This window comes from Balaenoptera musculus, chromosome 2, assembly GCF_009873245.2.
Source record: "Balaenoptera musculus isolate JJ_BM4_2016_0621 chromosome 2, mBalMus1.pri.v3, whole genome shotgun sequence".
Classification (NCBI taxonomy): Eukaryota; Metazoa; Chordata; class Mammalia; order Artiodactyla; family Balaenopteridae; genus Balaenoptera; species Balaenoptera musculus.
The window spans coordinates 37,761,906-37,980,957 of NC_045786.1; the positions used below are offsets into that span (position 1 = coordinate 37,761,906).

The 219,052-nt window shown below is 46.5% G+C and overlaps 3 protein-coding genes, 1 long non-coding RNA gene, 1 other non-coding gene and 2 pseudogenes across 14 annotated transcripts; 3 read left to right on the forward strand and 4 right to left on the reverse strand.

Annotated features, from left to right (window-relative positions):
- Window positions 1–8,175: 8,175 nt before the first annotated feature.
- TRNAV-UAC lies at window positions 8,176–8,249 on the reverse strand. The gene has a single exon. It is a non-coding gene; the product is annotated as a tRNA-Val (tRNA).
- An 8,744-nt stretch (window positions 8,250–16,993) lies between these two features.
- Window positions 16,994–47,072, reverse strand: LOC118891347 (annotated as a pseudogene).
- Window positions 33,787–34,897, reverse strand: LOC118891346 (molybdopterin synthase catalytic subunit-like). Its single transcript, XM_036845232.1, has 2 exons — window positions 34,619–34,897; window positions 33,787–34,398 (listed from the first exon to the last, which is right to left on the reverse strand). Exons 1-2 carry the CDS (start codon window positions 34,634–34,636, stop codon window positions 33,877–33,879), a joined length of 540 nt encoding a protein of 179 aa, XP_036701127.1. The 5' UTR covers window positions 34,637–34,897; the 3' UTR covers window positions 33,787–33,876.
- Window positions 47,073–53,711: 6,639 nt separating the features above from the next.
- IDH2 (isocitrate dehydrogenase (NADP(+)) 2) lies at window positions 53,712–72,110 on the forward strand. 4 transcript variants are annotated; one of them, XM_036845061.1, is made up of 11 exons: window positions 53,712–53,797; window positions 64,472–64,563; window positions 65,562–65,727; window positions 67,320–67,480; window positions 67,565–67,708; window positions 68,679–68,815; window positions 69,003–69,154; window positions 70,662–70,774; window positions 70,948–71,045; window positions 71,139–71,231; window positions 71,711–72,110. In XM_036845061.1, the coding sequence occupies exons 2-11, from the start codon at window positions 64,513–64,515 to the stop codon at window positions 71,796–71,798; spliced, it is 1,203 nt and encodes a 400-aa protein (XP_036700956.1). In that variant the 5' UTR covers window positions 53,712–53,797; window positions 64,472–64,512; the 3' UTR covers window positions 71,799–72,110. The 4 variants fall into 4 exon arrangements, with proteins under 4 accessions (XP_036700956.1, XP_036700955.1, XP_036700954.1 ...); XM_036845060.1 differs by having other exon boundaries at window positions 53,739–53,831; XM_036845059.1 differs by lacking the exon at window positions 53,712–53,797 and adding an exon at window positions 54,332–54,568.
- Window positions 72,111–72,381: 271 nt separating this feature from the next.
- ZNF710 (zinc finger protein 710) lies at window positions 72,382–140,950 on the reverse strand. Of its 6 annotated transcripts, XM_036845053.1 has the most exons (8): window positions 140,276–140,950; window positions 138,789–138,869; window positions 138,205–138,296; window positions 83,393–84,881; window positions 80,642–80,833; window positions 79,980–80,154; window positions 76,039–76,131; window positions 72,382–74,741 (listed from the first exon to the last, which is right to left on the reverse strand). In XM_036845053.1, exons 3-8 carry the CDS (start codon window positions 138,276–138,278, stop codon window positions 74,524–74,526), a joined length of 2,241 nt encoding a protein of 746 aa, XP_036700948.1. In that variant the 5' UTR covers window positions 138,279–138,296; window positions 138,789–138,869; window positions 140,276–140,950; the 3' UTR covers window positions 72,382–74,523. The 6 variants fall into 6 exon arrangements, with proteins under 6 accessions (XP_036700948.1, XP_036700950.1, XP_036700949.1 ...); XM_036845055.1 differs by lacking the exon at window positions 138,789–138,869; XM_036845054.1 differs by lacking the exon at window positions 140,276–140,950 and having other exon boundaries at window positions 138,789–139,267.
- On the forward strand, window positions 139,460–144,008 carry LOC118891275. 2 transcript variants are annotated; one of them, XR_005018925.1, is made up of 3 exons: window positions 139,460–139,717; window positions 140,948–141,618; window positions 143,435–144,008. It is a non-coding gene; the product is annotated as an uncharacterized LOC118891275 (long non-coding RNA). The 2 variants fall into 2 exon arrangements; XR_005018926.1 differs by having other exon boundaries at window positions 139,460–139,582.
- Window positions 144,009–197,567: 53,559 nt separating this feature from the next.
- LOC118889643 lies at window positions 197,568–198,374 on the forward strand (annotated as a pseudogene).
- Window positions 198,375–219,052: the final 20,678 nt, after the last annotated feature.

Consider the following 219,052-nt stretch of genomic DNA (forward strand, 5'->3'; position numbering starts at 1 on the left):
CAACAGGGTCACCTCTGCGCGGCGGCGCAGCCCTTCTCAGAGTGTCCCCAGACTCCTCCCTGCTTCCAGGCCGGCCCGACTCCCTGGGGATCCGGGATGTCCCCGCGAATACCCTCGATCCGGCGCTGCGTCCCCGGAAATGCAGGGCTGCCGCCAAGCCCCGCCCCGCCTGTGTTGATGGAATTGTCCAGAGGCGCCCTCCGGGGCTCGCCCGCTGTCCAGCAGTCCCCCGCCTCTGCCCCCGGGCGTTGATGGCGACACTAGGCTCGCTACTAGTCCTAGTCGGGACTTGTCCTCGCGACGGCTCGGCGGCTCCCTTAGGCCGTGGGGCCTATGGGGCCGCCCCCTCCCTGACCTTGGGAGCCTCTGCCTGGCCTGACTTAGGCCCTGCAGGGGGCAATCTCGCTAGCTGGAATCCGGAGGGCCGGGTTGTTACCCTAGATCTGTTGCTGAACCAAACTTGGTTCCCCTTACCTGCGCATGCATAGTAAAGCCAATTTACTGACACCGATCTATTACCACCCACCTGGCTGTGTTACCTAGGGCGAGTTTCTTAACCTCTCTGAGCCTCGAGTTCTTCATCTGGAAAGTAGGCCTCAGAACAGTAGGGACCTCACAGGGTTGTGAGAAATTGCAATTATGTAGGCACACACCTGGCACATGGTCAGCTCTCAATAATGGTAGCATTGTTTGCAGTAAGAGGCAAGGGAGAGCCGAGCCGCAGAGCCACCCGCCACGAAACCACCCACGTCTCCGCCGGGGGGAAATGCTGCTCACCGCATCCCTTAACCTGCCCTGGGCCGCGCTGTGGGAGTGAAATGAGACGAGGAGATGTGCAGGAGGGGTGAGAGATATGGTTGTAAACAGTGTCTAGCGTTTATCAAGTGACCTTGGCTCGTCCCTCTCCAGCCCTTGCCTCCTGGCTCTCCTATCTTCCAGGAAAGCAACAGCAGCTCTCAGGGCAGTTCCTGAAACAACTAGTTCTGGGCGTGTAAGTGGCTGAGCTGGCCAGAGCTGGCTGGTCAACGGGCTGGTGAAAACAGAGGCCAAGTGCCAGGCTCTTCCCAGGCCAGGCTAGGCTTAAGTGCCCGCCATTTCTCTGCTGCCTCTCCTCTAGACAGAGTGGGGGTAAGGGACTGCCAGACTCCCCACAGAATGCTCTCCCACACATAGAAAGAAGTGGTTATTCTGTTGTCTGTCTACAAAAGTGACCACATATTTACTACCATAAAGTTTTTTCATAAACACAATGAAAAATATCACCCTACCCAGAGACCACTAGTGTTGATATTTTCTAAAACTTTTTTTTGAGATACAATTTACATGCTGTAAAGTGCACGGATCTTAAGTCTACTGCTGTTAATATTTTGGTGAAGATACTCCCGTCTCTTTTCTATGCAGTTATACATTTACATTTTTTGGAAAAAAAGATTATTCAGTGCATACTCTTTGTGACTTTTCCCTAGGACAGCAATATATCACAGACATTTTTCTGTAACATCAAAAATTCTCTCATACCTTCATTTTTACTGTATTCTATTGTATGAATGTGGCATACATTTTTAACCAAGTCTCTACTATTGGACATTTAACTTATTTTACTAATTTTTCATTATCATAAGTAATGTCCAGACGAGCATCCTTATCAATAAGGCTTTACATACTTCTTCATTACCTTTTGTTCTTTGTATTCTTCCTTCCTACTCACAATCTCCAATTGGTGGTCGCTGTGCTTACAGCTAAGGTGGTGCACTTTATTTGTGCAAATGGCTTTAAAAATAGTCCAATCACTTTATTAACTCTGCCTTCCACACACTACTGGATTGGTGGGGGGGACAGGAAGATATGCAAAAATCAGCACTGCTGAGTTTCCTGCACACGGAGCACATCGTGTCCTGCTGAGCCCGGGTTGTTCAGAGGAGCTTCTGAAATATAGGCCTCCCCCGTGGGGCCTCAGAGCTCCATAGGGCTTTAGGCAACCCTGACCCTTTCCGTCTCCAGTCCAGCCCAGAGCCCCCAGGAAAGAATGCCGTCCACGTCCATGACCCGCCCCCCCTTCTTTCTCTCCATCTTTTCTTTCTTCTCCCTCCTCTTTTTTCTGCCCTTTCTGCCCACCTCCTTTTCCTGCCTGTCCTCCTCCTCCAACCTTCTTCCAGCCTTTTATTGAAAAAAAGAGAAACATCTTTAATGTACTGAAAAAAGGCCTTATCTTTAACGTTATTGATCCCCCTCCACCCACCCCCTTTCCTGGCTGTGGGACCTCAGGTGCAGAGAGGCTTGAGTTAATCACCTTCTCAGTTCACAGCATGTTATCACCATGGTCTGCACAGGGTCCCTGATTAATGTGGCTGTTCATTTCCTTTTATCTTTCCACTTCCTTCCACCCCTCCCCCCACAGGCTACCATTTTAAGGTGTTTAATTTATGCTTTTGTTCATATGCCTTCTTGCAAGATGTATTGTAGGGCTTCCCTGGTGGCGCAGTGGTTAAGAATCCGCCTGCCAATGCAGGGGACACAGGTTCGAGCCCTGGTCCGGGAAGATCCCACATGCCGCGGAGCAACTAAGCCCGTGCGCCACAACTACTGAGCCTGCACTCTAGAGCTTGTGAGCCACAACTACTGAGCCCGTGTGCCACAACTACTGAAGCCCGCATGCCTAGAGCTCGTGCTCTGCAAGAGAAGCCACTGCAATGAGAAGCCCGCACACCACAACCAAGAGTAGCCCCCGCTCACCGCAACTAGAGAAAGCCCGCAAGCAGCAACAAAGACCCAACACAGCCAAAAATAAATAAATAAATTTATATATATAAAAAAAAAAGTTAATTCCTGCCCCAAGGCCACAAAGATATTCTTTAACATCTTTAACATTTTACATTTTTTTTTTTTAATTTTAAAAAGATTTTTAAAAATTTATTAATTTTGGCTGCATTGGGTATTCGTTGCTGCAGGCGGGCTTTCTCTAGTTGCAGTGCGCGGGGGCTACTCTTCATTTCGGTTCGCGGGCTTCTTGCAGTGGCTTCTCTTGTTGCAGAGCAGAGGCTCTAGGCATGTGGGCTCAGTAGTTGTGGCTTGAAGGCTCTAGAGCGCAGGCTCAGTAGTTGTGCTGCATGGGCTTAGTTCCTCCGCGGCACGTGGGATCCTCCCGGACCAGGGATGGAACCTAAGTCCCCTGCATTGGCAGGCAGATTCTTATCCACTGCGCCACCAGGGAAGCCCTACATTATTAACTTCATAGTTTTCTGGACACATTTAGGTCTTTAATCCATATGGAGTCCACTTTTTCATGTGATGTTAGATTTCATGAGATTCAGTTCTTTTTTTTTCCATAAAGTGAATCACTTTTCCCAATACCATATTCCTGTGGGTCTCAAACTTGAACATGTATAAAAATCACCAAAAAGCTTGTTAAAAGCACAGATTGCTTCCCACTCCTGGGCATATACTCAGACAAAGCTATAATTTGAAGAGACACATGCACCCTTATGTTCATAGCAGCACTATTTACAAGAGTCAAGACATGGAAATAACCTAAATGTCCATTGACGGATGGATAAAAAAGATGTGGAGATATATATATTATATATATATATATATATATTTTATATATATATATATATATATATATGAATATTACTCAGCCATAAAAAAGAATGAAATAATGCAATTTGAAGCAACATGGATGGACCTAGAGATTATCATACTAAGTGAAGTAAGTCAGAAAGAGAAAGACAAATACCATATGATGTCACTTATATATGGAATCTAAAATACGACACAAATGAACATATCTATGAAACAGAAGCAGACTCACAGACATAGAGAACAGACTTGTGGTTGCTAAGGGGGAAGGGGGGTGGGGGAGGGAAGGATTGGGAGTTTGGGATTAGCAGATGCAAACTATTATATATATGATGGATAAACAACAAGGTCCTACTGTACAGCACAGGGAACTATATTCAGTATCCTATGATAAACCATAATGGAAAAGAATATGAAAAAAGAATGTATATATGTGTATAACCGAGTCACTTTGCTGTACAGAAGAAATTAACACAACATTGTAAATCAACTATACTTCAATAAATTTTTTTTTTTTAAAGCACAGATTTCTGGGCCCCACCCAGCTGATTCAGGTGGGACCCCAAAATTTACATATCTAATAAGTTCCCAAGTGATGAGATGATGCCACTGCTGCAGGTGGAGAAAGCAAACTTTGAGAACAACTGCCATATTCTTAAAACCTTTACCTCACTGAGTTTTTTCTCTACCTCACTGGCATCTCCCATAATACCCTGCACTTCTTGGCTGTCCTCCATCCTGCACCCCTCCCCTACCTCTCCCAGGTCTCCTGGGACGTGAGGCTCCATCCACACATTTCATGATCATATCCCCATGCCTCTCCTGAACCACACTCTTCCATCCTCTGGTAAATGCCCTGAGGTTGCCCACCCACCTCCTGGCCACTCCCCTGTAGTCACTGGAGACTTTGGCACGTGGCTCCCCATCCTTCTCTTCACCTAAAGTCCTGTCATTGTCCTTAATGACTTCAGCATCCATGTGGAAGACATGTCCTAAATCTGGTTTCTCAGATCTCCAGTGCCCTCCCCCACTCACCTCAGCCACCACTCCCATTTACTGCCAGTAATTGGCTCCATTACCAAGGTCCTCAGTTCAGGCATCCCTCTCTCTGGCACAGTCTCTTTTCCTTCCAGCTTTCTAGTTTAACAGACTCCCTCTGACCCTTCTTGGACCTCACCAGCATCTCTACCTTCTCCTGATCCATCCCATTTCTCTTTCCCCTTTCTTCATTCCCTCCTTACCCAACTTAGAGTCCACGATTCACCATTGCAACAGCGTTATTGTCTCAATTCCCTAAACTCTATTGCTGCTATATTTTCACTGTCTGGCAAAAGCCATGGATGAGCTCTGTGATCCACCTTCTCAGTGCTTCTTCCTGAGCAGTGACTGGGGAGTGTTACTCAGGGCAGAAGGTTCCACTGCAAAGTCCAGGTCATCAGATGGACCCTCACCACCACCTGGCTGTCTTACTCATTTCTGTGGTCACCTCTCTGTACCATTCTCTGTAACAACTCTCTTCAACCTTCTCCCCAAGCTTCCAACACCCTCCCTTTACTTCACATACAGAATAGAAGTCATCGGATGGGGTCTCCCTTATCTTTTTCCTAATTGCATTGAGAGAGACCCAGGCTACTTTCAGGAAAAGGGTGGTAGTCTTGTGCTAGGTAGAGAGCATGCCAAAACCAGGTTACAACCAATGCAGTTATTTTAAATGTTTCAACACAACAAATTAGTGCTTTTTAACATACCCACACAAATACAATGGCTATAGGTACAAATACATTTGGTAATAACATCATACGTCTAAATCTGAGGACCTTCCATCATCGCCCTCCACCTCCTAGACTTCTTTCCAGCACAGTAGTGGTGTCACCCCCCCTCCCCGTGGTTGCACATTGGAGTCACTTGGGGAAGCTGGCTGCACCTGCGGATCATTTGAATCAGAGCCTCTATGGGAGGGCCCAGACGTCAGCATTTTCTAAGCTCCCCAGGTGATGCCAGCTTGCATTCGAAGCTGAGAAACCTACACTGTAGGAACTGCTCCTCCTCCGTCTATCCCCTCACTGTACTTCCTCTCCACTCCCTCCCTCTCCACTGGTTTACTCCTAAAATCTTTTAAAGGTGCCCAAGTCTCTCCCACTTAAAAAAAATATTACCCTTGAACAACATGGGGGTTGGGGGTGCCCACCCGAGCCGTCCAAAACCCTCCTTTACAGTTGGCCCTCCGTATCCATGGTTCTGCATCCGCAGATTCAACCAATGCAGACCGTGTAGTACATATGTATTGAAAAATATCTGCATAGAAGCGGAACCGCGCATTTCAAACCCTTGTTATTGTTCAAGGATCCACTGTACATACGCACACAAATAGCCTTTGACTCCCATCCTGCTGTCTGCTCCCTCCCACCCCAGGGCTCTTACCTGGAAGGTTCTCCTCCAGTTTTAAGCTGTACAGAGACTGGTGACTCCTAGTTCAACCCTTAGCACCACTTCTCAGACTTTCACATGCACTTCTGAGTGCTGCATGCAGATATTGTGCTCAATCTTCAAGCAGGAAAGCTTTATTTTATTTTTTACTTATTTTTTTAGTGGGAATTTATTTATTTATTTATTTTGTTGCTGTACCGCGTGGCATGTGGGATCTTAGTTCCCCGACCAGGGATCAAACCCAGGTCCCCTGCACTGCAAGTGTGGAGTCTTAACCACTGGACAGCCAGGGAAGTCCCAAGCAGAGAAGCTTTAGACCCCTGCTCAAGGTCTCCTTGGGAAAGCCTCCTCTGACCTTCCTAAACTCTATCCCCACCATCAGACACTCTCAGCTCGGCTTGTCTCCTTCCCAGCACTTAACCCTATTGCTATTTGACATTGTGCTTATGATTATTTTATCACAGCCTACTCCCCCAGAAAATAAGCCTTCCACGAAGGCATGGGACATTTCTGTCTGGGTTTGCTTGCCCTTGTGCTGCCATTGTGTTGCCTCACACAGTGCCTGGTACACAGCAGGTGCCCTATTTGTAAACAAATGTAAACCTTTGTAAGAAGTATGAAGGAATACATTGCTCAGTCAGTCAAGGAGCAGTTCCTGCTTCTGCCCTGAAGTCCCAGGCCCTCTTTGTTCTCCTTTTAGCCCCTCACCTCCCTCTAGGCTCTGGCCCCCAAGACCAGGAGCTGAGAAAGCGATGCAGGAGATGTCTGGGTTAAAAGTCTCTTCTCTGCCCCCAGGCATGACTTAACCCCCCCAGACAACCCAAAGGAAACAGGCCCAACAAATCTTTCTAGTTCCTCGCCGGCAACTGATCTTTTTTGTTGTTATTATTGTTAAGTGTTGTGTGGAAAGGGTTAAAGCATTTACAGAAAGCGAAGGACCTCTCTCCAGCCCTCCATGACGACTCTTGAGATGCTCTGCAAAAGGTCAGATGTTTCCAGAATCTCAACAGACAGCCTGTGTCTGTTTAAAGGGAAAGACAACAAGTTCTCGGCCCCCAGCCAGCCCTCATGGGCAATTCTCGCCTGGCTCTGTAGGCAGCCAGCCAGATGCCTGGCCAAAGAGTACATCCACCCCCGCCCCCCTCTAGATGGCCCTGGGCAGGCCAGAACTCTCCAACCCCCAGCCTGGAGTCCCTTCCCCTGGGGAAGGCTGGCATCTGACAAATAGGGAACGCATACCAACTGCTTGGGCCCGTGATGCACGAGGAATGGGGGGGAGGGGCAACTTCGTGTGGACATTAAATCTTTTCAGCTGGAAGGGACTGTATTCTGACCCTGTCATCTTAGAGATGAGGCTCAGAGAGGGGTGGCTGTAAGGTAGTGTAAGAATATCCTAACCCAGTATCGGGAAACCTCGGTTCAGAATCCAGTTCAGGTGCCCTGAGCTGTGGGATCTCGGGCACAATGTGGGTCCTTTCTATGTGTCTGTATCTATTTGTAAAAAGTTTGTACAAATACCTCCCACCCCAGGTAGCTTGCCCAAGGTCACACACAGCACAAACCAAGGTTTTCCGACTCCCAGCCAAGGGCCCAGTCCCCTCCAGAGGTGAGCAGAGTACCTTAAGCACTGATTGATAATGAAAAGTTGCTGAAGACACAGTTAAATAGGGACTTCCCTGGTGGCGCAGTGGTTAAGAATCCCCCTGCCAATGCAGGGGACACGGGCTTGAGCCCTGGTCCGGGAAGATCCCACATGTCATGGAGCAACTAAGCCCGTGCGCCACAACTACTGAGCCTGCGCGCTACAGCCCGTGCTCCGCAACAAGAGAAGCCACCGCAATGAGAAGCCCACGCAACGCAACAAAGAGTACCACCACACCCCACTCGCCACAACTAGCAAAAGCCCTCGCGCAGCAGCGAAGACCCAATGAAGCCCAAGATAAATTAATTAATTAATTTAAAAAAAAGAGACACAGTTAAATAACTTTGTCTTTTATTACTTAATCATGTTCTTTGCACAAACAAACAAAAATTCATATTCCCACCCCCTGGAGGAAATAACTGCTAATATTCTGGCATTTATCCTTTTGCAATGTCAAAGCATATATAAGGTATATATTTGTATACGTTTTTTTTTTTTTTTAGCCATGCAGTGCGGCCTGTGGGATCTTCCCCAACCAGGGATTGAACCTGGGCCCTTGGCAGTGTAAGTGCAGAGTCCCTAACCACTGGACCACCAGGGAATTCACTATATACTTTTTCAACAATGAGATCAGAGGAGATCTATCTATCTATCTACCTATCTATCTATCATCTATCTATCTACACTTTTATATACATATTGCTCTTTTCCATATAACTTTTCAGTGGACAATAGACATCCTTTCATGTCTAGATATAGCTGGATAAATGAAGCATTCTATAGTTTGTTTAATCCCCTATGTCTAGACATTTAGGTTTTCAATTTTTCATTATGAGCAATAAAAATCCATCTTTATTCACTTGTTCTGTTATTTTCTTAGGATAAATTCCTCACTGTGGACTGTTGGATTAAAGTGTCTGTGTATTTTTAAGGCTTCTGATACATGCTGCCAGATTATCCTCTAGAAAAGCTGTGATGATTGTTATTTCTTCAAACAACATATTTATATATGAAGGCTGGTCCTTCTTTAACTAGAAAGCTATTCTCTTCAACAGCACACTCAGCTTTGGGAAGACAAGGGTGGGAAGAAGCAGAGCCCAGATCGACTGAACAGGGCTGGTTGATGCAGGGCAGCTGTTTTGCACCTGATCCACTGCTGCATCTCACCAGGCAGCTACTGCTGGGGCCAATAAGATGCTCCTCTCTCCCAGCCCACAGCACAGCTGGGGCCATGGGATACACGAAAAACTGGTCCAGATATTGCCCTAGAAAACTCTGATAGGGACTTCCCTGGTGATCCAGTGGTTAAGACTCCTGTGCTCCCAGTGCAGGGGGCATGGATTTGATCCCTGGTCGGGGAACAAAGATTCTGCATGCCGCAGGACGTGGCCCCCCCAAAAAAACTCTGATAGATGGAAATGGGCTTTCTTTTCCCATATTTCTTTGTACACCCCACCTCCAGCCCTCTAAACAACCACCCTCAAGTACTCTTTATTTCCTAGTTAGACATCACTATTTTTGTAAGCTACTGTTTATTAAAGGTTTCATTTATACTACTACATTTCATGCCTGCATTGGCCCAGGAAGCAGGTACAGGTGAGAAAACTGAGTCTTCGGCAGATCAAGCATCTTGTCTAAGGGAACCCAGCAGGTGAATAACCTACTTGGGATTCAAAGCTAGGTCTGTATGACTAACAAACCTGTGTTTTATTTTTAAATTACTGTAGAACTACTATGTATATCAATGTAAACACGAAGGCTTGGAAGGATGCAGCTGGTTTGGGGTGGGTGGTAGACATTACCAGGGCTCACCAATATTTCCAGCTCCTTTCTTTTTCTGGATACATAGGAGGACTATACTTCCATACTGTCTGGAAGTTAGGTGTAGCCACGTGACTTGCTCTGGCCAATGAAATGTGAGGAAAAGTGACACGTGTCCCTTCTGGGGGAGGCATTCAAGAACCAGTGTGCAGTTCTCATGCATTCTTCCCTTGCAGTGGTGAGCCCTGAAGCCTCACGTTGGGATGGTGGCATCATAAGAGTTTAATGATGACTAAGGTGCTGACTACAAAGTGCTGAGCCTATGCAAGCCACGTTGGGAATTTAAGCATGGGCAAGAAAGAAATCTTGGTTGTTTTAAGCCAGAGATGTTTGTTACCACATCATAACCTAGCCTATCCTGACTGCTGCAAGTGGCAATGGGGAGTTTCATGTCTTAGTCTAAATTTTTCTGTAGTTTTTATCCTTTGAGAAGATATCCGTTTATAATTTTAAAAATAAGAGTCGTGGGACTTCCCTGGTGGTCCAGTGGCTAAGATTCCATGCTCCCAATGCAGGGGGCCCGGGTTCCATCCCTGGTCAGGGAACTAGATCCCACATGCCACAACTAAGAGTTTGCATGCCGCAACTAAAAGATCCTACATGCCACAACTAAAGATCTCGCATGAGCACTATTTACAATAGCCAGGTCATGGAAGCAACCTAAGTGTCCATCGACAGATGAATGGATAAAGAAGATGTGGCACATATATACAATGGAATATTACTCAGCCATAAAAAGAAACGAAACTGAGTTATTTGTAGTGAGGTGGATGGACCTAGAGTCTGTCACACAGAGTGAAGTAAGTCAGAAAGAGAAAAACAAATACCGTATGCTAACACATATATATGGAATCTAAAAAAAAAAAAGGTTCTGAAGAACTTAGGGCTAGGACAGGAATAAAGATGCAGATGTAGAGAATGGACTTGAGGACACGGGGAGGGGGAAGGGTAAGCTGTGACAAAGTGAGAGAGTGGCATGGACATATATGCACTACCAAATGTAAAATAGATAGCTAGTGGGAAGCAGCCACATAGCACAGGGAGATCAGCTCCATGCTTTGTGACCACCTAGAGGGGTGGGATAGGGAGGGTGGGAGGGAGACGCAAGAGGGAGGGGATATGCGGATATATGTATGCGTATAGCAGATTCATTTTGTTATACAACAGAAACTAGCACAACATTGTAAAGCAATACTCCAATAAAGATGTTAAAAAAAAAAAGATCTCGCACGCCGCAATTAAGACCAGCGCAGCCAAATAAATAAATATTAAAAAAAAAAAAAGTCATAATACACATTCACACAATTGGGAACATAATACACCCTGCTATGAAACTTCCCTCTTATTCTTAAAACTAACCATTTCCTACATCACTTTACCTAAGTCTACTTCATTCCTTTTTTTTTTTTTTGGCCGCACAGCGACACGCAGGATCTTAGTTCCCCAACCAGGGATCGAACCGGGGCCCCTTGCAGTGGAAGCACACAGTCTTAACCACTGGACCACCAGGGAAGTCCCTACTTCATTCTTTTTAACAGCTGCATAGTATTCTATTCTCTGAATATACCATAATGTTTTACAACTGACCACTATTGACAGACATATAGGTTGTTTTTGGTTATTCACAAAATACATGCTCTAAGCTACGGCTAGGCTGTTAAAACATTTCTGGGAAAGGAAGGACTACTATTTACTTTCCCTTTTTGGTTCATATCTTGTCGTTAGTTTACAGCCTGAGCTCAGCACTCAAGAGGGCTGTGGGCACCTCCTAGAGAGAGATGAATAAGCCAAGGGTGCCTGCACCCTTCTCAGGATGTACGGATGCAGAGTCTGGTGAGAGCCTGTGCGTGTGCATGTGTGAAGGCTGGGAGCTGGCCTGGGAGAGCAGGGAAGGGAAGCACGTACACATGCAACTTGGGCTGGACTGATCCTGACTCATAGGTTCAAGCAGATAAGTTAACGGCCTGGAAACTCCAGAGCTCTCTGACTGAGTTCTGACTCACTCAGACAATTATCCATAAACAAGTCCTCTCACTTCTCAGTTTTCTTCCGAGTACCACTACACAATCTTTGGGAAGGGCTGTGACATTAATCGTTTGGAGTCTGAGAAAGATGAGAGCTGTTCAAAGAGAGTGCCAAGAAGATTATAAGTGCTGGCCTCATTCATAGGAAGATGTCTAATTACTCCTTATTACATTCGTATTTTGAATGGCCCCCAAGTAGAGGGTCCGATAGTGGCTGACACAGGTTTTCCTGCATTCCATTCCCAGAGTGATTTGACCGAAAACATTGGTCACGTGCCTATCAAGAGCTCTTCCCATTCCTTTCTCTTCAATGGCTTTTCTCAATTCCTTTTTAAGATGAAAACAGCTTTATTATTATTATTTCTGATTATAAAGGAAACGCTTCCTCAGACAATACCAAAAAGCATAAAAAGAGTGTGGAAATCACCCAGCAGGCCATCCCCAGAGAGTCCACTATTGACATTTTGGTTTCTCTTCTTTTCTTTTTTTAATGTTTATTTATTTTTATTTATTTTTGACTGCATTGGGTGTTAGTTGCGGCACTCGGGATCTTTCATTGCGACGCACGGGCTTCTCTCTATTTGTGGCGCGCGGGCTTAGTTGTCCCATGGAATGTGGGATCTTAGTTCCCCGATCAGGGATTGAACCCGCGTCCCTTGCATTGGAAGGCAGATTCTTAACCACTGGACCACGAGGGAAGTCGCACTATTGACATTTTGAAGTACATCTTTCCAAACTGACTCTATGTACGCCTGCAAGGCCACATAGGCACATACAAATCAAGTTACCAATCAGTATAGCCCTCCTTTGGAGGAGCTGCCGTGTATTCCATCGTAAGGATGCAGCTGGAAGCCTCTCATCTCCTCCCTCTCTTGCTGCAAGATCTAGCAGAAGGCCATGGCAGGACTTTAATAAACTCTTAATGAGCTTAATAAAGGCATCTAAAGATGGCCTTAGGATTTGAACCATTTATGCCTTGAAGAACTCCATCTTCCGTGCAGCTGGAAGTGAATTCACATGCAGATGAGCACGGTGGGCAGGACACCCTGCTGGGAGTCAGGCCAGCTGGTTCTACAGCTGAGTTCTAGACCTGCCTTTGCCACTTTCCTGGTGGGCAAGTCCCTTTGTCTCTCTGAGCCTCATCTGCAGTTGAATATATGTGAAACTGGGTGTAACATACGACTATGCAGAGTACGAAGTACTATGTACTTACACACTAAGCACTAGGTACTAGGTACTATTTAGAGGCACTACTAAAGAGCAGGGAAGAAACTGGGGTTTCTCAGCCAAGAAAAAGGGCAAATTTTAGAGTTTCCCTGAATATGACTTAAGGGTAACACATATATCATAGAGTTCTAGAAAAACTTAGAATCAACTATACTTCAATAAAAAAATTTTTTTTAATAAAATAAAATGAGAAAAAAAAAGAAAAACCAAGCAGAAAAGAACCTCGGAGATCAGAGTACTACCCCCTCACGCAATAATTCTGAATATCTGCGCATCTGTAACATGACCTAATGGAAAAATGGGTTTGGAATGTGGGTTTTTCTCTTTTAAGGCATTCTCATGTCTGGCTTGGAGTCCTGGAAAGAGCTTCCTAAGTGTCTAGTCCTGGTTCAGCACCTATGATGCATATGACTTTAGGCAAGTTCCTTAAGCCTCTGGGAGCCTCGATTTTCTCATCTATAAAACGGGGCTTCTGATCTTGCCCTACCTGTCTTACAGGTAGGTGTGACATGAAGTTTAAATAAGGCACCGCGTGTGAAAGTGTTTTGGAAACCTAAAGTGACTTCACACCTGCAAAGCTGCCTCACTGTAGCTCCGGTCCACTGCCCAGAGCGGAGAGACGTGAAGGGAATGGCCACCAAGACCCTCGTTCAAAAGTGGGTCTTACAGGAACCTTCCTGGCGGTCTAGTGGTTAAGACTCTGTGCTTCCACTGCAGGGGGTTAGGGTTCGATCCCTGGTTGGGGAACTAAGATCCCGTATGCCGCGCAGCGTGGCCAAAAATTAAAAAAAAAAAAATTTTAAAAGTGGGTCTTACAGAAGGGGCCATCTTGAGAGAGCCCCTGAGATCCAGGGATTGCACTGGAGCTGCGGAGGCAGCAGAAGGAAAGGCAGGCAAGGCCCTTTCCTCATGGAGCTTAGATTCCCGCAGAGAGACAGACAATAGGAAGGGAGACAAATAAAAACAAGGTAGCTTCAGAGAGAGGTGAGTGCTCTGAGTGAAATGAAACAGGATGAGGCTGTTAAGGAGGGATGGGGCTAGATGAGGGGGTGACCAAAGAAGGCTTCCCGGAGGAGGTGGCACCTGAGAACTAGGACGTGAGTGACAAGGACAGCCACGAGAAGACCTGGAGCGCGAAGTGTTCCAGTGCAAAAGGACAGCTAGTGCAAGAGCCCCGAGGCAGGAATAAATTCCTGTTCAAGGAACTTCGAGAAGCTGGTGGTTTGGAGCTGTAGGGGGAGAGGGCAGGCAGGGCAGCGGGCCAGGGCTTGCAGTGGGTTTTCAGGAGAGGCTAGTGAGACATGATCTAGTTTGTGTTGAACTAAGATCAGCCTGCATAGGGTTGGAAGTTCCATCTCTTACATGCCATGTTGGGGGCCCCAAGAAATTTTTAGGGCTTTCAAGGGCTTTATCCAGGAACCAGCCAACCTCCTAAACCTACATACTAGGAAAACTGAGAGGCAGAGAGAAAGGCCACTTGCCTAGGGGGCCCCACTGCTCCCTTCCTGGGGCTGGCATTCAAGCCCAGGTCTCTGATCCTGGTCCCTGAGGCCCAGCCTCTCCCCCCAGGGCCACCCCACCAATGGAGGATGGGAGGGGGTTCACTGAGGCCGCAGAGCTGGAAGATGGGCCCAGTGCCCCAAGGCTTCCAGCTTCAGCCAGTGAGATCCCAGGGCTGGGCTCCAGAAAGGAAGGGCATAGCCCAGCTGGGCCTCGTCCTGCATCACTAGGCCCAGTGCTCAGCCCTCAGCTGGCAGTGGAGGGGGGCGGTGGTCAACTCCAGGAGCTCAGCCAGCCAAGAGCAACCTGATTGAGCAGGAAATGGGCCTGCAGCCAGACAAAGCATCAACCAGCACCTGGAGGCTTTGTTCCCTTTATTCCCGTTGCAGACTTTCTCAGGCACCTGCAGCTGGGCCTCAGGAGCACCAGGGCCAGGAAGGGGCTCCCGTGGGATCTGGTTCTTCTGCAACAGGGAGTGGCCTGACTTGTGACCGGGAGGGAGGTCTCATGATATAATAACAACAACAATAGGTCCACTTACTATGTGCAAGAGACATTTCATTTAACCCTCACAACAAACCCACGAGGCATGTACTATTATCATCTACATACTACAGATTATGAAATGGAGGCACATGGAGATAAAGTGACCTGTGCAAGGTCACACAGTATAAGGAAGTGAAAACAGTATGGGCTTTGGAATCAATGAATCCCAGCCCTATTTGCCTCTATGACCTTCGGCAAGGTATTTAAAAATTTCCAAGCTTGTCATCTTATTCTGATCTCAGAGGACTGCAGTGCCGATTAAATGATTTGAGATATGCAAAGCCTCTGGCGCATGGCTCTCCATCCAGACAAGTCTTTCTGTCCTCCTCCCCACTTCCCATAACTCTGTGACCTTGGCATGTTACCACCACTGAGCCTCAGTTTCCTCATCAAAGAAATAGGTACAATGACATTACGCAATAGGGCTGTTGAAATCCTGATGCTCTCCTGAGAGGCATGCCTCATCTTTTGAAAAGGCCCCATTCCTGAGACCTTTCAAGGAAGGTGCCATTTTACAAAATTGCCGTCTTTGCTTTCTATCAAAATAAACAAAGAAACACAAATAGAAAAACCAGTCTTAGAGCCATTCCCCATTTGAGACAAAAAGCCAGTATTACGCACACTGCTGGGCTTAGAAGGTTTTCTCAGAAGGAAAAACAGAAGTGACAGCTCAAGTCATAACATGGCTACCAGGATTCTCTCTAGTTCCACACCCTGGGACAGACGACACCACCCACAGCAGTGGCAACAAGACGGACAGTTGTAGGCTCATGCAAAGTACCAGGGAAGATCCACCAGGGATTTCAGCCAAACACAAGACAAAACACTAAACTCCTTTTCCTATAAATCAGCCAATATTTTTCAAGTTCTTGTTATGAGTAAATGCTTCTTACCCCCAATAACAGGGAATATACATGAAAACACAGGCAACACCACTGTTGTAGATACACATCAAGGTGGTGGTCCCAGCTCTTCCCAAGGACCATGCCTGTTTCTCTCAATCATCTTTTGGGGGATAAACTGCTCTTTCTCTGGTCCAACTCAGCCATTCATGTAAGGGCTGCCAATCAGTCTAGACCAGGCTGCCCCTGGTCACAGTGACTGGTCCAGGAGAAGGGTGTGATCCAGAAAAACAAGGCTATCAGAGCTTTTACCAGGATTTCAAAATTGGAGCTGGAGAGGAAAATCCTGTTCCTCTTGGATTGGTGAACTCGAAGGATATAAATCCGGACCAATGACAGCGATTTTCTGGATGCAGAAAGCCTGTTTGCAAAAAACAGGGGATGAAGACCTCAAAGAGAGAAGCCATGATGAGTAGCAGGGTGTCCTGACATGATAATCTCAGATTCCTGTCATCCCTAAGGCAGGCTCAACCCTTCCTGCCCATCTGCTGGTGGTGTGTTTCAATGAGCCAATACGTTCCTTCCCATACCTTGTGAGTTAAGAGCCCTGCCTAACTCAGCCACCAAGCATTGTGTGGTAATAAACACAGCAGTTCAGTAGGAGAGATATCACAGGCAGGACTTGATGACTTGCCAAGTGAAAGTTTTAGGCAATCTGGGCTGTGAAGGCAGAGACAAACAAGATTACCTGATTCATTCAAATCAACAAACATTTACTGAGCCCTTACTTATGCCAGGGACAGTATTAGGCATTCAGGATATAACAGTGAATGGACAGACTAAGTACTTTTCCTCACTTTGGAGTAATCAGAAAGGACTTCCTGGAGCTGGGGAGGTTGGAGGAAGTCACTGAGGGATGGTAAAATCTGGCCAGGCAGAGAGTGAGGGGGAGAAAAGCATGAATAAAGATATGGAGGCATAAGACTCTTGTCCGTGAAGGCACATTGTCTTGTATCTCCATGGTGCCTGGCTACAGCGGGCACTCAGTACGTTTTGTTTTTTGTTTTTGTTTTTTTGTTTGTTTTAATAAATTTATTTATTTTTGGCTGCGTTGGGTCTTTGTTGCTGCGCGTGGGGTTTCTCTAGGTGCGAACGGGGGCTACTCTTCATTGCAGTGCACGGGCTTCTCAATGCGGTAGCTTCTCTTGTTGTGGAGCACGGGCTCTAGGCGTGCAGGCTTCAGTAGTTGTGGCACGCGGGCTCAGTAGTTGTGGCTCACGGGCTATACAGCACAGGCTCAGTAGCTGTGGCACACGGGCTTAGTTGCTCAGCGGCACGTGGGATCTTCCCAGACCAGGGCTCGAATCCACGTCCCCTGCGTTGGCAGGCAGATTCTTAACCACTGAGCCACCAGGGAAGTCCTGTTTTTTTTTAAAAAATAGGAATAAATGAGGTAATACATGTAAAGATCCTACCTTTTTTAAAAAAAATTATTTTATTTATTTTCTTTATGTTCTTTATGTTTTTGGCTGTGTCAGATCTTAGTTGTGGCACACAGGGTCTTCATTGAGGCATGCAGGATCTTTTCGGGCTTCTCTCTAGTTGTGGCGTGTGGGCTTTCTCTCTCTAGTTGTGGCGCATGGGCTCCAGAGCGCGTGGGCTCTGTAGTTGTGTCGTGCAGGCTTAGTTGCCCCATGGCATGTGGGCTCTTAGTTCCCTGACCAGGGATTGAACCCGCGTCCCCTGCATTGGAAGGCAGATTTTTTTACCACTGGACCACGAGGGAAGTCCCTGTTTTTGTTTCTAATATTTATTTATTTATTTGGCTGCGCCAGGTCTTAGCTGCAGCACGTGGGATCTTTTTTTTTTTTTTGAGTTGCGGCATGCGGGATCTAGCTCCCTGACCAGGGATGGAACCCGGGTCCCCTGCACTGGGAGCACGGAGTCTTAACTGCTGGACCACCAGGGAAGTTCCTCAATACATGTTTATTGCATGGTATGCATAAGTGAATGAATACGTGAGTGAAGTAAAGTGCAAGTCATTTGGGGGAAGAGCAGGTCATTCAGCTCGGCAGGAGAAGAGCTACTTTTAGAGAAGGCAATGTTGAGGAAGGCAGATTGAAGCCAGACCACAGAGGACCTTGCTGAAAAGTGTGGACTTGGCCTGGGCCACACCACACAGTCCCAATTCTGGCAGGGCTCGGAGGAGCTGGCCGGGCAGGACAGTGGATCTCACAGGCCCCGTGTGGCCCCCACCTCTGTTGTGGTTGCCACACCCATGCTCTCTCAGACTCGCCAGCCAGGCTCTGCCCAACACCCTAACCAGCACCCCAGCTACCCAAGGTCATGCCCCAGACACCACCGCCCTTCTGGCTCCTGGGTGAAGCTGCCAGCACATCACTCCTGCCCAGTCTGTAATTTAAACATGACCTCCTCCCAGCCTGACTGCTCGTCGCCTTCTGCACCCCAGACGTACCCGTTGCAGGAGCTGCCCAAAGAGGAGAAAAGGTCTGGTGTCCATTGAGCCCCTGACCTGGGCTACAGGGAGGGGCTTGAAGTCCCAGCTAGGCTGAGCCTGGGCACAGCTGGGGTCACCAGAGTCGGCTCCTGAGCTCAGAACTAGGGACACCATGCCCCCTCGTGGCCAGGAGACAGCCAGCACCTTGGTCTTCCCGGACTACGACATATTTACACCTTTACTTTACTTTAGGGAAGTTTTAAAAAAGGAAATACATTTCTGAAAAGCTGAGAACACAAATCACATAAGTTAGGTTGATATCTCAAGGAAACTCATAGTAAGACTTCTAGAAAAAGCTATTTCAGATTTTCCAACGCCAAAGCAAATTTTTCTGACTCTAATTTCTTTTATGTTTATCTGCTAAAGCAGGAGGATGGGATGTCTGAAAATTGTTGTTTTCGGTATTTTCCAGTTCTATGAAGAGTCTTCCCAGGTTAATATGTTCCGTGAGGTTATGGAACATGCCTTCCACTTCTTTTGTGATTCTCACAGCCCTGTCAGGGCAAGTGGATACCTCGTCCATAAAATAAACTGTGAGAGTAAAGAGCTCCTCTCTACACATTTCTCAGCTTTGAAAACTCAGCTTTTCACCTGCATAGTGTTTGTCTGCAATGGGGGCACACCTCTGAGCACTGGTGATATTAACTTATTTACAAGCATTTTTGTCTACAATACGTAATGCCCTGTATTAGGTGCTCATTGTTATTGCTGGTGGTAGTGTTTGTGGAGGAGGACGATGGAGATTGAGAAAAAAAACTACAAGACAGATCCTGATCTCAGGGGCTGTGTCCACCTTAGACAGGATATACACACATGACACAACTTGCAAACAATCACAAATTAACAGCAGGGTATAAACTAAACATACATGTGCTGAGAGCAGTAATCAGAGTGGGTGGAAGGCTGATGGCAGGACACTTGCTGGAAATATGGTCTGAGAGGAGTCTTGAAGAATGCCAGGCCCGAAGACTGAGGCCTTCTGGGGCTGGATAGTTGTCAAGAAGGAGGCCAGCATCTACACAACTTTGGAGATACAACCATTATGCCTCCAAGGCATGGTGGCCTACCTGGCACCTCCTCTCACTGTTCCACCCTTGCCAAAGACCCCACACTCCTTCCCACCCTCCTGCTCCTATCATTGGGTTGCCACATGGTCAAACATGAACCACTACCAGGGATACCTGGCCCACATGTACACCTCTTACTGCCTCTAGCCGACCCAAGGCTATACCTGGGGGCATCAGAGTACCCCTTGCCAGTACAACCTCGGTGAGGTTCTACTGATTATGCCTTTGTCCTGCCTCTGTCTTAGAAGAGAGCCAACCAAGTTTTTTGGATCCCCAGAGTCATGAAGTCTCCCAATCCCAGAAGCCAGGTATTCTCACTCTCATGGCAGCGAACACTTGGGCAGGACTGATGCAGGCCTATACATGGATGGGGCTGTAGTACACTACAGGTGGTAGCCATGCACTCTGACTGTGAATAGCCTGGAAGTTTGCTCCAGTCATTGGGTTCAGTATAGAGGTCAGGGGTTATGAAATGCAATACATGAAGTGGTGTAGCTTGAGGGCAGAAGTCAACTGTTTTAACCACATCTCAGACCAGGAAGGTCATTAGTGAGGAATGTTGGGTGCGAGGATTGAGAGATTCCACTGGGTCTGTCCATTCTTCACTAGTAATTTTTCAAAAGACAAAGAGAATGCTAATTGATTCATTTTAGTAGGGTATAGAATTGCCACACAGTTTGGAAATCTTCAGGAACTAGAAAGTTGCTCAGTGAATAAGAAATTCAAATAAAGACAATCAGATGAACCAAATAGCTGAAGACATCAGGTCAAGAAAGCCCAAGGCAGTCATCTTATCACCCCAAGTTCCAACTTTTTAGGATCACCTCTACATTGGATTCCACCAGGCCTTTTAACCACTCAGGATGCAGCCCCTTCTCATGACTATAAGGATTGTATATTACCCTAGGCAGTTGCTCACCCACTGCTTTTGGAACAGCTTGTGGCCCTTTCTCTGGGAGGGATTTTGCTGTCATTGATGACCTCAGCATTTGGACCTGTACCTGTTTGGATTTGGCTAGTCCCTGAATGACCCAATTAGACTCTGTGATCTGGCTTCTGGACAGAATAACTTTGCTCCTGGGCTCAGGGTGGGGGGCAGGGCATCATTTGGGGTATTTTTGGCTATAGGTAACAGAAACCCTACTCAAGCTGGTTTAATCAGTGAGGACATTTATTGTGTCATTTAATAGGAAGTCCCACGAGAGGGTGGTTTCCAGGTAAGCTGATACAGCATCTCAGTGAGGACATAAAGACCTCAGTTCACGTGTTCCTTTGTTCACTCCTTCCCTGACATAGGAGACTGTGCCATTTTGCCCTTCATGCATGAGAGTCCCTGCTTCCTCACAGCCCTACCAACAGAATGTATTGTCAAACATTTGGATTTTTGCCAATCTGATAGGTGAAAAGTGGTGTAACAGTGTTATTTCAATTTTAATCGCTCTTACTATGAGTGAAATTGAGCATTTTTTCCTATGCTTAAGGGCTACTTACTTGTTTTTCCTTTTCTGTGAACTTTGTCTTCACCTACTTTGCTCACTTTCCATTTGGGTTGTTGACCTTGGACGCAGAGGTTTTTCCATCTCTCCGCTCTGGCCTTTTTAGTGCTTGCTTCCTGCTCAGGCTGGAACCAAGATGGCAGCAGCAGTTCTAGACATTGAGATGTTCAGAAATTAGGTTTGTCACTTTCTTTTTTTTTTTTTTTAGCTACTTTATTTATTTATTTAATTATTTTTGGCTGTGTTGGGTCTTCGGTTCGTGCGAGGGCTTTCTCTAGTTAACGGCAAGTGGGGGCCACTCTTCATCGCGGTGCGGGGACCGCTCTTCATCGCGGTGCGCGGGCCTTTCACTATCGCGGCCCCTCCCGTTGCGGGGCACAGGCTCCAGACGCGCAGGCTCAGTAGTTGTGGCTCACGGGCCCAGCTGCTCCGTGGCATGTGGGATCTTCCCAGACCAGGGCTCGAACCCGTGTCCCCTGCATTAGCAGGCAGATTCTCAACCACTGCGCCACCAGGGAAGCCCAGGTTTGTCACTTTCTGTTTGTGGCTAACCCAGTTCCATTTCCCAACCCCCTTCTCCCTTTCCTGTTTCTTCTTTGTTTTTGTTTGTTTTTTTGGCCTCGCCTCGCAGCTTGCGGGATCTTAGTTCCCTGACCAGGGACCGAACCCGGGCCCCCTGCAGTGGAAGCACCGAGTCCTAACCACTGCACCGCCAGGGAATTCCCATCCTGTTTCTTCTTTGGACAAGAAGAGCTAAAAACTGACTTTCCCAGTTCGCTTTGCAGCGAGGAGCAGCCATGGGACACAGTCCTGCCCAATGAGACGGAAGTGGGAGAGTACGAGGGAATTTCTGGCACAGGTGTCACTGGATAGCCCCTTTCTTCCTGCCTTAACATGGACAGAATGGCTGGAGTGGCAGCCTTCTTGATACCATAAATGAAAGACAAAGACAGTCACAGAGATGTTGATCCTAATATTATTGGAGCCACCAAACCGACACCAGGAACCACCTACCTCCTGACTTTGTACACAGCTCATTAAATATCTTCACTCTTAAACTATTATTTGTCAGGGTGTGGGCGGAGGGGGGGTGTGTTCTCTTACTCGCTGATGAACACATTCCTAACCGGTACACTGTGGCTTTGTCCTAGGAGGGAGAAAACTTCCCAGAAGTCACCCTTCCCCTTTCCCTGGACTTCCCCTCAGGACATTGGTCAGATTGGGTCACATGTCCTTTCCTGAACCAATCACCTCAAGGGGCATAGGATTCCCCTTAGGCCAATGGGGTCACTCCTGGGGTGGGGGCAACGTTCGCTGAGGCATATGGATACAGGAAAGAGAGGTGGAAACCAGAGGCAGGAGGATGGTGGCATTTTTAGAAAGGAAGGGGTGAGAAATGGCCGCTGGGTGGACAGGCAGTGGCGTCTCCTGAAGTGAGTGAAAGAGTGGCCTCAGCTCGGGGCTGTGCCCCGGGGGAGTGACTTGTGTCTCACCTGCATGGACCTGCTGCCCAGTCACACTGCTCTAGGGCATTGCCAGGCTCTACCTGGGTGCAGAGGTTTGCGACCTGTCTCACCTGTTGGGCAGCAAAGTCCTGTAAACCACGAATGCACAGTTACATGAGCTACATATACCTCTCTCAATGAGGTCAAAGAAGTGGTTGTATTTCCTTAAAACAAAAACAAATTTTCCTTAATAAACGAATAGATTATACCAGTTTATAAACTCCATGAGGGCAGGGGTGTATATTTCTTGGTTTTCTGCTGTACCCCAGTCCCTAGCAATTGATTAAAAATGTTGAACAGGACAGAGGCTTTTTTTTTGGCTGCACCTCGCAGCATGCACCCCCTGCAGTGGAAGCTCGGAGTCTTAACTCAATGTTTGAAGTCTCCACTTTCTTTCCTTTTAAAATCGGGAATGGCCTTTTGACCCTCTCCAACCTTCCAGCTCATTTTCTGTTGTAATATCTCAAAAACCACAGGCAGTGACTCAGAGTCCCATTTCCCAGTGGCGGGGATATAATTACTCCAGGCCAAAGAACATTATTTCGAGGAGCCAGGAGCTCATTTACAAACTCTCTAACCCACCTTGGGCTAGCTAAGAGCTAGTTCCTCCCCGACGGTACTTACTCACACACACACTTCTCCTCCAGGTCTGAAAGGCAAAGGCCCCATCGCCTGATGGGTTCCCACCTTCCAGCATTCCGCCCCCAGCATCTAGCAGCAGGCCTGCTCTTTCTTTCATCTCCTCGCTCTGAAGAGAACTAAAAGCTCCTTTTCATTGTTCTCCCTGGCAGTATTCTATTACATTTCCTCCATTATAAAAAGTAATATAAACTCATTTAAGAAAATGTAGAAAATCCAGCTAAGTAGGAAGGAGTAAGGAAAAATAACGTACTGCTCCCTTTACCTAAGGTCAAGCACAGTCAACATTTCAGTGCCAGAAACTAACACAACATTGTAAATCAACTATACTCCAATAAAAATTTGAAAAAAATCCCAGTCACACCCTTAAAAACAAAACATTTCAGTGCCTTACGGAAGCTATTCCGACAGGTCTCCCTTATCCTTATATGCCTTCTTTTTACAATTTCCTTTTAAATCTAAGCTCTAATGATGAAGTTTGTATACCCTCCTACAGTACAATTCTAGAATCATTGTGAATGTGCACAAAGATTTAATCCACAGCATCCCCCAGCACAAGGGATGTTTTCTCCAGAAACAGCTGACCATGTAGAACATGGCATGACCAGGTAGGGATGCTCGGATAAGGCCATTCCTGGCAGCAGCTTGTACAAGCCCAGAAAAGGTGTGAGATGTGCCCCTCATTATTACAGTCATGCTCTTTGGGGAGGAGGGGGTAGAAGTGGAGACAAAGGGGTAGGCTTTCACTTTCACTTTATATACTTCACAAAAAACTACGAAAAAGAATGATTTTTGCAGAGATTATTACCTTAGTGTCTTCATCTCTGGAAATGTTCTATGGTGAACATATGTTGCTTTGGTAATCACAGAAATATAACACATGAGTTATGGGCTGAATCGTGTCCCTCAAATCTGTATGTTGAAGTCCTAACCCCCTGTACCTCAGAATGTGTCTGTATTTGGAGACAGGGCTTTTAAAGAGGTAATTAAGTGAAAATGAGGTAATTAGGGTGAGCCCTAATCCAATATGACTGGTGTCCTTACAAGAAGAGGAGATTAGGACACAGATGCTCATAGAGGGAAGCCCAGGGAGGAAACGGCCATCTGCAAACCTAGAAGCCTCAGGAGGAGCCAACCCTGCCAACACCTTGATCTTGGACTTCCAGCCTCCAGAACCGTAAGAAAATAAATTTCTGTTGTTTAAGCCACCCAATCTTTGGTACTTTGTTATGGCAACACTAGCAAACGAATATACTGTGTAATTATAAAGAGAGAGAAGGCAATAAAACAAGCTCTTGGCTTTTCAGATTTTCACACTGAAGGTTATCGCTGGTCATGAGAAACGCACAGCTTCAGGAATTACTTTTTTTTTTTTGGCTGTGCTGCACAGCATGTGGGATCGTATTTCCTCGACTAAGGATCAAACCCGTGCCCCCTGCAGTAGAAGCGCAGTCTTAACCACTGGACTTCCAGGAAAGTCCCTCCTTTGAACTTTTCAAAGCGGATTTAACCTTCAGTGTGGGACGCAGGTAGCCACACCCTTTCCTTCCCTGGAATGCACTGCAGTGTGAGATGATGTCTCCCAAGTTTTCGCTCCACGTAGGTTCAGATCCCACTGGGACCACCTACAGGGCAAGACCATTTAGGCTCTCTTATCCTCAGTTCCCACTCTGTAAAGCAGAGAGAATAAGAGCAGGCAGCCTTTTTCTTTAAGTCCTAAGGGAGATGAGACACGTAATGGTGACAGCACAGCACAGCGGTTAGGAGACCAGATCCCTAGCCCACACTTGCTGAACTTGGTGGTTCAGGTCCTGGCTCAGCCACCTTCCTCCTGGGTGGCCTTGGGCAAAGTGCTTCTGCCCTCTGTAAAGTGAGGATTACAAAAGCATGATGATGGGGACTAAGTGCATTAATGTATCTAAAGTACATATATTGAGAATTAATATATCTAAACTACTCTGTCTAGTAGAGTAGCCATCAGCCACCTGCACCCGTTGAGCACTTGAAATGTGGCTCCTTCAAACTGCGATGTGCTGTAAGTGTAAATTCACGTCGGATTTTGAAGACTTAATAAGAAAAGAGATTGTGAAACATCTCACTGATAATATTTTGCATCTTTTAGATTAAATAGAATATATTTTACAGTTAATTTCACTTTAAAAAAAACTTTTTAAAATACAGAGCAGTTACTAATTTTCCCCCTGGGTATCGCCCATGTGTACATTAGGTATATATATTACTAACTTCTGTTTATATTTCTTATTTATTTATTTATTTATTTATTTATTTTTGGTTGCATCAGGTCTTAGTTGCAGCAGGCAGGCTCCTTAGTTGCGGCTCGCTGGCTCCTTAGTTGCGGCATGTGAACTCTTAGTTGCAGCGTGCATGTGGGATCTAGTTCCCTGACCAGGGATCGAACCCGGGCCCCCCTGCATTGGGAGCGTGGAGTCTTATCCAGCGCCACCAGGGAAGTCCCCTGTTTGTACTTCTTAAACAGTAAGTAAAATAAAATGCAGCTACTAGAATATTTTAAATTATATATGTGGCTGGCACTGTATGTTTATTAGACAGCTGGCTTAGAACAGGGCCTGCCTGGCATGTAGCAGGAGTAACTGAAGCTACTATCAGTGTTTAGCGCCTGGCACTTGGTAAGCACTTATCAAGTGGTGGTTTTTGTTCTGAAGACTTCTCAGGGGCCCTCTCCTGCCTCTGCTTTGGAGATCTATGCCTGGAAATGCATTGTCTGTTTCCCTGCAGGATTTTGTCATATTCACCCATTGGGAGAGCTCCCGGTCTTTCCTTTAATCTTCACCACCCCCATGACCTCTCCAGGGATGTCTACACACATGGGCGCACACACACACACACACGCAGGTGTAGACTTTCTCAATGTCCAGTCCTCCATCACCTCCTGTCACCCCTGCAACTGTGGTCCCCAAGCACCTCTGCATACTGCACTGAGTTCACCTGGCCTGGGTTTGGGGATCCCTCTTTGCCATCATCGTTCTCTGCTTTCTCCTCAGGCCCTGCACTTCTGAGGCTTGATCTGTGATGCTCAGACAGATGGAAAGTTGCCAGCAGGGGCTGTTAGCATGCTGCCAAGAGGCTGCCCAGAGCAGCTTTTACTCTGACAAATTCACTCCTGGGGCCCCCAGGTCTACCCACGTCCTGGCAGCTGGTGGAGAGAAGATGGAGTCTCAGCTGTGGACTTGGACGACTCAGTTTCTCAGGAGGCCACTGTATACACCAGATGCCACGTTTTCAATGCATTTAGCAGGGTGAGAACAGTTTTTGTTTTGGAAAGTATATGGATCAGCCACTTTGGTTGAGGAAAGGGAGGTACCAGGGCATGGTTAAACACATGAGGAACTAAACAGCTTTACAGGGGTCGTTAACAAGAACTTGGAGAAAGAGACCCCCAAAAGAGAGGAGAAGACGGGGAGAAGGTCAGAAAAGTGAAAAGGGGCCAGAACAAAATAGCAGGAGCCTCAACCTGGCAGGTATGTGTCTAGTGAGAAATTCCCAGTGGCAGGGACAGAGTGGCAGTGGGAAGGGACTTTTTTAAAAAATTGTGGTAAAATACACATAACATAAAATTTACCATCTTAACCATTTCTAGGTGTACATCCTCCTTGTTTTGTAACCATCACCACCATCCATCTCCAGAATTCTTTTCATTCGAAAACTCTTTTCAACCGAAACTCTGTACCCATTAAACAATAACTTTCCATTTCCCCAGCCCCCCGCAACTACCATTCTATTTCCTGTCTATGAATTTGACTACTCTAGGTACTCCATATAAGTGGAAACATACTGTATTATGTTTGGCTTATTTCACTTAGCATAATGTCCTCAAGGTTAATCCATGTTGTAGCATGTGTCAGAATTTTCTTTCTTTTTAAGGCTGAATAACATTCCATTGTATGTATAACCACATTTTGTTTATCCACTCACCCATTAGTAGACACCTGGGTTGCTTCCATCTTTTGGCTGTTGTGATTAATGCTGCCATGAACATGGGTATATAAATATCTCTTTCAAACCCTGCTTTCAATTCTTTTAGGTATCCATCTAGAAGCAGAATTGCTGGGTCATATGGTAATTCTATTTTTAATTTTTGAGGAACTGCCATGCTATTTTCTACAGTGCCTGTACCATTTTACATTCTCACCAACAGGGCATAAAAGTTCCAATTTCTGAAAAGACAACCTATAGAATGGGAGAAAATATTTGCAAATGATATGACTGATAAGGGTTAATATCAAAAATATATAAACAGCTCATACAACTCAACATAAAAAGAAAAAACAACCCGATTGAAAAATGGGTGGAAGATCTGAATAGACATTTTTCCAAAGAAGACATACAGATGGCCAACAGGCACATGAAAAGATGTTCAGCATCGTTACTCATCAGAGAAATGCAAATTAAAACCACAATGAGATATCAGCTCACACCTGTTAGAATGGCTATCTCCATATCAGTATGTGGAGAAAAGAGAATCCTCATATGCTGTTGGTGGGAATGTAAATTGGTATAGTCACTGTGGAAAACAGTATGAAGGTTTCTCGAAAAACTAAAAACAGAACTACCGTATGACCCAGCAATTCCATTCCTAAGTATATATTCTGAAAAATGAAAACCCTAATTTGAAAAAGTACATGCACCCCAATGTTCATGGCAGCACTATTTACAATTGCCAAGATATGGAAGCAACCCAGGTGTCCATCAACAGGTGAATGGATAAAGAAGATGTGGTATATATATACGATGGAATATTACTCAGCCATAAAGAAGAATGAGAATTTGCCATTTGCAACAACATGGGTGGACCTATAGGGTATTACGCTAAGTGAAATAAGTCAGACAGAGAAAGACAAATACTATATGATATCATTTATATGTGTAATCTAAAAAATAAAACTAGTGAATATAACAAAAAGAAACAGACTCACAGATATAGAGAATAATCTAGTGCTTACCAATGGGAAGTGGGGGGCAAGATATTTTTTTTTGGCTGCGTTGGGTCTCTGTTGCTGCGTGCGGGCTTTCTCTAATGACGGCGAGCGGGGGCTACTCTTCGTTGAGGTGCGTGGGCTTCTCATTGTGGTGGCTTCTCTTGTTGCGGAGCACGGGCTCTAGGCGCGTGGGCTTCAGTAGTTGTGACTCACGGGCTCTAGAGCGCAGGCTCAGTAGCTGTGGTGCACGGGCTTAGTTGCTCCGTGGCATGTAGGATCTTCCCGGACCAGGGCTCAAACCCGTGTCCCCTGCATTGGCCGGCGGGTTCTTAACCACTGTGCCACCAGGGAAGTCCCAAAGATAGCTTTTTCTGCCTTAATTTTCTGTTGATTGGGGGCAGGGTCTCACTGTGGACTGCCACCATCACTGGCGTAAAGGATCCAGGCCACAACCACTGTTTCCAGTCTCTCTCCATCGTTTCTTTTTTTTTTTTTTTTTTAACATCTTTATTGGAGTATAATTGCTTTACAATGGTGTGTTAGTTTCTGCTTTACAACAAAGTGAATCAGCTATACATATACATATATCCCCATATCCCCTCCCTCTTGCGTCTCCCTCCCACCCTCCCCTCCCTATCCCACCCCTCTAGGTGGTCACAAAGCACCGAGCTGATCTCCCTGTGCTATGCGGCTGCTTCCCACTAGCTATCTATTTTACATTTGGTAGTGTATATAAGTCCATGCCACTCTCTCACTTCGTCCCAGCTTACCTACCCTTCCCCCTCCCCATGTCCTCAAGTCCATTCTCTACGTCTGCGTCTTTATTTCCATTGTTTCTTTGTTTGATGGTTGGTTGGTTGGTTTTTTCTGGGAACCCCCAGCAACACTCCAACTATTGTTCCCTTTTAGAGAGGCCCGCTGGGATCCCATAACCAATTAACCATTTTCTCAAGTTTTATCAAGCTGTTTTTCTACCTCCTCTTTTATAGTTTAACTCCCTCTCTCCCTCTCTCTGTCTCTGTATCTCCTCTCATTACTTGAACTGTGGGCAAACACTTTCCTCTTGGCCCCCTAAGAATCACTCTGACCTGGCCCCAAGCCCTTTGTTTGGATATCTCAAACTAGGTGCCCAAACCCAAATCCACTCCAGCAGCAGACTCCACCGGGAGACCAGCTCTTCACCTCCTGGGTCTTCCCATTCCCAAGTCCCAAACAGTTGGGCTACCATATTGATTGTTTTCTTGACTTTTTTTTTTTTTTTAAGATAATATTTTTAAAAAATATTTTATTTATTTATTTTTGGCTGTGCCGCTGGGCATCTGTGATCCTAGTTCCCTGATCAGGGATTGAACCCGTGCCCCCCTGCAGTGGAAGTGCGGAGTCTTAACCACTGGACCGCCAGGGAAGTCCCCGGTTTCTTGTCTTAGATTCCAGGGCATGCAAAGATGTTGTCCTGGCCTTGTCCAGGGAGGCCCTTAGTCCCTGCAGATTCAGTGGGGGAGGAGAGGAACCTGCGAGAGGCCAGGGCTTCCCAGGCACACGCCATATTCACTGATGCTCAGCTCCACAGGCCCCCACCGCCCCCCTCCTTCCCTGGCTTGGAGATTCTCTTCCCACTTCACATTTCCTTCCCTCCTGGCCCCAGGGCAGACCTATTCATTAGCCACCTGCAGCGATACAATTCCTTCTTCCTCTTCCCCTGTGTGGCATGTTTCTACGGTTGGAGCACCTCAGAGGTTCCCACGGAGATCAGCCTTCTGGAGGCGGAGGAGAGGGCATATGGCCACCGCAGTCCCAGCCAGACCGCAGCGGGGTGCTCAGAGGGCGTCCTTCCCTTCCACCCCAGACGTGGCTGTCAGATGTTCTGGAAACAAGGGTGCTCACTCCTGAGGTCCCTGGAGGTTGCTAAGGGTACCTTGAGGTTGTCTCTATCCCATGGGTTCGACCCAGGGCTTCAGAAGCTGTTCAGACCATGAAGTCCAGCAGTGCAGATACAGGGCAGCCCTTTTGTTCTCAAACTGCTCTGTGGGGTGAATGTGAGGACAGTAATTGGGAGAGGCTCATCAGAGGGAGCCTCAGAGGAAACGGGAGGAGCCACCCCTCTGTCCCAGTGGCTGTCCCCCTGTCAGACCTGGAAGGACCAGGTCCTGCTGACACACCTCCACCTTCCACTGGCTACCCTCTTTTAGGATTTTCTGCAAGCCATTATCCACACACCACCATAATGCTCTTTTTATATTTAGCCTCACTTAAAAGCTTTCAATAGGGACTTCCCCGGTGGTCCAGTGGTTAAGACTCCGAGCTCCCAATGCAGAGGGCCTGGGTTCGATCCCTGGTCAGGGAACTAGATTCCGCATGCTGTGACGAAGATCCTGCATGCCACAACTAAGACCTGGCACAGCCAAATAGATAAATATTGAAGAAAAAAAAGAAGCTTTCAATGGCCTCCCACCAATCCTGGAATAATAGTGTCCTTACCAGGCCTTCAAGGCCCAATGTGAAGCAGTCCCTGCCTGTTCCTCTGAACTCACCACCCATCCCTCTCCCCTAGCTCACCATATGCCAGGCACACTGATCTTCTCCTGGTCCCAGCATTCCAAGACCGTTTCAGCCTCAGGGCCTTTGCACTTGCTGTTCCTTCTGCTCGGAATGCTCTTCGCACAGATCCTTGTCATCTGGTTTGTGGCTCAGAAGTCAACCTCTCCTGACTACTCCAGTCCAGAGTAGCCTCCCCTTCCTTACGCTTTATCTCCTCATACTATTTTATTTTCTTCTCCACACATATCCCTTTCTGAAGCTTAAGCTTCAGGATCCCTCACTCACATAGGTCCCTTCCAAGGGTCTACCTAATTTTGTATTATTTTCTTAAAAAGAATCCCCTGCCCAGCCAACCCAACTGTGTAAGCTTCAGGCCCCCAAAAATCTAGATTCATTTGTATCTAGAGCAAAGGACCAGGCTGCATTTGGTACATCTTGTGCCTGCCGCTGGCAGGAAGACAAACTCAGCATTCGTCCTGCCAGGCTATTTCAACACACCCTTGGCCTCCCTGATCTCTTCAGGTCTGGGTGCCAAGAGGAAATTTTGCCCAGGAATCTTGGTTACTGCCCTGCTCATTGTACCCTGAGTTCAAGGTTGGGGTGGGGGGCGGAGTGGGAGTGGTATGGGGGAGGGGATGGGGGTGTCCAAACTCCAAGAGCTGCTGTTTGTGCTTCTCCCTTCTGGACACCCCTGCCTTGACTCCCCCAAATAGACATAAACTTTCTCAATCGGCAAGCATACCACCCTCAACTATTCACCCAGGAGACAGAAAAACCTAGACTTCCGTAAAATCTTTTATCTCTTTCCTTTCTGAGCTTTTTTGCAAAGCTAATCCTAATGTCTATCACTCATTCCACTTCTTACCAGCTTGGGCATATATTTAGTGCACAGGTCTTAACTCTCCCGCTGCCTTGCCCCTGGCAGACCTGGCTAATTGATCACAGAATTTTCCGGGTGGGCCTTCTGTGTAACCACCACCAACTGATCAGAGAGGAAACCTAATTACCTCCTAATGAAACTCAGGTTTAAATGACTGAAGAGGTAAATCTGGTTCAAAGGAAAAGGGCTAATGCTTCTGATGAATTCCTATATCTATGCTGAGTCCAGGGAGGCCAGTTCCAAGGACATATTTTCTGTTTAATTAAGTGAGGGGAGACTTTGGGAGAACACGGCACCTTGCAGTACCTCCCGTGACACAGTGGAAAATTCACTGATCTGGAGCTGGAAGTCCTGCTCTGTTCTGGGCAAAACGACTCACTTCTTCATTCTGCGCATGGGGTTACTATGCATGTTGTCCCAGTCAGCTCAGACTGCTGTAACAAATTACCCCAGACTGGCGGCTGAAACAGATAACGTTTACTTCTTACAATTCTGGAGGCTGGGAGTCCAAGAACAAGGCACTGGCTGATTCCATGTCTGGTGAGAGCCCTTTTCCAGGTTACAGACAACTGGCTTCTCCTTGTAAACTTACGTGGTGGAAAGAAATCCAGAAACACCCTCATGCAGTTCTTACTGGGAGTCACAGTGAGCTGTCCTTAGTATCGGGAGAGACTGTCCCCTCCTGGTGGCAAAAGCAGTAAGAAAGTTGATGGTGAATGAACTTAATGAGCTTAAGGGCTACAGACACACCAGCATTCACAAAGAAGCCTGTCTGTGGTGCTGGGCAAGGACTCCTGTGGGGACTGTCCCTCTGCACATGTTACTTCCTACTTCAGCTCATCTCTTGCCAACCTCCTTCTACAATTCTCCCAAACTGGCTGTCATAAACTCCACCACCCTCCTTAGTGCTCCCGACTATTCATCCCCCTCACTCTCTGCCTCCCACTCGTCAGAGGAAAAAGAGGCCACCAGGCAGCAACCATCACGGCTCCCTCCTCCCCAGGAAAGAAGATGGAGGTTCTCCTGTCTGCCGTCTGGGGCTTGGACCCCTCAGGGTCTGTGGTCTCAGCCACCTCTCGCCTTTACCCTCCTCTCTCACTAGCATATTCAGCCTCACCTCAGCACTGAAATTTGCCAAAGGGACTTCCCTGGTGGTCCAGTGGTTAAGACTCCACGCTTCCAACGCAGGGACCGCAGGTTTGATCCCTGGTTGGGGAACTAAGATCCCGCATGCTGCGTGGCCAAAAAAAAAATTTTTTTTTTTTTGTCAAAGATTGGGAATTCCCTAGCGGTCCAGTGGTTAGGACTCCTCACTCTCACTGCTGAGGGGCTTGGTTTCAATCTCTGGTCAGGGAACTAAAATCTCGCAAGCCTCGCAGCGCAGCCAAATAAATAAATAAATAAATTTGCCAAAGGTAGTCCCAGCTTACCAACCGACCAAACAACCAATCTAAAACCCAAATTCTCAAAGGCCTCCTTCCACCTTGGCTCTCCCTTCTGCTTCCTTCTTCTTTTCTTTTCTTCTTTTTTAAATCTTTTTTAAAATTTTTAAATTTTTTCCTTTTTTTTTGTATTTTTTATTCTTTTTTTTTGCTTCCTTCTTTTTTTTGGGCAGAAAACATAACTTTATTAATGATAATGTTGCTTAAGCTAAAAAGAAAACTATCTGAAAATATTTTACCAAATAATCATATAATTTTCCTTTTTAGTTGGTTGTGGGTAAAATTTTATAACTAACATTATAACACAAAGCACCCTTGTTGCTAGTTTGCCTTGTTTTACAACAATTTTATGCTAATTTATATATTGATACAATACTAATAACTAATAAAATATAATAAGTATTATGGCGAGATTATTGATTCTGAAATACTAGAAAGCTTCATATGATGAAATATCTTAGGTATTATCACTGAATTTTTAAAAACAGGAAAATATTGCTTTTAAACTTTTAAAATCATGTTTATTTAGCTTATTTTAAAAATATATACATTCTAAAAATATATCATACCAAGAGTATCCGATAAGGACTTTTTTTACCTTCCAGTTCTGCCTACATTCCCAAAACGCATCCCTGACAACAATGATATCACTGGGCATAGGGGTAGGGGGTTGGGGGCAGCCTCTGAGACAGTCACTGAGGAGGGGCCACACCTCAGTGCGAGTCAAGTTACGGTTAGAACTTAGTCATAGAATAATATGTCTACCAACCACAGGCATCTTTCCTTACATTTAAATTATTCTTCCATTTTTTCCCTAAAGCCTTTCTTTCCTCTATCTCTAGTTCCCATATAAGCCCTCATCCTAAACACTCGTTTATTTTGCTTTTTTTTCTCTCTTTTGTTCCACTGGTGTAACATAAGAGATTATGTTCCATAAACTATCTTCTGGAGAAGAAAAATCAAAACATGATCAAAGATAAGAATTTACCAAGTTTAAATTTTAGGACTCTAAAAACCTAAGTGGTTTAATCATCGGTTGCCCAAAAGCATTCTTTGTTTCTTTTCCAAGATGATGATGATTCTTCATACATTTCCTTTTTCCATATGGGCACCTTGGCTTTTAAAGTTATCACAGCTTCGAGGGATGCAGCCCTATGGGCTGAGGACACAGCAATGATAATGCTTGCTTCTGACGCTGGAACTAAGCCAAGTCGATGGAACACTGCTATGTGTTTGGCCAGTTCTGCCTAATGACACTACAAATTTTTCTGACTTCATTTTCTGCCATTGGTAGATATGCTTCATACTCTAAGCTAATGACTTTCTTCCCTTCGAAGTTATTCCTTGTAGTTCCTACAAATAGGGATATTGCACCACAGAGTGGAGAAATCACCAGCTGTGAGACTTCATCTACTGAAAGTTTCTCAGATGTGAATTTTATTATATCTTTAGATTTCTCTTCAACTTCATCTGTACTTTTCCCAGGTGGCTCAAAAGCACTATCCTCCACTAATGGGGGGATAATGACAATTTCATCTCCTGATTGAAGCAGGAGGAGCTGATCTCCAAACTTGACATATTCTTGACGAACAGCAAATATCACCTGATTTCTGACGTCAGCCAGTCCAGGATGGCGCGTTTCTATCTCATTCCACAGCTGCAATGCTTTTATTTCTTGTGGCACAGAAATTGTCTCTGAGCGAATTCCTGTTATTTCAGCACTTTTTGCAAAATACAACACTTCCACCTGTGACTCAGAGCAAATCATTCTCTACGAAATAATCAGAGGTCTGCAAATAATCAAGGGTTCGCAAAAGCACAGACGGAGCACATTTCATCAAAGAATTCTTAGTTAAGTGCATTTCTTTTTAAATTGAAAACTTGTCTTCTTAGAAACGAACAATCTGAGAAGCAAGGGCAAAGATCGCGGGTGCCTTTAGAAACCAGCTCGTCTTCCAGGCCGTCACCTGGCACCGTGGCACCATCCCGCCAGGGAACCCCAGCCCGGTATCCCAGCGCGGAAGCCTAGGCGCCAGGTCAACGCAGCGTGCAGGCTGCTTCCTTCATCTTGAAAGAGAGGTCTACACTGGCTGACCCATTTTACTAGCTCCCAGCCTTTCCTCAACTCATCTGCTGAGTTCCTGCTTTCCCTGCTGCAGCCTCCTCACCATCCAGCAGAGCAATGGAGGAACGGCCCCTGCCAAGGTCATGGATGTCTCTGGACGGATAAATCCAGGGGACACGTCTCGGTGCTCCTTTCCTCATCCACTCTGTAACTGCCCCACTGCGGTCCATCCCCTGGCTATCTCACATTTTCTGTGACAGCCCTTCTGCGTCTCCTCTTACTCAGGGGCCCTCAGGTGTAGGTGCCCGTCAGGGTCTCATCTCCGCTCCCTCCTCTTCTCCATCCTCACAGCACACTCTCTCCTTGAGCAATCTTTTCAGACCCATGGCTTCCACCACCATCTCTAGGCTGAGAACATTTAGGAGGAAGCAACATGTTGAAGAATGCAAAATAAGCATGTATGAACTGAGGCTACCACGTGAAGGAAGATAGTTGAGGGAGAAAGGAAAAACACCAGGTCCTTCCCCTATGACTGTGGGCAAATGAGCACACCACCCCAAGTCTTGGATTTCTCATTCACAGAACTGGGATAAGAATAGCACCTACTTCATAGGGTTGTTATGAGGCTTAAGTGGGATAATTCTAGAACAAGCACCCAGTGCCCGTACTTGTCAACATTATGACTCTGTTATTTGCAGGGGTAGAGAAGCAATGGAGAGAAGTGAGGTTAAACTGAGAAATGGTAGTTTGGATCCAGGTTTTGAAACATAGGAGGGCAGTGGACCGATGGGGTATATTTGCCAAGGGCATTCCTAGCCCAACAACGCAGATGCCATAGGGCTGAGAGCCCAGGAGCCGGCAGCTCCTTCTCAGGCCTTCTGCTCTCCTTCTGGCCATCTGGCTGACCTTGTAAGCACCTGACGTGGGTTCAGCAGGTGGCCGGCCACGATGCCCTACGTGCATGTCCCAGGCATTCCTGAGACAGTCTGCCCTGAAGTTGGGGGAGGTGCTGGTGGGTCAGAATGATAAACAGTTTAGAGCCAGGGAAGTAAAAGGTCACCTTTTGGGCTGTGTCCTGGGGGAAAGGACACTGTTACCAGGGGAATGAGTACTGGTCCTTAAGAAGTACGTTGAACCTGCCCTTAGCACTTGTCCAGTTGCCAGGTCCTGAACTTAAACACGAATGCTATTTGTCCAAGATACAGGATCCAAATGAGGACCCGTGGGCTAATTCAGCGGTGGCTGCAGCCAGCTTATACAGGCTCATGAGAACCAATCGTTAAACTTTCAGGAATTTTGTCAGCCAGTTATTAAACATAGCCACTATTAAAAATTAAGTTATGTAAACTTACAATTAAATAAAACATATTAAAAGACTCAAAACTCATCACTTCCTTTTTACTGTAGTATTTCTTCTCTTGAGGATATTTACAGTTATTGTATCTACCTGGTAAAAATACTATAAAATGGAAATACTATGCAACTGTGTTCAGTGATATTATGTTGGTAGTTAGACATTGGCCATGGTGGAAGTATCTACACCACAGAAATGCTACAAATCAACACACACACACACACACACACACATACACACACACACACACACACACCCTGGTTGTTAAAAACATTTACCAGCACCTCCCTGCATAAACTGATGTCTGAATTTTTTTTAATTTTTTGGCCACGTGGCTTGTGGGATCCCAGTTCCCAGACCAGGGATTGAAGCCGGGCCACGGCAGTGAAAGCTCGGAATCCTAACCACTAGGCCACCCGGGAACTCCCACTGAAATTTTGTCTTCAGCCACTTCTTTTTTTTTTGGCTGCATTTGGTCTTCTCTCTAGTTGAGGAGAGTGGGTGCTACTCTCCGTTGCAGTGCACGTGCTTCTCACTGCAGTGGCTTCTCTTGTTGCGGAGCACGGGCTCTAGGCACGCGGGCTCAGTAGTCCTGGCACGCGGGCCCTAGAGTGCGTGGGCTTCAGTAGTTGCAGCGCGTGGGCTTCAGTAGTTGCAGCACGTGGGCTTCAGTAGTTGTGGCACGTGGGCTCAGTAGTTGTGGTGCACGGGCTCAGCTGCTCCGCGGCATGTGGGATCCTCGGGAACCAGGGATCGAACTCGTGTCCCCTGCATTGGCAGGCGGATTCTCAACCACTTCGCCACCAGGGAAGTCCCTAGCCACTTCTTATGAGTTTCGGCAGTCTCCATCTGCTCCACATAAACAGGGCCCGAGTCCCACTCTAGCCTTTTGAGTTTTCCCACTCTAGTTTTGGACAGAGCTCCCAAATCTCACTGGTCTATACCCCACCAAGGGTGTGAATAACGGTGGTCATTACTGATCACTTAAAACTTGTCTCATCCTCCCTCAGCTCACCCTCACAACATCACCATGAGGTTGGTATTAAACTTTTACTCTACTAATTACAGATGATAAAGTGAGCCACAGAGAAAGTAAGCAACTCTCTCCCACGGCAACCAGGAAAAACAAGGCGGAATCCTCTCATAACCACTACAAATAAAGAATAATCTGATAATCTGATAAAGAAATGTGATTAAGTGGTTAAATTGCCACTTCTTCATGGCACCAACCCTGACTTTAGTTTTCAACTACCAAAGGGCATCCATTTTGATGTCATTTTATTTTTCTTAGTCACATCCAATAAAACTGTGGACTCACAGGATGTGGCCTATCCCAGGTCTTTAGGAGACTTTAATGAATAAATAAGACTGTTCTAGAGTTAATTGATCCACTGTTTCAGTTGATATAGTGCTTCTAAATCAATTATTAATTAGGAATTGAGTTTCAACTATGAAACCAACTCAGTTCAAAACCTGGGCACCTCCCATGAAAGCTAAAGCTCAGAGTCTTTAAATAACTTGTAGTTACACAGCTTGTAAGAGATGAAGACAAGATATTAACCAGGCCTGTCTGATTCCAGAGCCCCTGCTCCAGGGAGAGGCATATGATGAGTATGTTAAAAACAAAATTCAACTGAGTAAATTTGAAGATTTGTCTTTATTCAACGATTCATGACTTGGGCAGCCTCCCATCTGGCCAACAAAGGAGCTAGCTCCGAGGAGCTGTACAAAGGGAAGACTTTTACAGGCAGAAGGAGGCGGGGCAAGGAAGTTATTCTAGCTAACAGTGGATTGTTTCAGGCAAGGTCACCTTCCTTTCGGGGAAGACTGGGGCTGAAACCATGCACCTCAGGCTGGGACTTGAACCCGGCCAAAACCCTGATTGAAACTTGAACCCAAACGGCTGGGACTCAAACGCAGCCAAAACCCACAGTCTTCCAACTGAGATCACACACCTGGTTTCAGGACTTAATGAAGCTCAGTTTCTTGATGTCTTATCACAGAAAGAATTCAGTGAGAGACAAAGTGATCAGTAAGGAGTGGATTTATTTAGAGAGAAACACACTTCACAGACAGAGTGTGGGCCATCTCAGAAGGTGAGAAAGGCACCAGGGTATGGGGGTTGTCAGTTTTTATTGGAGTGGGTAATTTCATAAGCTAATGAGTGGGAGGAGTATTCCAGCTATTTTAGGAAAGGGCCAGGATTTCCAGGAATTGGGCCACTGCCCACTTTTTGATCCTTATAGTCGGTCTTGGAACTGTCATGGCACCTGTGGGTGTGTCATTTAGCTTGCTGATGGGAGCTTGCTGATACAGAGGCTCAAGTTCTAGTGGAGGGACTTGCCTGGTGGTACAGTGGTTAAGAATCCACCTGCCAAAGCAGGGGACATGGGTTTGAGCCCTGGTAAGGGAAGATCCCACATGTCGCAGAGCAACTAAGCCTGCGCGCCACAGCTACTGAGGCTGCGCTCTAGAGCCCGTGAGCCACAACTACTGAGCCCATGTGCCACAACTATTGAAGCCCGCATGCCAAGAGCCTGTGTTCCTCAATAAGAGAAGCCACCACAGTGAGAAGACTGCGCACCACAACGAAGGGTAGCCCCTGCCCACCCCAACTAGAGAAAGCCCTCATGCATCAACAAAGACCCAACACAGCCAAAAATTAATTAATTAATAAATTAAAAAAAAAAGGTCTAGTGGAAAAAGTCAACTTATCCGCCATCTTGGATCCATTTGGTTCTAATCAGTTTATGTCATGTCCTCAGCCTGTGTCATTCTTTCAAACCTTGTGCCCTGCCTCCTTCCCTCCTGTTTCAGGTCCTTCAGGCAGATTACCTCACTAGTGCTGACCAGGTAGCTCCACATTGACTGACTAAAGATCACATTCCTGGGAGAGGCTGAAACTGCCAATATTTATTTATTTATTTAAAGTACAGTTGATTTACAATGTTGTGTTATAGGTTAGGTATTAAGTCTTGATTTGCTGATGTGGGGTTTAGCACAAGTGAATCTAAAACAGAAGAGAAGGGGACAGGGCACAACCTTTAAAAGAATGACATAGCCAAAGACATGATGAAAACTGGTTAGAACTAACTAGATCCAAGACAGCAGAAGATCTGACTTCCAGTAGACCTTGAGCCTCATTATATGCTCACTGTAATACATTAGCTAAATAACACACCCATCACCACCATGACAGGTCAGAGCTAACCATAAAAGGCCAAAAAGTGGGCGGTGGCCCAATTCCTGGAAATCCCCACCCTTTCCCCCAGCCCCCCGAAATAGTTGGAATAATCCTCCCACTCATTAGCCTATGAAATTACCCACGCCATATTTTGGGGCCTCTCACCTTCTGAGATGGCCCACACTCTGTCTGTGGAGTGTGTTTCTCCCTAAATAAATCCACTTCTTATGTATCACTTTGTCTCTCACTGAATTCTTTCTGCCATAAGACATCAAGAAACTGAGCTTCATTAAGTCCTGAGACCAGGTGTGTGATCTCAATTAAAAGACGGTGGGTTTAAGTCCCCGTCTGAGCTGCACGGTTTCAAATCCATTTGGGGCCTGTTGTCTCCTTTTTCTTTTTTTCTTCATTTATTTTGGCTGCGCTGGGTCTTAGTTGAGGCACGCGTGCTTCTTAGTTGCAGCATGGGAACTCTTAGTTGCAGCATGCATGCGGGATCTAGTTCCCCGACCAGGGATCGAATCCCGGCCCCCTGCACTGGGAGCTCGGAGTCTTACCCACTGGACCACCAGGGAAGTTCCTGCTGTCTCTTTTTAGACAACTATTAGGCAGCTATTTAAAAAAGTCTTGTAGAAGAACATTTAATGGTAGAGAAAAATGCCTGTTACGTATTAAATTAAAAATGGAGGTTAAAAAATAACTGAATTTTATCAATTCTTGGATACATACTATTTCACATTTTAACATATCTGAAATAGGGTGCATCAAAAATCAATTTCAGGACTTCCCTGGTGGTGCAGTGGTTGGGAATCCACCTGCCAATGCAGGGGACACGGGTTTGATCCCTGGTCTGGGAAGATCCACATGCCATGGAGCAACTAAGCCTGTGTGCCACAACTACTGAGCCCGCACGCCACAACTACTGAAGCCATGTGCCCTAGAGCCTGTGCTCTGCAACAAGAGAAGCCACTGCAATGAGAAGCCTGCACACCGCAACAAAGAGTAGCCCCCACTCACCACAACTAGAGAAAGCCCGCACGCAGCAACAAAGACCCAACACAGCCAAAAGTAAAAAAAAAAAAAAAAAAATTTAAATCAATTTCAGGAGAATTATAGATATCAAAGTGAAAGGTAGGGGGCTCCCAATGCAGGGGGCCCGGGTTCACTCCCTGGTCAGGGAACTAGATCCCACATGCATGCCACAATTATGAGTTCAAATGCCACAACTAAGGAGCCCATCTGCCGCAACTAAGACCCAGTGCAACCAAATAAATAAATAAATCTTCTTAAAAAAGTGAAAGATAAAACAATAAAACTTCCAGAAGATACTGTAGGGTTAAGAAAAGATTTATCAAACAGGAAATAAGACATAAACATAAAAGGTCAATAAGTTGGACTACATTAAAATTAAGAATTTCTGTGCATCAAAATACATTTTAAATGAATGAGAAGGCAAGCCACTGAGTGGGAAAAAAAAAAAAACTTTTGAGATACATATATCCAAAAAGGGGACTCATATCCAAATGTATATTGAACTCCTACAAATCACAAACTGGCAGACAATCCAATGGAAAAAATAAGCAAAAAACTTGAAGCAGGAACTTCAGAAAAGAGAATATTAAAATGGGCAATAAGTATACGAAAAGGAGCTCAATTTCTTTAGTCTCCAGGGAAATGCTATTTATCAGTTTAATGCACTGACCAATTGCGCCCCAGAGACCACGGGAAAGGCAATTTAAAACCACCATGAGAACCACTATACACCCACAAGAATGACTAAAACTGAAAAGAATGACAATGCCAACTGTTAGCAAAGATGTAGAGAAACTGAAGCTCTCATACATTGCTGGAAGAATATAGACACTCAGAAAATTGTTTGCCAGTGTCTGTTAAAGCCGAATGCTTAAGTATGTAGCCTATGACCCAGTAATTCACTCCTAAGTATCATCCAACAGAATTTCATACATATGTGCAGCAAAAGACAAGTGTCAGAACCTTCATAGAAGCATCGTTAATAATAACCCCAAACTGGAAACAACCCAAATGTCCATCAATAGTAGAATGAATACATAAATTGTGGCATATTCATAACAGTTTTATATTGCAGAAGAATTAATAAATTACAGCTACATGCAAAAACATAGATTTTTTTTATTAAAAAAATATGTATGTTTATTTTTAGTTAACTAATTTATTTATTTGGCTGCATCGGGTCTTAGTTGCAGCACGCAGGATCTTTTTTGCAGCGCACGGGCTTCTCTCTAGTTGTGGTGCATGGGCTCCAGAGTGCGTGGGCTCAGTAGTTGCGGCACTCGGGCTCTCTAGTTGTGGTGCGCAGGCTCTAGAGTGCGCGGGCTTAGTTGCCCCGCAGCATGTGGGATCTTAGTTCCCTGATCAGTGATTGAACCCACGTCCCCTGCATTGGAAGGAGGATTCTTAACCACTGGACCACCAGGGAAGTCCCTGGATTAATTTTATTTTTATTTTTATTTTTGCAAATTTTATTTTTAAAAAAATATATTTATTTTATTTATTTATTTTTGGCTGCATTGGGTCTTCGTTGCTGCACATGGCCTTTCTCTAGCTGTAGTGAGCGGGGGCTACTCTCCGTTGTGGTGCACGGGCTTCTCATTGAGGTGGCTTCTCTTTGCTGGGAAGCACAGGCTCTAGGCGTGCAGGCTTCAGTAATTGTGGCACACAGGCTCAGTAGTTGTGGCTCTCAGGCTCTAGAGCGTAGGCTCAGTATTGGTGGCACATGGGCTTAGCTGCTCCGCAGCATGTGGGATCTTCCTGGACCAGGGCTCGAACCCATGTCCCCTGCATTGGCAGGCGGATTCTTAGCCACCGCACCACCAGGGAAGTCCCTGGATGAATTTTAGAAATGCAATGTTGAGAAGAAGTAAGACACGACAGAGTACATACTATATGATTCCATTTACAGGAAAACAAAAATAGGCAAATCAGTCTATTTTAGTAGAAGTTAAGATAGCAAAGGGAAGTTGGGAAACATAGTGCCTAGGAGGTGGTTTAAGGAGGGTTTTGGGGGTCCTGGTGATGTTACATTTCCTGATCTGGGTAGTGATATGGTCAACATTCATAAGTTGTACACTAGGGGCTAGAGCCCGCGAGCCACAACTACTGAAGCCCGCCTGCCTAGAGCCCGTGCTCCGCAACAAGAGAAGCCACCGCAGTGAGAAGCCCGCGCACCGCAATGAAGAGCAGCCCCCGCTCGCCACAGTTAAGAGGAAGCCCGCGCGCAGCAATGAAGACCCAACACAGCCAAAAATAAATAAATAATAAATAAATTTATATGAAAATAAGTTGTACACTAATAATTTATGTACTTTCTGTATATGCGTATGTATATATTATACTTCAGTAAAAAGCTTACAAAATGAGGACAAAATTGAACAATTTGAGACAGGGAAAGTTAATTACTCACAGATCTTTGTTGAAAGACCTATTCAATGATGCCCTTCAGTTATCAGGAAATTGAATTCAGCACATAGGAGTGGAAAGTAAGACACGTTGCTCAGCTAGGAAACAGGAAAACATGTTGATAAATCTATTTGAAAAAAAATGAGGGGGCTCAGAAGACCCAGTAGAACTAAAGTATGATGGAATAATAACATGGAAGATAGGAGAGGAGAAATTGGACAGAAGTCATCTAAGTTTCTCATATTTCTAAGAAAGATAAAGACAATGATGAATTTTAAACTCTGTATAGTCAAGTTAAGAATTTAATTTCTAAACGAGCAGAAATAGAATGTATAATTTCTAAACCAGTGAAGGGGGTAAGGGAGAGTAAAGAAGTCTGCACTGATCCAGTAGAAAACTAACAAAGGGGGGACTTCCCTGGTGGTCCAGTGGTTAAGAATCTGCCTTCCAATGCAGGGAACGCAGGTTCGATCCCTGGTCGGGGAACTAAGATCCTATATGGTGCGGGGCAACTAAGCCCGTGTGGCAACTATTGAGCCCGTGCGCCACAATGAAGATTCCACATTCCTGCAAAACTAAGATCCTGTCACGCTGCAACAAAGACCTGAATGCAGCCAAATAAAAATAAATAAATAAATATTGAAAAAAAAAAAAAAAGAAAGCTAATGAGACATGACAACCAAATGCTATGCCTGAACCTTGATTCTAGATCCCGGACCCCCTTCCCCTAATTTTTTTTTTTTTTTTTTTTTTTTTTTTTTTTAATTTTATTTATTTTTGGCTGCATTGGGTCTTCGTTGCTGTGCGCGGGCTTCCTCTAGTTGCAGCGAGCCTCCCACAACTAGAGAAAGCCCGGGCTTCTTATTGCAGTGGCTTCTTGTTGTGAAGCATGGGCTCTAGGGCACACGGGCTTCAGTAGTTGTGGCACGTGGGCTCAGTAGTTGTGGCTCGCGGGCTCTAGCGCGCAGGCTCAGTAGTTATGCCGCACGGGCTTAGTTGCCCCACAGCATGTGAGATCTTCCCGGACCAGGGCTCGAACCCATGTCCCCTGCATTAGCAGGCGGATTCTTAACCACTGTGCCACCAGGGAAATCCTCCCTACCCAAATTTAAAGGAATTATTGGGACATATTGGGACAATTTAATACAGACTATACATTATATAGCATTATTATATAAATGTTAGATTTCTTGTGTGGGATAATGTGGCCCCCTTTTTGTTGAGCTCCAGTGCTTTTCCTCTAGGATAATTCTCCAACTTTTTGGCTTTAGGACCTCTTTACACTCTGAGAAGTTGCTGAGGACTCCAAAGAGCTCTTGTTTATATAGGTTATACAAAACCCTATTCACCGAATTAAAAGTTAAGACAGAAAATTTGAAACATGTTTATATATTAATTTAAAAATAACTACATTTTCCAAAATAAAAGAGTTAATGAGAAGAGTTGCTTTGTTTACATTTTGCAACTCTCTTCATATCTGACTTACCAGAAGTAGCTGGATTCTCACATCCACTTCAGCATTTAGTCTGCTGCTCTATATTGTTTTGGTTGAGGTATATGAAGAAAATCCAGCCTCACACTGATGTGTAGTTGGAAAAAGAAAAATGAGGAATATTTTAATAGCTTTTTCAGATGTTAGGACTATTCTCTTTTTCCCCCCCATTATCAAAGACCATTTAATTTTTAAAGATCAACAATACCAAAAGCATAAAGTAGAGCAGAAGAAAATAGTTTTTTATAAGTACAATTTAATTAAAGCTGTTTACAGCTATTCTCTCCCACAGGAGTTAAGCATGAATTTTAAAAGAATAAGAGATGAGGACTTCCCTGGTGGCGCAATGGTTGAGAATCCGCCTGCCAACGCAGGGGACACGGGTTCAAGCTCGGGTCTGCGAAGATCTCACATGTCGCAGAGCAACTAAGCCCATGCACCACAACTGTTGAGCCTGCGCTCTAGAGCCCGCGAGCCACAACTACTGAAGCCCACGTGCCTAGAGCCTGCATGTCTCAACAAGAGAAGCCACTGCAATAAGCCCTCGCACCGCAAAGATGAGTAGCCCCCTCTCGCCACAACTAGAGAAAGTCCGCATGCAGCAACGAAGACCCAACGCAGCCAAAAAATAAATAAATAAATAAGTACATCATTTCATTAAAAAAAAAAAAAAAGAATAAGAAATGAGAAAACAAGTAACAGGGTTAGACGAGCAGCAGGAGTCTGTGGAACCTGAGATTTCACCGTAACAGGAAGGGGACCAGATACGAGTGGCGTTTTTTTTTTAAATTAAGGTGTTTATTATTATTATTATATTATTTGGCTGCGCCGCAGCATGTGGGATCTTAGTTCCCTGACCAGGGATCAACTCATGGCCCCTCGGCAGTAAGAGCATGGAGTCCTAACCACTGGACTGCCAGGGAATTCCCAAGGCATTTACTTTAGCTTGAACGGAAAGTGCAAGTGGCATAAGCAACTGAGAATGTGCCCCTAATAGAGAGCTCTCCCTCCCTGCCATCCCTTAGTCCAAGGTACAATTTTGGGAGAAAAAAGCGTCCTGTATCTAGTTAGTTATGTTATCTACTATTACACCTCTAGTCTGTTTTCCTACACCAACCAATTCAGCAGGACTGAATGTCCTACAGTTTAACTCAATTCTGACACTATCTACTTGGAGATAGCGTTAGATCCCACAGATTAAGGGCTTAGTCCTACAACACTGATGCCTATCACAAATCTGGGACAATTGTACTTCTGACTCAGCGGCTAAAAATTGGGGATTTACATGACCCCTTCCTCGGGTCCCATAATTTGCTAGAACGGCTCACAAAACTCAGGAAATGTTGGTTTACATTTACCAATTTATTATAAAGGATACATAAAGACCACAGATAAACAGCCAGACAAGGAGGTACACAGAGTGAGGTCCAGAAGGGTCCTGAGCACAGGCGCTTCTGTCCCAGTGGAACTGAGATGCTCACAAAGGATTACCTATGAATAGAAGGACACTCCTATCGCTCAGGAAATTCCAAGGGTTTTAGGAGCTCTGTGCCAGAAAATGGGGACAAAGACCAAAATATACTTCTCTGCCACAACTTTCTTCTAAGAAGGCAGCATGGCATTGACTGATACCTGGTTTAAAGTCTAAAAATCGTGTCCAGATAAAGCACACAGCAGATAAGACTCTCATTCCGGTTAAAATTGAACACGTGTCTGAACCACTGATCTTGATTGAGTTAGAGCAAATGACTATGATTTGTCCACATTTCCACAGTTGTTTCCATGTAAAAATCAGTTTTATAGTGCCTTTTATTAAAAAATATTCTTTTTTTAAAATAGCTATGACTTATTTTATCATAAGGCTTTTCTTTTTTAAAAATTTTATTTATTTTTATTTTTGGCTGCATTGGGTCTTCATTGCTGCGTGCGGGCTTTCTCTAATGGCGAGCGGGGGCTACTCTTCATTGCGGTGCGAGGGCTTCTCCTTGCGGTGGCTTCTCTTGCTGCAGAGCACGGACTCTAGGTGCGTGGGCTTCAGTAGTTGTGGCACGTGGGCTCAGTAGTTGTGGTTCACGGGCTCTAGAGCGCAGGCTCAGTAGTTGTGGTGCAGGGGCTTCGTTGCTCCACAGCATGTGGGATCTTCCAGGAGCAGGGCTCGAACCCGTATCCCCTGCATTGGCAGGCGGATTCTTAACCACTGCGCCACCAGGGAAGTCCGCCATTAAAGAATATTCTGATCAAATAATCTTGCAAAGGAGATAACCTAACTTTAAGCCTATAATATAAAAGCAAAGAGTAAATGATTTTCTGCTCAGTTATCATGTTTAGGATCTTTACAAGGAGTGTGCTAGGCCTCAGGGAGTACCTCTTGCTGTTCATGCCCAAAATTTCACGTCCTGTCCTTGAGAGTGGAAATGGTCAGCCGACTGGTTGTATGCAGTCCACACTGTTTCTCCCACAAACATCCACACAGCTGTCACATAGTTCTTTTCATCCAGTGTGAAGCAGTGATAAACTCCTGCAGGATGAGTTATCATGTTTCCTTTCTCCATGAAAATCTGAAGTCCTCTTTATCTCTTTCATCAAAGTATCCACTGCCATCCAAGATGTAGCAAATTTTACATCCGAGTACAAATGCTCCCAACAAAACATCTTAACCTTTTCTTCATAATTTGGAAATTTATCTTTGCATATGTTTACTATGTCCACCAAGAGTAGTCTAATTCTGGATCATTCTCATACTTGTCAGCTTCCAGTAAAGGACTCCAAGCTGGTGCAGCTGCTCCAGGAGGACTGGGCAGCTGGGCTCCAGGCCAGGGGGCCACCTCAGGTCATCTTGGGACTCCTCCATGTACCAGACCTGCACCATGGTCTGGGCCTGGGAGGGGGGGCGGTGCGGTGCATCACCAGGGGCTCCCTGACCTGCATGGGCTGAGCTGGGTTGAGGCCCCAGTGGCCTTTTTTTAGGGGGGGCATCCCAGCTTGGGCCACTGCCCAACCCCTGTTTCCCGGTCACTGAGACTGGGCAAGGCCTGACCCATGGTATTCACTTACAATAACAAAATGTACAAGTGATACTTTCTCAAAGGTTAATTGCAATGTGGAATCTGAAACAACACCAATATGCCTTTCCTACTCTGTTACATTCAAATGCCTCACATTCAAATCCATTCTGGAATAGGTCTCTTACCCATGCATAACTTTTTACCATCATTCATTGGTCATTTAGAAAATACTGGCTGAGTTATGCAGATCTTTCAAAAGTTGACACATTTCATTACACAATATGAAAAAAAATCACATTTGGTATAGACCATATAATCTCATTAGAAACATCATGAAGAATTGGGAAGCTGGGACTTCCCTGGTGGTCCAGTGGTTAAGACTCCGTGCTCCCAATGCAGGGGGCCGGGGTTTGATCCCAGGTCAGAGAACTAGATCCCACATGCATGCCGCAACTAAGAGTCTGCATGCCTCAACTAAAGATGCCGCATACGCCAATGAAAATCCCGTGGTGCCACAACCCAGCGCAGCCAAATAAATACATAAATAAATATTAAAAAAAAAAAAAAGAATTGAGAAGTTCTCAAACTGAGGGTATATACAAGGTTTCCAAAATTTTAGTTTTCCCTTGAAAGCTCCAATATAAAAAATCATTGGTAACAGATACTATAAGCTACTTCCTTGAAGTGACTGGCTCATTTCATGCATTTTTGAGAAAATATCTGCCAAATATTTGAGTCCGAATGGCTTCTATATCGGTTGTTCTTTTCAGTTGAAATGTTCTGTGAAGAAAGCAGCTGCTTCAACTCACAGCTCAAATAAAGCACTCCCGTTCTTTCTCAGTGCTTTTCCAGGAGACAACCATCTTACCAGGGTCTGCAGCACAAGTGCTTTGTATGTACTTCCATTTTTATTATATAGGATATTAGAAAGATGTATACCCAAGAGTTATGATTTAATCAAATTATTAATTTTTACTGCTTTATTTATATATAATATTTATATCGTATTAATAGACTTAAAAAAAAAAAAAGAGTGCATGATGGTGAGCAATAAAATCACTACTAGTATAGTTTGGTGCCTCTGCCATGATTCAGGGTAAGGTATAAGCGGTTTTCCCCACCGTTGCTTTTGCACCATTTGGGCAAATGTTAACACAGTGAGAAAGGCAAGTGACTTCTTAGTATTACGAAAATTATTTAGATCTCGTGGTGCCCCTCCTCCCCCAGGGTCCGCGGACCACACTCTGAGAACCGTCGGTTGCTCTAGGTCGCAGCATCTTGTCCTAACCTCCACCTAACTTTACATTCATTAAGTTCTGATCTTTCGTCCTCCCGAGTCCGCAGAAACAGCCCAGCGGCCTCCTCTCGAGCACCTGGGGCGGCTGCTTCCAGCCGGAGCCAGAGCTGCGGGGGCGTGGCCAGCGCAGCACCGCAGCTGGTACCCAAGGGGCCCTCACCCCTCTTTCCCTTACCTCACTTCCTCTTCCCCTCCCCCAGCCCCTTTAACCCTTCGTTTTCCCCAAGGACGGAAAGAACGCGAGAGGAAAAGCCTCAATTTAAAAGAAGCCACCAGAGTGAATGGTGCTGGGACAGGGGACACTCTGCACAGCACATGAACGACTGTGACAGTTTGTTTAAAAAAAAAAAAACTATCTATCTACCTATCTGTATCTATATATATCTTGATTGTTCTTTATCTGGTTACAAAAGTAATAGATGCTTGTTATATAATGTTCAACCCCACAGAATTGCATAAAGTAGAAATTGAGAGTCTCCCACTATACCCCACTCCCATACCCTCTTAGGTTTCTGTGCCTTTAATTTTTCATATATATGTATGTATGTATGCTAAGATATTTCTCTGCAACTTTCTATTTTCACTTAATATATCACAATGCATTTTTCTTTTTCTTTTTTATTTGAGTCTTAACCACGCAGAGTCTTAACCACTGGACCGCCAGGGAAGTCCCCCAATGCATTTTTCTGTATCAGCAAATATTTACCTCATTCTTAATGACAATGGACATTTAGGTCATTCCCAATTTTTCCCTATTACAAACAGTGCTGCAGTGAACACCTTGCACTTACGTGTCTGTACAATTTGGTAAGTATTTCTATGCTGTCAGTCTCTCAGAGTGGAATTTCCGGATGAAGAATTATGTGCACTTTATAATAGGATGGATGCTACTAAATTGCCCTCCAAAGAGACTGTACTACCAACACTCCATCCAGCCACAGCAACGATATTTTGAAATGATCTGTTCATATCTCCATCTTCCGGATACCCTCACTGGGCTCTGGTCCTCTCAGGAATAGAATGTGCCCTCTTGTCCATCCCTGGGTCACACCTGTCATGTCATAGGAGCTCAGTAAACTGGTGTGGAGTGGATGTGAATGAACAGATAATATTAACACTATGGCCAGGCTTCTCCTATGTGTGCCAGGCACCATTCAAAGCATTTTATCTGCATGAATTTATTTAATCCTAATAACTGCTAGGAGTAGGGATTTTTATTATCTCCATTTGCAGTTGAAGAAACTGAGGCTCAGAGAAGTTAAGTGACTTGCCCAGGCATGAGACAATCACGACAAAAGACTTCCACAGGACTTTCCTGGCGGTCCAGAGGTCAAGACTCTGCCCTTCCACTGTAGGGGGTGCGGGTTCCATCCCTGGTCTGGGAACTAAGATCCCTCATGCCATGCGGCCAAAAAACTTAAGACTTCCACAAACAGGGAGAAAGCTTTATACTCTGGGAATCTGTTACCAAGATGGTAATGTTGCCTCTAGTTCTTTTTAATCCCTTTCAATCATTTCCCCTTCTTCCAACTTTGGATCTCTAGTTTTATTAGGAATCTTGAGGATTAATTAACTTAAGCAACCTAAGAGAAAATTTCACAAAATTTAATAAAGTTTTATTTATTTATTTGGCCATGCATGTAGGATCTTTGTTCCCTGACCAGGGATCGAACCCGTGCCCCCTGCAGTGGAAGTGAGGAGTCCTAACCATTGGACCACCAGGGAATTCCCTAAATAGTGTTTTAAAATCTTCCAAATTTGTTTCTGGACCCCGCCTGTTACTGTCCATAGATTTATTTTACAAAGTTAAAATCAGAGTAGTAGGGCTTCCCTGGTGGCGCAGTGGTTAAGAATCTGCCTGCCAATGCAGGAGACGCGGATTCGAGCTCTGGTCTGGGAAGAACCCACATGCCGCAGAGCAACTAAATCCATGCACCACAACTACTGAGGCTGTGCTCTAGAGCCTGCGAGCCACAACTACTGAGCCCACGTGCCACAACTACTGAAGCCCGCGCACCTAGAGCCCGTGCTCCGCAACAAGAGAAGCCTCCGCAATGAGAAGCCCGCGCACCGCAACGAAGAGTAGTCGCCGCTCGCCACAACTAGAGAAAGCCTGCGCACAGCAACAAAGACCCAACGCCGCCAAAAGTAAATAAATAAAATAAATAAATTTATTAAAAAAAAAATCATAGTAGTAGTTTGTGTTCTTTTATTGGGGGGGGTCTGTTTACCTTTCGTGATGATTCAAGTGTAAATGAATGCTATACCCCCCCCTTTATCCCCACCCCCAGTGCAGGCTTGAGAAGGTGAACTTGTACTTGGCCTTCAAGGATGAGTTGGGTCTGGCAATGGGGAGTGGAAAGAACCCACTTGATGGAAGGAAGGGACAGTGCAACTGCTCAGAGTCAAGGACTACTCAGGGGAATGGCTAAATTTAGGGTTCTTGTGGAGAGGGAATAGTAACTGGGCGGGGGGGGGGGTAGGTGAAGGCCATGAAATGTTATAAGCTATTCAGATTTTATTGTATCAGGCAGTGGAGAGCTACTTTACTATCTGAGCTGTGGAGTGACTGCTCAGGGCTGTGCTTCAGGGCGACAGCTCTGGAAGCATCGGGGAGGGCTGATGGGAGGGGGAGGGAGCACAGACTGACTACTGGCAGGGAAATCAGTTTAGAGATGACCATAAATAGCTCTATCAACACCTCCCCCTCAACCGTCCTCCCTCCCATCTTTTGATTTCTAATAATGGCATCACCATTCTCCCAGCCCCAGGGATGGAAGTCTGAGTCACTGTGACTCCTCCCCCGTCCAGCTAGCTGCAGTTCCTGCAGATGCCATCTCTACACCGCCTCTGCACTCTTGCACCTTCTTGAGGGTCCTGCCAGGACCCCGTGTCAAGTCTCTCTGGTTCAAGAACCCTGGCCTCCCTTCCCCAGGCCTGATTCTCCACTGTCTGACATCCCCTCACTGCTGTGCCAGATGTTACCAGATGTTACTCCCTGCCTACAAACATAGCACGAAACTAATGTCCTGGTGTGTCCACCTGGGTGAAGTGCAAGGCCCTCACTCTACTCGTGTCTGCATGGTCAGCCTCCTTCCACATCTTAAAGATCCGTGAGAACACACTTGATGGATGTTCCTGCCCTGAGCTCATCGGGGTCTCCCCCATCAGAGGTGATTTTCTCTTTGCCAGATGCCTAATGTGTCATCTAAACTCCTCCTGGGACACTTTCCCCTTGTGCCTGGTTTGTGGTGATTTGTGGCTCCCAGACGGTAGAGACTGAGTGATATGCATTTCTGTGCCTCCACGGGGAACTTGCACATGACGTAGACTCAGTAACTAATTGAGGTTTGATTTAAAATATGTAAGGGGACTTCCCTGGCAGGCCAGTGGTTAAGACTCCATGCTTCCAATGCAGGGGGCATGGGTTCGATCCCTGGTCAGGGAACTAAGATCCCACATTCTGTGCGTGGCCACAAATTATAAATAAATAAATAAATAAAATCTGTGAGGGTGAGAGTTTCCAAATCTGCTGACCCCAAAGGAGGATACAGGCACCTTTCCTTTAAATATCACCTTTCTCTCAGGTGGCTTTCAGGGCCAGCAGTTATCACCACAAAAAATTCCAAAGAAGTACAATAAATAGGGGCTCTGGTTCCTATTCTTCCTCCTTAAAAGAATGATGGACTATTAGCCAGGTATATGAGTATGAACTAGAGTTCTGCTACTTCCTAGCTGTGTGACTTTGAGCAAGTGTCCTAACCCCTCTGAGCCAATGGAGCTGACACCAGCTGCCTCACCAAATAGATACTGCATGAGGAAGGCTGGCATGGAGCTGGAGCCCTGGGAGGTGGGCAGTGAGAGCAGTTTAATGGGAAGATTTTGCCTTGACTGTCCTGGGCTGCTGCTGTGCTTGCAAAGGACCCATGTGCTGCCACCCTGATCCCTCTGCAGGTGAAGGCCAGACTCTGGAACACACTGAGGCTCTAGTATTGCCTCTTGCCAGGCCTCTGACACCTTGGTCCACCATACAGAGAAACAAATGAGCCCCTGGGGGTGGAGAGCAATTTCTTTATGACCATTTCAGAAGTGGCAGTATAGGTAGTTGTCATACATAACAGAATCTGATTGTTTGGGCCAAAAGGAGCCTGGGGGAGCAGTCATCCTCCCAGTTTATAGGTATAGACACCGAGGCCCTGGTACCTGATAACACTAGGATGGCATGAAAGCCAAATACCAGAGGTTTCCATGGTCTCTGCTTGTGTTTTGTTTTTTTTTAATGTTTTGTTTTGTTTTTTGGCTGTGTTGGGTCTTCGTTGCTGCGTGCAGGCTTTCTCTAGTTGCAGCAAGTGGGGACTACTCTTCGTTGTGGTGCGTGGGCTTCTCATTGTGGTGGCTTCTCTTGTTGTGGAGCATGGGCTCTAGGCGCACGAGCTTCAGTAGTTGTGGCGTGTGGGCTCAGTAGTTGTGGCTTGCAGGCTCTAGAGCACAGGCTTAGTAGTTGTGACACATGGGCTTAGTTGCTCCGCAGCATGTGGGATCTTCCCAGACCAGGGATCGAACATGTGTCCCCTGCATTGGCAGGCGGATTCTTAACCACTGTGCCACCAGGGAAGTCCTTCTGCTTGTGTTTTGAGCAAGAGAATTGGAACAGAATGAAAGGGATAATGGGTCATTCTAGGACATGCTGGCTCAAGGTTAGGCCTTTGAATGAGGCCTCAGACTTTGGGGGTGGCCTCAGAACAGCCTCCCCTTGGGCCCAGTCTACTAGATCTCTGGGCCAAAGTAGTAGCTTTGCCTGGCTGAGACAGGGAGAAGGAAGCTTTGAAGTCAGTAATCCAAGGTCACTTTCCTGGCCCAGCTCCACCTGGCAACGTTGACTCTGAGGCAATGAAGGGGAGAGCTGGGAACACAAGGCAGAAAGAGGTGGCTAGCATTCGAGTGAGTCAGTGTAGCTGGGAAAGTGGGGGGCTGGGGTCAGATTTTTCTAAATAAAACCCAGCCCCAACTGGTGTCTCATTTCAAGAAGATGAGTGAAGAGAGAGAGAGAGAGACTGGTTGTTTATGGAAGAACCAATCAGTATTGTCTTTTGTATGAAAGCAGGCAAAAAATGGAACCGTTTGCCTGAATACTGTCTGACAAGCATCGTTGGTTGTCGTTGAGCACAGGGTGTGTCCCAAGTCTTTAACACACGTTATTTCACCCAAGTCTCCTGGCAGCCCTGTTGCTGTTATAGTTCCCATCTCGGAAAGGAGGAAACAGACTCTGGCTACGCTGAATGACTTCGAGGACTAGCTGCTTGACATTCTGGTGAGAAGCAGAGGGATTTCAACTCTTGACTCGGGTCAGTCTACCTAACGCGTGGAGGGGATAGGAGGATCTGAGAGCGAATTTGAGGAGACCCGAGGTGACCACGGTCTTAGTTCAAAAACGCGGAACGCGCACTGGTTAATGCGCCTTGGAGTTTCAGCCCAGCCAACGCGAAGGACGCAGGAGTTTGTTCAGATTTGCCTTTGGGGGCTTAAGCTGATGTGTCAGCAATTGACACTCTGGTTTAAATAGGGCATCCTGGAGAGAGGGTTTTTCCTCGCTAACGGCTCCCCTAATCCTCCAGTTCCCACCCCCGGCTCCCGGGTCCCGGTGGGTCTCACTCCTCTCTCGCTTCAGTAGAGCTGAGCTTTCCGCGGTGCCCTGGGAAGCGCGCGCCGGGCGCGGGGGCGGGGTCAGGGCTGGTGCAGGGCCCAAGGAGGAGTCCGGCCCCTCCCGGCCCCGCCTCCTCCCGGAGAGGCCCAATAGGGTGGCGGGCCCCGGCAGTCCCGCCCCGGCCCTGCCCGCTCAGCCCGCGCTTGGCAGGCCTCGGTAGCCCGCCGCCAGGCAGCGGGGAGCAGTGGCCGGCGCTCGGATCTCGCCTACCCCGGTTCGTTCGCTCGCTCGCCGGCCAGTCCGACACCCCCCACCCGCTCGGGATGGCTGGTTACCTGCGGGTTGTACGCTTGCTCTGTAGAGCCTCCGGTTCCGGGCCGGCCTGGGCGCCGGCAGCCTTGACAGCCCCCAACTTGCAAGAGCAGCCGCGGCGCCACTGTGAGTGCCACGAGGAGGGTCCGGGCGGGGTGCGCGCCTGGCACCGCGACGTGGCGTCCTTCCGGGCGGGGACCAGCGAGTGCGACCCGGGACGCTCGCGAGCCGGGGACGGCGGGGTAGGGCACACAAAGAGCCGGTGGACGGGGACGTGCTCCCCTGCCCCACCTTCCAGGCCGTGCCGGTCGCGGGGGGAGGGGGGAGGACTTGAAGGAAGGTGGCAACTGGTGGCCCGGGCGATGCCGGCCCTGCTGCCCCGCGCCCTCAGATTTTCCTGCAGTGGGTGCGGGGGGTATGCCGGGCTCGGAGGGTATTCTGCCCGCCCTGCGACCCTGGAGGGAGACAAAGCAACCGAGTGGGTGCTGGAGCGCCTGGCCCGCTCCACGCGAGAGAGGGAGGGTCCCGGCGCGGTCCCTGCTCAGACAAAGGAGGGGAAGGAGGAGGTATCCACTTCCCCTGCCTTCTCACCCGGCCGCGCAGTGATCCCTCCTCGCTGTCAGGCCCTCGTCAGCTATTTTTGGAGCCTTTTACGCGACAGTTGGAGGAGCCTCCTTTTTATTTTCGCTTTGGACGCCCCCATTTTCTTTGTCGACGCACTTGAAGCTCCATCCTGGGGCTTCTCCTTGGTTTGACCTGCCTCTTCTCGCCAGCCCGCTCCTGAGCTGCTCCTTGGCCCTGCCCCGCTCACCCGACTGGGAAGACCTGGCAGCCCCGCCAAAATGTCACTTTCCCAAATCGTTCGTCACAGCTTCTGTGATACCCTTAGTTTCCTGCTTAGGAGAGAAGACAATAGTCTTAATAAGCAGGGCATAATAAGCAAGACTTAGCCTGAACTTCCATTACCAAGGCAGGCTGCCGGGTCTGGCATTGGTCGGCCCCCTGACTCTCCATCGCCAGCTACGAGAGACAGGGAACAATGTAGGTCCCTTGGCTCTGTCGAATGCCTGTTGCCACGGAAACCCCTATCCTGACCTGGCCAGCAGCTCTTTCGAGTGAGGAGGAGGGGGTGGGGCCCAGGCAAGCTGGTCTTACTGCTAGAGTAGGTAATCTTTAACCTAGTGTGGGAGCAGCTGACCAGAGCTGAGAAGAGCCCCAGCACCCCACCTCCCCTTTCAAGGAGAAAGGGGCATTTCTGTTTTTCTACTCATGGGATTTATCTCTAAGGAGTCGGCCCTGCAACTCGAGGTTCTAAGTGTCCCTAGTCCCCAAAAAAGTTTCCCATATGGCACCACCTTCAGCAAAATATGGTGGAAGTTAGATACATTCTCCAATTCTCCCTTTTTTTTTTTCTGCACTGATGGTAAAAAAAGAAACCAAAAAACCCCACACAAACAGGAAAAGCCCCTTTTAAGGACTGAATTTTGATAACACATGAAAAGAGCAGTCAGTTGCAGGTCCTTCCAGAAGCCCCCAAGTGGGGTTGGTAATTAATGAGGAGAACGCCTGGTGTTTGAGTTGGACATGAGACTGTACAATTGTGACCTCTGCTAGCTTGTTACTTGGCAACACTGCTGGAGACAGAATACTTGGCATTCCCCTTGATGACAAGGAAAGAATATGCTTTGGCTAAAATACTCTTGTGTTTTTGCTGCCAGGTAATTCCCACATGTGTCTCCTTCTAGTTTTGCAATTTATAGGCCTCCAGCGACTGCTGGTGGTGGTTCTGATAAGTTAGTTTGGGGAAGTGAGGGAGACTGCTCAGTGGGAGAATTATCTATCCTTCCTTGGCTCAACTCCTAGTCTGGGAACTTCTTCATTTCCTCACCCTGTCCCTTAACTTTTCAGATCTTGGTGATTTGCCTGCACTCTTAGATTCCAGAGGAAATTATTTAGTGATTGTTCAGTTTTGCAGACCTACCAGTAGAGTTGTGTGTTCTCCACTGAGACTTGTTTCATCCACATCATATAAGACCACAGCTATCCCATCAGAGCTATTTTTGGGTGGTCGTGTTTAGGCCCAGTAGGTTTTGAGGAAAAGCCTCTAGAAAGGCTTGGGGCCTGCCTCCAGATCCTTTATGTGAGGCTGAGGCCTCTTTCACTGATTCCAGGATGGGGTGCTGGACACTGCTGTCTGATTACTGGAAGCCAGCCTCTGTGGCCTGCCCTGGAGTTTACACTTCTGTAAACCATGTTTAAAATGCCAGCAGATTGCAAATATTAACACATGATAAACTGTGAGCTACTCCAGGACAGGAAACCCATTGACTGGCAGAGATGCCACCCATGTACATTTGTGATGGTCTGGTGCAGTTTTGTGGTGAGGACTCACTGGCCTCTGTGTGGTAATGCATCCCAGGATGGGGGAGGGGAGGGAGTACTTTTCATCCAAAGAGGAGGTTATGGCAGAGCAGTCCTTACCACAGATTGAATTGACCATAACTTGACATTCATTCATGGATTCAACAAATATTGTGCTTCTACTATGTGCCAGGCACTGTGCCAGGGACACTCTGGGGACAGAGCTGGGAATAAGAGACAAAGGTTTCTGCCCTTATGGAACTTAAATTCTAATGTGGGGACAGACAGTAGACAAGAGCTAAGGAGAACAAATAAGCAAGGAAGGTGTGGGTGAAAGTTTGGGTAGGGCTGCCAGAAAAGACCCCACTGAATGAAGTACTGAGGGAGTGAAGGAAGCAGGCCATTTACTGTTCAGGGGAAGAGAGGGCTGCAGGTGCCAAGGTCACGATGCAGGAGGGCACCTTTGCTTGTTGGAGAAGCAGAAAGTAAGGCTGGCTCAGAGTGCACGAAGGCGATTGATGGGACATGAGGTCAGGCAGTGGAGGTCATGGGGGGCTTGTAGGCCATTTTTGAGGATTTTGGCCTTCTCTGAGTGAAAGAGGCGGCTTTGCAGGGTTTTGAGAGGAGTGTTGTGGCCTGATTTACATTTTAACAGGAGCATTCTGGCTTCAGGGACCTGGTAGGAGGCCCTAGTCAGAATCTGGCAAGAGAGCATGGTGGCTTTTTTTTTTTTTATTTTTATAAAGTGTATGTCTGGGCTTCCCTGGTGGCGCAGTGGTTGAGAATCTGCCTGCCGATGCAGGGGACACGGGTTCAAGCCCTGGTCTGGGAAGATCCCACATGCCGCGGAGCAACTAGGCCCGTGAGCCACAACTACTGAGCCTGCGCGTCTGGAGCCTGTGCTCCGCAACAAGAGAGGCCGCGATAGTGAGAGGCCCGCGCACCGCGATGAAGAGTGGCCCCCGCTTGCCGCAACTAGAGAAAGCCCTCGCACAGAAACGAAGACCCAACACAGCCATAAATAAAAATAAAATAAATAAATAAATAAATAATTAAAAAAAAAAACACCTCACGTTATAAAGTGTATGTATTATTTTACATTTTTATTTATTTATTTATTTCTGGCTGTGTTGGGTCTTCGTTTCTGTGCGAGGGCTTTCTCTAGTTGTGGCAAGCGGGGGCCACTCTTCATCGCAGTGCACGGGCCTCTCACTATCGCGGCCTCTCTTGTTGCGGAGCACAGGCTCCAGTCGCGCAGGCTCAGTAGTTGTGGCTCACGGGCCTAGTTGCTCCGCAGCATGTGGGATCCCCCCAGACCAGGGCTCGAACCTGTGTCCCCTGCACCGGCAGGCAGATTCTCAACCACTGCGCCACCAGGGAAGCCCAGCATGGTGGCTTTGACCTTGGTGGCGGTACTGGGGTGGGTGGATTCTGGATGAATTTTGACGGAAGAGCCAGTAGAGTTTTTTTTGATGGTTTTGATGTGGGTGTGAGAGAAAGGGAGGAGTGAAGGATGACACCAAAGAAAATACTAGAGCCTCTTCCAGAACTGCTGCCCTGCCTTCTTGAGCCCTCTGGAATTGGGGGCTTCCCCCCACATTCTTCTGGGCCATGCTGGCTGAGCAGCCTCTCTTCTGCTGGCAGCAGCATGGGTAGGAATGTGATGAAAGCAGTTCAGTTAAGTAGACAGGAGGGTGGAGGGGTGGCTGTCTTGGGAGGGACCTCTGGCCTGGAGGCTAGGTCTACTTACTTGAGCAGCAAGTAGATACTGAAACCGGGATGGGTTTTTTTTTTGTTTTTATTTTTTAATATTTACATATTTGGTGGTGCCGGGTCTTAGTTGCGGCAGGTGGGCTCCTTAGTTGCGGTTCCAGGGCTCCTTAGTTGCGGCATGCAGGCTCCTTAGTTGTGGCATGCAAACTCTTAGCCACAGCATGCATGTGGGATCTAGTTCCCTGACCAAGGATCAAACCTGGGCCCCCTGCATTGGGAGCGTGGAGTCTTATCCACTGCATCACCAGGGAAGTCCCTGGGGATGGGTTTTGAAATCCTTACTTGGTGTTCGGTGCTAGGAGTTGGCCTAATGGGCCTCTTGTGACTGATGTAATTCCATCCCACACCCTGGCCAAGAGGACAGTGTTTGTGCAGCCTGTCATCTGAAGATTTCATGGTGGCTGTCCCTAGGAGGCCTTCAGGGAGGCCCAGCCACTGTTCTTTGGATTTCAGGTCACCTGTCACCTCTTGTCTCCCAGAGAGGGGCAGACGGTGTGGGTGTCTCCACCATAGTGGCTAAACAACAGACAAGGTCTCAAACTCCGATGCCTTGGGGCACTCTGGAGGGCACGTGGCAGGCCTGGAATGGAGCAAGAGGCTGTCCTCATACCAGCCCATCCTTCATCCTTGCCAGGAGTGAGCGCGGACTCAGTGGGACGAAGCGACTCATTCTTCAAGAGGGACTGGATTTTTATGTAAAATCTTCTCAGTTTTTTTTTTTTTTTTTTTTTTTTTGTGGGGGAACTGGTTTAAATTAAACATTAAATATTTTTTAAATTTCTTTTTTTTTTTTTTTTTTTTTTTTTTTTTTTTTTTTTTTATAGCTACTTTTATTTTTATTTATTTATTTATTTTTGGCTGTGCTGGGTCTTCGGTTCGTGCGAGGGCTTTCTCTAGTTGCGGCAAGTGGGGGCCACTCTTCGTCGCGGTGCGGGGACCGCTCTTCATCGCGGTGCGCGGGCCTTTCGCTATCGCGGCCCCTCCCGTTGCGGGGCACAGGCTCCAGACGCGCAGGCTCAGTAGTTGTGGCTCACGGGCCCAGCCGCTCCGCGGCATGTGGGATCCTCCCAGACCAGGGCTCGAACCCGCGTCCCCCGCATTAGCAGGCAGATTCCCAACCACTGCGCCACCAGGGAAGCCCCAATTTCTTATTTTTTATTGTGGTAAAAAATGCATAACAAAAATTTCCATCTTAATCATTTTTATGTGTGCAGTTCAGCAGTGTAAAATACATTCACATTGTTGTTCAGCGATCTCCGCAGCTTTTTCATCTTGCAGAACTGAAACTCTGTACCCATTAAACAACTCCCCTTCCTCTCCTCCCCTGCAGCCCTTGGAAACCACCATTCTTCTTTCTGCTTCTATAATTTTGACCACTCTAGGTACCTCATATAAGTGGAATCAGACAGTATTTGTTTTTTTGTGACTGGCTTGTTTCACTTAGCAGAATGCCCTCACGGTTCTTCCATGTTGTATAGTGTGTCAGCATTCCTTCCTTTTTAAGGCTGAATAAGATCCCATTGTCTGTATATAGCACATTAAAAAAAATATTCAAGTTAAAATATATTGACCTTCTGAGTAAGGTATAGGAATTGTGAAAAGCTTAGGTGATACAGTTATTAAATCCTTACATATTTAATACTGTTTCTAATTTATCATGAGTTATTTCCCAAAAATGTTAATCACAGCTGGATTGAAAAAGTATTTGGGTAATACATAAAGTGTCCGCAGGAGCAAGCACCCTAAGGTTTTATCATATGCTGATAGAGAATTGTTTTAGGTGTTACAGCTTATGAGGTCCACAGTTTGACTGAATGGGTTAAATAAGTCTCTGTTGCTGTTTAACTGCATTGTAATTACCGAAAGTAATAATGCATGTAATTAAAAATAACAGAGAAGCTTTTTTAATTAAAAGATCTTCTTCAAAAAACAAACAAACAAACGACGTATTTGGGAAGGGTGGTGATGTTGTTTATATAAGTATACTGCATTATAAGTCTACTGGTGATCCAAAGGGAATTTGTCTTTGTGGAGTTTGAAACAAAAGAACAAGCGGCAAAAGCTATTGAGGTAGGTCCAGATCCATCACTAAAACATGGAAGCACTTCCTTTTTTAGTTTCAAAGCAAGTATATCCATGTTGAAGTGGTGGGGAGCCCAGTTTTGGAAAAAAAACTTGGAATCATGAACATAGTTTAACTTTTTGGAGGAAAGTTTTTCTTAAATTTCCTGGGTTAGTTCCCAGAGTCCTATTCTCCTCTTGAAGGTTCATATCACATTTTGTTTATCCATTCATCTGTTGGTGGACACTTGGGTTGCTTCCACCTCTTGGCTATTGTGAATAATTGTTATGAACATGGGTGTATACAAATATCTTTTTGAGACCCTGCTTTTAATTATTTTTTAATTTTTTTGAGGAACCATCATACTGTTTTCCATAGTGACTGCACCATTTTACATTCTCACGAGCAACGCACAAGGGTTCCAGTTTCTTTACATCCTCGCCACCATTTGTTACTTTATGTGTTTTTGTCTTTTGTTTTTTGGGTTTTTTTGATAGTAGCTATCCTAATGGGTGTGAAGTGGTATCTCATTGCGGTTTTGATTTGCATTTCCCTAATGATCAGTGACGTTGAACATCTTTTTATGAGCGTATTGACCATTTTTGGAGAAATATCTATTCAAGTCCTTTGCCCATTTATTAATCAGGTTATTTGTTTTTTTGTTGTTGTTGAAATTGCCTGATTTTTAAGCCTTGGTCACCAATCAACACTAAAAAAAACCTACGACCTGGTCCAAACAAAATGAGCCTCTGCTGCTATCACCACCCCCAGTCCCCAGCTCCTCTGGGAAGTTGCTTTGAGGGAGGCTGCACACCTGACTTTGATAACAGCGCTGCTTGCTCTCTCCATTACTGATAGGTTTTCCCTTCCATACTCACTCTTTGAGGACAGGCATTGTTGTGTTTAGGTGTTTCAGGAAGGGGTGCTTACCCTTAGCACCTGGTTGTAAGTAAGTGGGCTCTGTGGTCTCTGAGGGTTTGACACCTGCATGCACAGCTGGGAAGGCTGCCTGCTGTGATCTTGATATTGAGCTCCCCCATCGAGGAGTGTGGTGTCCAAAGACACCAGCTGCTGGGCCTGAAGCCCAAAGCTTGAGCAGAGCCCAGGCTGAGGCTGAACCCTTTAGGACTGGCCCCAAATGGATCTGTACTTAGGGAACTTAATTACTGTAGGTCTGGTACATTAAAAAAAAAAAATTGATTGGCTGTCATCACACTAACTCATAGAAGATGCTCCTAAAAACTAAGCTAGCTCGCAACAGCCCAACAGACTTTCTGCAGGTCCTAAAGCTCTTTCCACTCAAGCTTTAGACCAGAAATGCTGAAGGAATTCAGTAGCTTGGGTCCGAAGTCCCCACTGCATCTTGGGAAGAGCTGAAGCAGTGTCAGCCGTGTCCACCATGTTTTCTGGGGAATGAAATATTTTGAGTCTGTGTTTGCTTTCTGCTTCTCTACTTATGGCCCACAGGGGCGTCCAGAGGCTGCACTTGAGCCAGGGCCCTGGGACACAGGTGAGGCCTATCCTGACCCTGACACAAGCCATGCTTCCTGGGTCTCATTTTTCTTCCTTTTTAGATTAAAAAAAAAAAAAAAATCTGTTTGCACATCTTTGGAAAGTGAGTCATTCTGCTGCACATAATTCACCTTTTTCTTAGTGGGTCGGGATGTCATCATGAGTCATGGCAGTGATGTGTTTCGTAGGACAGTGATGTGTTTGGGGTCTTTTGGGCTTTGGTCACTTTTGTTTTCATGAGCCTAGGTAGCCATGCTTCTTCATTTTTCTAGGCCTGCTTTTCACAGGCTTCTGTCCCTTGCTGTCAGCCTAGCAGATGTCACTTGGGGTTTTCATCCTGTCCCCTCTTCTGATTTGCTGTGTCTAATCTTCGGTGAGGTGAAAGACCCATAGCTACATCTGTAAGGACTGTGTGTAACATAAGACTAAATGGGCCCTAAGTAAGGGCTGAGGAGGGCCCCTTTGGGGACAGGGCCCTGCTTTCATCTGGGGTTCAGCAGAAGGTGACACTTCCTGGGGTGACTGAGGCGGGGTTGTAGGTTTCACATAGATCTTGTTGCCGTGCTCTGCAGCTGCTGTTTCTTCCAAGGCTGTGGCCAGAGGCACATGCTGGTGCTTGGGTGCCCCTGCTGCAGGTTAAGGGTCAATAAGCCTCACCCACGGCAGCCTGCACTGATAAATTGGACGGGCCATTTTCTTTCTTTTTTTTTGATCCGTGCCCCACGGCATATGGGATCTCAGTTCCCCGACCGGGGATTGAACACGCGCCCCCTGCATTGGAAGCACGGAGTCATAACCACTGGACCTCCAGGGAAGTCCCATGGACGATTTTCTTGAGTTTTGTTTGGAATTCACTTCCCAGACTGTTGGTTTTTCTCATGAGTCAGACTTTCCTTCAGGAGCCTCCACCAGCTCCTGTTTCCTCCTCCACCATCTCCCTGGGCCTGGATCAGTCACTCGTCCAGTCCTTTGATGCATCTCTGGCAGAACTGGCGAACCTGAGCCTGCGTGGATCAGGGCTTCTGCATTCCATTCCCAGGTGCCCATCAAGGAAGGTGTGGATCTTCCTGGATCTGCTGTTTTCAAGCTGTGTGAGCTTTGGCAGTGAGCTGACAACCTCTCTGAGCCTTAATTTCCTCACATTTAAAGTGGAGATAATGATACAGTAAGTCCCTTACATATGAATGAGTTCTGTTCAGAGAGCGTGTTCCTAAGTCCGATTTTTCATAAGTCCAAGAAAGTTAGCCTAGGTACCCAACTAACAAAATCGGCTATATAGTACTGTAATGTAATAGGTTTATAATACTTTTCACACAAATAATACATAAAAAACAAACAAACACAAAAAATAAAACATTTTTAATTTTGCAGTACAGTACCTTGAAAAGTACGGTAGTACAGTACAACAGCTGGCATCCAGGGGCTGGCATGGAGTGAACAGGCAAGAAGTTACTGACTGGAGGAGGGAGAGGAGGTGGGAGATGGTAGAGCTGAAGGACCGTCAGCAATAGGAGACGGAGGGCAAGCTGCAGTTTCACTCATTCACATCCTGGGCTTGAAATAAAGATCCTGTACTACTGCACTCTATATAGTACTGTACAGTAAAGTACACAAAAGCACACCCACTTGTAGAGGATGCGAGCATGTGACAATGTACACCAGACACATGAGCTAACTTACGTGACTGGACGTGCGAATACACGTTCGCATCTTTGAAAGTTCACAACTTGAGGGTTCGTATGTAGGGGACTTACTGTACTCCCCTTGGGAGTGGTTCAGAGGATTAAATGTGAAGGGTGTGGTACACCCTCAGGCCCATGGGAGGGGATCTATACAGTTTCCCTCCTCACTTCATGTTAGTCGGGCTCTCAGGTTGCAAGCAACAGTTAGAGGAAGTTTTTGGAAGGACACGGGGTAGCTCATAGAATTGCAGGGATTGGACAAGAGGGGATTCTGGGCTGCCCTGGGGAACTGGGTGGCAGCAGCCGAAGGCAACCTCTGCCCGGCTTGCTGCTTGACAAGGTGACCCCAGCTGGCTCTCATTCTCTGTGTTGGTCTCCTCTGCTGTCAGGCTCCAGGGGAAAGGATCTGACTGGCCAGGCTGGCATCTGGCTAGTCCCAGCTGGCCAGACTCAATGGGGGATCCAGCTCCCCCGGGTGGTCCCGGAGCTGCTCCTGCAGGAGGGGGAGTGAATGCTGGGCAGCTGGGCCCTGGCTGACACTCCTTCCTCCATGGTGAAGGGTGGGTCAGGCCGGAGAGGAGAGGGGCTCCCCCACCAGCCTCCCCAGGGCTGTGATGTGCTATGTGTGTCTGGTCCTAGATGCCAACAAGAGGATCAAGGTGGCGAAGCCAGTGGTGGAGATGGACGGCGATGAGATGACCCATATTATCTGGCAGTTCATCAAGGAGAAGGTAGTTCCCTCCCGAAGTGGGCGGCCTTCCACATGGCCGGCCGGGCTCAGTGTTCAGTCCCCACTTTGGGTCCCCAGGGTTCACCCGTCACCCTGGTGGGCAGGAGCAGTCCTGTTTTTCCCCTTCCGTACACCCTTCTGTCATGTCCAGACCACTCATGGCTCTTATGACGTCAGGCAGGGGACTGTCCTCAGCCATCTGTGTCACATGCTGGTGCCAAAGCCAGCATGTTTTTAAAAATGTGTGCACATTCAAGCCTGACCCTGTATCATGTCGTTTTTTTGTTTTTTTTCGTTTGTTTTGTTTTTTCAGACAAACTCGTGTTTCAGCATGAGTGACTATCCTTTGGGAGTTTCTTCTTTCTTTTTTTAATTTATTTTTTATGGAGTATAGTTGAATATATCATCTTGATCTCTTGCCTTCATATGTGCTTCCTTGAGGGAGTGATGAAAGAGGAACAGGGCCGGCGTGCGGGGGGGGGACCACATCATTAACCTTTCCTTAGCGGTTCAAGGATGTCATCGCGAGTCGTGGCGTGGGGTCTGTTGGAGGACAGTGATATGTTGAGCCACCATGGCAGACGGTTCCCAGGGTGGCTGCTTGGCTTCTCCGAAATCGCTGTGGGCTGGGTCTGCCTGGGAGAGCACATTGTCCATGTGCCTGTCCCCAAGAAGAAGGTTGAGAATCACCACTTCTGAGTGGGGAAGAAGAGGGAACCCGCTTTATAGAGAACCCTAGATGCACTTGGAGTTGGGGTTTGGCTGAACTGATGGGCCACCGCAGGGGGGCTGTGGTTCATGCTAGGGGATGAGCCCTCCGAGGGGCTGCAGCCTGGTCTGCCGGCCTCTCTCCAGAGCCCCGGCCTCTTGCCAGCTTTGGCCAGCCCTCCGCTGGCCTTTCCTCTTCCCCGCCCTGACGGGGTGTCCCCTGCCACCATCCCCACACGCCCCTGAGTCAGTCATCTGGGCTGATGCCAGGCCCCGGCTGTCTGTCTCTAGCTCATCCTGCCCCATGTGGACGTCCAGCTCAAGTATTTTGACCTGGGGCTTCCAAACCGTGACCAGACCAGCGATCAGGTCACCATCGACTCCGCGCTGGCCACCCAGAAGTACAGCGTGGCTGTCAAGTGTGCCACCATCACCCCTGACGAGGCCCGTGTGGAAGGTGCGAGGGGCGCGGGGGCGGGCGGCTGGGACAGTGGGGGCTGGGACGTGACCCTGGTCTCCCTGCGAATGCCCAGCACACAGCGGAGCCTCCAAGGTTCCTGTGGAGGAGGCTGGGGAGGGGAGGTTGAGGGCTGGCCTAAGTTCCACAGTTGGGGGTGGCAAAGCTGGGGCCAGGGTCTGTGTCCCCTGCTCCCAGGCTGGTGGTGTTTCTGCTGTGCTGTGTGGCTCTGGCCAGTGTGGGTGTCACCGGTCACAGAGAGGAGAAGGAGGAAGCTGATGCTGACACTGTCACAGTGAGGACAGCCTCTTTGGGCAGCCTGCCCCCCTGGCCTCCTGGACTGCTTTGCAGGCAGGTTTACAGAGAGACTCTGGGGCCCCCTCTGTCCAGGGTAGTGCTGGGTGTCAGGCCTGTGTCCTTCAGAGCCTCGGAACGTCCCTTGTGTCCCGCCACTGTCTTGGCACTGCAGGTCTGCCCTCTGCCTCTGTGGCCGTGGAGCGGTCTCAGAGAGGTGCCCCCCCAGGCTTGGACTGGCTGCTGGTCCTCAGTTCTGGGGGCTGCTCTCGAGGGTTCCATGAAATGGCACCAGTGTGTGGGTAAAGGATCCGGGTTTGGGAAATTCAAGAAAGGGTGGTTTCAGAACTTGCAGAGTTCTGTCTCCCCACTTCCTGCAGTATGAGGGGCCTGAAGGAAACCTTCAAGACACATCTCCAAACTCTGCAGGCCTCCTCCTGTCATGCAGGTTGTTCCCAACCTTAGGGTATGGAATCACTTTAGTGCTAAGCTCTTTCAGCTGGTTTTCTTTTATTTCTCCTGAACCCTGAGATTTATACATCCCCGCTTTATGGACAAGGAAGTAGAGGGTCACAGTCAGTAATTTAGGCTGAACCCGGCAGTGAGTGGCAGTGCTGGGGCCAGAACCAGAGCGTCTGGAGTGAGGCCGTACACTGCCAGCTTCATCAGACAGTTAAGTCCAGGTGTGATGTGGGAATAATAATAACTGACAGAGGGGACTTCCCTGGTGGTCCAGTAGCTAAGACTCCATGCTCCCAATGCAGGGGGCCCAGGTTCAATCCCTGGTCAGGGAACTAGATCCCACATGCATGCCGCAACTAAAGATCCTGCATGCTGCAACTGAAGATCCTGCATGTGGCAACGAAGATCCTGCGTGCCGCAACTAAGACCCGGTGCAGCCAAAAAAAAAAAAAAGTATATATATATATATATATATATATATATATATATATAATAACTGACAGAGCCCTTACCATGTGCCAGCCACTGTTCTAGGTACTTTACACATGCATGCATTTAATCCTCACAACAACCCAAAAGGCCAGGTGTTTTATCAACAATTTCATTTTATGGCTTAAGTTCAGCCACTTGCCTAAGGCTGACAGTCAGAGGTGGTGCCACAGCTGGACCTTGAAGCCAGGAAATCTGATTGGGGAGCCCACGTGCACACTCTAGACTCTGCTGCTTCCCCCCAAATGATTTTTAGGACCCCCATCTGGCTATGTTCTTGCTTGGGGTTCAAATTCTGGTTGGAAGGTGGGGGCCGCAGTGGGGCCACTTCATCTTTGTCCTCATAGAGTTCAAGCTGAAGAAGATGTGGAAGAGTCCCAATGGAACCATCCGGAACATCCTCGGGGGGACTGTCTTCCGGGAGCCCATCATCTGCAAAAACATCCCACGCCTCGTCCCTGGCTGGACCAAGCCCATCACCATTGGCAGGCACGCCCACGGCGACCAGGTCGGCCACGGTGGGAGTGGGGCTCCAAGGGCGTGGGTCCCGCATCTGGAGCACTTGGCCTGAGCCATCCTCTCACCTCTGCAGTACAAGGCCACAGACTTTGTGGCTGACCGGGCCGGCACATTCAAGATCGTCTTCACCCCAAAGGACGGCAGCGGCGCTAAGGAGTGGGAGGTGTACAACTTCCCCGCCGGTGGCGTGGGCATGGGCATGTACAACACGGATGAGGTGAGCAGCGGCTCCCCGGCTCCCTCCCCCACACCTGTCTCTGTCTCCGGCCACATCGGGTTGGTGGTTCTGACTATTCCTGCATCGGTGGCCTGAAGGTCTGAGGCCTGAGAGCAGATGCATCTTAGGCGTGTTCAGAGGGCCCCGCAGTGGGCCCGGTGTGGAGGGCTGTCCCACTCCTGCCCAGCCAGATGCTCCTGCTTCCCCCCATTCCTGCACTCACTCTCGGGTGCGTCTTTGGGGGCATATTGGTTGTCAGCTCTTGGCTTACAGCAAACTGGGTAAGCACTTCTTCCCCTCCCTACCCCCATCTCTTGGCTTTCCTTTCCTCTGTGGTTGGGCTCATTCTCAGGCTGTGAAGAAATGGCCACCAGTAGCTCCAGGCTTATCGCTGCCAGCCTGGCTACCCTATCTATCAGAAAAGAGCCCCCCCCTTTTTTTCTTGGCTGCGCTGTGGCATTCAGGATCTCAGTTCCCGGACCAGGGATGGAACCCGTGCCCCCCTGCAGTGGAAGTGCGGAGTCTTAACCACTGGACCACCAGGGAAGTCCTAGAAAAGAGCCTTTTTGCTCATGATTCTAGCAAAAGTACAGGCCTGGGTCACATGGCCATCTCTGAGCCAATCATGGAGGCCCAGGGGAGGAAGGGCTCTGATTGGATAAGCCCAGGACACACTATCAAGTCTAGAGATGGGCGGGTGGGCTGAGGGCATTAGCCCCACCCCAGCCATATGGTCTAAGAAGTGGGGAGGGTGGTAGCTTTCCAAAGCAGTTGGTGGGGCTACTTCCTCCCAGAAATTGGGAGGGGGATGCTGGGCCAGTAGAAACAACAGATGCTCACTCCAGGGAGGCTGGGTTAACCCCGGCTGCCTGCGAGGGTCCTGTGGAGGGAAGGGATGCCGTTCCCAGGGCCTGCGCCCGCCCTGGGGGACTACACCAGGGACCTCTCTCTGACCTCTCTCTCCCTGCAGTCCATCTCGGGTTTTGCGCACAGCTGCTTCCAGTATGCCATCCAGAAGAAGTGGCCACTCTACATGAGCACCAAGAACACCATTCTGAAAGCCTATGACGGGCGCTTCAAGGACATCTTCCAGGAGATCTTTGAGAAGTAATGGCCTCTCCCTTTAATACTTCTCAGGGACGCCATGGCCCTTCTTCCCTGTCCCCTCAGCCGCCCTTACCCACCCAGGGAGATGGCTGTCCCAGTGCATCTGTCTCAGCTCTGAGGCTCAGGGAGGGATCCCCAACCTGTCAGCCTCCCGCCCTCTCCCCACAACAGGCCCTTTTGCTCCCAGGCACTACAGGACCGAGTTCGACAAGAATAAGATCTGGTACGAGCACCGCCTCATTGACGACATGGTGGCTCAGGTCCTCAAGTCTTCGGGCGGCTTTGTGTGGGCCTGCAAGAACTACGACGGAGATGTGCAGTCAGACATCCTGGCCCAGGGTACGCTGGCAGCACCTGCTCCCTGCGGGGATGGACTGTTGTTTTTCCCTAGCTGGGGGGATTTTCTCCTTTGGGGAGAACATTTCTCTAGTGGATCAGCAGGGCTGGGGCTTGCCTGCTCATTCCGGGGTCTCCTGTGGACAGCAGGGGCCAGGGGCTCCCTGGTGTCTGAGTGAGGAAGGATCCTAAGTTAGCTTTGGACTGGGGTATTACTAAGGCTGCCATTCCAGAGGAAGGAGGACATAGGAATTCAGGTCCTAAAGGGCTAGATGTGTTAGCCCTGAGGTTGTTCCTGTCCATGAAAGGGCCAAGTGACTCTGCTTGGCTCCAGGTTTGGACTAGGTTTGGCTCTAGTAGAAAAAGGGGAGTAAGCACAACCGGATGCTTTTTAAATTACAGAGAATTTGTTTTGCACAGTAAACCTTTTGGATGTAGGAGAATATTGGAGATGATGGCAAACCCCCAGGCCCCAGAGCATCCTGAAACACAAGTTGGGTTGCAGCAGAAAGCCTGCGTGAAGCCGTTAGGGAAGAACAGAAGGAAATAGCCCAATTGTATTGGGAATGAGAGCAGGAAAGATAGTGGGAGGAGGCAACATGTATCCATAGCGAGTGGAAGAGAAACCAGGCTCTGTGAGAGGGGGCGAGGTCTAGCTCCTGATAAGGAGAAAAGTGAAGCCCACGCCAGGTTGTGCTGAAAAGGCAGAGGGTCTCAGTGCTTTATAAAAACCTTTGACTTTATTTTGAAAAGTTTGGTGTGATCCTCTCACTAGAACAGTTCCCATCTAGGATGGGAGCATGAAAAGCCCTAGCAGACAAGAGAAAGGCATGAAAGGTACCCTTAAGTGTATGGAGATTGGTGAGTGTGAAGGTCCCAGGTGCAAATGGAGAAGGGATTCCCCCTTTCTCTGCCCCAACAGCAAAAATTCTTACACAAATAATTTTCCTCTAGAAGTTGCCCACTTTTTCTTTCTTGGGCATTCAGAATTCTTATTTTGGTGCTGTGGGGTGCTTTTGAAAACTAGGAGACCTTGGCCACAGAAAAGGTTGACATCTGGATTTGGGAAAACTTGGAAATAAATCACAAAGCTTTAAAGTGGCCTGAAAGAGCAGATAAAGTGATCACTGTGAAATAGCTGGCTGCAGGCTTTATTCTTTCTGCTTGAATGAGCCTCCTGGTCACCAGCCAGGGTGGGTGGGCAGAATTTGGGGGGATCTTATGCCCTGGGGGCCCATAGACTCAGGGGCACCTGGAGGTAGGGGATGTAGAATTATGCTAACAGGCTGATGACAGCCACCTCTGAGTGCCCCTCTGCCCTGTACTGGGCCCTGGAGACCCAGGACAAGGGTAGACAAGCCTGAAAGAGTCTCTGTTCTCCCAGTTATAGGTGGGGGTGGGTGGAGACATAAGCAAGGAAGCAGCTACAACAGCAGGAGGGCAGGTGGGCTCAACCCCAGTGGCCTGAGGAAAGGTGCCGGCACTGAGAGGAGGTCTTCCTACTCTCCAGGCTTTGGCTCCCTTGGCCTGATGACGTCTGTGCTGGTCTGCCCGGATGGGAAGACCATTGAGGCTGAGGCTGCTCATGGGACGGTCACCCGCCACTATCGGGAGCACCAGAAGGTGAGTGCGAGGACCGTGGCCGCATGTCCATCTGCCCCCGGGGCCCGAGCCCACTGGCCCTGAGGGCTGGGAGCACGGGCCCAGTCCTGTCAGTCTAAAGGTGGGCAGCTGTGTCCAGGTGGCCCTCTTGTTGGCTGGTTGGCTCTTCATCCCCCTGCGACCCCTTCCCCCAGGGCCGGCCTACCAGCACCAACCCTATCGCCAGCATCTTTGCCTGGACGCGTGGCCTGGAGCACCGGGGGAAGTTGGATGGAAACCAGGACCTGATCAGGTGAGTGCACAGGGAGGGCCTGAGCTGGTTCTGGGCAGGTTCTGGGCCCTGGCTCTGCACAGCCGGGGTCTCACTCTGCCTTGTCCCCTGCAGGTTTGCCCAGACCCTGGAGAAGGTGTGCGTCGAGACAGTGGAGAGTGGAGCCATGACCAAGGACCTGGCGGGCTGCATCCATGGCCTCAGCAAGTGGGTGGCCTGGGGTAGAGGGCAGGGCTGGCCTTCTGGGACCTCGGGGTCAGGTGGAAAGAAGCTCAGGGTCCTTCTTAGAGGCCTCCTCCTGAGTTGGCTTAGCTGCCAGGGGCAGGACAGGTCCATGGCCCTGGGGGATGGCTCGGGCCAGCCTCCTCACACCAGGCCCAGCGAGTGGGTCCCCATCCCTGAGGCTAGCTGCTCAGAATGTTTCCATCCCCTGCTGCACCCATCTCCCAGCTTCTCCCCAGAGAGCTTGTACCTAGTTGCCCATTCACCTGGAAAAGCAAAGACAGGCCTTACGGGGTTCCTGCTGAGTTTGCTGTGGCCTCTTGACAGTTGGCTCTAGGTAGCCTCTGGCCTATAGACCTCCCCATGACCGCACGAGGGGGCTGCCGTCCGGATGCCTGAGCTCAGGCTCTGCCCTGGGAGGGCCCGGCCGGAGCGGCCCTCACGTGCAGGTGCTCTCTTGACAGTGTGAAGCTGAACGAGCACTTCCTGAACACCTCGGACTTCCTGGACACCATCAAGAGCAACCTGGACAAAGCTCTGGGCCAGCAGTAGCGGGGTGGGAGCGCTGCTGGCTGCCGTGGCGGCTGGGCTGGAGCCGAGCGGGTGGCCACAGGTCCCCTCCAACCCCGACACGCCCCGCCGCGGAGGGTGAGCCTCACAACCCCTCTTTGGAGGCCTTTCTAGGGGACACTTTTTTTAATAAGTGAGATGTTTTTAAAAGTATCTGTGTTTCCCCTCATGGTGACGTGAGGCAGGAACAGTGTGTTTTACCTCAGCCAGTGGTATGTTTTGCATACTGTAATTTATATTGCCCTCGGAACACATGGTGCCATATTTAGCTACTAAAAAGCTCTTCACAAAACAGTCTGCTGTGTTTGTCCCTGAGGGGAAGGAGGCAGCTGGGGCCTAGAGGCAGAAGCCCTCAAAGGGCTGGCGGATTCCCCCAGGGGCTGACCGGGGTGCCTCGGGCCACAGCAGGCCTCTGTCCAGTCAGGGGGCCACGGGGGGGAGGGGACCAGGCAGAAGGCCTGTGGGTTCCCTGGAATTTCCTAGCACGATCTGGCTTCTGTATCCTCTTTTTCATTTTGAGATTGTCACTTCCGATAGAGTACAGTTATATTTTTATTTATTTTTATCTTTGATAGTTTTAACTTTCTAAACGTGCCCAGACCTCTTTATTTGCCTGTTTCTCAGTCCTCAAAACAGGTCCCACACAGTAGCCGCCTCAGCTCTCTTCCCCACGGCTGCCTGGGACTTGGGCCTGGGCCTGTGAGTGGGGCCCTCATGTGGTCCAGGCTAGTGAGTCCCAACTTGGGTTCTTCTTCACCATTCTGTGGAAAAACTTGGAAAAGTAAGTTTATAAAGTTGCTATAAAGCTGAACAGATCCAATTTAAAGGGCTATCCTTTATTCAGGGATTATGTTCTAGTTTTGGTGTTAAAAATGTCCTGGGGAAGAGTTGTGTCTTTTTTTTGGCCGCATGGCTTGCCGGGTCTTAGTTCCCTGACCAGGATCTGCAGTGAAAGCGCGGAGTCCTAACCACTGGACCGCCAGGGAATTCCCGAGTTGTGTCATCTTGACTTGAGAAAATAAAAACTTGGCAACCCAAAGTCCATTTCCCAAATTTGGGTGGGCTCTCATGTATTCTGAAACCCGATAGCTGGGAGCCTTGGTAGCTTTGAGATGGGCTCTAGCTGCCCACCTCCACTGACAGCCGCCGTCTGTGCTAAGACCACTCTTCCTCAGTAATCACTGGACTCCCGGCGCTCTAGGAGGAAAAGCTGGCGTGCTGGCTCTGGCTGGCCCAACTCCTGGGAGGCAGCTCAAGGTTTCCGGCCCCTTCTTCCCCATCAGTAACGAAGGACTGGCAGCTCCCCAGAAGGCACAGGCTCTGAAGCCCAGTCTGGCATCGGGAGCTGGTTTCTGTCCTGGTGGCCTGTTGGTGGGGAAGCGGCTTTTTCTCTTTGAGTGGTGGGAATTCTGGGGCCTTGACCTGTGCCCCTTTCTCACGGGCTTGGAGCTCTGCAGGTGGCCATTCTAGTGCAAAGGATGGGCTGGGGGTCCTCTGGGCCCCCAGAGATGGAAGCCTTGTAGGGAGCTCCTTCTGAGGGAGGGGTGAGGACCAGGTCCCCAAGAAGCACTCGCAGTCACCTCACTAAAGAATATTCATTTATTTATAATTATTGCTAAGTAAACTTCTCTTTTAAACAGGAACATAAAAACACAGTAGGGCTTTGCACAAGTGGAATTTCTAAACAGTTGGTTTGTATACACGTCAAAATAAGTTAGAATGGAATTTGTCCAGGAGTTTCCAAGTCACCCGAGAGGCTGCACGCCTCTTTTGAAAAGGTTGGGGTGGGGTGGGGGGTGAGGACCGGAGCCTTGCCAAGACCACCACCCACCCAGCTCCAATTGTGAGTTGTGCTGCTACCTTCTCTCAGCCTTGCCCAGGTCCAAGGCACAGGGCAGGGGGGGCGTTCAAGTATCGAACCTCGCAGAGGGCTGGTGCTGATGGCGGGGCTGGGGGCAGAGAGGAGAGCCCCACCCTGGGGGCCAGCCCTTCTCTCATGGGTTTCCAAGACCAAGGCCACTGCACTGGCAGGAAAGAGGAGGAGGAGGAGGTACAGGGTTCTTTTTGGTACCAGGGGAGAAAGACGTTGTGGGAAGAGGTAGTTTGCGGGGGATGATGCTTCTGCTCAGCAGGAGAAAATGTCTTCTACAGTGACGGGGTCACTGCCACCTGAGGGTCATCATGGCGGGCACCTGGGAGGCTGGGGGGCCTCGGGGTCTGGAGAGCCACAGTTGGGGCGAGGCTCCCGTGAGCCCCAGCCCTCTTATTTGCTGCTTAGCATGAACTCTAGCAGAGAAGGAAGGGGCACCTGGCTGCCTGATCCCGAGGCTACCTTGTCCTCCCCTCCGTCCTGATCTGAGCCACCCTGAGGCCTGGCTTGGTCCTTCACTAAGGATACAGCCTTGGGGGCGCCTCCCTCCCCAGCCGCTCCCCGCTTCCTGGTTTCTGGGCTGAAGCTGGTGGCTTCACCTCCTGTGCCTTTGGGAATGGCCTTGCCTGCTCCCCTCCACGGAGGCCGCAGGGGGCGAGTGGGTGGGAGTATGGGTGCCCTAGCGTTCCTGAATGGGCTCTTTCACCGCCCTGGGCCTGCAGTCTTCAGTTCCGGGGCAGGAGCTGGCGCAGGGACCGAAGAGATGAGAGCGGGCTGGCGAGCGAGCGAACCATGGGCTGAGCAGGGGCGGCAGCCCGGGCCGCTGCTCTGGGTGGTTCAGAGCAAGTCACTAGCTGGAGGGGCCGGGAGAGGGTGGACGGCCTGCCGGGCTCTGCCTCCTCCTGCCTCTCGCCTTGGCCTCCGGAGGCTCCCTGCCAGCAGCTGAAGCCCCAGGGCCAGACCGACAGTCCCCTCCGAGCCCGAGTCCCGCCAGGGCAGGCCAAGCTGCTCTTGGTTGGGGAGGCACAAAGCACGCACAGCACACAAGAAAGCTTCTGCTGGCAAAAAGAAAATGATCTCCATCAGAAAAGATAATAGGTGACACAGAGTTGGAAAGGAGAAAAATAAATTACCTTCAAAATACCCCCCTTTGCTCAAAAAAACATTTTTTTCCCTCTATGGTCTTCATTTTTCCTTTCTAAATATGTTGCTCTTCCTGGGACCCTGCTGACTCTTGGCTGTCCCCATCCTCAAAATGGATACTTATTAGACCTTAAATAAGAGGAAAACTCCAGGTCCCCACCCCTACATAGGCCGCCCTTGGCCTCCTTGAGGACAGCCCCTCTTGGTCCCCAACGACCCCGTCACCAGTCCCCTCGCTCAAGGGGCCTCCATCTGTCTTTGTTAGTGTGTGTCTGACGCAAGGCATGTCCTGGCTTTGTCGGGGGACCCTGGTGTGGTGCCCCACTTCGAGACAGAACTGGATAAGTTTGCTGAAATCCACTTTAGGGACGCCCACTTCCAAACAGGGCTGTAAGATGGGAGCCTTCTGAGGGTCGGCTGGAGAGGACAGTAGCTGGGGGTTGGGCTACACCCCGCTTTCCTAAGGCCAGGACCAGGCCGCATGCACGCCTGGCTGGAGGAGAGAGCGGGAGGCACCAGGAGGTAGAAGGCAGAGGGCCCTGTCTGGCTGTCCATGGACAGGGTGGGGGAAGGGGCTCTGGGCCTGGGCTTTTCGCAGCCCAGGGGCCTGTGGGCAGTAAGGGTGGGGGGCAAGGCTGACCAGCACAGGAGCTCAAACATCCCTAGAGGCAGAGAGGGTCCAGAGGAGAAACAAGACATGGCTCAAGAGATCTCCCTCCAGCGACAGGACCCCCGAGGAGCCATCAGGATGGCCCTGCCCACACGGGCCGCCCCAGCTCTGCTGGGCCTGGAGAGACTTGAGAACCTATGCCCTTGTGACCTGTCCCCAGACGGCCCCCATCTGCATTTCTCCCACAGCAGCAGGCCAAGGAGACCCGGACCTGGGCCTCCCGTGTTACCCTTCCTTCCCTAGGATGCCTGGGGCCTGTGCCTGGTTCACAGCTGAGGCCAGTAGTACAGTCTCCATTTGGTCTACAAGTCCCTAGTGGTGCAAACGACTGAGTGGGAGGGAGGGCTCAGGACGGTGGGGCAGTAGCTTGTTTTTCAGCTGCAGGAGGTGCAGCCTGCAGCACATGGGTCTCTCCCCACGCCCCACGCCCTCCTTGCCCCGTCCTGGGTGGCCCGGCCTGTGCTATAGCACGTTGTAGTAGGCCATCTCTTTCATGGCCTGTTCGGTGAGGACGCTGGCCTCGGCGCTGCTGTCCACACCGGTGTAGGCGTAGGCGTTCTCCTCGAAGTCCTCGATCTCCTGCTGGCTGTCAAGCTCGGAGGGGTCAGTGCCCGTCAGCTCCATCATGGGGTCTGCAAGAGAGGGCACAGTTAGGCCTGGATGCTGCCTGTGGGAAGAGCCAGTCACTCCCACACGGGAAGCAGAACTAAAGAAGTCATTGCCAGTCATTGCTTCCAAAAGACTCTCAGCTGCCTCCTCTGCCCTCCTGCTCTGGGAGGCCCCCGACTCCCGTGGCTTCTCAAATGTGTGCCGAGTGGGTACAGGCCTGGACTTGAACTCTTGGGGTCATGCCTCTCTTGCACCTCCTAAGTCACTAAGCCTTTATTTATTCTTTGCAACATTACTCATTAGTCCCCTTTGCCATATGAAAGCCTCCTGTACTATATCATGTGTGCAGCACCACTCGTTTGGCACCTACTGTATGCCAGGCACTTCACATATATCATCTCATGAATGCTCACAGCAACCCCATTTAGGAGATCAAAAGGAAGTTCAGAGAGGTTAATCAGCTTGCCAAAGGGCACCCAGCAAGTGCTGTTGTTTTGATCCACTGTGCAACTCCACCTCACTTGGCTGGAGGGAGCTGTTTCTCCTCTGACCTGGTGCCAGTTCTACCCAGTGGTATCCTCAGGCCTAGCTCTCCAAGGCCAAGCACTCATGGTAGGTTAACAAAGACGATGAGATAAAAACTCTAAGAGGCCTCTTGTAATTTTATCAAATTGAAATCTTTTATAAAGCTCTTACTGTTGGAACAAAAGCCAGATAGAAAACTCCACAAAGGAGCCTGGGTGGGGCTGCCTTCCAATGAATTATGGAGGGAGGGAGGCCCAGGGTGTGACCTGGGGACCTGGGAGTCTTGCTGGCAGGGACTGTGGCTGAGCCCCAGTGTGCATTCTGCCCCTGTCCACCTGGGAGATGCGATGTGTTAGAGGAGAAATGGACCCCAGCCCAGGGGTAGCCCTGATGAGTCTAAGGCAGGGTTTTCCAACCTTGGCATTATTAACATCTTGGGCCATAATTCTTTGTTGTGGGGGACTGTCCTGTGCATTGTAGGATGCTTTCCAGCATCCCTGGCCTCTACCAGCGAGATGCCAGTAGCATTGCCCCCGCTGTGACAACCAAATGTCTCTAGACATGGCCAAATGTCCCCTGGGGGGCAAACTCACCCCCAGTTGAGAACCACTGGTTGAAGGGTAATCCCACTCATTGCCAATGAGTGGCTCAGGATTAGGGATGGGACCCAATTCTGGCCAGTGAATCATGAGGAAAGGCCTGCTAGTGAGTTCTTAGAATGTTCTTATTAGTTTCACAGAGCAAAGGAGAGCAGGCTCTTACTCTTCCAATGGAGGTGAACAAGGAAGCATATTGCCCTAAAGGCCACTGGCAGCTATTCTGCGACCATGAGGAGAAGCACAGCTAATAATGTGGACAGACAGAGGGAGCCTCACCCTGTCATTGTTGAGGGGCTGAATCAGCCAACTTTGAAGATAGCCTGGACTGCAAGTCATTTCTTAATTTATTTCCTTATTGTTTAAACCAGTCTGAATGGGGTGTCTCTTACTTGTGCCCATAGCATCTGACTTTATAAAATGAGGCCAGCTGTACCAAATCTCTCTTTTTTTTTTTTTTTTTGTGGCCACACCACACGGCTTGGGGATCTTAGTCCCCACCAGGGATCAAACACCGGCCCTGGGCAGTGAGAGCATGGAGTCCTAACCACTTGACCTCCAGGGAGTTCCGCAGCTGTACCAAATCTTATAGCCCTAGGCACTTTCTTCCTCAATCCTAGTGCCCAACCTTCATACCATATAGTTGATTAAAACACAAGCTAAATAAAGACCCTGGGAAAATTCTACCTCTGGGTCTCTTATCCTCCCAACCTCCCTTTATTAACTCTATTGGCCTGTCCAGCTGGCCCCAGGGAATTACTCTGTACCATTTTTTACAAAGGACGTTGATCTACCTCCTGAATTACAGTCCTATAGTTTATGGGTGGTTCCATCTAGACTGTATGCTGCCTTCCTCCTGCACAAGTGTCAAGCCTGAGCTTCTCAGACCAAGGTCATACGTGAGTGGGGGTGACTTGGGCCCCAGCCATTCCCGTGCCCAATCCCTGCTTTACTTCTGTCATCTGGTACAATCAGGAACAAAGCAACCCTAGGCATCCCTGGTCACTGACCTCAGGTGGAAAAAGCTTAGGCCTTAACCAACCCCTGGGAGCGAGGGTGTGCAGGGACAGCTACTTCCAAAAGACCAGTCCTGCTCTGGTCCCTCCTGGTGGGTTAGCTACCTGGCAGGTCCACTAGAGTATTGGCTCTCAAACTCTACTGCGCATAGAATGAACTAGGGTGCTTAAAAAAAAAGGCCGGATCCTGGGCCACACGCCAGATCAGTTACATTCGAATCGCTGTGGTTGAGACTCTGGCATCAGCATTTAAAAAATTCTCAAAGTGATTCCAATGTGCAGCCAAGTTTGAGAACAGTTCTCTAGAGTCTAGGTCAGAAGTTCTCAAAGTGAGGTTCCTGACCAACAGCTTCGGTTTGACCTAGGGAACTTGTTGGAAATGCAAATGATCCGACCCTACCCCAGACCTACAGAATCAGAAGCTCTGAAGGTGGGACCCAGCAATTTGTTTTAACAAGACTGGAGTGATTCTCATGCTCCCTTGCTCAGGTTTGAAAACCATCACTTTATTCAATGCTTCTCAAACTTTCCGGTGCAAACAAATCACCAGGGGATCTTTTGGAAATGCAGATCCTGATTCAGCAGGTCTGCGGTAGGGTGGAGCCCGCAGTTCTAGCAAGATCCCAGGTGATGCCAACACTGCTGGTCCTAGAACCACATTTTGGGTAAGAAGGGGCTACAGAGCATCTATATGCAGCCAACAGCGTTTCACCCTCACCCAGAGTACTGATTGACACCTGTTTCTGCCAGAACACCTCCGGCCATTCACCGCTCCAAAACTAAATCAGGGTTATTGCAGCATTCCCCAGCATCTGATTGACTCCTAGTAAGTAATCTCACATGGCAAGTCAACTCACCCGGTGATTGTTGGGGCACATTCCCAGCTAATTTGTCTCAGAAGGAGCACCAGAAAGTCAAATAGCTCCAGACTATACAAGGAACCTTCTTGAAGTGTGGTTGGCTTCTCCTTCCTATAGGATCTCTAAAGTGCCTCCTCCCCATGAGAGGCCAGAGCGACTACAGTTCTTCCACTACTGACCAGTGTTGAGGGGAGAGGCTATCACTAACATGTAGGGATGTTATAACCAACAGCCAATGAAACCTCCACCAACTGCAGAGGTAAGGACACTTCTCCTGAGTATGTGGGCTACATTCTTTTTGGCAGGCACTATGAAGAATGTGACTGATTGTATATCCCTTTTTGCCTTGGTAACTAGGAAGCTCAGGGCTCCCCTCTGCATGCCCATAGGACCTCCCATGGTGTACTTGGGGTTGTGACCTCACTTGGCTCTCCCTTATCTTTACAGTTGCCATTTTTCCTTTTGTTACTTTCTTTCCCATCCATTTTTTAAAAATGTCATCTCTCAGTAATGATCTTGCATGAGTTACCTAACTTCTCTGTCCTTCAGTGTCTGCGTCTGTAAAATGGCGATAATAACAGAGCCAACCTCACTGTGAGGGTTACATGAGTTAATAAAGGCCTGGCACACAGCACTCAACAAATTATTTTTATTATTGTTTATGTAAGCCCTTGTAAGTCCTCTGAAGAATACACAAATATCCCATCATTATCACCATGGTGGCCCTCCAGGGTGCCCCCTCTCCAGACCTGAGCCCACCCCAATGAGGTCTCAGGCCTGGCCAGCCTCCCCACTCCCCTCATTGGACAGGAGGCTCCTGCGTGTGCCATGACAGTACCGCTCCTGCTCTGTCCACTGCGTGTGGCCCACCCACCTTGGCTGTCCAGGCCGATGTCCATGACGCCGTGCTTGACCTTCATGTGCCGGCTCAGGTTGCCCTTGAGGTTAAACTTGCTGGAGCAGTAGGGGCACTTGAAGGGCTTGCTGCCCGCGTGCAGGTGCATGTGGCCCAGCAGGTTGTACATGCGGTTGAAGGACTTCCCGCACACCTGAAACACACCCCACCCGGCCTCATCAGCCCGGGAACCCGCGCTCTCCGGACCCCCAGCCACTCCTACCTCCATGGCTGGGCCGGAATCCCATCGGCTGTGGACAGCACTCGCTTCATCCTTTCCTATGTGACCCCAGAGGCCGAGGACTGAGCCACTCCCTGCTGGTCACCGTTCCTGTGCGTCTGCCCCACAGTCCCTGAGCTGAAGCTGTCAGAAACCCAGGGCTCGGATCTCCGGATGCACTGAGTCTCGGGCCGGGGCTCTTTCCCTGCGGCTGCACCGTGACCTTCACCCCCTCCTCCAATTCTCAAAAAACAACCTCAGTAGCTTGTAGGACCTGAACCCTCACCGCCCACCCCAACCCCCAGAGTCCAGGCAGTTTCACCCAACCAGGGCTCCCTTGCCCACACCGGGTCCCGGCTGCTGCCGTCATGCTGAGGCCACTCATGGGGAAGTCCCACCTCGGGGCCCGAAGGCCCGGTACCTTGCATTTGAATGGCTTCACGGGCGAGTGTACAATCATGTGGGTCTTGAGGGTCTGCTTCTGCACGAAGGTCTTGAAGCAGATGTGGCACTGGTAGGGCCGAACGCTGGTATGGATCAGCATGTGCCGCTTCATGTTTGCCTGCAGGGTGAACTCCCGGCCACACACCTCGCACTTGAACTCCTTCACACCCTGTGGGGGGTGGGAGCGATGGTCAGGGCCACACAATGGACACAGGCTCTGGAAGTGCGTGTGTGTGTGTGTGTGTGTGTGTGTGTACCACAGGGTCAGAGCTTCTGGGAAATGACTTCCTGGGGACGTTCCAAACAGGGGCCACTTGTTTGAAATGCCCGGGAGGATGCTGGGGAAGAACCATTTACTCTGGAAAGCATTCCAGTGATAGGGAGAGTGATTGGCTGGGTCTTATTGTTCTGACCCATACACCTGCTGTCTCCTGCCCAACAGGGCAGGTGGATTTGTAGGTCTGTACCAGGGCACCGAGGCAAGCGTCTTCGTTTGCACGTTAATTAATTCATTCATTCATCAACCATTTACCAGGCACCTGCTATAAGCCAGCATCACATCAGGCACCAGGGGCCTGTGGCCAAGAAGACACATCCATAGCCTGGGGGCCTGGATGGCTTCCTGAGATCAAGATGCATGTATATATTTTTCACCTCAGTGCTGTCTCTCAGTGGTCTGTTCGGTTCACAGACCCCTTTGAGAGTATGATTAAAGGTATGAGCACCCCAGGAAAAATGACAAAACACTTAGGTCTGTGTAGGATTTAAAGAGTTCTCAAACCTTGGAGCCCATCCACGACCCCTGAGCGTGTATTCTAAGCTTCTCTTGTGATAAGAACAACCTGTAGCTCTTGTTGAACATAAAGCCTCTCAGGCCCCGCCTTGGAGATTCAAATTCCCATGAATTTTTAATCCCAACGGGTTCCGCAGGTGATTCTTATCACTGATGGACTTTGGGACACAGCCCCAGGAGACAAAGATTCCAAGGGAAAACCCTCTGGTTTGGATGGTCAACATGCTTTTCCATGGTCTGGAGGTGACCCCCAGAGCAGGACAGGGTGCTGTGTGCACAGGAAGCACAATGTATTGTCTGGGGAGGAAAGTGAGGACAAAAGTTCCTAGAACCCCAGTAATTTAGTAGAACTCCAGTGGCACAGACACATTTCTGTGGTCACAGCTGCTGTCCCAACTGCTTGTTTGGTACAAAGTTTCATGTTATAATTTAATGGTTCCGTGTCTATTTCTCTCAGCAGACAGGCTGTGTCTCCTGTCTTGTATGCTTGTTTGACAGAGCGAAGATGATGTGTATGACCACGAGGGGGCCCTGCCCTTTGGGAGTATAAGGGCATGGTGTGCGCATGTGTAAACTGAGGCTGATAATGGGAATGTTTTCAATTTTATCAGCCTTTGATTTTTGCTTTCGCCTTTTCTTCACAGTATTATTTCTCTTTTAACACTTTGTGGACTTGTGGGGATTTTTAAGTCTCCTAGTAGAGGAGAAAGATGGCAAATATATAGCACGTGTACTTATCACTTTGCACTCTCCCCACCCTCAACCCCCTGCAACCCCCAACTCCCCGCAGGCATAAAGAATCAATCATCTGGTTTTACAGCTGAGCCCAGATTCAGCTTCAGAATCCTTCTTAACATTACACTCTCGGTAGCTACACCAATTGAATGAGGAGCACCTGCAATGAAACCTAAGAATCATCTCTGCTCCAGCAGAAAGAGTTCCCAGGGCTGGGAAAGGCTGGATTCTCGGCCTGGCAGGCTGTTTCTTCCCTACTCACTGTAGTGTCCACTGTGAGAGATAAGGACATGAGTTTGACCTGGAGTGGCTCTAAGGCCGCAATTATGGAGAGTGGCAGCTCTAGGCTGCTTCAAAGAGCTCAGCTTCAAAGAGTGAAGTTGGTTGGATTTGGGGTGGAAACCATGGGGCAGGACAAGTGCCAGAGTGGGACTGTGGGACCTGAGAGGCCTCATTCCCCGTCTGGACGTAAGAGCCTCCCAAAGGAGGTGACGTTGGCTGAAAGGCAGGGTGGCCAGTGGCCTGAAGGAAGAGGAAGGTCGGGGAGAACTGGTCAAGTTTATGTCTAGGGACACAGTGGAAAAGGACAGCGTTGCTCCACCTTCTGTCCCCACAAGCCACTTTGCTTCGTTTTGTCATATTCTAGAACCAATTGTACTTTTCCATAGCAAATATTTTTCCTTACATCTATTCCCTTTTAAAATGAAATATATTTAGCATTTTCCTAAAGGGAAGGCACACAGCTTTTGATAGACTCGTGTAATTACAAGGAGCAAAGGAAGCCCTCTGAGCTTCTGACCATCTATCTCGTCCACCTCCCTGTGGCATCCTGGCCTCTCTCCGGCCTCCGTCCTTCCAGCCACAAGATAGAGAATCAGCGATTCTCCAACTGTGCTCCTTGGGTCCTGCAGGGATTCCTCAAACATTTCAGTTAAAAAGTTTTAAAATGAGTCAAGTTTTACTATTTAAAAAACTAATTTCAATTACATTTTTTTCTAACACTCATCAAAAAAATATAACTATATAAATGAGAGATGTTCACCACCTAAATGATCTCAGGCAGCGCTTTGGGAAGCCCTGGATGAAAGCATGGCAGGAGGAGAGGGCAGAGCCTCAGGCCTGGGGCCAAGCCCCCAGGGGGAGGCGGTGGGAGACCCCAGGGGCCGGGGCTTTGTTGGGGGAGGCGTGTGGCGTCCTTACCTTGTGGGTGAGCGAGTGTTGCTTGAGGTGGTGGATCTGGCTGAACTCCATGCCGCACTCGGTGCACACGAAGGGCCGCACGTTCTGGTGCTTGAGCATGTGGTTCTGCAGCTGGCTGCGGTAGTGGAAGGACTTGTCACACTCGAGGCACTGGTAGAGGGTGGGGCCCTGATGGGAGGCCAGGTGGCGCTTGAGCTGGGTCAGGGTGGAGAAGTCCAGGCCGCACTCGACGCAGACGTGGCAGCGGCCGCTCTCGTGCTTCACCTCGTGGGCCTTGAGCTCGCTGGGGTAGGCGAAGCCGCGGCCGCAGAAGTGGCAGCTATAGGGCTTGACCTCCGAGTGCAGCAGCATGTGGCGCTTGAGGTGGCTGGTCTGCGTGAAGGCCTTCTGGCACACCTGGCACTTGTGTGGCCGGGTGCCCTGGTGCGTCAGCAGGTGTGTCTGCAAGTGGCTGGGCTGCTTGAAGAGCTTGCTGCAGTGCGGGCACGAGTGCGGCTTGATGCCGTTGTGGCCCAGGATGTGCGTCACCAGGTTGTACTTGGATGTGTAGGACTTCTCGCACATGCGGCACTGCCAGCGCTTCTGACGGTCGCCTGCCTCCACCAGGTACGAGTCGTCGATCTGCACGTTGATGTCCAGCCGGTCCAGCTGGGCCTTCTTGTGGCGTTCCACCGTCGAGCCGGCTGCGTCGGCCTCAAACTCGCCTGCCTCCTGCCACACGAAGCCCTGTTCTGGCTTCACGGGCTCCGGGGACTCCATGGTGGGGGCCTCAGGGTCGCTCAGGGGGGCCAGGTGCGGCGGCTCGAAGCCACACTCCGTGGGCAGGGCCTCCGGCCCGGGCAGCGCCATGCTGGGCTCGGGGAAGCCGTCCCGGGCCGGGTCGGGGAAGTGGGGGTCGAAGGGGGCTACGTCCAGCTCTGGCCGCGGGGTTCGGGGCAGGTGCCGCAGTGTCCGGGGCTTGCGGCTGAAGACGCTGAGGTCGATCATCTTGACGGCGCTGCTCTGCACCAGGGCCTCGCAGCCACCACTGGCCACCTCGGTGGGGGCCTCCGCTGGGCCCGCATCCTTGTCGTCGCCAGGCACGGACACCTCGTAGACCTCCTGCTCCTCCTCCTCCTCCACCTTCTCAAACTTGACCTTGGGCACCAGCCGCACGGGCGGCCGCGTCTTCCGCCGGGTGTGCTTCTCGAAGGCTGCCTCCACCTCCAGCACCTCCTCCTCTGCCGGCTCCTCCAGGGCCTGCCCGTTGCAGGCCAGCTGGTAGACATCGGAGCCCGGGGCCCGGGGCTCCCCCATGGCCGCCCCGGACAGCTCCGGCCCCAGGTCCGGGTAGAAGGCTTCGGCGCTTATGGTGGCTCCAAAGAGCTCATTTTCTGAGACCAGGCCCAGCACGGCGGCCTGAGCCAAGGACAGCACCACCACGGCATCCGTCTGTGTCCCTGAGTCCATGAAGCCCTCCATCCCGTGGCGGCTGGCTAGGAGGGCATCGCTGCAGGAGGAGAAGGGAACATTAGCACTGCCGCTCAATGTTGCGCAGACAGACAGCAGACAGACACACTCAGCAAGGGCTCAGCCAGTTTTGGGTGTGTCTGTCCCTGACGCCTTTCTATTCCTGCCTTGGGAACAGGGCACCGTAATTACGGGGAGCAATGATAACCCTCTGTGTATCTGATCATCTCCATGTCCTCCATCTTCCGGTGGGATCCTGGGTAAGCCCTGCCCTCTTGCTGACCTCAGTCTTCCCATCTGTGAAACAGGGTGGTTGGATTTCCTCAGTGGTTCTCAAACTATGTTCTGCATGTCCTTCAGGAGTTCAAAAAAAAAAAAAAAAATCGGATCCAAAATTGCAAAAAATAAAGATTCTGCTATTTTAAAAACCCATCTACTTAAATGTAATATATACCTCATTCCTTCACATTCAGTAGGCCCACTGGCTTTGTTGCCAAGGTATAATTAATTTTGCACAGACCTTGAGACTGTACAGTGAGGTGTTAAACAACTGTCACCATTTGTAACGGCTTGGCCATGTGAATGTGGTCTTTTGGTTTTTTAAAAAATATATTGGGCAAAAACAAGGCAACACACAAAAATAAATTAGGTGTCGAGGCCGATCTCAGACAGCAGCTACCTCCTGTCAGCCCTGATGCTGAATGACTGTGCCCATCACAACAGGTCACTGTTCTTGATTAGCTAAATGTTAGACATTTAAATACCTAAATTTATACCGAGTAAAATATAGCTTGTGGGGACTTCCCTGGTGGCGCAGTGGTTAAGAATCCACCTGCCAATGCAGGGAACACGGGTTCGAGCCCTGGTCCGGGAAGATCCCACATGCCGTGGAGCAACTAAGCCTGTGCGCCACAACTACTGAGCCTGCGCTCTAGAGCCCGCGAGCCACAACTACTGAAGCCCGTGCACCTGGAGCCCGTGCTCCGCAACAAGAAAAGCCACCACAATGAGAAGCCCGCGCACCGCAACAAAGAGTAGCCCCCGCTCGCCGCAACTAGAGAAAGCCTGCGCACAGCAACGAAGACCCAACGCAGCCAAAAAAAAAAAAAGAGATTAGTGGGTTTAAAAAAAATATATAGCTTGTGTCTGATTTGTACACTGGAATTCCATGTGAGATCTGATTTGAAAGAAGGGCTCCATGATGGCTACCAAGTTTGAGAAAACTGGCTGAAATGAATGCTAAAACTGGCTCCCAGGTTCACAGCTATGCTCTCTGATCCAACAGGTGTTTCTAAAAAAGCCGATGAGTCCACCTATCAGGGTCCAACCCCCAGTGCATCAGCTTCCTGCCTTCCTAGAGGCTCCAGGTGCACCAGTGCCCTCCATGTAGCCCGGCCTTGGCACAGGGATTCTCCCACCCGGGTGCCCTTTCCCCAACCCCGGTGAGCTGCCGGCTCCTCCCACCAGCGCCCCAGGCTTCCCTCAAATTCCCCCTGTTCCCGGGGCTTCCCAGCCCTCCCCGCCAGCCCGGATGTGGAAGGGCCTCCTCCCTGGCCTGGGATACTCATCAGATTGTACCCCGCCTCCGGCTCAGTGCCCGGCACAGCACATCAGAGGCACCCCATAAGGAAGGGGAAAGAAAGACAGGACTGGGGTGGCTCCTGCCTGCCTCGCCGGCTCTTCTCCCAGGGCCAGGGTCAGGTGCATGGCCGGCGGCAGCCCTTCCTCAGGAAACCGGCTCCCGGCCTGGTGTCTCCCTCCCCCCACAGGCCAGAGGAGCTTCCCCTTCCTGAAGCCGGCTAAAAATAAAATACCCCAGGGAGGAATTTAGCCTCCTTGAAACAGACACTAAAGATTAAACTATTAAGCTTAAACCAGGGCTCTCATGGAAGGGGTCAGATGGAAGGAAACCTCTGGGTCCACCTGGAACAGGCTGGGGGGCTAGCCCTGATTCAGAGCCCACCTCCCACCCCCTGCTGGAAAGAGCACCCAACTTGAGCTTGGCCTCAAGTCCCAGCTCTGTCACGTACAAGTGACTAAGCAAAGTCACTTCAAAGTCACTTCTGCGTCTCAGTTTCCCCATCCAAAAATGGGGATGGAAACACCTACCCATGGGAGGGTAGTGAGAGCCCAGAGGTCAGAACGTAGATGAAGGAGGTTAGTTAATTATAAAGCCCTCACCAAATGTAAAGAGTCACTATTATTTATCTGCCCAGATCTCTGCAAGCAGCCTTTTCTGATGAAAACCACAGAGCTAAGAGTCTTCTCCATTCTGGGGCCCAAAATTCGAGCAAAGGTTTGGGTGATTCTGCGACAGCCTCTAGAGACTAAGAACTCATTCATTGATTAGTGCAGCAAATATTTGCTAAATCCCTGCTATGGGTCAGGCCCTGTGCTTGGAGGTGAAAGGGAAATGAGGACACCCCTGGGGTGTCCAGAGATGACCGCTGTGCCCACCGCAGCCCCTGTGGGGGAGCATCTCTGCCTTGGATGGCAGTGGCCCATCTGTCACAGCGCCCAGCAGCACCCAGCAGCAGCCCTCGTGTCTGCTGTGGGTTTGAGAAAACAAGCAGCTCAGCACTTTGTCTAGACTTCCTCAAAGGCAGGGCCAGCAGAGGGGAGGGACTGACCCTCAACAGCGGAGCCTGTGCTAGGACTTGGCCCTGGATTCTAAGTTCAAATCTGGACTATATCCTTTTCTAGCTCAGGTATATCCTGTCACATCCTGAGCCTCAGTTTCCTCATCTCTGCGGAGGGGGATATGGTGCCTGAGTCCTGGGGTGCTGAGGAGATGAGATGAGGGATGCCAGTGGAAATGTTAGTTCCCTCACCTGTGCTTTTCTTCTGGCCCCAGTCCCTGGCACCACCCCTCTTCTGGCAGCTGAAGGGGACGGGAGCAAAGAAACCCATAACATCACTCTACTGGCAGATGAGTCGGCGAAAAAGTCAGCCAGTGTCTGCCTGTGGGAGCTGGAGCTGTGGTCTGCTGTGGTCCCCTACACAGAGGGTGATCATGTAACATTCCATCCCTGTTAGGAGGGACCTTCTAAGAGCGAAAGGGCCACTCCTAAGGCTCACACCAGGATGCCAGGGGCAAGCCGAACCTGCCCTTGGCCACCACGCGTCCCCCTCCTGCAGGGACAGGTGGGAGGTTTTACTTTGGGGCTGAGGACTGGAGCCTGTGCCCGGGTGTAAACGGGGACCTGCCCACAGTCCTTGCTCTCAAGGGGTTCGAGCCCACGTGCGGGGACGCAGAGGTGCCAACAACTAACCACAAAGGTGGTGACTGAGAGCTCACCAGGTCCCAGGAAAGCCATTTAATCCTAAGAACAACCCCATGGGGGCGGCGTGGGGGTGGAGGTAGTGAGCGCCACACTCCACAGCCCAGGAATCTGGGGCATAAGTATCAACAGCAAGCTCAAGAGAGCCCTGGCAGTGAGGGCAGAGCTGGGTCAGCACCTGGGCCCCGCCGCCCATCCCCATCCAGGCTCCGCTGCATCGTCTGTGCAACCTGGGAGGTCACGTCATGGCTCTGAGCCCAGCCTCCTCAGCTCCCACGTGCTGCCCTGCCCCCCTCAGGCTCCCAGGAGCCAGCAGCACAGCACGGGCAAGCCCTGGGCGCACCGCAACGTGAAGCCTCAGACCTGTCCCTGTCTGGCTGGTCCAAGGCTCCGGCCGGACTGGGGAACCGGGGTCCCCCTCGAGAGCAGCCACAGCCCTTCCTTGGGTCTCCACTCAGAAAGCACTTTTTCCTGGGAGCCTCCATCAACCCATCTGCCCATCTGGCGTGTCAGGCCCCTGCTTTCTTTTACTGGATGGATACTTGCCTGACCAGACACATATCACCCTGTAAATACATGTTTAAGGGGCTTATGGGGCTCAGTGTTCACTGGGGCAGCCAGGCAGGCTGTGTGTGTGTGTGTGCTCATGTGTGTAGGAGGGGCTCTGTTTGTTGCGACAGATGAAAGAGGACAGAAGGAAGAACGAAGACAGAGGGAATCTAATTCACCTGCGTTTCACATACGTGTCAGCCCGCCTATCACACACAGGGCCGGGGAGTGGGAAACTGGTGGCTCTGTAGCCCTGGTGCCATTATTCCCCCTTCTCCTGGGCCATCTTTTTGGTCCCCCCCTTCTCAGAGGCCACAACCCTCCCGTTTTATGTCCTGGCACAGGCTGCCCAGGGCAGGACGAGAGCCCGCCAGGTGCGCCCCACCTGTGTGCCAGGGCGGGCCCCACACCTCAAGGCCCCTTTTGTCATCTGCCTGGGCCCCCCGTGGCACCTCCTTTCTCAGGGCAAGGCCTCTCTCTCACCTCTTGTGCCGCGGGTTCAGAACAAAAGCTCTCTACAGTGTCCAAGAGAAAGGGGAGCTCAGACCGCCCAGGGCTCTGCATAGCCTGGAGTATGAGATGAGGGGCCATCAGAGCTGACGCAGCTCGGCCTCCTACCAGGACACCCTCAGTCCCCAGGGTGGAGAGAAAGGAAATGGCAAAGGCAAGGAAATAGAGGAAATGGAATCACTGCCTGATTGTAGCATAAAGACTTGCACTGGGAGTAGGGGGAAGGGAGGCCATAGCAGAAAGAGAGAGAGAGAGAGAGAGAGAGAGAGGGAGAGAGGGAGAGAGGGAGAGAGAAGGGCTGTGGAGGCCAAGAAACAAAAGCAGGGGAGGGGGAGGGGAAGGAGTAGAGTGGAGAGAGGGGAGGGGACTGTGTCGGTGACACCAGAAGCCCAGGGCTGCCCTGTTTCCCAGGGCTTAGCATCACCCCCTCCCAGGCCTGAGCGCCAGGCCAGCCCTGGGGAGTGACCCAAGTCTCATCCCCTGAGGCCCAGCAGGAGGTCTCCCCAACCCAGGCAGGGACTCAGGTCCTCCAGACCTCTCACTGTTGCTTCATCTATTGCTGTACTATGGTTCCTGTAAACAGTGACACAAGCTTGTCAAATGAATTAATGAGTGACTTGCTGTGTGACCCTGGACAAGTCACCTGACCCTTCAGGGTCTTGGTTTCTTCATCTGTAAGATGGGCACAAGAGGCTTCTTGGAACCTTGAGGGCAGGTTAATCCATTGGCTTACCTGCCTGTCTTCCAGGGTCCCCTCCCCAAGACGAGACCTTTTCTCATCCACACTGCTTTAAAAGATCCTTTCCTCTCACTGAGACCCCCTTCAAGCACCAGGGGAGGGTCAGGGAGCTCAGAGTGGCTCTGGAACACAGAGAGTGGGGCAGAGCACTTGAGGCCTGGTCTGGCCTGGGGCTGGCGGGACAGGAGCCACTTGGAAGGAAGAACCAATAGGACCTGGTGACCACCTGGCTATTCTTTGCCTCATGCTCACCACCAGGACATCTCAAACTTAAGACACAGGAATGCTCTGGGGCTTCTGTGAGCCCAGACTTGGGATGTCACCAAGCACCCTGATGACTATTTTTGAGGGCCTAGCAAGTGCCAGGGCCTGCTCCCTGACACAGGCCCCACAGTGCCCTGGGCTTCTGCTGGGGGGGAAAGGTTCGCTTCTTGGCTTTGAATCACCAGGCGACTCTGAGGCTGTGGTCTCCAGTCCTGCCACTGAATCACTGACTCAACACACCTGCCAGGTGCTGGGTGCCATTCTTGGTCGTGGGGATACAGTAGGCAGCACGATAAGCTCCCATCCTCAGGGAGCTGCTCTGAGCGAGCTCAGTCTAAAACCTGAAGCGCCAGGATCTTTGGGAGGTAGGAGGTGCAGCGGTGGGGTCGGGTGGGGACAGGGCCCAGCAGAGCAGCCCCTGGGTCCTGAAAAGCTGAACCCGGAGTGGGACGGAACAGGTAGCTGTGCCCGGGGAGGGGAAAAGGAAGTCCAGGTATGCACACAGCCGTAAAAAAAAAACACAAAACGAAACAAAACAAAAAACCCCCAAAAAACAAACAAAAAAACCACTCACGGGACTTCAACTTATAGCAAAACCACCCTCTTTGTTTCCTCTCATGTCCCCCTGATGGTAGACTTAAGGGTAAACTCTGCTCACATCCCATGAAAGGAAGAGGAAGCGAAAGCAAAAGCTGGAGGTTTGTGCAAACCTCAGAGCTCCTTGCACAGTCTCACTTCTGTCCAGCCCACAAGGCCTCACTCAACTCAGCAGCTCCCAGCAGCTCCGGGCCCAGTGCTGACGAGGCAGCTGGGCTGGGGGTGGGGTGGCCAAGGGGGAAGTGTATGAGTCTCCTCCTTATAGGGACCTCTCTCTGCCTCAGCTTCCCCTTTTCTCTGTGGACAGATTTGCTAAGCCCTGCCTCCAGAGGCCAGAGTGGCTGGGCCACCAACCCACAAACCACAGGAGGACCTGACGTTCGCCATGTATGGCTACTTCCTTTTCCAGATAAGGAAACTGAGGCTCAAGGAGGGGAAGGGACTGGTCCAAGGTCGCACAGTGAAATGCTGGTGAAGCAGGTCTCTGGCCTGGAAGCCCACCCTCAGCCACATGGCCTATAGGATGAAGTTCCCATGCCTTAGCTGACGGCCCAAGGCTGTCCCCAGCCAAGCTCTACCCTCCTTTAACCCTTCCTGTCCCTCTGCATCACACACACACACACAAACACAGACATACATGGAGCTGTTTCCTACCTCGGGGCCTTTGCACAGCCTGACTCCCCTGCCAGGACTTGCCCTTCCCTTGCACTGGGTGAATATCCCTTCATCTTTTCGGAGGCAGTGCCTGCACTGACCGGGAGATATTCCTTAGCCAGGGGCAGGGCGAGGGCCTCTTCCACAGCCTGAGAACACCAGGTTAATTTTACATGTGGCTAGGCTGGGTGCCCAGTTGTTTGGCCAAACACTAATCTCTTGATAGATGTTGCTGTGAGCCACAGAGCAACACATCTACAGTCTGTTGACTTTAGCAGATTACCCTCCTTAATGTGGGCAGGTCTTATCTAATCAGTCGAAGTTTTCAGAGAAAAACGGAAGTTTCCCAGAGAAGAAGGAATTCTGCTTCGAGACTGTTATCACAGAAATCCTGCCTGGGTCTCCAGCCTGCCAGCCTGCCCTGCAGATTTTGGACTTGCCAGCCTCCACAATCGTGTGAGCCAATTCCTTAAAATAAATCTCTCTCTATGTGTATATATCCTGCTGGTTCTGTTTCTCTAGAGAACGCTGATAAAATCATGTTGATTCATAGTTGTATCTGTTTATGGGCCATCTCCCCCACCAGACATCCACCCTAGAGGATGGTGACTGCAGGGGGGGCAGAGAGGGCCCAGCAGGGGAGTGTCCGGAGAGAAAGATGCCAGGGCAGAGAAAGGGGAAGGGAGGAAGCCTAGTCGTCGAGGACCCGGAATGAGTGAATGAATGAATGAATGAGACTGAGGGGAAATCCCTGCCTCCTTGCTGAAGAGTTCTACAAATGCTGGGCTCTTCCCCACCCCCTGACCCATCTCACCTCCAGGACAGTCCCGCCTCCTCCCTGGGGTGGCCTCCAGGCTGCACAGAGAAGGCCCAGGAGCCCTGAGCTCCCTCCAGCCCTATGACAGCGAGGACTGTTCTGAGAGCGCTTCCCCTCCTGGTCTCCCAGGCCTGGGGCACCGAGACCCATCCTGGGAGCCACAGCTCTGCCTCTACAAGCTGAGATGAGTTGGGCTGAGGCGGTCCTGGCTTCCACAGAGCAGCCACTGTGTGAGGGCCCCTCCTCCAGGGAGGTCACAGGGACCCCTAAACCCTAGGAAAGGAGGGATGGAGTCCCCATGGCGAGAGGCACAATCTTGGGCCCACTGTATTCATGAGACCTCTCAATTCAAACTCTTCCAAGGGCAGAGACACTGGCTCCACAGGGTCCGACTGGCATTGTTTGATGAGAGCACCAGTGCCCGGGCCTCACCCCAGGCCAGTTAAACCAGAATCTCTGGGTCTGAAGCCTGGACATCGTATTTCCCGCAAACTCCCCAATTTATTCTAATTCTCGAAATTAACTGGTAAGAGCTGACAAGCACTCTCACGTGACCTGGCCTTGAAGGAGAATGAAGAGTGCCCTCCCCCTGAAGTTGTGACACCTACACCCGATGGGCCCTCTCCTCCCTCTCCCCGTAGGGGTCCCAGGCCCAGCCCAGGGCCCCCATGCAGCAGACCCGCTCCCACCCCCTACACGCCCCCCCGGACCACAGGTGGTTCATACAGGAGTTGAGACCAACAGCCAGGCCGCTGGCCTGCTCCTCCTCACGCCCCAGAGGGATGTGGGCCAAGCAGGTTCCTCTCTTGGAAACGCGGCTGCGCACCAAGCCTTACACTCTCCACCAAAGACCACGTGAAGGCATGCCGTGAGGTGGAGTCGGGACCAGGGGGCAGAGACCCTAAGCAAGCCGGGCCGAGGAGGAGGGAGCAAGTGCGTCCAGAGAAGCAAGCCTGTGGGCTCCTGGGGAGCCCTGGTCCCTGGACGGGGCCAGCCCCTGCTGCTGGCCTGGGGAACCCTCGCTGACCCCTGTGTCCTGAGGAAAACTGGGTGGGTCCCTGATCTGTGTAGAAATGAGCCCAAACTAGCAGGGCATCTGCCACACTGACTGCTGGGGGCAAACGCTGAGCTGCCCGCAGAGCCGCACACGGAGCACATGTCCGCTTCCTGTGGATGCGGGTAAAGGAGTGATGTGATGCCTCTGATTTGAAGTCACCAGGTACCCAGAAGCCGTGGGCCCTGGGTCCTCCTGCCTGACCCCTCACTTTCCACAAAGGAGGAAAGCTGGGCTCTCCCACAGCAGGACAGTGGCCTCACTGAAGGCCCTTTGCCCAGGCCACTTTGGCTGTGTACCCTCGAGGCTAGTCTTAGAATTTTCATCAGCAGGGTTGGAAGGAACTTTAGGGACCCTCCTGTCCAATGCTGTCATTTTACAGATGTGGAAACTGAGGCCCCAAGGCTCCCACCCCACAATGGGGACCAAACTGAGAACTCTTGATTCCCGGTGCATTTCCATCCATCCATCCACATCAAACATGGCAGCCACCCCACACACTTGGGCTCCCCTACCAGGCTGTTGGCCTACATCAAGTCCAGACACATTACCAAAGACCTGTAAGAACTTGCTTGATTGGCCCTTGCTTATGTGGCAACTTCACAGCACTTTGCTTGTCCCCTTACTCATCACCCTCCAGCCACATGGGCTTTCCTCATTTTCTATAACAGACTTTCCTGCATGAGGCCTTTTCACATGCTGTTCCCTGTGCCTAGAATGCTCTTCCTTGTCCCTCATCCTTCAGCTTTCAATCAGGCATCACTTGCTCAGGAACCTTCCCTGACGCCCCTCTCCCCAACCAGGTCTGGTCCCCCAAGTTCTAAGCAATTATAAGGTTAATACTTTTCCTTCCTGGGCTTTATCACAATTTTTAACGACAGATTTAATTGTGTAAGTACTCGCTCAATGTCTGGTGTCCCCATTAGATCACAGACTCTACAAGAGGGCAGAGAACTCGGCCGTGGGCTCACAGTGCATTCCTAGCAGAGTGCACGTACAGAATGAATTGTTGCCCTTTTGAGAACATCCATATTCAAGTGCAAAGAAAAAAGAGGCCCCTTGCTGAGCCCCAGGTGGAAACCCCCAAGTCTGTACTTCCTTTCCCTGAACTTCAGGACTAGTCCCTGTTCCCAGGGGAAGGGACAGCAGGTCTCATGTTTCTGGAAGGCTCTGTGTCTTTCCTCCAATTCCAGAAGCAAAAAGCACATCTATCCTCCAAACAAGTACACTCTGCTGGACCCAAAGATCACCAGCTTAATGTAACAGGGAAAAACAAATAAAACTTGGCCTCACAAGTTCACGGACAAAGATAAGAACCACAAATGAAGGAACAACGGGAGCATTTATTGGGCTTGAACTTTGTCAGGCCCACGTGCAATTTCTAGGCTTCTAGGCAGCCCTCTGGGGTTGGGAGTACCATTTCCGTTTTACGGTTGTGGAAACTGAGGCTTAAAGAGTGGTAGTCCCTGACAGGTAGGGTAGAGAAGACCCCAGCTGGGTCAGCCCCTGGGGGCCCAGGCCCAGCTCTCTCCACCCTACCACCTTTGGGCGAGGATGAGTTTTCTGGGTCGGGTCTTATTCCCTTGCCAACCTCAGTTTCTCCACACCGGGGCCTGATTCAGACCTGGGAGCCCCTCATGTCTTCCCTTCCTCCATCCCGAGCCTTGTCTCAGGCCCCGCCCGCACTGAGCTCTCAGCCCTCTCCATCCTGCCTTCCTCTCCCTCCTTCCGTTTCCGTGGCAACCCCATCCTCCGCTCTGCCACTCGGTCCTGCATTCCCATCTCTTTCTTTCCTCTTTCATCTCTCCCCTCATCGCAGTGTATAGTCCAAATCCCTCCCTGTCCTTTGCTTCTGGTCTCTAGTCCCTTTTACTCGCCTTTTATCTCTTTCAATGTTCTCTTGTCATCTCAGGGCGACATTTATTTATCTCTTTGCTTAAAAAAAAAAAAAAAGAAAGAAAGAAAGGAGAAAAAAAGAAACCCCATTTCATCAGCCCCAGCCTTCTTTCTCTTGGGTTCTCTCCAAGGGCTAGACTCAGACAGATCCCAGAATGGATCCCCTGCCTTGCCACCATGTAGGCCCTCTACTGACCTCACGTACCGCAGGGAGGAAGGAAACACACAGGTGGGAGGTGTCCAGGGGGCGAGGGCTCACTGGGGGAAGGCACCCTAAGGGGCTTGGCCCTGCTTCTCTGAGGCCAGGTTAGGGGAGGTGCCAGAGGCCCCCTCAGGAGAGAACAAGGCCGGACCTAGACTCAGGGCTGAGTGGGGGCCCAGCATCCCTCTGCAGGAATTCACTGCAGTTCAGGGAAAGTCCACGCATACACTGCCCCATGCCCCATACCTCCGCCAGGCTCCACCCTGCCTTGTGTGAATGCATGAATGGGACACAGGCCCTGGCCCAAGGCTGGGGCACATAGCAATGCTCAAGGTACCCAGCTCCCCTCACTCCAAACAGGATAGTGAGATTCACACCCATTCTTCAAAATTCACTCTTTCGCTGTGATCCTAAACAGCCTCTGAGAAAAGGAAGCACCCACTTGTGGGCTCTCCTACCCATGTCTCTGTCTCCACTGTTTAAGGCAGGAGGAAGGGTTGTCAGTTTTTTCTAACTTCTTTTTAGCCATCGTTAACCGAGCTTATACTACCGAACAGGCACACGATCCAGGCCATCCCAGGGAGATGAGCATTTTAATTTTCATTTTACAGATGAGCAAACTGGGGCTTGGGAAAGCTGTTACTTGTCCAAGTCACAGAGCCAATAGGAGGTAAAGGTGGGATCTGAGCAGGTTAAAATCATGCTCTTCCCCTTTTTCTTTCCTTCGTCCTGTGTTCCCCGGACGGGAGGGTCACTCCAATCCCGAGCCCAGCCTCCCCAGCCCCTGCCTTCTACATTTCTGTGTTTAATCTGGAGTGATCAGAAGTGACAAGAGAAACAGATTTACCACAGAAAACAAAGCAAGCCGATTGTGGCTGGGGCCCCAGTGTCTCAAAGTGACAGAGAGAACACAGGGGCTGGTGGAAAATGGTATCAAGTCCCCTGGGAAACCAAAACCACATGGAGAAGAAAGGGGTCCTGGACCTTCGGGAGCCCCACAGGCAGTGTGAGCGCCTGCTGGAGCTGTTATGTGTTGTGGACCAGGGGGGAAGTATCAGTGGCCGCTAAGTCCTGGGACCCAAAGGCCCCCCTGGAGTAGCCCCGGCCAGCCCTGTCAGGGGCGGCTGGCAAGGCCCGGCCCCAGGACGCAGCAAAGCCCAGGAACCCAGGCCTGCCGAGCCCAGGGAGGTGTCAATGACACGACAGCTCTGCTTCTCCCCTGAAAGGCTGGCTTAGCACCTCAGCAACTCTGGGAGCAGGGTCTGAGGAGGAAGAGGTGGGAAGCAACAGAGGGGGAGGGGGAACGGGGAAGGACAGCCCCTCACTCCACAAACGAACAGAGTGGAAAGGAACCCAGCTCTCGGTCTGGCAGGCCTGGCCGGCCTCCCCATCTCCGCCACATGTGAGCTGGGAGGCCTTGGGCAAGTTCCTCAAGCTCCCTGGGACTTGGTTTCCTTGCTGTTAAGATGGGGACAGTGATATGAAAAGGATCCATCACACACTGAGCCCTTCCTTCTGGACAGGCTTGTGCCTGATGAAATCACGTACAGGAAGCATGACATCTTGATAACAAACCCACTTTACAGAGGAGGAAACCAAGGCATAGAGGAGTTGAGTGACTCATCCAAGGTCACCAGATACACGAGAGGAGTAAGTGGAGTTTGGGTTTCATTCTTGGGTCAACTTAAGTGCTCTTTAAGGTAAAGGAAATAAGGGAAATACAGGTATCCATGGGGAATAGGTTCCAGGACCCCGGTGGATACCAAAATCTGCAAATGTTTAAGTCCCGTATATAAACTGGTGTAGTACAGTCAGCCCGACTGCGACGAGTTTGATAACAAGGCTGGTGCATAGTAAGGACTCAATTGCTGGGAGCTGTCGCTATTGTTATCATTCTGTTCATCATCCACTCCCCGGGCCAGGCTGGTGCTGGCTGCTGGAGGGACACAAAGATCCCTGCTCTCAGGGACCTCACATTTTGGTTAGAGAGACAAGACTAAGAGCCACGAAACAGGACAGCAAGGTATCAGAGAAGAAATAAGCACAAAATGCATGGGGTACCACAAAAGGACAGAGTAACCGCTTTTTTTTTTTTTAATTTAAGGGGTCAGGGACATTCTTGCATGTCAACCAGCACTTTGGGAGTCAACAGAGACTCAGAGCATGGGCTGCGGGGGTCCAGCCCCACCCCCTTACACACTGGTTTGGGTGAGCCTCGGTCCCCTCATCTGTAACACCGAATGATGGTCCCACTTCCCAGAGCTGAGCCCGTTAGCCCAATGAGCACGATCTGTGGTACGCAGTACACAAAGGTTGTGCGGAGGGGATGGGGAAGCCTAGAGACGGGAGAACCTGGCTGGGAAGCCCCCTCCCCCATCTGACGCAGCCAGAGATGAAGGGAAGGTAAAAATGCAGAAGAGCAGTGGGCCGAGAACAGCCGAGGAGTGTGGCCTGGCCTCTCCTCTCTCACAGCAGCCAGCGTGATTCATCCCCGGCCTCCATCCCAGCAGCGTCCCTGGCAGCGTCTGCCTCCTGAAGCTGATGCTGTAATCAACATTTATTTTGCAGTCACCCACACACCCAAGTCGAGTACGGATTTATGCCAGGAGAGGAGTAAAGAATGCCTCTCTCATTCACGTAATGCCTCCATGTATCTCCTGAGGGGAGGGACAGCTGGGGAAACATTTAGGCTGAGTGTACACACGCAGACCTCAGACGCATACAGCTGTCCATGCAAGCTATCATCAGCGGCAAGCAGGAACACCGTGCAGCCCATTCTTTCCTTAGTCACCTAACGAACCACACTTTCACACGGTGAGATGTGGGTCAGGACCCACATGATGGGTGGATGCCCGTGGTCTTGAGTACTTTGCAGTCCAGCCGGGAGGATGCATGTGGGGGCATGGGGCAGCCCATGATGCAGACATGAGATAAGAGGTTCAGGGGAGACTGCGGAGAGAAGGCAGGGGGAAGAGGACGGGGGCACTGCAGACAGGCCCTGCTGGGGTCTGTACACTACCAGGAGCTAACAGGGAGGGGGAATCTCATCCGCAGGCTGGACGAGAGGTGGGAGGAGAACCGGAGGGCAGTGGGGCTCGGGAGGGCCTTGAGGGCAGGTCCCTGGAGGAGGGTGGGTCCACAGACATCAGAGGAGAAGGTGGTCAGGGTGGCCACCTCAGCCCAGAGTGGGAACTGGTTTCCTCTTTGATCTGGATCATAAAGGATGACACTGAAGCCCATTAGAAGACCTCACCTTGGGACTTCCCTGGTAGTCCAGCAGTTAAGACTCCACGCTCCCAATGCAGGGGGCCGGGGTTTGATCCCTGGTCAGGGATCCATGCCGCAACTAAGAGCCTGCACGCTGCAGCTAAGACCCGGCACACTGAAGCCAAATATATATATATATAAAGAAGAACTCACCTGCAGAAGGCTGAGCTCTGGGCCATGTGTCCCCAGCCGCTAAAATTCAAATGCATGTGGTGTGTGACCCAAAGGCCAAAATGATTTAAATGGAGGTGACCATTATAAAATAAGCAAATTGTCTGGCCATCGCTAGAGATGTCTGCGGTGGACTTGGAAGGTTTCCTCACCACTCTCCCTGTGGTGGGGACAGCCTGTGGGGTTGAGGGTCCTCAGGGCAGGCCGTGGAATGCAGGGTGGGGCCCCTTGGCTGAGGGCAGCAGGAAGGTCTGGAGTGAGCTAGGCCACTTCCTGGCTGTAAGTCCTTGAGCAAGTTGCTTCATCTCTCAGAGCCTCAGATCCCTCAACTGTAAAATGGGAATGACAGCTGCCTTTCCCACAGGATGGCCAAGATGATGTGAGTGAAAGTACCTGGCACAGGTGCTGCCATTTGATAAATTGTAATTTTTCGCTTTTACCGTTGCAACGTATGTAAACACACGATGTGAATCACCTACGGCCCCGAAATATTTGATATATTCTTACTGTCACTAAAAATATCTGTCATAAATCCCACAAAGGAGTGATAAGTGCATGAACATTTGGAAAAAGCAGCTATTTTGAGGGAGAAAAAGTAACCAAATCAGGTGTAAGGGGAGAGATGCTGGAATTGAACCCAGTCTCGAAGGAAGGTTCTAGCTCAAGTTTTTGGCCCACACAAGAACCCCTGGGTTGCCTGGGGGGGCCATGAAGGTCCCTTGGGCCCCAGGACCCAGAGTGGAGCTGTGGAGAGGTGGGAAGACCTTTCCTGGGACACGTGGAGAAGCCTTCGTCACAGATGCCAGATGTTTTCTCTTTCGTAAAATTTTGCAACTCAACGGGGTAGCTCAAAAGACCAAATTTCTAAGAGAATTACAAAACCCAACTCTCCTCACCAGAATGTAATCTCTTTCTGGGATCACTGGGCACCTTCTCAGTCTCACCACTAATAGCTGGGATGACCCACCCTTAGCAAACAGAGCCCCGATGGGTCACAGGGTGAAGGGGCGATTCCGAGAATAAGACCCCTGTGCTGGCCTCAATTCCTTGAAACTAAAACGCCCAGGAAGCTTCTTGTGTGAAGACCGTGCACACTTACATGTGCGCCAGCCAGGAGGCAAGGGTCAGGAACACTCAGGACTTCCTCCGAGAGGCTCAGTGGATTCCCTCCTCCGAACACCCCCAGATCTGAGTGTCAAAGTGCACAATGAAGCAAGTTCTTCTGGGACCCAGAAACACAGGCTGCGCAGGGGAACGAGTACACCCACTTCCACGGGCAGAGCCGTCGACGGTTTACAAAGTCCTTTCCAGGCACGATGCCACTGGGTCCTCCCCACCCGGTCTGAGCAGCCAGCCGTATGGGCAGCACCTGTGTGGGCAGTGCTCTTAGTCCCATTCGACAGGTGGCAAAATCCTGATGTTAGTGGACTCGCTGACGGTCCTGAGAGCACAGGGCCAGCCTGTGCCAACTCTTAGCGCATTATCTAATAGCGACCATAGTCTGTGTGGTTGATACTGGTACCACCCCCCTCATTCTACGTATAAGGAAACTGAGGCACGGAAAGGTTAAGAACGCCTTTAGAGCAGTGCGTTCCTTGTGACTGCTTCCACAGAGATAAGCGGCAGCGTTTAGAAACTTTTACAGCAATTTGACGTTGCTATGACATCTAGGCAAGGTTGATAAGTTATCAGTCTGCAAGGATTAGAAATAATAATAATAGTTTAAAAACAGGTTGAGAAGTACTGGTTTAGTGTCCAGAGTCTGGAATCTGAAGGCCTGAGTTTGAATCCCACCTCTGCTACCTCCCATCATTGTGACTATTTCTCCTGACTAAGGGGGGAGTGCTGCTGACAGCACCTGCCTCACGAATGAAAATATTCAAAGCGCTTATAGCAGAACCTGGCAGCCTGTTTGCTACTATTATTAGCATTCGGTAACTTGCCTGGGGCCACAAGGCGACTTACTAGAGGAGCCAGCTCCTTGCGGCCAGGTCTTAAAGGGGGGATTGACCATCAGGCCCTCTGCCACCCTGGAATCGGGGGACCCAGGAAACATGTCTGTCTCCGAAGCCTGTTCACAAATACAGACCCTCTTGCCCCTGCCAGGCGCGAGCTGCCTTCACAGGCTCTCCTTTCATCTCTAGGCCAGGGTGCTGTGGTTGCCTTAATGGAGTGTAAGGAGATGTTCTTGCCCAAACTGGAAAAACCTGATGAGTAGCCAGGCCCGCCCTGGCAGGCTTGGGTTTGGCAGCAAGGTGTCTTAAGAGGCTGGCAGGGCCAGGGGGGCAGTGGTAGCCCCCAGGGAGACGCTGCAAGGGATGGTGTCTGCTCGCTGGGTATCTCCATCCCTTCTCTGGAGTACAAATCCCTACCATCCGTGGAGGCAGGATTTGTTACCTCCACTCACAGCTCACCTGTCTCAGTCACCCAGACTCAGAGGGAGGACACAGCCTCTTCCCAGCCCTTTGGAGCCCCAGGCTGTCCTCCTCCGAAGGGTATGTCATCCACTGAACTTGCACACAGTAGGTGCTCCACCCGTGTCTCCTGAATACACCGTCCTTCAGGGGGGTTCAGATCCACCTCCCTGACCTTCTTCCTGTCCTGCTGTCCCCACCTGTGCTGCTGTCCCTCCCTGCTCATGCCACCCTCTGTGCCTTGTGCTGACTTGTCCTTCTACCTTCCTCCATGGATGTGGTTGGGACTCTGCCCCAATTTTGCTTGGGGAGGGTCCTGTGCCCTGAGGGGGTAGGGGATGGGGCCCTCCTTTGTTTGGGGCTCTCCAATTACACAGCACTTGGCTGTGTGCTGTGCTGTATCCATTTCACAACTGCTGAGGACAAATTCAATTGACACTTCAACAAACATTTATGAGGGACTTCCCTGGCAGTCCAGTGGTTAAGACTCTGCACTTCCAATGCAGGGGGCACGAGTTTGATCCCTGGTCGGGGAACTAAGATCCCACATGCCGCAGGGTGCGGCCAAAAAAAAAAAGAAAATATAAAACAAACATTTATGAAGCGCCTACTACGGGCCAGCTGTGCTGGGTGGGTGGGATGGAGATACAGGGCTTACCCTTGGGAGGTTCCCTTCAACCCAGACCTCAAGGCCTGGCAGATTGTGCCAGGACACTTGGGCCTGGAGCCCAAGCTCCACCTCACCCAGGCCACACACCCCAGGGCTCCTTCCCAGAGATCTCTGTGTCTCTCCAGGTGCCCGGGCCCTGTCCTGGGGTCCCTGGGCAATTTTGAGCTAGACTGAGGCCCCTATGTCCCGGGGACCCAGAGCTGCAGACTTGGCCCTTTGTCTTGTGTTCTGAAAGGGTGCAAAGGGACTTCCAGACCTGCAGGCTGAGGTCCTCCCTCCACAGGGAAGAAATAGGCCCCCAGACCTCGCCCCTCTCTCCTCCAGGCCTGCCCCTGCCTCTCAGGCAGCCCTGCTCCTCTCCCATGGCTTTCACCATGTCTAGGTGCAGCCCCTGACAGTCCCCAATTTCTTGCCTTCTCTCCACCTCCTGAACGGGGGTCAGGTCCCCGTCCTCCATCGCCTCCTCCACCCCTGCTCCTCTACTCTGTCTCCTCTACTGAAGCTAAACTGTCCTCTACTGAAGCTAAACTGTCCTCTGGAAGGTGACAGGTGAGCCCTGCAAACAGAGGCTCTGATTTGGGTCTTCTCCCTGACCAGGCAACAGCTGCCGCCCCACCTCGACTCCAGCCGGTCACGCTGCCCTCTATCTCTGCCTCTCCTTTGCCTCCTTCATCCCAGTGGTGCCAGGCTCAGGCCGTGGTCTCTGCTTTCTCGTCCTACAGGGGTTCCCTCGGAGAAAGCCTCTCCCCTGTGTTTCAACTCTCACCGCCGTGCTGATGCCACCAGGCCCACGCCTCTACCCGGGCCCTGCAATGTTCCCTAGACGTCGGACCTTCAATCAGCACCTGTCTAAACCCCAAGGATCATTTGGCTCCTTGGAGCCAGCCACTGCTGCCAGCTCCCTCCTTTCTGCTGTTCCAGTTTTCCAGCCTCCTCTCCAGGACGCCAGGGCCAGCCAAGGCAGGCCCGCTGTCTCCACGGCCGGGGCCACGCCAGACAACCATGATGCCGTGTGTGAACCTGGCCTTCCTCCCCATGCTCAGCCCTGTCCCAGGTTCCCACGGTCTCCCTGAGCCCTTCCCCGGCCAGAAGGCCAGGCTCCTACAGAGGAGGGAGGTCTGGGGGCTCCTCCTCATCCACCTCTGGTCCTCACCATCACATCACGGCCCACCCTGGGGCCAGGCAGAAAGGGAGCCCGTCCCCAGGGCTGTGTCTGCACCCTGCAGGCGGTGCCACCAGGTCTGTAGCCAACTGTCCTGGTGACCGATTCAGGAACTGCCTGACCTGTGATGAACAGCTTCCTCTGGTCTGATGGAGACCCTTCCCGAACAGCCTTCCCTCTCAAAGGAGGAGCCCAGAGGAAGCCGGTGTCCTGCATGGTGGCTCTTTTTTACACATTTAGAGCACGGCGAAAAGGAAAACATCCACATTCTCCCTTCCTCAAATAAACCGACTTCCCTACTCATCCCGTCCCTTGGAAACAGAAGCACCATTCAAAAAGAAAAAGGAAAAAAGAATTTAAAAAAAAAAAAAGAGAAAAAAAGAGGCAAAAAGAAAAAAAAAGCAACTGAATAGAAGAAGAAGAAAAGGGACAAAAAAAGAGAAGGAGAAGAGAGCGGTCCCCGAGGGAGCTGGTGAGCGCTGAGAATGAAAGGCAGAAAAGTGAAGGGAAGGAAAGCAGAGATACAAAGGGGGAGAGAAAGACAGAAGCTTTGAAAGAAAGAATGTTCCAGCATGAATACAGCATGCAGGGGAGAAGGGAGCGCTTGAAAAGGAGCGGCCAGACGCAGTGACCCCTCATTCACAGAAGGTGCCAATCACCGGGACAATGCAGACCCTTTCTTCTTTTCTCCTTCTCTCCTTTCTGGGGAGAGAGGGAGGGAGGGAGAGGCTGGGAACTGCAAGTTAATTCCTAAAAGTACAGAAAATAAATGCAGTTCCCCTGGAGAAGCATCAAAGGGCTGCTTTAAAGGCTTCCCCCGAAACTCACTACACCCACAAGAGAAGTGCTGCCTCTCGGGGAGCGGGGGGGCACAGGCCGGCGGCCATCAGCTTTATTTCAGGGTCAGCTGCCCCTGCACCGGCCTGGCCGCCCCGCTGTGGCTCCTCCCACTGGGTCCCGGGTGAGCCAAGGCCTGGAGAGACCCAGGCCGCGACACTGTGGGTGAAGCCTGGCCTCCGTGGGCAGCTTGGCCCTCTTGGTTCTCCTGCTCTAGTCTGAGAGTTTGAGAGCCCAGGTAGGAGGGCAAAGGAGGAGGGTTTGAGTGAGGCAGCTGTTCTGGCTGGAGGCCAGCCTGGGCCGTGTCCGCTCAGGAGGCACTGGATACCAGTGGAGGGAACGACATTTTGAATCGGCCCTGGGACGGGGTGTCCTCGCCTGGGACTGCTTCAGGGAAGCCCAGTGCCTGCTCAGGCCAGGCTGTGGTTCCAGGAGGGTGAGAGGGTGGTGGGTTCATCCGTTTCACTGGCTGCCAACTGTTGGATCAGTGTCCTTACAAGGGAGGGGCCTCTGTGGGCACTGTGGTCACATCACAGATCAGCACTCTCCTGAGTTGGCCAAGACCCAAAGACTAAAACACATGTAGGTGCCCCAAACTACCTCAAGTCCCTCTTTCGAAACAGGCCTGGATCTGGACTCTGTCCTTCCCTCTTTCCCGCAGGCAGACACCGGTTATGACGGGGTGTCGACCATGTATGGGGCCTGTGCTACGCTCTGGGGTAAGCAGTGCACAGGATGGTCCCTGCCCGCCTACGACCCTCAGTCTAGTGACCAAATGTCTCCCCAAATGTCCCTCTGAGATCGCAGGTGAGCATCCCTGGCCCCTCTCTTTGTCTTCCTTTCTCTTGCTCTTCCTGTCTCTCAATACTCAGTGAATCATGACGAAACCTGAAATGGGGTCACCTTTATGCAGAGGTTTCTTTTTCCTTCTGATCATCCAAACGCTGGATAATGAGAAATGCCTGGGAGCAGAGAGGCTGAGTGGAGGAAGACTGATTGGTTTATTGATTGATTGAGCGAGCCTCAACCTCACTCATCTATTGAGCAATCAGTCTGTGTGGAGCTCTGTGGCGTGGGCTGCGATTATAAAGCGACGAGGACCAATCCGAGGCCCTGAGATGCTTGAGGCCGACCTAGTGGGTGATGGGGGTGGGGGTGCAGCACAGATCCGGGAATGAAAACACTGCCTTTGCTAGCTTCACCTGGGAAAGGCTGTTGTTAAGTTGGAACAGGCCCAGAAGGGCCTCCAAACCCAAGAAAGGAAGCCATGAGAAGGGGGCACACAGAAAATGCAAGGGAACTCAGGGCCAGAAAAGTCACTGAACCACCAGGAGCATATCATCACGCTAGCATTTCAATCCAACAAATGTGAATTCCAACAAATATTTATTGAGCACCTGCTATGTGCCCACCAGCTCCTCGGCATTCCTAGGAAGACAGCAGTGAACAGGACCCAGCCGGGGCGGGGGTGGGGGGGTGGGGGGAGGCCACAGGCAAGAAAACAGGCGACTGTATTTAGTGCACTAAGGTCTGTGTGACGGTGACAGCAGGGGGCTATGGGGGCCCAGAGGAGGAGAAGCCTAGGGGAGGTGGCAGGCGGGGCAGCAGAGGGGGTGGGTGTGTCAGGGAAGCCTTTTCAGAGGAAGCGGCATGGAGTCTTTTTAATATACCAAAATGAACTAAATTTTCATTTGTTTTGAAGAAGCTTGAAAGAATTTCACTGGTGAGATACCCCAGTGTCCAGAAAACAAAAAAGAACCGATGAATGAACTAATAGATAAAATATCTGATAGATGTTTTCTCGATCTTTTGGTGTACTGGGAAGAATCAGAGATAGAGAAAACCAAGCAGGTGAGGACAATAATGAATTCTTTTTAAAAAAGTAATAGCTCAAGACGGGAATAAAGACACAGACCTACTAGAGAATGGACTTGAGGATATGGGGAAGGGGAGGGGTAAGATGTGACAGGGTGAGAGAGTGGCATGGACATATATACACTACCAAATGTAAAATAGATAGCTAGTGGGAAGCAGCCGCATAGCACAGGGAGATCAGCTCGGTGCTTTGTGACCACCTAGAGGGGTGGGATAGGGAGGGTGGGAGGGAGGGAGATGCAAGAGGGAAGAGATATGGGAACATATGTATATGTATAACTGATTCACTTTGTTATAAAGCAGAAACTAACACACCATTGTAAAGCAATTATACTCCAATAAAGATGTTTAAAAAAAAAAAAAGTAATAGCTCAGGGACTTCCCTGGTTGCACAATGGTTAGGAGTCCACCTGCCAATGCAGGGGACACGGGTTCGAGCCCTGGTCCGGGAAGATCCCACATGCCACATGCTGCAGAGCAACTAAGCCTGTGCGCCACAACTACTGAGCCCATGTGCCACAACTCCTGAAGCCTGCACGCCTAGAGCCCGTGCTCCGCAACAAAGAGAAGCCACCGCAATGAGAAGCCTGCGCACCGCAACAGAGTAGCCCCCGTTCGCCACAGCTAGAGAAAGCCCACGCACAGCAATGAAGACCCAATGCAACCAAAAATAAATTAAAAAAAAAAAAAAAGTAATAGCTCAGTGCTAGGCTCAGCAGTGAACGATATTTATATTGTGAATTTACCCCCAAATCATGATAGAACGATATTAGCAGGAAAGGCAGTAATATGGAGGCAATAGGTAACATCCAAAATTGGTAAATTGAGAAGCAGTAGAATAAACGTTTTTTCAGAGTATAGAGGTGAATAACAGAAAGGAGAAACTAAAAGGAATTGAGAACAGTGAACCGGTCTGGAGGGCTGGAGCTGGGGGAGTGAGGTGGGCAGGGGGCCTGCTGCTTTATCCGTGTAAGCCTTTCAGTACTGTTTGACATAAAAAAAGATGCATATGCATTACTTTGATAAAAGACAAAATTAAATGCAAGCAAACAAGCAAAAGAGGCTTGGCAAAGAAGTCACTGTTAAGTCAAATTGGGATCACTCTGAACTCCTTGGAGGACTCAGCCAAGAAACAGAAAGGGCACCGTGCTTATACGCTTATGAGAATAGAAATTGCTTTGAGAAAGAACAGAATTCAGTGGGCTCCTGCCCAAGATAACACAATTAGGGGGAACAGGATGGAGGGAAAAAATCTTGAGGAAAGAACCTGCAGAATACAGGCATGTGGCTTTAACAACGAGACCCATAGCACGAGGAACCCTTCCCTGGGGGACCAGGAGACCCAGAGACCAGGGTGCGGCTACCTAGCACTCTCTTGCAGGGGCCCAGATCCTCAGGGGGTGTATTCATGCAGCCGAGTTGGGTGAAGGCAGCATGATCTACATACAGGGAGGGTGGTGGTCAAGCGCGCCAGCCTGAGCCCAGGGACCCTTCGCTTCACCCCACCCCAGCCCGAGCTTACACTCAGCGTCGTGGCCGCCGCAGCCGAAGGGCCCTCGTGCTCTGGCACTCGCACACATGTGCTCCTTGTTCTCACCAGCCACTCCTGCTGTATGTTATAGTCTTTTCCAAACCTTTTAAACTTGAAACGTGTAACAGCCAATGCCCCACTTGTCCAGGGGTCTCCTCTCTGGCAACCTCAAATTCCCCCAAGAACAGAGAATGCAGGGTATTATCCCCAAAAGCAGAGAAAGCCTACAAGTAAATCTGAAGCGAGTGCCTCCAAGAGGGGCCTTTGGTGTCACAGTCACTCTTCCCTCCATGGGACAGAGCCCCTCACTCACAGCCTTTGGACTCAGTTCTCACAAGCCTGTTTATCTGGCTTCCCAGACCACAGCAGATGCAAGTTGCAAATTAAAAGGAGGAGCAGGGCAGTGGGAGGCATGCCACTGTTGCAGGCTATAAGAACTGACAGCGAGAGTGCAGGATAAAAAATTCACCAAACGGCAGCCTGGGACCATTTGGGGTGGGGTTAGCAACACCTCAGAACACAGTTCAGTAACTAGACTCACATCCATGACTCAGAGTCATCAAGACAGGTGACAGGTATTGAGCATATTCAATAGCCTCAGTCTAGCACTCCGGGATGCGCGTGTTGGGTCCAGGGCTGAGGTTCAGTGACACCACCTTGTAACTTACCCAATCCTGGGGCAAACACAACAAAGGCATCAACTCTGCCCAATCTCCCAGACGCCACTGCAGTGGTGGGTCAGCAGGGCTGGGCTCTGGTCCAGTTCTGCCAAAGCCATGCACCTGGGCACAAACTCAACCTCTCAGAATCCCATCTACTAAATAAAGAGAACGCCTTGCCCAATCAAGCTAGGCTTGCTGTGGATCAAGTGAAATGCTCTTTATAGTCAACTGAAGCATTTTATAAATATAATGTCATGTTACTAAAGCCCCCTCTTTTTCTGGGTGGCTGGACAGGACATCCCATGACTCACATGGGGGGAGGGGACAAAGGAGTTACCCTCCACTGTACCTTCTGCCTTAGGACTTTTTTTAGACACAACGAAGCAATTATCAGGCGAGTTTCAAAACCATTAAGACTTATACTTGAATGTACTCAATCAGACAAAGCCAGAATCCATTCTACAAGGCCTGCCTGGACTCTTCAAAGCCAATGTCACACATGCACACACAAAACAGGGGGACTGTTCTAGATTAAAAGAAGCTAAGAAAGCATAACCAAATGCAACATGTGAGCCTTCCTGGACCAGGAAAAGAACCTAAAAAAGACATTTTTGGAGGACAACTGGGAAAATTTGCATAGGACTGTTTATTAGGTGATATTATTATTTTTAAAATTTATTTATTTTTGGCTGCATTGGGTCTTCGTGGCTGCATGCGGGCTTTTCTCTAGTTGCGGTGAGCGGGGGCTACTCTTCATTATGTTGCGCGGGCTTCTCATCGCGGTGGCTTCTCTTGTTGCGGAGCACGGGCTCTGGGCACGTGGGCTTCAGTAGTTGTGGCTCACGGGCTGTAGAGCGCAGGCTCAGTAGTTGTGGCGCAGGGGCTTAGTTGCTCCATGGCATGTAGGATCTTTCCCGACCAGGGCTCGAACCCGTGTCCCCTGCATTGGCAGGTGGATTCTTAACCACTGCGCCACCAGGGAAGCCCTAGGCTGGGAAACCCTTATTGAATAAGGGTAATTTTTTAGGTAATATTTCAATAAGGGAAACCCTTATTGAATAAGGGTAATTTTTTAGGTAATTTTTCTTTCGCTCCTAAAAGATACCTGCTGAAGTATCTTTTCAGGGGTGAACCATCATGCTGCCTATAACTCACTTTCATATGATTCAGCAAAACCATTTGAAAGAGTGAGATAAAAGATAAAACAAACGTGGCAAAATGGTAACAATTGTGACCCTAGATGAAGGTTCTTAGCTTTTCTGTTAGGCTTGACATTTTCAAAATAAAAAGTGATGAGGAAACAGACCATGCGGGCGAATTGTGACTGTTCTCTGCATTTGCTGGGCCGATCTTGGTTTGTTACCCAACCTGCCCGATGCAAAAGTGATGTGCTAATGATGAAGAGATGAGCCACTGCAGTGCTTCCCAATCTGCACAGTTCATGCAGAAAAATATAATGGGGAAATATACTGGGACTGTACACTGGGGTACACAGCCCTGCCCCACCCAGGTGCCTGAGGGCTGAGAGGAAATCAATACCTGGGCACAGCTTAGTGGCTCCAGCACTCAGCTCAGCATGTTGGCAGGCAAGCCAGGCCTGTGGGTCAAGGAGGGTAGACACTGTCAGGTCCTCACTTGCTTCTCTGCTTCCTCATCGAGTCTTCCCCTGGAGGAAGGGGGGACCTTCTCCCTCAAACCTATCTCCCTACAGGTCTGGAAACACAACATCCAGATTGTAATACTTTATGCCTGGGCCCATCACTCCCCAGTTCTTTGCGGGCAGAAGACAAGGATGCAGACTGTGGGGATTAGGAATGCCAAAGATGCTCTATCAGTTAGAACCACAGCACACCTGTTGGAGATCATTCTGACTGTTAACATTCTAGTTAGCCCTCAACCTAACCAGGTGGTGGCCTGAAACTCCTGACTCTGCTGCCCAGGGGCGGTACTCACTGGTGATCAGGCCTCAGTTTCCCCTTCGGAAGAAGGTCCCTTCCAGCTGACTCTCTAGGGGTCCCATATCTGCTTAGTGCTCCCTTAGTTCATCCTGGTCAGGGCTCAGAGCTGGGTAAGCAAGACAGCCTTCCCATCAACGGAGAAAAATCCCAGAGCATTCCTGTCCTGGGCAAGTCCGGCAACTGCCTCCTGCCACCTTCCCAAAGTGTTCATAAGGGATTCCTGGACTTGTGGCCCTGGGGGAGCAAACGCAAACACCCAGGATGGTCCATCTCCAGAGACTTTGGTAATTTTTAAAAGCCCCTCCGATGATCTAAATGTGACCAGGGTGGAGTCCATCTCCCAGGGGACCAGGTCCTCAGAACTGAGCCAGACTTTTAATTCAGTCCTGCTGCCCCTCCCCACCCCCAGCTGTTCCTGATGCCCACCTTCGGAAGCCTGCCATCCCTCTCCTTCTCCCCACCTTCCAAGACCTCTTGCATTCTTCAAGACACTTGTGGCTCAAGTGCCCCTTTAGAACCCCAGGCTGCCTGCCCCTCCGGAGGGCAAGGCCGTGAAGGCCACACATAGGATCTGGTGCCTTTCACCGGCACCGGGAAACCAGAGGAGGCTTTTAGGAGAGGATATATCATGATCCAATGGCTGTTTTGAAAATCCTTCTGGTTACTGTGTGGAGAGGGTGAGGGAAGGCCAGGACAGTGTCCCAGTGGGCTTATCTACTTAGTCCCTTGTAGCACTCTGCCCCCCAGCTCCAGGCCTGCATGGAAGCGTGGAAGCTGCTGCCTTGGGAGCCATGGCCAGGTCTGTCCCCAGGGCTCACGCGTGTCACAAGGAAGAACGGAGCAGGCTTTCTTTCCACTGTGGCCAGTAGTGCTGACAGCTGACTGTGGGGTGGAGGCAGTGAGTGACGAATGCTAACAATGAGAATTCATTCCAGGTTCCCAGTGGGCAGAGACCATCTGGACAGAGCCAGAGGCCACTGAAGGGACGTCCCTCGTCCCTCGGTGGGGGAAGGTGCTTGCTTGGACCACTCCAGAGAGAGGCTTTGGAAATCCAAGGAGCACTCTCCCTTTGCCCTTCAAAGGGACATTAAACTCAAACGGCACCAAATGAATGGGTGGAAAATGTTATACAGCAAACACGGGAAGGGTTTTCCCCCAGATAAAAGCAATGGAAGGAGGAAGAGAGAAATAGAGGTGGAGGGAGGGGGGAGGGCAGCAAGGATGGAGGGGAGGAGAGGAAGAAGAAGGAGGGATGGGAGGAAGGGAGGGAGGGTCCCAGAGCTTTCTCAGGTTACAGAGAAAGCGGGAAGCAGGGTCAGGAGGAACAGAAAGGAGAAGTTGAAGTGGGAGTCACTCCAACCCTTGAGAAGAGCTGCCCATGGGGCAGAGTGGGGACAGCGTGTCTCAGAACTCGCAGCTGGTTTGGATGTAAAGTCCCTCCTCTACCCAAGAGAAGCCTCACACAGAAGTTCACAAGGCTGGGCAACGCTGACCTCGGGGGCCGTCCCATGGGGCCCCAGGCATCATGCTCTGCTGAGGCCGTCTAGGAATTCGTACTAATTCTCAAACCAGGGGCCCTCATTTCCATTTTCACCAGGCCCCCGTGCAAATTATGTAGCCAGTCCTGGCTGACCTTTCCAAAGGACGTTTTGCTACAAAGGCAGGAGCAGGAAGGCCGGGGGCCGGCTCTGGCTGCTCTCCCTGTTTGCTAACCAAATACTCGCTGCGCGTTGTTGACTCAGCCACCAGGTAATAGTAAGCACAGGGCTCCCCACCCCAGCTTGAAGAGCCTGACTCCGATGAAACGTGCGCGGAGCTGTGCCTGTGCGTGTCCTGTAAGTGTAAGCGTTCAAGAGGCTGAGAGGGGGACTTCCCTGGTGGTCCAGCAGTTAAGACTCCACGCTCCCAATGCAGGGGGCCCGGGTTCGACACCTGGTCAGGGAACTAGATCCCGCATGCGTGCCGCAACGAAGATCCCGCGTGCCACAACTAAGACCAGGTGCAGCCAAATAAATAAATAAATATTTTTTTAAAAAAGAGATTGTGAGGGTCTGCCACACACCAGGCACCAAGGGGTCCTGACCTCGGCGCCGCGCGCAGAAAGCATGGCCCTGCTGAGGCCGAGAGCCAGCCTGACAAAACCCGCCCAGTCCCGGGAGACCCGCCTTCCAGTTGGCTGGCGGATGAGGAGGCATCAGGACCTCCTCGCCTCCGGATCCTCCACCGTGGGGGATGCCAGCTGGGGTGTTTGGGACCACGACTGTGCCTTGTGCTGTGGCTCCCACATTATTCGAGAGACCACCGTAGGGTCACCAGGTCTCCAAGTGAAGTGCTGAGGCAGACCCAGCTCAACACCACGGCCAAGCCCAGGTCCCTCCCCTACTAGTGCTCCCCTTCTCTGCTGGTCCTTCACTCAAGGGCCAAGATGCAGGCCAGGGACCCCCAAATCCCAACACTATACTGGCCTCTCTCCCTGCCAGCACCTCCTTTCTGAAGACCAAAGGCAGAGTCCCTGCAGGCTCCCCTCGCACCAGCAGGGAAAGCTTGGGGTCTGCTGCCCCAGCCTGGGGTCCTTCCTGAGGCCCCTGCCATCAGGCCTCCTCTCCTGAAGAGGCAGAGGACCCTAGCAGCATCATTTCCAAGGGCTTGTAGTTCACATCATCAAAACCTCTCAAGCCCAATCTGGAGGGTAACTTGGAAGGGGCCTAAGTCCCCGCAGGTGCCAGGTGTGCAAAGGAAACACACCTGCAGGCAAAACCAGAGGCAGCTGGACCCTGGCACCCCGCCCATGGCCAGGACAAAGCCAGGCTCAGCAGGCCTGCAGGGTGTCCGGGCCAAGGGCAGGCAGGCCTCTCAGAAGGGGCCAGGAGAGTAAGCCGAGGAAGCAGGAGGCCAGGCCTGAGAGGGAGGGCCCGCCAGGAACTGAATTAATCAGCAGGAAACTGATGGTTATTTCCTGACAACTCCACCACCACCACCACCACCAAGAGCACAGAAAACACACACACAGGAATTCAGAAACAGGGAGGGCAGCTGGCAACTTCCTGGAGACCCACATTGCAGCCACTTTTTCAAATACCATAGACAAAACAACACAGAGCACCCTCCCTTTCCCAAGTGCGCACGGTGTGTGGAGCCCCTCGTGTGTGTTATCTCATTTCTATCTTGCACGAAAACCTTTCCAGGAGGGACTGTCATTCCCCGTTTTCTAAACTCTGAGGTGCAAAGCAAAGGGAGAGGACCAAGGTCACAACTAGTGGTACCCAAGTTTCCAAGGCCAGGCTTGGCAGGACTCCGACGGCCGTCTCTTAAACCACCTCGCTCCACCCTGGACCAACAAATCTCTCCCCCAGGCTCCACGACCAGGGTTTACAGGAATCCTATGGCACGAGAGGAAGGGCTCAAAATAGAGGAGTCAGCTGGTGTGGCAGCGGACCCCCTTCTGCATGAACTGGCCTCTTGGGCTTTGGAGGGTGGGGGTGAGAAGTCTTCCACCTCTCCCCCAACTCTTCTTCTGCTTTCCACTTCTCCAACTTAAGAGCACATCTTTTAACATAGCCAGTGCTTCTCAAACTCTCTGCATTGGAAGATCTGTTTTATTTTATTTCATTTATTTATTTATTTATTTATTATTTTTGGCTGTGTTGGGTCTTCGTTGCTGCACGCGGGCTTTCTCTAGTTGCGGCGAGCGGGGGCTACTCTTTGTTGCGGTGGGCGGGCTTCACATTGTGGTGGCTTCTCTTGCTGCGGAGCGTGGGCTCTAGAGCATGGGGGCTTCAGTAGATGCGGCGCATAGGCTCAGTAGTTATGGTCCGTGGGCTCTAGAGCACAGGTTCAGTAGTTGTGGCACACGGGCTTAGTTGCTCTGTGGCATGTGGGATCCTCCCGGACCAGGGCTCGAACCCGTGTCCCCTGCATTGGCAGGTGGATTCTTAACCACTGCCCCACCAGGGAAGCCTTGGAAGATCAGTTTTATTTGAATCCCTGGAAGGACTAACAGGCAGGTCCTGGTCCCTTGACCTGTCACATGAAGTCAGTGATACCCACCCTGGTCCATACCCTGATCAAGATGGAGCTGCTGATCACCCACCTGGATGTCATCATGGCAACGTTAAACTATAAAAGTTTCTAAGCCTCACTCTCAATTTCTCTTGGCTGGCTAGCATCGGTCCATGGCCCATCCTTCTGTGTGGCGCTGGCCTAAGAATGTATGACAGTGTTTATAAATTCAAAATTTTTTAATGCAGAGGTGTATCTTTCCTCTTAGATGAAAATTCTACCCACGGGTAAGAGAGCCTCAAATTTGCCCTTTCTTAATATTTCAAACATGCGTTCTTAATCTCCACTGTTTTGGGGTAAATGATTTTCCACAGTCATCTCTCCTGCCTCTCTTCTCTCTTAAAAACGGAAAATAGGGCTTCCCTGGTGGCGCAGTGGTTGAGAATCTGCCTGCCAATGCAGGGGACACGGGTTCGAGCCCTGCGCTGGGAAGATCCCACATGCCACGGAGCAACTGGGCCCGTGAGCCACAACTACTGAGCCTGCGCGTCTGGAGCCTGTGCTCCGCAACAAGAGAGGCCGCGATAGTGAGAGGCTCGCGCACCGCGATGAAGAGTGGCCCCCGCTTGCCGCAACTAGAGAAAGCCCTCGCACAGAAACGAAGACCCAACACAGCCAAAAATAAATAAATAAATAAATAAATAAATTTATAAAAAAAAAAAAAAAAAAAAAACGGAAAATAATACATTTAAGTTCCTTAAGTGTCCTTGGAATTTACATTCAGCGACACGTGACCTGCTGAATTCCATGAAGCTGAGGTGTGAAGAAAATGTTCTGTCAATGAGAAATTCACAAGTGCTCAGAACAGAACACAAAATTTGCAGTCCTTAACCATGGTCATAGCTCCAATGCGTTCCTACAGATGAAAACAGGCTTTGGTTTATACCAGCCGAAGCATTTATAGGTTAAATCTCAAAAGATAAAGGCCGCTTCAACAGTTCACAGTTGGCCCATGTTGGCCGTAACAAGACTGGCAGCTGGGAACCACCTGAAGGCATTACGACATGCAGATGCTTGGGTCCCGCCCAGATCCTGGGGACTTGGGGCTGGACACAGGGAAGTGCATTTTAACCAGCTCCCCAGCAGGGAATAACAGATGGTGTGGCCACTGAAAGTGCCCTTCTGCCTAAGAACCAGGGGTGAAGGGGTGTGACCAGTGGCCCAAAAGATTTGGTCTTGGGAAAGTAAAACAAGCCCAAACAAAACCAACTGGGTTTATTCCACTGAGGCAAGTGCTACATAAAGCCCTGGCATAGAGAGACCCACGGAATAAATTCAGTTTGTTTGTTTGTTGAAAGTGGTCTCACATTCTCCACTTAGCTGGGCCTGGCACATAGCACACTCTCAACTAGTGTCAGCTGTTGTTCATAGACCAGGTTATTAAAGCCCAGAAGGCTTGTGATTTTGCCGAAAGTCAAGTTCTTGGTGAAACCAAGACTTGCCCTGGGACTCATGCCTCTGTCCTCTGTGCCTCAGTTTCCTCATCCATAAAATGGAGATAATACTTGCTTATTCTCATGGCTGTTGTGAAAATTAAATGAGGGAATGCCTTTGTAAGCGCATTTAGCCTGGTCTCTAGTAAGCACTTAATAAATAATAACTGTTCAGATAATCATTATCAATTTTGTAAGTCGAGATGACATAAAATCTGTTTCCATGTGAGCTGGAATTTGTTTATTCCAGATGGTTCTTATTAGCACTAAATGCCCTGGACATACTGAATGGCCAGAATAGTCTCTGCACCTTGGTGGAGACTTTCGTCATGGGCCGGGAGAGCTAACCACCCTTCAAATACCCCACCCCATGACACACACCTGGCCTGCGCTTGCTCCTGGGGAGACCAGCTGGCTGGCGGAAGTTCTCTGCAAACATGCCCCTGGGCTGAGCCCCTCTGAGAGGTTTCCCAGTGGGCACTCGTCCAGAACATTTATTATGTCCATAATATGCCGGGCATGGTGCTGGGCACTGGACAAAAGAACAGCAATAAAGAGAGCAGAGCCTTCCCCTGCCATGAGCTTACAAAACTATAAAGTGGGTATAAATTGTTTTTGATTAAAAATTTCTATTATAAAATTAATAAAACCACCCACTGCAAAGAGTTTGAAAAAGATGGAAGTGAAAAAAAATTAATACTCCTTCTCACCCTAACTCAACAGCTTCTTGTGCATTTCTTCCTCGTCCTCTTCAAGCGCATGGTTTTCACGTTTTTTTTTTTTTTTTTTAATTTATTTTTGGCTGCGTTGGGTCTTTGTTGCTGCACGCGGGCTTTCTCTAGTTGCGGCAAGCGGGGGCTACTCTTTGTTGAGGTGCGCAGGCTTCTGATTGCAGTGGCTTCTCTTGTTGTGGAGCATGGGCTCTAGGCACGCGGGCTTCAGTAGTTGTGGCGCACAGGCTTTGTTACTCTGTGGCATGTGGGATCTTCCCGGACCAGGGCTCTAAAGCGCGTCCCCTGCATTGGCAGGCAGATTCTTAACCACTGAGCCACCAGGGAAGCCCTTTTCACATGGTTTTGATCATGGTGTGTACAATCTGGTGTCCTGCTTATTTTCCCTGGATGACACTAGCAAGTTTCCATGTTTCATGCTCATAATCAATAATCCATGTTCATAAACACAGAACATTTGGAAGAGTGCACAGATCACCGTTCGCCTGCCCATTCTTGCAGTGAAGGACATTCAGGTTGCTTCCAATTTGTCCACACTGCCTACAAAATGCCTTCATGCATTCATGCAGAAAGATAGAGGGAAGAGGCAAATGCTGTGTAATTTGAAGGTGTCAGATGGGCCTGGTTGAATAATGCCACTGTATGAACTTGAGCAAGTTACTTAACCTCTTTGAACTTCAATTTCCTCCCAAATGGGCATAACACCTCCATCATACAGTTGTGGAGAGGATTTAACAGGAGACCATCAGTAAAACACCGAGCAAGGGGCCTGATACTCAATAGATGTGTGCCTTCTTTTCTCTCATATATCACAAGGTCATGACTATGACTCCTGAGTGCCTTCTCAAGGACTAGGGCAATCTGCAGAGACACCCTCAGAGCATGGTGTGCCAGCTCCCCAAACCCTCCATACAGATTGCTAAAATCTGGGAGACTTAGCATTTGCAAGCTGAAGTATTCAGGGGAGAAGTGATATGTGCTCTGCAATTTACTTAAAAATGGTTTAGGAGGGACTTATCTGGTGGCACAGTGGTTAAGAATCTACCTGCCAATGCAGGGGACACGGGTTCGAGCCTTGGTCTGGGAAGATCCCACATGCTGCGGAACGACTAAGCCTGTGTGCCACAACTACTGAGCCTGTGCTCTAGAGCCCACGAGCCACAACTACTGAGCCCACGTGCCACAACTAATGAAGCCCGTGCGCCTAGAGCCCATGCTCAGCAACAAGAGAAGCCACCAGACTTTGCTCGCCGCAACTAGAGAAAGCTGTGTGCAGCAAGGAAGACCCAATGCAGCCAAAGATAAATAAGTAAATAAATAAATTAAAAAAAAAAAAAAAGGTTCAGGAAAAAAACATACACATGTACAGATGAAGCAAATATGGCAAATGTTCACTTCTGTTATATCTAGTCGGGTGTACGAGTATTTACTATTCTTTCAACTTTTCTATATATTTGAAATTTTTCATAATAAAACCTTGGGGAAAAACCTCTTGCTAATTTAAAAGGTAAAAAATGGTATCATGCTTTAAAAATTTGCATTGCATCCATTTATTTGTTCAACAAATATTAATTCAACACAGTCAGCAAATATTACTTCAATACAGTATCTGTCATGCAGTGAGTTGACCTGGTCCCTGACCTCATGGAGCATACCATCTGGCATTTCTTTGGGTTGGGTGTTTATTTGCTAATTATTAATATATAGTTTGTTCACTTTGTCTTCAAGTTTAAATCTTGATTTTTAAAACTAATATGTATAGGTTCTTGGTAGAATTAAAATATTAACCTTTCGGGGCTTCCCTGGTGGTGCAGTGGTTGAGAATCTGCCTGCTAATGCAGGGGACACGGGTTCGAGCCCTGGTCTGGGAAGATCCCATATGCCGCGGAGCAACTAGGCCCGTGAGCCATAACTACTGAGCCTGCGCGTCTGGAGCCTGTTCTCCGCAACAAGAGAGGCCACGACAGTGAGAGCCCCGCGCACCGCGATGAAGAGTGGCCCCCACTTGCCGCAACTAGAGAAAGCCCGCACACAACAACGAAGACCCAACACAGCCAAAAATAAAAAAATAAAATAAATAAATTTATTAAAAAAAAAAAAAATTAACCCTTCAAGTGTCTCATGAGAAGCTCTTTTCCCCGCAGCTCTCAACTGTTTTGTAGAATTTACATAGCAGTTACAATTTTTTAAAGGTAGTCAAATCTGTTGAATTTTTTGATGACTTTTTTTATTTCTCAACTTTGGAAATCAACCTCCAGCCCAAAATTTGTTATAGAGTAAATTGTACATACTGTTATGTTTACTCCTTCTTTATAATATATTTCTGTTTCAGTATTATCCTGGTGACTAGCATTTTAAAAGCCATGTTAAACAGTGATGGTGATAGCAGGCCTCCTTATTTTGTTACTGGTTTCAACAGGAATGCTTCTAGTGTTTCTCAGTTAATTAACACTGGCTATTGGTTTGAAATTGATATCCTTAATCAAGCTGAGAATGCAGCCTTCTATTCCTTTTTTGGTGTATTGATTAGTTAGAAATGGATGTTCGACTTTAATCAATTATCCCCCTGCATATATTGGAATCAATCTGACTTTACTTCTTTAACCCATTAGCATGACGCAGTTACTATATTAAGCTTTCCTAATATTGACAATTCCCCCCCACTTGCCCCACTGGGTTATGGTGGATGACTTGTTTAACATATTATTGAATTCTATTTCCGACATAGCATTTTCATTCTTTAATATGGTCTCTTTGCCATGTTTAGCATCAGGCTGATTTTGCTTTGAAGAATGAATTGGAGAGCTCTCCATCTTTTGCTAAGCCATGGAATAGCTTAACATTATCAGTATTATCAAATCTAAAACAATTACCTAGCAAAAACACTTGGCACTGGTGTCTTCTTTAGGTAGAGGGGGCAGTAGTTGATGATGATTGCAAATTTTTTCTCAATTAACAACATATACATTTTCAGAAAAGCATTCGTTTAAATGAGATTTTCAAATTTAAGCCTAGTGTGCACATATTTTTATTTTTTAAAACCTCTCTACCTATTGCAATGTCCCCTTTCTCATGCCTATTATTTTTTTCTTTTCTCTCTTATTTTTCAAATAGATCTGCCAAAGGTTAGGCCACTTTACTGTTTGTTTAAAAACAGAATCAGCTCTTGGATATACTTGCTAATTTCACTGTATTTCTATTTTCTAATTCATTTATTTCTGCCTTTTTTATCTTTCCCATTTTCCTTAGGGGCTGTTTTTTATTCTTTTTTTCCCCCTAAGATCTCAGGCTGAATGCTTGGTTTATTTATTCTCTTTTTCTCTCTCCCCTTTTAATAATAAAAACATTTAAGGCAATGAGAATAGTGCCAGCTGTCTCCCATAGGTTTGGTTATGTGGCACTCTGGTTTTCAATGCTTTCTAAATATTTGTCACTATGTTCTTTATTTCTTCCTTGACCCAACAGCAATCTAGGAGAGTTTTAAATTTTTTCAAGTGGTTAGGCTTTCGTTCTAGTATGTTTAAATTTATAATATTTTGGCAAGGTTTACTGCATGGTGATCACAGGACTCTCTGACTGGCACAACTTCTGTTTTGGGTAGACCGTGAGTTCTTACAGTTGGTTACTGGTGGCTGACAGAAATATTTGCAGAGCATATGCTCGCTTGCAAAGCCCAAGTGCTTTTGAAAAGTTTTTGCTTGCCATAATGTTATGTCAAATGAAAAAGGATATAAAGTTCAGGGTGTTTGTAAACAGTTTAAAATACAATATATTTACCTATGTGCATGGAAAAAGACTGTGAAGAAATATATAAAGGTACTAAACAGTGTTGGTAATTTCTAAGGGGTGAGATTATGGGCAATTTTTATTTTCTTTACAATTTTCTGTATTTTCAACTTTTCTATATAGGCATAAGATTTACTATTTTAATAATAAGATTTCTTTAAACGTTTGGTAACAGAAATGCTTGCTCTGAGCTTTGTCTTTGCAAAGCTCCCCCTGGCCAGAGAGTTAAGAAGTCACCAGGCAGAACTTGAGGGATAACTGGATTTGGACCCCAAACAGTGACCACACCTGAAGACGGTGGCCCTGTGAGGAGCCCACAGTCACTCAGGCTGTGGAGGTCCCCCCTGCGGGAGGGGATTCACTCTCCAGGGGCCCCCAGGAGCACCACCCTCGTCCCTCCATGCTCCTCATGCCCAGTGACCAACCCCCCCATTACTGTCATGGAGGAGTTTTCCCTCAGAGGGAAAGAGTGAAATCCAACTACTGCAACTGATGCATGCAGGCTTTTATTTCCTTTCTACCTCAACACGATCTCTGAGGCCCACTTCCAAAATGGCATTTTCAACCCAAGGTCAACTGCAGAGCCCGTCTGAATCCAGAGGAGCTCTGGCCCCTGGAAATGGACAAGGTGGCTGTGCCCCCAGCTCCTGCCACTCAGCCCAACACCAGCAGCTCTGGAGAGCGGGCAGCCGCGTTCCCACGAGCTGCGCGCTCAGTGTGCGGGACCATAAACTCCAGAGAGGTCCAGAAGCCTGCTCTGGGATGGAGGAGAAAACAGGGAGGGAAGCTAAGGGAGAGGCGGCAGCGATGAGAGAGGAGGAGGAGAGAGAGAGAGAAGAGGTGTGAATGACAGGAAGCATTAAGGGGAGGGGAGCGGTGGTTCCAGGCGGTTCCTGGGAGACCCATCATTTCAGAAGCACTTCACAAGCGTGCGACTGGCGAAGGTACCACACAGGCGCCCTGCGCTTATTACCTTTACTAGGAGTCATCTCACACTGCGGTCTTTCTGCTCTGTTTCTCTGTCCTCCATCCTCGCTCACCCAAGTCCTCTGCTAGAAGACAGTTGCCTCAGCTGGCTTCCACTGAGCCCCGGGGAGTCTGGGGACACTCTTAGGAAGTCACGGAAGAGAATCCTGACCCATAGGGAATGTATTAAGATGGCCAAGCAAAGATGGCAAGGGCCAGAGGAAGTGCAGTGACAGGCAAAAAGATGCTGGCGTGTGCCGAGCGCCCCAGGAGTGGCTTGTCCCTTGGGACTATCTCTTGTCTCTTTCTCGATAAACTTTCGCCCCCCACCCCTGTGGCTTTCTATATCCAGGCAGCTCTGCTCACCACCCTGGCTGTTCTGGGCAGTGACCTTCAAGTATGTCTATGTTTCATCCTGATGCCGCTTACAGGTACCAACTTCCTGCCCTCTGCTCCATGCAGTGTCTACACAGTGGAATGAATCGCCCAAATCAGAATGCAGCCATTGCCCTTTGGAAGAATGCTCTCCAGGGGAGGGGTGCTACCAGTGTATCAGCCCCCAGAACTTGCTGGGGGAGAATGGGAGTGGGCAAGTGTTTCAGCTCTAATTTTTGCCTAGAAATCAATAGGCCCTCCAGCGGCTCATCTGACCCACCTCTGCATCTCCTGCTTTACTTTTCTGGTGTGTCTTGGGAGTTAGGTGGCAGAGAGGTTCAATGAATGGAGTGTGAACTCTGGATTCAATCATACCTGGTTCAAATCCTGCTACCATCCCTTACAGGTGCAAGGTCTTGGGAAAGTGGCTGCCTTCATGAACCTGTTTCTCTGCCTCTAAAATGGGTCAGGGGGACTTCCCTGGTGGCGCAGTGGTTAAGAATCTGCCTGCCAAAGCAGGGGACACGGGTTCGATCCCTGGTCCAGGAAGATCCCACATGCCATGGAGCAACTAAGCCCGTGCGTCACAACTACTGAAGCCCACATGCCTAGAGACCATGTTCCGCAACGAGAGAAGCCACCGCAATGAGAAGCACGTGCACCGCAACAGAGAGTAGCCCCTGCTCGCTGCAACTAGAGAAAGCCCACATGCAGCAATGAAGACCCAATGCAGCCAAAAATAAATTTTTTTTTAAAATGTTAAAATGGGTCAGGAATGCTGTTTCTTACAGAGTCATTGAATTAGAAGAGTCTGGCCCAGTGCCTGGCCTGGAGCAGGTGCTCAACAAACATTGGTCCTCTTTCTCCTTCCCTTGCTGGGATTGAGGAAACCCATCCTGAAGATCTCATGCACTCATGCAACATTTCAGAAGACCTTCCTACATTTTCAATTCAGTAACTATGGGTTAAGAATACACCTCAGTGGAAAATTTTTACTTGGGGTTATTTCTTGGTGAGTTTTAAGAAACACGGTCAAGCACAGAAAACGTACTTTTATACATTATCTGTAAACAGCTGGTGCAGAGCAGAAATTTTAGGTGAAATGAGAAGGAATTCAAGCAGAAGTGCTATACTTATTCCTCTGAGGGATTTCTCAACCCTCAGATCAATTTTTCCAAGGGGATTTCCCCACATGGAATAACAGCATAAGCCCCGAGTGCCCTGGCTTATGCCAGAGTGATCTGTCACGTTGTTTCTTTGCTCAGAACCCACTGGTGGCTCCCCCAGGCCTCTGGATGAAGTTCAAGTCTTTGGACACATTCCCAGATCGGCCCCTCCAGCTCCATCTTCTACCATCCCACCTCTACACCCTACCTCCCATCCACACCAAACCACCACTGACTCTTTGAATGTGCCTGTACTTTCTGCCTTTGTATATTCTAGTCCCCCAATGGAATGCCCCTGCTTCCCTTGTCTGCTAAGACTCAGCGAAACACCGCCTCCACCAGTTTTCCCTGCACTCCTCCGCACCTTCACCACGTCCGCAGAGCGAATTTCCTGTGCTCTTGTCTGCATATCCCATATCCCTTCTGGCGGAGGGCCTGCTGGGGACAAAGACCGTGCCGTTCCCCTTTATATCAGAGTTTAGTAGGTGCTTGGGAAATGTCTGCTGATTGAATGAAGAAATAAAGAGATGACAGAGGAAGGTTTGTAACAGAAAAGTTTTCAGGATGGTGCGGGGTTCTCCCCGACTTCACAGGCCTGTGGTCCACAGGTAACAATGATTACCACGTATCACACAACACAGAGCACACATGAAAAGTAGGCACATGAACCCATTTCGCAGGCCATGAAATCAAGGCTTGGCTGGGGAGGCTGGGGCTCATCAGGGCTAGGAGATGGCGAGCCAGGACGGAAGGCCATGGCTCCTCTGATCCTGAGTCCCACGGCTTGAAGTAAGGTCCTCCCCTTGCCTGTGGGCCCACTTCCATGGCAGGCGACCTTTTAGATCCATCCCTGCCTGTGGGGAGAAGAGCAGCTCTGTGTTTCTGTGATTAATGTACTTTTCGTCCTGCAGAGCTTCCTAAGGCCAAGAAAGTGCCAGGTCAGAAGTTACAGCACACACGGGAGCAAAGAATCGACTATGTCTCAGGCCACCCAGAGCCGAGACCCTCACTCTTGGACCCAACTCTCCCACACTGCTAAGGGTGGGGGCCACACCATCTCTCACAGGACACCAAAGCTGCCCATTTCTTGTGCCTTTGGTGGGTCCAACATCATTAAAAGTGGACCCTGGTCTTCTCCAAACCAATTAGTTAAGAAGCAAGGTGACGAGTTTCATTGGAATCTAAGGTTACAGAATGAGGTCTGTAACATTGTGTCTCAAATGGGGGAAGGGGGTAGAGACTGAGGAATGGGGATGGGCCATTCAGGGAAGAGAGGCAGCACCGGGCAGATAAGAGATCTCATCCACCAGACAGATAACAGGGCTAAAATGACAAAGGAGCTAGAAGCCTGTGCTGGCCTGTTGAGAGAAAGAAAGAGCATATTAAATTTTAAACAAAGCCCACCCCAGGGGAACCTCCAGCCTCCCTCTCCCAACCCATGCCTCCCATTTCCAGCACACTAGTCGTCAAGTTCATAGAAACCGAAATGTCCCTCATCTCTAGGGGCTGGGTTTTGTGTTTTTGTTTTTTTTGTAACCCAATGGGCAGCAGCTGGCACACTGTGTCTCTGGGGGATAGTGGGGAGGGAGTTTGGGACTCCCTGAGCCCCTGTGGCCTTCCCGCCGGGCCTGAGAAAGGAGGGCAGGCTGGAACCAGCTTCGGCTGGGACAGCACCAGGTGCAGGGAAAGAGCAGGAAGTGCCAGGTCCAGATGGTAGGCAGCAGCCTAGGTGTCACTAGGAGCCGAGAGGAAAGAAGGAACTAAGAAGTAGGGAAGGTCCTCAGAGGCCTCATCAACCAGCGTAAAGAATGTGCTGGTATGGAGGAGGAAGAGAGCAGAAAAGGAGGAAGAGGGAGCTAGGAGCTGGAAAGGAAGGCCCAATTTAGCCCAAGCAAATGTTACTTCCTCAGTAATTCCGTCAAACCTCCCTCCCCCGCCAGCCCCCCACCCCCGCAAAGTGATGGTTGGCGAATCGGGCTGCAAGGGCTGAAGGTCTGGGCAGAGACACTCTCCTGGGCAGGACCCGCGGGACAGGGTCTGAAGCCTGCACAGGAAATCTCCATGCCACCCCGACAAACACCAACCAACCTCAGTCTATGGAGTTAGGGCAGGATGTCTGTTTTATGAGCATCTTCTTCAAAGAAAGACCAGCCTAAGCTCCCTGAGAGAGTCTGGAATCCTCAAAGCCAGCACTGCCCCAGGTACCCTAAGAATGGGCCCCTTGAGGTTTCCCTGGGGAGCCACAGGCCTGCCCAGGTGCCTGCAGAGGAGACAAGAAAGGCCTCCAGCCTCAGTGCTTGAGGTCCACTGCAAACAAAGGGACAAGGATGGGAGGTTCTCTTACACAGGTCAGCTGTGCCCTGGGTCTCTCAGGCCTTTCCCAGGCCAGTGCCTCTTAACCAACATGCGTGAAACAGTTGAAAAGTGGTGTCTTAAAAACGCATAATCAGCTTTTAAAAGAATAAGACTTAGTATTCACCTAAAAGGAATCAAAAATATTACATGACATTTCTGGAGGCCAATTTAACCATCTATATCCAGAGCATTTACGATGTGTCCTTGGCCCAGTGGATTCCCTGCTAGAAATATATCCCAAGGATATAATCAAAAAATACCCAAGGATGTTCACCACAGCATTCTTTATAAGAGAGAAGAGGAAAAACCTAAATTTAGGGGACTGCTTAAATATGTGGAAGGGTATATCATATACTGAAATATTAATAATTATAGGTGGTTTTAATTTTCTTCTTTTTGCTTGTTTCTATTTCCTAAATTTTCTGCAACAATCATAAATCTCTCTGTAACAAGAAAAAAAAATCAATAAAAGCTATTTCTAAAAAAAAAAAAGGAACAGATCCAAGATCCAAGAGACTGTGCATTCCTTGGACATTCAAATCTGAACTGGATTTGAACAAAACAAAACAAAACTGGACAGAGACACTTAAAACCACCTAAGAATATTTTCAAGGACTAAGAGGTGGTTTCCAGTGAAGGGAAATTAAAATCCTCCAGAAGGCCTGAGTGAGTGCAGGAAGGGTGAGTCAGGAGCAGGGAGCCAAATCCCCAGAAGAGTCAGGACCCAACATTTCTGTCCTTAGAGTAACTGCCATGGTGGGGGAGGGGTTGGGGTAGAGGGCAGGGATGAGAGCAGGCAGAGGGGCTGAGGTGTGAAAAAACAAATGTTACTTTTGTCCCTGATCAAGGAAAGGAACAATGGCCATCTCTTTAGACAGTGAATTCAAGCTGAGTGAGATTTGTTCATCTATCTGACAATAGGGAATGAATTTTTACAACCAAGGTATAGAAGCCCCCAAACAGAGGTGTGGAAGAGAAATTCTGACAAGCTCTGTAACTGAAGCAAAAGAACTTAGCTGATGTTGCACAGAAATTTTTCCAGATAATGAGCTAGAACACAAGAAGATAACGGAGTGGAACGCTCAGGAGGGCGTTAAGAGTACCAGGTGTAGCATTAACAGAAGGTGGCCTTTGCGTAAGATGACCTACAGCCCAAGGAAGGAAAAATCCCACAGGACGTGGACTTAATTATTCAAGCATCAGGAAAACCTGAGGAGCAACAGGAGAGGTCTAAATTTCTCCAGTCCTCTTTCTGATCAAAAGCTTTAAAATCTATCTCAGAGGGCTTCCCTGGTGGTGCAGTGGTTGAGAATCTGCTTGCCAATGCAGGGGACACGGGTTCGAGCCCTGGTCTGGGACGATCCCACATGCCGTGGAGCAACTAAGCCCGTGAGCCACAATTGCTGAGCCTGCGCATCTGGAGTCTGTGCTCTGCAACAGGAGAGGCCGCGATGGTGAGAGGCCTGCGTACCGCGATGAAGAGTGGCCCCCACTTGCCGCAACTAGAGAAAGCCCTTGCACAGAAACGAAGACCCAACACAGCCATAAATAAATAAATAAATAAATAAAATTAAAAAAAAAAAAAAGAGAGAAATACCACTGTTTCTAAAACATCCAGGTCATCCAGAACACCAAGACATGGTGGCTACTAACATAATCTTCCCGCCGTGCCCCTCCAACCCCTGCCATCCTACAGCGGTGAACTGAATCATCACTTTGGGGAGCAGGATCTGGGTAGGGCTTGGCCTCCATAACAAACTATGACATCTTAAAAAAAAAAAAAAAATCTATCTCAGAGATCAAACTTCATCCATTTGGGAAACGTTTATGGGGTGCCTCCTATCCATGCATGCATTCAGCAAACAGCCAGGTGCAAACTTGATGTGGGTGCCACTCTGTGATGTTCAAAGCACTTCCACTTCCACTGGCCTAACAAACAAAAACGGACAGCATGGGTCACTAGCCTGCATCCCTCATAAAGATGCCAAGTAGCACAGTGATAGGGTGCTGGACATGCCAGCTCGGGCCCACGGATCCTGAAGACTTCCCGCCCCCATGAGCATTCCTCAGCCCCAGTGGACCCTGACTCTCTCTTAAGAAATGATGACTCCAACTTGGAAAATAAATATGACACCACACATGAGGACAGCTGGTGCTGGATGATTCTGTGTCTCTTAAAGACATCAAATTCTTCCCCCAGGTGAAGCTGTATCCTATAAATTACAGCCTCGCATTATATATGGCCAACACCTTTAGCTTTGTTCTCCGTGGAGAATTTCTCTTCAGCAAAGAGGAAGCAGTCAATACCCTACTTTGGAAACAGCACAGGTGTTTCTGTGAGACAAAAACCAAAACCAAAAATCAAAAAACCACCTCTTCCTCCCTTTAATTAAAGGGATTGCACCTGTGTATAGAAAAATAGAAAAAGTTGTTCTTCCAGAATCTTCCATGTACTAAGCACTTTCAGCCCTGAAAACTTACCTGCTGTAAAACAAAGTGAAGGCACCAGCTTACAGTACCAGCAAGTGCTCCCTTGGCACCTGGCAGCAGCTGGTACCTACCTGAGGCCAGCTCATAATGACAGTAATAAAAGTTCCCTTGAAATAGTGTTAAGGTTCAGACACTCTGATAAAAGCTGGGAACTTCAAAGATAGGACTGCAAAGCCCATCCCTAATCGTCCTCATTGTGTCTGATGTGGAGGGCTGGGCTCTCGGCTGGCTCCACCACCTACTGCCTGAGCTTTGCCCAGGAGGACTTGTGAGCCAGCCAGCCAGCCAGCCAGCCAGCTGGAGGAGGCGGGATGGAACTTTGCACTCACTCCCACAGGGGGTCGGGGGGCTGTCTAGGCCATGGTGCACAGCCATTGGTCCTTGACCTATGAGAAGTCGGATAAAAATAAAGGAAGGAAACAAGAAAATTCTGATCTACAGACATGAGCCCAATGATTCTGGAGTGAGAACTGGATTCAATGCCAGGTTCCAAGGCTCTCTCCATGAACTTGGGCAAGTCATTGCAGACTTCCGAGCTTCAGTTTCCTGGTCAATAAAAATGGTAACCTCCCTAGGGGCTGCTGAGGGGAGTAACTAAAATACCCTATATGAAAATGCAGAACAAAGGTGTGAGCCTTCTTCCCTTCCTCCCTCCTTCCCACCCTCCCTTCTTTCCACCCTAACCTCCTTCTTTAAAAAATTTTTTTTTTAAATTAGGTAATATAGGGAATTTCCTGGCGGTCCAGTGGTTAGGACTCCGTGCTTCCACTGCAGGGGGCATGGGTTCTATCCCTGGTCAGGGAACTAAGATCCCGCAAGACACGCGGTATGGCCAAAAATAAATAAATAAATTAGGTAGTATATGCACAAAGTACAAAATTCAAAATGTAGAAAAAGGAACACAGTGAAAAGTCAGCATCTGCTGTGGGAAACCACTATTACCAGTCTCCTAGGTATCCTTGCAGAATGCTGCACAGCCAGGCATTCTGTCTCCTACTTTCTTACTTAAGAAAATATCTCAGCAACCACATGGATACATAGGAAGCTTTTACATTCTTTTGTACAGCTGCACAGAGCTGCATTGCATGGTTATAGGATAATTTATTTACCAGTTCTCTAGTGATGGACATTAAGGTTGTTCCCCCCACCCCTTTTTTGCTTTTACAAGCAATGACGCAATGAACTATCTTGAAAAATGCATCATTTCACATGTATGCTCATATCTGTGAGAGGAATTCCCAGAAGTGGAGTTGCTTGTGCACTTTTAATAAATATTGTCGGGCTTCCCTGGTGGCGCAGTGGTTAAAAATCCACCTGCCAATGCAGGGGACACAGGTTCGAGCCCTGGTCTGGGAAGATCCCACATGCTGCGGAGCAACTAAGCCCGTGCGCCACAACTACTGAGCCTGCGCTCTAGAGCCCACGAGCCACAACTATGGAGCCTGTGTGCCACAGCTACTGAAGCCTGCGCGCCTAGAGCCCTTGCTCCGCAACAAGAGAAGCCACCGCAATGAGAAGCCCGCACACCACAACAAAGACTAGCTCCCCGCCCACCTCAACTAGAGAAAGCCCGTGTACAGCAGCAAAGACCCAATGAAGCCAAAAATAAATAAATAAAATAAATAAATTTATTAAATAAATAAATATTGTCAAAACCCTCTTTATACAGGTTGTACCAACTTACACTCTTTCAACAGTTATGAGAGCATCTGTTCCCACTGTCACTTCTCCATAGCAGAGTTAACACTTCTCTTATTACTAGTGGGGCTGAACACCTTATATGGTTAAGAACCACTTGTATTTCCTTTTCTGTGACTGGTTCATAGCCCATTTTAAAAATTGGGCTGATAGTCTTTTTCTTATTGATTTTCTCTTTTTAGATATTAAGGAAATTAGCCCTATCTCTCATATATGTTACAAAAATGTTTTCCCAGTTTTGAGAAGTAGGAGACTCTTTTGACTGTTTATGATGATTTTGCCTCACAAAAATTTTTTACTTGTGTAGGGTCAGATATATTAATCTTTTCTTCTATGGATTCTGGGTTTTAAGTCAAAGTTAAAAAGTATTTTCCCTGAGTTCATTTTTTATATTTAACATCTTTAATCCATCTGAAATTTATTTTGTTATCAAGTGTTCTTTTTTTAGACAGCCATCAGGTTGTCTCAAGTCACAAATTTTAAAATGCCACCTTTCTAAAATGTCACCTTTCATATTAATTTATCTTTAAGTCCCTTTTCTTTCTTCTCTTCCAAATCATGCCCCTTTATCTCAGAATCACGCTCTTTCTCTCCAAGGCCCTCCCATCCCTTCATTCCATTTGTGAGCCAAGAGTTGATCCATGTTATCATGACTGACAGTCATACAAATTATGTTGAATCTCAGTATCTTAGAGCAAGTAGAGATCTCAGAAGTATCCCTTCATTTTATAGCTAAGGTCACTCAGATCCAAAGAGGTAAACTGGACCTGTCCAAGATCACAGGGTAGCTTAGTGCTTGTGATTTTTTTTAATTACTTTTCAAGAAGAACAGAAATATTGATTTTGCCATAAATTCCATTCAATCAATAGATATCTATTAAGCAACTACTCTGCCCAACAGTGAACAGGCACTGGGGCTCCAGAAATAAATGACACAGCTCTGACCTTTTAAGAAGTTCTGAGTCCAGTATGGGGTCTGAACACACACATCCACAGACTAATAGGTAAGGTGACAATGGCCAATGAATGTAGAAGGACTGGTTAATTTTGCAAGGGATGGCATGGAGAAGGCTCAGAAGATACATAGTTTTCAGTTGGGCCTGACATGACTAGGACTTTGTCCAAATATGGAGAGAAGACATTTGGCAATAAGGGAACAATGGGACAAAGTAGGGGGTCTGGTGGTATATCGTCAGGAAGGAAGTACTCTGGCTTAGTGTTAGCTGTGGGCAGAGTTTTAAATGAAAAGGCTCCTCTGAGAATCTGTGGTCATTAGCCAGCCCTCAAGTGGGTTTGGGCTCTGGTCCTCAAAACTGCAAGCTAAGAATTATAAATAAATGACCCATCTGTAGGGTCTTAAGGTGTCTGGCAGAAGGCAACACATATTCTCCCTGGAAGAATGTACTCTCACCCCACACCTTAAAGAATTCTCACAGATAGAATTCTAACAAACATAAGCTCACAATAGAAAATCACAAAAAGAAATAAGCCCTCATGAGTAGGAGGGAGCAGAATCATCAAACAACAGAACTACACCTGTAAATACTTCAGATACTAGAATTACTGGATACAAAAAAAAAAAAAGGATGTTTAATATGATTAAGGAAATGAGGATTTAAAAACCCAGGTAAAGAGTAAGAGATTATTGGGCTTCCCTGGTGGCACAGTGGTTAAGAATCCGCCTGCCAAGGCAGGGAACACGGGTTCAAGCCCTGGTCCGGGAAGATCCCACATGCCACGGAGCAACTAAGCCTGTGTGCCACAACTACTGAGCCTGCACTCTAGAGCCCGTGAGCCACAGCTACTAAGCCCACGTGGCACAACTACTGAAGCCCACGCGCCTAGAGCCCGTGCTCTGCAGCAAGAGAAGCCACCACAATGAGAAGCCCACGCACCGCAATGAAAAGTAGCCCCCACTCGCCGCAACTAAAGAAAGCCTGCACACAGGAACAAAGACCCAATGCAGCCAAAAATTAAATAAATAAATAAATATATTTTTTTAAAAAAAGAGTAAGATTATTTTTAAAAAGTCACACATACTTGAAAAATGATAAAATAGAAACATGATGCTCATCCAGATTAAAAACTTAAAGAATGAACATCAAAGAAAATAACTACAATGGATTAAAACACATAAAGTATATTAAAATCTCTGAGTTGGACTTCCCTGGTTGCACAGCGGTTAAGAATCCACCTGCCAATGCAGGGGACACGGGTTCAATCACTGGTCCTGGAAGATCCCACTTGCCACGGAACAACTAAACCTGTGCGCCACAACTACTGAGCCTGCGCTCTAGAGCCCACGAGCCACAACTACTGAAGCCGTGCACCCAGAGCCCATGCTCCGCAACAAGAGAAGCCACCGCAATTAGAAGCCTGCACACTGCAGCGAAGAGTAGCCCCTACTCATCACAACTAGAGAAAGCCTGCACGCAGCAATGAAGACCCAGTGCAGCCAAATAAATAAAATTATTTTTTTAAAAAATCTCTGCGTTAACAGTGATATTAAAAATATCTCAGTGGAAGGGCTGAACAGAAAATTAGAGATAACTGAAGAGAGAATTAATGAGCTGGAAGACAAATAAGAAATTACCCAGAAAACACTATAAAAAACCAAAAGACTGAAAATGAAAAAGAAGTTAAGAGAGGGGGGCGTGGGATGAATTGGGAGATTGGGATTGACATATATACACTACCATATATAAAATAGATAACTAATGAGAACCTACTGTATAGCACAAGGAATTCTACTCAGTGCTCTGTGGTGACCTAAATGGGAAGGAAATCTAAAAAAGAGTGGATATATGTATATGTATAGCTGATTCACTTTGCTGTACAGCAGAAACTAACATTATAAAGCAACTATACTCCAATAAAAATTTAGAAAAAAAAGAAGTTAAGATGTCAAGGAGATGTAAAGGATAGAATAAGATCTAACATATATCTAATTGGAGTTCCCAAGGAGAAACCAGAGACAGAATGATAGAGAGATAAAAGTCAAAGAGATAAAGGATAAAAATTTTCTAGAACTGATCAAAGTCACTAATCTCTGGTTTCAGGAAGTGTAATGAATCCTTAGACAAATAAAATAAAATCCACACCTAAATGCATTAAACTGCAAAACACACACGTGCACACGTGCGTGAACACACACCACCACCACCACCACCACCACAACAACAAAACAACAACCAGAGAGAAGAAATTACCTAAGATCAATAACTGGGCTACTAACTTCTCAATATCAATAAGGAAAGCCGGAAGATAGTAGAATACCATCTTTCAATACTAAGAGAAAATAACTGTCAAGCTAATGTTTTATACCCAGTAAAACAATCTCTTAATAAATATGAAATAAAATTTTAGCCAAACAGGAACTGAAAGTTTATGATTAAAACACCTCCACCACATGATGTTCTGATTCCAGAAGGAAAGCCTGAGATGCAGGGAGAAATATGGGTAAACAAAATGATAACTATGTGGAAAATCAAAGGTTAACTAACCTTTCATTGCACTGCATTACCTGAAAAAAGATATGGATACCAACTAACTTTAAACCTTATGCAGTCTGCATGCATCAAAAGGACAGAAATAGAGTATATAAGTTCCAAAGCAGTAAAGAGAAAAAGAGTAGAGAAAAAAAAAAAAAAAAACAACAGAGAGGAAAGAATCAGAAAAAGAAGAAACAGAAAACACAAACTAAGATGGTAGGAAGATATCCATATATACCCAAAACTATAACTAATGTAATCCCAGCACTAGGTAGTTCACAGGAGACATGAGGGCAGGGATACAGGCCAAAGAGTCCTCACTGTGCAGGGTGAAGCCATAGACATGGACGGGAAGCAAGTAGCAAAGAACTGTGGCTGAGGCACCAAAGCATAGCCAGGAGAGGAAGGAGTGGCAGAAAAAGCAGGATTAGAGAGGCAGGAGCAGGACCCAGAGTGAGGAGCCAGAACCCACGATGGGCAAGAGTATCACGACAGTACAGCTACAGAGAAGCCGGGTAAGTAGAGGCCACCAGATGTGATCAGGAGGTAGCTGGGGACATCTGGGAGTGGGGGTGAAACTCTGCTGCTGGAGAGGAGAGGGGGAGAGAGGAAGTAGGGATGGAAAGTGTGGCCTCTTCTTTGTGAAGTCCTAGGGTGAAAAGAAGTGAAATGGAAGGGGGGCAGGGGAGAGGCAGGGCCAAAGGAGAGGGAGACAGGTGTGTCGGTAGCTGTAGCGGGGAACTGGGGCACAGGAGGATGTCCAGTGCTCAGTCGTAGGGAGGCAGCCTGGGCAGGACATGGGAACGAGGGTTGATGGTGGGCATGAGGCCCAGGTGAGCAGGCAGAGGTATCCCAGCTTGGGGCAGGGGTGGGTGGGGTTGCTTCAAGTAGGGATGCGCAGTAGGGGGCTTGGAAGAATTCAGAATTTCAGAGGTGACCTGCTTCCAGGTAATGGCAAGTCCACAGTGGTCCTGTGCCTAGCAAATGGATGGGAGGTTGAGACTGTGGGCCTAGGGACCCCAGGATTGGACATCACAGGGTGGGGTTAGCCAACCAGTACCGCCAGCCTCCAAAGGGTCCCTAATGCTTACTGAGAGGCCCGCTCAGGTGTGGTCCTTGTGAGGACATTCTGACGTGGCGCATAAAGCAACCATTAAAGTTTGTACAACTTTTTTTTACCAAAACCATGCAGGACAACCTTCCGATCCAAAAGACAAACCACACATAACCAAGAGTCATCACAGAAGTTCTAGTCTCCCATGTAAATCTGCAGCGTGGACATTCCTGCTTTCTGTAGTGATCATTCTTACCTGATTTTGATTCCCTGTTTATTATACCCTGGGGGGCAGGGAAGGAAGAAAGGGAAGGCAGTTGGGCCACAATGTGATCCCTTATTCTCAACTTCCAACTGCACTGAAAATCCTCACATTTCCAACAGTTCTCTCGGTACTCCCAAAATATACACATGATAGAGCATATGTATTTAATATCAGAAACTCCTTTCTGATGATGGTTGTAGAAGACAGAACCAAAACCCCTCTAGAGATCAACCCACTTTTAATAGTCCCTTTACTCCATTTACAAATATATAGATTATAAAGATAATACAGACTGGTATATATTCAAATGGCACAGAAATGAGTAAGAGAGAAAACAAAAGGCCTCTGTACTTGGGGTAAGGCACTAGGGGTGGCGGAAGGGTCAGGTCTGTGAGCTACACACACTAATTAGTAGGTAATAAAAGCCAGTTATTTTACCTTTTGAAGCTGCTGATTCGACATACATTTGGCCCTGCTTTGGCCTCTAACATCCTTTAATTCCCCCCCCTTTCAGAATCTACCCCAATTTCCTGCGACCACCTCACCCCCCCTTATTTGACTGTGTTCAAGCACCTTCTATCCGATTCTAGAATTCTTAATTTACCTTGCAGTACTGCAGCAGTCTTGTTTTCTAAATTTTTTTTTTTTTTTTTTTTTGCAAACAATCATGAGTTCGGCCCAATAGTAACACAGGCTCTCACGGGCTAGCATGGCAACCCTGTGCTATTTGTAACACATTTCCTTGGGAAAATCCTTTCAGTTTTACACACGAACTATTGGAAGATGCTTACTTGTAAAGTGGGGGCCTCTATAATCTCAATTTTTGTTCTACCAAAAAGAGCTCTCCCTTAGCCCCACCTGCCCTGTTACTAAGGTAGGCTTTGCTAGCAGGGACTCTGGGGCCTGACTGCCTGGGTGCCAATCCTGGTTCTCAAACTTACTAGGTGTGTGAACTCCAGAAAAGTATTCAACCTAAATGAGCTAATATACGGAAAGTGCTTAGAATAGTGCCTGGCACATAGTAAGCACTGCATAATAAAAGAGCTGGGAGAGATTAGTCAAGAAAGCCCTTTGCCCCTAGTTCTGGGAGGCCGCAGACCCCTTTGAGGCTGGTGAAAGCTACAGGTCCTCTCCCTAGAAAAGTGCACACACATGTAACCCTCTGCACAGTTGCAGGTGTAGCTGAAGCCCATCCACAGCTGCAAGGGTCAAGAAGTCCTGGTTCCAGCGCTCTGGTTCTCTCTAAAGTGATATGAGGATCTCAGGGGCAGAATACCACGGCAATTCCTGAAGTATTATGTTCACATGCATGGAACTGTTAAGCAGGTTCCTCCTGCCCTCAGTTTAGGCTCCACTTTTGGCAGAAGTGTTACACCTTTCTTCCTCAAAGCCCCTTTGACCCTTGCCAATCTTTCTCTCGCTTCAGGTCAACTCATCTCTGGGTCACCTTAAGACAATCTCTCTGTGTGCCACAAAGCTCCACATGCTGTTTGCGAATTATTCTCATCTTTCCCCAAAGGATGGTCTGGCCCCTCCTTAGTGCTTACTGAAGTCAGACCAGAGCATGTGCTGGCCCCCAGCAAAGGCACCGTAGAGGTGGATGCTGTGTAAGCCCAGGTCCTTTCCCTCAGTAAGCTTGGAGACAGCACACACCAGCAAAAGCCAAAGATCTGAGAAGCCAGAAGGAACTTGTGGGATGATCTAATTCCCTCGTTATCACTCCTCCAAGTCATTCCAAGTTGGGTGACTTGCCTGAGTCACCCAACTCATTCGCAGCAAAGCTGTGAACCTCCCAGTTCGGTACTTTGATTCCATCAGTATTTCTTAGACTTTACCATGCACGGGAATCTTGTTAAGATGCAGATTCAGCAGGTCTGGGGTAGGCCCGAGATCCTGCATTTCTAACAAGCTCTCAGGTGATGCTGATGCCGCTGGTGCATGGACCACATACAGAGTAGCAAGAGTTTACATCAAGGCTAATGGACTATCCCACCTGGTTAAAGCCTCTTCACCCACCCTTTGCGTGGCTGTTTAAATGCCCTTTCTTCAGGAAAGCCTCCCTTCCCCCGTCCTCCCTGATTATCAGCTCCCATGGTCTCTGTACTTTTTCCTTTGAAGCATTTATAACAACTGTAATTAAAGAGTATTTGTTTAATTATTAGTTTAATGTCTGTCTCCCAGGGAGACTGCAAGCTCCACGAGGACCAGACCAGCAGACTGTCGATAAAAGGGCAGCTGTTGTGGGCCGGAGCAGCCTGGACCAGCATCCTTGGAGGAGGAAGGGAAGGCTTGCACTGGTGGGAAACACCTTCTAGAGGCCTCATGGCCAAGGGTGACACTTCTGGCTTTAAAATTTCCACCAGTTTCAAATACATGCCGACTAAAATGTAACTTGAAAAGCAACCTTTAAAAAAAAAAAAAAGTCTCCTAAATCTTTATCAAAGATGTATTGAATAAATATACGTGGTAAATAAAAATAAATTTGAATAGTGGGATAAAGTAAAAAAAAAATCTTGATCAAGTGCAAAACAGTCCCAATCTGGTACTAGCCACTCTGCCTGGGTAATAATTAGGTCCCCAGTAAATATTCCCTTACAGTCCTCAGACACTGTGAGGGCCTTGGCAAAAGAAGCAGAGGGCCTCCTCCCTGACCAGCCTCATTCTGTTGCAGACCAACAATTTCTTTTCCAATTTTTCTGCTGCCATCCTTTCTAGCAACCCCAAAGCTCTGAATGCCCAGCTCCTTGGAGTGGGCAGAGATATCTGAACTCATCATCATTCTAGGGTGGCCAAGTCAGTCCGCCTGGGTTCAGACACCACCAGTTCTGTGCCCTTGTATGTAACTAATCTCTCTGTGCTCCAGTTTCCCAATCTGCCAAATGGGAATAACAATGCAGCAACTAGCACCTGTGAGGACTAAGGAAGATGATACACATAAATCACTTACACAAGCCTGGCCCAAGGTCTACGATTATTATTATCCTCCCCATATCTGGTCCAATTCAAGATCTCTCTATTGTTTCACACAAGTCTCCACCCAGTGGCTCCACCTCATTCAAAATTTACTCTTCCCAGCCCCTCCTGCCTTACCTGTCTGGAGCTTGTTCTAAGCAATGACTCACTGCAAAACTCTGCAGTTCCCATCAATCACCTCCCTGTCTCTGCCTCTGTGTGTCATTTGTGGGTCCCTTCTGGGAGGGAAATCTTTTTCCTAATGTCCAGTACCCTTATTCAACAAGTATTTATCGAGGGCCCACTATGTGACAGGCCCTGTTCTAGGCACAAGGGCTTAGCAATGAACAAAGAAAGACCTCTATCCTCATGAACTGAAAGTAAGAGATCTAACCCACGAATAGAGATCAGTTCGGGTCTCTGGCCCTTCCTTACGTCCCCATTCTTTTCCCTGACCAAGCCTAAATAAATCATACACAAGTACAAAGCATGAAGAAAACATTCCAGATCAAATAATGCTCAGTGTGACTTGGGCACATCCCGATGACTAAACTGCTGCCCCACTAACTGGTAGACGTTGAAGAAGTATGCATTGCAACAGCCAGAAACACCCGGTTTCCCCAGGTAGTCACACCAGCCGTCAAATCCTCCAGAACAGTACGTGTAACACAACTAGAAAATAAGGTCCTTCGTTTACTTATCTCATGAGGGTAGGATAAGCCCATGTTTTCATGTTCTCACAGCCACATTCTTCGGATGAAGCCTGATTCGGGTTCGCCAGCAGGAATACAGGCAGCAGCCTTGTGTTAACAGCACTGGAAATGGACTCTGAAAGCCCATGTTTGAGTGCTGGCTCTGTCACTTACTGTGTGATTTCAGGCATGGAGCTTTTCTCATGCCTCACTTTCTTCAGACAACCTCTAAGGTCCTCTTCCAGTTTTGCAGTCTAAGGGCTGGGATCAACCACCATTAACATGAGACACAGCAGATTCACAGATTCCTTAATTCAACAAAATGAGCCCCTGCCCTCAGATCCGGGGGGTGAGCAAGCCCGATGAGGAGCCTGTGGACAGCATCCTGAGATGCACCCGACTACTCCTTTACTTATTTACTCCCTGAGATGCACCCGACTACTCCTTTACTTATTTACTCCCTTCTAACGTCAAACTTGAGCTTTCCAAGCACAACTCTGATAGAAATATCCCTGGGCCACAAGGCAAACCTAAAATAGAAGGCATGCAAAATCTCCGGTGGGCCCATTAGTCTCCCTTCCTCCAACTCAAAAAACCATTCCAGACCTTGTCCATCTCCTTGTCTCTGGACAGGGAGCCTAAAATAAGTCTCCCTGGTAAAAAATGCCTGGTTGGAATGGAAGTGACCCAAGTGCAGAACAAATGGCCCGCTGGCCACACACCACAGGACAAGGACTCACCCGGTAATCCGCTCTGAGGAGAAGAGTGAACCTCTGCTCCCACTGCAACTCACTGCATCTGCCTCCATGGGCATACAGGCAACCAGGTGAGCCTGGAGGAAAGAAAAATGTGACCCAAATGGCCAACTCCCCCTACCCTAAAGAAAGCAGCCCTACCCCCACTGCCCTCATGCAAGAAAGCCGGGTCCTGCAGGTTACTGGAGCACTAGTGTGGCTAGAACTACAGGTGACTAATTAGAGGTCCTGTTCCCAGACTGGCAGGTGCCTGGCACAGAGCGACGCGAGGTTCGAGGGCCAGCTGACAAAACCACCATGAGAGCTCCAGAAAATAACATTCGCTTTAAAACAAACGAGAAAGGGACAGCCATACTAAGTCTCAAAAATCAAAACCAGACAGGCCCATGGCTTTGATCACAAACACTAAGAATGCATTTTCTAAAGTCTAAAGACAATTAGGGGTGGTTTACTTCCCCTCCCCCACCTGGCCCGGCGGGTCCTTTGAAAGCCCCTGGTGAGGGCAAAACAGGGATGCAGGCTCCAGGCCCTCTACTTGGCAGAAATGAACTTTGACTGTTTTTACTTACACGTGTACAAAGGCAGGACTGAAAGAGCAGCTTCAGAGTTGGCTGGGTGACCCCCAAGGTTCAAAGTCCCTCTCCGCACACCTATGGGGGAATCTTGTGAGTTTCCCAGGCGCCCACTGGAACTGGTTATGTCCCCTCCAGGTCTACACCGGCTGGGAGTTTCCATTTTGCACAGAAATAAAGGCGCTCTGGGTGCCCTTAGCAGTTAGGGCGCTCGGCCCGCTGCTCTAGGGTGGGCCACGAGGACAGTCCCTCATTGGACCGCTCAGACCGGGAAGGACCAGCACCTCGTAGTGACCCTGTGAAGACGCACCGGGCTGCGGCTACGCCTTCCCCGAACCATCGCAGAGCTTAGAGATACATTAATGATCGTTTCGGGTTAGCTAAAACCCACGCAAGCACCTCCCTGGCCTCTTAAATCTTCCCAAACTACTGCTCAGACTGGAGGGAAGCAGTTGCAGCCACCATAAAAGTCATCTTAAAAGGCAAGTTGGAAAAAAAACCGATACGCACTAGTTAGCAAGTCCGCGGTTAGGGGGGCGGTGGCACGAGGGCCGGATCTGTGGGCTCTGCACGCTGGCGGGGGCTGTCCCGTTGGTCCCCGAGTCCCCGCGCCCACCTGGCAGCCTCGGGGCCACTAATCTGACGCCGGCGATCACACCCCACAGCTCTGTCCAATTAGGAAAATGACCGCGAGGAGACGGAGAGAGTGGGCGACAAGGAAGGGGAACTGAGACTGAGGAGGCTAAGGACAGGCCGTGGAGACCCAGCCGGCCGGCGAGCGCCTTCAACAGGTCCCCGCCCCGGGGAGCGGGGCGTGCGGCGGCCTGCTGCCCCGGGGGCGCCCCCGACACCCCGGCGGCGCGCCCAGCCCTCCCCCACACCGGACGGCGGGGACGCGCAGCAACCCCACCCGCCGGGAGAATAAAGTTTGTGGGCAGCGGCGGGGCGCGGCGGCGGGGCGAGGGGGTGAAACTTTGAGTCCCGGGCGGGCAGCGGGGGGAGCGTACTGGGCGCCGGGACACCCACGTGCGGGCCCGTGAGCCGCCGCCGCCGCCTCCGGGCCTCCCGCCCCGCCGCCGCCGCGCTTTCCTTTCATTTTTGCTTCTCTCTCTCTCTCTCTCCCCTCCCTTTCTCTCTCTCTCATTCGCGCGCTCTCCTCGCTCTCGCCCTTTTTCGCTCGCTCGCTCCCTCCTTCCCTTCCCCCTCCCCCTCCACACCCCCCCCCCCCCCCCCGCCAGACGCCATCTCTCCCTCTTTCCCCGGCTCTCCATGTCTCCCTCCAGCTCTCCGGCATGAGGGAATGTGGAAGTGAAAGGAAAAGACGACATGTTTGCAGCGCGGGCCTGCGCGCGGCCGTCCCCGGGGACAGGCGGGGGGCGGGTCGGCCGCGGCCGCAGTGACCCACCCCCGCGCCCCCCGCGTCCCCGCCGGCGCGCCGCCCGGGGTTGCGGGTTCGGGGGCCCGGGGCCGCGCGGGACACTCACCCTGGGTCCGGGCGCGGCTCCTGCGCTGGGGCCCGTGGCGGGCCGGGGCCGGGGCCGGGGGCTCCTGGCTGCCCACCGCCCGGGCTGCTGCTGCGCGCCCGCCGCCCGCCTCCACGCGCGCCCGCCGCCTGCTCCTGCCGCCCTCCCTCCGGCTCCTCTTTTTCTCTCTCTCTCTCTCTCTCTCTCTCTCTCTCCCCCTCTCTCTCCCTCTCCTCTCTCTCTCTCTCTCTCTCTCTCTCTCGCTCGCTCTCTCTCCCTCCCTGGAAGAAGGGAATGAGGCAGGGCTGACGTGAAGGGATGCAAAACAGCTCCTCCTAACCCAGCTCGCGGAGGAAGAGAGACAGAAAAGCAGCCCTTTTATCTCTCTTTTGTTTTCTCACTTCCTTCCACCCCCCAACACCCCCCTCTTGTCAGCCCAAGTTTTCTTTTCTCTTTCTACCGCAGAGAGGATTTTTCTTCCTTTCTTTCTCTTTCTTTCGGTTCAACTCTCCCACTCAAATTGAAAGCCTGAAGGGTTTTCTCTCTCTCTCTTTTTTTCTTCCCTCTTTTCTTCCTTCTTCCTCCTTTCTTATTTCTCTAAAAGGGTTTTGTTTGCTGTGGGAGTTTCGTTTGAAAATCAAGTCACGCCTTTTTTCCTCCTTTTCTTTCTCTCTCTTTTTTTCTCCTCAGCAGAAAAGGGGAACAAAGATTAACTGAAGCGGGAGAGAGGGGGAGCATCAGAACCTCGCATGGAAATGGGGGGCCCGGTCCTGCCCGGCACAAAGAGGGCCAGGGGACCCCCCACCGTGGGAAGCTTGGGGCGTCCTCCCGAGAGGAGAGTCGGTGGGGCTGGGGGGGACGCGGGTTCCTTCCGAAGTGCGGGCGGGGGCCGCGGAGCCCGCCCCTCCCCAGGCAGAGGTGGAAGGCTGGGTGTGTTCTTCACTTATGTATTTTTAAAGTAGGCAGATGGGCGTGGAACAAACATCCCCGCGGAGCACTAAACTGTAAGAAGCCTTTAAACAGCTGTTTGCAGAGCCCTGGACGTCCAGACTCGAGGGAGCGGTGCGGACTGCGAGCGCCAGGGCCCGGGTGGGGAAGGGGCTCCGAGGAGCCGCTGGGATCGGCCCCTCGTGGGCTCGCCAATCCCACGGCCCGGGCCTTCGCCCCCTGGCGCACTGCTGGGGGGCGCTGAGGCGTGGCCGTTGGCAGCGCGGGGGTCAAGCCCCTGGCGCCTTCCTGCAGGGCCTCGGGGCTTGGCACAGCCTTGCCTTTCCCCGGCTTCCGACCCGACTCTCGGCCTCTAACCTCCAGCCGCTTCTCCACTCCGAGCCCTCGGACAGGACGCGGTAGAGCCTCCCCGAAGGGTCAGTTATTCATGGGGCGCCTGGGCGTGTTCCCAAGACCTGCTCTGCCTTCTGCTTCTCCAGAGAGGTGGGGAGAAAACGGGGGGAAAGTTCCCAGAGCAAAGTTGGCCACATTTCTCTTTTGCCCAAGGAAGTATTGAGCACCTGCTGGATGCCCGGCACTTAGACTGGGGCTACTGCCAGGGGCTGGGGAGAAACGTGAGAAACATGAGTCTTCATGGGCCCTGAGAGTTTCCACAGGAAACAATGCCAGAGGAGACTGCAGCTCAGGACCAGGTCATCGAGAGGAAGGAAAGCCTGGATCCTCTCCCCTCCCTCCTCTCTTCCTTCCCCTTCTCTTCCTTCCTCCCGGCTGCGTCTCCTTGGCTCCACCCCTTCTCCTCATCAATTCCTCCCACACTTCCCTGCTCTCCCTGGCTTTTCACTGGAGGGTCCCTTCTCCCAGCTAGGAGCAGATGCTGAGCCTCATTGTCTCTCCCCCTCAGTGACTGCAGCCTCCCGGGGACGGGACCTGCCACTCTTCACCCCTCCCCCCAGCCCGCAGGCCTGGGCCTTTACAGACTGGAGCCCCAAGGCCACTGACCCTCACCCCACCCTAAACCAGCTCCTGGTGTTGTGAGCAATGACTCCAGTCACTCAGAACATGATTTGTTTCTGACTGGGAGTGAGAAAACAGTAGCCTGGTACTTGCTTTAGCAAGGAGGACACCATGATTTTAATGTCACTGCACTGAGTGCTGGATGACCCCAGAGCATCCCCCCGACTTTGCCCTCTTAATGGGGTATACAGGGAGCTACATTTCTGTCATCTTAGATCCTGTTTAGTGCACCTAAGCTATACCCTCCAAATAAAGCAAAACAGCTCTGATAGTCCAGCATTCACGTAACAAATGCTTACCAAGTATCTACTCTGTGCCCGCTCCTATGCTTGGGTGCTAAGCACCTAACAACCAATGGCACAGGCGGTCCTCACTTAGGCTTTGCAGACTGGCAGGGGAGGAAACAAGAAGGCAGGCAACCACAATGCGCCATGTTACATGTTAAGGATGAACCAAGGAAGCACCTAAAAAAAGGGTGCTTGGACTAGGGTGGTCAAGGATGGCTTCTCCTGGAGGAGGTTACATCTAGATGCGTACGCCTGTGCCAGGTAAACGCATAGGAAGGCACAGCCTGTCCAAAGGCCCCAAGGCAAGAGAGCACATTCTTGCAGGTTCTTGGAACCTCCACACGTATTTGCTGCAGTGGAGAGTACAGTGGGGGAGTGGGGACACTTTGGTGTCAGGGCACAAGGCGGGGGAGGGGAGAGTGGGGAATGTGTCAGGCAATAAGTAAGGGAGGGGGCTGGATATCAGGGGGCTCTTCAGATTTTAGCCTCTCCCACTTGCTAACTTCATGAACTTGGGTGATTATAGTTTCCTTCCTTATAAGATGGGGGTAAGAAGACCAGTGGGTTGCAGAGACAGTGTCTTATGTTTAAGCGCCCAGGCTTATTTGCTGTATATCCCTGGGCCAGTTGACCTCTCTGAATATAAGTTTTCTCATCTGTGAAATGGGGTGAAAACACTTGACTCACAGGGTTTCTGCAAGGCTTAAAAGGCTTAAGACATGCCTAGCTCAGTGTCTGGCACATAAGCTCCAATACATGGCAGCTTTTATTCATTGTTATTATAGATCAAGGAGTGACAGGGAGGTGCCCTTACAACCCAGAAATGAGATTTATGTTCTGGGTTGAAACTAGAGTGAGTCACCATGCCCGAAATGCAATGAGCTGGCTGTGAAGGAAGCATTCCTTCAGAGGATACCCTGTGTCCCCACAGGTGGCTGGGATTGGGGAATACCTACGTCTGACCAAGATGGCCAGTGTGTTGTCTCAGGAACAGGACTGGAATGTGAAGACTGTGGTTACCAAGGCCTGGCCTGATCAGTGGAGGTGTAGCCTGCCTGAAGAACAAATAGGAATCAGAAGAGAGTGGGCCTCGTAAAATCCTGGAGGGCCGATAGGAGCAGGCGCCTGGCTGTGTTTGCTCAGTGGAGAGAAGTAGACACAGAAGTTCACACTGGGGAGAACAGAGGGGGAGAAAGAGACTTTTGACTCTTCCAGAGCCTGAATTAAATCTCTCAAAACCTCTTAGTCCTTTGCTTGGGTTCCTCATTTTTCAAGCAACCTGCAGGTGAACTTGGCACCAACAAAATGCCCCCTGGATCCAGACAGACACCAGGGTTCCAGTTCCTGCATTGTAAACCTTTTACGCTTCTATTATTTCTTTATGACACAAGTTCATTGTGAGAGAATTTGATAACCAGCTAAGCAAAACTGAACGAGAACTCCAGTAGAGACATTATATTTTTGTGTGTGTCCTTGGACATTTTATATCCACATATCTACATGTAAAATGCACATAGCAATAAAACTATGCAAAGTGAATATTGTTAAATGAATGACTATACACGTAAATATATTATTTTAACAAAATTAACAAAAATGACGTAACACTATTCCTACTGAATGGCAACCACTTTTACCCCGTAATATGTCACAAATATCTTTCCCTGTCTGTAAACATCCACATTATCATTCCTAACAAATGATGTTATTCCATGGTATGCATTTATCTTACCTGTTTAAACAAATTGCTGGACTTGTGGGATATTTCCAGTTTTTCACTTTTATGGACCCACTATGATTGATAGACATACTGTACAGTCACCTTTGTGCCAGGTAAATATCATATTCTTCCCCCCGGCTGCGCTGCATGGCATGCAGGGTTTTAGTTCCCCGACCAGGGATCAAACCCGTGCCCTTTGCAGTGGAAGGGCGAAGTCTTAACCACTGGATTGCCAGTGAATTCCCAATGTCATATTCTGATCATCATTTTACAGCTGAGGAGACTGAGGCACAACGAAGTTTAAAAGTTTTCCAAGGTCATAGCTATTGAGTGACTGAGCCAGAATTTGCAGCCAGAGTTTCCAGTTGGGAGTTCCTTTCAGCATCTCTGTTTTCTCCTTTTCTTTAGCGTATCCCCTCCTCATACCTCCCCGTTTTCTCTCCCAGATCACCTCCCTGTGAGAACCAGTCTGGGCAGGTGACCCACTTCCTTCTCTGACACCTGAGTAACTTCAGTAATGTCCGTCTCCTGGGGTTGTTGGGAGGAATGAAAGCAGGTGATAAATGACATGTAATGCATGATACTGTATTTGGGAAATTGTGAAGCCTGTGTGAATGAATGTTAGGAGGTACTAGCAAGGGCCTAAGCGCACAGTCAGATGCCACCACCTTTAGCCAAATCCCCTGACCTCCTCAAACCCAGGAAGGAAGCCTCCAGGTTCACGCTAGAGAGAAAGAAATCAGCTGTTCCGATGCAGAAGCAATAAAGGAGGCGTCCCCCTGGGCATTTCAGGAGACCCACAGTTGCTCCCCAGCCCCACAGCTGGAACGGGAGAGAAGATTTGTTAGTATAAGGTTTATTCATGCTCATGATTTCCCTGAGGGAGGATGCATTCATGTCACACACCTTCCAGAATGTTTGTATCCATCTCTGAAAATCTGAGGACTCGAGTAAGCTGAGTAAAGGGATGAAACACAGCTCTTCCGTGTTCCAATTGACGTGTTCATCAGAGTAACTGCTGGGAGATTAGCAGATGATTATTAAAATCTGTTTCTTTCATTGGCAGAACCAAACAAACATTAAAAATATACATCAGTGACTTTGCAATGTCTAATATTTGATTTTGAGTATCAAACGTCCCCACTGGATTCCAGCCAATGGAAGATGCAGGACCCCAGGGCAGAACTAAATGGGGCTGCAGAGAACAGAGGTGGACCTAGGGCTCCTGAAAGGATGGGCTTGTGGCAGGGGGACCCAGAACTGGAGAGTCACTGAGAACTAAGTCAATGACTGGAGTCCCACAGAAGTTGTGTTGGGCAGCAGCTCAAAAGTCTCATAAGTGTAGTAGCAATTTAGGAAGACTCAGGGTTTGCAGGGAAAACCCAAAGAAAGCAAAAGTCTGTGTGGATAGATGGGGTGAACATCTGACATTTGTGCATTATTTTTCAAGGAATAATGACAGGGTACACCTCCTCTGATCCCCCTTTTGACCAAGGGTGCATAGTTGCATGGCTTTATTCCCATCATGGTTTGGACCAGTAAGTTAACTGGCCTTATTTGCATAAATATAAGAATAAAAATAAGCTAAAAGAAACATGGGACACCTACCATAAACAGGAAACTGCTAGCTTCACTAAACAGTTAGAAAAAATTAAAAACATAAAAGCCACAATGATGGGACTTCCCTAGTGTCTCAGTGGTTAAGAATCCGACTGCCAATGCAGGAGACACAGGTTCGAGCCCTTGTCCAGGAAGATCCCACATGCCGTGGAGCAACTAAGCCTGGGAGCCACAGCTACTGAGCCTGTGCTCTAGAGCCCACGAGCCACAACTACTGAAGCCTGCATGACACAACTACTGAAGCCCGCACTCCTAGAGCCCGTGCTCCGCAACAAGGGAAGCCACCGCAATGAGAAGCCTGCTCACCACAACGAAGAGTAGCCCCGCTCGCTGCAACTAGAGAAAGCCCCCGCGTAGCAACGAAGACCCAACACAGCCAATTAAAAAAAAAAAAAAACAGTTTATGTCTTTTGATTAGTAACTTTAGTTCTAGAAATCTATTGGAGGGAGAGTCATCAGTGTGGACAAAGATTTGAGTTAAGGGACTTCCCTGGTGGTCCAGTGGTAAAGAATCTGCCTTACAATGCAGGGGGACTCGGGTTCCATCCCTGGTCAGGGAACTAAGATCCCACATGCCGTGGAGCAACTAAACCCGCACGCCACAACTACTGAGCTTGCGCACCTCAGCTAGAGCTCTTGTGCCGCAAACTACAGAGCCAACGTGCCCTGGAGCCTGTGCACCACAACTAGAGAAGAGAAAACCCACAAGCCACAACTAGAGAGCCCACGCACCTCAACTAAGAGCCAATGCAGCCAAAACTAAATAAAATAAATAAATAATAATTTTTTTAAAAAAAGATGTGAGTTAAGGGTGTTTATCAAAGTGTTATTTATGTTGGCAAAAATTACAACCCCCCCCCAAAAAAAGGAAAAGGACAGAGGGAAGAAAGCAATAACCCAAGTATTCAACAGCAAGGAAATGTTTAAAGAAGTTATGGCATGCACGTTTGATATAATACTGCATAGCTATTAAAAACCATGTTTTTGAAGAATATTTAATGACCTGGAAATGTTTGTGATATAGTGAGTGAGATACAAAATTGCATGTGCAATTATATTTTTGTCCAATTTTGTATATACATATATATTTATCCCAAAAAATACATATAAAATACTTGAGAGGAAATACAATCAAGTTTAAAAGTTATTTGTGTTTGTTGGAATTATAGGTGATTTTTAGTTTCTTCTCTGTCTTAGTGTATTTGACAAATTTCTGTAATGATTATATTATTTTAAACAATAACCTATATATTTAGAGAACAAGACCTGGGTTTCTCATTCACTCCACAGTCAATGGTGAAAAGACCCAGGCCAGGCCTTCAAGGATCTTCCAGTTCACAGGAGAAACAGCCAAGCAAACAGGAAGTTACACTACAGAATGCAATTATTTCTCCTCCCCTGGAAATGTTTGAAGACCTAGGAGGAAAGAGGAACCAGCATTTTGGTTGCTGATGATTTGGGCTCTGGGTTGAATAGACTATCTATTGTGAAAGTGTATTGTGCAAAAAGTGAATGGGGCTTTTTGTGAAGGGAGATAAAGAGGGTGTGGTTTGGGAACTGGGAGGGTGGGGGAGGAGGAGGCAGGCCTGGAAGCGGTGGGCAGAGCTGCCCTGAAGGTCCCCCCAAGTTGTCCTTCTCAGCCTGCACCTGGGTCGCAGTGTCCAGGGTCAGCAGAGTACCTGGCTCTGCATCCATAACAGGGGCTCAGTAAATGTTTAGTCAGTGTTTATTGTCCATAAGAACTGATGAATGAATGAGAATGTAACATCAGGGATCATTCTCATGAATTTCCTTTAAGGCATTAATTAAACATGTTGTCTGAAGAAGAAAGACTCCATTGTGAAACCATGATGATGAGCAAGACAGGAGGGGAATTTAGAGTCTTCTCCACCAAGGCAGCAAGGTGTGTGTGTGTGTGTGTGTGTGTGTGTGTGTGCACGTGCAGGAGTGTGTCTGCATGTCTGCTTTGGCGTCAGGAGGGACCTGGGTTCAAGTTTGAATGTGGCATTGAGTGGAGTCTGAGGAGCTCTTGGCTACGGCAACTTGCAAGCTGCTGCTCTTGGCCAGACTCAGTTTCTAAATGCTTTACTACCTAGAAAATGGGGCTTAAGGTGACTTATGTTCTTGGAGACCAAATGAGATAATGCAGGTAGGATAATGCTGCGTAGACAGCAAACACTCTGCATATAGAACAAGCTATTAATGTCAGTATTATTACTTGTAAACCCCGAGGCATCACCTGCTTGGCAGGGGAGGGGGAGGAGTACCATAGGGTGATGGTGTTGCTATGTTCATTGTTCATACAGGAACTCTCTTTTTTGTCCTTTATTTTGGTCTTTTTACATTTATTCTTCACTACATCAACAAATATTTATTGAGAACCCGCAATGTGCTGGCCATCCTTAAGGGTCTCCCAGGTAACCAAGGGTGACAGATATGACTAGGGATGACTTTTACAGGAGTAGAAGAGGGGTGCCCAACTCTTCTCTTTGGGAAACCTTAGAAGAGGTGATGTTTAAACTGAGTCTTGAAGGAAAAGTGGGAACGTGCTCAGCAAAGCAAGGGAGACAGGGCTGTGAGCAGGCAAAAGACTTTAGGAAGTTACTTAACCTCCCTGGGGGGCCGTTTCCTGCTCTGAAGAATCCTGCCTCACCTTGAAATAAGACAATACATGCAAAGTGCCTAGCATAGTGCCTGGCCTTTAGTCGGTACTGAAAAAAACAGTTCTTTGTCCCCTCTGTATCAAAATCACTTCCTCTTTGAAGCTTACTTCCTGTTCACATTTTGTTCTTTTCCCCAGTTCCTGAAGACATACTGACTTTTGGCTTAGGCTGTAAATTAACTCAGCCTATTTTCCAGGACGCAGAAAATAATTTTAAAAATGGATCACAGTTTCCTCCACAAAGAAAATCCCAATAAATTCGAAGTACAAATGTCCTATGGATCACGTCCTTTGTTCACAATATGCTAAAACTAGAAATTAATGTTAGAAATTGACTATTTAAATTTTCCAAAATAGCTTTTGGATAAAGGAGGAAGTCAGGAATTAAGTGGGTTTTGTGTGTGTGTGTGTGAGCTTCACTGCCTTTATTTTATTTTTTGCGTGAACACAGTTTTCTTTGTGTGTGTCTAACTTTTTAAATTTTTATTTATTTATTTATTTTGGTTGCTCCGGGTCTTAGTTGAGGCACACGGGATCTTTAGTTGTGGCATGCGGGATCCTTTTTTTTAGTTGCGGCATGCGGACTTCTTAGTTGCAGCATGCAAACTCTTAGTTGTGGCATGTGGGGTCTAGCTCCCCGACCAGGGATCGAACCCTGGCCCCCTGCATTGGGAGCTCGGAGCCTTACTCACTGGACTACCAGGGAAGTCCCACATCTAACTGTTTTTTAATTGAAGAATAGTTGATTTACAATATTGTGTTAGTTTCAGGTGTGTAGCACAGTGATTCAGTTAATTGTATATATATATATATATATATATATGAGGAGTTGTGATAATTTAGAAAAAAACACAAAGAAGAACCACACCTAGGAAAACCAACAGTATGCGTGCAAAGCTTTACTCAAAATTTTGTTTAGTTTTTAAAATGATTTTATTATTAAACCCAGAAAAATTTATACAAACAAAATAATAATTTAGAAATGTGCAAAAACAAAAACCCCAAATAAAGATGAGGCAGGAAGAGATCAGGAAAAGAAACAGAAAAAAATAAATTAGAAAATAGAACAACTGTTGAATTATTACATACGTCCTTGAGTTGGTTCTTTTTGTAAAAAGAAGATCTAAATAATACAATGGACAAATGTAACTAAGGAAAAAAAGAAACAAACACAACTTAAGGCGAAATGGTGGAAATGACAAAAATAGACTTAAAAGAAAGAAAGAGTATGATGTGAAATTGTTGACAAATTTGAAAACTTCAGAGATAATTTTTTGGAAAAAAAAAAATAGAGAAGTTTCTCTGACAGAATCAGAAGTAGAAAAATCTAAACCACCTCCTTCAGCTTCTGGTCGGAAGCGGTGGACAGAGTGCCTGCCCCTGACCAGCTTTCCAAAGCTGTACTTTTTCTCGGCAGCATTTCACACCATCTGATGTGACATATGCTTAATTTCTTACTTGTTTCCCTTTTTCTCTCCCCACTAGAATACGAGCTTCCTGAGAAGAGAGAACTTTGTTTTGTTTTTTAATTAAACTTTTTATTTTGAGATAATTGTGTATGTGTGTGTGTGTGTGTTTAATTAAACGTTATATTTTGAGATAATTGTAAGAAAACTGTTTTGGGAATTCCCTGGCGGTCCAGTGGTTAGGACTCGGCTCTTTCACTGCTGTGGCCCAGGTTCAGCCCCTGGTCAGGGAATTAAGATTCTGTAAGCCGCGAGGAGAAGAAAAAAAAAAAAAAAAGAAAAAAAAAAGAAAGAAAACTGTTAAACTGTTTTGTCTGCTGCTGTATCCCTACTGCACAGAACTGGATCTCGGGCATAGCAGGCACTTGAAATAAATACTAGTTTAATGAACTGAGGCAGAATTTAAGACAGATATCAAGAATGTTGTTCCCCAAAGTTGTGAGTTCAGGTGGTTTTACTGAGGAAGAGGGTGTGTCTTCTAAAGTTTTGAGGCATGGGTTATATAATCTAATCCAGAATATAGCATTTTCTATATGAAGAAAACTACATTTTTTTTTTTCCTAAGGCGTAAAAGAAAAGACTTTTTCTTTGGTGGGTTTTTTTTTTTTTTTTTTTTTTTTGGCCGCACGGCACGTGAGATCTTAGTTCCCCCACCAGGGATCAAACCCGAGTCCCTTGCATTGGAAGCACAGAGTCTTAACCACTGGACTGTCAGGGAAGTCCCAAAAGAAAAGATTTGACTATGGAGAGATATACTTTATGCCTGATGCAAAAGTTAAATGATGTAAAGATGGAAAGGTCAAATTAATTTACAGGCTTAATGCAAATCCAAATGTGATTTTTTTTCAAACTTTTACAAAAAAGATTATAAAATTCTTTTAGCAGAATAAATAGGTAGAATTTCAAAGAAAGTTTTGTAAAATAAGAGTAAGGATAGAAGGAATAGACCATCTAGCCACAAAACATATTAGAAAATTGTGATATTTAAAATTCTGTGGTATTAGGACAAAAATATATAGTTGTTTTAGTAGCTTAAAATAGGGTACTCAGAATGAGATGATGATACACATATTAATTTAATGTGTAATAAAGTACCATCATCAGGAAAAGAAAAGGTTATTATTATTATTTTTTAAATAAATTTATTTATTTTTATTTTTGGCTGCGTTGGGTCTTTGTTGCTGCACGCAGGCTTTCTCTAGTTGCGCTGAGCGGGGGCTACTCTTCGTTGTGGTGCACGGGCTTCTCACAGCAGTGGCTTCTCTTGTTGCAGAGCACGGACTCTAGGCACGTGGGCTTCAGTAGTTGTGGCACGTGGGCTCAGTAGTTGTGGGTCGCAGGCTCTAGAGTGCAGGCTCAGTAGTTGTGGTGCACGGGCTTAGTTGCTCCGCGGCATGTGGGATCCTCCCAGACCAGGGCTCGAACCCATGTCTCCTGCGTTGGCAGGCAGATTCTTAACCACTGTGCCACCAGGGAAGCCCAGAAAAGGTTATTTTAAAAATTATTTTGGGCTCCTGGCTGGCAGTTTAGGAAAAAAAAAAATTATATCCTCACCTCACATAATACAACAAATAAATTCTATCTGGACTTAATAACAATCATAATAAAGATCAAATGTAAAAATGTTGTAAGGAAGAGAAAATAGACACTTTCAAACACCTGAAGAAGAAATGACTTCCTAAGCTTAGAACGAATGGAAGAATCAAGGGAAAAGAGAACATTTTTGGTTGTATAAATAAGTCAAACTTTACCATGGTAAGAAAACAAAAATTATCTCTAAGAGATATTAAGCGAAGAAGGCAAGTTGCAGTTAGTTCACATAATGTTCACATAATGAAGAAAAATGTACACAAAAGAAAGCTATATATTTTTGTGAATATATTAGGTGTGTAAATACCTAGGAAGTGGTGAGGAGGAATATACACAAACTGATAGCATTTGGAGTGGGCTAAGGGGACATTTGCTTTATTTGAACTGTATGAATTTTAATTTCATACAAGAATATACTCATGTATCACTTGTGTAATTTTTAAAGAAAAAGTGATGACAAAACTAAAAAAGACTGTTAAATACTTTTAAAGCCTTTTTAAAAATTATATAAAGAAATTGTATAAATGATTTTTTAAACTGTAAGATCCCAATAGATAAACAGTTAAAAGATACCATGAGTCAGGTCACTGAAAAGAAAATACCAGAAACAAAACTAGAAGAAAATGTTCGCACTCACAGTCATTTAAATAAATCCAGAGTGAAAGCTGTCACTGAAGATCAGAATTCCAACATCTCTTCTGGGCCCCAGGACCAGCTCAATCTTGGGAAATGGGCAACTTGCGGGAACCTGCAGCAGAGAGGAGGATGGGGGACCCTGCCCGGATCTTCCCAACTGGAGATTTTGCCGGTGTTGGCTGCCCATCCCTTCCTATGGGGTAGATGGTCCTGTCCTGCCCCTACTTTGCCTCCCTTCCTTCTCTGCAACAGAGTGCAGTGTGGGGAGAAAGAAAGAGATCTGCAGAGAGCTGGTGGGGTGGCCCAGTCTGCAGACAAAATTGAGGCTATTTTGTCTAGTGCCCCCACACAAGTGTCCTTTCTTAGGGACTGAGCACCAGAGCATGGGGGGAAGGTTGGCTTTAGGGCTTCCTTGAGCTGGTAGGAAACCATGGGAAGAGGTGGGCAGGAATGATGAATACAAAGGGATTCTGAAGCACTTGGAGTAGAGTGGACATCCTTGGGGATAGGGACCTTCTCTTTTGCTGTCTAGATTCCCCAGCATTTGTTCACACTTGAGCTGCACAAGTCTACACTGTGTGGGCTGGCACAGTGGAGCTGCTGTGTGCCTGCAGATGATTCACGTCTCTTTTTCTGGATCTGGACAACCTGGGTTGAAACTCAGCTCTACCTACTACCTACTTGACACCAGGAAAGTAATCGAACCTTCCTGAACTCATTTTTTACTTTTCTAAATGGAGGACAAGAACAGAGCTCCCCTCCAAGGGCTGTGGAGAGGATTTAATGAGAAAGTGAAGCATGAGCATTGGGTCAGGCACAGTAAAGGGTTAGCAAATGGTAGCTGGTACATCATTCTCTAAAGACCTGGCCTCTTACAGCGCAGCACAGGTAGGTCGTGGATTTGAACTTGTGCATCTCATGGCTGCTGGCCATCTCCACTTGCGTGTTCTTTTTTTTTTTTTTTTAATATTTTATTTATTTATTTGGTTGCACCGGGTCTTACTTGCAGCAGGCGGGCTCCTTTGTTGCGGCATGCAAACTCTAAGTTGTGGCATGCATGTGGGATCTTAGTTCCCTGACCAGGGATTGAACCCGGGTCCCCTGTGTTGGGAGCATGGAGTCTTAATCACTGAGCCACCAGGGAAGTCCCCACTTGCATGTTCTCTTTACACGTCACTTATCTAAAACAGGCAAGTCTCCACGCCAAACCTGTCCCCACACTGGGCTCCCGTCAATGGCACTGCTGTCCATCCAGGGCCAACCAGAAACCTGGCAGTCCCTCTCTTTCACCCTCAGTGGCCATCAATGCCCAAGGTGTATGGACTCCACCATGGAAATACTTTTCAGGTATGCATCACCCAACTCCCACAGGCCTGGGCTAGCTGCCAGTGTTTCCCTCCCTTGTAACAGCCTTTTAGCTACTCTCTCTGCATCTAATCTGGACTCCTTAGACCCATTCTTTAAAAAAAAACAAACAAAAAAAACCTCTTGGGGCTTCCCTGGTGGCGCAGTGGTTGAGAATCTGCCTGCCAATGCAGGGGACACGGGTTCGAGCCCTGGTCTGGGAAGATCCCACATGCCGCGGAGCAACTAGGCCCGTGAGCCGCAATTACTGAGCCTGTGCGTCTGGAGCCTGTGCTCTGCAACAAGAGAGGCCGCGATAGTGAGAGGCCCGCGCACCGCGATGAAGAGTGGCCCCCACTTGCCGCAACTAGAGAAAGCCCTGGCACAGAAACGAAGACCCAACACAGCCATAAATAAATAAATAAATAAATAAATAAATAAATAAATAAATAAATAAATAAAAACCTCTTAATGACTTATAAAGCTTTTAATGGCTTCCCACTGGCCTTAGGATAAATCAAAATAAATAGTAAAAGTTATTGAGCAACCACAGTCCTTCCTCAGTATCTGTGGGGGGTTGGTTCCAGGATGCTCAAGTGCCTTGTATAAAATGGCACAGTCTTTGCATATAACCTAAGCACATCCGCTTGTGTACTTTAAATCATCTCTAGATTACTTGTTGTACCTAATACAATGTATATGCTATGCAAATAGTTGTCAATACAATGTAAAAGCTATGTAAATAGTTGCTGGTTTGACAAATTCAAGTTTTGCTTTTCGGAACTTTCTGGAATATTTTTTCAAATATTTTCTATCCAAGGTTGGTTGAATCCGGGGATGTAGAACCTGGAGATAAGGAAGATCGACTGTATTGTGTGCCAGCCACTGTCTTAAGTGCTTTACCTGCTTTATCTCTTTCAACTCTGGAAACCCTATTAGATAGATACCATCACTTCCAGCTTGCCCGGTCACCTTCAACAAGTTAATTTAGTGACTCAGTTTCATTATCTGCTAAGTGGTGATAATACCTTATCTCTTAGGGTTATTGTGAGGATTAAATTAGTTATATCATGTAAAGTGCTTGGAAAAATGCCTGGCATGTAGTAAGCACTTATTAAATTTAGCTAAGTGTTGGAGAAGACACCCCATCTTGCAGCTAGGGAAATGGAAACAGAGAGGTTAAGAAACTACCCCCCCCCCCCCCCCCCCCGCCCCACCAAGCCCCACAGAGGGGAAATGGCCCAGTCAGGATTCAACCCAAGCCTCTTGACACCAGTCAGTGAGCTGAGTCTTCAAGGAGACTGTTACTCACCAGCCTGTTACTCACCAGCCTCTTCCAAAGCCACCCTCACCTGCTGTACTCACTGCAGCCTCTAAAGGCACCTCAATCTGTCTTTTGCATGCTGTCCCATCTCTTATGGGCCTTTGTCTCTTCCAGGAAGCCCTCCCTGGACACCCAGACCAGGTTAAGTGCTTGGTATGTCCCTCCCATAGGCCCCTCCCCCCACTTCTTGGCAACACTTTGCACATTAGCAGTTATTGAATTGATCATAACACTGTGTTTCCTGCCTGTCTTCCCTGGCCTGTGGTGAAGGCGGGACAACGTCTATCTTAAAACCTGCAGTGCTTTATCAATATTTGTAGAATTAATGAATGAATGTACCTCAGGGGTTTCAATCATCCTTGTCAACTACATGCTGCAAAGCTCTTTTCTAAGAGGGAAGTAGGTGGTGAGGGGAAATTTGATTGGAGACCCAAGCCGGGGAGAGGTCTAGGATAATGGAGCGGGGGCTCATTGGTACCAGGGGCTGTGGGGGCCGAGTGGAAAGGGGTGTCAAAGCATAGAAGGCAACAAAATCATTCTTAGCATCTTAGCATCTTAGCATTCTTCTCCAGCGCCGAAGCCAGGGACCTGAGTAGGGAAAGCTGACTGGAGAGGGCCTGGCACATAGTCAGTGCTCAAAAAGCATGGGTCGTTCATATTAATAAAATAATAATCTGCATGGAGCTCCTGCGAAAATTTTTTATTTGGAAAAATGAAAAGGGAAGGAAAAGGGAATAATATGAACAAAAATACAGAGAAATGAAAGTGCAAAGCATTTGCGTGTGGTCAATGTGGTGGGAACTAGGGTGCATCCATGGAAGAACTCTGGGTGGTGAGGCTCGAAAGGCTCTAAAGCGGGGTCGTGGCCAGAGTGGAAGGGTCTTGGATGCCGTGTTAAGGTATCTGGGCTTTATCTTGTAGGCCAAAATGTGTTTGTTAAATGACATTGCATAAGAAGGGCTTCAATGTCAAATAAGGTTAAGACAAATACTGTATGATATCACTTACATGTGGAATCTAAAAAATACAACAGACTAGTGAATATAATAAAAAAAGAAGCAGACTCACAGATATAGAGAACAAACTAGTGGTTACCAATGGAGAGAGGGAAGGGGGAGGGCATTGTAAGGGTAGGGGATGAAGAGGTACAAACTATTATGTATAAAATAAGCTACAAGGATATATTGTACAGCACAGGGAATATAGCCAATATTTTACAATAACTATAAATGGAGTATAACCTTTAGAAATTGGGAATCACTCTACACCTGTAACATATAATACTGTATATCAACTATACTTCAATAGGGAATTCCCTAGCAGTCCAGTGTTTGGGACTGCACACTTTCACTGCTGTGGGCCCAGGTTCAATCCCTGGTCAGGAACTAGGATCCCGCAGGCCATGCGAGGTGCCGCCCAAAAGACAAAACAGAACAACAACAACAACAAAAAACTATACTTCAATTAAAAAAAAAAAAAAAGAATTGACAGAGTGAAAAAAATGAAAGAAGTCCTTTACTGAGAAACTGCTGCTTGGAGCCTTTAATTCGTCATTTTGTGTTTGGATTCTCTAACATGGGCATGCTATAGAAGATTTTCTAAACTTATGTGACCAAAGAATGAAGGTTCTAAGGAATGTACTTGGAGAAATGTTGCTGTAGGCACTGGGCAACCCTGAAAGGTTTTGAGGGGCACAAAGTGATAGGGTCAGATTTATGTTTTAGGCAAAGTAATTCTGTGGCCTGTTTGCCAGTGGCGGGAGAAGCACAGGGAAAAGGAGAGGAAAGCATCTCTACAATCCACCAGCTTCAGGGAAACAGAAGAAGCTCACATGTCTGTCAGAGAATTGACTTCACCGACCAACAGGGGGGCACGGGGCCTAGGCTTAGCTTGGTTGCTGTCCCTATGCTTCTAGATGGTCTGACAGGCGAAATGCCGAGTGCTGGAGAAAGGTGGCTTTGAATGTATCTCGTGTCTGTGACAAATAAGAGCAGACTGGCAGCTTTCTCCTTTACTCCCTCCCGCAGACTCAGGTATGTCCTCCGCAGGCCCAGCCTCTCTTTTCACTGTGCAGCCTCTCAGGCCCTCCCTTCCCCCCACCCCCTCCTTGCCACTTCTTGCCCAGGTGCAGTGGGACCATCTCCTGTTCTCCTCTCCCTCCCTTGGATTCCATTTGTGAGTCCAAAATGACCTGAATCATGGTGGGGCTTCAGACTCACGTCTTCCTCGTATGCCTGTAAAAAGAAATGTAAGAATGTTCTCCTTGACACACCTCTATCAAGAAAAAAGAAAACCATAATATGTGAAGGGAAATTCAGCCTAACAGAAAGCCCTATAGTCAACCTCCTGAGCTCTTGGAAATGCTCAGAAGCCCCTTTCAGATCCCCACTGGAGTCTCCATCTGCTAGCTTATTCTCATTAATTAAACTTGCTTTTTCTCAAGCATCAGCACTCATAACAAATACAGATAAGGTTTCAGATCCAAAATCTTTTTTATCATCCACAGTTGCAAGTTTTGCTTTCTATTTTTCATTTCAAACATCCAAGCACTTCCTCAATATTACGGATTAAATAAAAATTTTTAGTTTAGCCTGGGAATTTTACAACTAACAATTCCCCCTCCCCTCTCCCCACACGGGTAAAAATGTGCTGAGTGCGAAACTGATTTACAAAACTGATTTACAAATGAACTTTTGGAGCATAACCTGTCTGGAAGCTCTTAGGCACATCTGTGTAACCACATAATTGTGTATCTGTTTGTGAGTTTGTTCACCCAAAGTAGATTTTTGTCTTTCTTTCTCTTTCTCTTTCTGACATCTCACGCTCACCTAACCTGCTTCTTCTTTTTTTTTTTTTTTAATCTATTTATTTTATTTATTTTTGGCTGCGTTGGGTCTTCGTTGCTGCGCGCGAGCCTTCTCTAGTTGCGGCGAGCAGGCTTCTCATTGCGGTGGCTTCTCCTGTTGCGGAGCACGGGCTCTAGGCACACGGGCTTCAGTAGTTGTGGCTCTCAGGCTCAGTAGTTGTGGCTCGCGGGCTCTAGAGCACAGACTCAGTAGTTGTGGCGCACGGGCTTAGTTGCTCCGCAGCATGTGGAATCTTCCCGGACCAGGGCTCGAACCCATGTCACCTGCATTGGCAGGTAGATTCCCAACCACTGCGCCACCAGGGAAGTCCCACCTAACCTGCTTCTTAATGACGCATCCCAATATGGTTTCTAGGGCACTACCCTTAGTCACTCTAAGTCCATGCTATTGGGTGGGTGTTGGCCCCACCCCCAAGGGCCCAGCCAATCAACGCATCACATTTCCGTGTGTCAGTGTTGAGCCAAGTCAGGCCAGCGAGAGCCAGTGAAACTCAGTCGTTTGACTTACTGGATTACTTTTTCCCTTTTCCTGAGAGGCTGTAACGTTTGGCGCTATGGCTGCCATGTTGCGCTGACAGGAAACTAAAGCCAACATGGAGGAGAGCAGAGCTGAGAAGCGGGACTTGGAGTCAGTCACCCTTCGATCCTCTGATCAAGCTGCACCTGAAGCTCCACCTACACTGGGGTTTTAGCTCTATGCGTCAATAAATACACTTTGCTTAAATCAGTTTGGGTGGGGTTTTCTCTCACTTGGTAACCAGAAGAGCCCTCGCTCTAACACCAATCTACTTCTGCATTAGTAAGCCTCATGGCAGACTCACGGATCCTGCACTGTTGATTCAAATACCCCACTCTTCTCCCTGTCTTGGAGGATAAGCACTGCACACACGTCTTGCTGAAAGAAAAGGAACTGTTTTTAAACAGTGTGAGCTCCAGTCTCCTCTGTACCTCCAAATAGGCAAGTCACATATGTTCCCAGGGCTCCAGCAGACACTCTAGCTGATATCTGGCATCTGTCCTGAAACCCAGAGTGGTTCTCCTGCAAGGAAAGGCAGCCAGCCTCAGGCAGAAACAATGTGACAGGGAACTCAGGGTACTCTGAGTCTCCTGATGGCCAAACTGACCAGACTTACCTCTCCTGGCCCACTCCGGAGGCAGAGAGAATTCATGCCATGTTTGGAAAAACAGTAAACCTGGTAGGCAAGGTAGGGAGAGGTGATTAAAGGCAAAGGCTCAGGCATCAGCCAGGTCTGGGTCCAAATCCTCATCTTACTACACACAAGCTGTGTGCCAGTGGCAAGTTACTGAGCCCCCTGAGCCTCAGTTATCTCATCTGTAAAATAGGGATAGCAGTATCCACCTCACAAAATATTGGTGGGGACTGAATGACATAATGGGGTAAAGTGCAATGCCTAAAGTAAGCACTATATGGGAAAAAATAATTATTATTGTCATTAGATATGTCCAAGCCCGTTCTAACCTATAAGCATGCTAAACCATTCTGTTAACTGGAAGAGTTCTAAAGACAGAGAAGGTCAAAGCTGGCTACCGGTTGGTTACCCTTCAATAGGAACCAAGGGGTGAAGAACATGGACTTTAGCTTCAGGAAGACTTAGGTTTGAGTCTGGCTCTGTCACTTACAGTTGTGTGATCTTGAACAAGTCATGAGTGACCTTTCTGAGCCTCCACTGCCTCATCTGTAAAATGGGCAAATGGAAACCTACTTCAGAGACCTGTGGTGAGGATGCAATGAGCTATGCATGCACCTGCTTGGCACATTGTTCAAAGCTCAATAAGCGGTGGGTACACCTCAGGTGTATCCACAGGCAGGCTATGCAAGTGACAGTTCTTAATTATGTGAACAGAGGAATGAGGCTGCTGTTATCTTTGCTTACACAGCATTGAGTATTCCTTAGACAAGGGATGTAATTTATGGTGAGAGAAGAGGAAGAGAAGAAAAAAGAAGAAGAGGAGAAAATGGCATGTGCTGGGGAGGAAGAGCGTGGAGAGATGTTGTCCTGAGATCTTTATGCAGACTCCTGCTTCCTGGAGCTAATGGCAGGAGCGCTGGTCCAGGTTTCCCAAGAGCTGGGTTCTAGCCAGTGCCTCTCCATCCAGATACTCAGACCCCTTTAGTCCTGGCTGAGGCGCTTTCCTTAACTGTGTGACCTTGGAGAGAAGCTCAGACAGCTTCTCTGAGCCTCTTGTCCTATCTATATGAGTCTCTTGTCCTATCTATATGAGCCCCTTGTCCTGTCTATATGTCCTATCTATATGGGACTATGAACACTGGTCTCTTTCACAGGATGGATGTGGGCATTAAATGAAATGTGGAATGTGGAAACACTTCAGGAACTCTCCAGAATCTTCTTATTGCCCCAGGTGGCCTTAATATTCTATGGTTTGTGTCCTGCCATTTTCCAGTGTATGTTACACATTTTATTTAATTTATTTTTGGGGGCTGCGCCAGTTGGCGGGCGGGATGTCAGTTCCCCAACCAGAGATCGAACCTGTGCCCCCTGCAGTGGAAGCGCAGAGTCCTAACCACTGGACCGCCAGGGAATTCCCACGTTACACATTTTAAACACACTTTTTCTGTGTCTCTTTCATGGCCTGGAGGATGGACGTGGTGGGAATGTGGGAGGGGCAGCAACAAAGAATTGGGCGTGGGCGGAACTCCCTAATGGAGGTGGTGGTTGGGCTGGGGCTATTAAATGGGGCAGGGGCTGGGCCGGTGGAAAGGAGGCAGGCTAATCCATTTAGGTGTCAGACAGACCTGAAGCTGAATCCTGGCCTCCAGCTGGGATACCTTGGGCAGATCATCTGTGAACTTTCCAGCTTCCTTTTATTCATGGGGATGAGGGTGTTATTGTGAAGATTAAAAGAGAAACATGTTTAAAGCACTTAGTATGGTCCCTGGCTTGTTTTCAGTCCCCGTACTTTTAAAATTTTTGTTTTATTACCAAAAGAAGGGAAATAAATCAGAAACTCAGGAACATCTGAGTCCAGCCTGGGTTAATTCAGAAATGAACACTTAACCCTCCCAGGGTTGAAACCGCACACACAGATTGGGACTCGAACCCAATCACACCTCAGATGGTTTTCAAGCCCAGCTAAAACTCAGATTGGGACTTGAACCCACAGGCTGGGACTCGAACCACTGTCTTTTAATTAAAATCACACACCTGGTCTCAGGGCTTACTGAAGCTCAGTTTCTTTAGGTCTTAGTGCAGAAGGAATTCAGCAAGAGGCAAAGTGATAGGCAAGAAGTAGATTTATTAATATAGGACGCTTGTGAGTAGGCAGGCAAGGGGGTTCTGCTCCGAGAACTGAGTGGGAAAGCAGGTTTATTTAGAGAGATACACATTCCATAGGTAGAATGTGGTCTGTTTCAGAAAGTGAGAGCGGCCCCAAAATATAGAGTGGTTAAGTTTTTTTTTTAATTTATTTACTTTATTTATTCATTTTTGGCCACGTCAGGTCTTCGTTGCTGCACGCAGGCTTTCTCTAGTTGCGGAGAGCACTCGTGGGCTCTAGAGCGCAGGCTCAGTAGTTGTGGAGCGCAGGCTTAGTTGGTCCGCGGCATGGGGGATCTTCCCAGACCAGGGCTCAAACCTGTGTCCCCTGCATTGTCACGTGGATTCTTAACCACTGCGCCACCAGGGAAGTCCTAGAGTGGTTAGTACCTATAGGCTGGTTAATTTCATAGGCTAATGAGTAGGCGGATTATTCCAACTATCTCGGAGAAGGGGCGGGGATTTCCAGGAATTGGGTGGTTTTTGGTCAGTCTCGGAACTGTCATGGCGCCTGTGGGCATGTCGTTTAGCATTTGCTAGCGCATTACAACGAGCGTATAATGAGGCTCAAGGTCTACCGGAAGTCGAATCTTCCGCCCGTCTTGGGCTGATAGGTTCTAACCGGTTTTTGTCGTATCCTCAAGGGCTATGTCATGCTTTAAGGGTTGTGCCATGCCCCCTTCCCTCCTGTTTCAAGGTGAGTCTGGGATTTTCAAATATACTTGCCTTCCTCCATTTAATACTATTTGATTGACTTAAAATAGTGGAGTGTGGACTCTTATAGTTGGAAGGGATATTAGGGCTTGTAGCTGTGGGCCCAGGAATCCTGGGTTCTGCAGAGCTGCCTCAGAGCCAGGAGGGCCCAGCTGGCAGGGTTCCAGGGCTTGGCTGCTAAAAGAGGTTTGAAAACCCCATTAGCCCAATGCCTGAATCCATTATGGTGTTTCTGGTATGAGGCTGAGGCCCTCTTGGAAGAATTCTGGTACAGTAGACTTCACTATCTTTCTTTACTGGAGCAGGAATTGACTGTCTTGTCATGGTCATCTGTGTCCAGTTTTTATTTATATATATATATTTATTTATTTATTAAATTTATTTTTTGGTTGCGCCGCATGGCTTGCAGGGATCTTAGTTCCCTGACCAGGGATTGAACCCGCACACTCGGCAGTGAAAGCGTGGAGTCCTAACCACTGGACTGCCAGGGAATTCCCTGTGTCCAGCTTTTAGATCAGAGTTCTAGAATTCTCCATTGTTAAGGAGCTTCCAGTATAACCCACGAGGAGCCCCAGGTTCTGCCTGATTGGTCCTCTTGAAGGTGGGCTGGAGGGCTGAAGGCTCATGCTGACGAGCAGAAAGAGGAGGGAGTCCAGAATCCTGGAGAAGTCAATCCTCTGGGGGGAGGGGTGTGGTTCTGGGGGCCAGATGCCTCTGGGACAGAGAACTCTGTCCTCTATGAAACCTCATGTTGTTATACAACAGGCTGTAACTAATACCACCGAGGCTCTGAAAGACTTCCTATCATTCTAATAAAAAATGAAAGCTAACTGTGCCCAGCGCCCACAGCCTTGCAGACACTTGCCCGCCCAGAAGCCTTCAGCAGAGGGCGCTCACAGGGACCGGAGGTGTCCCCATGCCAACCACCAAACTGCAGGAGAATGAAGCCCTGCCCCATCTGGTTCTGCTCAGCCAGAGCAGGGCAGGTAGCAGGAGACCTGCTGCCCCAGGGGATATGAGTCATTCAGAGAGGAGGCCTAGGAGTGTTGGGGGAGGAGGGAGATGGAGAACGGGCATCAGGGCTGATTTCCTTTGACCTCCAACTTACACATCTATTTGTCACCCATTTTGTACTGGTCAGGGTTCCACCCTGGTGCAGAGCACGGAGGGTCAGCCAGGACTTCCCTGCACGCTGCTTCCAGATTCACCTGCTGAAAGCACCACTGGAATCATATCATGTTTCCACTCAAGAACCTGTAATGGCTCCCCATTCCGTGGTATCATGTGAATGTCTCTGCCTTGTGTCAAGGCCTTTGACTGTCTGCCTCCTCGCCTCCGATCTGCCTCATCTCTACATGCACTGTTTGCTTCAGGCAGACTGGTCCCCTTGATGGCTCCCCCAAACTGCCATCCACTTTCTCTTTGCAAAATGGCACTAGTTGTGCCCACTTTACAGAGTTGCTGCTGTGAGGACTAAGTGAGAGAACACATGTGAACCATATGCCTGGCACATGACAGGCACTTAGATAAAATGTTTGTGATAATGATAACGATGCTGCTGCTGAACTATTTCTTGCTTGGTAACTTCCCCCCTCCTCTTCACCCAGCCAAATATTTTTGCCTTTGACAGTCCAGCTCAAAGCTGCTCTTCCTCTCAGAAGTCATCCAGGATCACATTGGGCCAGTGGTTTACAAATCTGGGGCACTTCAGAATCACCTGAGAAGGTTTTTTCTTTCTTTCTTTCCTTTTTGCCCCATTTTGGGGGTTTGTTTTTTATTTTTTGGCCAGGTGCGAGGCATGTGCAATCTTAGTTCCCTGACCAGGGATCGAACCTGTGCACCCTGCAGTGGAAGCGCAGAGTCTTAATCACTGGACCGCCAGGGAAGTCCTGGGGGATGGTTTTTAATATATTTTTTGTGTGTGGTAAAAAACACATAACATAAGATTTACTGTCTTAACCACTTTTAACTTTACTGAACCACTTTTACAGTTCAGTAGTGTTAAGTATATTGACATTGTTGTGCAACAGATCTCCAGAACTTTTCATCTTGCAAAACAGAAACTCTGTACACATTAAACAAAAACTCCCATTTCCCCCTCCTTTCTCTTTAAGACTAAAGAATATTCCATTTTATGTATATACCACATTTTGTTTATTCATCCATCCATTCATCAATGGACATTTGGGTTGCTTCTATCTCTTGGCTATTGTGAATAATGCTGCTGTGAACATGAGTGTGCATATATCTGTTCAACTCCTCCCTTTCAATTCTTTTGGATATTTACTCAGAAGTAGGATTACTGGGACTTCCCTGGCGGTCCAGTGGTTAAGATTCTGTGCTTCCACTGCAGGGTGCACAGGTTCGATCCCTGGTCAGGGAACTAAGATCCCGCATGCCAGTGGTGTGGCCGGAAAAAAAAAAAAAAAAAAGGATTGCTGAATCATATGGTATTTTTTTTAATTTTAAATTTTATATTGTAGTATAGTTGATTTACAATGTTGTATTAATTTTAGGTGTACAGCAAAGTGATTCATATATGCATATACATATATCTATTTTTTTTCAGATTCTTTTCCCATATAGTTTATTACAGAATATTGAATAGAGTTCCCTGTGCTATACAGTAGGTCCTTGTTGATTATTTACTTTATATATAGTAGTGTGTATATGTTAATCCCAACCTGTTAATTTATCCCTTCCCATATGGTATTTTTATATAAAATTTTGAGGAGCTGCCATACTGTTTTCCACAGCTTTTGCACCATTTTACATTCCCATCAACAGTAGTGCATAAGGGTTACAATTTCTCTGCATCCTCGTCAATATTTGTTATTTTCAGGGTTTTTCATTTTTTTTTTTCTAATGGGTGAGTTTCTGTTTTTTTTCATGATTGTGAAGTGATATCTCATTTGTCTGTTTTTGCTTTTGCTGCCTGTATATCCAAGAATTTTTGGCATCATATCCAAGAATTTATTGCAAAATCCAGTGTCATGAAGCATTTCCTCTGTTTTCTTCAAGGAGTTTTATAGTTTTGGGTCTTATGTTTAGGTCTTAATCCATTTTGAATTAATTTTTGTATATGCTGTAAAGTAAGGGTCCAATTTTATTCTTCTGCATGTGGATATCCAGTTTTCCTAGCACCATTTGTTCCAGAATTGTTCTTTCCCCATTGAGTAGTCTTGGCACCCTTGTTGAAAATCGTATGATCATATATGTGAGGTTTTATTTCTGGGTTCTCTATTCCATTGGTCTGTGTCTATAGTACCACACTATTTTGATTACTATATCTTTGTACATGCATTGAAATTGGGAAGTATGAGACTTCCAACTTTATTCTTCTTTTTCAAGTTTTTTTTTTTTTTTGCAATTCAGGGTCCTTTGAGGTTCCATGTAAATTTTAGGATGAAATTTTTTTAAAATTTATGCTAAAAAGTCATTGGGATTTTGATAGAGATTGCATTGAATTTGTAGATCACTTTGGGTAGTAATGACATCTTAACAATATTAAGTCTTCCAATCCATTAACGCAGGATGTATTTCCATTTATTTGCATCTTCTTTAATTTCTTTCAGCAATGTTTTGTAGTTTTCATTGTACAAGTCTTTTTTGGATTGTTCTTTGTTAGTGGGTAGAAACGCAACTGATTTTCATGTGTTGATTTTGTATCCTGCAACTTTGCTGAATCTGTTTATTCTAACACTTTTTTGTGTGTGGCATCTTTAGGGTTTTCTACATATAAGATCATGTCATCTCTGAACAAAAATAATTTTACTTCTTCCTTTCCAATTTGGACCCATTTAATTTCTTTTTCTTACCTAATTGCTCTGGTTAGAACTTCCAGTACTATGTTGAATGGAAGTGGTGAGAGTGGGCATTCTTGTCTTGTTCCTGATGTTAGAGGAAAAGTTTTCAGTCTTTCACCATTGAGTATAATGTTAGCTATAGCCTTGTCATATATGGCCTTTGTTATGTTGAGGTAGTTTCCTTCTGTTTCCAGTTTGTTGAATGTTTTCATCATAAAATTTTGTTAAATTTTGTCTAAAGCTTCTTCTGCGTCAATTGAGATGGTCACGTGGTTTTTGTCCTTCATTCTGTTAATGTGGTGTATTTATTGATTTTTGAATGTTGGATCACCCTTGCATCCCAGGAATAAATTCTACTTGGTCATGGTACATAATCTTTTTAATGTGCTATTGAATTCTGTCTGCTAGTATTTTGTTGAGGATTTTTGCATCAATATTCATCAGGGATATTGGTCTACAGTTTTCTTTTCTTGTAGTGTCTTTGTCTGGCTCTAATATGAAGGTAACGTTGGCCTCATAGAATGAGTTTGGGAGTGTTCCCTCCTCTTCAACTTTTTGAAAGAGCTTGAGGAGGATTGGTGTTAGTTCTTTAAATATTTGATGGAATTCTCCAGTGAAGCCATCTGGTCCTGGGCTTTTCTTTTTTGGGAGGTTTTTGATTCCTAATTCAATCTCGTACTAGTTGTATGTCTGTTCAGATTTTCTGTTTCTTCATGGCCCAGTCTTAGTAAGTGTATATGTCTAGGAATTTATCTATTTTTTTCTAGGTTAACCAATTGTGGTGCACAATTGTTCATAATATTCTCTTATAATCATTTTTATTTCTATAAAATCAGTTTTAATGCCTCCGGTTTCATTTCTTTTTATAAATTTATTTATTTTATTTATTCATTTTTGGCTGCATTGGGTCTTCGTTGCTGTGCACAGGCTTTCTCTAGTTGCAGCGAGCGGGGGCTACTCTTCATTGCGATGCGTGTGCTTCTCATTGCGGTGGCTTCTCTTGTTGCAGAGCACGGGCTCTAGGCACACAGGCTTCAGTAGTTGTGGCATGTGGGCTCAGTAGTTGTGGCTCACGGGCTCTAGAGCACAGGCTCAGTAGTTGTGATGCACCGGCTTAGTTGCTCCACAGCATGTGGGAGCCTCCCGGACCAGGGATCGAACCCACGTACCCTGCATTGGCAGGCGGATTTTTAACCACTGTGCCACCAGGGAAGTCCCTCCTGTTTCATTTCTGATTTGGGTTATTTGAATCTTCTCTCTCTTTTTTCTTGTTGATCTAGCTAAGGGTTTGTCAGTCTCACTGATCTTTTCAAAAACCAACTCAATTTAGTTGATTTTTTTTTCTACTGTTTTTCTACTCTCTATTTCATTTATCTCTGCTCTAATATTTATTATTTCCTTCCTCTGCTAGTTTTGGTTTATTTGTTCTTCTTTTTCTAGTTCCTTGAGATAATAAAGTTGGGTTGTTGATTGGAGATGTTTCTTCTTTTTTACTGTAAGCATCTACAGCTATAAATTCCCCCTTTAGCACTGCTTTCACTACATCTCATATTGTGTTTTCATCTTCATTTGTCTCAATGTATTTTCTAATTTCCCTTGTGATTTATTCTTGAGCCATTGGTTGTTTAAAAGTGTGTTGTTTAATTTTCATGAATTTGTGGATTTTCCAGTTTTCCTTCTGCTATTGATTTCTAGTTTCATTCCATTGTTATTGGAAAAAATACTTTCTATGATTTCAATATTTTAAAATTTGTTAAGACATGTTTTGTGGCCTAACATTTGGTCTGTCCTGGAGAATGTTCCATGTGCACTTGAGATAGATTTACATTCTGCTGTTATTGTTGGTGGAGTGTTCTATATATGTCTGTTAGGTCCAGTTGGTGTATATTGTCATTCAAGTCCTGTGTTTACTTATTGATCTTCTGTCTGGTTACTCTCTTTCCTTAAAAAACAAAAAAAAGGGCTTCCCTGGTGGCGCAGTGGTTGAGAATCTGCCTGCCAATGCAGGAGACACGGGTTCGGGCCCTGGTCTGGGAAGATCCCACATGCCACGGAGCAACTAAGCCCGTGAGCCACTATTACTGATAAATAAATTAAAAAAAAAAAACAAAAAAACAAAAAAAAAAGAAAAAAAAACAAAAAAAAAGTATACTGTATATTAAAATGTAGTACATTTACATTGTTCAGAATTTTAAAAGTACAAAAATCCTTCCATTTCTGTCTCCCAACTCCCACTTCTCCTCCTCAGAACCCAGTGTTACCAGTTTCTTGGCTCTTTTTAGGGAGTTTAAACAAAATACGCATTTCTGGGGCCCTTCCCAGAGTTTTCGATATAGTAGGTCTGGGTTGGGTTCTGGAAAATTGTATTTTTAAAATAAGTCTCCTCCCTGGGTGACTGATGCTTCAGATTTGAGGATCACTGCTCTAATCATCTCTCAAGTATATGAACATATTGCTCAGGCATTTTATTGAAAAGGACTAAGGCAGGACTTCCCTGGTGGCGCAGTGGTTAAGAATCTGCCTGCCAAGGCAGGGGACATGGGTTCGAACCCTGGTCCAGGAAGATCCCACATGCCGTGGAGCAATGAAGCCCATGCACCACAACTACAGAGCCTACTCTCTGGAGCCTGCGAGCCACAACTGCTGAGCCCACGTGCCACAACTACTGAAGCCCGTGTACCTAGATCCTGTGCTCCATGACAAGAGAAGCCAGTGCAATGAAGAGTAGCCCCCACTTGCCACAACTAGAGAAAGCCTGCACGCAACAACGAAGACCCAACACAGCCAAAAATAAATAAATAACAATAAAACTAAAAAAAAAAAAAAAAAGGACTAAGGCATTGAGTAGGATGGGGTACTCACGACAGATAAGTGAGCAATAACAGGCCACCAAGAAGAGCATCTGTGGTTGGGAGGCAGTGTGGATGAAGTAATGGAGAAAAGGCCAGCCTGGAGTTGGAAATCTCATCCCAGATTTGGCACCAGTTGCTATGGGATGTTGGACACCAGTCAGTGCCCTTCTCTGTCATGGGCTTTTTACTCAAGAAATGAAGATATTGGACTACACAATGTCACAGAGTCCCTTTCCCTCCAGCTCTAACATTAGGGGATTCCGAGCCTCTTTTCCCATAACCCATCCAAGTACTTGTCAAGCGTGTTTTGGGATATTAGCAACCATATTCATTGTTCCTCCCCTCTTACTCCTGGGTAGGTACTGAGCTTGGAGAGAAGGTTGTATTTTCTAGTTGGAGCATCCGGGAAGCGGATCCCAGGTGGAGGAGTCAGTGTGTGCATGAAAACATGGAGGCAAGAAATAGCATGGCTCCTCTTTTTTTGTTGGGGAGGGGCTACAATTGGTTCAACATCAGTAGAATGAGGGGTTGGTTAGACAGGGAGCCCTGGGAACCCAATGGAGAGGTAGGAGGGTCCAGGAATCAAGGGCCTTGTGGGCCAGGGTAAGGAGTTAGGGGTCTGTTCTGAAGGCAATGGGGAGCCATTGAAAATTTTATGTGGGAGACTGAGTCTCTCAAATTTAATTTTAGAAAGAATATTCTAGCAGAAATATGGAAGGTAAAGTGGAGGAAGGCAATACAAGTATAAGGGAGACCAGGCAGGAGGCTATGAAACCTGGGCAAGAAATTCTGACAGCATGAATTTAAACAGTAAATGAGAAAAGAGTAGAAGAATTTAAGAAATATTTAAATGAAATAATTGATGGGGAGGACAATGGAGATAAAACAAATTATATGATGTGTAGGAATGAGTCTTGAATGAATCTACACTTTGTTGTTCATCCAAATAAAAATAAATTTCTAGAGGAAAAAAATAGAATTGGTGCAACTTGGTAACAAATTTGAGTAGGTGAAAAGGGAGGCATCTTAGTGCTATTCACTCTCCTTCAGTGTGTATAGTGAAATAATCCTATTAGAAAGCCTCTGTGCAAAAAATGACGTTGATTCCACTGTTACTCTTTTTTTTTAAAATAAATCTATTTATTTATTTATTTATTTTTGGCTGTGTTGGGTCTTCGTTGCTGCATGCGGGCTTTCTCTAGTTGCGGCGAGTGGGGGCTACTCTTGGTTGTGGCTCATGGGCTTCTCATTGCAGTGGCTTCTCTTGTTGCGGAGCATGGGCTCTAGGCACACGGGCTTCAGTAGTTGTGGCTCACGGGCTCAGTAGTTGTGGCACATGGGCTTAGTTGCTCCGTGGCACATGGGATCTTCCCAGACCAGGGCTCGAACCCGTGTCCCCTGCATTGGCAGGCGGATTCTTAACCACTACGCCATCAGGGAAGTCCCTCCACTGTTACTTTTGACAGAAAAAAAATTGGTAGCATCCTGAACTGTTTTTGAGGTGTGTTTCCTGGGTGTCGAGCCTGGAGATCTACAGAAGTAATTTAGCTTAGAGGAGGGACTTCCCTGGTGGTCTAGCGGTTAAGACTCCACGCTCCCAATGCAGGCGGCCCGGGTTCGATCCCTGGTCAGGGAACTGGATCCCTCATGCGTGCTGCCACTAAGAGCCCACATGCTGCAACTAAAGATCCTGCACACTGCAACTAAGACCCGGTGCAGCCAAATGAATTAATAAATATTAAAAAAATAATAATAAAATAAAGAGCACCAATCAGCTATTAAAAAAAAAAATTTAGCTTAGAGGAAGCCTGACTTGGGGAGGCCACAATTGTTGACTTCTGATGGGAGAGGAGCATCTGAGGAAGATGGTACAGGAGTGTAAGATCTTTGAGGGCCAGAGACAGGCTTACTTCGGGAGGCCCCACCCCAGGTCACATGAAGCATATTAAAATGCACCTGTATCCATAATTAAATATGATTTATATCAAACTCTTCTGTAAGAGTTGCACTGCAGTTGTCTGTTTGGTAAATGTTACATTTTGCAGACAGTTAAACATTTATTAATTGTGATTGTACTATTTTTATTTTTATTTATTATTTATTTATTTATTTATTTTTGGCTGCGCTGGGTCTTCATTGCTGGGCTTTCTCTAGTTGCGGCAAGCGGGGGCTACTCTTCGTTGTGGTGCGCGGGCTTCTCATTGCAGTGGCTTCTCTTGTTGTGGAGCACGGGCTCTAGGTGTGTGGGCTCAATAGTTGTGGTGCACAGGCTTAGTTGCTCCGCGGCATGTGGGATCTTCCCAGACCAGGACTTGAACTCGTGTCCCCTGCACTGGCAGGTAATTCTTAACCACTGTGCCACCAGGGAAGTCCCCACATTACCTTTTGAGAAGCTCAGCCCGCGTCCCCAGACGGCCTCCATTGCTCCCAGCAATGGCTGGTCTTGGGCTGACCACGGCTATAAGTAAGGACTTATCTGGAAGTTAAGGAGGAGTGTCACCCTAAAATTAACTAATGACCAAAAATGCATCTCCAGCCAGCAGCTCAGGGCCCCCAGTGGAGCTGGCTGAAAGCTCTGGGCTGCACAGAGGCTCATGGGGTGCTGCTCAGGCCGAGGGTCTTCTGTCTTGAATAATGAGTTTCCTTGGTTGGCCTGGGGTTGGTACAGGGCAGCTTGGGGCTCTCTTTGATGTACAGGCTAAGGGAGCTGCTGCTAAGTGGGGTCTGTCTTAGTGGGAGGGCAGAGTGGCACCTTAGTGGAGCCTGGTGGGCTAGAATTCTGATTTTCTATGCTACAACCTGGGGGACAGGGTGCCACTCAGTCACTGACTCCCTAAGCATTTGCTAACCACCTACTGTGTGCCAGGCACTTTGCAAACATCATGTGATTAACCTGTGCCACAGTGTTTTATAATGTGGGCTGGGAGCTGAGGCTCAGATAGGTGAGATGGCTTGCCCAGGCTTCACAGTGGGCTGCACTGCACACCTGACCTGAGAATGCCGAGGCCTGGAGCCTGGAAGGCCTCAGAGTGGTCTGGAGCAAGTGACAGGGGCGTGATGGATCTATCAGGGGCTGAAGCAAATGGGCATCCAGCACTGGCCCTCGTGGAGTTTACAGCCTTGGGAGTGTTAGACAAATGCCCACATGACTCTGAGATAAGGTGGAGGATCCAGGAAGTTCACCTTGCTGTTGGGTGGCCACAAAGTTGGCAAAGGTCGTGTCATCTCGCAGTAGGGAGGCCCTGCCCTTGTAAGGATGCTCCTGGGCCTCAGCCCAGGTCTCCTGCCTGCAAGACCTGTATAAGGACTCACCCCTGATCTGCATTATAGTGGTTTCTTTTCAACCTTTCTGGCTATTGATTTTTAATATTTTTCAATATTGATCTTTAGTATCTTAGCTTGTTCTTTTGTCTTAGTGTATATATCTTTTTAAAAATGTTTTATTCTTTAGTGTATATTCTTTATTGTTTTGATTTGTATTATTCCCCATTATTTTTCCTTTCTAAATGATCTCATTTTACCTTCTATCCTTTCAAACAGTTTAAGCCTTCTGGTTTCCTTTCAAATCTTCTCTTTAATTATCTGTGTTTATTGTTATATTTCCCTTCAATTTAAAAAATCATATTTTTCTGACTCATAAAGCATAATGCATTTTTATTGCTAAATGTTTGGAAAATATAGGAAAGGGTGTAAAGAAAAAAATTTAAATATCCCATTAAGCTCTCCTCTAGGGATAACCACTGTTGTTGTTCTATTCTTTTCAACGACTTTTTTTGTTCATAAACACGTAGATATTGCTTTAACCCTTTGTCTGTCATATGTGTTGTAAATATTTTCCCATGATTTAGATGTTTGTTGAAAAAAAATCTTCATTTTTTTAAACAGTAAAAGTTGCACATATTTGCTGTGAAAACATCAGACAATAGTAAGGGGTCTACAGCAAAAATGCAGTGCCCCCTCCTCCCCCACTCTCCCTGTCCCTGGGAAACCAGCCCGAGACAACTACAATGAACTGTTGGGCATCCATCCTTCTAGACTTCGAACATGCATTTTCATGTGTGCTTTAAACAATATTTGTACTAGACATACTGTTCCACCTTTTGCTTTTTCACTCAACAGCACATGATGGGCATCTTTCGACATCAGCCCTGAGCAGTGTGGAGGTGGGGTTTTGAAGGGACCATGGCCAGGAAACCCTGGAAGGCTGTACTTACCCATCACATGAAAGGTTCCCAAAGGAGCTCATGTACAGGAACCAAGAGCCAAATGAGGATCAAAGCACCATTCACTTCGTTTTTAGCTGAGCAAATGCCTGATACTGGAGAGGCCTGGGTTTGAGACCCAGCCCAAAATGTGTGCCCTGATACTTCCATCTTGTAGCAATTCCATTTTACTGCATTTAGCACGTAGGAGGTGACTTTCAGCCAGCATGGCTAGGTTTTAATGGGCTGGAGGTGTGAGAAGGTAAATTCTCCAGTTTCCTTGTTCCCTCTCGGGAGAGGTGCTAGTGCAGTCAGCTGTTGAGGGTGGAGCTCTGCCTGAGCAGGGGTTCTCTGAGTCTCTTGGATTCCATTGTAATGATAATAACATCCAACATAGTTCTAAGTATGCTTTACATATACTAACTTGGTTATTCCTTATAAAAGCCCTGAGATAGTATTTTAATACTATTTTTGGATAATAATATTTTACAGAGGAGAAAACTGAGGCACAGAGTGGTTAACTAACTTTGTCAAAGGTCACACAGCTAGCTAGATGTAGAACCTGGATTTGAAAGCAGGCAGTCTAAAATCTGTGTTCTTAACTAGCATGCTATTCTACCTCAGTAGCTAGTTTATAGTGGCTTCTGGTTGTTTACATCATCCAGTTCTAGCATCTGGGTTCATGGGATCACTTCTTCCTACGGCACAATGCCACATTGCTATAGTGTCCTCTGGTTATAAAGTGATGACTAGACTTTGCCTGTTGCAGTCACACTGCAACCATGTGAGCATGCATCCTCATTTGTCTTCTGAGCCAGGAGGCCGAGACCAATGTGAACTAGCAGGCCTGGCCATGTCTGTCACAGCCTCATACAGGACTCAGGGGCAGATGCTGGACTGCAGCGCTGAGTCTGGGCATCTGGCTAGCCCCAAGGTAAGGGGATCTGAAGCAGATCAGCAGATCCCAGGTGAGGGCAGAAGGTTAGGCATGGCCAGGCCAGTCCCAAGGCAGCCTGAGAGCTATGAGACCACCAGCGTGTGCATGGAGAGGCAGCACAGGGAAGACCAAACGTGGGCATGTCCATTGGACACAGTGACCTCCCCGCTGCTAAGCAGGGCCAAATCAAAGCCCAGCAGCTCCTCCTCCTCCAGGCTTGGGGTGTGTGAGAGGAAGTGGCAGAGAAATCTTCCCTGAACATAAAAGTAAGTGCAGACCTAACACATTCTTTTAAACCACGGCACATCACACAATCAGAAGGATTAATTTATGAACATTTAGGTTCTTTCTCTTTCTGTCTCTCTTTTCAAAGATAAACAAAGATGCAGTACCTAAATTCCACTCCCTCATCAAGCTCTCCATTTTCCCAGGTATTCTTTCGTGTCTTCCAATAAAGTTATTAGGCATTCCACATTTCCTGTTAAATTTATTCCTAGGTATTTTACAGCTGTTATTATTGTGAACTTATGGTGTTTAAAAATATATTTCTTATAGTTTTATGTTTTTATATTGCCGAATCTGTCAACCTGTTCCTTTGTGCTTGCTAACTTTGATACTAGGCTTAGAAAGGTGTTCTCAACTCCAAGATTATGGAACTGTTTGCTTATATTTTCTTCCAAATCTTTATGCTTTTACTTAGTATGATTAAAAGTTTTTCGCTTGCATTTAAATCATATAGGGTTTTATTTAGCATCTGGTATGAGGTAGAGCTCAGCTTTATCTTCCAAGCTGTTAGCCAGTTGAACCAAGGCAATGTATTGAATTACCCATCTTTCCCCTATTGATTCGAAATTCCACATTTACCACACATCCAATTCTTATATCTATTGAATCTCTTTTTCAGTTTTCTATTCTGTTCTATTGATCTGCTCTTCCCAGGCCAATACTACAAAATGACTTTATTTCTCATTAGAAAAGCAATAAAGGCTTATTACAGAAAGATCAGAAAATACACAGGCACAAAGAAACAAAAAACACCTGTGATTGCATCCAGGGATAACTACCATTTTACCTTGCTGTGTATCACTCCAAATCATTTAATTTATATAAACATGTATAAATATATATTCATAAAGTAAAATTAAGACCATGTCATATAAATAGTTTTATAAACCTTTTTCACTTTATCATACTTCAGGAATGCTTCCTTGCCAGCAAGTACTCTTCTTTTTTAAACTTTTTTATTGTAAAATATAACATTCATACAGAAGAGTATACAAAAGGAATATTTTTAGCTCAATGATTTATCACAAAGTGAACACCCACGTAACCACTACTCAAGTTAAAAAACACATGTCAGCACCCTGGAAGCCCATCTTGTGTGCTCTTTTAATCACTGCTTCCTTCCCCACAAAGATAACTTCTAACTTCCTTGCTTTTTTTTTAGAACTTTGCCACGTAAACTTTTATCCCTAAACAATATAGAGGTTTTTTTTGTTGTTGCTGTTGTTTGGTTGTTTTGTTTTGTTTTGTTTTGTTTGGCTGCTTGGCTTACGGGATCTTAGTTCCCTGACCAGGGATCACATCTGTGCTCCCTGCAGTGGAAGCTCAGAATCCTAACCACTGGACTGCCAGGGAAGTCCCACTTTGCCCATTTTTAAACCAGGTCATTTTTAAAATTTTCGCCATTGAATTGAGTTCTTTCTTTATTTTGTGCTTCATGAATCAAGACATCCATTTCCCTTCTTAGATTTGGGAAGTTCTCAGCCATTTTTTTTTTTTTCTTCTAAATAAGCTTTCTGCCTCTCTCTCTCTCTCTTTCTCTCTGTCTCTCTCTTTTCTCCTGGGACTCCCATAATGCATATATTATTTCACTTGATAGGATCCATAAATCTCAAATGCTTTCTTCACTCTTTTTCATTCTTTTTTCTTTTTGTTCCTCTGACTGGGTAATTTCAAATAACCTGTCTTTGAGTTCATCAATTCTTTCTTCTGCATGAATGAATCTGCTGTGAAGCTCACTGTTGAATTTTTTTTTTTTTTCAGTTCATTCATTGTATTCTTCAGCTCCAGGATTTCTGTTTGGTTCTTTCTAGTGGTTTTTATTTCTTTATAAATTTTTTTTGGTTCATGTATTGTTTTCCTGACTTTGTTTAGTTGTCTATCTGTGCCCTCTTGTAGCTCATTCAGTTACTTTAAGATGATTATTTTGAATTCTTTGTCAAGCAGTTCATGGATCTCCATTTCTTTAGGATCAGTTACTGGAGCTTTATTAGTTTCCTTTGTTTTGTCATGAGTACCTAACTCTTCATGATCTGTGTAACCTTGCATTTGTGTCTGTGCATTTGAAGAAGCAGACACCTCTTCCAGTGTTTACAGACTGGTTTTGGCCAGTAAAGACCTACTCCTGCTGAGTCCCCAGACTGAGAGGACTGCCTCTGGGACTGTGGTCAAGTGGGACTGGAGCCAGGTCATGGGGCTACTTCTGGGTCCACAGTTGGGTTCATAGACAGTGGGCCTGTTACCAGCGGTGTGAATGGGTATGGCTCCTGGTGGGTCCCTGGGCAGTCAGAGCTGCTCCTGGGACTACAAAAAGTGAGGCTGGAGCTGGGTCATGGGCTGCTTCAGGGTTCACAGTTGGATCTAAGGTCACAGGGTCCAAGGTCAGCAGGCCTGTTATAGGGGGTGCCACTGGGCATGGTTCCTCTTAGCTCCTTTGACAAATGGGGTTGATGGCAGGACTGTGGACATGTGGGGCTGGAGCTGAGCCTACAGGGGGAAAGGGCTGCTTCTGTATCCACAGTCAAGACCACATTCGGAAGACTTGCCACTGGGGTGCAGGTCTGCCTTCTCAAAGCAGCACTCCTCAGTCTTGGGCTCCACTGGAGTTTTGCAACCTCCTACCTGGGTCATAAAGTTCCCACAAAGGTAATTTTGTATGTGGACTGCTGCCAAGTTGTTGTTTCTGTTGGGGGATGACAGCTGGGAACCACCTATTCCCTTATCTTGCTGATGTCACTCCCTTGTTAATTCTTGATGATATCAATAATCTTTAATTTTAGCAACTCTGATGGGTAGGTAGTGGTATCTCATTGTGGGTTTAATACACATTTCCATTATGACTATTGATGTTGAACACTTTTTTTTCTTATAGAAAACATATATATTCTTTTTTTTCTCAAATTCTTTTCCCAATTAGATTGTTACAGAATATTGTTGAACACTTCTCATACGTTTATTGACCATTTAGATATTCTATCATTCTGTAATTAAGGTTTATTCAAGTATTTTGCTTTTTTTTTTTCTATTGGGTTTTCTTTATTTTTTTCTTGTCAATGTTTGAACTTCTTTATATTTTCTGGATATGAGTTCTATTTTGATTATAGTTATTGCAAATATCTTCTCACTCTGTGGTTTGCCTTCACACTCTTTGTTTTTAATGGCTTTATTGAGATATAATTCACATGCTGTACAACTCACCAATTTAGAGCAGAGTTCAATGGCTTTTAGTATATCCACAGAGTTGTATGACCATCACCACAGTCATTTAGAACATTATTCATCACTCCCTAAAGAAACCCCACACCTCTTAGTTGTCATCCCCCAATCTGCTCATTACCTCAGTCCTAGGCAACACTGATCTAATTTCAGTCTCTATAAATTTGCCTATTCTGGACATTTCATATAAATGGAATCACATAATATGTGGTCCTTTGTGACTGGCTTCTTTCACGCAGCATGTTTTCAAGGTTCACCCATGTTGTAACATTTATCAGCATTTCGTTTCTTTTCAAATAGTATTCTATTGTACAGATATACCACATTTTATTTATCCATTCATCAGATGATGGACATTAGGGTTATTCTACTTGTTGACTACTATAAATCATGCTGCTATAAACATTCATGTACAGGTTTTTGTGTGATATATATTTCATTTCATACACACACACACACACACACACACACACACACACACACACACCCAGGAGTGGAATAGCTGAATCATATGGTAACTCTATGTTTAATCTTTTGAGAAACTGCCGGACTATTTTCCAAAGTGACTGCACCATTTTACATACCTATCACCAATGTATGAAGGTTTCAACTTCTCCAGATTCTCACCAATATTTGTTACTATCTGTCTTTTTGATTATAGCTATCCTACTGTGTGTCAGGTGATAGCTCATTGTGATTTTGATTTGCATTTTCCTGATGGCTAATGATGTTGAGCATATTTTCATGTGTTTATTGGCCATTTGTATATCTTCTTTGGAGAAATATCTTATCAGATCCTTTGCCCATTTTTACATTGGATTATTTTTATATTGGATTATTTGTCTTTTATTATTAAGTTTTAAGAGTTCTTTATATATTCTGGATACCAGACCCTCCTCAGACATATGATTTGCAAAAATATTCTCCTATTCTGTTGCTTGTCTTTTCACTTTTTTTTTTAAAATTAATTTATTTATTTGGTTGCGTGGAGTCTTAGTTGTGGCAGGCAGGCTCCTTAGTTGAAGCATGTGGGCTCCTTAGTTGCAGCTCCAGGGCTCCTTAGTTGCGTTTCGCCAGCTCCTTAGTTGCGGCACATGGGCTCCTTAGTTGTGGCATGCAAACTTTTAGTTGTGGCATGCATGTGGGATCTAGTTCCCTGGCCAGGGATCGAACCCGGGCCCTCTGCATTGGGAGTGCAGAGTCTTATCCACTGTGCTACCAGGGAAGCCCCCTTTTCACTTTCTTGATGGTGTCCTTAAAAGCATGAATGTGGGCTTCCCTGGTGGCGCAGTGGTTGAGAATCTGCCTGCCAATGCAGGGGACACGGGTTTGAGCCCTGGTCTGGGAAGATCTCACATGCCGCGGAGCAACTGGGCCCGTGAGCCACAATTACTGAGCCTGCGCGTCTGAAGCCTGTGCTCCACAACAAGAGAGGCCGCGATAGTGAGAGGCCCGCGCACCGCGATGAAGAGTGGCCCCCGCTTGCCACAACTAGAGAAAGCCCTCGCACAAGAAACGAAGACCCAATACAGCCATAAATAAATAAATAAATAAATAAAAGTTAAAAAAGAAAAAAAAGCATGAATGTTTTTAATTTTGATGCTTCTTACTCTCTTAATGTCATTTTTTGATGAACAGAATTTATTCATATTCATAAAGTCCAATTTATTAATCTTTTCCTTTGCTGTACTTTCTTTGTGTCCTTTAAAAAATATTTGCTTATCTCAAGGTTATAAAGATGTCCTATGCTATCTTCTGGTGCATAGCTGCTGAACGGTAGAAACATAACATGAGCCACAACTGCAATTCATATATGTAATTTAAAATTTTCTGGTAGTCACATTAAAAATAAATAAATAAGTAAACAGATGAAATTAACTTGAATAATATTTTATGTAACTCAATATAGCAAAATATTATTTCAACATGTAATAAGTATAAAATTTTAATGAGATATTTCACATTCTTTTCTGGTATTAAGTCTTTGAAATATAGTGTGTATTTTATACATAGAGCACAACTCAAATCAGGCTAGCTACATTTCTAGAGCTTGTTAGATACATGTAGCTATTGGCTAAAAGCTTTTTAAAAAAAATTAATTAATTAATTAATTTATTTATTTTTGGCTGCATTAGGTCTTCATTGCTGCATGCAGGCTTTCTTTAGTTGTGTCGAGCGGGGTTACTCTTCCTTGCAGTGCACGGGCTTTTCATTGTGGTGGCTTCTCTTGTTGCGGAGCACGGGCTCTAGGCGCACGGGCTTCAGTAGTTGGGGAGCGTGGGCTCAGTAGTTGTGGCTCACAGGCTCTAGAGTGCAGTCTCAGTAGTTGTGGCGCACAGGCTTAGTTACTCCGTGGCATGTGGGATCCTCCTGGACCAGGGCTTGAACCTGTGTCCCCTGCATTGGCAGGCAGATTCTTAACCACTGCACCACCATGGAAGCCCTAAAAGCTTTTATGTCTTGCTCTCCACATTTAGATCTATAATCCACTTAAAACAGTTTTGTGTATTGTATGAGGTAGGAGTTGAGTTTCCTTTCACTTTCCATTTAGGTATGCAGTTGACTCGGCAACATTTCTTGAGAAGACCATCTTTTTCCTTCTGTTCTGCATCTTCATCATAAATCGAATGATCATTCATCTGTTTATCTGTTTCTGGGTTTTTTATTCTGTTCAATTAGTCTGTTTTTTCTTGTGCCAGTGCCACCTGCTGTATTAATTTAGCTTCATTATAAGTCTTAATACTTGGCATTATCAGTGCTTCAACTTTGTTTTTCTTCATGATTGCCTTCGCTATTCTTTGTACTTTTGCCATTTTCCATACAAAATTTAGAACCAGCTTGTCAAATTTTGTAAAGCAAAACAAAACAACAATGACCTCTTAAGTGTTTCATTGGCATTGCATTGAATCTATAGATCAATATGGGGAGAATTGACATTTGTAATTCTTTGTTTCTAGTACATAAAGAATAATTAATTTTGTATATTCATCTTATATCCAGCAACATTCCTAAATTTACTTATTTCTATGCATTTTTCTGGATTTTCTATGTACACACCAATCATATTTTCTGTGAATAATGAAAATTTTATTTTTTCTTTTCAATCTTTACCTTTATTGCTTTATTTCAGTTTGGATCTCTAGTATGAGTGGAATAGGAGTGGTAATTATAGGTCATTGTTCCTGGTCTCAGGAAGAGAGCTTTCAATATATTACTATTAAAGAATTGCTGGAGCTTTATCTGATTAAAGAAATTACCTTCTATTCCTAGTTTGCTAAGAGTTTTAAATCATAGATTTGTGATTTCATTAAATTCCTCTTTTCAGATGATCCTGTGACTTGCTCCTTTATTCTGCTATGTGAATTACACTGATTGATTTTTCAAGTGTTAAACCAACTTTGCATTCCTGAATTGGCTGTGATGTAATATACTTTTTTGCACATTGCTGATTAGATTTGCTAATATTTTATTTTAGATTTTATTTAGAATTTTGCATCCATAATCATGAGAGAGATTTGTCTGTCATTATTCTTTCTGGTAAAGTCCTTTTTGTATCAAAGTTATCTAGACCTCATAATGAGTTATAAAAGTTCAGTTGACCTTTGAACAATACGGATTTGAAATGCACAGGTCCACTTATATGTGAACTTCTAAAAACAGTAAATACTACAGAACTACATGATCTGTGGTTGGATGAATGTGCAGATGTAGAACCATGGATATGGAGGAACCATGGATGCAGAGGGCTGACTATGTGTTATAAGTGGATTTTCAACTGTGTGGAGGATCCATGACCCTAATGCCTGCATTGTTCAAGGATCAACTGTATTCTTTCTTTCTCTTTTTCTTTTGCTTTCTCTTTTGTTTTTTTTGTTATGCTTTCTTTTTCTATTCTCTGAAAGAGTTTGTATAAGATTAGAGTTATTTATTCAATAAATATTTGGAAACATTTAACATAAGATTCAATTCCCAGTTACAGGAGTATTCAGATTTTCTATTTCTTCTTATATCTATTTTTGGTAAATTATATTCTTCTAAGAATTAGTCCATTTTCAAATTTATTGGCATAGTTTTTCATAGTTTCTTCTCATTATCCTTGTAAATTCTGTAGATTCCATAATTATACTCTCCTTCCAGTTTCTGAGACTGGTAATTGATGTTCTCTCTCTGTTTCTGTGAAACAAAGCTTACACATTTTATTAGTTTCTTCCAAGAAAACAAAGTTTGTTTTCTATTTTATTAATTTCTGTTCTTTTTCCTTTTTTCTCCTTTCTTCAGTCTTATTTGCTCTTCTTTTCTAGCTTTTTAAGGATACTTAGATAATTGATATTCTTCTTTTCTAACATATGCACTTAAAGCTATAGCATGTACTCTAATCACAGTTTTTGCTGCATCTTGAAAGTTTTGATATGTCAAATTTTTATTATCCTTTAGCTCAAAATATTTTTAAATTTTTATTTGTGATTTCTTCTTTGACTCTTGGGTTACTTAGAAGTATATTGCTTAATTTTCACACATCTGTGGATTTTCTAGCTATCTTTTGTAACTGATTTCTAGCTTAATTCCACTGCAGTAAGAGAACATATGATTTCAGTATTTTGAAATATGTTGAGACTTTCCTAATGGCTTAGTGCATGACCAATTTTAGTAAACAATCCATTTGCACTTGAAAAGAATATGGATTCTAGGGTCGTTGAATGCAGTGTCCTATATATGTCAATTAAGTCAAATTTGCTAATAATGCCCTAATCTTCTTAATTCTTGTGGATTTTTAAACTCTTTGAGTTACGAATAAGGATAGCAGAGTACACCACCCCAAAACGTGCCACTCTGGCAAAGAATTATTTTGAGTTAAAGGCAATTGAAAAGAAGAAAACACAAGAAAAATTCTGTGATCCTCCCACCCACCAGGAAGGACAGAAAGATTCTTAATCACCAGAGACAGCTCTAGACTCTTCTCAGTCTGGAGATGTCACCAGAGGAACCTACATACCAAATTTTACTCCCCGATATATTGACCTTCCCACAGTTTGCCACCCCTAGGAGCTCAAAGTCCCTTTACTTTGTTTTGTCACTGCTTTATAATTTATTGTTCCTTTGTCAAGATGCTATAAAAGCCCAAATTCTAACCACTTCTTTGAGTTACTCATCACTGAGTATTTCTGCATGTATGCATGATACATATCTTAGTAAACTTCTGTTTATTTTTCTTTTGTTAATCTGTGTTCTGTCAGACTAATTTGCAGGGCCCCAGCCAATGAACTTCAGATGGTAGAGGAAAAAACATTTTTTTCCTCCCCTAAAGTTTTGGTGACCATGAAGGAACAGAAAAGGCTGGGGTACCCTATTTGCTCTGGAAACCACTGATGAGATCCTGGGACAACAGATAAAAGCTGACAAAAGGTAAGAATGCTTTTTTTTTTTTTAAATAAAATATTTATTTATTTATTTATGGCTGTGTCAGGTCTTCATTGTGGCATGCAGGATCTTCGTTGTGGTGCGTTGGCTTCTCTCTAGTTGTGGCATGTGGGTTTTCTCTCTCTAGTTGTGGCATGCAGGCTTAGTTGCCCTGTGGCATGTGGGATCTTAGTTCCCCAAACAGGGATAGAACCCATGTCCCCTGCGTTGGAAGGCAGATTCTTTACCACTGGACCACCAGGGAAGTCCCCCAAAAGGTAACAATTCTTACCATGTCAGCCTCCTGCATGTCTGTTTGTCATGCCCCTGGTATGACCCACTGACTGGAGACTTGACTGAAAATCTGGAAGCAAGCCTATGATCTGGCTTCACCTTTGCTCACCCATAGTCCTAGAAGCAGTCCTGATCACCCAGGGACCCAGGATGAACCATGCCAATTGGCACCTCTAGTAACAGGTGTGTCAACCACAGACTTGACTGTAGGCAGCCTTATGACACAGCTCTGGTCCCACTCTACCATAGGCCAGAGGCAGTCCTGCCAGCCTAGGAACCTAACCAGGGATCTAGCAGAAGCCTGGCCAGGCTAAACCCATTCATGCCCCTGGTAACAGGCCTGCCTTCTGTGGACCTGACTATGGACCTGGAAGTGGCCCTGTGACCTGGCCTTGGTCCAGCTCAACCATGGTCCCAGAAACATTCCCATAAGCCTTGGGATCTGATAAGAACCACTCCTGCCTGTGCCACTGGTAATAAGCCCACTAACCAGACCCAACTGCAGACCCAGCAGCAGCTACATGACCCAGCTCCAGCCTGGCCTTACCACCATCCTGGAGGCAGTCTTGTCAATTCAGAGACCCAGCAGGAGAAGGTCTTTACCTGCCAAAACCAGTCTGTAGAGACTTGAAGAGATATCTGTTCCTTCAAATGCACAGACACAAATGCAAGTCTACAAGTATCACAAAAAATCAGTTAATCATGGCAAAACAAAAGGAAGCTAATAAAGTTCTACTAACTGATTCTAAAGAAATGGAGATCTATGAACTGCTTGACAAAGAACAGGTCATTTGAAATTATTCAGTCAGAGGAACAAAAACGAAAAAGAATGCAAAAGAGTGAAGAGCACATTCAGGACTTATGGGATACCATCAAGTGAAATAACATAAGCATTATGGAAGCCCCAGGGGAGAAGAGAGAGAGAGAAAGGGGCAGAAAGCTTATTTAAAGAAATAATGGCTGAGAAATCCCCAAATCTAGGCAGGAAAAAGGACATCTTGATTCGTGAAGTCTAAATGTTCACAAATAGATTGAATCCAAAGGGGTCTACACTGAGACACACTATCATTAAATTATCAGAAGTCAAAAACAAAGAGAGAATTTGGAAAGCAGCAGGAGGAAAGTAACTTGTCACATATAAGGGAGCCCCCATAAGTTACAGTACCCAAGGCAGTGTGGTGTCAGTGAAACAAGACACAAATACCTCAGTGAAACAGAATAGCGAGCCCACAAATAGACCCACATAAATATAGTCAACTGATTTTTGACAAAGGAGCAAAGGCAATACAATGGAGCAAAGATAGTCTTTTCAACAAAGGATACTGGAACAACTGGACATCTACATGCAAAAAAATGACTCTAGACACAGATTTTATGCCTTTCATAAAAATTAACCCAAAATGGATCACAGACCTAAATGTAAAATGCAAAACTATAAAACTCCTAGAAGATAACATAGGAGAAAACCTAGATGATCCTGGATGGTGATGGCTTTTTAGATAAAACTCCAAAGACACGATCCATGAAAGAAAGAATTGATAAGCTGGACTTCATTAAACTTAAAAATTTCTGCTCTGTGAAAGACAATGTCAAGAATGAGAAGACTAACCTCAAACTGGGAGAAAATATTTGCAAAATCACGTCTGATAAAGGACTGTTATCCAAAATATACAAAGAACTCTTAAAAATCAGCAATAAGGAAACAAACAACCCAATTTAAAAATGGCCAAAAGGGCTTCCCTGGTGGTGCAGTGGTTGAGAATCTGCCTGCCAATGCAGGGGACACGGGTTCGAGCCCTGGTCTGGGAAGATCCCACATGCCGCGGAGCAACTGGGCCCGTGAGCCACAACTACTGAGCCTGCGCGTCTGGAGCCTGTGCTCCGCAACAAGAGAGGCCGCGATAGTGAGAGGCCCGCGCACCGCGATGAAGAGTGGCCCCCACTTGCCGCAACTGGAGAAAGCCCACGCACAGAAACGAAGACCCAACACAGCCAAAAATAAATAAATAAATAAATAATTAAAAAAAAAAACAAAAAACAAAAACCAAAAAAAACCGATGCTGGTCAGCATGCTTTAAAAAAAAAAAAAAAAAAAAAAAAAAAAAAGGCCAAAAATCTTACAGACACTTCACCAGAGAAGACATACAGATGGCAAATAAGCACATGAAAATATTCTCCACATCATATGTCATCCAAAAAAATGCAAACTGAAACAACGAGACACTACCACACACCTAGTAGAACGGCCAAAATACAGGGCACTGACAACACCAAGTGCTGGTGAGGATGTGGAGCAACAGGAACTCCCATTCATTGCTGGTGGAACACAAAATTGTACAGCCACTTTGGGAGACAGTTTGTCGGTTTCTTACAAAAATAAGCGTACTCTTATTGTATGCTCTAGTAATTATGTTCCTTGGTATTTACCCAAAGGAGTTGAAAAATTATGTCCGTACAAAAAACGTGCACAAGGATGTTTATAGCAGCTTTATTCATAATTGTCAAAACCTGGAAGCAACCAAGATGTCTTTCACTAGGTGAATGGATAGATAAACCGTGGTACATCTAGACAATGGAATGTTATTTAGCACTAAAGTAAATGAGCTATTTCGCCATGAAAAGACATGGAAGAAATTTAAATGTGATAGGGCTCAGGGGCATGCTACCGCAAAATATGGCACTTTGGCATATATTAACTATTTTAAGATGAAGGAGTTTGAGAAAATGATGGAAACAGGAAGGTCACTTTATTTTGTCTTTTTTAAAAAAATTATTTATTATTTAATTAATTAATTATTTATTTTTGGCTGCGTTGGGTCTTCGTTGCTGCTCGCGGGCTTTCTCTAGTTGCGGCGGGGGGGGCTACTCTTCTTTGCGGTGCGCGGGCTTCTCATTGCAGTGGCTTCTCTTGTTGCAGAGCACAGGCTCTAGGCACGTGGGCTTCAGTAGTTGTGGCACGTGGGCTCTAAAGCGCAGGCTCAGTAGTTGTGGCGCAAGGGCTTAGTTACTCCGCGGCATGTGGGATCTTCCTGGACCAGGGCTCGAACCCATATCCCCTGCATTGGCAGGTGGATTCTTAACCACTGCACCACCAGGGAAGTCCCCAGGAAGGTCACTTTGACCTCCTCCCCCACTTGCTTTTCTTCCCTGAAATATGTCACAAAACTCTCATGAAAGAGGTGCCTTCCCTATACCCAGATGAAAGGAGCATCCTTATCTCTGAAGACAAACGGAAGCCAAGAGGAATCCTAAGAAACAGGCCTTGCTAAGTTTCCCCTAGTTTACTGCAATTACCTTATACTCCTTAATCTAGCATATTCCTCCACAAGTGATTACTCTGCTTCGAAACTTGCCTAAAAACACACGGGTCTTCATTTACTTATTAAGGCTCATGTGTCATGTAAAACTTATATTAAAGAAATGTGTATGCTTTTCTCCTGTTAATCTATCTTTGTCAGTCTAATTTTCAGATCCAGCCAGGGACCCTAAGAAGGTTGAGGGATACCTTTTACTCCCCAACCAATGCGTTACTACTAAGTGAAAGAAGCCAATCTGAAAAGGCTATATACTGAATGATTCCAACTATATGACATTCTGGAAAAGGCAAAACTATGGAGACAGAAAGAAGATCAGTGGTTACCAGGGATTTGGAGCGAGGGATGAATAGGTAGAGCACAAAGGATTTTTAGGGCAGGGAAACTCTTCTGATGTAGTGGTGGATACATATCATTATACATTTGTCCCAACCCACAGAATGTACAACACCAAAGTGAATTCTAATGTAAACCATGGACTTTGGATGATAATGATGTGTAGGTTTATCAATTGTAACAAATGCACCCTTCAGGTGAGAGATGCTGATAGTGGAGGAGACTATGCCTGTGTGGGTACAGGGGGTATATTGGAAATCTCTGTGCTTTCCCACTTAATTTTGCTGTGAATCTGAAACTGCCCTAAAAAATAAAGTGCACAATTTTTTTTTTTTAATGACTCAAAATCTCCTCACCAACCACAGAATCATTCTTATTTATGTCAGGACACCTTCAGATTCTGTAAAAAGCCAGGACATTGGAAAAATAATTGTCCTATAATTAAGAAGAAAAGGAGGGGGGGAATTAAATAGTGATTGCCCTAGATTTCTGATAATAGGCAAATAGGACCCCTGAATTCCTTTTTAGAGGAAACCTACATCCTTTCTCTGTCCCTTTGAGATATAAATCTTACTGTATCTTTGAAATGTAAGCATCCTAGGAGATAACTCTTAGCTAACAGAGCCATCTGAGACTAAAAGAAATAAAAGAGGGAAAAAGAGGCTTTTTGGAAACAAACTGATACTTGCTGTTTCCAAAGAGTCACCGCTGGCCCTAAATTTAGGCCACACTCTCCATAATACTACATATCAGGGCAAATAAAAATCATAAGGTTCTTCTCCAGGAATACTGGTAAAAAGCTTTAGCCCTCATGAGCAGGTAACTTTAACTTGTTCTACCTGCCAGAAACATAATTCAGATTAAGAAAAAATAAGTCAAGAATGAGAATCACTCATAAAAATTAGTGAAATTTATGTTCCTGTGTTTATACCTAACTCGTGGCTGACAGAGAGAGAGAGAATATCTCATGGCGTCAAGCTGGCTAAAATTGAATGGTTTTATTGTAAGGGTTAAATGAGCTTTAATAGCAATAGTGTACCAATGCAAAAGTAGAATTTTGTTTTCTTTCTCTGTTACAAGGTTACAGGTTTCTTGGATTATTGGTCTGTTCTTAATGAGAGATTGTAAAAGGGTTTTGCTTTTGTTTTTTTAATCTGATGAATAATTTTCCTAGGAAATATAGATTTGCTGTCTTATCAAGATAATTTCCTGTGCTTCTTGTTGACTTCATTAGGTCTTTGATTAGTTATGAAAACCGAAACTTCTCAGTATTAAAAGAGCTAAGGTTTTTTTTTTCTCAAGTATGTTACTTCCTATATTTGCCTTTGAAATCTTTTATTATCACATTGGTAAATGAATAAGTAAGTATTCTTTCATAGTGATCTGTGATCAAGTGCTCAAACCTTTTGGCATTTTTGACAAACTTTACAAAATCAAATTCTAAATAAAGTCTTTTTGACTTCAAACTAACTTTGAGATTTCCCAGAAGGCTCCTGAAAAATCTCAAAGGATTTGTTTTCTCACCTGGTAAAAAGAGAGATGTTAAATTGATTAGATTTATTTTATATGTTTAATTGCATGGGCGGCACTGTAAAAAAAAAAAGATGTTTAATATTCTTTAGGTTATATTTGTATGGATATATGTTATTAACATAAATGTTTCAGCAATTGTATAAAACTCCTAGAAATCCCTTAATGTCCTTACTGTCTATGTAATCAGTCATAATTCCAGTTATTGTCTTAAAATGTTGTATGCCACAGAAGTAACAAAATTTCCTTATCAATTGTGTTATAATGAACTCTCATTATATCTTTAACCATGGCTTTTTACGTCTTTTGTTATTCATAGACAATTATTGTTTTACTTTGATGTTCTCCTGAAATCTTTTACAATCAGCTACAATCCAGAAGTACTTAATCCTCAAAGAGATTCATAGAAAAGACTCTGACAAATACTCTGGAACACAGGTTTCTGATAACTTTAAGATTATACCACTGGACTGGGTAAGAGTTTCCAGAGCTCTAGTAAAGAAACTGATGGGTTCATGAAACTGCGAACTCAAGATCAAGCAGAACAAAAATTGACTATATAGGACAGAATAAACTGATGAGGATGATTATAAAATTTTTATGGCATTTTTGTTTAAAACTTTGCTAGTTCTCTAATGTTTGATTTTCTAGATATAAGGGACACTTTTTCTCTTTTCTCATAAGCTATTTATAACTTATAGCAATTCAATAAATTATACCATTGTAAGCAGAAATAAAACATTAATTTTTTGGGACTTCCCTGGTGGTGCAGTGGTTAAGAATCCACCTGCCAATGCAGGAGACACGGGTTCGAGCCCTGTTTTGGGAAGATCCCACATGCTGTGGAGCAACTAAGCCCGTGCGCCACAACTACTGAGCCTGAGCTCTAGAGCCTGTGAGCTACAACTACTGAGCCCGCGAGCCACAACTACTGAAACCTGCGCACCTAGACCTCCGTGCAGCACAACAAGAGAAGCCACCGCAGTGAGAAGCTGGCACACCGCAAGGAAGAGTAGCCCCTGCTCGCCACAACTAGAGGAAGCCCATGCGCAGCAACGAAGACCCAATGCAGCCAAAAATAAAAATTAATTAATTAATTAATTAAAAAATAAAAGACAAAAAAAAACCCCATTAATTTTTCTCCCAATCTGCTATCGATTGAATGTCTGTGTTCCCTCCAAATTCCTTTGTTGAAATCTAATTCCCAATGTTATGGTATTTGGAGGTGGGAGTCTTTGGGAGGTGATTGGGTCATGTGGGTGGAGCCCTCAAGAATGGGACTACTGCCCTATAAAAAGAGAGTCCAGAGAGCTCTCTCACTTCTTCTGTCATGTGAGCACACCTGAGAAGACAGTTGTCTGTGAACCAGGAACTGGGTTCTCACCAGACACCGAACCTGCTGGCAACTGGATCTTGGACTTTCCAGCCTCCAGAAGTATGAGAAATAACATTTCTGTTGTTTGTAAGCCACCCAGTCTATAGTATTCTGTTATAGCATTCTGACCAGCCTAAGATGCTCCCTGATCCCTCCAGAATTCAGACATTCTTATTGAGCCTTGTAGCCAGTATGTTGTGGCAACAGGGAAGCTGTAGGATTTCCAAGGCTAAGTCAGAAGAAGCGTTGCAATTTCTGCCTTGTTCTCTTAAAACGCTCTCTGTTGAAGCCCTTAGACACCACGTAAAATCTGACTATCCTGCTGGGAAGACTATGTGGAGGGAACCTGTAGAGTAGCTGGAGAGGTAGAAAGGCCAAACTGAGCCCACCCTTTCAGCTATTCTCCTCAAGGCACGAGGCATGTGAATGAAGCCTTCCTAGACCTTCCAGCCTAGCCCAGTTGCCACCTGAATACCACCCAGTGACCCTTGTCAATGCCATGTGGAAGCTAAAGAATGCCTTACTCAAATTCTTTTCTTTTTTTTGGCCGCGCCACGTGGCTTGCAGGATCTTAGTTCACCAACCAGGGATTGAACCTGGGCCACGGTCAAATTCTTGACCCAGATATTGTAAGATCTATTTCAGGGTTTTTTTGCTTTAAGTCGCTAAGTTTCATGGTAGTTTGTTATGCAGCAATAGCTAGCTGGAACAATATTAATACATGTCAAACACCAAATTCTATTTCTTTAGTTTGTTTTATTTCAGGTGCATAACATTTAGATTTTCTTCCTCTAGTGGTTTGTGCAAAGTCTTTTCTATTTTACTATTTTTCCTTCTGTTTCTCTGTCCTTTCAGGCACCCACTCTAGTTATATACTCTTCCAATCTACCAACTACATTTATTAAGATACATGTCTGGGGGACTTCCCTGGTGGTGCAGTGGTTGGGAGTCCACCTGCCAGTGCAGGGGACACGGGTTCAAGCCCTGGTCCTGGAGGATCCCATATGCCGTGGAGCAGCTGGGCCCGTGCACTACAACTACTGAGCCTGTGCTCTGGAGCCCGCAATCCACAACTACTGAGCCTGCGAGCTGCAACTGTTGGGGTCTGTGCGCCTGGAGCACGTGTTCTGCAACAAGAGAGGCCGCCACAGTGAGAGGCCCGTGCACCGCAGAGAGGAGTGGTCCCTGCTCGCCGCAACTAGAGAAAGCCCGCACACAGCAACGAAGACCTAACGCAGCCAAAAATAAGTAAATAAATAAATCCTGTTTCAAAAAATATTCATATATTAAAAAAGATACATGTCTGGTCTTGAAAATATGTGATGTCCTATTTTTTGTACATACATTTATTTATTTATTTATTTATTTGAAGTATATTTGATTTACAACGTTGTGTTAGTTTCAGGTGTACAGCACAGCGATTCGGTTATGTATATGTATACACTCTTTTTCAGATTCTTTTCTCTTATAGGTTATTACACGTACATACTTTTAAATTTACATGATTGATATTGTATTATAAATGGTGTCCTGATTTTTACTTTTTTACACTCAACTTGTAAGTTTCTGAGATCTCACCATGTTGCTTCGTGGAATCTAGGTCTTTTTCCCTGAGTGTTGCACAGCATTCTATCCAAAACCTAGCCCTCCGTTCCTCATCTACTCTGTTCGTGTTGGATCTAGCTGGCTTCCAGGTCCTTGTTATGACACACAAGGTTGTTGTAAACCTTATAAACCTTTGCAAGACAGTTTTTGAGGAGGTGTGGAGGGGAGGGTGTATCCTCAAGAGAGGGATTGCTGTGTTGTAGGCAGTGTGTGTTCTTTTTTTTTTCCCCCAGTGGTTCACACATTTATAAAATGTGGTTCACATTTTATTTATTTTTATTTTTTTAAACTTTTAATTTTATATTGGACTATAGTTGATTAACAATGTCGTGATAGTTTCAGGTGTACAACAAAGTGATTCAGTTATACATATACATGTATCTATTCTTTTTCGAATTCTTTTCCCATTTAGGTTGTTAAATAATATTGAGCAGAGTTCCCTGTGCTGTACAGTAGGTCCTTGTTGGTTATCCATTTAAAATATAGCAGTGTGTACATGTCAATCCCAAACTCTCTAACTATCCCTTCCCCCGGGAATGTGTATTCTTAATTTCACTAAGTACTGTCAGACTACTCTCCAGACAGCTGCACCACTTCAGTCATACCAGCAAGACCCGAGGGCTCTTCATTCCCCCATATTCTCGAGAACTTGTGAACATCTAACTCTTGATTTTAGTAAAGTGGTATCCGTTGTTTTGATTTGCATTCTTCTCATTACTGGTGAGCTCGAACATCCCTTCATGTGCTTACTAGCCAGGTGTGTTTCCCTTTTAGTGCATTATCTAGCAAATCTTTTGCTCATTTTAAAAATTGAGTTTCCTGTCTTTCTCTTGCTGATCTGCAATTCTTGAATGTTCTACCTATGACTCTGTTCTTGGCTTTGCACAGATTTTTCTCAGACTGTCATTAGTCTGCTCACTTTGTCTACAGGGCATTTTATTGAATTCAAATCTTTAAATGGTCAAATCTATTGATTTTTTTTTTTTTTGGCCTTTATAATTTAAAAAATCTTGTTTAAGAGCTGCCCTCCCCAAGGTTATAAAGCTATTCTTCTGTTTTATTCTGATAGTTTTTACCCCTGAACCTTGCCACCAGGCCTCTAGGACTCAGGGTCTCTCATCAGCAAACTCCTTTGTTTCAAGCATCATCACCTTTGCTATGAATATTCCCTTCACATTTACCTTCTTGCTCTAAACAAATCCTGGCTCTTCCCAGGAATGCTGCTGAACCCAAGGCTACTGATTAGACCCTGGGGCACATTAGAAAAAGGCATTTCCTCTGGGTAACAAGAGGCCCCAGGCACAGAAGTGGTGAGGGGAGTGTGGACTGGATTTTATTTTATTTTCCTGCTTGTTCTCTTTTTTTTTTTTCTGCTTGCTCTCTCTCTTTTTTTTTTAAACATTAAGTATTTTTTAAATTAATTAATTAATTAATTGGCTGCGTTGGGTCTTCGTTGCTGCGCGGGCTTTCTCTAGTTGCGGCGAGCGGGGGCTACTCTTCCTTGTGGTGCGCGGGCTTCTCACTGCCGTGGCTTCTCTTGTTGCGGAGCACGGGCTCTAGGGCGCACAGGCTTCAGTAGTTGCGACATGCAGGCTTTAGTAGTTGTGGCTTGTGGGCTCTAGAGCACAGGCTCAGTAGCTGTGGTGCATGGGATTAGTTGCTCCACAGCATGTGGGATCTTCCCGGACCAGGGCTCAAACCCGTGTCCCCTGCATTGGCAGGCGGATTCTTAACCACCGCGTCACCAGGGAAGTCCCAATTTTTTGACAATCTTATGCTTTGGAGATTTTGGACAAAAACAATACTGACTTCTTAATTTATCCAAAGACTTGTGAATAATTGGAATTCAATAGACTATTGCCTGTGATAAAGATAAATAATGTCATAGATAAATGTATACATTAAATTTTAAAAATCAGTCTGTATCTGGCTATACAACCTAAAACACGAAAGGAGAATTTAGTCTCTACCTCTAATGTGTGTATCTCTCTATATTCCAACCTTTATTACTCATATAAAACTCTATCAACAAATATGTATTCTCCCTAATAGGTCCCTAAGGATATATTAAGACTCCTTTTCTTTTTAAAATAACCAGTATTGTGTCACAATGATGCTAATAATGAAAATCATCTAGACCTCTACACCCTAAATCAGTACTATATTATTTGAGCCTAAAAGAAAAGGAAAAAGGATTCATGGCCACAGCACAATCCCTGTGTGAGATCTGACTCTGTATTTTTGTCTAATTGTCAAATAAACTGGTTCTTCCTAAACCCAAAATGTTATCAGGGTCTAGCAAAAGAATTAATGTGTTACTGGTTTGATCTTATAATTTTCCCATGTAAGATTTAATTTTGTTTTAAAATTAAGGGTTTTAAAACTCCAAGTACAATCATAATTCAATATTGTTTGCTATAACAATCTCTCTCATACATATGCATATATATGTGTGTGTTTATATATATATATACACATATATATGTAGAGAAAGAGAATAAACTTGTTTTGCATTTATCTCTTCCCATTTTCTGAAAAATTAATTTTAAAATTTCTGTCATAAACCACATTCTTTTGCAAAGTTTAATATGCTATTTTTTTTAACATCTTTATTGGAGTATAATTGCTCTACAATGGTGTGTTAGCTTCTGCTTTATAACAAAGTGAATCAGTTATACATATACATATGTTCCCATATCTCTTCCCTCTTGTGTCTCCCTCCCTCCCACCCTCCCTATCCCACCCCTCTAGGTGGTCACAAAGCACCGAGCTGATCTCCCTGTGCTATGCGGCTGCTTCCCACTAGCTATCTGTTTTACATTTGGTAGTGTATACATGTCCATGCCACTCTCTCACTGCATCTCTTACTTACCCTTCCCCTCCCCGTGTCCTCAGGTCCATTCTCTAGTAGGTCTGCGTCTTAATTCCCGTCCTGCCCCTAGGTTCTTCATAACCTTTTTTTTTTTTTTAGATTCCGTATATATGTGTTAGCATATGGTATTTGTTTTTCTCTTTCTGACTTACTTCACTCTGTATGACAGACCCTAGGTCCATCCACCTCACTACAAATAACTCAATTTCGTTTCTTTTTATGGCTGAGTAATATTCCATTGTATATATTAATATGCTATGTTTTACATGTGTGATGGTATACACATATATGTGGATCAGGACTAAAAACAAACAAACAAAAACCCCTGATAGTTCAGAAGGGGCACGGGGAGACAAATGTAAAATTTACGCTTCTGAACAGTACACGAATATAGATTGTCTAATAATTCTTTTGTAGGAACTTTGCACATGTAACCAGCATTGAACCAGAGAGAGGTTGATCCAAACTCTTGTCCATCACGGCCCATGTTTTCCACCCATCTCATACAGAAGATTTCTCTTCAGGTTAGCAAAGAAACACATCTGCCAAATAAGGATAAGTAGCAGAAGGCCTCTACTAGGTATAAATTGTAAGTTATTAGAACACTATCACATCTAATTTGAAAATAAATGTAAACAATTGGATCAAGCTATGCAGGTGTTTATACAATCACAGCAGAATCAGAAATTATTACCAATACCTGTCACCTGGTAGTTCTAGTCACCATATGGCTACAGAGAACAATTCACTAGTTATATTATCAGGGCTGATATTATATTTTATCTCAGGAGAAAACAAACAAGTAATTATAGTCTTAGTCAAGATTTTTAGCTAAGGCTCATCACTTTATAAAATGAAAAGAGCAACAAATTTAAACACTGACAACAAAAGACTTTTGAAAGACCCATCCCCCAGCCAGATGTACTTGTCCATGGATGGGTTCAGGGCCACAAACATTACTAGCCAAATTATAAAGGGAATCTGCATCACTTGGAATTAGTGGGACCCTTGAAGTACAAGATAGGATTTTGAAGAATAAACTGAACAAATTTTGCACAGAAACCTAATTCAGATGGTCAGATGCTTTGTCACTCTACCGTCAACAAAAAGATGGAACTCTCCCTCTGCAGAATCAGGACAAATCCCTTGTATATTGTCTGCAGAGATTTATCGAATGTAACCATACTCATTGATCTATTGAAGACACCCTTGCATGTGTTTCTGAACACACTGAAAGTTTTTTTTTTATTAATATTTAATTTTTGGCTTTGTTGGGTTCTCGTTGCTGCACGTGGGCTTTCTCTGGTTGGAGTGAACGGGGGCTACTCTTAGTTGTGGTGTGCGGGCCTCTCATTGTGGTGGCTTCTCTTGTGGCAGAGCACGGGCTCTAGGCACGCAGGCTTCAGTAGTTGTGGTACATGGGCTCAGTAGTTGTGGCTCACGGGCTTAGTTGCTCCACAGCATGTGGGATCTTCCCAGACCAGGGATCGAACCCGTGTCCTCTGCATTGGCAAGCGGATTCTTAACCACTGTGCCACCAGGGAAGTACCACTGAAAGGTTTTTATCTGGATGTGTTGATTATATTTGAACATGACTATATTCACAAGAATCTTAAACCACCCCATGAGACCCCCTCTGTGAAACACAACATTCCTCAAAACAATGCTATAAATATATTCACTGTGCATGTATTTTCTTATGCCAAAATATGGAACGGATAAGCCAGAAAATAAATAAACTGATTACCTATAGGAGAGGAAGGGAACAGGGTGGAAGGGACAAGGGGAGAAGCCATACTTTTCTGAATATACGTTGTTTTGTAGATTTGACTCTAGAATTATGTGAATGTTTAACATAAGAGTAAAACAGGACTTCCCTGGTGGCGCAGTGGTTAAGAATCCTCCTGCCATTTGCAAATGAAGCAACTGACAAAGGATTAATCTCCAAAATTTACAAGCAGCTCATGCAGCTCAATATCAAAAAAAAAAAACAAACCCAATCCAAAAATGGGCAGAAGACCTAAATAGACATTTCTCCAAAGAAGATATACAGATTGCCAACAAACACATGAAAGGATGCTCAACATCACTAATCATTAGAGAAATGCAAATCAAAACTACAATCAGGTATCACCTCACACCAGTCAGAATGGCCATCATCAAAAAATCTACAAACAATAAATGCCAGAGAGGGTGTGGAGAAAAGGGAACCCTCTTGCACTGTTGGGGGAATGTAAATTGATACAGCCACTATGAAGAACAGTATGGAGGTTCCTTAAAAAACTAAAAATAGAACTACCATACCACCCAGCAATCCCACTGCTGGGCATATACCCTAAGAAAACCATAATTCAAAAAGAGTCATATACCACAGTGTTCATTGCAGCTCTATTTACAATAGCCAGGACATGGTAGCAACCTAAGTGTCCATCGACAGATGAATGGATAAAGAAGATGTGGCACATATATACAATGGAATATTACTCATCCCTAAAAAGAAACAAAATTGAGTTATTTGTAGTGAGGTGGATGGACCTAGAGTCTGTCATACAGAGTGAAGTAAGTCAGAAAGAGAAAAACAAATACTGTATGCTAACACATATATATGGAATCTAAAAAAAAAAAAAAAGGTTCTGAAGAACTTAGGGGCAGGACAGGAATAAAGACGCAGACGTAGAGAATGGACTCGAGGACGTGGGGAGGGGGAAGGGTAAGCTGGGACAAAGTGAGAGAGTGGCATGGACATATATACACCACCAAATGTAAAATAGATAGCTAGTGGGAAGCAGCCGCATAGCACAGGGAGATCAGCTAGGTGCTTTGCGACCACCTAGAGCGGTGGGATAAGGAGAGTGGGAGGGAGACACAAGATGGAGGGGATATGGGGATATACGTATGCATATAGCTGATTCACTTTGTTATAAAGCAGAAACTAACACACCATTGTAGAGCAATTATACTCCAAAAAATATGTTAAAAAAAAAAGGAAAAAAAGAATCCGCCTGACAATGCAGGGGACATGGGTTCCATCCCTGGTCTGGGAAGACCCCACATGCCATGGAGCAACTAAGCCTGTGCGCTGCAACTATTGAGCCTGCACTCTAGAGCCCACAGGCCACAACTACTGAGCCTGCGTGCCACAACTACTGAAGCCCGTGCGCCTAGAGCCCATGCTCTGCAGCAAGAGAAGCCCTCACACGGCAACGAAGAGTAGCCCTCGCTCGCCACAACTAGAGAACGTCCATGTGCAGCAATGAAGACCCAACACAGCCAAAAATAAATAAATAAATAATTATTTCTTAAAAAAAAATAAAAAGAGAAGCCACCGCAATGAGAAGCCCGCGCACCGCAAGGAAGAGTAGCCCCTGCTCGTGACAAATAGAGAAAGCCTGCGTGCCGCAACGAAGACCCAACAAAGCCAAAAATAATAAATAAATAAATAAATTAATTAAAAAATACATATATTAAAGAAAAAAGAGTGGGGGGGGGAGGGGAGGCCCAGGGTCGGGGATGCTGGGTTCAGGTCGGCAGAGGCAAGAGCCCAGCCCCGCCAGGAGTCAAGGGGCCCCAGGAACCGGGAGGCGAAGGCCCAGGTCTGAGGACCGTGTCCTCAGGTCACAGAGCAGAGGAGGCCCAGGCAGCGCCAGGAGTCAAGGTGAGGTTGGCAGGGGACAGGCTGCGCAGGAGGAGTGCCCCTGTGAGGCCCGAGAGCACCCCTCAGAAGAAGACCTGCCCATGGTCCCCATCTGTCACCCCTGTCCACACTCCTGTCGTCGGCCGGACCCCAGTCATCGTGCCCCTGGGCCAGATGAGTGAGCTCTGCAAGCCTGAGGCAGACCTTCAGGACCCAGTCCAGGCCCAGGGCCCCGTGGAGGCGCAGATAGCTGTTCTGGGCTGGGGGGGAGGAAGCCGCATCCCCCGTGCCCTCTTCCTCCCCAGTCCCCTCCTCCTCCTCCTCCACCCATGCCGAGTCCTTGCCTCAGGAGGTACTTAATGTGATGATGGCTGACCTGGTGGGGTTACTGCTCCTTAAGTATCGCGTCAAGGAGCCGATCTCCAAGGCAGAAATGCTGAATATGTTCCTCAAAGACCATCGGGACCACTTCCCCCGTGGTCTTCAGCCAAGCCTCTGAGTGCATGCAGCTGGTCTTTGGCGTGAAGAAGGTGGACCCCAGCGAGCACACCTACGTCCTGGTCCCCACCCTGGGCCTCACCTGGGATGCCATGCTGAGCGATGGGCAGAGCGTGCCCAAGGCCGGCCTCCTGGTGATGTTCCTGGCCGTGATCCTCCTGGAGGGTGAATGCGCCTCTGAGCAGGAGGTCTGGGAAGTGCTGAGTGTCATGGGGGTGTATGCAGGGAAGCAGCACTGCATCTGTGGGGAGCCCAGGGAGCTGCTCACCAAAGTGTGGGTGCAGGAGGGCTACCTGGAATACTGGCAGGTGCCACACAGTGACCCCACCCACTCACTACGAGTTCCTTTGGGGTCCCCGGGCCCATGCGGAGACCAGCAAATGGCAGGTCCTGGAGTATGTGCTCAGGGTCAATCGATGGGATCCCAGGTCCTTCCCATCCCTGTCTGCAGAGGCTGTGAGCGAGGAGGAAGAGGGGGCCTGAGCCAGAGCAGCAGCCGGGCTCCTTCCAGGCCCAGGCCCAGCAGCTCCTCTTGCGGGGCAGGAAGGGAAGCTGATCCTCCACTCAGAGTTTGAAGAGGGAGCGGTCAGCCTTCTAAGTAGTGAGGGCCCAGGCGAGTTGGGGGAACACAGTGTGTAGCATCTTTGGGTTCCTCTTGTGTATAACGACATGGAATTTCATCTCTGTTTTCTTTAGGAATTTTTCAAATATTGTTCCTTTTAAAAGAAGGCTTAATTAGCTTCAGTATCTAAGTTTGTGAATGACATTGATCACACATGTATTTGCACTAATTCAGTTCAACGATGAGAGTTTTGCTATTTTGTAAAACAAATTGTAAGACTCCCATATCATTTTGTGATCCTGAACAAGATAACATGGCATTGGAATATGAATTTCTTGGAAATGAGAAAGAACTTTAGAATAAAATTGATGGGGTCAAGAAAAAGAGAAATAAAAGTAAAAGTTAGTTAATTCTTAAAAAAAAAAGAGTAAAACAAATCAAAATGTGTTGGTAATTTGTGTCTTCCTTTCTTTTTTCTTTATCAGTCTATCTAGAGGTTGATCAATTTTATGGATCTTTTCAGAGAACCAGCTTTTGGCCTCATTGATTTTCTCTAATGTTTGCCTGTCTCCTATTTTATTGATTTCCATTCTTATCTTATTTGTTTCCCTCTACTTACTTTGCGTTTAGTTTGCTCTTCTTTTTCTAGTTACTTAAGTTGTGCCACAACTACTGAGCCCACGTGCCACAATTACTGAATCCCATGTGCCTAGAGCCCGTTCTCTGCAACAAGAGAAGCCCCTGCTCGCCGCAACTAGAGAAAGCCCGTGCCCAGCAACAAAGACCCAATGCAGCCAAAAATAAATCAATAAAAAAATAAATAAATTTATTTTAAAACAAAGAGTATCTCTTTGTGGTCTTGATTTGCATTCACCCGATCAATTTTTAAATCTCTCTTCATATGTTTATTGATAATATGTTGTTCCCATTCTGTAAAATGCCTGTTCACATCTTTTGTCTATTTTTCTGTTGGACTCTTTGTCCCTTTTATATTAATTAATGAAAGTTCTTTATCCATTTTTGAGCTGAATTCTTTGTCAGTGTGTGCCTTTTATTTTCTTTAGGTTTTCCTTTGAGAAAAAATTTCTAAATTTTAATATAGTCAAATTGTCAATCTTATATTTTATTTTCAATGTTTTTTTGTAGCCTGTTTGAGAAAATTTTCCCTACTCCATATTCTAAAGGATGAACCTCTAAGTTCTCTGCTAAAAATTTTCCAGTTTTGTTTTGAAATCTAAATTCTTAATTTTCTGTAATTGATTTCTGTATATGATGTGATGTAGGGATCCAATTTTCCCCTATATAGATAACCATGTTTTCAGCTCCTTTCCCACTGACCTAACATATTATCTCTGTAATTTGTGTATTCTGCATCCATATCAAACTATCTTAATTATAATAAGTTTATATTAAATCCTGATATCTTGTAGGGAAAATATTCACATTCTTCGCTTTGTCTTTAGAAATGTCCTGGCTATCTTTGGCCTTTTACATTTCCATGTACATTTTGGAATAATCTTAACAAGTTCTATGGAAAACTCTATTGAGATATTGATTGAAATTGCATGAACTATACAGATCAATTTGGGGAAGATTGATATCTTTATAATAATACGCCTTTCTATCCATAAGTGTGATATACCTCTCTACTTATTTAGGCCTTTTAAAATATGTCCTAATAAAGATTTATTATTTTGCCTTAGAAGTCTTGAATATCTTCTCTATAATTACATTTTCTAGTTGTTTGCTGTTGGGGTATAAAAGTGCAACTGACTTTTTAAAAAAATTTTTTTGATTTTTGGCTGTGTTGGGTCTTCGTTGCTGCGTGCGGGCTTTCTCTAGTTGCGGCGAGTGGGAGCTACTCTTCATTGCGGTGGGCCGGCTTCTCATTGCGGTGACTTCTCTTGCTGCGGAGCGCGGGCTCTAGGGCGCAGGCTTCAGTAGTTGTGGCTTACGGGATCCAGAGCACAGGCTCAGTAGCTGTGGCACATGGGCTTAGTTGCTCCGCAGCATGTGGGATCCTCCAGGGTCAGGGCTCGAACCCGTGTCCCCTGCATTGGCAGTCGGATTCTTTACCACTGCACCACCAGGGAAGCCCCCTGTTTAGAATTCTTACATCTATATTTATGCAGTTGTCCTTTCTCATATTCTTTGTCTTTAGCATCAAAATTATGCTGGCCCTGTAGAGTGAGTGTGAAAGAGTCTGTATTAACTTGGTTAATCTGTTCCTTGAAATTCTGATAGACTGCTCCTTAAAAACTTTGGGCCTGGGGTTTACTTAGTGGAAAGATCTCAACCACTGATTAACTTTAAAAAGTTATAAGACTATTCTAACTTTTCATTTCTCCTTGAGTCAGTTATGATTAGTTATATTTTTCTGAAAAATCTGAATATTTTGTCCAAGTTCTGAAAATTGTTGACATATAGTTGTTAATCATAGCCTCTTATCCTTTTAATCTGCACTTTATCTGTGGTTATGTCTCTACTTTCATTCACAGTACTTGTTTGCATCTTATCTCTTCTCTTGAACAATATTGCTAGAAGCTTGTCAATTTTATACTTTTTTTTTAACCAAACTTTTTTTTAATCCCAGGAAATGCTATATACTTTTTTCTTTTAATATTTTTTTTATTTATTTGGTCGAGCATGGTCTTAGTTGTGGCCGGCCAGCTCCTTAGTTGCGGCATGTGAACTCTTAGTTGCAGCATGCATGTGGGATCTAGTTCCCTGACTAGAGGTCAAACCTGGGACCCCTGCTTTGGGAGCTTGGAATCTTAACCACTGCGCCACCAGGGAAGTCCCTATTCTTTTTTTTTTTTGGCCATATGGCATGCAGGATCTTAGCTCCCCACCAGGGATCGAATCGAGCCCTCTGCAGTGGAAGCGTGGAGTCTTAACCACTGGACCACCAGGGAAGCCCCGTCAATTTTACTTTTTTCAAAGAACCAGTATTCACTTATTTTTTTTTTTGGCCGCACCACGCAGCATGTGGGATCTTAGTTTCCCTGTTCCCCGACCAGGGATCCAACCTGCAACCCCTGAAGTGGAAGCAGGGAGTCTTCACCACTGGACTGCCAGGAAAGTCCCATCAATTTTGTTCTTTTGCAAAGAACCAATACTCACTTTTTGATCAACTCTGTTGAATCTTTGTTTTCTATTTTATTGGTTTCTGCTTTTATTATCTTTTTCCTTCTACTTTGTTGTTCTTTTTCTAGCTTCTTAATGTGACCACTTAGCTCAGTAATTTTAAATCCTTCCTCTACTCTAATATAAATATTTAAACAACTTGAAGTGAAGATTTGCTGTACCCCACACAGTCTGAGTACAATGTTTTCTATCATTCTGTTTTGGTTATTTTAAATTTCCATGATGATTAATTTTACACATGAGTTATTTAGTAGTATGTTTAAAAGTTTCCAAATAAGTAGGGATTTTTAACTTACATTTTTGTAATTAACTTCTAACTTTAAGTTTTACACAGAGATTAGGATCTATATAATACCAATGCACTGAAAAATGTGTTGAGGTTTTCTTTATCATTTTTTGTTAGTATTCTGGGTGACTGAAAAAAAGAAATTGCATCCTCTCACTGTTGGATACAGAACTCTCTCCATATTTATTATTATATCAAATTTGTTAATCCTGTTGTTCAGATTTTCTATATCTTTGCTGAATATTTTTCTGCTTCACCTATCAATATTCAAGAGAGGTGTGTTGAAATCTCCCACTTTGATGATACATTTAAGAATTCCTGGGAGTTCCCTGGTGGTCTAGTGGTTAGGATTCGGCACTTTCACTGCCAGACTGAGATCTCACAAGCCGAACGGTAAGGCCAATAAATAAATAAATAAGTAAATAATTCCTCCCTATAGCTTTATCAATTTTTGCTTTATGTACTTTTTACTTGCATAAAAGTTTAAAATTGCTGTAACTTCTTGGAGAATTATGTATCATGATACAGTGAACTTCTCCCACTTAATAACACTCTTTGTCTTAAAGACCATTTCATCTAATAATATGATTACACCATCTTTCTTTTAGTTTATATTTGCCCAGTATGTCTTTATCCATCCTTTTACTTTTAACATTTGTGTGTCCTTATGTTTTTAGGTTCATTTTACATAAATGGTGTATAACTGTATTTTTTAAAAATCCAATATGTCTGTCTATCTTTTAAAGGAGTTTAGACCTTTAAAAATTATTTTAATGATCAATATAATTGGAAGTGTTTGTACCTACTAATTTATTTATTTATTTATTTATTTTTGGCTGTGTTGGGTCTTCATTGCTGCACGTGGGCTTTCTCTAGCTGTGGCGAGCGGGGGCTACTCTTCGTTGCAGTGCGCGGGCTTCTCATTGCGTTAGCTTCTCTTTTTGGGAGCACAGGCTCTAGGCATGCAGGCTTCAGTAGTTGTGGCATGCAGGCTTAGTTGCTCCGCAGCATGTGGGATCTTCCCAGACCAGGGATCGAACCCGTGTCCCCTGCATTGGCAGGCGGATTCTTAACCACTGCAACACCAGGGAAGCTCCCACACTAATTTATTATTTTAATTTTTCTGTTTCTTTTTCTTTATTTTTTCATGTCTCCTAATAAGACAACAGCCCGTCACATTGATATTATGAGTATGTTTACCTTTTAGTTTCATCTTAAAAATGTTTTCAAGACAAGTTTGATCACTTTTAATTCTTACATCTCTTGTAACATCTACTATTTAAATACTTTATTCAGAAGTATTTCTGGTGTAGCTCTTTCTGTGGCAAACATTCTCAGGCCTGGTATATCTGATATTTTTTTATCATGTCCTCATTTAATTTATTTTATTTATTTTTATAAATTTATTTGTTTGTTTATTTTTGGCTGCATTGCTACTTCGTGGCTGCGCGCAGGCTTTCTCTAGTTGTGGCAAGCGGGGGCTACTCTTCGTTGCGGTGCGCGGTCTTCTCATTGCGGTGGCTTCTCTTGTTGCAGAGCACGGGCTCTGGGCACGCGGGCTTCGGTAGTTGTGGCACGCAGGCTCAGTAGTTGTGGCTCACGGGTTCTAGAGCTCAGGCTCAGTAGTTGTGGCGCACGGGCTTATTTGCTCCATGGCATGTGGGATCTTCCCGGACCAGGGCTCAAACCCATGTCCCCTGCATTGGCAGACAGATTCTTAACCACTGAGCTACCAGGGAAGCCCAATGAGATATCATTTAATATCCATGAGATTGACAAAAATTTAAAAATCTGACTGTATCAAGTGTTGGAGAAGATACGGATCAATGAGATCTTCTAAATATTGCTGGTGAGTGTGTAAATTGATTTAACTACTTTGAAATAATTTGGAATTATTGTGTACATTTGAGGTTTTTTTTTTTTAGTAGATTCTGGACCCAGGCTGGGTTTATTTGTTTATTTATTTATTTTTGGCTGCATCTTGTCTTTGTTGCGGCACGCGGGATCTTTCATTGAGGCACATGGGCTTCTCTCTAGTTGTGGCACGCGGGCTTAGTTGCCCCGTGGCATATGGGATCTTGGTTCCCCAAACAGGGATCAAACCCGCAACCCCTGTATTGGAAGGCAGATTCTTAACCCCTGGACCACCAGGGAAGTCCCCGCATGTTTGAGCATTCTTAAACCCTATGACCCAGTGACTCCTAGGTGGATAGCTGAGAGAACTCTTATACACATGCACCAAGAGACACATATGAAAGCGTTCACAGATGTATTTTGTAGAGTAGCAAAAAACTAGAATTGATGCAATGCCCATTCATAGGAGAATGAATGAATAAACTTTGGTATATTTACACAGTGGAATATTATACAGCTCTGAAAATAAGCAAACTATAGAGCTAGGTGTTGAACAACAGGTATGAATCTGGACAGCATAATTATGAGTGAAAAAAGTACTTCTCAGATGACCACACAGAGTACAATATACTTTTTTTTTCTTTTTTACAATATACTTTTTATAAGACTCTAAAACAAGGAAAACAATACATTGTTTAGGCAATCACAGGCAACAAAAGATAAAACAGATAAATTGAAGTACATCAAAATGGAAAATTTCTGTGCATCAAAGGACACAATCAACAGAGTGAAAAGGCAACCAGGGCATGGGTTCAGTCCCTAGTCAGGGAACTAAGATCCCGCAAGCTGCATGGCATGGCCAAAAAAAACAAAAAAAGGCAACCCGTAGATTAAGAGAAAATTTTTGCAATGCATATATTTAATAAGGGATTAATATGCAGAATATAGAAAGAACTCCTACAACTCAACAACAACAACAAAAACCAACCCAATTAAAAAGTGGGCAAAGGACTTTAAGACATTTCTCCAAAGGAGATATTCAAATGGCCAACAAGTACATGAAAGGTGTTCAACATCACTAATCATGAGGGAAATGCAAATCAAAACCACAGTGATACCACCTCACACACAGTACGATGGCTATTATCAAAAAAAAAAAAAAAAAGGAAATAAGTATTGGTGAGGATGTGAGGAAGTTGAAACCCTTAAAAACTGTTGGTGGGAATGTAAAATGATGCAGCTGCTATGGAAAACAGTATGGCAGTTGGCAAACAGTATGGCAAAAAATTAAAAACAGAACTACCATGTGACCTAGCAATTCCACTTCTGGGTATATATATCCAAAACAATTGAAAGCAGAGCCTCAAAGGGATATGTGTATGTCCATGTTCATAGCAGCATTTTTCACAATAGCCAAAATTGTGATAGAAGCAACCAAGTGTCCATCGATATTTGAATGGATAAACAAAAGGTGGTATATATATATATATATATATATGCAATGGAATATATATTAGCCTTAAAAGGGAAGAAAATCCAGTCACATGCTACGACATGTATAAACCTGAGGAGACTGTGCTAAGTGAAATAAGCCAGTCACAAAATGACAAAATGCTGTCTGATTCCCCTTACATGAGATATTTAGAGTGGTCAAATTCATAGAGATAGAAAATAGAATGGTGGTTGACCAGTGGCTGGGGGGAGGGGAAGATGGGAATTACAGTTTAATGGGTATGGAGTTTTAGTTTTCCAAGATGAAAAACATTCTGGAGATGGATGGTGGTGATGGTAGCACAAAAACATGAATGTTTTTAATGCCTCTGAACTGTACACTTAAAAATGGTTAAGATGTTAAATTTTATGTTATGTGTATTTTACCACAATTTAAAGAAAGAAAAAAAGCAGAGGAATGATATGCACAAAATTCAGGATAGTGTTTACTTTTAGTTGTGGAAGGATGGGGATTGGAAAGGAGCCAAATAGTTATTGGCAATATTCTAGCTGGGTGGTGGATTCTTGGGAGTTCATTACAGAAATGCATACATAAACAAATCAAAGTAAATAAAATGAAAGTGACCATGCATGGACTATACAATGACAGTGTGCTCTTGTCTAAGAATTATAATCTAAATACATGATTTGAGGTCCAAAAAATAAAAATCATTTTTAAAATGCACTTTAATAAAAAAGAAGAGACTATAAATCACTCTTGATTTACTATTGTAATATTTTTGCAGTCTTTATATACATATGTGCATGTGTATATACATACATATATTTGTGCTAAAATTGGAAAATGGAACACTCTCTTTTGTAACTTTATTTTTCACCTAAAGATAAGTTGATAACATGTTTGCATGTCATTATTCTTTAAGAGTATTTAAAATATAGTCATAAAATTCCATTGTATGGATACACCATAGTTTATTTAAATAAATGATTACTGTTAGAATTTAAATTGCTCCTATAATTTTCCTATTATTAACACACTGGGTTTAATATCCTGGTAGCTTAATCTTTGTACCTGTTTTTTGTTTGCTTGTTTGTTTTGTTTTTTGTTTTTGGCCACACTCCATGGCTTGTGGGATTTTAGTTCCCTGACCAGGGATTGAACCTGGGCCACCGCAGTGAAAGCACTGAGTCCTAACCACTGGACCACCGGGGAATTCCCTTTGTACCTGTTTTTGATTCTTTCCTCTGGGGAAATTCATGGACATGGAATGGCTGAGGTAAAGATATAGGGAAAAAGTTAAGGCCTTTGATATAAAAAAAGTCCTATGATCCTCAGGAAAGGTTTACCAAGGCTCATTCCCACCAAGAAAATATACAAACAATACACAAGTCCATTTTCTCATATCCTCATCAACTATAAGCTTTATGAGTCTTTAAATCCTTCCTAAAAAAATTTTTTTCCCTGATGTTTTAATTTGCATTTCCCTGATTACAACTGAGATTGAATATTAAGATGTTTCCATAGTTTAAAAAATTAACTAGTTTTTAATTGAAAAAGTAATTCATGTACATGGTAAAAATATCAAACAGCATAAAAAGATACACTATGAAATAAGTCTCCTTCCCACCCTGGAGCCCCAGTCTGCCCGAGGCAGCCATTATGATCAGTTTCTTGTTTCTCCTTCCAAAAATATTATGTACATAAGCAAGCACACATGCAAGGAGAAAAGCATTTATGTCCATATATAATTCTCCATTTTTAAGCCCAATGAGAACATGTTTTTAGAGTGAAATACAAACTCCCTGACCTGCTTCCGGCTCAGACCTCATCTGTACAGCTTTCCCCACCAGTCACCACTCTCCGACGGCAGTGGCCATCTTTGTGGCCCTTGGCATCCTAAGCTCTTTCCTGTCTTGGGGCCTTTTTTCTTGTGCCCTGTTGCCTCAACTCAGATAGCACCTCTAGAGAAGTCTTCCCTGACCACCTGTTCTAAAGCAGCCCCACTGCACCCAGTCTCTCACTGTCACATCTCTTTCCTGAGTTTCCTTCATAGCATTTAGCACTATTGGAAATGATCTCATTTCTGGGTTGCTTTATTTGTTCATTGTCTCTCTTCTCTACCAGGATGCAAGCTTCATGACAGCTTGGATCTGAGCTGTTCTGTTTACCTCTATTTCTCCAGTACCTGGGACAGTTCTCGGCATAGAGCAAGTCCTCGATTAATATTTGCTGAATGAGTGGTTGTTGAGCACACTGCACTCTACTCTACTGCTTTTACTTAAGCAAGTAAGAGAGTTCAATATTGCATGCAAACACACCTATATATGTTATGTATATATATGCTTCATTCTTTTTTATGGCTGTGTAGTATTGCTTTGAATTGATATTTCAGTTTATTTAGCCAGTCCCCCATTGATGGAATGTTTGGGTGTTTCTAATATTTTGCCATTTGCTCACATATATATTATTTCACATATACAGGAATATATTCATAGAAATAGTTCTATTCCTAGAAATTGAACTGCTGAGTAATAAGGTATGTGTGTGTATGGTTTATTTTATTTTATTGAGGTATAATTGACATTATATTAGTTTCAGGTATACAACATAATGATTCAATATTTGTATATATTACAAAATGATCACCACAATAAGTCTAATTAGCATTTCACCATACATAGTTACAGAATATTTTTCTTGTGATGAGAACTTTTAAGATATATATGTTTGTAGTTTTAATAGCATTGTCAAGTGTCCTTTCAAAAAAGTTGCACCAATTCACACACATATTTTCCTCAGAAATGTATGTGAGTGTCTCTTAATCTATGTTATAGCCAAATTTGTATTATCAAATGTCCTGATCTTTAACAAACGGGGAAAATATGGATGAAAGCAAAAATTGGCTGTCAAAGAAAACATAAATATAAACTGCTCATAAAACATGCTAAATATTAAAAAAATAAAATAAAGTTCAAAAAAAATGATAAAAAAAAACATGTTAAAAGATGCTCAACCCCACTCAGTGTTTTTATTTGCATATCTTTAATTATGAATGAGGTTGAGCATCTTTCAACATGTTCACAAGTGATTCATAAATCTAGAACAATGCCTCCCCCACCCCTTTTTTCATGTCATTGGCATGTCAATGCAGAAATGCTAAAAATCAAAGAGCCAAATTTATCAGTCTTTTCTTTTATGGCTGAGACTTTAGGTTTTGTTTAGAAAAGCTATCCCACACTGAAATTATTAGACTTTTTTCTATGTTTTCTTCTGGTATTTTTACAGTATTTAAAAATTTTTATCTTTATTGGTATTCAATTGTCCTGATACCATTTATCGACCTATCTGTCTCTTCTCTGCTAAGTTGTAATGGCACCTTTATCTTATACTGGTGTTTTATATGCCCACCTACACCCTCACCATGAGATTGTGGAGTCACACATGAATGTATAAAGTTGCCTTCCTTGAGATTTTATTTTTGGGAAGCCTAAGAATCTTGAGGCATATGCTATGTGGAGGGAAAAAAGGCAAGTCCCTTTGAGAGTACCAAGAAAGGAGTATTTCTCAAAACTATGAAGAGGACAGAAATCTGGGGCTCTTGATGGGTGAGGGGGGCACTTTTCACCCTCTATCTCAAGGGCATCAGGAAGATGGCAAAGCCTAAGGGTGTTAGAGCTCGGAAAATTTACAACCTTATAAACTGAGACTGCTAAACCAGATAGAATGAAAATAAATGGACTTAACATTCAATTCAGGACATTTAAAAAAAAACAGAAAAATAAATGTAAAAAAAAACAAAAACGGGGCTTCCCTGGTGGCTCAGTGGTTGAGAATCCACCTGCCAATGCAGGGAACACCGGTTTGAGCCCTGGTCGGGGAAGATCCCACATGGCGCGGAACAACTAAGCCCATGCGCCACGACTACTGAGCCTGCGCTCTAGAGCCCACAAGCCACAACTACTGAGCCCACGTGCCGCAGCTACTGAAGCCTGTGCGCCTAGAGCCCGTGCTCCACAACAAGAGAAACCACTACAATAAGAAGCCTGCGCACCGCGACGAAGAGTAGCCCCCGCTCGCCACAACTAGAGAAAGCCCACGTGCAGCAACGAAGACCCAATGCAGCCAAAAATAAGTAAATAAAATAAATAAGTTTAAAAAAAAAAGGAAGGAATTTGTAAAGCTAAAAAGATAAAATAATGAATTAGAAAACAGGAAAATGCTAGAACTAATAAATATATTCAAAGAATGATTTTTGGAGAGAAAAAATTAAAAACTGGTAAATAAGGATGAAGAAAAAAATGTAAAGCATACTCATAGCAAGATACTGTACTAGGATATTAACAAATAATTTTTGTCTATTTCATTTATTCTGGGCTGAGAGAGGTAAATTAAAGTCTCCCATTTCTATTGTATTTCTAATACACACACATACACGCACACACACATTTTTTAATGACATTTCCCCTTCATGCACCATTTCCACTCCCATTCCAGCTCTACTCTTCCCCCACCCTCGTCCCCTGGTACCCACTAATGTATTTAACTATGTGTCCTTGGTTATGCATGTCTCGTCAAATGACATACAGTATTATGGTCTGAATTGTGTTCCCACCAAGTTCCTACATTGAAGTCCTAACCCCTAGAACCTCAGAATGAGCAGTATTTGGAGGTCAGGTCTTTAAAGAGGTAATTAAGTTAAAACAAGGTCTTTTAGGATTGGCCTAAATCCAATATGACTGGTGTCCTTTTAAGAAGAGAAAATTTGGACACAGATATGTATGTGGACAGAGAAAAGAACATGTGAAGATACAGGGAGAAGACTGCATCTAGAAGTTAAGGAAAGAGGCCTCAAAAGAAACCAACCCTGCTGACACCTTGATCTCAGACTTCTAGCTTCAGAACTGTGAGGAAATAAGCTTCTGTTGTTTAAGCTACCCCATCTATGGTATTTTATTATGGCATCCCAGCAAACTAAGACATCCAGTGTTGGAGTATGTATGTGTTTGTTTTTTTAAGTTACATATATCATCTTAGATACAGACTCAGTTTGTTTCTTTTTTTCCCCCTTAGTGCAATTTCTAAAAATATTTTCTTTTTTGCTTATCATATTTTCTACAGTGTATATTGATTTTTTTGTTTTTTCTTACTGTGGTAAAATATATATAACATAAAATTTACCATCTTAACCATTTTTAAGTGTACAATTCAGTAGCATTAAATACATTCACATTGCTGTGACTCATCCATCTCCAGAACTCTTTCATTTTCCCAGACTGAAACTTTATACCCATTAAACAACAACTTCCTCTTCCTCCCCCCAGCCCCTGGCAACCACAATTCTATTTTCTGTCTCTATGAATTTGACTATAGGCACGCTCAGAGATATTGCATGTTCAGTTCCAGACCACCACAATAAAGCGAATAGCGCAGTAAAGTGAGTCACATGATTTTTTTTGGTTTTCCAGTGCGTATAAAAGTTATGTTTACACTATATTAAGTGTGCAATAGTTTGATGTCTAAAAAAAAACCAATGTACTTACCTTAATTGAAAAATACTTTATTGCTAAAAAATGCTAACCATCATCTGAGCCTTCAGCAAGTCCTAATCTTTTTTGCTGGTGGAGGGTCCTGCCTCAATGTTAATGGCTGCTGACTGGTCAGGGTGGTGGTTGCTGAAGGTTAATGTGGCTGTGACAACTTCTAAAAGAAGACAACACTGAAGTTTGCTGCATTGATTGACTCTCCCTTTCACAAATGTTTTCTCTGTAGCAGGCAACGCTATTGGATAGCATTTTACCCACAGTAGAACTTTTTTCAAAATTGGAGTCAATCCTCTCAAGCCCTGCTGCTGCTTTATCAACTAAGTTTATGTAATATTCTAAATCCTTTGTTGTCATTTCAACAATCTTCACAGCATCTTCACCAGGAGCAGATTCTATATCAGGAAACTACTTTCTTTGTTCATCCATAAAAAGTAGCTCCTCATCTGTTAAAGTTTTATCATGAGCTTGCAGCAATTCAGTCACATCTTCAGGCTCCACTTCTAATTCTAGTTTTCTTGCTATTTCCACTATATCTTCAGTTACTTCCTCCACTGAAGTTTTGAACTCAAAATTATCCATGAGGGCTGGAATCAACTTCTTCCAAACTCCTGTTAATGTTGATATTTTGACCTTTTCCCATGAATCATGAATAATGGCATCTAGAATGGGGAATCCTTTCCAGAAGGTTTTCAATTAACTTTGCACAGACCAATCAGAGGAATCACCCTCTATGGCGGCTATAGCCTTATGAAATATGTTTCTTAATAACAAGCCTTGAAAATCAAAATTACTCGTTGATCCATGGGCTGCAGAATGGATGCTGTGTTAGCAGGATGAAAACAACACTAATCTCATTGTACATCTCCAACACAGCTCTTGGATGACCAGATGCATTGTCAATGAGCAGTAATATTTTGAAAAGAATCTTTTTTTTTCTAAGCAGTAGTTCTCAAAAGTGGGCTTAAAATATTCAGTACACCATGTTGGAAACAGATATGCTGTCATCCAGGCTTTCCTGTTCCATTTATAACACAGGTAGAGTAGATTTAGCATAATTCTTAAGTCCCTAGGATTTATGTAATGGTAAATGAGCATTGGCTTCAACTTAGTCACCAGCTGCATTAGCCCTTAACAAGAGTCAGCCTGTCTTTTGAAACTTTGAAACCAGGCATTGACTTCTCTCTAGCTACAAATGTCCTAGATGGTATCTTCTTCCAGTATAAGGCTGTTTCATGTACACTGAGAATCTGTTATTTAGTAACCACCTTCATTAATTAGCTTAGCTTGATCTTCTGGGTAACTTGCTGCAGCTTCTACATCAGCACTTGCTGCTTCACCTTTTATGTTACGGAGATGTCTCTTTCTCTAAACCTCATGAACTAACCTCTTCTAGGTTCAAATTTCTTTGCAGCTTCCTCACCTCTCTCAGCCTTCAAAGAATTGAAGAGAGTTAGGGCCTTGCTCTGGATTAGACTTTGGCCTAAGGGAATGTTGTGACTGGTTTGATCGTCTATCCAGACCACTCAAAATTTCTCTACATCAGCAATAAGGCTGTTTCCCTTTCTTATTATTCATTTGCTCACTAGAGTAGCCCTTTTAATTTCCTTCAAGAACTTTTCCTTTGAATTCACAATTTGGCTAACTATTTGGTGCAAGAGTCCTAGCTTTCAGTCTGTCTCAGCTTCGACATGCCTTCCTCACTAAGCTTAATTTCTAGCTTTTGATTCAAAGTGAGAGATGTGGGACTCTTCCTTTCACTTGAACACTTAGGGGCCATTGTAGGGTTATTAATTGACTTAATTTCAATATTGTTGTATCTCAGGGAATATGGAGGCCTGAGGAGAGGGAGAGACGGAGAGCGGCCAGTCGGTTGAGCTGTTCCCACCAACATAACATTTATTAAGTTCTCTGTCTTATATGGGCATGGTTCATGGCACCCCAAAACAATTACAATAGTAATATCAAAGATCACAGATCACCATAACAAATAAAATAATCATGGAAAAGTTTGAAATATTGTGAGAATTACCAAAATGTGACACAGAGACAGGAAGTGAGAAAATGCTGTTGGAAAAATGGTGCCAATAGACTTGCTTGATGCAGGGTTGCCACAAACCTTCAACTTGTAAAAAAACACAATAAAGTGAAGTGCAAAATGAGGTACGCCTGTACTCTAGGCACCTCATATAAGTGGAATCATGTAATATTTGTCCTTCTGTGTTTGGCTTATTTCACTTAGCATAGTGTCTTCAAGGTTTATCCATGCTGTAGCGTGTCAGCATTTCCTTCCTTCGTAAGGCTGAATAAATACTCTATTGTATGTAAATACCACATTTTGTTTATTCATTCATCCACTGATGAACGTTTGGATTGTTTCTACCTTTTTGCTCTTGTGAATAATGCTGCTATGAACATGGGTGTGTAAATATCTCTTTAATATCCTGTTTCAATTCTTTTGGATAAATACTCAGAAGTAGAATTGCTGGATCATACAGTAGTACTATTTTCAGTTTTTGGAGGAACTTCCATACTGTTTTCCACAGCGGCTGCGCCATTTTGCATTCCCACCAGCAATGCACAAAGGCCCCATTTCCTCTACATTCTTGCCAACATTGGTTAATTCTGTTTTTGTTTTTATATAATAGCCATCCTAATGGGTGTGAAGTGGGATCTCATTGTGCTTTTAATTTGCCTTTCCTCCTATAGCTTTTAATTTTTGAATTTTAATCCTACTTTATTTGACATATTAATATTATCTTCATTTAGTTTCTTTGTGGATTGTAACATTTAGCACTATGAAGTTCCCTTTTTAAAAATCTGATTTAGGGACTTCCATGGTATCGCAGTGGTTAAGAATCTGCCTGCCAATGCAGGGGACACGGGTTCGATCCCTGGTCTGGGAAGATCCCACATGCCGAGGAGCAACTAAGCCTGTGCGCCACGACTACTGAGCCTGTGCTCTAGAGCCTGCGAGCCACCAACTACTGAGCCCGTGCACCACAACTACTGAGCCCACGTGCTGCAACTACTGAAGCCCGTGCGCCTAGAGCCTGTGCTCCACAACAAGAGAAGCCTGCGCACTGCAAAGAAGAGTAGCCCCGGCTCACAGCAACTAGAGAAAGCCCATGCGCAGCAATGAAGACCCAACTATAAAAAAAATAATAATAATAAAATAAAATAAAATATATGTGATCTAATGCCTTTTCTGTTAAGTTCAACCTTGTCCATTATTAATATTAAAAGTGTGCCTCTTCCATTTTGGTTTGCATATTTCTACTCGGTCTTTGCCAAGTCCTTTTGCATTTATCTTTCTGGCTCACTTTGTTTCAGAGAATTTTTGTATGTGATTGTATTAGCTTGGGTTCCTCAAAAGGCAGAGCCCGAGACAAAAATCTTCCTTGCCATTACTTAATGAGGGAGTGCAATCCCAGGGAAGCCAGAGGAAAGAGCTGAGGAGCAGGGAAGGAGGAAGAGCAAATCTAAGGGTGCATTACTCACCTGGTCACCACTTGGAATTAAGAGGGAGTGCTTGTCTGGTCTTATGGGCCCATCTTCCAAGAAGCCCTTTCTTTCTTTCCTTTTTTTTGGGGGGGCCAAGCAGCATGTGGGATCTTAGTTCCCCAACCAGGGGTCGAACCTGCGCCCCCTGCATTGGAAGGGCAGAGTCTTAACCACCGGACCACCAGGGAAGTCCTCCAACAAGCCCTTTTAACTATATTTCATCACAGTCTGAACAGGGAGAGAAAGGAGGAAGAATTTATCTGCCAGCTTCTGTCCCCCATTGGTCAAAGGTTCTCTCCACAGATGTTCACTCCTCTGCACTTAGGGTTGTACAAGCCCTGGTGCCCAGAGGGCCGTGGTGTCTCGTGCTTCAGCCTCAATAAGGACGCCCCAGGGCAAGAGGGGGAGACAAGTGACACAGGGACATCTGAGGCACTGTTGGGTTGTACCCACATGGAGTGAGTTGAAGCACACACGGTTTGTCATCACAGCAACAGCTAGAATGGAACAAGCGGCCAAAGGCCCCAGAGACAGGTGGGGCGAAAAGTCCAGCGCAAGCACCACCACTCAGATCTGCTTCAGCTGCCCCCACCCAACCTGACTGCTGTACTACAACATGTGACCTCCATTTTTGTGAGAAAAAGATTCCTTAGTCTCAGGATTCCCTTCAAGGTGGTGGCCAGCCACACATCTCTGAAAAGACTTTTATTTGAGAGTCTAGTTCCAAGGTAGTACCTACTTATCTACTCCCATCAACCCCACGGGGCATCTCAAAGATACCGGTGGCCCTGTCCTTCCTCAGTGCCTCTGAGACTTCCTGCCCCTAGTCAGATGGTGGGTTCTCAGGTCTTACATAGTAAATCCCTCTTACATTCCACTCTCCCTGAGCCTTGTGATCACTTTCTCAACATTGTGTCAAGGAAGTTCTGGCATCTCCACCTCACTGTCATGTACAAGTTTCATGTACATGCACACACAGTTGAGACCAGCTCCAGGCATCCTTGCTAGAATATTGAAGGCCACGTCACAGGTGAATGCCCCATGTCAATACATTCTCTCCAACTGAGCCTTATGTTCCACTCCCCCACCCCCTTCCCCGGTCGATCATCTCAGATCCGCTGCCATGTGGCTTCCCTTTGTTCCAGGTGGCACGTGTTGACCAGGTCCTGCAATTCCTTGGGTGTGTAAGCTGAGCCTCTGGGAGGAGGGACTGTACCCTCCTGCTCAGGTTGTGGTGAGTCCTGATTCTGATTATGGGCCTGGAGGCAATGAGTGGCGAAGGACGCAGATCTTAAGAAAAGCAAATGACATTTTGCAAGGCATCTGCTTCCGGTGAGGTCTTTGCACTGTCTCCACATTAGGGGAGGGGCTGCTTCTGCTGGCCAGGAGAGTTTAGGGGAATTTGGGGTTTAAGGGATCAAGGTTTTCATGCTCATCCGCCCAATGTCCCCATCCCAGGGTCCCATGCTATTTGGAGCAGGGTCCTGAGTTTGACAGGAGATTATCAAACCTGCACATTCAGCCTCCTTTGGCAGCTCTGTCACCCTTACAATCAGCTGCTGAGCCTGACTTTTAGCAGTTTGCCCTGAAGCTGCAGAAGATGAGAATCTCCTTAAAAACTGCCGTAAAACTCCCCGTGGCTTTCATGTATCTTAAGTTGGCTGTTAGCTACTCTAAGCCTATCATTTTCTTTTCTGCAAGGTTTCTTATGCTGTTACTAAAAGCTAGCCTACTCTACATTTCTTATAATTATCATTGCCCTTATACAATCAAATGCTACATTCCATTTTCCAGCTCAATTTCACCTTCTGCCTGCACCTCCCCCCAATTAACCACAGATGAAAACCTTAGTCATTCTGATGCCACTCATGCCAAGAGTTATCACCACCCACTTACCACTAGCAATAGTGTCCCTACTGCTGTCAGAACAATATAGGTAATCCAATTTCACAATCCTATCCTGAAAGTCTTCTTTTAAGGACCACCCTTGGGACCAATTATCTTTGGGGGCAAGTGGTGCAGTGTGCTCTTGAGATGAGGTGTGGGGGATTGTTTCTGTGTGAAGTCAGTTGGAGCCCAAGAGGAGGTGGGTCACTACGGAGAAGCTAGGACAGGATAGGTCAAAGGCACTGGAGGCCAAGAGACTCAGATATGGCATTAAGAGATGTTTGCTACAAAGGCACATCACAGATTTTCTTTCCAAACTAGGTTTACCCCATTTGCATGTATTGATGTAATGTGATGGATAGGTTTAGTTCTCATTCTGGCATCATATTTTATGTTATGCTTTCTCTCTTGAGTGCTTCCTTTGTTTTGCATCTTTTGCTCTGTGGTGTGTATGTGTGTTTTCTTCAGGCTATTTCACTGCATTGGTGGCAATTTAGCACACTATTTCTTCTGAAACCACCAAACTGTATCAGGACAAGATGTGTCAGATATGCTAAGATATGATCTGATGCATAAAAGCTAAGAGTCCACATGCATGCTTGCTCCTGGTTTTTTACTGTTACGTATTCGTGCCCAACAGAAATCCTGATAATTCTATTTTGCTTTCCATCAAAAGAGAAAAAAAAGTTGGTGTGTTTATAATTACGTGCAGAGCTTTAGTGAGAACACTCCTGAAACTGCTTCCATTTTGACTAAGCATTTTTTTTTTTTTTTTGGTCGTGCGGCATGCAGGATCTTAGTTCCCCAACCAGAGACTGAACCCAGGCCCCTGGCAGTGAAAGCATGGAGTCCTCACCACTGGACCGCCAGGGAATTCCCTTGACTAGAGTTAACGAGAACCAAATCCTCTGCTTACAGTTTTACCTGTCTGGTAAGTGGAAGAATTTTCTCCATAACAGCTTCCGGCTCCTTAGTTTCACACCTTGTTTCTCCTACACTCCCCACACAGTCCGGGCACTGGGCACTGCAGGGCACGTTTCTCCTGTGATGTGACCCCTTGCCATGCTCTTCTGTGTCACCCACTTTGTGCCCTACAACAGATAAGCCATCACAGAGGGTGGTAGGGCACTCCAACACCAGGACGGCTGGCGAAAACTGAATTATAGGTGGGAAGGACTACAGACCACATAAATCTATTCTGCGAGACCCAAACTAAATGTATCTCTTGTCAGCTTTCCTTTGCTCAGGTTCACTCCAACATCATCTAACATGGGGCAAAGGAGAATTTGGGCAAAGTAAGATAGTGGTCTTAACTGACTGCACCAAAACTGCCTTACCCATGAAAATTTTACAAAACCAAATGCCCATGTGAACACATTGTTAGGGACCTTCAACCCCATCCTTAAAAGGGACCATGGAACTGAGGAAGCTTTAACTGTCTCCATATTGTACCTCATGGTTTATAATTTAATGTAGAGACATCAATAATCTGCAAATAGGTGTAAGAAAGTCCAACAAGTTCTGTTTTTTTCCCCATGATGATTTATGCTTTTTTAGGAAACAAATATCAAAACCTTAAAAAAAAAAGTTTTCTTGTTCTTTTTAGTTGCCTGTCTTGCTGGTGCCTGGTCGGCCAATTGTGCTGATGGGGTGAAGTCACAGAGCCCAATTAGCAGATTACTCTTTTTAAGAAAGGATTTACAGCAGTGCAGTCTGATAGAACTTTCTGCAATGATGGAAAGGTTCTTCTCAGCACTGTCTAAACTGGTAGCCACTGGCCACATGTTGCTAGCTTTCGAGCTCTTGAAATGTGGCTAGTGAGACTTTAGAACTGAACTTTAAATTTTATTTAGGTTTAATTAATTAAAATTTAAATTTCAATAGCCACACATGGCTAGTGACTGCAATTAAAGGATGTGAAGATTTGGAGCCATTTGAGGGGGAAGATGACACAGAATGGGGAAGGAGGAGGGGGGTGTGCTGGCCATGAGGCTGTGACCAGCCTGGGGAGTATTTTGACTTGTTTTTTTTTGTTGTCGTTGTTGTTTTTTAATAAATTTATTTATTTATTTACTTATTTATTTTTGGCTGCTTTGGGTCTTCATTGCTGTGCGCGGGCTTTTTCTAGTTGCAGCGAGTGGGGGTTACTCTTCGTTGTGGTGCACGGGCTTCTCATTGCGGTGGCTTCTCTTGTTGTGGAGCATGGGCTCTAGGCACGCGGGCTTCAATAGTTGTGGCACGTGGGCTCAGTAGTTGTGGCGCACGGGCTTAGTTGCTCCTCGGCATGTGGGATCTTCCTGGACCAGGGCTCGAACCCATGTCCCCTTCATTGGCAGGAGGATTCTTAACCACTGCGCCACCAGGGATGTCCCTGGCTTGTTTGTTTTTTAAACCATTTTATTCAGGTATGATTGACATACAAAAAGCTGTACATATTTTAAATTTATTTATTTATTTATTTATTTAAGGCTGTGTTGGGTCTTCGTTGCTGCCTGTGTGCTTCCTCTAGTTGCAGTGAGCGGGGGCTACTCTTCATTGCGGTGTGCGGGCTTCTCGTTGCAGTGGCTTCTCTTGTTGCAGAGCACGGGCTCTAGGCACGTGGCCTTCAGTAGCTGCAGCACGTGGGCTCCGTAGTTGTGGCTCGTGGGCTCTAGAGCGCAGGCTCAGTAGTTGTGACGCATGGGCTTAGTTGCTCCATGGCATGTGGGATCTTTCCAGACCAGGGCTCAAACCCATGTCCCCTGCATTAGCAGGCAGATTCTTAACCACTGCACCACCAGGGAAGTCCCAAAAAGCTGTACGTTTTTAGTGTATACAACTTGATGAGTTTGGAGATAAGTACACACCCATGAAACCATCACTACAATCTATGCTGTAAACAAATTTATCATTTCCAAAAGTTTCTTCAAGACTTCTTCTTTTTTTTTT

Coding starts and splice junctions, on each gene's coding strand:
- IDH2 (XM_036845059.1), top strand. CDS start 54,454: ATGGCTGGTTACCTGCGGGTTGTACGCTTGCTCTGTAGAGCCTCCGGT. Junction 68,816..69,002: donor TTCCAGGAGATCTTTGAGAA/GTAATGGCCTCT, acceptor TTTTGCTCCCAG/GCACTACAGGACCGAGTTCG. Junction 71,046..71,138: donor GGAAACCAGGACCTGATCAG/GTGAGTGCACAG, acceptor TGTCCCCTGCAG/GTTTGCCCAGACCCTGGAGA.
- ZNF710 (XM_036845055.1), bottom strand. CDS start 138,278: ATGCCCATGGAGGCAGATGCAGTGAGTTGCAGTGGGAGCAGAGGTTCA. Junction 80,834..83,392: donor AACACTCGCTCACCCACAAG/GTAAGGACGCCA, acceptor CACCCCCCACAG/GGTGTGAAGGAGTTCAAGTG. Junction 80,155..80,641: donor TGAAGCCATTCAAATGCAAG/GTACCGGGCCTT, acceptor GGTGTGTTTCAG/GTGTGCGGGAAGTCCTTCAA.